This window comes from Atractosteus spatula, chromosome 2, assembly GCF_055471065.1.
Source record: "Atractosteus spatula isolate fAtrSpa1 chromosome 2, fAtrSpa1.hap1, whole genome shotgun sequence".
NCBI lineage: Eukaryota > Metazoa > Chordata > Actinopteri > Semionotiformes > Lepisosteidae > Atractosteus > Atractosteus spatula.
The window spans coordinates 12,006,411-12,275,963 of NC_142707.1; the positions used below are offsets into that span (position 1 = coordinate 12,006,411).

The following is a 269,553-nucleotide window of genomic DNA, read 5'->3' on the forward strand; positions in this document are numbered from 1 at the left end:
CTAGATGATCTTGTCATTAGTGATCTTTAGGCAGACAGATACATTTTTGTAAAATGTTGGGGGTTTTTTACCACAAACTCACACCAGGGCCAATTTTGCCAGAAGCCAATGGAATATGTTATTATTATCTGAATAATATTGATGGATTTTGTCCTGCAGTTGACTGGCATCCCATTCAGGTGTATCCTGCTTTGAGCTTGTCGGGTGAGGCTTCGGCTCCCCCACAATCCTGTAATGGATGGAAGGAATATTGATTGAATCCTGATTCGATTTTTTGAAAACATTGTTGATTTTTTTTATGCAAAGCAAGTTATCTTTGTGGGCGTGTATACAGCTGTAAAATGTCATCTGTAATCTGAGTGAAGTTCAAGGGCACAACAGTAGCATAACCCCACCTAGAATCTGAACCCACAACCTTCCTGTTACAAACCCAGAGCCCTAACCACTTCAGAACTGAATGACAGCCTGATTAAGCCTTTTCTCATATAGAAGATTCCTCTTGTTATGCATTGCTTGTTAACTCCCAACACAGTGGTCTGTGAATGTTCTTACAATTGAGGGGAAGCAGTGTTTCTTTGCAACTGACATAATCAAGCTTCAGCGCAGCTTTTGCATGAACCTACAGTGCAAAAAGAATGAAGTTCCCTCCAGTGAAAAAATGCAGCAGTAACAAACATAAGAGGTATGATGTCTCTTTGCCATTAGTGCTGCAGTGGCCAAACTGTACAGATGCATTATGATAACAGTCTCAAAGATCATTCGTACCAGACAGTGGTCAGAGGACTGAAGAACAGGAACTCATTTTTATTTTCAGGCATCATTGACAAAATGGACTGCTGTGCTTAGTGGCCCTGACTTCCTCCTGCTTAGTTTCATTATAGAGCTTGTTATGAGTGATGCATTACACTGAATCAGTTACTTGTCAAACCTAATGTGAGTGGCCCATTCTCTCTGTGTTTTCTCAGAGTTCTAATTAAGTGTAATACTGTACTGTAGCTTCATGAATGATATGGAAAGCGTAGTTGTTGGTAAGGAATGCTAACTTTTCTTCTAGCTCAAGGTAGAATTCAATTAATTGAAAGCCGAACATTGAAAAAGCAGGTTTTAGCACTTTCATTTTCCAAAGCTTTTGGTCTTGATGATAGGTTTGTAATATAAGAAAAAATGATAAAGTCATAAAGAATACAGTAAGTAGAAAAAAAACATTAAAAGGACATAAAAACATGAGATTATGGAAGCTACGTGGTAAAATAAATTGTTTTTAATATCGGTACAAAAAGTGTTTTGAAATTTTCTTAAATGTAATCTTTTGTTTCTTGTTTTATATATTGGCAAAACTGAGGAACTTGGCCTATGACTGCAGAGAATATATTTATTGTAACCAAGCCAAACAGCTGCTTGGCGATTGATTTAATATGAATGTTAATTATATTGCAAGGAAATTAAATACCTTAATTTGAGGTGGGGTCAATGGAAAAATAGTGCTTTTAATGTAGAGAGCCCAGTTAATCTCGATGTGCATTTCAGCAGTTCTCTGTCCAGTAGATGAGTGAGGTCCATGAGACTGAGAAAATCTGAGCTGTTCTGAAGCCTGTACAATGCAGTTAACAACTCCTCTCTTCTGAAGACCCACAGGATCTTGAATTACCACCTTGGTTGAATGTCTCACATACTGTAGCTCCAGTGTAATTTGCCTGGATATCTAAATTGGTCACCCGGTCAAGTGGCTCTGAGTCAAAGACCGTATTTATGGATCGGACAGCATGTATACCACCTGATAGACCACTGAAATGTAGTGGGATGTTTTCTGATTCACAAGGCGAAGAATTCTGTAGATGTCTCTCTTGCACAAAACAGCCCAGATATTAAACCAGCAGTTTGCAATCAATTACAAAAAATAGTTCTTGGATCTAAAATAACTGCAAAAGTGATTCATTGTGCAGCTGAAGCTTATGATTTGTTTTCCCCCAAAAAACATTTTTTAAAAACCTCGAAAGACCTTTTTTTCTTAACTTTCCAGTGTATTCACAGGACCAGAGACGGATAGAGCAGGATTTTTGCAGACTGCAGCATTCCAAGTATTGATTCAAGAACTACAAAAAATAGCATGCTGTCTACCAGCTGTGAGCGTACCTGGGAACATCTCAAATGCACTGAGAAATGAGTGGTTCCTTATTAAAACAGTTAATTTTATTGAATGCTGAGCAAAAGTGAACACTGTTTCAGTAGTATCCTAGTGAACACCACAAATTCACAGCTCAGGGGATAATGCATTCGAGGTAACGTTGCGTGACGATCTTGGCAGCAAGAAAAAAAATTGTTCTTGGCTAATAGTCTTGTTATTCTGGCACGCTGATCTCAGGCGCACTTTCTGTTTTCCAAAGATGTTTATAAGCGCAGTGCTTTCTTTAATTCCTTGCGTCTCTTTCGTCTGCGTTCTGAAGTAGCCCCAGATTGTTTTGACAGACTAATTAAGACGAGATGGAGTGTTTTGTTTTATCAAGGATTAAAACACAAGAAGGAAAAAGCTTCAGGCACTCTCTTCATTTTTTTGTCTCATGGTTTATTAGTCTACGGAACTTGAGAGTCTCATTTTGTCCCAGTTTGCAATGACCAGCCAGAATATTATCTCACCAATTAAACTCACATGTGATAAGTTAATTTAGTGAAGTCTGTACGGGGAGAGCACATCACAGCTGCATAAAAGGAGGGAGGTCTATGGAACCATCAGAACCATTCTCTTACCATGATGGGCTTTGTTGGAACACAGGTACTGTATGACCAAGCTTTGCTGGGTCATAGCAATGGTACAATGCGTTATAGATCTCATATTAAAATATTGTAAATGGTGTGTTCCATGTGTCCCTGAAAATTACATTTTGAAATAATAAATTTTGAGAAAAAAAGCAAATTATCTCATATATCTTTAGCAAATGCTGCAAGTACAGGGGTTTGTGCCCCATCTTAACTGAAAGACTGCATTGTAGTTATATGTGTTTCCTATTTGTCTTCACTAGAGTTACAGTGTTCCATTTCCTATGTTTTTTGTTCTCCACTTCCTTTTTGAATTTCTGGTGCTCAGATCTGCATGTGACCCTGTTGGTATTTATCATGGGACAGTTAATTAGCATATGACATCGTCAACAGCAGCAGCACGGCATAGGGATGCTGGGATAGAAATTCAATAGCTTGTAGAAGTGCCCTGGTAACATTGCATCAGAAAGGATAACCCAAAGGAGGCTGGTGAAGTGAACAAGTCTGCAGAGTGCCATGACAATTCTGGGTTTCTTTGGACCTACAATTGCCACTAGCAGCTCACTTCTGATTGATTATTACTTTTTAATGTTTTCCAAAAAATAAACACAAAAACAAAACAACATCCCCTCCCACGTCAATTATAAAGTAAAAGACTCCTAAAATGAGGAGTATTACTCCTAAATATTGATTTATTATCCTAAAGTAATAAAGATTTGAATGCGTCAGCAGCACTCCCTTCCCTGGCTCACTGGATTCAAGCACTAGAATGATCTGTATACAGAATGTCAAGATATTCTGGGACACAGAGGTGCCACAGGAGGGAATGTAGAGGCTCCCTCTGCAGTGCCACCATCTTAATAGCTGCAGAGAGACCAGCCAACCAGATCCATTTCTGCTTTGGGGGGCTAAGACAGGTGTTTATCATTGAGCAAGAGTACTAGGGGAATAGTGGACAAAGAGGAGGATGCCCGTTTCCCATAATTTAACCATATCTGGAGACCTCTTAAACCGTGTAAAAAGATGACAAGCAGACACAAGATTTTATATATGCAAGGGCTTCATGGATGGTGGTTTAATATTGTCCCATATATTGGAAAAAAACAACTTCATTCCTAACATTCAGATCAGTCATCCAAGTAGTAACATCTGCTTTGTATGAAGCCTTTTGGAGAAAAACCTGAGGCCCTTTGTTTTGTCACTGAATCTACTGTTCATGTATTGGTTATGTAGATAACCCCACCCCCCAGTAGATGTCAGTAGCGAGCCCAAGCTGCATGTGTTAAGATACTGTCAGGAAACGAGCAAAACGCAGACTCATCAAACGTATCTTCTAGATTGTAAGTTCCTTTATTTCCCCAGTGTGGAGAAGAGGAAAAGGAGTACATTTTAAAGCTTTTATGGAAAATAGGAAGATGGGAATTCCATGTTTTTCAGGATTTCCATAATCTGATGAACACCAAGTTGCAATTAAGTAAATATTGAAGTCAATATGAATTTATTACCTGGATAAAACATTAAGGTCATTATATCTAGCAGACATGGCAGGGATTTGGAAACCTTATATATCTATAACAATGTATTGTCTTGTTTTTGGTCTATGAACATACTGGCTAGTTACAGTGCCTTTAGTTAGTCTACACCCTCCTTGGACTTTTTCACATTTTATTGTGTTACAGCATGGAACCATGATGTATTTAACTGACAATTTTTGCCACTCATCAACACAAACTACTCTATAATATCAAAGTAAAAAAACATCCAGACATTTTACTAAATTAATTAAAAATAAAAAACAGAAAATAATTGAATGCGTAAGTATATACTTGGTAAGAGTTAATACTTGGAAAGACCACCTTTTGCAGCAATTACAGCTGTGAGTCTCTTTGGGTCTCTATCAGTGTTGCACATCTTGACACTGGAATTTTTGCCCGTTCTTCTTGGCAAAATTGCTCAAGCTCCATCAAGTTGGTTGGGGACCGTTTGTGAACAGCAATTTTTAAGTCATTCCACAGATGCTCAATAAGATTGAGGTCTGGGCTTTGTCTGGGCCACTCCAGGACATTAACCTTTTTGGCTTTAAGCCACTTTAGTGTGGCTTTTGCTGTGTGTTTCGGGTCATTGTCCAGTTGGAAGATGAATAGTCTTCCAAATCCCAGTGCACTTGCAGAATGCAGCACGTTTTCCTCCAGGATTTTTCTGGACTTTGTTCCATCAATTTTTCCTTCTGTCTTTATGAGTTTTCCAGTCCCTGCTGCAGAGAAGCATCCTCAAAGCATGCTGCTGCCACCACCATGCTTCACTGTAGGGATGGTGTTCTCAGTGTGATGTGCTGTGTTAGGTTTGCTCCAAACATGATGTTCAGTTTTGGTCTCATCACACCATAGAATCTTCCTCCACATTGTTGAGTCTCTCACATGCCTTTGGGCAAACTCCAGCTGAGATGTGATATGAGTTTTCTTCAACAAAGGCTTTCTTCCTGCCACTCTCCCCTACAAGCCAGATTTATGAAGTGTGCGTGCTATTGTTGTCTCACGCACAGCTTCTCCCATCTCTGTCGTGGAGCACTGTACCTCCTTTAGAGGAGTTATATTTCTGTTTAGCTTGTCCTGTTTTTTTAAAGCATTAGTTTAGAGGGCAGGCTTTTCTGTGGAGGATTAGATATTTTATAAATGCAGACTTACTTACTTCTGTATAATGATTTTTGACAATTTACAAAGCAGTATGGTGGGGTAGACAGGGATCTAGTGGGAAAGGTCTGAAGGTCCAAGACTTCACTCCAGTGGTCAATATTGGCATTATTTTTTTCTGGTATACTGTATAGTATATACTGTATGCTTGTCTTAAGCCATGTCCTATTTATTTTGCCTCCACCAAATTGTTTACAGGAAATTAAAGAAGGCTTGTGACCTTCCCCAGCATTCCCTTACCCACAGTGTGCCTCATCATTTCATTTTCAGAAATTACCTGTACTCACTCTGCTGCCACCAAGCCCTTTTATACAGTACATAAGAATGTCATCAGCACAAAGTGATGTGTTGAGTTGTGGTTACAGAAACGGGGTAGAAATCGTAGATTGATGGACAGTTTGAGAAAGTGGGTCCAAGAACAAGACAATCAACACAGGTGACAGGAAAGTAGCACACTGGAGAGGACCACCTGCATCCCATTAACATCATTGCCTGAGATGAGACAAGAGCTTGCACAACATGTGGGATTTTTGTCTTTTTCAATAATGGGGATATCCTAGCACTATAAACCTCCCTCCAAGACGAGCCTTCTCAATGGCAGTATGCATATCACTTCAGGCAGATGGGCACATAATTGCAGCCGCAAAGTCAGCTAACATTCAAGAGGAATTCCATCAATTTTAGGTTGTCTGCCTCATGTCCAGCACGACGTCCTTTATAACAGACAGCAACATAGGTCATACAGCTGCCACAGCTGGAAACAGACAAGTTAAAAGAACACTTTGAGTAAACCTCATACAATCTTCCAAGTCATAACAGATGGCTGAACTGTACAATTGCACAGGATCCCACCCTAACACCTAATGGAGTCACAGAGCTATGAAATAGCTGAGTTAACAGTAATTCTTCCTAGATCTACATACTGTGTTAGAAATGTGGCACAATGTCAAAGCAGTCATTCTGTTTCTTAACGCGGCTGATTTCTGAAGGTGTGCCAGTAGAAAAAGTTACAGAATTGTTGAGCACATTCTAGAAAACTCTAGCTGATTTCCAATTCAGTCATGAAAGATGGGAGGCAAACGCTGTAGAGTTAACTATGAAAACGGCTTTGTTGCGTCCCATGGAATATGGAATAATCTAAAATCAAGAAACACCTCCAGTTTGGCTTGAAACTGAGACCGAAATGTCCCGTTTTATAATAGCATGGTATTCAAAAGCCAGTAAAGATCTTCTGTTTATTACCAATCTGAAGAAATGATCCAGTGGCAGTATGCCTAGTATCTCAGCCTTGTGTGCCACAGAATGGTTGTGTAGCTATGTTATCATCAGCAGTTCAAGAACTAGGCGGGTTGCATAAGTTAATGACCGAGGTGTTCAGATGCAGAAAAACCAGACAGCATCTTTGATTTCTCAAGCACTTGGTGCCTGCACTATGTTAAAGTGGTTATCAGCTCTTTCCTGCCTGCAGAGTTTAGGGACTGTGAATAATGAATTGCACAAGTGTTACTTTAATGGGCACGGCTGATTTTCACTTTGTTACAGCGTCTTCGTTGATATTCATTGGCGGGGATTAAAATGTCTGTTTTACCTTAATTAGGAAAAGCCCTCACGCTCTATGTAGGGTTCGCTGAATCCTGAAGGTCTGCAGACTCTTGTTTGCAATTGTGTGTACAGTACAGTATGCATGTGTATTACTTTCAGGACTGGAATTAGTGCGGTTGGTCTTCTCCAGACTCCAATGCATTTTGCTTTTTTCAGTCAATCAATTTTTATTTGATTGAGTGCTTTTTCTCTTTGAGCTCCATCTCAATGCTCTTTCAAAAGCTTGGCTGCAGTGAAAGTACATCTGAAATTGATATAGTCAAGTCATTATCAAGGACTGAACAAACAAAATGCACGAAACTAACCAAGCAGAGAACACTTTATTTCTTTTTAGTTTTAGGGAATAAGTGTTTTGACTAGCCAGTAAGCAAATTTTAGTATATTCGTATCTTTTAGGGAATGAAGCAGGACTGAACCAAGCTCATCTGATGACAGGAATTTATCAGTGTACCACTTCGACAGAGGAAGGGAATAAAAGCATGAGCCCTGTCATGTGGAAAAATGTGGAGCGCTGTCAGAAACAAATACATTTTCAAATCAAGAGGATTATAATTATAACCAGGGTTTAACTTAGTAAAGCTGCACACTGACAAATACACACCCACTCTGACTTTGGGTGCATAATCTCAGGGCAGTACTGTATGTTTTGCCTTAATTTGATCAGGCATACATTCGATGCAGGTATGAATGTGAGCCTCGTCCAGACTCAGTAATGGTCGTATGAGTCTTTCCGTCTGGACGATCATATCAATGGTTTCTCACAAACTGACAGCCAGGGCTCTCCCTTCAGTTTGTCCTTAGACAAAACAGAGGACATCATACATAGTAGTGTAATAATCTCTAATGAACAACACTTAATTTTGTGGTGTGATGGGTGGGGCAGGGTTTTTTGGGTAGTTAATTTTCACAAGCTTTAACAAGAAACAATTGTACAGAGCACTTAAAAATGGAAAAGGGGAGGGAGGCATAATTTTTAAAATAAATAAGGTTGAGATCGATACCCTTGTTTTCCTGCACAATCCTGTCCGATAGCCTGAAGACAGTTCGGTGCATATGGTCCCAATCAGTCCAGTCGTCATTGGCTCTGTTCTTGGGTCTTGTCCACCCTCCTTTCTGGCTCTTACGAAACGGCAGATCTGTTAATATTTTATTGATGGATCTGAGGCTCACTCTACCTGCGCTCACTTCATAATTCATGGAGGCAGAGCATTAGGAGAAAGCCTGCTGTGCCTGCTAATTGCTGGCCTCCTGGCCGAAGTAAACGGTGGAGTTTTATGAATGAACCTAATCCGAGGGGCTTGCCCATATTCCTGTACCGGCGAGTTTATTCTTTGCCAAACGGACCACTGATTTCTGACCATCATTCGCCGTTGATGATTTGAAGCCAGATTGTGACTGTGACCGTGGGCTGATAGTGTTGTTTTTCGCTTTTAAATGTTTGTTGAGGAGACAAATATTGATCAAGAGCTGATGGCGATTAAACACATTGACAACTGAAAAGTGAAGAGTCCTTAGCTTTAGTAGTTTCTTAACATTTATACATACCGTTCAGATTATTTGGAAAACTAGGCAGAGACCGGCTGGAAGAGAAAATACAATTTTTCCTCCTTCTGCAGTGCGATCCTCCGATTCACTAGTGTCTTTATAGCCATGAGTGTTATGTATGCTTATAGTGCATTTCATCTCCCTGTTCCTTACATTCAAGATGGAGATCACTGTTCCTCCCTTTGAAGTACAGTACTCTCTTTTTCTTTCTGCACAGCAGGTAAGGCAGAAAACAGATTCATTTGACAGCGAAGAGGACCAGATTGTGAAAATCTGAGTACAAATGTAGCCAGGACCACTTGTGTGAGTCTGCTCTCGCCTCTCTAATTGGAATTGTGCATTATCACAAGCTGCCAGGATTTCTGTTTAAACATGACTTCCAAAGGACAATACCTCCTAACAAACTGAGCTCCTGCCTCCATCCTTTAACATCGGCTCGCACATTCTGGTCCAGAGGGAACAGTATCACTTATGGAATCACCAACACTGCCTCCAGCAACAACCTGGTTTTCTTCTGACGTCTCTGATCTTTCTCTGTGATCAGAGCAATAACAGCCTTGCCAGATTTCTCACATCTTTGAACACCTGCAGCCACATTGTGATCCTCCGTTAAAGGACCACTTGGGATTTTATCACTATAAACATTTCATGGGTGGATTTGGATGAACAATTGAGAATAGGCTGGTTTTATGAGGGTTTGGACTTTTACAGAAATACCCAAGTAATCTGAGAAGGAAATCCTACCAAGTCAATCAAATTTAGCAAATACATAGTTCAATTAGGAAATGAGGAGTACAGATCATGACCTGGCTGTGTTTACAAATCCAATAAAGTTGCTCAGACACAGTTTTATCACCCCAAGATCATGGATTCACTTGAACGTACGAGACTCTTATTGATCTTATTTGAATTTTCCATTCTCTAGAAGGTATGAGAGGGCACACTGTGCTCTCACGCTGCACATCCATACTGAAAATACAGTTTGCCAGAGAACACATCAAGAAATTACACTGTTTTTCTATATTGTCAAAATTATTGTTGGCATGTTAGCAGCAGGGAAAAAAAAATATATATCTTACAGTGCTCTGCAAAAGTATTCAGCCCCATCCAAAGATTTAAATTTCAATGAATTGCAAGTAATGGATACACTTTTTCTAACTTAATTTGAATCAAAACAGTAATGTTCAGATGTTACATATGAACATTATTACATATGAAGGAGGTTGAATGGCAGCAAAACCTGCAAAGAAGAGATGTACTAAGTGCAATTTACAGGTTACATAAGTATTCAGTCCCCTAAGTCAGAACTTAGTGAAAACACCTTTGGCAGAGCATACTGCGTTCAGGATTTCTGGTTGGGCCTCTACCGGATTTGCACAGTGGGATGATGTAATTTCTGCCCATCTTCCAGGCAAGATTGCTCCAGTTTCAGTTTATGGAGGATTGTTGATAGACTATAGCTGTTGAGCCTTGCCATGCATTTTCTATTGGATTCAAGTCAAGGCTTAGACTGGGTCACTTAAGAACATGAACTCTCTTTTTGTCGTACTATTCCAATGGGGCTTTGGCCTTGTGTTTCATGTCCTTGTCTTGCTGAGTTGATTTCTGCTCAGTTTCTGAGGAGAAAATTGTGGCGGGTCTGTGCCAGGTGTAATGATTCGCGTTCAGACCAAAAGTTCCATTTTGGCCCGACCACAATAACGTCTGCCTCATTTCAGCAGGAAGTACAGGCCAGCGTTACACAGAGACGGGGGTAGTGCTGAAGTATGAACAGTGCCTGCTATTCCAGACATGTTCATCATAAACTCTGCAAGTCTTTCAAAGTCCAGGGAGGCTTTAAAAGTTGTGGATTTGCAGTGCCATCCATAACCAGCTTGCTGCTTGCCATGCTGCTCAGTGAAGAGCCTGATCTAAACCTAGTGTCTGCATGGCATGATGCACATTGCACTTCTTAGTGATTGACTTCACTATAGTTCCATAGGTTAAGGGATAAGTAACGTTTTCTTGATCCATTCCTCTTTCACACTTCCTCCCCGACTTGTTATGAAAGCTTCTTGGTCATCATGTTTGATTTTTCTTAGAAATTGTGAGTCGCAAGAAATTCAATTCTGAGGGAACCTACAGGGAAGGATGTATTTACTCGCAGGTTACACCACTTGACTGCTGTGGCTCGTCCAGTAGGATGTCTGTGGCTGGTGAGGGGCCGGGTTAAAATCTGTGTTTCTCTGCAGTCCACAAAGCATTTCACCACAGAAAGTGTCCTCACTAGTGGTATCACCGTGTGGTACAGCAATACTACCATGCATGACAGAGATGAACTACAAAGGGCAACAGCACAGAGGATTATAGGGTGTGATTTACCATTAACACCACACCATCCGCTGTCACAGTAGAGCCTAATCTATCATTCAGGATCCCAACCATCTCGGCCACAAACTGTTCTCCCCCCTACCCTATGGCAAGCGGTACTGCACTGTTAAAGCAAGGACCACTAGACTCAAGAACAGCTTCTATCCCACTGTAGTACGCATCTTCAACAGCTAACTGCAGTGCCTTAATACAAGTCTGCACTACGCACTTCTTAAATAGTCTACTGTTTTTTTTTGGTCTCACTTCTACATATTTCTTTATTTTTCCACAACATATTTATTGTTCCTGTTGTCTACATCGTGTTGTCTGTTGTACTGTGTATGTCCTAAGAGATCAGCATGATTAAGAATTCCAGTGTACGTGTACATATGGCAATAAACTACTCTACTACTGGTGCAAGGAGAGATACACCCTGGACAATGTGCCAGTCCATCGCAGGGCACACACACACACACACACACACACACACACACACACACACACACACACACACACACAAATGCACTCACACCAGGGCCAGCTTTCCCAGAAGCCAATTAGTCAACCAGCATGTCTTTGGACTGTGGGAGGCAACCAATGCGAACATGGGGAGAACATGCAAACTCCACACAGATGGCAGTCCACTGTTGTGAGGCAGTGGTGTAGTGATTTGTATTTCTGTGACACCCAGGAATAACATTTAAGGTGAAAAATGTAACTTCTTAAAATTCAGTTGTCATAAACTGTGCAGGAAGTAAAGTGAGGACCTTTTCTGTGTAAACTTCATGATAGGCTTGTTTGCTTGATTTTCAAGTGCATGATTTTGTCTGCAAAGCGAAAAGACTTTTCTTCAATTAACTTTCTCCAGGCCAGTTAGAGTCTTACATCGAACAGTGATAATGAAATCCATAAAGCCAAAGGAAGCATCAGACTTGTGCTTATGTCACTTCATCACAGATTTTCAGTGAAAACAACTATCTCTTGTGATTCAAGCTTGTGCCGTCTCAAGCAACTACAAAGCTCTTTTTCATGGCTGCAGGGCTTGTGGAGACAGATGGGAGAAGTTTCAAATGGCCTTCATCTCATCCCCAGTGGCAAACGAAAGAAAATGTAGCTGAGCTGTCAAAAGGATAAAAAGAAAACTCGCTCTAGATAAACGACGTAGAAGAGAAGAAACATGTAGACATTTCACAGTGCCCTGCTACGGGAAGAAGAAAATGCCCTTCTCACCAAAATCATTCTTGATTAACACAAACGAGTTCCACTTTAAAGGACAGAAAGAGGTGTCGCATGAGTGCCAGGGGACGTCACACTCTGAGTAGTTTATTCAGACTTCCTGTGCCAAGAGGCCAGTCTTGTTACATGGTGCGTTTTGGGGTATGTGTCTCAGAAGTGTGGAGGTGAGCATATAACACAACACAACAGTCTGAATCCAAGGTCTAATCACATTCACTAGACAGAGTAATGGAGACCTGAACTGGTGTGGGAGATTGGCACATGGGAGTGTGTCTCTCAGGACACCCAGCATTTACATCCAGACAACGTGGGGAGGCAATTAACCTGAAAAGGGCAAACAACATGTTAGGATATGTAGTTTGAAGAGTGGAATTTTATTTTAAAGGATGTTATGTGAAAATTGTACAATAGACTAGTAAGACCTCATTTAGGATATTGTGTGCTTATACAGTTACAGTCACTGCTTTATTGAAAAGATATTGCTGATCGGGAATCAATCCAAAGAAGAGAGAAGAGCAACCAGATACATTCCAGGTGTTAAAGAAATGTCTTTCACTGACAGGCTGAGGCAACTGAACCTTTTAGTCTTGAAGAGACACGGACACCTGATCCCAGCGTTCAAAAACGCTCAAAGGCACCGACAAAGTCAGCCCAGTGGACATTTTCAGAATAGACAGCGAAACAGAAAGCAGAGGGCACAGGTTGAAAATACGTGGCATTTCTTTTAAAAACAAGAACAGTGTGCTGAAACAGCCAAATTCTTGATTGTGTCGCCCTGACGTTATAGCGTTTTGTCTTCGGCAGGTAGGATCTGGGGGATATGGACAACAGCCACACGCATCAAGAGTCCCGTTTTGCAAAAGCAGCAACATAAACAGCTGTCAAGCACCCAGTGATCGCGCTGTTGCAGTGAAAATACAATGTCAAACAGGTCTCTGGTGTTTACTCCATGCTTTAGGCTCAGACCTTTTTGAACCACATTTATATGCATCTAATGTCTAATTTCATCTTCCTTTGGAGGGGGGGGGGGCATATTTGCTTTATCCTGGCAGAGCTCTAGTCACACATGGGTGGTTCTCAATAAAGCCTGACTTCACATAAATAATTTACAAGCGCCACGAGCTCTTTCGGTAAGAAAGGAAAAAGAACAGAAAGAGAATGACGTTTGGAAGTGTATTGATGTTTAGCCCGTTACTCTGCGCCTCTAGCTCCTTTTATGGCCTTCATTTATTAAATTAAAGGAACAGGAATAGGAATCCATGAGTCCACTTTGGGCTAAAATTAACGTGCAATGAAATTAGGCAGCTAGGAGAAAATGTGTATCCACAGATTCACTTACCAAAGCACATGGCACAGTGCATCCATTGTGAGGACCTCTGTCCCCAACCTTCTTTTCATTGCTCCCCGACGTTTGTGCTGTGTAAAACATCTGCAGGTACAGTATCTACAAGTCAGGGCATGCTAAGTCACACTGTACTTTCCTTGATGATCCATTCATCCATTTTCAAATCCCCTTCATCCCATTCCAGAGTCTGTCTTGGCAAGCAATGGATGCAAGGCAGGGTAACCCTGGAACAGGACACCAGCCCATTGCAGGCACACGCAGGCAAAGTGTTCCAGAATCCAGTTAAGATACCATTATGTCTCTGGACTGTAGGATGAAACCAGAGCTCCCAGTGGAAACGCATACAAACACAGGGAGAACATACGAACTCCACACAGACAGCAGCCCAGTTTGGGAACTGAACCCAGGGCCCCAGCACTGCCAGGCTGCAGTGCTAGTCACTGTGCCACTGTACCTCCCTTTCCTAGACCACTGCAGTGCAAAGCCACTGACTTTTGCTCACTCAGTTTTCTGTCTTGGCTTTTCCTTAATTGCTGCCTTTCTAAGCAGTGGAGTCTTTGTCTCTGTGGACAGATATAATTACATTTAGAAGGAATCCATCTTTCAGATCAGGATGGATTTCCATTGTTTTGAGACCTCCTCATGTTTTCTGTTTTTGTTTCTCTGCTAGAGGTTTTAAGCATCAGTTTTAAAAATAGTATTCTTCATGTAGATGTTCGGAAGTATTTTAAATCAAGTCCGGCATCAAGAGCTTTAAATCTTCTCTCTGTTTCTCAAAATGAAATAGCCGTTTCATTTTACTTACATGATTACTCTTCCAGGCGTGTTATACAGTTAGTTAGTAGACTGTTGCAGGTTCAAGTCCCCTCCCCTCTGCAGTCACTGCTGTTTTATTGAGAGAGGTACTTTACCCTTATTGCTCCAATCCACCCAGCTGTGTCAGTGGGGACCAGCACTTCCAGGGTTAATCCCTATGATGGCCTAGCCCCCAGTTCAGAAGGCAGTCACATGCTCTCTAGTCAGCTTAACAACATGGAAACCAGGATAATCCCTGGCCTGATGAGCCACTGTGGCACTGGTGTGTATTGTACCTTTACCTAATTACTCATCCATTAGTAAAGGGACGTCCAAAAACTTGGGCCTAGCAAATGGAGAGAGGGAATAATGTCTGGTCTTCAATTGATCTGATTGACCTCCAATTCATCTCCAAATTGTGCTAACAGTGACCTTAAAAGAATAGTTTAAATGCGATAGCTAAGAACTCAGGGTGAACACAAAAGGCATTGACACCTCTAAGCATCAGATGTTGGGCACTCATTATCTACAATGACATGATTTGTCATTAAAAGTGTGCAGCAAAGATGTTCAGGTATAAGTCAAATAACCTCAAATAACCTGTTGTCAGAAAAGGAGGAAGGGATCTAGCCAGATAATACACAAGGTAAACACGGAACATTATGCATAAGGCACGCAAAGCATGCTACTTTTATTTCCAATATTTTGACAGCAAACACATCCTGCTTTTTGTGGTACATTTTTCTCCATATTACAGAAATTATGATGTGCTAAAACCTCATTTTCAAGCAGATCCATTAAAAATGGGCGGATCCCACTCCAACTTTGCTTTCAGATGAGAAGAACTTTTACAAAATAACCCTGACTAATCTCTAATTTACTAACATTGCTTATCTTACATCCCAAGGCTGCTAGAGGCGTGTTTGAAGATGCTTCAACGCAAGCCAAGCGTTCTCTGTGGCAGCTTCAATAATTAATCAGCTTGTTCAGGATTTTACAGGGGGTGCTCAGGCTCAGAATTCCCTTTGCCTTGCACATACTAAATATCTTTCCGGCTCTCAGGGATACACTGCGTCTTCTGCTCTTCAGCCATCCAAATTGGACGTCAGCACCATGCTTGCAAGACATGGCCTTGAAATTTCACATGTAAGAAAATTTGTCACTCCACATTTCATTTGCCTTTCAGTGAAATGTAGCTTTCTGCCTCTGTACTGTATATACTGTATCACTATTTCATTCGCTCTCTCCTTGCTTGTCTTTCTATTGTAATGCTATCTGCACATCGGCATCTAAATTCTAGCTCCTTTTCACAACGTCCCTTAACTCAGTTTTCTGTCATCTATCTTAACTTTCAAGGAAAGTAAACATGATGTTGTTTTTAGAAAGAAACAGGGCAAGCAATAAACAAAGTTTACTTTTAAATAGCATACTCTTAAAGCCGAGCTTGGAAAAGTAATATAGTAATATAAATGTAATAAATCTGGAATTGCATAAAGTCAGGATCTATACTGCTTGAGCAAAGAACTCTAAGACATTGGAGGCTACTTTGCTTCACTAACAGACTGAATAGCTGGGCTGGGAGTAACACGTTCAGAAGCTCTCTTTCTCAATGAAAACGACCTCTTCTTTTAGAAGTCTTCATTGAAAGAACAAGGGCATCTGTCATAACCAGCTGCACACAAGAAACTCACAAACACAATTGCACCCAGCTAGGTGCCAGTACCTCACAGTTAACTAATTCTAATCATCATCATATTTCACGCCTTCTGCTATTCAGGTTGTATTTTAGGTGTTGAGAATAATTCTGAGTTTTAATATAATTTTTTGCCAAGAACAATAATTAGAGAATAATGCCAGAAATGGAAGGTAGCACTAAACACAAAATACTGGTATCTGAGAGAGAAAAAAGGTAAGAGGAGAATGTAAATCAGACAGTGTTGTGAATCTTATATGACTTTGTTCTGTTGAATATAAACTGTGTCCACCAGCACTAGTTAGCAGGTCTCAGGGACCTTTTTTTAGCTCTGTATGATGTATATTTGCCTTGTTTCACTGTCCAAGCATAAAGTATTGTAATCTTGCCCTTTTTTGCTGCTGTAGCCTGCATTGTACCTTGCACTGTATTTTAACTTTGCTGTGAGGCACATTGCATTAGGTTTATGTGGTACTGTATGCTCCACTTATTGCAGCACTATGTAACCTACTTACTGTTACTTGAGAGTTTGCAGTGTTCCACCATTATATATAATGCAATTAAATTTTTAACTGTAAATTGCATAAGAACACAAGAATGGTTAGACATGTAAATGACGGGAAGCCATTCATCTATCTAGACCTTTTGGTTGTTACTTTAATCAATTAGATGCTATGTCATCCAGCTGTTTCTTGAAAGATGCAAAAGTATCAGTTCAACAACATGCATGGATAACATGTTCAATACTTCAACAACCCTTTGTGTAAAGAAGCGCCTCCTGTTCTCTGTTTCACTGTTTATTCTCCAGAAGTACACTGTTAGTGTATTATTATTAGTGCACTTTACAATTTGATGCCCGAAAATGCTTGCAGCAAAAACATTTTCAAAACCTCACTCCTCAATTGAAACTCTAGATTTAAATTACCTTTGATGGAGAGATCGTCCAAATGAATGAACAGCAATTCCAGTAAAAAAATGTAAGGTTTATTTTTTAGGGTTGTGTGGCACATTAGCGTTCTACTTCTGGCAATGCTCTATTCAGAATCTCTGTTTCAGCAAGCTTTCTGAAAAACAAAAGAATCCTGCAAATCAAAAATCCTGCAAAGCACACATGCAACACAATGTAAAACAACTTCAAAATGAATTAACAGGAAAGGCCATGCAGTATGAAGAATGCTACTAAAAGACTGTGATTACAGGGCCTGTTTGTCTGCATTTCTGTACATGATGCGCTGTCTAAAAGCCATTACTGTGAGCAATGGCCTTTACTTCATTTCTGAAAAATAGTGGTAAAGTTATTCATTTCATAGCTCCACAGCCAGGGGTGATCTGAAGTACTTGCATTCCTAGCTGTTGTGACAGAAAATTCCTGCTGCAAATATCGGAATGTCAACACTGTAGAACAGAGCTTTCCCTTTCTCTGGTCACAATATGCTACTACAAGGCAAGAAAAAGACTGGGCAGTGTACAAGCAGACCTCTGTTCAGTCACACAGCCAACCTTAATTCTCAATGCAGCCATTCTGTTTATTCAGGGGCTAAAACGGGTCATTTCTTATTACACCTCTCAGAGGGGTTTCCAGAAACTCTTTTATGAAGTGTTCCAAGATTCATCTACTGAGCCTTCTTTCCATCCATCCATTTTCTTGCTTCTTCCAAGTCAGGGTTGCAGGGGAGCTGGAGCCTATCCTGGCAAGAAATGGGCACAAGGCGGGGTCCACCTGGGTAGGATGCCAGTCTATCACAGGATATATCGGACACAAACACACTGACATTCTCATCCAGGCCAGTTTTCCCAGAAGCCAGTTAACCTGCCAGCATATCTTTGGGGGAGGAAGCTGGAGCCCCTGGTGGAAACCCACAAGAACTTGAGGAGAACATGCAGACTCCACAAGCACCTCAGGTCAACCCAGGGCCCCAGCGCTGCGAGGCAGAAAATGCTAACTCCTGTACCACCATGCTGCCCTGAGCCTTCCTTGTTAGGACACAATGTTTTTAGATCTACCCTCATAAATCTTCACTGTTACAGAACCACCAGACCTCTCTGTATGGCTAATCCCATATACCACTGCCATACCAACCAGTCATCTGCAAAAGAATTAGGTCCTGCAGTTTCTCTAGGGGCTGTAATTATTCCAGGAACCCCTATAACACTCCCTTGATTTAAGGCATATTGTATCTACACCCTTGGACACGAACCACTGTTTTTATGTTTCTGGGAACTGTTCTGTTTCAAATGTTACCTACAAATTCATGTAGCAAAGGTCTCTGGTTCTTATTATTCACAGTGGACTAATTCCTGATTCATGGTAAAGACATGAGATGGGCACTTGGCCCAAGGAGAAAATAAGGGCCAAATTGTCTTTATCATTCAACAGACACCACACTCTAAGGCTTACTCCCTTTCTGAAAAGAGAGTGTTTTTTTTGTAACAGCTGCAGCCAAGCACAACAGCTTTTCACCAATTTAACAGGTTGAAGTTGCTTTCTTTACTTTGTGACCACGCCTAGTTGTCATTTGTGTTGGGATAGGTGCAGCCGTTTATATTTGTTACAACCAACAAAACATTGTGCTTTGCTGAAACCATTGTCAAAAAATAAATAAACATGGTTATTTGAGCATATTTCGTTTTCCCCGTTTTGAAGACAGGTTGTTTTCCAGTTTACTTGTTTGTGTTCTTATAAACTTTAAAAAATACGAGGACGACTTTAATCGTTATATCATTTTTATGTTTTTCTTCTGGCGATGATGATGATGTTTTTACCAGTCCTATCCCCAAGCGTAAATTATACCACTAACGACGTGAAGAAGAGCAGACGTACTGTAACTAGTCTGTAATATATAGTAACTATACTAGTCGCGGGCGCCTTCCCTGCTGCCAGCGAGACCTTTATTTGAACTTGGTGGTCCATTCGATGAAGTACTGCGCCCCGCTTTGGTGCAGCTCCGTCGAGAAAAAAAACAGGTTTTCACGCTTATTTTTTTAAAAAAAACACCCATCAGGACGGCTCCATTCTCCGTTGCGCTTCAGAAACGTGGGAAGGGTCACAATTAAAATTCCGCTTTGATGTGAGCGGATTCTATCAGACTGTTTGGGAGCAGTCTTTTAAATAATTAAAAATTGTATTTATCCACACATCTCCTCGCTCTGTGAAGCATTAACAAACAGCCTGCACTATTATCTGTAGGAGCAAGACGGAGAAAATAACCATTTTGGGGGGGGGGGGTTAAAGCAAGCCGACGAATAATTTGAACTGTAAATAATCCAATAGTATCTACAGTATATTTGCACAACACCCCTGGGTTTCAGTCAAAGACGTGTTCTGTGCCGATGAAAGCCAGCATAAACTACATTGCGTGCGAAACCGTCTCTTCTGTACCCTCGCTTTGGAGAACAGGGTATTGCAGGTATTTTTAATGACAGTTGCACTGCTCATACACTGAAAAAAGTGATGAAGCTAAGGTCGGGAATGGACCAAGTACCCGGGCGTCTCTAAAACCCCGCGTCCTTTTCCCTTTCTCTCCTAAATTCATCCCGGCTCGCTCTTCTAAATATATCCGCCCGGCTTGGTCTCCGGTGACGCGCTGCGGAGTCACGGAGGGGTGCAGGGTTCCTGCTGGGGTTTTCGGGGGGAGGTGTCGAGCGCTGTCCCCCCCCGCGCATCCCTCTCGGATGTTGCTTCCTTACAGGAGGACCAAAGCGCAGAGCTGGTCTGGCTACATCCGAACAGCATGTAGATAACCGCATCAGCTGCGGTACTTCTGTTCAGCTATTTATTTTTAAAGGGGAAAAAATACAGTCAGAATACTGCCTCTCTACGTAACCTTAATCAAAAGGCAATTTCAGGCTATATGTACATTTTCTCTTTTTTTGCATTAAATCAAGACGATCGCCATCTTTTCTATTAGCTTGCCTTTATTTTATTTTATTTTTTAATTGGGAATTTCTTCCTTTTTCCATCCCATTCCCGTCCTTGGATCATGGCCTGGTAAGTTTATATCAATACACAGCTGGTATTTTATGATTTTTTTTTCCTCAAATGCTTTCTTGCACATATTTATACGCACAAATATACATGCATACATGTACATACTCATTGCGAAAATCGAGACCTGTACGTTTAAAAACAAATAAATCCCTTTTACATTAGATCATTATTAGGATTAACGGGAGCAGCACCAGAACGCCTACCTTAAGACCTGCATTGGTGCAGAATTAAACACGAAAATTTACGAACAAAATGACAGCCACTGAAACAAGGATAAATACTCAAATATAACCAATATTAATCATAATAATTAATAACAACTGGAAAATGGCATTCGTTTTAATTCATATTCTTACTTATATGATTTAATTCAATTTTGCGAACATGTTTTTGGGTCGCAGTCCCCATAGTTCCCGTTTTATTAATCTGGTACTTTTGATGGATGGAGAGTCAGACTCCATGAAAACCCGGCTCTGTCGTGCTGAATGTGCCATGCGTGTATTTATTCCTTATTTGTGATGTATTCGTTATTTTAAGGCAGGATGTGCAATGGAAATCGCTTTGCTTTGATCTCTTAAAGGCAGGCGGTTATAAGTATGGATGTATGCGATGTGATTTGGCTGCGAAGCGGTGCAGACACCGGTAACCTTGTGCAGGAAAAGACTGCGCCGATGACCGGCAAGATACCGACTGGGCTTTGGCGTAACATGGGGTTGAATTATTCATTTCACGGCTTTCGGAACTTAACTAGGCTGTGCGTTGTGTATATGCGGTGAAGCTAGCGCGTCGTTCACGATATAAACGAATTTTCTTGCGGGCACGTTACCTCTCTAAACACGGTATAGAGTCGCGAAATTGAAAAAGCACAGCATGTGACTCGGCGTACTTTTTTGGGATGCTTGCAATAACCTCAAATCTGAGCAAAGTCAGTATAGGTGCGGGCTGAGGGGTGCTCGGGTGATTTTTGTTCACTGCCTGCGTGTGTGTAGGTGGTGAAGAAGGGGGGTGTGAGGTGAACAATTCAATGAAGGTTGCCTGTAAGGGCATATTATTCAGATAAGGGAAAGCAGGGGACAAGGTTATACACCTGCCGTATGTACCCCCTCCTCCTCCTCCTCCTCCCTCTGTCTCCACCCCCTCTCTCTACTTCCATCTCTCCTATGCTTTAGCTAATATATTGGTGCATTGCAATGTTTTGTGGTAATCGTGAGATTTTTTTTCCGACTTAACTGCAAGGTAGGGGGAGGGCTTTTTTTTTTATCTTCTACAACCGAACTTCACAAGAGCGCGTTTCGCTTTTTCGCGCAGCTGATTGGCCGCGTGTGCGTGACAGTTCGGCAAGACCTTTGTTTCTATTGGTTCCTGCCGCCACACTGGGCGGGGCCGGGCTCGGTTGGCGTGTCAAGGATGTTCTCGTCTCTCCAATGACATTAAAAAAAAAATCACAGGGGAAGAGTGGATTGCAGCATCGGAGCTGTGTGTTCAATTCAGGGGCATTATAAGGGCATTCAGTGGTAGCAACGCGCTCCTAAGGAAAACCCTTCATTCGGGAAGGATATTAAAGTGGTCTGATCTCTACCACTGTTGGAAGCTTACTGATGATCAGTTCGTATGGAGAGGCAGCGACAAAAATTAATTCCCAGCAAAGACGTCTGTCAGATGCTGTACTTAGGCATTTTTTATTGAGAATACCGATTTATTTTGTATTATATAAAACATCAGCGTACTGTACGTCCAACCATATTCTAACACTATTTACATAGACTATCAAGCAGCACGTCTTTACAGCTTTAACGTTTAGAGTAAATTTACTAAGTACAAACACCTGTAAATATTATACACGTACAGTAGCAATCACATACCTGTACATGCCTACCTGTCCCTACAGTATATCTGGGACGCAGTGCTTGTCTTTCAAGCTATTGTAAACGATGTACTTGAAACAGTGCTGGAAGAAAGGGACAAATTAAAATGTAATACCCATTTATGCGTGCATGTTTACGCTGCAATTTCGCAACTCCGAATATTAAAATGTTTATTTTTTACGTATGTGGTTGTCAGGCTCCACTGGGCTTATAACTGTGTGTGCTTCAGCTGTTAGCTTGCTCTGGTTGTTCTTTTAAGCACGCAGAGGTGTCCTTGTTCTATATGGACAGGAACGTCCCACATACAGTAATACTTTGTAGACGCACCGTGTACCGCGAGATGACCTAATTAATGTCCGGAAATTATGAATGAGACAGGTACAGCTGATTCAGATCAAGTCTTGCGCATCTGTAGGTACACCACCCTGGCTTTGAAGTAACGCAGCTGTCTCTATCAGCGCTTCTTTGGCGTGCGACGAGAGTTTGTTACGCAAAACTATATAAAAAAAACCCACAATCCTCGTTTATTCTGTGGCATTACAGAACAACGACAGCCGCTCTCCCTAAACCGTTTCAGAGGCCGGTCTGGAAGGATATAATGACGCAAAGAATAAACGACAAGCCCAGCACCGTGAGTTGAAAATAAGCAGCTCAGTTCAGCGATCTTTCGGTAATCTAAAGAATCGGTTGGTATTTAGCGGTCAACCAGACAACGATATTGCTGTGAAGTGTAAACCCGATGCCTTTTTTAATAATCGATGGCTTGTGGGGGGATTAAACTGATTCCACTTTTGGTTAAGTCATCTTTTCCTTGAAAGGCATTTAGCTTAATAAGAGCTTGTTGATCCCCACTTAGACTGATACCGATGAAACATCTTTCCCTTAGCTAAATTTCATTAATGCTTACGTTATGAAATATGCTCTAGGAGTGGGGGGTCTCAGGAGTTTCTGACACCTTTCTGTTGTATCCTAGATTCAGAGAACCCACTCGCTTCCGAGTTCCTTACCCAAGCCTGCTTTTTGGGGGAATGCTGAAAAACACCCAGGTTGCGATCGTGAAATTTTGCATGGCGCTGCAATTAGCATCTGTTCTACTCCAGATGAGAAATTCCTACCTTCTTAAGTTTCGAAATGCGGATGCTAAAAATGCTACAGCATGCATTTGGAATACTGATTTTTCTGGTAGCCAAAAACCTGTGAACAATGGCTTGGATTTGTAAAGTACATATTCACGGTACACCGACAGTGGTGCAGTGGTTAGCATTGCTTCCTTGCAGCGTCAGAGCCCTGCGCCTCAATTCCGCATGGAGTTTGCATGTTCTCCCTGTGGGTTTCCTCCAGGTGCTCCAGTTTCCTCCCACAGCCCAAAGACATGCTGGGAGGTTAATTGCCCTTTTCAGTTTTTCGGGGAAGATTGGCCCTGATATGAGTGTGTGTGTGCGTGTTTGTGTCTGTCTGTGCCCTGCGATGGGCTGGTGTCCCATCTAGCATGTACCCTGCCTTGCACCCCTTGCCCAGCTCCCCAGTGACCCTGTAAGGGATGAAGTGGTTAGAAGATGGATGGATGGATGGATGGATATTCACATTAATACATTGAAGCATTGCAATTAGAATTTCAGTAGCAACCAGCAATCCATACCAGTGTGAGTGTGATCTGATGTTATTTGGTGAAACATTTGAGTTAGCTGGACATGATGCATTTATTGTTTGTCTTACCAACTAAGAATATTGCTGGCTTTTGAGCAACAAGCATCAGAAAGCATCTTTGTCTGTTGAAAGAAAATATTAATCGGACGCTGAGCAGATGATTTTATCCTAAACAGTTAACAGAGACTGGGGTGTAGTCTATGCTTTGACAGTCGCTTGTATAGAGTAACTTACAGTAGGGCGTCTGTCCCTATTGAACCTGCAAATAAAACGAGCTGAGAGTGAGCATTAGGGCAGGAATTCTATATCTTCTAAGGAAGGACTGCATTACTGCAGAACTGAAGAAAGTCATTTGAAACTACAATTAGATCAGTCTAGTTTCGAGTGGGATGAAAAGCTATAGACAGCACGCACCTCTAGGACTTGAGTTCTGCACCCTTGTTCTAAGACATAATAATATTGTGTTCCTCATTTGGCTTCTGATTCAGGGCGGAGATCTGGTTGCCTTTCTCTTGTACGGTGTAGAACTGCAAGCTCTAGGTTTTCATTCACCTAGTTCTGAGTTACTCAGTTCAATAATTGTATCGTTTCACCAGTCTCTCCTAGTCTTTAGCTGCACAGACAATTCAGAGGTACTGTACCAAGAGCACGCAGGATGGTGGCTGTGTACCAGGGTTAGCTACCGTAGTCATCTAAAGCATCTGTAGAAAGTTGTTATTTCGCTTTTCTCTTATTACTACTTTGTCATGGGAGGCACACTGGTGTGGTGGAGTGGTTAGCGCTGCTGCATCACAGCTTGTGGGCCCAAAGTTGGATTCCATGGCGTGCACCTTCTGTGTGGAGTCTGCATGTTCTTGCAGGGTTTCTCTGGGTGATTGAAGTTCCTCCCAATGGCAGGTTCTATCTGATTGCCCACCTTACATTGCTCTCCCCTGCCCCTCCCCGGCTCTGTCTCCCAGTCCCCATTGGCTAGCACAACACATGATAGGCGCCTTCCCAGTCGTGTGTGACACAAGATGGAAAGAGAACTTGCATTGTCTTAGCGTTGGGTTTTATTCTGCTTTTTTTTCCCCTGTACATGTGAACTGTTCCAATAGATGAAACATCTAAAAACTGTCTCCAGCATTTCTGCTAGGAAATATCTGGGCTAAAGCAAATCAGTGTGTCACAATGAGCCTTAATTTGTAGTCCACTGGGAAAGCATACTTGTGTACCATTGATATTATATCCATTCTTCCCAGCACTGGAAAAAAAAAACATTTCAGAAGCTATTTATGCTTTAGTTAGCAAAGCAAATAGCAGGCTGAGCAGAAGCGACAACAGATGTCAGCACTGAATACATTAAAAGAGCACACGGAACAGTGAAGAAACGAACTAACAGAAAGGATGTTAACGAGAGAAAATAATCTTGTAAGATGCAAGTAGCTTTTCCCGGGGAGCAATTTGTGGTTGTAAGGGACCACTTTATACAGTTAGCCTCCAGCCACCCCTGGCCCTGGGTTCCTGCTCAGGTTGCGGAGGTGAGATGTTTAGTTTACTTTCACACTATCCTATTGGGAAGTGACTGCAGTTGGACACTCACGCCAAAAAGTCTGCCATTGGGGGGCGTCTTGGGAAGCTGTTCAGAGAAGAGAGACGGAATGGTGGCCTGTGAGCCTTACGCCCATTCTGAGCTCCACTTCAGTGAGCAAAGAGTGGAGCAGACATGCCACGTCCAGTGGAGATGTTAATGACGAAGAGCATTCATGAGAGGGTGCGGTCTGCGGTCAAGAAATACTCCGTTAGAGCATAGTCAGAAATTATGTCTGGATTGCTGTATATGCACTCGGACATCTGGACAAATGGGCAATTCTTTCACTGGAATTTAGCAAGTAAGGAATTGGAATAAACTGCCGATGCATGTACTTTGAATGATGTTGCGTGATACCTTCAGAAGGGTAGCGATCTGGCTGGTCTTCCGAAGTCACTAAACACACAGCCAGACCAAATGCTAGACACGATTTAGCTTTTCTGCCACAAAGCGTGAGTGGTGTATTACTGTGGTGTATTACTTCAGACAGTCCAGTCTAAATTATCCTCCAGTGTGTGTCTATCCTTCACCCACGAGTCACTTCCTGAAGATATTGGGCATCATCGTTTAGGCCTACATCATTTACCGTTCATAATTCATTAAGGTCTTCACAGTGTCCACATATTATGAGTGTGAGTCTGTTATTATTTGCATCTGTTTCTTCATTAATAAGTGTAATACGGTCTGATCTTGGTTGAATTTTAATGACAAGACAGGGATCCTGGGGCACATTGGGTGGGCAGTGAAGATGATCCTTGCTGACTGTGCTGTAATATACATACTCTGCAGAAAGATTAAGGCTGTTGCAAACTATTCCTTTCAGCCTGTTGTTATTTTGCTCCTCAAAGCCGAATTCTCACATGCTGCAGAATTCTCAGATCAGTGCTGAGTCACTCTCCCAGCAAAGCGACATTTGAAGTGGCTTCTCACAGTGGTCGGGGGGGACAGGAATCAGCGTGGCGCAGAATGGGGTTTTTTAGTGGACTGATCTGCGTGGTGCCTCACGAACTTGCCCCCTCCCTCCAATACTTCCAGCCTCGCAGCTGGGAATTATTTTTCCAGAACCAAAATCCTAGAATTGCAAGGAAAATGTGCCTCCATGCAGAAAAGCAACAGAGAATCAATGGCTCATTAGGTTTTGCCTGTAAAATTACAATCCAAGGAATTGTGTGCACCGTGGATGAAACTATAATCACAGAGCTACTGTAGGTTTAAGCCCCTTTAGTGAAATTAACAGTAGATAGTCCTTATTCTTTCAATATATGAAATTTAAACAATAAACAGTGCAGTTGAAGGTTAGATCTTGCAGTATTTTATCAAATACGTTAAGTACAATGCTTGTTAAGCAAACCTTTCTGTAGTGTCCCATTGTGTATAAGTACATTTTTAAACTTGGTAGTGTGTTCAAAAGATGACTGCTGAAACTGGAAAACTGTAAGGGAAGTTGCAGTAAATTTCAGTTAAAGTAAAGAGAAAAGACATACCTTGATGGCATAGATACATTTTCAGACCTGTAAACTTGATATTTAGTGGATGGACCTTTGCTTTGGCAACAATTACAGCCACAAGTCTTTCTGGCTGAGTCTCTGCCAAGTTTGATCCGCAGCTCGGTACAAATGTTTCCCCGTTCCTCTGGGTGTAACTGTACGAGCTCTCTCAAGCTGTCTGGGGATCGCTGGTGCACAGGGGTTTTCAAATCTTTCCACGGATTCTCAATAGGATTCAAGTCACGACTTTGTCTGGGGCAGTCAAGGACATTCACTTTCTTATTCTTAAGCCTCGACTTTACACAGTCAAGTGTAACGTTCGCCTTGTGCTGTGGGTCAGTGTCTTGCTGAAAGGAAAATTCTTCCCCCCCCCGTCATTTGGAGATTGAAACAGGTTTTCCTCTAGTATCTGCCTGTACTTTGCTCCATCCATTTTTCCTTCAATCATAACAAGCTTTCCAATCCCTGCAGAGAAGAAACATTCCCATAGAATGATACTGCCACCGCCATGCTTGGCTCGAGGGGTGGTGCTGAGTGAGAGATGTTCTGTGTAAGGTCTGCACAAGAAGTAACATTTGGCATTTAGACCAAACAAATTCTGAATATACTGAATATACACCTTTTGCTACACGTTGGTGTCACAGAAGTGCCTTGTTCCATGCAGGATTTGAGATGGTTTTGCCAGATTTGTGGGGTGACAGGGATATTATTGACTCATTTTCTGCCATTTCAGCCATTAAACTCTGTAGCTCTTTTGGAGTTGCAATTGGCCTCACAGTGGGATCCCTAATTCGTTTCCTCCTTGTCTGGCTGCTGTGTTTGGAGGGTCACCCTGACCTAGGAATCTTTGTGGTACAATACAACTTCCTCTTCATAATGATCAAATTCATCATGCTCAAAGTGATAGTCAGTGTTTTTAAAAAAATGTTTGAATACTTACACAATCATCTTTCTTTTATATTACTTATCTATTTACCTGTTTCTTTTTGTTTTGTGCTTTGAGTGTGTGGGGTAGGTTGTGCACAGTATAAAATATATAGTATATGTATTGCTACTTCAAAGTGTCATGACCGCAAACTTTAAAACAACTGAATGTGAAAACAGTGCAAGGCACTGTATTTAATTTGTGCATTCTCTTGGGTCTGTACAGGTTGTGGGTGATAGAATGTCAACAATCTTTCTCTTCATCATAAATAAAAATGACTTTGATTCCCACCCTTACCTCACAAGTGCATTACGCTTTTATTATGTGAAACACTCGACTTTGAAAATACATTTAAAAGGCTTGATTGGATTAAAATTAATCTTAGATTAAACTGGTATGCATTTCAACTCCAGACCAGTCGCCTGCTCTAGGAGTCTCAATGCCCTACTTGAAAAAGCTCAATGGGATGAAACATAAGAATGGCAATAGTAGGAGACTGTCAGCTTTGAAGTACAAATTATGCACAGACAATTTGAACGTGAACACAAAGGCCTTTTCCTTTTTCGAGTTCTGAATAATTTACTAGAATACTGTATTTTGGGGGCTGAATAAGTTAAACTACCAACAGTTCATTTTTTGAGCCTAGCAGTCACACGTGTTTTCTGGACCAGAAGTTCAAACCACGATTATTTTAGAGCCACACACTTAAAGTATGACATACTGTTCAAAACCAAAAACCCACAGCTGGGATTTACAGTATACGAGTCATGAATCTAGTGATTAACACGCAAATTGTCCTCCTACTACTTTACTGAAATCTGTGTTTTCAGTTGTGTTCTCATGGTAAGGATTGATTCAGGTGTGCTAGATTGAAGACCCCAGAAGCTACTGGTCGAATCTTTCCTAAAGGAATGTGAATTGCACAGTATTTCACTCTTCTCTGGCTGTTTAGTGGTTTATAACTGCTCTGACCTACCGTTAGTCTTTACTCACAGAAGAGTCACGCTAGCTTTATTTTAAGAGAAAGCACACATTCATTTCTTACACAGGTGTTCACTGAATGATGTCCACATGCTCAGCATGAGTATTTTTTTTAGATATAATCTCAATGATGTGTGTGTTATGTGCAATTTTTGTGATCTGCTTGATGGTCACAAAATATATTAACTATATACTAAGAGAAATGTACCACTTATAACTGCAACGAATTCAGACCGTTTTTTATGAGGGAAATTCCAAAACCTTTTCCGTAGCCAATACACTGGCATTTATCGAATGGAAGTAATTAATGACAGAAGTTCTGTCGTGAAAGTCACGGGCTATTTGGCAGGTGTGGCTGATGCAGAAAGCCACACAAGCTGGATCTCAGTGACAGATGCGTTGCACCCTGTTGCAGAGGCTGTCTCCTGGGATTCTGTCTCCTTCCTCTCCTCGAGCCTGGATCAGCACGTGCCTGTTCGCTGGCCTCTGAACCCTACGTACCTCGCGTCCTGCCAGCTCATTCCACAGATGGTCAAAGCTCCTCAAGCCTGGCAGTGTTACATGAGCTGCATGTGGACACAGGGTGCCCTGTGGGAGTGTTGTCATGTAGGAATGAGCCTGCAGAATGAGCAAGAAGTGAGGTCCCAGCAGTTGAGTAGGACATTAGGTCCATGCAACAGTTACTATAAAATGAGCTCTGGAATAACTAGGCACTCCTGCTCAGACCATCACTGGTGGCCTTTTCCATTGATCGCTCTCTCTCATACACATCAGGTAGAGTATTGTGTTATACAGCCGTGCCACACCTGTGGGCGTCCACCAGGGTGGTCATTTCTAAAGAGGACTTGGCTCCACTGCTAGGAAGCCCACCTGAGGTTTGGCCCCCACTTAACGATGGCACAAAGGCTTTTTTGTTTACATGGTCTCTCCTTTTTTAGATTTATTTCTATATTTCCACCAGGCCTGACACCCAACGTGTTAAAGCACCTCATCACCTGAGCCCACCCATCTCTCTCATTAACAAAGCGGTCTTGACACAAGCAACAAAGTCGCTTCAGTGAATCGAATTCTGTCACGAGTGATCAGTGACTCCCAAAACATATAATCAATATCCAAAATGCTCCATCTGCTTTAATTCTCAAAAATTGGCGTGCTGTTATGAGTTTTTTCAGATGCTCAGTAGACGTACTTTCCTGTAAATCTTGCCAGTTTAAAGTCTATTCTAATATGTACTCTGTATTTCATATTGTATTTCCCTGATTGTGAATAGTATTAATGAGATGGCTGCAAACTGCCAGCTTATTATTAGGGATTTTACCACAGGCTGTTTGGATCTGTTTTTTTTTTCTTGTTCTTATTGCTAGAGTTAACACTGAGATTATTATATACATATTTTCATAGGACATATGTTAAATTTCTTGCTACTGCTCCCAAAGGAGTATCCTTGCATAATTTCACCTGGCAGTGAATCCTGGATATGGCTTGCTGTTCTGATCTTGCTTTGAAACTGGTCCAAAAATATGAAAAAAACAACAGAATGGTGAAATGGACTATTTTAGCTGGTGTTGATTCTGTGTATATCACAAATATTTTAAAAGCAGGTATGAGCACTAATATTTCCTTCTATGCATCTGTTGGTGTCTAGTCTCTTGAAGTCTAACAGTTAATCTGTAATAAATACAGGCATTTATCTTTAAACCGTACACATAAAAAATCTGTTCATTAGAACCAATATTTCTAATGAGCTATCAACAGTGATGCACCAGAGGTCACAAGTTGGAGCCGGAAGGAAGTGCATTAAAACACAGGGGTATGTCTTTACACAAAGGGTTGTGGGAGTATGGTGCAAACTACCCATCCATGGTGTGAAGCTGTAGTTATGGGATCAAATACATTTGTTGTATAATGGAGGTCACAGGTTGTGGGGAAAAAAACAAAACAAAATGCCAGTTGGTCCTGTCTTATAGCAATAACAGTGACGAGTTTGGGAGTGAAAGTCAACATAACAAGCCTGTACAGCAATGTGCTCCTCACACACCTCTGGGGTTGTGAAGCTCCGCACAGGCTACCACATAGCCAGTAAAATGTGAACTCCTGTGAAGACACAGCTGGCTCCCTCCTGTAAAGAGATGGGGCTATATTTAGCTCACCCAATTAGAACCCTGTGGATTCGTTTGTGGTGGGTAGTTGTTATTTGTTTCTGCAAATAACACAGAGGGGTAGTAAGAGAGGGGAGGTGGCAGGGAGAGAAGGTAGCCTGCCTCAGTGCCCTTCACCCCTTTCACTCCAGGGGATTTCTGCCTTTTCTCTGTGTTGCCATCCGATTGCCTCCGAGCTCCTGGGCTGAGCAAGGTCACAGTCTGTACCGCACGCAGCACGGCTTGGGTTCGTCCTCTTTCTCCTGCTGCAGTGCCAAACAACAGAAAATCAAAGGCTCTGCAAACTGGCTGACTCTTTGGGTTCCATCTTCATTGTTTGCACAGTATCCTGCACGTTCAAATTCATGTTTTCCTAACAATCCTCTTTAATAATAATAATAATTTCTTACACTTATTTAGTGCTTTTCTGGACACTCCACTCAAAGTGCTTTACAGGTAATGGGGACTCCCCTCCACCACCACCAGTGTGCAGCCCCACCTGGATGATGCGACGGCAGCCATAGTGTGCCAGAACGCTCACCACACATCAGCTCTCAGTGGGGAGGAGAACAGAGTGATGAAGCCAGTTCATAGAGGGGGATTATTAGGAGGCCATGATTGGTAAGGGTCAATGGGAAATTTGGCCAGGACGCCGGGGTTACACCCCTACTCTTTTCGAGAAACGCCCTGGGATTTTTAAAGACCACAGAGAGTCAGGACCTCGGTTTTACGTCTCATCCGAAGGACGGTGCCTGTTTACGCCATAGTGTCCCGGTCTTTAATCTAGCGACCACCTCGATCGTTTGTGTGCCGATAGCTAGTTGATCCCAGAGTTTCATTCAGAGTCTTGAAGGCTGTCAGCTTCAGAAGTGTAGCTAGGTAGTTTGGTCCAAAACTACATTACTCTGTGTAAAGATGTGACTCCTAGTTTCAGTCCTAAAGTCAGCTGATTTTGGACCTTGTTCCAAGATGAAAGGCATTGCTTTAGATGGAAAGAAACATCTAATCTGATCATGATATCTTTTTGGCTTTGGAATGGATGGAATGCTGCCTAAAGGTAAAATAATCCTCAGCCAGCTTTATTTGACTCTCTTGTTTTCATTTCTTTTGTTTATTGACAATAGTATAGTCTGTGTTCAAATTAAATGGATTCTAGTCAGATTTTGAATGCCGAAGTCCTTGGTCAGGCATGTTCAATCACTGATGGCAGTGCTGTTCTGAATGAAATGGGCTGCATGCATTGTCTTCCTCTTAGGGCCAGTATAGGATAAAGATAGGATACATTTCATCCAATTTGATTTTTTTCCAGTTTATTTTGAAGCACAAATCATAAAAGTAATAATTGAGCTTCAAATAAAAGTCGGATCAGTGTCTGTGGCTCCAAAGCTTGAGATCCATTAGTGATTTTCAGCCAATTCATAGTTGACAATGGAAGGATCCCAGTGTATCAGGTGCAAGTTTGTGTTGTTGCAGGCTTCTACCACTCTCTGTGTAATAATACACATTGATAACTATCCATTTTGAATGTGCATTTGGATGTATTATCTAGCGTCTGGCTGGAAGGTCTTTTGAGGCAGTCAGTAGCTGTATTTCTTCCTGTGTGGAGCAAGAGCTAGAGCTGTGGACTCCTAACTAGAACCTTGTGGGCTGTCCCTTCTGTGGACATTGCTTGTTAAATGCTTCTGACCACCCTGCTGTACAAATGAGTACCAGAATTGCTGGGTCAGCTGGAGGAAGGGGGTACCCCTACACTGTACTACAATCCTATCCAGGGAGTATCCTAATGCTCTCAGTCTGCTCTGTGCTACAGAAACCAGGAGCTCGACCACAGACTTTGAGTTCTTAGCAAATGTCTTTGGTAATGTTTTGAAAAATGCCATAAGTCCTTCAGTTCCTACAATTCTCATGCCAGTTACCCTTTCTACAGTATAGGTCTACACAACTCTTAAGTTTTCATCCTGATCAGAACTGAACACCGTGCAGTATCCCAAATCATGAAACTATATCATAACGTTTTTGGTATAATAAGATGCTCTCATTGTTCCTCAAATGGCAATGATCAGAATGTCCTCAGATGTGTTGTGACCCAGTATCAGCTGAGGATAAATGTAGATCTTTGGAAACAAGTTTTTGACCACTTCACATAAAGGACTGATCTTCACAGGTTTTAGATTTTTGCAAATGTCACAAACCGTTTTGAGAGCAAGGTACAGACTTTCTAAAGTATTTACTAACACTCAAGAATGTCATGTCCTGTACGTGATCAAAGTTACAGGAACCCCAATTCATAATTTGCGTAATCAGATCCTTTAAGTTCACTGACAAGGATCTTTTTAAAAAAACACAACGTACAGTAAGTCATCGCAACATGGTGGTGCAGTGGTCAGCATTGCTGCCTCACAGCGATGGGGACCTGGGTTTGATTCCTGGGATGGGAAAATGTGAAAAATGGCCCAGGTGTCTGTGTTTGTGTGTGTCTTGCGATGGACTGGTATCTCATTTGGGATGTACCCCACCTTGGGCCCTTGCTTGCTGGGATAGACTCTGGCTCCTCGTGACCCACAATTGGATGCAGTGATTAGAAGATGGATGGATAGATGAATAAGCCATCTGTAAAGTGCTCTAAAGTGAGCAAAAATCTAATTATGATTTGTAGGATTGCATACAATTAGTAAACTCTAATTAGGAAAATCTGGTCATTGTGGTTGTCAACTGGAAACTGTTTGTCCCCTTTTCTTGATTAAAAAATTGCAGTAAAGTGACGCTCTCTTTTTAAACCAAAACCTGATGTGCTTTAAAATCCCTGGGCTTCTTAAATGCATGAGGACATTCCTTCAGTGACTCAATCAATTTGTATTTGATTGTAATTCTGTTTTACATTGTGTGCCATCTTAAAGCGTTACACAAAGAGTGATGTCACTGTCAGGCAGAGCAACAGAAATAGTACAGCCTGTCACCATCCTTTCAAATAGTAAATTGTGTCTTGGAAACTCTACGTAAAGAATCCTGTAGATTGTAAGCAAATAAGCTTTTTTAATTTACTTATGAATTTCTAATGAAGAAATGAAGTGTTGTTGTTCACTCATTACAACGAAAAAGAAGTTCTTGTAATGCTGAGGGAAGTGCTGAAGCAGTTGGTGGAGAGGCTTTCTGGGGCTTTCTGGGGGCCAAGTCAATATTACCAACAAGATGTCATTCGCTCTGTAAGTCTCAAATCAGTGACTGGAGCACTAGCTACAGGGATTAAACTTCTTCTGTTGATTCCAATGTGATTTCTTTTGCATTGTACTGCATTTATCTTTGGCGAGATTCCTGCTTTATTAGTTTGCTTTTTTTTTTTCTCTGTTGCATTTTTTTTTCAATTTCCCCGCCAAAAAATCAGACCTGAGGAATCAACACGGAGAAATGTCCCGGACAAGAGGCACCTTGTGGCGTCTTGGCTCACAGTCAGCGCAAAAGGCAAATCTCTGAGGTTTCTGTCTGTCTGACCTGTGACGTTGATGACGTGGTGTTTCCACAACACCAGCTCCTGGAGAAACCATTGGTCTGACAGCTGAGGACATGGACACGGACTTCCACTGGATTTTCATGGAATCTGGCAAATTGGGAGGGGTCATGTTCCATAAAAGGAAAACAAAAAAGTCTAACCATTTGTAAAGAAGTGAACAATGCAAAGGCAAATTCCAGATCTTTTGGTTCCCGCAGAAGCTACGCGTTTTGAAACCCTGTTACTTGCTCTTTCAGGGGACAAATGGTTTAAAATGGGGAACAGCCCTGAAAGATCTTTACTTCATCTCAGTAATCAAATACCATCACTAAAAACTAAAGCTATAGATGCAAACGTTTTAAAAAATTAGAACTTGTTTTATACAATATAAGAAACATACAGTATGACAAAACAATTCTGCATACAATAAGACAGAATGGTATTGTATCTTTTGACGTCTCTTTGCAGAAGAAGTAAGAGTAATTCTAAACATTAGGATTTGTCCGTTTTTTTTCAATTTTAACAGGCAATTAAAAAGAGCAGTTCTGTATAAAAAGTCCAAACTTTTAATAGATTTCAAACCGACTGGAATTAATTAAGAGAGAAGTGGCTGTTCTAAATCTTTGAAAATGAAAGCATCTGTCTTTTCTTCTGAGCTGGATTTGGGAAAGCAGAGCAGTTGTGATTTTCATACGCATAGATGTCAGTAGACGTCTCTAAATCTGTCTTCTTTCGTATCGTACTGATGAAAGGGAATTCTACCAGTATAAGAAATTGTGATGATATGTTAGAAGGAACCGGGAGAAATAGAGGGCAGGTGGGGGGGAGGTACTGTAGGATAGAGCTGAGAATTTGACAAGCATGGCGGTTTACTTCATTTTTCACAAACCAAAAGCCGAAGAGACAAGTTACTGAGGCGTCTTGTTGAAAAACACAGTTCTGTTTGGGAAAAATATACTTTTTAAAACTGTGACTTGTACATTGTGTTCCTAGGTACTGTAGATAAAAGCACTAATCAAACTATATCATGAAAAACTAGGGCAGTTTGCAATATGCACCAGAACTTTTAGACCCCTCAGACCCCCTCAAATGCGTCTAGAAACCCCTTAAATAGAATTACTTGCATTGCTGGCTTTCAATAAAATAAGCTGAAAATGACTACTTGTGAGTACAGTACTATATTCTCTCCATACAGACAAGTTTAATTGAACTTGCCTAAACACTATTTCTTTACAGTAGTTAGTTTTGAATCGATCAACACACACTGGAAAGAAAAGGGCTGCACTGTCTCACATTTTAAAATGTCTCCTGCTGTCATCTCAGTTCTTAGAGGGGAAAAAAAAGGTCCGTCCTCAACTGATGTCCATAGAACGCTTTTTTTGGAGCTGTCAAAGACTGTGTCAAAATAGTCCTTAGCTTGTTTCGAAACTCATTTCAAAGGGCTTTTAGAAATAAGAGCAATCCTAACAGCTCATTCAGATTACCGTTATGATCGCTGGATCCCACACTGTCCCTAGTGATAATGCATTGACTGGATCACCAGTAGACGTTACAGTAATGAATGGAGTGGGTCAGTCTTCTTTTTATCTCTTTGTTTTATCCTAACTCATTTGTGTCCATATTATTCTTTAGGTTATATTTGATGTCTGTCCTTCTAACTACACATTACCCAGAAGAGAGGAAGATGCCTTTTTTCAATAGTGAGCCTGGTGAAATAAGGCTTCCAGAGTGGGTTGGCATAGAGAGAGGGTTTGTATTTGGGTCACACGGGCTGTGGTGCCCCCAAAGTTGCCACAGCGGAGTTCAAAAGACTGCACGACTCTTAATTGCTTCCCTAACCCACTTCCTCTTAATAGATATTGTACAGTAAGTTTGAATTGAATCTTCAGCTAGCAATCTGCGCTGGAACAGCAGCAGAGAGGCATGTGGTGAACAATGCGTTTTTCAGCAGGCATGAGGTAAGGGATAAATACAGATCAGTTCTGGAAAAGGCAACATGTTTAGGGAAGTAGCACAAGAAAAAAAAACATCACAGCATGACTGCGATATAATCTGGGCTTTCAAAGTCATTTTAAACCTCACTGTGTTTTACACTGCAGTGATCTAGATTCATCTGCAGTCCCACAATGTCAAACCGTGCCGAACAATTCGGATTCATGATCACATATACTCTGCTGTGCCATAACCGAACCGTTTTATGATGTTAGGATATTTTCTGCCCATTTATTCTCACTCCATTGGGGTGTTTCTGACATTAAATTTGTAATTTTTCATAACTGAATTTGGCATTTATTAACTACGAAAGGCTTTGACCCTAATTCGAACAGGTATATTAGCCCCTAAAGGCCACTTTTATTATGATGGTAAATCCTGTAGTTATCATTGTAGACGTAAGGAGGTTTTGATAGATAGGTCTCACATTACAAATGAAATGCAAGCATTTAGTGTTCATTATTAAAACACAGAAGAGTTTTAGTAATCATGGTTGGGCTGTGGCTAGTAAAGACACAATAGTAAAGTCTAACAAATATGATATCTAGGAAATTTGTGTTGGGAGTGCTTTGACAGATCATTCAGCTGTTTCCTAAGGCCATAATTAAGGAACAATAGTACATCTAAATCATAAAGCGATGTTCTGTAACAAGCCAATCAAAAGTCAGTAGATATAAATGTACATTATCAGGCTTGGAGAGATTACTTATCTGATTATAAGATTACCATAGAGTCTGCTAGATCCACCTACTTCTCTCACATCATTGAAAATCACCAAAACAACCCCAGACATCTTTTCTCCACCATCAACAGACTGCTCAAGCCAAACTGCCCCACCACATTACCTGCCTCATCACAGCTGTGCAACACATTCTTAGATTTCTTTAGTTCTAAGATTGACAACATCCGGCATCACATTCTCTCCACTACGCATATCATTTTCATACCTCCTCCCTCCTCATCCAAATTCTCTGGTTCCCTTCTCTCCAGCTTCTCCCTTCTTGACTCAGCATCCCTCAACAAACTAGTTACACGCATGAAACCCACCACATCTATCTTAGATCCTATTCCCACCACTTTATTCCAGTCCTGTTTCTCTTCTCTCTGTCCCATTGTCCTCAATATTATACATGAATCCATGAGCACCGGCGTTGTACCAACAGTCCTCAAAACTGCTGCCATTACCCCGGTGCCAAAAAAGCCAAACATGGCTCTTGACAATCTTAACAATTTTTGCCCCATCTCCAACTTACCCTTTCTTTCTAAAATTCTAGAACGTGCTGTCACACTTCAGTTACATAACCACCTCATGACAAACAACCTTTTTGAACCCCTCCAATCTGGCTTCCGTCAACTTCACAGCACAGAAACGGCCCTGGTCAAAGTCACCAACGATCTTCTAATAGCTTCTGATTCTGGTTCTCTTTCTATACTCATCCTTCTTGATCTCAGTGCTGCTTTTGACACTGTTGACCATAACATCTTACTCTCTCGTCTTGATACTGTGTTTGGAGTTTCTGACACTGCCCTCAAATGGTTCAAATCTTACCTCACTGATCGCTGTCACTTTGTCTCTCTTAATGGGTACAGGTCTGAAATTGGTCTTGTTAAGTCTGGTGTTCCTCAGGGCTCAATGCTGGGCCCCTTGCTCTTCAGCATTTACATGTTCCCACTTGGTCAGCTTTTAAGATCACATGGCCTCAGCTTTCATTTTTACGCTGACGATACTCAAATATACATCCATACCAAACCTGACACTGATGTGGCTGTCTCTATTCTATCTAATTGCATCTCTGACATAAAAATTTGGATGACTCAAAACTTCCTTCATCTCAACTGCGACAAGACTGAAGTCATGCTTATTGGTACCCCCCATCAACTTCGTAAAGCCAGTCCTGTAACCCTTTCTGTAGATGGCTCTGTACTTGAGCTTCAATCAAAATGGAAAAACCTTGGGGTTATATTCGATTCTGGCTTAACATTCGAACCACATGTGCAGCATACTGTCAAAACATCTTTTTTTCACCTTAGAAATATCGCAAGACTGCGCCCTATGCTATCATTAACTGTGGCTGAAAAGCTGATCAACACATTTGTATTCCCTTGAATTGACTACTGTAATGCTCTACTCGCAGGGGTATCAAAATCTACTCTGAACAAACTGCAGTACGTCCAAAATTCAGCAGCCAGAATCCTGACTAGGTCTAGTGCAAGTGTTCACATTACTCCTGTCCTGGAGTCCTTGCACTGGCTTCCGGTCAAATTCCATGTAGACTTTAAAATCCTTATGCTCACCTATAAGGCCCTGCATGGCTTGGCACCTCAGTACCTGTCTGAACTATTATCGCCCTACTCCCCACCTCGCAACCTCCGCTCTTCAAATTCTGCCCTCCTTACTGTCCCCCAAGCCCGTCTACATTGTATGGGTGACAGGGCCTTCTCCTGTTATGCTCCCAAGCTCTGGAACTCTTTGCCCAAGGATATCAGAGAGCCACCTACTCTAAACTCCTTCAAATCCAGACACAAAACCCTCTTCTTCAGAAAAGCCTTTACTTAACTGGTTCTATTCTTCACCCCTCTGCTCTTCTTAGTACCACCATCCACTCCTTAGTACCACTCCTCTATATATTGTAATTGTGTCTTATCTTGTGTATTCTCCTTATTTATTGTTATACTCTTCTTATTTATTGTTATTGTCATCCTGTAAAGCGCTTTGAGAAGCCACCTTTAAAGGCGCTATATAAAATAAAGTTTATTATTATTATTATATGCAGTGGTTAATTCTTAGTCTTTATCAGCTGGGATGTGCAGAGGAATGGCGCAGTATTTTTGTGATGGCAAAGTCCCTTACTACCCACGTTCTGTACCCGTAGAATAAAACTCTCACATCGCATATCTATTGACGTACAGTACCAATCTGCAATGCTGGAGCTGGAGTGTCACAATTGATGCTTTCTTTTTTTCCATCTATCTCATTAACTAGCTGGTACAGTTAGTTCAGTAAATTGTGTGTTTGAACTATGTGTAATGCGATGCGATTTGACTTGCATCTTTTTCCAAGGTTCCTAAAATAACTGCGTTATACTTAAAATAAACCCCATAAATGGACAGGTGCTTGTCCAAATGGTAGCCTACACAGTGTAACCCTGGGCAGCTGTACGGTAAGTATTCTGACAAATGACATAATAAAGCAAATGGCCAGTTGTGTCATAGAACTGTACAGTATTTAATATATAGCGATTAGCAGTCTCACTCCAGCCATGAGCGCTCCTGAAGAATTTGTGCTCAAAGCCAGTCCCAGCTAGTTGCAACATGTTTCCTTGTCTGTTTTTAGAAATAACACAGCGGGTCATATCACAGTCCCGAATGCTGAACCAGGACAGAAGATTCAAGCAGGGCCATCTGGTGAAAAAAAGAGAGAATGAGAAGCACATTCCTGCTCCCAGTCTAGCGGAAGGAGCGGATCTCTCAAATGAAGGAAAACGAAATCGGCTTTCCTAGCCGAGAAGAATTCAGCCCTTGCTCGGGCAGTTAATAAGACATTTCTTGGTCTGCAGTGCAGCATGATAACCTGCGGCTCCGCAGCCCCGCAGACAAGTGACATAAGAAGACATTTATGTAACATGAGGTCTTTCAGTGGAGAGGGGGGGCAGGTGGTGGTTTGGCAGACTGGCCTGCCGAATTTCATGGCCCTGTAAACTGCCATGATTCACAGGATGGGAAGAACACTTCATTCGTCTGCATTCTCTGAGCATTTTATCTGTTTTTCTGCTTTCTGTGGCACATGATCTGCGAGGTCTCCCCCCACCCCTCCTTTGTTTTTGCTTAAGCTTCTTCATATTCGCCCGACGAGACTTAACCAATGACCAAAGCAAGTCTACCTAACCCATGGCCTCTCCAGTCTAGCCCACAGCAAGCAGCGATTGTTATCTTATTACAGGTACAATGTAAGGTGCTGGTTGCATTAAACTACTGCTAGAGCGTGTTCTGCAACAGTCATGTGAAGGACACAGTTGACACGATGCGTAGTTCTGGACCCTGTGCAGACGGTATAATCTGGAAGTGAGTGGAGTAGGACAACGGGGAGGAGACGACAAAGATCAGGAGGGGTTGACAGACGGGGGGGTCTGACGATGGTGAACTGGTGCTCTGGGGGCGTAGCCAGGGCGAACAAGTCCAAGGAGTCCAGGGGGGAAATCCGGGGCGAAGTCCAAAAGTCCAAAACTGGGTAATCCAAACGAGACAGGACAAAACCAAGTTAAAAGCCGGAATGGGATCTGGTACGGGGAGGGACGGGGAATAAAAACGGGATGACGAGGCCAGGCACTCTGAGCCCAGGACTCAGCTGGGTCAGGACACCGATAGGAGGCCTATGCCCTCAAGCCGCGGACGTAGGGCGACTTGGTGGTAGGCGGGCCTCCGGGCGTCCGTCTTCCAATGCAGAGTCACGAGTAGCGAGAGCGCCCGGTTTAAATAAGGAGGGGCAGGATTGGGGGCAGGTGCATGAAATCAACAAAAATGTGAAAGAGCCGGAACGCCTTAAGAGGAGGGATTACCATCGTGACAACAGTGGTTCTAGTCTAGAGAAAAGAACACTCTCTATTCCTATGGAGTGCATATGGGAGTAGAGATTGTGTAGTTCCCTTCACAGTTATATATTCACATGCATATACAGTAGCATAAGCAAAACAATTCAGGTCTCTCTCTTCACAAACTAGTGCCATTCTAAAATCATGTCCTGCCTTTACCAAAATCCATCTTGCCTTATAAATCATAGCGGGTGAAAAGTAGGTCTGCCTGCTTTTACTTGTCTTTTTCCTGTTCTCACATTTGCTGGTCACGTCTTTAAGCTGTCATTTGTTCCTGTTCTTCTCCTGGTATTCTTCCTTCTTGTGGCAAAACACACCCTTTACCGTTGCTCTTTCAGTGGCTATAAAAGGCTACAGAGAAGGTCATTGGTTGAGTAGTAAATGACAGGATCTCAGGGATATTAACAAAGTCTGAATAAATCAAAATGTGAATCTGAATTCAGTGTTGGGGGACATGCCGACCTTGCACCCCAAAAGGTCCATGCAATCCAAGGTCCTAGTCCAGCAAACACAGACTGTTACAGGCCTACCTGCTGTGCCCTGTTGTATGCTGATTGTTCACTGTGTGACGGGGCTCTGTAAGATGAAAGCTCACTTAGTTCATTGATTGTTTGAATGATTGATTGCATCAAGGAGGTCTTGTGGGGAAAAAACAAAACTCTAATTCTAGTAGTGCTGTAGGAGTGGACCGTGCTCGTGCAACACAGGACTTTGTTAATAGCAGCTACAATAAATACAACATCCCAGTCTTTCATTTCCAAGGGCTGTATCTTTCCTATTAACCCCATTCTACTCTGACCCTGGGCTTGACCTTAGCCCTTTGACCCTCACTCTAACCCTAACCCCCTAACCCTCACCTGAGCCCTTTGTGGCACTTCCTGGACAGCATGCATTTGAGCAAGTGAAGAGGCGGTCAGCTCCCCTGCCTCATGTTCGAAGGCCTTCTCTGATGGTGTTTTTGAAGTCCCAAATAACAAACCAAGACATACAGTAAGCGCACAAAACTAACGTAAAGAGTAGCTAAGCAATTGGACTCTGCCAAAAATGACTCGTTTTTAAATTGTTCTTCTTAATCCAGAATGCTGTCTCTCCTTTGTGCATACATTTAATACGTACAACTTTTTAATATCTAAAATCCTGGTGAACGTGTGTGGTTTCTAGTGCAACAAGTCCTCAGCCACCAAAAAACTCAGACCCTAACTGCTGTGAATTGTGAAACATGAGGAATGAGGTTAAAAAAGGCTCACAAATTGTGAAGGTTGATTTTGAAATGTACACCCAGATGTGGTGACAAGCAGGTTGATGGTGATTAACTCTAATAAATCTTTTGGCAGAGATCAAGCATATAATCTTTTCTTATGAAGAGACTTCATGAATGTGAATGGTTGCGTATAGCGTTGTTCACGATGTCATTTGAATCTGAGAAGCGAGGAATGGATCACACTTGCAAGAGGTTAGTACAAGCCTGTACAATAGCCTACAATACAAGCAAAAACATCAGTGAAAAGCAAGGTGATATTAAGTAGTTTCTTGGAGAACAAATTTTCACGTGGTGTTGAAAGAGAGGCATTGTTAATGTTCTATGCTGCAGTTTTAAAATTTGCCTTTTGTTCCATTCATTTTTAGCACTCGCCCTTGTGAGTGATCCTTTTCATGGGATTAATTAGACTCCCCAGTGCAATGCACAGCCAGGACTTCAGAGTCGAAAAGTGTTTTTATTATCTGAAAGCCCGTTAAATAAATGCTACCTGGGGTCATCTCTGAGTTAGAAATGACACCATTGCTCCTTCATAATTCTACTCCAGGCAGCAGTTCCAGTGAGAAACGTAGCTGAAAATGTGCAATGCACCGTGAAAGCAATGTAATAAAATATTACAAGGATTTATGATATATATATATAAATATTATGTTTCTGTTGTGATTATTACACTGCTTCTATACCTACTGAAAATGTAGCACTTTATGTTCAGTCTGTAAGCATCAGATAATTAGAACATAATCTCTGAGTCCGCTGGGTTCTGGCACCACAGACACAGAAATTGGGTTTGACTTTTGTTAATTACCCTCCAGCATTCTAAAGACATGCAAATCCCTATTAATTTGTCTCTGATCGAGGCTAAAAGAGATCCAAATGTTTTCACTTGCTCAAAGAAACATGAGGCAAACCATCCTGGGCAAACTGCCCTGAGTCTCTTTCGGTATCTTTCCTAGGTAAATTTTAGAATTGTGTGGCTTTCCGACTGGTAATCCTGCCATTACAAAGTCAGCATTCCTTTTTCGGTCACAAATTCAACCTGCACTAAAGCAATATTCTTTTGCCTTCCTAGCTTTGCCTGCATGTCAGCTCAATCACAGTTCACTGTTACTGCAGTCCTATTCAGCTGTCTACATGTTGTAAATCCTGTTATAGATTACAAGGCTATGCGGTGGGAGTCGTACCTGCTTCTGCGCAGATTTCCAAGCTACCGTTGCGTGATGCATTAAAAAGAAGGTTCAAAGCCATGATTAGGCTCATGGAGACTGAGAACAAGGCTTGTGATTGCCAAGCAGAGCAGGAGACATGCTCGGCTAACGTCATTCTGTGCTCAGAACAGGCTGCACAGGGCAATGTTAACTATGCTCGCAGTTTTTTTTTCGCTGCCCCCTTAAGACGATACAGCACTCCGACAGTTAGAAGCCCTCAGCTGCGAAATGTGCTGAGCAGCCTGTACGGACAACTGATAGCACTTATTCAGCAGTGCTTCCAGCCCGTGAATATGCATGAGGGACAGTCGCCGAGCCATGCATATGTATGCACCGGTGACATCTCATTTCTGAGCCGAGTTGCAGTTCAGAAGAGAGAAGAAAACCAAAAAAAAAAACAATCTAATAATGTCTTTATCCCTCAAGGAGCTGTGCCAGTTCAAGAAACAGGAGTTTTATGTGGAGGTGTGCAGGACTGGGTAAAAACGTCTGGATGTTCCCTGTTCTTACAGTACTTCTTGCGTATTATCCCAGAGGTGGTCCATCTAAATACAGTATGGGCTCACCCCAGTGAGATTCTGAGATCCAATCTGATCCGGGCTTGAGGAAGCTTTCCATCTCGGTTCACTTGTTTCTCTGGGGAATTAGCTTTTAGGTGTTGTGCACTGAATAGCTCTTCACCACAAAGGAGGCCTAAGGCATGTGGCCTCAGTTGTGGTCTCACTATTTTCACTCCAATGTTACAAACCTGGACTCAGAAAGGAGGTGATTAACAGAATTCAACAGGGCAGATTTGATCAATATAGTGTTGTCCTTCATCTCCGCTTTGGCTATTTCATCCTTTTTTTAGTGAGTATATTGTGATTGTTCCACTTTTTGTTAGCTACGATTGCTTTTTGCTATTCTAATTGGGAGGCACTGTTGAAAACACTAGCTTAAAACAACATCTCCTATCCAGAAAACGCTTTGCCACATTATCTGTGATCGTCATTCTCTCTTATTTGCTCCTGCTGAGAATCATACCATTTAGCTGGTCCCAGCAGATGTGTTCTCTCAAATTTTCGAAAGCTCGTTATAAGGCGCGTGTGTACTGTATATGATAATGAAGCTCATCGGTTGAACATTGGCGCTGTTATATGTTGTACTTGCATTCACCTCATGTGTGTGCCGTGCTTGTGTCAGGAGCAGGCAGATTTTGTTGGTTATCATGTGCCACAAGCACTTGATATTTAAAGGTCTTAAACTTGCCCTTTTTGCTAAAATTGTGGGTTACGCGATAATGAAATGAATACGGGCATAGCCTCAAAAGCTGACTCAAATCAGCAGCATAAAACAGCAGCAGCAGTTTTATTTGTGCTGTCAGATTCAAGGTCTTTGTATTAGCCTGCTTTTCAAGAGCAGGACTATTATAGCAATGCACCATATTTATTGTCTTACAGTATGTTGTTTCTACTTTAATATGCAACTGAGCACATCAATATCATGCATTGTATGAGGCTGCCTGCGTTGTTCTGCACTCTGCAAATTACTTACATTCATGAGTTCTCAATATTCCACTAAGCAGTTACATTATTACCTGTAACACTAGGCTGGCTTGGACACATGTCAGATCAATGAAAACATAATGATATCTAAATTCCAACAAAAGCAAGTGGCTCCTCCAAATCAGGACAGTTCTGCTGTATGGTTTTCACAGGGTCCCTCCAGAGATGGGTTTTTGATTTGTATCCCAGGAAACTAGACGTCTTCAACCTCTGCCCTGTTGATCCCTAGTCCAGTAGGTTTGATAGGTTGCAAACAAAAAAGGTAAAACCACCTTTTTCTAAATGCCTGCAAAAATGTAACTATGATCAATAAAAAGTGGTCATTTAAAGACCAATTAAGTAAGTTAGAGATGATCCAGATCCAAAATCAGAATATCCTTCAGTCCTCAAGGACCAGTATTCCCTTCCTTGAAACATAACCTGCTTAATTGATCAATTGCTTAAACAAGGTTTCACGAGTGATTCAGTGTGACCAATAAGAGTAACTGGATTGGGGCTGTAGGGTTTTGTGAATTTACTGGGACAATGTATTCATTGTAGCAGTAAAGAATGAGGTGATTCTTTTACGGCGATTAGAAAATCGTCAGCAACAATCAGCGACGCACACACGTGGATTCAATACACGAGATGCATTTATTAATACATACATTGTGCATGTAAAACATATAACAGCCTGCCTGGATACAGATGGCAGATCATACTGTGACGGTTACCAAGATACAAGATATATGTGATCACGAAGTGATACAAAACATATGCATTCAGTATACCGTTCAGCTAGACTGTTTCGTTAATCAGTCTCATGAATATGAATTCTACATTATATACTGCGTTAAAAATGCGTTACTCAATACGAATTAAATTGATATCAAACAGTGTGATGGGATACAATTGAATTATCGATCGGCAATGTAGAATATTGGATTTACTTATCCAAATATGGATTTGTATTTCCCGGGGCGCGGACACAAAAGACCAGCTGGCAGGCTCTGTTGCAGCAACGTCCAATCGGTGCGATGCTGGCTCGGTGCCCAACCCCGCCCTGGTGCAGTTCCGAGTTGCAGAAAGAAGGAAGAAGGAAGAAGGAAGGAGGAAGAGTAATTTCTCTCCCAGGAACCTACTAGTCCGGCTGACTAGTAAAAAGTCTCTATGCACAGTGGGTGGAAGAAACATGGTTTGCTTCCGGCGTAGCGCTACTGCTAAAAACTTATTCAGATTGTCGACAAAGAGTCTAAACGTATACTTCGGTGATCAAGCGAAGCGTTCACCTCGACTGCTAGCGACTCACGAGGTCTGCTACATGCTACACCTCTAGCAAGAATTCCGTACTTACGGGCTTTTCCCTGGCTAAGCTTTGCTGAAGCCAGTTTCCAGCCCCCAAACAGACGACACTGGAGGTCACGTGATTGTCTCTAAGGGTGTGCGAGAATGGCCGGAGAAGCCAAGCTCTGAGCTCTGCAGTCTCTTTTAACAGAGAACAAAGACAGACGATGATTGGTCGAAAGTTCAGCTGGCATTTGGCAACCTGATTGGTTGGTCAAGGTGAGATGAGATAACAATGACCTCTGACATCTAGGACGGCAATCCAGGTGTTCCCAAAAATCTCACAGACAGATGGGCGCCAGGAATGGCCATTGATCAGGATAGCCAGGCATGGCTGGGCGCTTCCACAGTTGGGAGCTGTTTCTTATCGGAAAGAAAACACTTTAAATCAAAAACTACATGAATAGTTTCTCTGTGGCTTCACCACAGAGATGAGGAAAAGAGATGGGGGCCTCATTTAGCCAGCAGCCATATCGCTCTGCAACTCACAACTGGCAACCCAGTGAAGCTCCGCAGGTGTGAGCCTGGTCAGTACCTGGATGGGAGACCTCCTGGGAAAATCTAAGGTTGCTGCTGGAAGAGGTGTTAGTGGGGCCAGCAGGGGGCGCTCACCCCGTGGTCCATGTGGGTCCTAATATCCCATTAGAGTGATGGGGACACTATACTGTAAACAGGCGCCGTCCTTCGGATGAGATGTAAAACTGAGGTTCTGACTCCCTGTGGTCATTAAAAATCCCAGGGTGTTTCTTGAAAAGAGTAGGGGTGTAACCTCGGCGTCCTGGCCAAATTTCCCATTGACCCTTACCAATCATGGCCTCCTAATAATCCCCATCTATAAATTTGGCTTCATTACTCTGCTCTCCTCCCCACTGATAGCTGATGTGTGGTGAGTGTTCTGGTGCACTACTGCCGTCGCATCATCCAGGTGGATGCTGCACATTGGTGGTGGTGGAGGGGAGTCCCCATTACCTGTAAAGCACTTTGAGTGGAGTGTCCAGTGTCTTATATAGTCCAGTACTATATAAGTGTAAGCAATTATTATTATTATTAATATTATTTAGGAAAGCACAGCAACACTTAATTCTGGGTTATTAATAAGCTTTGCAGCCACAGGGCTCTCCAGGACCAGGGTTGGAGACCCTTGTTTTAGAATATATACAACATCATGTACCACCACAATCCTAATCCTTAATCTCCTAGTTCGAGAATGACCTCCCACTCAAATCCTAATTGTAACCCAAACTCAGACTTAAACTCCTTGGTCTGTTCAGACTGCAGGAGTCTTGGGGGCTGGAGGCTTCATCTAAGAGCTGAGGTCTTTGATCGCAGGGCAACATGATGATCATGGAGAGAAACTAGAAGAGGGAATAACCTGTTTTCCTGACCTAAATGGTGACATAGCTAATATGCAAAGGAACAAGTAATAGGTTTATTCCATGCTGAAAAGAGAAGAGAGAAAACAACGTTTCGGCTGTGAAGCCTTCTTCAGGTGTGAGAAAGACAGGGTGGACAGCAAAGACTAAATAGTACAGGAGAACAAAAGCTAGGAGAGGGGAGGAGGCAGAGAGGCCACTCAGGAAGTGCAAAGTGGAGAGGGGTGGAGAAAGGTGTGAAATCAAAACCTGCATGAGAATAGAGAAGATTACACTAAAATAGGTTGGTCATTGAGAGAAGGGGGATGGTGTGAACCTAGTTTCAGGATGAGTTTCGTTTCTGTTGTTTTTCTGCAATAGGAGTTAAGTGGTATATACTGTAGCTAATATGTACCACTTAATATGTAGGAACAAACTAAAAACACAGAGCAGACATTGGAACTGACGGGTCTGGTGCCAGGGGCAGGAGAGAGAGCAACTGTCCATGTACAGGTGACGGAGCGACAGTGCTAATGGGACAGGAAGAGGCCAGTCAGCCCCTAGCTTGTTCCATAGTTAGTAATTAATTGATCTAAGGATCTTATCCAGCTGTCTTTAGAATGAAAAGACAGTATTGGCTTTAGCAACATCGCTGGCTAGCTTGTTCCCTACTCCCATAACTCTCTGTCTAATGTGTGTATAGGGGACTCTTGTGTGAATCTTAAATGACCTTCCTCTTCGTTTCCACCTGTGTTTTCTGATTCGCGTTTCACCCTTGATCTCGAGAATGTCATTTAGGTTGACTTTGCCTGTATTGCTAGCCTGCGAATGCTAGATTCATGTCCCCTGTATTGATTTCCTAGACACAGTGAGATAGTTCAGGCTTTCACATTAACCTCTTAACAAAGATAAGTTGTGTGATTTACACCAGTATAAATATTCCAGAGTAAATGTGGGAAATTGGTGACATTTCAAAATATTCTGCTAGTAAACTCTTGTCAGGAACAGTCAGGAAGGCATCCTTTCTAATACTGATCTGATTCACGCACAAAATTGGAGACAATTTGGTTGCTGTTGTAGAACATTTCTGGAAAATAACCAGAGGTCATGACACTCCAGATGTCATTTCAGCACTAATAGAGCAAGTTGAGGTTATGCTTCTTTTTGGGCTCCTATACGATTACACACATACAGTATCTCCAACAGACGTAGTTTTCAGTCTGACAAAAGACAAACTATAATAAGTTACAAAGATACAAAAAAATGATTTTAACAGTGTCAAACGTAGTGTGTATGCAAAGGCAGAAACAGAGAAGAAATGTTTAAAATTTAGTTGAATAAGCTGCAAACATTTTTAAAAGCCATTTTGTCCTCAGTGCTAAAATGTAAAAAGAATGAGAAAATGAGCATAAGCTCAATAATTGAAATCCATCAGCATTGACCTGATTAAATTATACTGTTTGCCTTTTCATTTAAATATATCGGCTCTTAAAATTCCTTCCAGCATCCCTTAGCTATTTGAAGATGTCTGTGCAAGTTTTAAGGAGATTAAAGGGAGACAAAAGACTCATTTGAAACCTGAGTGTTTGAATAAGAAAATAAAGTGTTGAGGTATCATAAACATGATTGCATATTGCATGATCTACATATTTGCTGTGTTTAATGTTCAACATTTAATACTGACGATCTTATCAGTTTTATCAGTATCAGAGTTTGGGAGAATTATTCTGAATTATGATTTGATCCATTCTAGTCCTTATGTGATACCATTGCACACCTTGTCTACACATGTCCAGTTTTGTAGGACATATTGATTTATCAGAGGTGTAACAACTGAGACCTATTACTGATAGCATTTATACTGTTCCCTTCCTACATCGTGAGTGTCCGGCATGCCTGGTTTTAGTGATGGGTACAGTAAGAAGTCGTATTTCACACAAGACTTTGCACATCTCTCCTGGTGATAGGATCTTAATTAATGGGACTCGGCAGCATCTGTTTGTAGCCTTGGCAACGCCAAACTAAACATTGAAGCAAATGTGTCTGAAATAAATTCTCCTGTTAGCAGCGAAACAACACAACCTGTATACAGCTGCTGCTGTATCATCCTCTCTTCAGCCTGCTTCCTCCCCCCTGCCAGCTTACAGACGGGCACATCAGGGTAGTTTGTTGGAGGAACTTTGATTCTTGTCCGATAGCCCCTGCCATGCCACCATCATCATTATTCATGATTATTCATCAACATGCTCATTTCGTCTTTCCCCATTGTAGTATTCAGTAATTCAGTAGTTTTCCTGCATTTCTTACCTATTCAGGATATTCTTTAATACTAACCACCAGCTAAAGTCACTCACTGTGGTGCAAGCTGTAGGGAATGTGTAGGACTTTGTTTGGCCAGTAACACGAACACAATGAGGCCCGATAGGTACTGGTGCTAAAAATGACTTCCTATTCTCAAGAATGCTGAGGCCTGATGATGTAAAACTATAGGTTTTACAACAATAGCTGATTGCATTTAATGTCTTTTGCATTTTAAATTGTAAGCAGTCAGGCTGTTTTTCCCAGGGAAACAGAATACTGCACATATGTCATGTGATTACAATACTCATTGTTTGGTATCAGAGTGAAAGTTGCCAAAATATGTTGATTAAAGATCTGTAAAAACTGCCATTTAGAAAGACAGGATTTTATTAAAAACAAGAATATTTAATGATAATCGCCTGCTTATTATTGGCATGACTGGAGATGGCCTGACTGTGAGAGAAATTTCCCGGAGGATAGGATGTTCTGCTTCAGCAGATCTGTGATACTAGAAAGAAAGCCAACCAGAGAAACTGTACAACCAGCTCCATAAGGGACAGGCCATTTCCTAGAAAGCACAGGTTCCCAGGACCATTGCATCATTCTGACCATTTTCAGACTAAAGTTCATATGACACAAGAAAGTCCAGGAAAAAATAACCTGCACCTTAGCAGAACGACTATTGCTCACTGTCCGCATGAAAATGATCTCTGTGCTTGGAGGCCATTCAGGTGTGACATGCTGACAGCTGAGATAAGTAATTGCCGCCTTTTGTGGGCCAGAGAACATCTGAGGTGGCGGCAGAGAGAAGGAGATGGAGTATTTTATTCACCGGTGAATGCTATTTTGCCCTTGACAGACCTAAAGGAAGACAATGTATGAGGAGCTGTGGGGTGAGCATTATGCTGACTATTCTGTTCAAATTAAACATATCATGACCTTACTGCATGCCCAAGTCAGCAATGACATCACAATAGGCCTTTAGCAGCACAGCACCATCAACACGCAGGTCGTTACTGCACACACTGTCATAATACAGCATTACCGCCACACCAGCCATTACTGCGCAGACAGTTACAGTACAGCATTACCGCCACACCAGCCATTACTGCGCAGACAGTTACAGTACAGCATTACCGCCACACCAGCCATTACTGCGCAGACGGTTACAGTACAGCATTACCACCACGTCAGCCATTACTGCGCAGACTGTTACGGTACAGCATTACCGCCACGTCAGCCATTACTGCGCAGACGGTTACAGTACAGCATTACCACCACGTCAGCCATTACTGCGCAGACTGTTACGGTACAGCATTACCGCCACGTCAGCCATTACTGCGCAGACGGTTACAGTACAGCATTACCACCACGTCAGCCATTACTGCGCAGACGGTTACGGTACAGCATTACCGCCACACCAGCCATTACTGCGCAGACGGTTACGGTACAGCATTACCGCCACGTCAGCCATTACTGCGCAGACGGTTACAGTACAGCATTACCGCCACACCAGCCATTACTGCGCAGACGGTTACAATACAGCATTACCGCCACACCAGCCATTACTGCGCAGACGGTTACACTACAGCATTACCGCCACACCAGCCATTACTGCGCAGACGGTTACACTACAGCATTTTCGCCACACCAGCCATTACTGCACAGACTGTTTTGGTACAGCATTACCGCCACACCAGCCATTACTGCGCAGACTGTTACAGTACAGCATTACCACCACACCAGCCATTACTGCGCAGACTGTTACAGTACAGCATTACCGCCACACCAGCCATTACTGCGCAGACGGTTACGGTACAGCATTACCGCCACGTCAGCCATTACTGCGCAGACGGTTATGGTACAGCATTACCGCCACGTCAGCCATTACTGCGCAGACGGTTACGGTACAGCATTACCGCCACACCAGCTATTACTGCCCAGATGGTTACGGTACAGCATTACCGCCACACCAGCCATTACTGCGCAGACGGTTACAATACAGCATTACCGCCACACCAGCCATTACTGCGCAGATGGTTACGGTACAGCATTACCGCCACACCAGCCATTACTGCGCAGACGGTTACAGTACAGCATTACCACCACGCCAGCCATTACTGCGCAGACGGTTATGGTACAGTACAATTTATTTTAATTGTAGGTTTATTTTCATTGGATGTTATTGAAAGGAATTACTTAGAGTTGTGAATAGATGTGGATTTCAATTATTTACTGTATAACACATTTGACTTCCTCTGTAGAATGCTACTTAAATGATGTTAACCATTTTTTAAGCAAGGCACATTATCTAAACCATAGCCCATGTACTGTAGATATGCAATGTTTTTTACTCCTGTTTCTTTGGGGGGTATTTATTAATCAGGAAGGCCTGTATTTATATAGTCAATATAAATGTACTGCATGTGCCCAAACCCTCACCCCATTGCTGGCACTGTGTGCAGCTTCAAAGCCCAGCAGTAGCTCAGCTGTGTGGCCTCCCTGCCTGAATTTATCCTTCTCTTCTCTGTGGACGCTGTCCTGTTTCCTACAGGAATCCCATCTGTGATGCCAATAGGACTGGGAAGGGAATGGACTGACGCACCTGTGTCAGTGGAGAAGTGTGTGTTTTTCCATCCATTTGTGTGTGTGAGTGTACCATGTTGATGCCCCTGTTTGGGGAATAGAAGCTGGGATGTTACTTGACATTTTGAAATGTACTGTACATAAAGGAGAATGGATAGGAGTCTTGCCATTTGTGGTTCTTCAGCCTTGAAATTGCATCACAGGCATTGCACTTGAGTTCGTTGTGACCTTGAACAAATACACATGTGCTTTGGATGTCTTATATTATTTTTTTGGAAGGGGTCAGCCAAAAAGTTCTGTGTTTCATAGAACATGTACTTCAGCAGTATATGGAAATTATAATACAAAGTAAATAGAAAAGTTATACTTAAGAGTTAAGGCAACTTTTAATGTTCTTGAACTGTGTCTAAATCTGTTTTTAGGTTCTGGGGGAAAGGGGGCAGAAATAATTAGAAATTGTCTTTTAATAGGTTCAATATGTATGTTCTGCTTGTAATTAATAAAGGTATGCCTCTTCAAACTGTTACATTTGAACCGTAGAGCTGTGAAACTGGGGCATATACAGTATGCATACCCTGTGTATCTCATTTGATTTATTCCATGTAATTCTTTCACTGTGTGGTTTTAATAGACTTTGAAAATGAAGCAGTGTTATCACAGGGTGATTCCAGACAAGAACAGTTTTGTATATAAGCAGTCTGTGTGGTGGATGTGAACAGACAGTGGACGATGGAAGAGTTTTGTTTAAATGCTTTTTGTTGTAAATGTGTGACTGTCTTCACAGGTATTTATTTTAGTGCTTCCTTGTTGCGGTCTTGTAGAACAGTAACAGAAACGGAAGAAACAGGACAGAAACATTTTGCTGACATTTTAAACAATGTTGTGTTTAGGCTTCAAACAGTATCGGTGGAATTGACATTTTATTGGTTTTATATCCCAAGGAGATCAAAAAACATATTTATTTCTTCATTCTGTAAAGAGATTAAAAGCACAGTCCTAGCTTTCATTTTAAAGACTTCATTCCTGTATCTCTTCCGATTATCTTTGTCCCAGGCTGTTCTAGAACATTTTTGCAGTCTCCCTTAGAAATGGTTGCCATTCTTCTTGTACAGAACAGCCAAGAGGGACAACCGTGCTCTCCTCTTGCTCAGTGGCAAATTGTTACAGATAGGCTGGGGGGAAGAGGGAGGAGGGGGTTAGGGATGGAGGGGGGGTGTGGGAGCAGTGGGGTACCACAGCTTAGCCACCGGATCTCGTAAACAGGCGCACTAATCAGGGGTAGCTCCGTTTCATTAGCTAATTAGCGTAATTACTGTTTCTCCTAGAGAAGCTCACTTAAAGAGGATCAGCTTTTGACTAATGGGCTCAGACAGAGCTCAGAGACTCACTGGCTTCAATCTATTTGTCCTTGCCATAAAGATAATAGGGAAATTATTTTTCTTTATATAACATTTCTCAAGTTCACCTGTAGAATAATTTGTCAATTTCTTGTTTATTTTTAAGGGGTCAATCTGTAACAAAGCTCAAGGTCAATTATGTTAATGTAATATTACTTTTTAAGGACTTTAAATGGTTCTTCTTTTAGCATGCAGAGTAACACTGCACTTTAATAACTTAACTTATGCTTTGTTGTCAATTATTTTAATATTGCTGCTGTTCCTTTTTTCTGCGGATGAACAAAATCTAAATTATGGAGACAACCTGCAATCACGACACTGCTATTATCTGAGCACTCTTTTGCTCTTCTTTTAAAGGGGTTGGCATTAGCCTGACTCAGTATTTAAGGACATTTGATTCTTTGGCAAAATAATCCCTCTTTGACAGTGAAACAAAGCCCTGGATTAAATGAAATCCTCAATTCCAACGACTAACATTAAGTAGCAAATCCAGTTCCTGATATCCAGATATCCGGCAAGTAAGAGCAACAGGTGTCAGAGAAAAACAAGTACTGTAATTTCAGGTTTGAGCCGACTTCAGGATTTGCCTTTGGCGATAGTTTGGTGGCGGGTGGGTCAGAGGTGGGTCACAGTCTGGGCAAAAGACAAATTACATTCAGTTTTAGTAGATATGTGATTTGAATTGGCGTAGTTCACCTGGCTGAGGAGAACAATAACCTGGCCATAAAGAGAAAGCTGTCAGAACCAGAATTTCAAGAAAGGATGAGCCAGAGTGAAGACGGGGTCGAAGCGAGGCTGATAAAGTGAAATACGTAAGCGGTTCAAAGTTGGAATTTGATATTCATACATGAGTAGGCGGAAGTGGGCGAGATTAGGGTCTGACCTTCTCCTGAACCTTGTTTAAAACTTCATCCACCAAGAATTATAGTTCTCCATAAACAGTAAGAGCCCATAACAGTTTCAGGAAACAATTTATTAAGTTCATTACTTTCAAATTAATTGATGGTAAAATGATATAGATGCATATTTAGAATGAGTTCCACCAGAAAATCACAGGACGCATGCCAGAATATCTCACATTGTCCGATTGATTGATTTAATGACTTATGAAAACATCCTGGTAACGACTGGTTATGATCAGACGTTTAGTGTTAACAACCACAAATGAATAATACTGACTGAGTCTCCCATTTAATATAAGAATCAAATAGTCTTTTTCCATTTTTCCTGCAAAGACACTGTTGAATCATACAATTGTGCAAAAACAACCGTCGAGACTCTTCAAATTGTCATGGCAACGCTTGGGAAATCAGCGATTACCTGCGGTGACGATTATGGAGACCAGCACATTAATTAACAAATTTATTCATGATCGGTGTACGTCAAATGGAATAATCTTGCACAGCCACTCTTTAAGGATCATTTTAATCGCAATCGAAATGCTCTGTATTTTCCATCAGTCCATCCAAACAGCTCATGACAGATTCTTCTAAACCGGTCCATAACACGTCTCCAAAGTAATTGTTTACTGTCTTAAAAGCCAATCAATGAGAAACAATTCTAATTAATATTTCAGTTGCTTTTTTAAACTATACTGTATATATGTATACTGTAGCTGTACCAATGTACAGTATATCACTTATACCCTAACCCTAGCACTGACCCAAATGATAGCACTTTGTTGGGTACATAAGTTAGGACTCCTCACTAAAGACTTACTCATATTGGATGGCCAGAGCATCACTTGATTGAAGCTTCTCAGCCTTTTGGTTAAGATTAAATGTAGTATCACTTAGAATGATACTGAAAGGTTTCAAACTTTTTTCAATTGCAAAACTGTGTAGTGTTTCATAGCCGTTCAGGGACGCCAAATATGTAATCATAGTGGCTCTCTGAAGGCACCAGTTCTGTAGGGTTTGGGCATTTACTGAGACAATTATTAATTGTAGCAGTAAATCACAAAATTGATTCTTTTGATGGCTTTAGAATCCAACCATGCGATATAACTCAAACAACGCACACACACAGGTACTAATACACGAGGATACATTTATTAATACATAGAATATGCATGTAAACCTAACAGATCTTATCGAGAGGGTTATCAGAATACAAAAGGTATATATTCAATCAGTTACGAAGTGTTACACATCAAGAGGACATACGTTCAGTATATCATTCATTAAGACCGTTTCGTAAAGTGAACTTGGTTACAACTTCTACATTAGATACTCAAAACAAGTACATAACTCTTAGGAATTAAATTGATATCAACTGGTTGGGATAACAATTGAATCCTCGAGCTGTAATGCATTGAAGTTGAATACTCATCCAATTTCTGGGGATTCAGATCTCCTGCGGGCACAAAGAAACAGTTGCAGGCTGTTGCTGTCCAATCCGCGCTCTCTGGCTCCGTGCCAGGCTGTGCTGTGCGGCTTGCGACGGTGCGCTGCTGATGCTCACTGACCGGCTAGTTAGTGTTGGCTTTAACTAGCAAAGTTTGTGCACAGGAGAAAAGATGACTGTGGGTCCCAGCAAGTCAGGAAGAGGACCGGTTCGTTCCTGATGAAGACTAGTTCTGAATAGTGATTCAGCTGTCCACAGTTCCGATCTGTTCACGAGGCCTGCTGCTGGTTACTCTCTGGCAACCTCCACTCTAGACTCTTAGAACAAAGGAAAGTTCTGGCACTCGGACACACTGGCCGTTCCGTGGTTGTCCGGGCTGAGTCTCAGGATGGTCAGGAGGCGCGCTGCGAGAATGTCCTGCCCTTGGGAGCCTTCTGCTCCTGGGCCGTCCTGCCCTGGAATTCTCCTTTGAATTCCCTTTAGAACAGTCCACAGAATCCTCTCCAGAATCTTACTGAATCTCCCGAATCTGAATCTTGTTGAATCTGAATCTTGTTGAATCTTACTTGTTGAATCTCTCAGGCTCTCTGTGTTGCCTGTTTTTACCTGGAGGAACTTCAGCTCGTTGATTGGCTGAAAGTTCCATGGGCATCAGAGTCCCACGTGGGTTACTCAGCCCTACCAGTCCCTGATTGGTTGATCAAGGTGAGATATGAGTCACTTAGTCCTGACACTTAGTAATGCAGTCCAGATGTCCATCCGGCACTCCCTAGACTGATAGGCGCCAGTGGATGACCATTGATCATGATAGCCAGACTTAGCTAAGTGCATCCCCCTTTGGGAGCTGTCCTAGGAAACCTTAAATCATCTTGCATGAATAGTTTCTCTGTGGCTGCACCACAGAGATGAACAGAGAAATGGGGCCTCATTTGGGAAGCTCAGAAACACTTAATTCTGCCTTATTATTAAGCCTCGCCGCTACATATCCCCCCTTTTTGAAGGTCACGAGGTCCTGAGGCGTTGTTGCCTTCAAAACAAAACAGAGTTAAGTGATGTCCCTTGCCATTAGAACATTAATCTTAAATGTCTACATTACTCCTCGAGAATTCATACCGGAACCAGCATTGGATACAAACAGGATGAATAACATCTGGAGTATGTATAAACACGGTAGGAGACATTATCTAAGTCTAGGAATTACACATCAGGAAGTTCACTGTCAATATCTGATACCTCTGTGGTAGATATTTGGGGAGAAGTCACTTCCTTTCTTTTGGCATGCTACCTTTGACTCATTCATGCTACCCGGAGTACATCTTGATGTGAGAGTACAGCATTCAGAGTACATCCAGTCATGATCCAGCTACCCGGCAGTAGTGTTACAATAACAACAGTTCCTGTTCCCAGCCCCCCGATAAACCACAACACCTGTGTTGGGTATCTGCTAGGGTGGTTTGGAGGTTTGTTCCATTAAAGCAAACTAAACTACCTGTACCTCTTCAGGGCTTACTGTTTCTTGGATTTCTATCCAATTCCTTAGTGTGGCATCTGAAGGCATCCATGACCTCAAGTTTGGTCTTATGTTGTCTGGTTCTAGACCGTACAGTGTTAAGTTACCATGCTGTACTATGGCCTCCTCAGGAACTTAAAGGAACTGTTTTATTAGGTAGCTGCATCATGCCTGTCACAAGTCACAGTGTCAGTTAAACGTGGTGTGCTGACCAGCCATTTACTTCCCACCTGCTCTTCATGGGGTTCATTAACCTTCCTCTGCTCGTTAGTAGCTTTACACCCTTCATTGGTGAATCGTTTAGACACAGCCAATGGATAGCTTTGGTAGCCATACCCATCTCAAGATTTGGAACCGAATTCAATCTTGGTTTGCCTTCTGGGTGAGCTATGAACGATGGGGTTAATGTCACACACTCCTCTACTGAGAAGAGTGGAATCAAGTGGGTTGGGAATTGTGCCGTGGTTAGACTGGCTACAGTGGCACTAAGCTCCCTTAACAGGTCTTGTGTCAACATTCTGGCCTGTTGCACACAAGCATAAACCCACTGTATAACACCAACAATCATGTCCACTGGTTGGGGAATAAGGTTTAACCCTGTTGCATAGGAAGTTGCCTGTAGGATTTTCCCTAAGCTTTCCAACTTTTGCTGCTGTCGATACAGTCTGTCACTACCCTCTGGCATCTCTGACACCTGCCTTCTTGGGGCAGTCAGGGTGAGAGTGCCAGTAGCACACAAACCTACCAAAAAGAGCAAACGTGCAACAGTGGCGGCAGCAATCAGTCTTCCCAAAAGTCTTTTCGGGTGGCTGATCCCAGTCATCTCCTTCTGAGTGACTGTTGCCTTTCTAAGCTGGCGCAGCTTGTACATGGTGTCTTTCTCAGTATGCCATGTGGCATCCTGGGCACCAACATCCTGGAAATCTGGGGAGATCTGACGCAGCGGCTGATGCTGCTCCTCCATTTCCAGGGCATCTGCTTTTTCGATTTGTTCATGCCTGTGCTCTAGGAACCCTGCAGGGGGCGGTGCAGCGGTGGAGCATGCCTGACCCTCGGCTGAGTGGTCATCTGGAGCACCTGAGTGATCTGGGATTGTTATCCCATTCTCACTGTTCAGGTCCACCCTGCACACTTCCTGATTGAGGAATCCCTCTATCGGCATGTTTACAATCGTTCGCTGGGCGTGGGTGTAGGACACCTGCTCGCTCCCCCCTTCCCTCGCTAGGGGTTCAGGGAGCTGCCCCAGCACTGGGATAGCTAGTTCATTGTCTTTGAACTTACTATCACCCACCAGGCCCATGTCAGTGCAGGCGGGGATTCTGACACCCCTCTTTGCGATGTCCTGCACTGGCAGGCGGGTGACTTGACCATCCAGCTCCAGTCTGGGTGAACCACTGTTGGTCAGACTCAGACTGACAGACTGAGCTGGTGGCTGTAAGAAAACCGGCTCGGCTTTCATTCCCTGTCCCTTCTGGGGGACTGGGTGTGTTGGCAACCCTGCTGTCGAGGCAGGAACAATCAGGTCAGTCTCACTCACTACCTGGTAGTTGTGAGAAATAATGTTACCTGACTGCAGGTTCCCTGGGTCACAGCAGAGGGAATCGGCATCTGGGATCAGGTGTGTCCACAGCGCAGTAGTCTCAGCGTCCAGCTGGACCTCCTGTCTAACCTGTGAATGTTGCACCAGGGGCACCTGGCGGTGGCCCCATGACAGCTGCTCAAGCAGATCCTCACTGATAGAGGACCTCTCAGGGCTAAGGGTGAGGGCTACATCACCAACCTGCTCTCCTGCCATCTGGATCCCTTCCACCACTGCAGGGTGGTGGTCCTGACCCCTCTTGGGTGCCAGGGTGCACAGGGAAAGCTCCTTTTCATCGCCAGGTGGGGAGATCTGCTCCTCTTTAGGGATGTAAAAGGGGTGTGCTTTACCTGGTGGATCAGGCGGCTGCTCGGAGCACCGCTCCTGTGGCATGGAGGCTGTTGGGACCTTGGCCAGGGCACGACTTCCCTGTATATCCGGGGAACAAGAAAATATTTTTATTTCTTGTCCAGAGGGAACAGAAGGAATCTCCGCATAGGCTTCTGTGTTCGGTGGGCACTGTGTAAGCACAGTCTGCCTCTTGGCCCCCCTTTCCTTCTGTACAGAAGGCTTAGGAGCCTTGACCTGTTTCCACACTTTGCCTTTCTGGTGATCCACCAAAGGTTCCACTCTGAGTCGCATGCCCTTTTCTTTTTCAACCCGTTTGAGCTTGCCGTGTGACATCAAACACCTTTCAACCTCAGTGTCAATCAGTGTCTCACTGGGTAAGACATCTCCCATGGCAGCCTTGAGGTAAAAGCTTCGTGCTTTTCCTCTGTGTTTTACTGCCTGCTCTGTGACTTCAGGGGTGGAGTCAGCACTCGCTTGGGAGTGGCTGACCTCATCCAGGCAGGAACCCTTCCGCTCAATCAGATAGACTGAGGGAGGGAGAGGGGGCGGGTCTCCGCCTCCTCCAGTGGAGAGTATCAGCTCATTCACGCTTCCGGCAGCCTTGGGGAGCGGTTGTCCCTGTCCTAATAAAGCTTGTTCAAGCCTGGCCAGGCGGGCGGCTACTGAATCCTTTTGTTCAGCCTTTTCTAGCCCTTTCCCTTCCCCGGTGTTCTCATGGCACTTAGGACGCTGGGTGCGGTCCTGTGTGAGTGCTTTGGAACGGGGCTTAGCCAGCTCAGGAGCCTGTGCTCCTTCGAGCAGGAGGGAATTAACCCTGCTGGCTCTGACGGCGAACACAGTCGCTTTAGCAGCTTTTTGCTCAGAGCGACTTTGGACATCATACTCCCAGGCTTTCTGCGCGAATCTCTTAATATCAGTCATTTTCATGGTCTGTGCATCTGTATGCATTAAGATCATCTTTCTGACTGACGGGTGGAGATTCGCAATGAATAAACCCTTGAAATGTGTGTTCTCTTCGCAACCCTCATAATTTCGCCCTGCAAAATAAGTTCGTCTAAGTCTCTCGTAATATTCGCGAGGGGACTCTGCTCTCTCGTGCTTAATGTTAAGGGCGGCGGCTATCGCGGCAGTCGGGTCAATAAACGCACTGTATTCTTCGATAAGTGCTTGACATAGCTGCTCAAAGTCATTACAGACTTCTTTCATCTGCCTAGCCATCCACTCATGTACGGCTCTGCTGGTAGTTTTCCTGACCAGAAATACTTTCTCCTGTTCTGTGGCGTTTGGCAGGAACTGCAGGTTATACCTGAGGTCTTGAATATAACTCTCGATATTATTCTCTGACACTGCGGGGTCAAATCTCTCTATGTCCTTCGCTAGCTCTCTCAGAGAATGGAGATTTATTCTTCTAGCTTCTCCGCTGACGGAGATATGGAAGAGATCGTGGTCAGACTTGTCGCTGCTAGAGAGAGTGCTTAATAGCGACTCGAATTCAGACCTTTTAGCAACCATCGTTAAACTTAAAGAGTATTACTTTTAAGCACGAAATCACAGTTTTACCACAGAAAACCACAAGATCAAGTATGCAATCAACCCGGTAGATTGCAAAAGATCACAAAACAATCAAGCACTGCTTAAAGAGCAAGGGGAACTTTTTTCCTTTCGGCTTTCAGCACACTGTATTGTCGTGTATGAAACCCGCGGCGTTTTATATGAATTATTCCGCTTGGTTGATTCATTTCAGTCTTGCCACGCCGGTCCAGGGACGCCAAATAAATGTAGTGTTTCATAGCCGTTCAGGGACGCCAAATATGTAATCATAGTGGCTCTCTGAAGGCACCAGTTCTGTAGGGTTTGGGCATTTACTGAGACAATTATTAATTGTAGCAGTAAATCACAAAATTGATTCTTTTGATGGCTTTAGAATCCAACCATGCGATATAACTCAAACAACGCACACACACAGGTACTAATACACGAGGATACATTTATTAATACATAGAATATGCATGTAAACCTAACAGATCTTATCGAGAGGGTTATCAGAATACAAAAGGTATATATTCAATCAGTTACGAAGTGTTACACATCAAGAGGACATACGTTCAGTATATCATTCATTAAGACCGTTTCGTAAAGTGAACTTGGTTACAACTTCTACATTAGATACTCAAAACAAGTACATAACTCTTAGGAATTAAATTGATATCAACTGGTTGGGATAACAATTGAATCCTCGAGCTGTAATGCATTGAAGTTGAATACTCATCCAATTTCTGGGGATTCAGATCTCCTGCGGGCACAAAGAAACAGTTGCAGGCTGTTGCTGTCCAATCCGCGCTCTCTGGCTCCGTGCCAGGCTGTGCTGTGCGGCTTGCGACGGTGCGCTGCTGATGCTCACTGACCGGCTAGTTAGTGTTGGCTTTAACTAGCAAAGTTTGTGCACAGGAGAAAAGATGACTGTGGGTCCCAGCAAGTCAGGAAGAGGACCGGTTCGTTCCTGATGAAGACTAGTTCTGAATAGTGATTCAGCTGTCCACAGTTCCGATCTGTTCACGAGGCCTGCTGCTGGTTACTCTCTGGCAACCTCCACTCTAGACTCTTAGAACAAAGGAAAGTTCTGGCACTCGGACACACTGGCCGTTCCGTGGTTGTCCGGGCTGAGTCTCAGGATGGTCAGGAGGCGCGCTGCGAGAATGTCCTGCCCTTGGGAGCCTTCTGCTCCTGGGCCGTCCTGCCCTGGAATTCTCCTTTGAATTCCCTTTAGAACAGTCCACAGAATCCTCTCCAGAATCTTACTGAATCTCCCGAATCTGAATCTTGTTGAATCTGAATCTTGTTGAATCTTACTTGTTGAATCTCTCAGGCTCTCTGTGTTGCCTGTTTTTACCTGGAGGAACTTCAGCTCGTTGATTGGCTGAAAGTTCCATGGGCATCAGAGTCCCACGTGGGTTACTCAGCCCTACCAGTCCCTGATTGGTTGATCAAGGTGAGATATGAGTCACTTAGTCCTGACACTTAGTAATGCAGTCCAGATGTCCATCCGGCACTCCCTAGACTGATAGGCGCCAGTGGATGACCATTGATCATGATAGCCAGACTTAGCTAAGTGCATCCCCCTTTGGGAGCTGTCCTAGGAAACCTTAAATCATCTTGCATGAATAGTTTCTCTGTGGCTGCACCACAGAGATGAACAGAGAAATGGGGCCTCATTTGGGAAGCTCAGAAACACTTAATTCTGCCTTATTATTAAGCCTCGCCGCTACAACTGTAAGACCCTGTATTATGTGGCATTTGTTTTAAAATAAAATGTGCTGTTTAGCACAAGGTTTGCAATTTGCACGTGAGGGTAAATTATTTTTTTCTGGGCTCTGTGAATTACTTGAAGGCGAGGAAGGCCCATTTTTGATCCTCTGTCCCCTCTGTGTGCTTGAGCCCCTGTGGAATCTTTTTACAGGAGCACTGTTAAACAAAAAAAAATTGCTATTGAAGCCAACCCAAAAGAGAGTCATGCAAAATGCCCAAGAAATAAAATAAAGCAGGGACTGCAGCTGTCCAGTACACATTTTTTGCCATGGCTAATTAATTAATTTTATTGACTTACTGCTGAGTGATACTGCATATGGTCCTTCTGTGTAGTATCAGAATTTGATGGGATATAAAAATAAGTTTTAATAGTCAAATACATTTTGTTCTTTTTTAAATACACTTCAGCAACATCAAGAAATGTTTTTTGTTTTTGGTGTTTCTTGATGTGTGCAATGCGTCTGTATCTTGCAGAATACTTACTTTTGTGCCGTTTATTAAGAGTGTGCAGTGGAAATCTGAAGAAAGCTGTGCAGGATTTTGTTTGTCATGACTCATAATTCCTTTGTGTTTTCTCTGTCTGCAAGAAACATATGCTCCATTTTTATTTAAGAAAATGAATCGAACTATATTGAAATTGTCGAGATTTTATTTTTGTTTTGTATTTTTGCCATTTTTGAAAATTTTCACAGCGAATTGCATTAGAGTCTTCATAATGTAATGTGTGCTTAGAATGTTATTTTGTTTAAAGCAGGTTGTCCATGTTTTTATCAGTCACAGCCTTTATTCAGTCTTAAATTAGGGGTTCTTTGAGTGAAATCCCTCAACCTCTCAGCTAACAGGTTGAGATGTGTAGCCCCTAGATAAGGGGTCTTCAGTGTTGTCTTGATTTAATTTTTTTGGTTAACATAATATCAGTTGTTTCTAAAGAGTTGGAACAATTATATTGTGTTCAGTTTTGCGGGTGACTTGTTAAATTAAGTAATTTTGAAATCATCTGGGACCACGCTCTGAGAACCCTTCATCCCTGCGGGCCCTGATTCACTTAATTGAACATATTACTTACTTAATACACCATTAACTTAAACGTGTTCCCAATCGTTAAAGAAAGATAACCAAGAAGACTCACTGTTCTGTATGGGGCACTCTAGGACCAAGGGTGGAGACACCTGCTCCAGACATTGCAGCTTCAAGTCTGGAACTGTATCTGTCATGATCCAACTGTTCCCGGTATTCTCCAAGTAGTGGTGCTGGCTGAGAGACCTGTTACATTACAGTTGCATCAAGGTCAGGAGATGCATCACTCATCCAGTAGGTTTTGACTCGCCTATAAAGCACAGTGGAGCTTGCATTATATGAAGCAGCAAGAGGCTTGACCATGATTGTGCTGGAAGAAAGCATGCATAGGCCTTGTCTCCCCACCCCATGCATTCTTCTGTTCTTATCTGTGCTCCCTTTTTGGTCCTGAACAAAGAAGACTGCAAGGGGACCTGTCACAAGTGTTCAAAACCCTCAAAGGCATTGATTAAAGACAGCCCTGTGGATTTATTCTGAGCACTAGCAGGAACACTAGCGGAAATGACAAGGAAGTGCCTTTGAAACCAAGAACAGGAGGCATGAAGAGTTGTGGGAGTGTGGGAACAAGCTGCCCAGCCGTGTTGTTGAAGTCAACACCTTGCCGATGGTTTATTTCAAGCAGTAGATGGATGAGGTCCTTGGATCAGTCAGTGACCAAATACCAAACAGGGCAGATCTTACATTCCTCTGCTGATGGATACAGAAAAATGGTTTGCAAGTAAAGATAGGAAGATCCCCCTCCCCGCCCCCCCAACAAATAAATTATTTGCTTTCACTGAACTACTTCTCCCGTACAGTCACTTGCTGTATAACACAGCTTTAGTTTTACATCTCTAGATCAGTAAAATCAGAGAATCAGTGAACAGGCGAGGCACAAACCAGCAATGCACAGGCTTCACTCTAACAGATCTTTCATTTTTAACCACCGGACCACCTAGTCTTCTCAGCATGGGCTCCAGTGTGTTGTGCAAGTGTGTATGTACAATACTGTACATATGCAGAGTTCACTTTGCTTTGACATTGGCCCCTATTATTCTATTATACAACTGATGGGGAGGGCACTGAGAGGGCACAAAAAAGGCATCAGTTTGGAGTCAAAATTAATTAATGGATTAAAATTCCGGAAGTGTTGGGAGTTTAGCAGATCTGCCTCTTAACTTCACTGCAGGTTAGCAGAACATCTGTGTTGACAGCTGTTTGCTCCCCTGACAGCACAGGGGGGTTTAGTTATATTTTTTTATGATGTATGGCGGACTATGTGAGCTTATCAAGAGAATTTCTTCCGGCGTGCGGGTGCTATTGTCTCTCCCTCTGTTCTCCTGAGAGATGCATTCAGCAGAACAAAAGTGGATTAATTAATAGAATTCTCACAGCATTGATAAGCCAACGAGTGGCTCAATCAGTCTTACTGGCTGGCACAGTGTAATCTGTTTCTTTGCATGGGCATCAAAGTGGATTAGCACATCAGATCTGAACTTGCCCTAAAGATGTACAGGAACTCTTTTCATCTCCTTGTGCGCAGTTTGTCTAACTAGTTTTGCCCGCCGTGCCACTCTGTGCAGATTTGTTTCAATTAAATCCTTCAGCGGGCGTGCAGGCAAGCAGTGGTTATCCTGTAAACGTGTCAGTGTCTCCTACACTGGGGCGGAGTGGCTCGTATTATAACAACATCAATCAGAACATAAAAAAGGCTTACAGCAAAAAACACAGCCTTGGGATCTTAAGAGCTCTTCCACATATAGCACTCAATGTATTTTTCTTTCACAGAGCCCTATATGAATCTAACGAGCAACCTCCCCAACAGTATGATTTTCTCATAGTGCTTCCTCACATGTTGAATAGATATCAGCTTTCTTCATGGCTATGTGGATCCGGCTCTGTATGACCATATGAGGACCAGTGTGCTTGTTCTTCATTCGTTTTGTTCTTGGTGCTGTGTCCCTATTATATTATCCAAGGCAGGAATATTCGCTGTGCCTGAGGGATTCTTTGAGGTTTGGTGTGACAGTGCCGAGTTTTAGTAGGTACAATTTTTTCCCTTCTATCAGCTCTACATCTATGACCTATTATACAGCTATTACCTTTCCTTATACATCCCCTTGTGCTGCTAGATAATTTATGTTTCAAGTGACTGTGAGAGGTGACCTTTCAGTTATTCGAAGGCTTCAGTCAAGTCCTTGGCCATCATCTACTAAGCTGAATTAAATCCTTTGCAGCTGTCTTTGGATCTCCTGCTGTTTAGGCCAGAAAAAACTATAGTTCGAGTCAAGTCCTGGGTATCGTATACTGCACATTTGGCTTGATATTTCTGGTTTTCTTCCTCATTACTTTCCTGCGTTAATTGGTGACTAAGATCGAGCTTCCAGCACAAAGCAAAGGACATGAGTTCTGGAAGAGGAAACCATCTAACAAGAAAGAATTGAGGTTTAAAGGACAACTGGAAATGAAACACTGCTTTGTCAGATGGATGCTTGCCTCCCACTATACCGCTCACAGTGCCTAGTAACATCTTTCAATGAGCTCGATCCACCTACAGTACTGTACCATTCTCCCTTATTTCCGGTGCACCAGAAATAAGTCAAAGCCCAGTCCTTTTCTGTTTCACTGAAGGTGTTCAATTTTTACAGGTCACAAAGGAGAAGCTTCCACAGCAAGTCCGGTTGGATGATGCTGTCCTTGAAGCAGAGACATTCGGCATTAAAAGAGAATGATTGCCTCCATGGACACTAACATATACTGTAGGTCTCTGTAGTATTGTTAGAGTACTCTCAGTTTGCTTGACCTCAGGAAGTGGAAGTAGGGTCTATGATACAATAAGCTTTAAGAAATTTGCCCCCCCTAATGAACTGTGAGGGGATTCTTGCCTCTGAGTCCTAATGGAGTAGGCTAGGTGAATGGAGAGGCCTGCCTTTCTTCTGTATGCTCATCTTCTTTTTTAAAATAAGGCAGCAATTACTACTATATACTACTAGCAATAGTAATAAAACTGCCACGCGTAACTGTTAGCGTGTATTGAGAAAAATGGCTTGCGTTATTTACAATAGAGCCAGAGAGACTTATCGATGTTTGCTGTGCGTGTGGTGTAACCATTATCAAAAAGTCCTCGTCTCTGCTTTTAATTGAATCACTAAAGGCCAAGGGGAAATATCTGCCAGCCTACTTCTTTTTCCAGTTAGAAAATCTTGAATTGCCATGAAATAGCCAACCCTAATTGCCAGCAATGAATTGACATGTGTAGATTAGAAAATGTCCTGACAATTAATTGCTTGCAATTATGAACAGCAAGCCCTGCTAGTAGTATTTGCCAAGTGTAAAACCACTGCGATATGAAGTCCCACCCTTATACAGACCCACACTGATCTCAGCCTTCACTTCAATACAATTTACTGTATAATCCAGTGCTGCACTTTCCTTAGGGAGCAACATCAAAGACGATTCTAATACCTTGCATTCCGGCTTTCCCTCCTGTGAGGTACCAGCTTTTTTTTTTTGAAGTCTTTACACATTTTGTGGAAATAAGGATCCTGTATCAGCAGTCTCACAGCTTGAAGGGACGAGGGCAGCTGGTTCACTTTATCTGAGCTGGCACTGAGACAGCTGGTCTCGAACTGGGGACACACAAGATTCCTCTTCAGAAGGGAAGAAGTGGGTGGGGACGAGAGGGAGAGCACAGTCTTAAACCCCAGATGTCATCTGCAACCAGGTAGCATGTCTTCCAATTCAGGGCCACTGTGTCCTCTTGAAACGCAAATACCGTTACCTACAGCATCCACTCATGAACTCAATCCTCCAGATTGGCAAGAAACAACAACTCAGGAAGACAGAAACATTTGATTTGGCTAACACTTTTGGCAAAAGCAATTTACATGTGCACCCTTTATACAGCTGGGTGTTTTACTGGAACAGTCCAGGTGCAGTACCTTACTCAAGGTTACAGCAGCAGTGTCCACTGGGATTTGAACCCACCATGTTCCGCAGTTGTGAGTGCAGGACCCTGATCGCTGCACACCAGCCACATCTGGTCATTCCAGGACCGACCTCTTCACTCCGGCCGGAAAGTGTCAAAAGTCCTAAGGCAACCAGGTCTTCCCCATGGCTGGCATATCCCCCATCGAAGGACAAAAGCCCACTACCAATGTATTAATTTCCCCATTTGCTTTAATGCCCTTTGTTATTTCAGCTAAGGCAAAGTCTTAAATGATGAAATGTAAAAAACGCCTCTGTCAGAACAATTTCTACATGTATATACTGTACTGTATATGTATGGAACATACTGAATATCTGACCAGGATCTCTGATACACTCTGGATGTTACCTTTGGCTGCCAAGCTGAGTTAGTCTGTTTTACTAGTGTGCTCTTTCGCCTGCTGTCCCCCAAGTTGTTAACCCTTGGTTCTCATTACATTGGCCCTGCTGTATTTTTGCCCACACTGGGTGTTTATAGCCAGTCGTATGGGGGTTGCTAAGAGCACCTGTGTTTTTTGGACATTTTTCTTAAAGGGCTGGAATGGGCTTTAATTAGATCAAGCAGAGTGTAAAAGCTGATTGCCTGCCTTTATAGTACTGTACAGTATGTGTGTGTGCGTGCGTGTTGTAAGCTGATTTTTTTGAAGAAGGGGGGTGGTGGTGAGAGATTGCTCTAGCCTCTGTGTTGCAGTTCAGCGTGGCTCACTTCTAGTGATCTGCAGTGATTCTGCCTGTGAAATATTAATGAGGCTACAGACACCACTGCTCGCTCTCCTTCTCCGTCTCTCTCTCTCTCTCTGTCCCTCTCCTCGGCTCTCGGGCCCTAGCTTCCCTCTGCCGTCCTCCTTTCTCCGGCTCCCTCGTAATTCTGTCCGCGTCTGCCTCCCTCTTTTCTCCCTTGCCGTCTGCTCCCGTCCCCCCGGCCCGTGTCTTTGCCTCATGCACTCTTCTCTCTCTCTGGCTCTCCCTCGGCTCGGCTGCTTTTGCGACCTCCTCCAGTTCTCTTCCCCCCCCTCTGCCTCCGTCCCTCTCTCTCAATCTGTGCCTGTCTGGTTCTGCACGCTCTCTCTCAATCTGTTCCTCTGTGCTCAAGCCTTCTCTCGTTCCCTGTTCTGTAGTCTTCTCTTTCTCTTTATTGTATGTCTCTCTTGTCTTCTCTCAAACCCATTTGTCTCTTTCTGAGCCTCTGTCAGCGAACAGTGGCTTCCCTTTTCCCTATACTACATTAAACTATAAAGTATACGCATGGTATATGCCATTTTCTGTATACAGTAAGTATACTGTTATTAATTTATTTGCTTGCCCATCAGACAGCCTTATTCTTCCATAATTTTACAAAATGCAGGTGAGAGACTAAAACAAAAGACAAAATGCAATCATGTGATGTTAACAGCTTTTTAATAACCTCCTGTTTTCTAAGGTGTAGTGGCTGTACAAGGAATGAGTTTTAAAAATGCTTTCATGTCTGTTTCAGCGTGTGCTTTCACATGCCGTGATGCTATGGCAACATATTGCACTGAAAGTCAAATTTAGAAGCATTTGCAAGTAGGCAAATACATCTGTCTGTTAAACAGGGTTTGAACACCCTCGGTGAGACGGCAGCTGCAGTTTGTTAAATGTGTGGAATAGCACTCCCAAAGACAAAAATCGGAACATGTCCAGCACACTTGTTGCATTTACACAAAAAACCATCCTGCTCCATATCGAGCGCTGTTACCTTACCTTAGAGTGGTAAATATCTAAACATTTAATAATCTGTGAGACCAAAATAAGACTGCCTCTTTGAAAATACACGTAAGAATGAATTCATTGATTTTCAAAAATCTCGCAACCTTTTTGATTAAAACAAGGACAATGAGGAATTTGGCAAGTCTTGCAAAAATCAAGTCACGCAGTCTATAAAAAAGCAATTTGTAAATGTTTTGAGGTTGCCCAACAAAAAAACAATATAAAATCAGGAAAAGAGGAATAACCCATATGCACACTGTAGCACATGACTGCATTTTAAGAGTGTAGCTAGCTGCAAATTCTTGTGAAAGCGTCTGTGACTGTCGGCCGGTGTCACTCTGTGGGCTGCAGAAGACCTGCAGTGCTGGAGATGCAGTTCTGCTGCAATCCAAGCTGCAGACTGTTTTTGCAGGGGAGCTCGGTTGGCTTCCTGGAAGGCCGCCTGGCTTTCCTTTCCACCCTAAGCCCTCGCTCTTTTAATTGGTCTAATTACCTTATTAACAGGAAGAACGCCACTTTGATCCAGGCCTGGAGAAGATTTCAAGCCACTGCACCGTGAACACAAACGTGCCTTTCACAGCAGTGACTTTAAAGGACCTTGGCCAATTATTAACCATGGCAGGTCGCGGCAATAATAGGCAAATTCAAGTTAAAAGGAAAACCTTCTGTTGAAATGCACACAAGGAGACCCTGCAGACCCTACTGTATGTAAATTCCCTGTCACTAAAGACATGAGTCTAGTCCAGCTAAGTAAGAATCACTTGCATTAACCCTTTCATGGCTGGCTAATACAAAAATGCTTTCTATTCAATAGTAAATAGTATACAAGAGGCTATCTTCCTGTCTGGGGATGCCTATGTAAAGTGATGGCCTATCAGGGCTCGGCTTTCCCTGTCACACCAAGTTCAGTGGTGGATTGAAGCATTTTACAAACTCCAGAAACTCTACAGGGGCTAAAACACACCACCCACCACACAGCAGCTTACAACATTACCATTCTCAGCTTTATGACTCCAATGTATATTCGTATCTAGATGTGGCAGGCAGCATGGTGGTGCAGTGGTTAGCATTGCTGGTGCCCTGGGTTCATTTCTGGACCTGGGGTGCTGTCTGGGTGGAGTTCGTATGTGCTCCCTGTGTTCCTGTGGGTTTCCTCTAGGTACTTCAGTTCCTCCCACAGTCCAAAGACATGCTGGTACTGTATATAATTGGCTTCTGGAAAAATTGGCCCTGGTGTGGGTGGGTGTGTGTGTCCTGTGATGGACTACTGCATTACTCAACTAATAATAATAAAATAAACTTTATTTTATATAGCGCCTTTAAAGGTGGCTTCAAAAACGCGCTTAACAGGATGACAACACTAAATAAGAAGAATACACAAGATAAGACACAATTACAATATACAGAGGAGACCGTGGATGGTGGTACTGAGAAGAGCAGAGGGGTGAAGAATGGAACCAGTTAAGTAAAGGCTCTTCTGAAGAAGAGGGTTTTGAGTCTGGATTTGAAGACGTTTAGAGAAGGTGACTCTCTGATATCCTTGGGGAGAGAGTTCCAGAGCTTGGGGGCATAACAGGAGTGACTTGTCTAAGGATTTTAGTAGACTTATGCACCTGAATTAGTTTACTTTTGCCATGGCAAACAGGTTAAAATGCTTTATGCAATTGACATTAGTTTTTGTATTTTTTTCTTCACAGTTTTTTCTGGCATTTACCCAGTACTATTTAATAATGTGTACTGTATATGTCACTCATAAACAGCAAAATAAAATAGGACAGCATAGAAAGGGTGTGAATACCTGCACATGGCATTCATCATATTGGTTTTCTTGTAGCATCATTTGTCAGCATGAGCTGTGAGGAAGATAGTTCATAGGTCTATAGGTCCTGTATTAAAAAACATCACAATTTGATTAGAATCTTGATCTGGTGGGTTAACTTATTGCTAAACTGCTTGCTAACAGTCTTCATTTGGTCATTTACATTCTGTGTCAAATGTACAAAAATCTATGAACACTGAAAGGAGATGAAGGCATCTTCATCTGTTAGGCAGCTTGAACAACATTTTTTCGTCTCTATGAGAGCTGCCAGTTTAAAAAAATTAAAAATTGTGCTGCAGTACCCTTGTGTTAAACCAATAAAATATGGGTGTTCTGGTAAAGGTTAGGGAACTGAATAAATGGCTGTAATTAAAACAGGTGCAATTACATTGTTATCACTTGAATTATATTATTCTCACATTTTTTTATGCATTACCATTGCTGAAAAGGCTCATCCAAGCTACTTATGGAAAGCAATTGAACTTGGCTGTGATTAATACCTTTCCCTCATGGTGTGGTGAAGAAACTACCTCCCCTGAAATCCTTTTAAAAGGGAGGCACAGCAACAGCAGAATAAAAACTAAAGTGTTCTTAGTATGACAGCAGTGAGGAAGGTTGCAGGTTCAAATCCCGTGGGGTTTCTGTTGTGTTGTTGATCATGTAACTTTGGCCAAATAAACGCAGCTATATAAATTCTGGCATAATATGTACGGAAGAAAACAGGTACAGCCATATCCTGGTATACTTCGGAGATGCATTCTAAAAAATTGAACCATATAGCAAATCAAAAACTGACATAGCAATTTTCCCCCATAAGGATTAATAGAAAAGAGAGGGGTTAGGTACTGGGACACAGAAATACAGTCAACACACTGGCATAAAGAATGTTGGTCCATTCATTATTTTCCTTTATTCAGTAGCAGTGTACAAAATGAAAGTTGTTGATGAATGAATGTTTGTTTTTGCTTCACACGATTTGTTTAATGGATAGTTAAAGGCATGACACTATAAATAACAATTTACACTTCTGATTACATGACATATTTCTGATTATAGTGTGGTAATTGACATACGTAGTGTGTTCAAGTACTACAATACCCCACTCCAGTCTGTGCCCACTTACTGACCGAGAGCCCAAACCCGTGAACGCGTGTGTCCATGGCGACCGGTGCTCTGGACTCTCCAGGCACTGAACTGTTGTTGCTGTTGTCTGCGTTCTCTCCCAGGTTTCCTCGGAGCAGCGGAGACACCAGATGTGCTAGTCCCTGACAATTGACCCCCCAGCACCCCCCTCCCTGACCCCCTCCCTCCCTCCCACCGCAGACCGCCACCGCGCGCCCTCTCCGGACGCCCGCTCCCTGATGGATTGGGACCGCAACGGCCAGCTGGCGGACGGCGACCGACTCACCTGTTGACCCCTGGGGGAGAACACGAGAGACTCCCCACCCTTGAGAAGAACACAATCCCAAACCCCTGAAGTTTTTTTTTCTTTTAAAAATAACAACAACAACAACTAAAACACACACACACACCCTACCCGAAGGCACCTCTCGTCCCATGGATCAGTGAGAGACGCGGGACCGGGCGAGAAACACGAGCGAAACAACAACACCGCCGCCGTCTTGCAGTGGTCAGAGGCAGGGGGTCTGGGACCAGCGACTCGTTGAGATCTGCCGCTCGGAAGAACAGGGGGCACAGCTGCCATGGGGGATCTAGCCAACAGCGCAGTGGAGTTTTACCCCAAAAACCAGCGGGGCAGCAGCGCCGGGGCAGGAGGGGGCAGCGATGCCAACCACACGGGGGGGTTTGGCGCAACCCTGGAGGAGCTGAGGACCTTAATGGAACTGCGGGGCGGGGAGGCTTTGCAGAAGATCCAGGACAGTTACGGCGACGTTGGCGGGCTCTGTCGCCGGTTGAAGACCTCCCCCAACGAAGGTAAGCCCCCCCTGACATCAGTCGGTACTTAAGGCTGCAAAAGGCTGATTCAGTCACTTGGACTGGGGTTCCTCGGAGGAGGTAGAACACGTTTTCAGGGAGCGTGAGCTCAGGCACCGAGTGTGCCTGTGTATGGTTCTAATTGTGATGTCAAAAGGAAAGAGATCTGTCCATTTAAAAAAAAAAAAAGCTTTTGCAATTGATCAGTACCCAGTAACGTTTATTGCTTCCATTGCCTGCTACCTGATCAATGCAAAGGTTTGCCTGTGTCATTCTGAGTCCCTTGCAGGAATCAGAATAAGGATGATGAGTAATTTTCTCATATATATCCCTAATACATGTGCATCCCTCCTAATTACATTATAGATAGGAGACATAGGTACCGGACAAAGAGCTGAGAGGATCCTACCCTCTGGTGAGAATAATCATGCTGCTGTAATTGCAATCTGCTGTGTTCAAGGGTCATTTTGCAAAATGCATTGCGTGGATCAAAATGCCAGATCAAAAAGAGCTTCCCTCCATTTTTCCCCACAACATTTTTGTAAAGGTGTAGCCTTCTGCATGTCAGTCTGTGTCAGGTCATACATTATGCGTGGGGGGAAGCTACCAGTGATTGATTTGAAGTGATGCTTTATTTGTACTGATTACACTCTCCATCATATATAGTTAACAAGGAGGATCTAGTTACACAGGGACAGCCAATTATGTAAAGTGAGACAAAACTTCAGCATTAACCTTCACAAAACACAGGAGGAGGGGGAAGGAGCTGACAAAGGAATAATCTTGAGGAATAAACCCACGAAATGTTTGAAACAGAACTGATCTTACTTTCACCATACTCCCATAAATGCTCAGTTGGAGCACTGACATATGGTATTACAATGTACTGAATGAAATAAAAAAAATACATTTATTTTTTGCAATGCTTTTCACCACTGCTCAAGAGACTGTGCCTCTTTTGTGACTCCTCAGCCCAACGTACTGTCTCATGCTTGAATTTCTGAAGCGCAGCTGTCCAGTGAACGATGGAGACGCGCTGTCTCTGCTAGAGCATAGTAGATCAGAAAGAACAGCTTCCTCGATGCATTGAGGCAGGACTGTAAGAAGTCGACTGGAAAGACATATCTGCATTTCCCCGATCTGTGATCACTGTTCTTTATTCACCTTTCTTACCACAGTCGAGACAGTGTCTTGCTATTCACCAGTCACTGGATGGCTGTCTGTCTGTATAATTATGCACCATTCTTGAAAAGTGTTCATCACATCACATCAAATACTTAACTGCTTTCAATGGATTCAAAGATGCAAGGTTCAAGTCTTGCTTGGAGCCTGATTTTAGCCAATTCGTCTTTTAATTGATAACAGTTTCTGCAAAGCTAACTACCTGTTTTTTCTTCAATGCATGGTTCTGGGTATGGAGTCATAAGACCCTAATTCTAAAGACCGAAGTGTGCTCCAAGGACTCAAGCTCCTGTTCTGGGTGGTACAAACAGGAACCAGTGGGTTCTTTAACCCGTCAGCTAGACTGGGTCCCCATCCCTTTGTGATACAAAAACCTCCAAGTGTCCCCATATATTATTTTTTTGGTGGGAGGGGGGGTTCCTTTCCTCAGGATCATACTGAAACTGGCAGTGTTACACTTTCTGGCCCCTTGGCCTTGTTGCTTGCGCTACTGTATGAAACGGTGCGCTCCAAACTCCAATCCATTGTTTCCTGCCTCCAGGTGGATTAAAAAAACAAAATCTCCCGGATTAATGAGAGGATTTTTTCCCACCCTCCCTCTCTCTTGGTGTACGGAGAAAGAGGACAGGCCGTGGATTACTAAAATCCACAGATTTCTCTGCTAAGCTGATTGCGCTGCAGCGAGTGGGCACTCTCCGTCTCTTGCGATCACGCTCTGTCTCCGTGCACGGCTGCGGGGAACTGGTCTGGGGTTTGTCAGGGCTTTGCAGGGCTGTTGGAGAAGCCACGCTCCCCTCCAGATTCCCGGTGGAGGACAGGAAGGGTCGTGCAGTGCGAGAAACAAGGGAGACGGGAATCAGAAGATCGTTTTCCCGTGACTGATGAGCACAACCGTCTGCTTTTTCTTTTCCCCGTGCTATTTGTAAGGAATTGTTCCATCTGGACTTCTGCCCGCACGCCGAATTATGACTTTTCCAACAGCAGAATGTTCTCTGTAGTTCACCACACATAAGGACGGCAGCCTTTTCTGTTTGTCTTCAAAGTCCTTCCTTGGTTACATAAAAGAGCAACAGGCGTAAGAATGTAAAATTCCTTTATTGATTTTTTTTTCCGGTATGTTTCCAAATATCTTCGTGCTAATCTGGGCGAGCGAGGAATTATTGTCCATGAGGAGATCTAGGAAAGCAAACTGTATTGCGAAACCCTGATAGCGCATGATGCTGTCCATAAAAAGGAGATGAAAGAAATCTTTCTAAAATGGTCTGCCATTGGGACTTCAGTGAAACGGTTCCCTCGCCTTAAACAATTAAAAATTCTGATCCGTTTTATTAGCACATGGACATAGATTAATGTACTAATGGTCTGCAGCGACAGCTCACGCTCCGTCAGATAATTAAATATACTGTAGGGAATAAGCAGTGTGTGTTCTCAGCACTAAAATGTGCACTAGCTATAAATGCGAAAGTTTAATCAACAATATGGCAGATGAGAAGCAATTTGCAAAAAACTTTAAAAGTTGTTGAAAGACATTTAAGTTATATGGTTACTTGTACATGTGTGGTGAAGCAAACCTTCAACTTTAACTTTTATCTTTTCCCAGAGAGCACTACAGGAAGCTAAAACCTATTCTGAAAGCACAGGGTGCAAGGCAGGTCTGAAAGCACACGACTGCTTTCATTTGGATGGGACAGCAGTTGTGGTGCCACAGAGAAAGGGACAATTTAGAATAGCCCATCTCTGAGTAGTAGGAGGAATCCGGAGTGTGTGGAGAAAACCCACACAAACGTGGGGAGAACATGCAAACTCCACACAGACAGATGGGACAAGGCTGGATTTGAACCTATGAGCTGTGAGGCAGTCCTGCCAAGCTAACAGCTATATCACTACGTCACCCCAGAGAAAACATCTCATATTTAAAAAAACAACTGTAAATGTGTAATAGTTCCATTCCCAAATTCTCTGTTTTCTGCAGTGCATATAAATTAGACAGGCTCTAATTAGATCCTGCCACATTTCAATTCTTGTGGGACATTGCAGAGCTGCAGCACATATTGAAAGAGTTGCCTATATTCTTCTGCGTTTCTCTTTTATCGGTTTCCCTCTGGAGTTTGGACTGGCCCGTTTTTGTCTCTGTGCCACAGGACATGTCTGATGTACTTTATTGTGCAGTTGCTTGCGTTTGCTTCATCGCAAACACAGGCCTAAAAATAGCCACACAATAAAAAGTTACTTTGATGCTTGATTGAAGCCCTGCGTTCTATTTTTAAAAACAGTCTGGCTTAAAATTGTCACTGAAATTCACTCAGAGTGTACCTGCACAGAATAAGAATCTGTCAAAGCCTCCTTCGAATGATGTGCACTAATTATTTTTCATTAGAAGCACTAACTTAAAAAAAAATCTTTCGTTACTAAATACCACACATATTGTCCTTACTGTCCTTCAAAAGCAGACTCTGGAATGGTGCTTTAAGTTTCTCTTGTCATTACATCTACAGTATATATTACAGTTCAAATTATAAGTATTACTTCATCATTTATCTGTGTATACTGTATGTACTGTTTGTATAAAGATATATAATCATGTCATCTCTTCAAAAATTGTGCATGTATCATTCATTTTCCTTTTAAAAACCGAATTATGATTTCACAAATTGGCTAACGTGCTAAGAAGGAACAATTTCTTGGTTCCAAAAACATAGCTCTCTATCAATCTCTTTCTAATTCACAATACTTCAAAATGCAGAAAACCCAGTGTTGTTACCAAAAACATACCAGTATATCCATAATTCCTCCTCTATCCCACAATTCTTGTAGTCAACTAAATGAAATGGCTAAGGTCACGGAAACAAACACAAAGAGCAGCAGCCTCTGATGTTTCAGTTCTGTAAAACACATTCTCACACATTCAGTTTTCTTAAAACACGGACTGAAATTTATGTCGGAGGTTTTTGTTTGCTTAAAGTATTTGGACTTCCCTACAATCTAGAGTATTTCTCTTCACATTTTGTTGCTTGCAAATCTTGTTTAAACTAATGTTTAAAATTAGTTCTCCATTTTAACCCACCGATATATGGACACTGCATTTTCTTACTCTATGATTCTCATTATTCCTTGTACATTGGCTGGCAAAAAATGCTCACCGGAGATTATAAGGTGATCAACTGAAATAAAAGTTCTTCATAACAGTTCGTGTTCCTTTGAAAGCCCTGTTTGGAGGATTGGCTACCAATCTCTGCCTCTTTAACACTTTGACATGGTTCATGTTTTACACACAGAATTATTCTAAAAATTAGAAAGACAAATTTGGGTTTTGGCTATGATGTAAGTTTGTCATTCCTCACCATAGTGAGTAAGAATGGCTACAAAGAGGGGTGCCTGTTCAGTCCATCCGGTCTGTTTGGTACCTAGTTGCAGTTAGAAATATTAACTTCCCACATGGTGCTGTCTCTTGGGCCATAAGGAAGTGCTTTCATTCATTCAGCAACATCACGTGCTAGTGGGTGATGTCACTTCTGGGGCAGCACAGTGGAAGCATTGCTTCCTTACAGCACTGGGGCCCTGGGTTCAATTCTGGACCTGGTGTGTTCTCTGTGTGGTGTCTGCATGTTCTGCCCATGTTTGTGTGGCTCTCCTCCCAGAATCCAAAAACATACAGGCAGGCTAATTGGCTTCTGGGAAAATCACTCCTGTTGTGAGTGTGTGTGTGTATGCAGTATGTTATTGTCTGTGTGTCTGTCCTATGATGGACTGGCAGCTTGTCCAGGGCCCGTTGCTTGTCTGCGTTGCTCCACCACGCCCCCAAATTGAATGAAGCAGCTAGAAATGATATGGGTGGAAGATGGTGTCGATGTTCACCCAGGCTGGAGTGCGGCGTTAAAGGTTGCAGGTGTGATGCAGAGCTTGTTGAGTGACCCATGTGGTGATGAGTATTATTGCGCAGAAAGATACAGAAATCATACTCAGTGTTGCAGCAACACCAGGCAGGGCACAGGTCTTGAGCTGAGCTGTGCTGAGAGGTTTCCATTGACAGCAGTAAACTGGCTCTTAAACCTCAGCTAAAACTTTGTGGTTTCTTCTGCATTACACATGATGTATCATTTACAGGCAAGATACTGAATCAGAATTCATGAGAAAGCAAGATTTTGCCAAAACCCAAGTCACTTTCATCCATGTAGAAGTGGAAACCGCAGTTATTTGCAGCCTGTCAGCACTGGGTCATGATGTTATCACAGTACGGGCACTTGCTGCGTTGCAGCAGACCTGAATTGTCTGGTCTAATCAGCCTTATGAGTCATCCATGACACCAGATTGTACTGGCAGTCGTTGTTCTTGCTGCATGGAAGTAATCCCTTAGGTGGTCCTACTTTGGTTATCGCAGCCAAGCCTGATCACGGGAGCTTGCTGTCACTTGGCTGTGTGTCTGGAGTGTAGTTCATGGGGAACGATGGACACTGAATACTTCAGCGACTTCACTAGCTAGTTGCTATTTCCTGCCAACAACTTTCCCAGAACTCCTCACAGTTCTCATTACCTGAGTCATGATGTCTTTGTGCTGCAGTTAAAACCCTTTGACCTTTGCACACCTTCAAACCTGTGCTCCATTGAAAGCGTGCATTTCTTGCCATGCGTATAGTAGTCAGACTTTGTCACCCCTGGTTTTTGATGATAATGATAATGTTGCTTTATTGGCCCTATACAATTTCTTTGAATTAGGAATTCATCTTTTCACATACCCCAGCTTGCTCTCCATGAGACACACAGACAGGGAGAGAAGCTTGGGGTCAGAGCGCAGGGTCAGCCATTGTACAGCACCCCTGGAGCAGTTGGGGTTCAGGGCCTTGCTCAGGGGCCCAACAGAGTAGAATTACTCTGCCAGCTGCAGGATTTGAACCGGCAACCTTCCAGTCACAGGCACAGATCCTTAGCCACAGAGCCACAGAGCCACCGCTCCGCACCATTGGGGTGGGTTTGCGAGGTAGTGGCATATCGCTCATGCCTAACTAGGTGGGAATCAATAATAAAGGCAAGTGGAAAGACATGTTAGAGACTAAACAGGAAAAAAAGCATCTGAGACTTTCTTTCAGACGACACAAACAATAGGATGTGAACCAGGTAAGATGTGAAAATGTCAGACATCCTTTGGATAGTAGCTTGAGCTACTTTCGGGGTTAACAAGTTGAAAGCTTTTGTATATAATGAACTAACGAAGCAGAAAAGCAAAATATATTTGTTCTGGCTTAACATGTGTCTCCACAAAATTTGGTTTAAATATCCAGAACCACAAGTGTTGGTTCATACAGTATATCATATATCATATATCTTATATCATATAAGATATAAGATATATATTATATAATATCATATAATATTAAACAATGTATTGTCTGATGCCTTTATACAAAATAGCTTACATTTGCATCTGCAAGGTATTTTACAAGACCAATTCAGGGGACGTACTTTGCTCAACACCAGCAGTGTCTCCTGGATTTGAAACCCTTAGTGTTCTAGCTGCACGGTCAGAGCCCCTAGCCACTACTCCACAGTGCTTCCCTAAGAACCTGAAGTCGGCAAAAACCTGGAATTGGATCAAACTGCAATGCAGTCAGAGTCCCGTCTGTTCCCTTGCACTCTGCATTGTGCACAGACAGGAAAGACGTCCCCTCCATAAGATAACAAAATCCTCTCCAGATCCTACTGGGTTTTCTGTTGATTTACTTCACTCATGCCAGTCTCTCACTGCCACCTTCCCACTAACAGAAGCTTTCCTCTTGTAGTTGCTAGGCTACAAAAACCTTCAGTGTTTTCTTGTGGGCGTATGATGGAGATGCCCCCCCCCCCTCCCATTCTCATTAAGTGCATGTTTATAACTGATGGCTGATTTGTTTTTTCTTTTCGGTTTCAAAGACAACTGTGTTTGATGGGTTCTGGAACAGCAAATCCATATGTGCCCTTAATCAGTGACATTATATGGATGCATCACCCTTTATAGCTGTATTTAAGACTGGAGGCTTAACCATTTCAGCTCTGCAGCACTCTTTGAAACATGACGAAACTTTCTTTTTGGCATTACTGAATTTTCTCCCTCGTTCCCTCTCGGCTTGGTCCTTTACACCAGTTTTCCTAAAATACAGAAGAGCTATGGAATGGAGAATGGGAAAGGATTGCAGGGCCTGACACAGAAGCTGAGTCAGGAGGCTGATATCCATGAAATGGGATGCAGAGGCATGGCCATAAAACTGGACCATTCCACTATACAATTGATCAAGGGATTCTGCTGTATTACAGCAGGCCTATGCAGAACCATGCTTCTATCATGACTTTATTAGTAAAACATGGTGTGCAAAACATGGGCACAACTTAGACAGCCTTGACTCATCCTCAAACAGCAAATATGTGCAACTTATTTGGCATGACAAACTAAAAACCTAGGAATGCCCTAGGAACGCCAACGAGCCCGTTGATCATTAAGGATTCCCACCGCTGTGCTATCATCCTAATACACAGTACCAATTATTAGCCAGAGTGCTGACGATTAGCATTTTACTCAATTAAAGCATTACAGAGCAGTGGCAGGCTAGAGCAAAGGAATTCATCACTTCTTATACCCCATGCTTGTCACATCTAAATTAGCATTTGTGTTCTCCAAAAAAGGAAAATCGCAGCAAAACTGCTGCAGCATGTACAAATTATATCTTTAATGAGCAGGGAGATGTTCTCATCTGTTGGAGACTGTCTGCACTTAGCAGTGAGGAAAGAAAGACTGTAGGTTATGCTCTTGCAAAGGTTCTTGCAAAGCTTCAGTACAGAACACTGTAGATTTATGCTGCATCTTTAGACAAAACAATTGGTCTGCAGGTGCTTTTTAAAAAATAAATCTGAATGCCAGCTCACAGGGGTGATTCTTGTCACTATCAGAAACACATGAACCTTGATCATGAAAAAGCTGCCGCCCCAATTTTAGACAAGACCCCTGGATAAATCAAACTGATCTCGTCTTAAAATCACACTGCACAGACAAGATCAAATTAGTCAGATATAAGGAGTTTCCATTTGAAAAAAGTGTAGCCTTTACAGGTAGACCAGGAAGTTAAAGAGAAGGTTTGAAAATTGGTGTATCCTTCAGAAGCTGACCATGGATTTGAAGAAGTGGTGAATATCACCTCCCTTTTTTATGTTATATTGCTGCTTTAGGTCGGTCTCCCCCAAAAGATTTTAGCTCGGAAGTTCTTCTACTCTGTAAATTAATAACAACGAATGAACTACAAAGTTTAATGACTGTTTATTGATTTAGCAAGATTGGTTTTTCCACCCTGATGAAATCTGACGTGCAGATTTCTTTCTTCCAACAACCAAAATCATTCGCTCCTGGTGGGGACTTCATTGACTAGCTGTGTCAGCCACGATCAATGCATGAGCCACTTGTGACTAACTGACTATCCGAATATGGCGAACGTCTTTTCTGGTACAGTAGACCAATGCTGATTGTTGTTGGGCGTACAGTACCTGTCCTCCGACGAGATGCAGAATGTGAACTGCTCTACCCGAACTGGGAGTGAGCAAAATCCTAAATGCTTAGGATTCAAGCTTCAGAAAAAAAAATATATTTTAGCTACATTTACCAGAACACTTCACTGCTTGTTTGTACTCTGTGTACAGCGGATTTGATTACAGTATGAGAACATAATAAACTTTGTGGATACTTTTACTCTATTACGAGTCTTTACCATGCCATTCTTACTACAAATTATCCATGTGTCTAGAATAGCACTGTGGATTCCAACAGAAAACACTCATCTCTGTTAAACAGTCTGGGATTAAGCTACATACAGAACTTTATATAAGTCTAGTAAATATTGAGTGATTGGCTGATGATTGATGTAGCATCTCAAATTCATCAATGCACCTTGGGTCTGCTGCATTGTACCCATTTTTAAGGTTAAAACCAATGAGTGTATTCAGAGTAGTGTCTTTTACTACACACTCTGAAGCCTGTTGGCAAAAGCATGGTGTACCCACTGACCTACCACACCACCTCACTGCCACACCTTTCCCCATGGGTACCTAAGGAAAACAAGGAGGCAGCTAATTAGAAATTGTCTCTTTAAATTGCTTAAATAGCTTACTGGCGAGAGAGTGTATGGTACCAAGTGAACCATCTGCCTCTTTCTTCAAAACACACCCAAGAGATGCGCCGGCTGAGAAGGTCAATCCAATCAACAGTTTCACTGAATTGTCCTTGGTTTGTTTTTGTTTGTTGAAAGGGGGAAGAACTGTAGCGCACAGCTGATCTTGGCTTGGTCAGTGCTCTGACCGCAGCAGTGTGACCATGCACGTCTCAGCCATGGATGGGTGAGAGAGGATGACAAGTGTTTAGGAAGTGATAGGAGCATAGCCATCGGTTCTGTACCACTTAGCTCAGGTATAATTTCATTCTTTAGTCAGCGGAATTTCAAAGGTCCCAGTTGAATTTCAAAGCCTGCCTGGCCCATTTTTTGGGATATCTGCAAAAAAAAAAGCGAGACCTGGATTCCTGTTCTTGCGGGTCCTTTTAAAGGCGTTCTAGATAGCAGTGCTGTAACCCAGTTAAAGGGGACAGATCCTGTTTATTTTCACGATGAAATTGGGGACTTCAACAACTCTCGGAAGTGGTTTTAATTTGCCTCCAGCCTCACGTAATAGCTCTAATTTGTTGCTTTTTATTGAGACAAAAGTCACTTTTTTAAATCTCTGATGATTTAATCCGCTGCTGGTAAAAAATATATATTAGATATGAAGAACTGTGACACCTGCAGGACTGGGCCAATCACACCTGCAGATTCCTGGGTTTGTGGAAGAGAACAAAAATACAATAAGAGACAAATGTTCTGTTTGATCATAATGTGCATGATTTGTGGTGCAAGCCAGCACGAGGCTCAATACATAATGAGCATCAATTGAGTAATGGATGGATAATGACATTGTTGATAAACAGACAAACTAGACCATGCCAGCTCAGGTTCAGATGAGGAAAGCAAAGTGCACAGGAAGACGTTCTTGCCACCACATTGCCTCCCCATCCCTCTCTTCTCCTAGAACAGTTGTAGTGCCTTTCTTTCTGGCAGGTCAATTAATACCATGTCATGCAGCTGAATGTGGCATGAAAGAGCATAAGGAATTTTCCAAACAAGAAGAGGCCTTTCGGTTGTTAATAGTTAACTGATCCAAGGAAAGACGCCAGGGTGGTGGCTTCACAATATGGCAGGGAAGCTTGTTGACTACTACCACAATCCTTTGTGTAAAGATGTGCCTCCTGTTCTCAGTTTTAAATACACTTTCACATAGTTTCCGCTTGTGCCTTCCACTTCATGTTTCACTACTCATTCTGAAAATATAATATTGAAATAAGAATATATGCATTTTCTAGATTATATTTAATCTAGATGGATATTAATCACATTTCAGAGCAAAATATTACATAGGGCAATAGAAGAGACGTCTGAGAGTGGAAGGGTCTTGAGCTAAAGGGGACTTTCTTTTCCGGAACCTGGTAGTAAGCTACCTCAGCAAAGCTCCAACTCCTCCTTCCCACCTTGTGCTGAAATAGAATGATCAGTGGTTCTGTTTCGTTTGGTAAGGGCTGTGTAACAGGAAAATGAATACTGCGGGCGAGTCTGCAGTGACACAGAGAGGGAGGGAGAGAGAGAGAGAGGGAGATAGCTCACTTAGCCTGCTTGCCGCATTGTCAAGGACACACCAAGGGGAAAATCTGAACAGGAGGCTGAGACTGGAGGAGACAGTGTGAGAGGGTGAGAGTGCTGAAGAAAGAGGATTCTGAAACAGGGAGCCTTTAGCACTCAGTCACCTCCCCATGCGCTCACTTTGCACCACTGTCAGCATTTACTGGTCCCTTTTAACCCTTAGTTTTTCTATATACATCTCACGCAGGCTCTGTACTGTAAGAGTCAGAGTGCTGTGATTGTTCTATCAGGTGAGTTGTTTAGCCTGTCCTGGAGCGCTTCAGAATTTGAAAAAGGAGGCATCTGTCTCCTGACCTTACTGTATTTGTGTCTTTCCAGTTTGTTCGCTGTGCGCTTCCCTTTCTCTCCCCTGCTTTGACTGCCATTTAGCAACGCTGGCTAACAATCACAGCACAAAAAAGACCTCCTGAAAGGCCAAGCGTCTCTTCTGGGGAAACAAAATAATCTAACACGTGAATCTGGAAGTTCGCGCGTTAGTTTTTACATCGCGCTTCTCTCTTGCAAATCTTTGTCTTCCAACGAAGGGCTTTTACAAGAACATTTCTGTCCATTTTGTAAGCTACAGGCAGCTTGCCACTGCTGAGAGCACAAGTGAAACCCTCTCAATTTCCCGACATCGTTGTAGCTCTATGCTAGATTGTAATTGTCATAAGGCAGATTGATTTGCTGTTTTCGAATGTGCAAGCTAGTAAACATCTTTAAGCAAAAAGAAAATACTATCCCACATACTGTACATATGTCACTAAGGAAATTCATACTTTACATACAGTACATTGTGTCCACATACAGTACATCCGTAGTCCATACATGTACAGGTAGTATAGTATATACAGTACAGTAGTGCACACATACACTGCATCCATAGTGCACACATACAGTACATAGTTCAGGTGGGTAGCTGCGTCAGCGTGCGTAGGCTGGAAAGGAACAGTTCCATGCTGAAAAAGGAATGACCTATTACTTGTTCCTTTACAGTACATAGTGCCCACATACAGTACATCCTGCATACATGTACAGGTAGTATAGTACATAGTGCACACATACAGTATATTCATAGTGCACACAAGCAGTATATCCATAGCGCACACATACACAACATCCATAGTACACACATACAGTACATAGTGTACACATACAGTATTTCAATAGTGCACACATACAGTATATCCATAGTGTACACATTCAGTACATAATGTACACATACACTGCACGGGTGCATATTTGTTAAATTTATCAGTCAGGGTTATTCCTAATCATTTTGATTTTAGTTTAATGTGTACAAAATACATTTCCTCTGCAAAACTAATTGTCAACGAACAAAATTTTACATGTATTATAAGAAGCAGATCACAAGGAAACATTCAGGCAGAAGCTAATTAGTGTTACACAAATGCTTTGAAGTCCTTTGAAGGGAATTAAGGTCTTTAGCCAGTCTGACTGGTGAGGCACTAATATTATTCTTCCACTTTACTTCCTTCTTACCAGATTTGTGTACTTTTTTGTGTAGTTTTGACACAGACCCAGTTTGTGCAACATAATCTCGGACAATGCAGACACTAATTTCCATTCTACACTTCCTGCCTCAGTCTGAACACAGTCATCTTTGCGACATGATGGTGTTTATCTCTGGTTAAAGACAGTTAAAGAAAGTTTTTTTTAAAATACTTCGGAGCATTTGTCAGGAATCAGGGGTTGACCAGGCCAGAGTGCCATTGTATGTCGTAAAATCATAGCCAGTAACTGGATGCTAATGTTTTAGCCTTTTTCTCCTTTTCTGTTTTCCAGTTATTTCTAATTTGATTTTAAATTTCTGGCAGTCAGAAATTGTCTTTCAATGGAAATTTATTGGCTGATGAAATCAAATAGCTTGTTCTTAACATGAACAGCCAGAGAGAAGCAATACGTCACCTCTTACAGGATACTCAACTAACAAATGAAGTAGAAATCAGTGAAGTAATAATAAAATAAGATGTTTCAGTTCTAGATTGGTACCAGTGTCTTCAGCTTTGTCCTGTAAGCCTCGTACTTGAATTAGTTTAAATCTCTGAAGCAGCAGTATTTGAGCATAAATGTTTATCATTTAATGAAAAACCTACTTTGATGTTTAAGCTAGATAAACTTAAAAGATGTGGAGGGTGGATTCCCTGTTTTTATTGTGACCATTAATCTTTCATTCATGGTCACATACCTCAGACTTGGAATAAAGCCAGTTTTCTCTGGTTTATGCACTTTACTTTCCTTGACATTTGCAGTAAGTCAGTCAATCTACTTTACAGAATACCTGTAGGAAAACTGTAATGATGCAGTAATGATGGAGAAGTCAAACCTAAGACTAAGGAGCTGGAAACATTAATGGTATTAGAGGTGTTAGTGGGGCCAGCAGGGGGCGCTCACCCTGCGGTCCATGTGGGTCCTAATGCCCCAGTATAGTGATGGGGACACTATGCTGTAAACAGGTGCTGTCCTTCGGATGAGACGTAAAACCGAGGTCCTGACTCTCTGTGGTCATTAAAAATCCCAGGGCGTTTCTCGAAAAGAGTAGGGGTGTAACCCCGGTGTCCTGGCCACATTTCCCATTGACCCTTACCAATCATGGCCTCCTAATAATCCCCATCTATGAATTGGCTTCATTACTCTGCTCTCCTCCCCACTGATAGCTGGTGTGTGGTGAGCGTTCTGGCGCACTATGGCTGCCGTCGCATCATCCACGTGGATGCTGCACACTGGTGGTGGAGGGGAGTCCCCATTACCTGTAAAGCGCTTTGAGTGGAGTGTCCAGAAAAGCGCTATATAAGTGTAAGCAATAATAATAATTATTATTATTATAAGGGTTCTGTTTGGGTGTAGGGATTAGGGTCTGAGTTTGGGTTAAGGATGGAATATTTATTAATTTAATGTAGCATGTGCTATAGCCTCTGACCCCTTTAGGATTCATTCATGGTCTCTGAGGGACCTCCCAACACTAGCCACACGCCAATTCTTCAGAAAGCAGTGAACTCCACTATGTCAAAAGGCCGGGCCTCCTGTCACAGGAGTGTCCTACTCTTTCCATGTTCCAAGGGAGTGACATCATATTCTGATACAGGGTCAGTGCCATTCGATTACTAATCAGAAGGTGTTCTTTTGTCTGTAAAGGAGCCTAGCCAAAACAAAAGTAACAGCAAATCCAATTAGTGGAACTTGATTTGTAACGTTCCTGGAATTCAATGTGAGCACAAAATTCTCGGAATATCAACTTGATGACAGTGGAGTTTTTCAATCATAAGTTTGGGCCCATATTCATACATATTTTTACTTTAATTACAGTACACTTAAATGCTTAGTGCCCTGCTAAGTGAAACGATACACTTACAGTAAGGTTTCACTACCATAGGTACAGTATTATGGCAACGATGGTTCTGTAATTTGATTTGTTGTTCAGATACTACAGAAGCTGACTTCAACTCCGAACTCAAATTTAATTTGTTTCAAAGCAGAACCCAGAAAGTAAACCCTAATTTGCCAGTAACTGGGCTCCTCCCAGGATTTGTCTCATTCTTGTCCCAGTTGGAGACACACGTATAAATGAATAAGTCTGAGATTCTCTATGCATCTACTTGCGTTTGAAATTTCTGTCTGGCTGCAACCAGCCGAAGGAGAAATTGATGTTTTGAAACGTTAAAGTTTGCAATTTTCAGCTGCAAACTTTAAAGATACACTCTTAGGATCCTTAATATTAAAACAAGAATTTTGTGAATCATATTGACATTGAGACATTAGATGAATTATTATAATTAAATGAAAGAATATGTGATCTCCTTAAGTTGCCCAAAAATATTATAATATTATAATACTGTCCCATGAATACATTTATGAATACTAGCTCTTGTCCCTACATTTGCTACGTTTTTTCTGCAGTTTTTTTCATTATTTGCTGATCCAAAACAATTTAAATATGAGAAATGTTTTTAAGTGCAATTCAAATACATTTATACTGGAGTGAAAACTGAATTAATGTTGCACATCCTTTGGAATTGTAATGGATTTTAATTAATTGATTTAATTAAGTTTTATAATAGAACCCACAAAACTGATTTGCGTCAAGCTTTCTTAACAGTAACACTTCAAACCTGAACTACTGCAATGGCACCAATTAAAAAGAATGACTCTTGATTCATCAGTAAGTAAGCAGAATTAGAAGAAATGGGAACCAATAAGCTTTTCTTTTGAATACTTTGTTACTATGACAACTACAAACACAAGCCAGAGAGACAAGCACTAGGAAAGATATGAACTGTTTCAAATCCATTTTTATTCCTGTTTTTCCTGTCTGTGTTTCATTTGTCCTAGATTTCCAAGCTGAGTGGTTCTCAGAATTAAAACATTGGTTTCATCTCTGTTGTGATTAGCTTAAAAATGCTAGGGATGTTTTAAAATGAGGTAAGGTTACAGCTGTAGTACATTTTTTGTCCAAGGTGCCACTGTTCCATAATAGATCATCTCCATAGTCATAGACATAGATTTGTTTGAGTTTTCCATTTAAATCTAAATACATTTCACACTTGTTGAAATCTTCCTAATGTAGAGTGTAAATCAGGTAGATGAAAGACTAAAGAAGATGTTCAGCTTGGGTTGAATTTATGCAAATATGGTCTGATGAATTCAGCACTTAGCCAGCATGAAATTGTGCCAAATTGACGAGACACGTAGGCCAGAGCTTTCACTTCAGCACATACCACAAAACCAAATAACAAATTCGGACACGTGAATTCTCTTTGGCCCAATGGGAGCAAAATTATGTGATCATCGGTGTCAGTTCTTATTAAATTCAGAGCTTTAGAAAAAACAAGTCACACGTTGTTCATTTTCTGTGGCTCCGTCCTTAACGGAAAATTGCAAAACCGGTGGGGGCCTGAAGTCTTTGCCAGGCCATTTTTTTTCCCAGAATTCAACTTGAACATTTTTCAAATGGACAGATATCGGTTGAAACAGAAAGGAATGCCTTTAGGATAGGATATAATTCCTCTCTTTTCCTTTATTTTGGACGTTCTCTCTTTTCCATTAATTTTCATGGAAAATTTATGCTTATTTCATTCTGTTGTTTTCTTCATAAAATTCAATGATAATGTAAAACAGCACATTTGTTACAAGGGTCTTGCTCACAAAAGGTTCTTATGTGATAAAGTGCCGCTTATCCAGTGATACACCTGTGGATAACATGCACCTTATTGCATGAAACTCTTGTGTGAACAAGAGCTGTGTTTTAATAGTACTGTATGTCTACGGCAGTATAATTTTTGCTGCTGGATAATGTTTATTTGCTGAACAGAACTCCTGAGACAATACTGAAGCTGTTTAGTAAGATCAAATCAACTACGATTTCTGATGAAACCAAGTGTCGGTTCTTTGCTTGCAAGTAGAATGCAATTGAATCTTCCACAATACAGCCTTAAGAATGAGGCTACTGTATGTGTGATTTGCAGTTTCCTGGAAGACTCTTTATCTCTATACAACAGCTAATAGACAATGTCTGAGAACACTCATATCATCACATACTATAATTAAGGTCTTTTCAAGAGGTTCCTTTCCATTTTAATAAGCGGTTTAAAATGTGTTGAAGGGGAAACTTTAGTGAAGTAAACTGTTCAGGGAAGAGATTTAGAAAAAGTTACACACCCCCATCATGTCCCGTGATATTACTCCCCTGAGCAGGGTAATGCCCAGCTGTATAAATGGGTGCTCTCCAGGCTGCCATTGTAAAAAGGAACTTGTCCTCAAGTGGCACATCTAGATAAAGAATCAATCTGAGATATTTCATTTAGAAACACTGCATACTGTACGTAGTGCAGTGTTCAGAAAAATATGTGAAACTAGAATCTGTTTTTTTTTTTGTTGGATAGATGTTGACAGGATCTATTGATGTGGGCTACCCAAAGATATTCCTCTGAGTTCTGACTCTGTAGGAATCCCCAATGACATGGATGACTGAATTTCCAAGAGATGTTCTCATTCTTCTTTGGAGAACATTAGGATCACTAGGAAATGAACCTTTCTGTGGAGAGAGATAGATTTCAAAGCAGCATTTATGTTGCTTATCTTTGGAAAACATTTGACTCTGGGCTCCCTTGACAGGATTAGTATGGGTTTGAGTTACTGTTTGTGCTGTAAACCAGAGGATTACTCTATCTAAGGCATATTCCTCCCCTACCAAACCTTAATGAGATGTAATGAACCTTTTGGATTAGAAGATCCCTTGGTAAGCATTGAGCCAATCAAAGAGCCTCCTCAAATGAACATGAGTAGGAACCAGTCATACTGTATGTGGGTCTTGAGCAGAGCTGAATGGATTCAATGTAATTGCCTCGCTTCAACAGCGGGGAGCCAGAGCCTGCTCTGGTTGGGTTTTGTGCAGTTAAGCAAGTCAGTGTCTGATCAATACACGAGTATAAGTCCTTGAAAATGAATGCCTGGCTAACCATTAATAAAGATATATTTTACTCAGAGCAGAAAAACTGAGGCTCGCGTATGGCCATGGTACTGTAGGTGCAGTGCTGTTGTCAGACAACAGAAAATGAGATCTTTCATATGGATTGGATTTTTAAAGATGCTATAATGTCTTTAATGGTGAACAGGGAACATGAGGTGTGATTAGAATTTCACGATTTAGTTTAGTTTCATCCTGCTCTTGGAGAGTACTGTATTGTGGTTGTTGCAATAGTAATCCTGCTCAGTTTGAGAGGAAACTTTCAGACATTTGGTGTCTGTGCCTGGTGAAGAAGCCAGTGGTGCAAAACTGCCATCTGTGGGATTATGACTGAACGCCTCCAAGTCAGAATCCCACCTAAAAGGTGTATGAAGGCCTGGGTGATGTTAATTACTTCAAATTCCAATTATACATTATGTATGATTTGTTCTGTCCGCTCAGTTAAATAGGCATGTTAAATCCAAATTGCAGTAAATATGCATTTTAAAGAGCATGATGGATCGTACTCTCTAAATGTGTTTGTAACGATTTTTCTCAATTACTGTAGGCTTGAAAGTAAGGGTCTTTCGTGGAGATACTATGTGTTTGAGGTAGTCGACTGTCCAGGATTTCACCCAGCTCCTTCACTTTCTGTGTCTGTCAGGACCAGGCTTCTGATTACCCAGGGCTGGGCTGTCCCCATCTCTCTGCTAACCCACTTAGCTGGTGTGCGCAGAACATGCCAGGGATGCGCTTTTCAAAGATCACTTCCACACGGATCTCATGTTGTGCTTGCCCTCACGTTCACGCAACTGCGACTGATTCATAGAGCAGGAGCGAATCTGTGTTTTTTGGTGCCTTCATATTTAAGATCACAGATCTTCCAAGCCACACTTTGTCTGTGTGAATCTGGGTTATGTTATTGGCCAGCTGGAAGCACCGAGTTCCCAGAGGGCAGTCAGTTCAAATAGAATTGGGTGAGTGGCGTTTCTGGAGGTCGCAGTGGAAAAGGGAGCGCTATACTGTAGCTGCCTGTGCGGTGGCAGTGCTTCTGGAGAGAGCTGCACCAGTCCCTGATGTTTGATCTTTGCCGTTTACACTGTAGGCATGCAAATTAAAAAGAAGCAGCAGCATGGCAGAAATGTTTCCGAGAACACATGCATGCTGCCTAGAGCCCTGCTTTTTTAATATCGGGTTGATTAGAAGTTAGCTCACAGCAAAACATTCATACAGAAAATAATTGCAGTGATTACACAGTGAAAAACAAAGCTACTGTTTTAGTCAAGAAAGGATGGCCATTGTTTTTTTGATATTTTGGGGAATTGTTTATTTTGCATGTGTCAGTCTGATGATAAGGAGAGAAGTTCTTGCAAACTCAAATCCTGTGAGATGTGCTATCTCAAACAGACTCTGAAGTGGGATGAAATACTAAGTGATCAGAATGGTAGAAATAAGGTAGGAATGGGAGAAAAGCACCCCGGCCAATCATACTTATTGCTCTATCTGTAGGAACAAATAAATTATAAAGCTTTACTAAACTTTGCCTGTCAGGATTCTGTCCATGTATGGAATGATGGTCGACATGAAAGGATGCTCTTTTGTTGAGAACTGTTTGTATTAAAGCAGAGATCAACTGACTTTATTTAGAAACACATATTCTACAGTATAAAACAGGATTTAGTATTTCTCTACAGAGCCTCTATTTGGCATGGTGATGATATGTATTTGAAATGGTGTTTTTTTATTTCTCCACAATCAAACGCACACGCTGGCCACATTAAAACAGCGATGAGCATCCTTTGTTCTGATCCCCACTGGCAGAGCGCTGTGTAGCATGACCCATCTGTGACCTGAGGTGCTCTGCAGTGCTTTCATGATCAGCACCAAACAGGTGTGCAGCGCTATACTTGTATTCACATCGCAGCTCAGTGGGTGACGTAGTTACACACTCCACTGTTCTTTTTATCCGTACGCCACAAGCTGTGACTAATAATACAAAACAGCCACATCTGTTGTACTGCTGGTTTAAAGCACTGCTTGGAATTAGGATTGTTTGTCGCACAACCCAGAAGTGAATGTGAAAGGGGTGTCATTTTCACACGAAACAAAACCACACGTCTCAGGTCAGGTGGAGACTGACAATGCTTTGCCGGCTGGCCGTGGTCTTGTCAAAGCTCTGGGTTGGTGGAGAATCTTCAGAAGCCGCCAATGACATTCTGGGGTTGAGGTCTAGTGGTAAAGACCCAGCTAAGGGAGCAGCAGGCTACGCCAACGTGGGCTTCAGCCGAGTACAGCGTATCCCGGAATATCACAGCTGTTGTCTCAGAAGCTGATCCTGTGTGTGTGTGCGCGCGCTGTGCTTTCAGCCTACTCTCTCATGAATGATAAATGGGGGCGAGGAGCTGAAGTGTGGATGTGAAAGTGCAGATTTGTGCCTCTTTCCCCTCAGCTTGCTGCAATGCAGCCCTCACCTGCTTCTGTTCCTTTCAGAGCTGTAAGTTACCAGCGAGCCACCTGAGTGCCCAGAACACTCCGTCCTGCCCCCCCCGGCTCCTCTCTCTCGAGCTGCCGCTGCGGCTGTCCGCGAGCTGGCCTGACAGTCGCCCCCTCGTGACAAGAGACCGGTGTGCTTCCAGTTTGCACCTCCATGGCGCAGCGCTGCGCTAATACCCACCACGCTCCTCACTGCATCTGCAAACGGCCCTTAAACACGCCGGTTTGAAACCGAGACAAAAAGAAAGGCTCCAAGCGATCGAAACGGACAAAGATTCAGCCATCCATTTTCTAACAGCCACAGTAAATGTAAATAAAATTGAAATAGGACTAAAACTTCACTTTATCCAGTTCATGGTTGCAAAGCAGCTGGAGCCTGTCCTGGCAAGCAACGGGTACAAGGCAGGGTACACCCTGGACAGGATGCCAGTTCATCCTAGGCACTCATACACAGAAACACCAGGGTCAGTTTTCCCAGAAGCCAACCTGGAGCACCCGGAGGAAACTCCCATGAACACAGGGAGAACATGCAAACTCCACACAGATAGCCCCCCTGGAATTAAACCCAGGACCCCAGCATTGCGAGGCAGCAATGCTAACCACTGCCCCACTGGTGCCACCCACAGATGATGCTGTGTTTTTTTTTTCCTTTTGGCATAACACGGAAGAAAACAGCAAGCAGGAACAAAAATTGCAAAATGTTGATCTGGAAGAAACGGGGAATCCAGTTTCACACTTCCATCTGCGGGTAGCCATCATACCACTGTGGTGTCTCATGCCCCCCTCAGTGCCTACTACTCCTGCTCACCAAGTGCTCTTTTCGTAATCATCTCATTTGTAACATTTTGGCCCAGCACTGTTGTGATGTATTCCTCATATCATAGTTGTAGTCAATTTGCTGAGCTGCTTCTTTTATATAGATTTGTTACCCAGGTGCCCCCAGGTCCTCATTGTCTTCAACATTCCCTTGCAGCTGATCTCTGAGGGAGTGACTTAGCGGTGCACATGTAATAAAGATATTTCCCAGATTGGTACTCACTTCCTCTTTCAATTTTACCTAAATTTTTCTGCTTGTATAGATATATCTATATTTTTTTTTTGGGGGGGGGGGGGTAATAGGAGAACGATCTCCTTGGACCAAGTTTAAAAACCCATTTTCATACCTTCCTGTTGCCCTCTTTGATTCAGTCACTCATCCTTCTGCGACAAGTAACCTTCGTCCAATACAGGGTCTCTGTCAGCTGGAGCTAGAGATCATTCAGATCACACAGCATTCTCAGTGCAGTTTTGCGCAATCAGGGAGAGACAAATTATTTTTGTCAGTATTGCTAAAAAGCTATGACAAGGTTAAAGTGGAGCAGTTAAAAAGGAGAATCTAAAGGCGTCTCTGTTCCCTGCACTGTATCCTTGAGCTCTTCAGCATGCATGTGTGAAGAAATCCTTTCCTCCCTTGCCAAGTGAATCACTTTCTTTCATTCCTTCCCACAGAGCTGATTACTTAATGCAGATTCTTGCAGCTGCTCTTCAGCTTTTGAGTGTTTACAACTTCAGTGTCATCCTAAGCCCTCGCCATAGAGCTCAATAGGAATAACCAAATAATGGTTTGGATGCATCTCGCAGCATTGCTTTTACACAGGCTCGCCCTTTCCCCTCTGCTGGCTTGAGAGCGTTTTACCATGCCTGTGTGCTGTGCTGCCACTTGACCTGGCACTCTGGTCTTTTGGAACATGTGTTAAGTCGGCGGTTCTGTGGCCGAAAAGGGAACAGGAGGCATGTCTCCGCGCGAGTGTTGGTGTGGGTGTGTGCCAAAAGCGTGGTGTGGCGGCTTGTTCGCTGAGCGTGCTGTCTTAATGAGGTCTTCTCAAAGAGCTCTCAGCAAACAGCTGGCGCACTGGGGCTGAAAGGCCTCCAAGCTAGTCCGGTGTTTGACTTGTATGGTGAAGGTTGCCGGTTCGAGCCTTGGTGCTGGCAATGTCTCCCGAGCCAATAAACTCCTTATGCTCCCTCTTTGGAGTGAGACGTGAAAGCAGAATAATTGTGGTAACTGGCACGACAGCAGTTGTCGGAGCACCCTTACCCCTCAGGCCTCTTTATATGGCTGAGGCTGACGGTGTATTTGTACTTGGTCTAATCTTCCTTGTGATAATGAGCTGTCAAAGAAGTGTACCTACAGTACATGACACCTAGCAGAACGAAATCAAGGTACATTATCGCAGGATGGACCTCCCAGCTCCCAGCTCCCAGTTTGTCTGGGAAAACACGCGTGTTTGCTGGACTGAAAGAGCTCCATATCATTTTACTTATAGGCTTAAGCTTCCAATTACATCCCTCTAAATGAGATTAGGGCCAGACAGCCGAGCATGCATTAGCTCTTAGCTTGCAGACAGTTCATCTGTAAAAATGCACGTTTGGCGAGGAAGGCTTTTTAGAAGCAACCTGTTTTGCAGAATGCACAGGGACCTGTACAGTATCTGGTTTAAAAGGTTATGGGTGCAGGAGGAGTTCTTTCAGTTCCATTCAGAGGATTGTGTGTCACACTTGCTGCAGACTTCAATGAGCACACAATGAGCACTGAGTTCAATTCCAAAGGCCGTTTTGCTGTTGAGAGCCTGAAAACTAAGAGCACCTTCTTCGTGAGTGCACTAATTAGTCCACGTGGAGCCTTGGAAAGGTACATGTCTTAAATGCGATGCAAAGTTTATTCTATATGGAAATCAACCAGTGGCTGGTTTGAGCGAAATCTGAATTGCTGTTTGACAGGAAGAGACTGGTCAGGAAAACATTGATCTATATCTTTTTTGCAAAGCTGTTTGCAGTGCTGAATTGTGTCTTCGATAAAGTTCTGAAAGTTTACATATATGCTTTTGTATCACCTATTGTACCAGCTATTACAAAAAAAATCTTCATCGATCCATTCTCGTAAATGTCACAGCTAGAACACAAGGGAAACTGCTGAATTGCTAATGCGCTGTAAAGGCTGACTCCTGATACAGTTTACAGTGGTTCACATTGAACCACCCGGCAATCAAAATTTTCCCCAAGTTAAATAATTTATTAAAAAAGTGGCCAGATCTAGAGGAGAGTGCATCTGATATAAGGGGTGTTGGCAAAGGAAAAAGTGGCTGTTCCATAACAAAAGGACAGAGTAACAATGGTTCTCCCACAGTTTACATCAACATTACTGTGCAGTGAGGCAGGAGTGTGGCCCAATGGTTAGCATTGCTTCCCAGCCTTACAGAGCTGGGGCCCTGGGTTCAATTTCCAAACCTGGGTTTAATTTCTAGGGTGCTGTCTGTGTGGAGTTTGGATGTTCAACCCCTGTTCGTGTGGGTTTCCTCCCATAGTCCAATGCTATACTGGCTTCTGGGCAAATTGGCCCTGGTGTGAATGTGTGTGTGCCCAATGATTTACTGACATCATGTCCAGGGTGTGTCCTGCTCAGCATCTGTTGCTTATTATAGCCAGGATAGGCTTAAGCTCCCCCATGACCTCGTAGTGGATGAAGCAGTTACAAAATGGATGGATGGGTAGATGCTGTGCAGTGCCCAAGCAAGATGTTGTCTGTTGCAAAATCATTGAACTGGACTACTGTTGGCAAGAGTCCTGCAAGGATGAGGAAAAATGATGCTGTGTTACACACTGCTGTCCCAGAATGAGGAGGTGGAGCAGAAAGACCTTTCTCAGCCCAGCCTAGGGAATAAAGTTCCCTACCCCCTGATGTCACCTCACCTGCTGCCTTGGATAACGAGCGGAGGAATGGCGAGGAAAAAGGAAGGTGGCGCCAGGAAAGACAGGCCTGCTACCGCTGCCAAGCCGGGACCATCTGTGCCCGGCGCCCGATAGCGAAGGTGTGAGGTGAAGACTGTGGCGCGAGTGGCAGGGCCATCTGCACTTGCTGTAACAGCGCCTGGCTCAGCCCGTCAAACCAACATCTCCGCGGGCACATGTTCTCGTCTCGTCCACCCCTGTACCGACACAGTGCAGTCATCGGATCGGCTGCATCGGACGCCAAAAGTAAAAAAAAACACCAGGAGTAAAGAATACCGGGGTCATTCTGAGGGAAATATTACACAGCAGGTCCAACAGCATGAGCTGCTAACTTGATGGGAAACTTTTTCGGCTGCATTAAACGTGGAACATCGAGCCAAGTCTTTCTTTGTTGACCTGTATTTCTCAGATCCCAAATCTAAGTAGTATCCTAGAATAAGAATGCCGTTCCAAATCTCTGAGAATGGGTTGAATTATTCCAAAAGAAGATCTTCAGGTGGATCCTTGTATAAAGTGTGTTTTTTCTTGGTGCGATAATTCTTCTCAGCACTTGATATAGTAAACTTGTCTCTTATCTCTCATTTTCATTTAGACCTTTTATGCTCTTTGGTAATTTCTGTATTTAAATGCAAATGTGCTAACATCTGTTGCTGAGGGCTCAGCACTAGGCACAGACAAATTGTAATGCCTGACTATTTTTTTCTCCTTTTTTTGTCTCTGTGTCTCTTCTACCAATCCCCACTGCTCTTCCCCTCCTTTTTCCCATTCCAAAACCCCATCTCATTCCCAATGTTTCACCTGGCCTTGCTTTGGCCTTATTCCTACTTTCTCCTTCTCTGATCGCCAATGCTGTTGGCCTCTCTGACCACCTTTGACCACTGAATTCCCCACCACTAATTCCACATCCATCATTTTCCTCATCGATCCCCTCCATGCTGCCTCCCTTCCTCCTCTCTTCCCGCCTCCCTGCCGCTCCCTGCCCGCCCCCGGTCCTCTTTCTTGGTCCCCAGGTCTCTCGGACAACCCTGTGGATCTGGAAAAGAGGAGGCAGGTGTATGGTCAGAACTTCATCCCTCCCAAGAAGGCCAAGACGTTCCTGCAGTTAGTGTGGGAGGCCCTGCAGGACGTGACGCTCATCATCCTGGAGATCGCGGCCATCATCTCCCTGGGCCTCTCTTTCTATCAGCCCCCCGGAGAGGAGAGTGATGGTAGGAATCGCAGTTTGCCAGAGTCCCCCGAAAAGCTGCACAGCTCCCGACACCACAGGCCATAGTTCTGTTTAACCTACTAAGCGAACCCCAGGTAGCGCAGAGGGCTTCAACTTGTGTTGCACCTCAGTGGGCGAATGTTTTAGCCAAACTCCTGGCACAGCGAGATTGCTGACGGATCTGTGAGTTTCTGTAAAGAGGTGGACTAAACAGAACTAACGGAATGTCACAGATCAGAAGGGCTGGGAAGGTGATGGAGACTGTGATTAAAGTTGTTCATGAAATTCCCAGCATGATTTTGAAAGCTGAAAGCAACAGCTTTGAGATATTGTTTTGACAAATGCTTTAAGCCCATCCGAGGTTTTCTGTTATAATAAGAATAATACTTTGTTTTCTATTATCTTATTTGTGTTTTATGGATGATATTGATATACCGTACTTAGACACACTATTGGGGCCATTAAGGACCGTTTGCCTATTTTTTGTTAATCTGATTCCCTTTACAGTAAAATATTTTGAACTGATGGGGGTTTATTAACTAACTCCCTAACTAACTAACTAACAGAAAGCTAATAATTGTATTTAATTTTGCTTCTTCTCCATTTGAACCTTGAATTAGTCGAATGGAAGGCACCTGATTCAGGTTATAACAGTCTTTTTTTTTACCAAATTTGCAATCTTATGTTTTATTAATTGATTCCTATTAGCCTTATCACAGGGAATTTCTTGCATAATTGCAAGGGTTTTCGTAACAGGCACGAGGCAAAGTGAAAAATGTATCTGTTGAAGCTGTGTCGCAAAAACGGTTCAGCTGCTTAGGCTATAAATAGATACTGTTACATGAGATAGGGGATGCAGATGGTTTAATTATGTCTGATTACAACTGATTTACAACAGGTAAACTAGCAAACAATAAGCAGTGAAAACCAAGGACACTACATATAGTCCAGAAGCAGCAGTGAAGCAAGATTATGTATTTTGGACAAAAGGAATAATGAGACTAGCAAGAGGGGCACAAAACTGATCAAGCTCAGGAGCAAACTTCAAGACAGGCAGCATCAAGGGATTACTGGAGTGCATTCTGTCTGCAGTGAAAAACAGACTTGATTGACTTTTCTCTGTGATATTTTGGTATTGTTTTTTTCTACCTTCGTGTTAATAGAGTGACATCCTGTTCTCTTTAAGAGACACACACAGTTCGGTGCAGATTTCTTTCTCTCAGGATTGAAATGTGTTCCTGTCCCAGCGATTCCAGTTTCAATCTCAATTATTTGCGATTGAAATGATTTCGAATTGTATCGAAATGTACTCTGCCTGGGACTCCCCCCTCTGTCTTTGAAAGGTTTCCTGGAAGAGGTTTGTTTCCACCATATCACTATCCGTGTGATTTTCTGTTTCTTCTCCTTGTCTGTTGGGCCAGGTCATACTGTACGATTCCTTTACAAAATGACTGCAAGTGTACTGTGTGGTGTTCATCACAAGCACAGGTCCTGCAGAACCACTGTAGAGGGACTCTGAAATTATCAGTGCTAGAAGACCTGGAAAGACTTTTTTTTAGTCAAAATGAAGCAGCTCGTTGACTCATTCCAGAACAGTGGAATGAAAGTCAGAAAAGCACCACTGAGGCCTTGAGCTGACTTTAGATTGCTTGATTTTAGAGGCCCTCAATAGCATATGAAAGTCGTTTATGGGTTAGTTAACTGTCTACCGCACCGGCAGGATGCAGTTTTAATCAAAGAGGGCACAAGGCCAGTGCCTTCTGGAATAATGATGCTGAAACTGTATTGTATGAAGTCTAAATTTGACCATTTCTGTTTCTGAATTCGCTTTCATGCAATCAGTTTTTCAGTGGACTGCTTCACATCCCACAGGCTACAATGTCTTGATCTGCATCCTGTACAGTACAGCATTCTGGGATGTCTTGGTAGCAGTAGCACTGTGTAGAAGTACATTTGTATTTTTGTATTGCTCCAAAATTTGATGTTGAACGTAAGCCTTTGTAGCTGAAAAATTGGAAATTTGTTCAATAAAAAAGCAAGCGTTTCGTCCCTCCCCACCCCCACCCCCCCACACATACCTCTCTCTGCAGCTTGTGGCAATGTGTCTACTGGAGAAGACGAGGGGGAGGCAGAAGCAGGCTGGATCGAGGGGGCGGCCATCTTGCTGTCGGTGATCTGCGTCGTCCTGGTGACAGCCTTCAACGACTGGAGCAAAGAGAAGCAGTTCAGGGGCCTCCAGAGCCGCATCGAGCAGGAGCAGAAATTCTGCGTCATCCGGAATAGCAACGTCATCCAGATCCCTGTGGCTGAGATGGTGGTGGGAGACATCGCCCAGGTCAAATACGGTGAGCACCACGGCCCTCATCATGTCATTTCCCTTCTCGATCTCAGCACAGGAACACTAGCACAAGAAAGCAAATTAGCAAAGGAGAAAGAGGTGTAGGACTGGATCAATTCCTGAAGGGTCTGGTGTTTTCTTGCGTTTGGTCCAACCTGAGCAGTCAGTTAAACAATTAGTCTATTTTTGTTTTTTTGCTAATTAGACATATAAAGGTTTCTTAAGGTCATTTACTGTTGGGTGCTGCAATCATGCACTTCTGTAAAAGTACAGCGACCTCTAAAGCACCTTAAAGTCTGGTTGGAAGTACAGTATTAACAATGATGCTGTTAATTAAATAATTAGACCAGCTGTGTGTCAGAGAGCTGAAGTGAAACACAAACCAGAAGACACAGGGCCCTGCAGGAATTGTGTCTGACACCCCTGGTGTAGGGGAATCTGTGAGGATAAGGAGGATATGAAGTGAACTTGTAAAGGGCTGGCATGTCAAGGCAGATTATAAAAAGTGCCCTTGTAAACATTACAGTACCTAAAAGAATACTTACAAGCATAAGAAAGATATCAATCGAGAGGAGACCATTCAGCCCATCTAGCCCATTTTATAGTGAGTAGGTAACTGATCCAGGGCTTTGGGTTGTTTCTTAGAAGATATCTTCTTCTGGAATGTTTTTTTTTAATTCTGATCCCCCATAGATTCAGAGATTCCTGAATTTCTAACTTAGCTTCCTGAGCCTGAATGCTCGTTTTGATACAAAGTTCTACGCCATTTGCTCCACCCCTGTCCTGTCTTTCCTGTGTCTCCGGAACATAGGCTATCCGCTGAAGTTACATCCCTCTCCCTCTTTTTCAGTTAGCTGTGTTTCTGTGATTCCAGGAGCATCACCATTTCCTGCAAATGCGGCAGCTTCTATCTTGTCTAATGTGATTCTGACGCTCTTTGCGTATCATTTAGGTATCGGCTCTTGTTATCTGATCGTTTGTCTTGTTTTCCTCTTTGGTTCTCCCTTGGTCTTTGTTCCCTTTGTAACTTCCATTTCGGTTATCTGTTTTTTTCTTTTCCAGTTCCATTCTAGTCTAAATGTTTCTGGATTTTGTTGTATGCCAAAAAAGGTCATATATATAAATGATACACAAGATCAGAGGCTGTATGAGGGTGTCTGAGGCAGTATAGAAAAGACTAGCAGAGACCACTGCTGTTGTACCTCCTCATAACCTATAGCCAAGCTATAATATTCTGTTAATTTGCCCAGCATTAATGCCTTGTCTGTATGTCTTTTCCCATGCTTTTACTGTCACCTTCTAAAGGTGAACTCTTTGAAGCTATTTTGAGCATTTTTAGGAATCTTACCATCTTCTGAGAAGCCAGCAGAAAAACTTGAGGCAAACACAAACTTGTTGTGTGGCTGATAAAGCCTTCACCTAGAAAGTTGCCAATAGCACAGGTGTGTTCACGGGTACTGGGGAATTGTATGCTTAGGAAATTGTATGCTTAATGGAAGGACAGCTACAGCTGTCAGAATGCAGAGAGGCCCGAGATCCTTACTTGTGTGATCTAGACCAATGAAGACCGGAGAGACTGGGGGAAACCCAGAGAACATTCCATCCTGCTGCTGCACTCTGTCTCATGTTTGGGTTCCACAGGTTTTGAGTCTCCATCTTAAAACAGAGGTGTGTCGCCATCGCTATAACGTGGCTTCTCTCTTCATCTAGGTGACCTCCTCCCGACTGATGGGATTATGATTCAGGGGAACGACCTGAAGATCGACGAGAGCTCCCTCACTGGAGAGTCAGACCACGTAAAGAAGTCAACAGAAAAAGATCCGATGCTTCTATCCGGTAAGGACGATTCATCAAATTTCTTCCGGCATTGAGCCAAGAGATTCTGCTGCACATGCTGTACCACTGTGGAGCACCTGCAGTATATTCAGAGTACAGTACGGTCTCGATTATCCGACCTTCGATTATCCAACATTCCATTTTATCCAACATAGCAATCAACTTCCTATATACATCCAGTATATGTTATGTACTGTATGCGTGTGCATGGATAATGTTTTGCCCAATCCCACGCTGCTTTGTCTCTCAGTGTGTCAAGTACTGCTATTGATGTAGCTTCGCTTGTTTGTTTGCACTCATGTATACAGTATAATTTTATTATTTGAGAAACATGACAAGTGCGAAGAGAAAGAAAGTAGTTCTTTCAATGGACCAAAAGCTTGAAGTGTTAAGAAGACCAGGCAAAGGCGAGTCCATGCAAAGAAATTGCATCTGAATTCGGTGTGGGACGAGTTACAGTACAGTTGGTGACTGGAAGAGGAAAAGAAATGAGCTAGAAAAGATCGGGCCTCAATTGAAGGACTGAGGGACAGAAAAACGATGAAGAAATGTAAATCTGAAAAGGTCAGTGAAGCTTTGTTCTTGTGGCTCACGCAGCAAAGGGATAAGGGCATGCCTATCACAGGTTGGATACTTCAAGAGAAATCTCTGATTTACAGTAGATTAATAAACCAGATTTCATACTTATATGGCACTTCCATTAATCTATGATTTGTCTACTCAGTTTATTATCTGACATTTTCAATTATCTGACATACTATTGGTCCCATTTAGGTCAGATAATCGGGACTCTACTGTGATTAATTAAACTGATACTTTGCTCACTTTCTGGGGTGAAATGTTCATTAACACGTACTGCTATGCTCATCCAACAAAGGCCACTCAGAGGGTTTAAACAACGTTCTCAGCAGAGCACAAATCAGCGCCAGGGCATGAGCCAGGAGTCAAGCAGAGACCTTTTCCAGTAGGACAACTTAACTCCCGGATCCAAGGACCTGAACAGCCATTACTTATAGCTGGTTCATGTTTATTCACAGGTGTCAGTTTTTCTGTACACGCCTAGTTGGATGCGATGCGTTCAGGAAATGGCTGTAGTTTCTCAGGTCGATCGTGCCAGATCAAAGCAGCCACAGCAGTTTGCTTACTATGACCTAGAGCACACAGTAAAGGTGTACTCCCACAAGCTTGATGTTATTCTCAACGCGACATGCTGGACAAGAATTTGACATGTGAGCAGATCCTGAAAATAAATCTGCTACTATTTACTCATTTATTTTACGCTTTTACCCAGGGGAACTTACATTTGCACCCATGTCTACAGCTGGGTATTTTACTGCAGCAATTTGTGTGACATCTGGGATGGATTGGCGTCCCGTCCAGGGTGTAACCTGCCTTGGGCCCGGGGCTTGCTGGGATAGGCTCCAGCTCCCTGGCAATCCTGAAGTGGTTAGAAAACCTTGCTCAAGGGTACAACAGCAGTTTTGAACCCGCAACCTCTCAGCTGGCCTCTGAAGGTCAGTTCATGAGCATGTTGAAACACACAAGGTCAGAGTGAGGGTGTCAGGCAGTAATGAGGTTGACCAGCTGAGAAGAATGGAGAGAGATGGCAAGCCCAATGAGCAACACTGGTGATCAGATGACTCACATGGCAGGTATCCTGTGTTTATCACCAGTTGTGTCATCAAGTCAAACAGTGTTGAGGCTCGGCAGATCTTGAGCCTGACAATACTTGGAATGAACACTGTGAATAAAGAAGCATGTTCTGTTTAAAAATACATAATAATGCTTTAATTCTTAAGATCAGAACACAGTAACAAACAAGTGGCTTCTTCATTTTGGTCACTCTTTTTATCTGTTTTCACTTTTGCTTGTTGTCTGTGTTTTAATAGTGCTTCTTCTCTGTTGTACTGAAACTGCAAAGTCCTGTGTGCCCTGTGGACTTTGTAGCTCACTTTAAAGATCTGGGTTAATATAAGCTATTCGGTAGCTAAAAATGAAACCGTTCTAAGCTAAAAATAAGTTAGTTGTAGATAATATTTTATATCGTGTGCATATCTGAACTGCAATCCAAATAGCTTCTCCCAAGACACTTGTCTGACCCTGTTTATTTGAAATATCAGAGGAAGGGGTTAAAGTTGTCTCTGTGTGAGGTTAAAAATAGAAACCACTGAATAATTGAAAAATGATGCTGTCATTATATGGAGTGGCTGGTAGCATAGGGCCTTCACTAGGGAAAAACCAACAGCTTCCGTATATTAGGAAATTACTGAGCAGGCCCTTGAAGCAGATAAAGGTAATTGGATTTCAGCCTTGTCCTTTTTTCAAACAGAGAATCCAGGCTGCTGCGGAGATTCCCAGCTTGCTTTCACATCTAGTCAGCGCCGAGAAGAAAAGAAGGGATTTCTTTTTTCCTCACCCAGTCAATATTTTCAGAGTTTTGCAACTGGGCTGGGCAGATCACCATGGAATTTGTGAGCTAAGATTAGAACGCAGACAGTAGTGAAGAAACGAGGAGAGCTGAAATTCCAGGCAGAAAACCCGACACCTTTACAAACCTGAAGGCAGATTTGCTGGGTTTTTTTTTGCCAAGATTAATTCCAAAATTTGCTCATTTGTTTTACGGTTACAATCCTTTCGGATTGCCTTATCCCGCACGTATCAAGCTTTACTCCACGAGCTACTTGAAGGGTTGCCTGTATTGCCATTTGGGCTGCATGGGAATAAGAAAATGTTAATCCTGCACTTCAAGGTTTTCGGCATGGATTTGACCTCTATTTGTTCCTCCCACTACTTTATATAGTCATTGTGATACGGTCGATCATAGGCAGTATTGGACAGGTCTTATAACCATTTACTGTAGTGAGATGTCTAGCTTACTAAACATTCAAAGTATATGTTGTGACATGCTATAGCATTGCTGTATAGAAATACTGTAAAAGCAGTGAAGCTGAGTTTAGTAAGACTGATTAAGCTGGACAATCACCAGGCAGAGTACTCTGTCTCTTCGGACGAAAAGCACTGACTTGGATAAGAGCATTTTAAGATTATGCTTTAACACAGCACATCAGATATTGTGCACCATGCTCCCCTGACAAACAGAGTTGGAGGAGACCGTTATAAATGGCTGTTCCTATCATGTGTCTCAGCACTTGCTGTGGTTTCCAGTCAGAACCCATTTCGCTTCACTGCTCGGCAGCAGTCTTCAGCAGTGTGCTGTCTGGTCCAGCTCGCTGAAAAGCCAGTATAACTCCCTTGGTATGTCTCGGCATCCCTCTGTCTGCAAAAGACAGGAGCATTTCAAGGTCACGCTTTTTAAAAAAATGTATTTGACATGTAATCGTGACAAAAATCTGACCGTCAGCCTCAGTGATATGAATTTCAGAGACGTGTCTTTCCCTGGGTGACCAGTGTGGTTCTCCCTGCTCCTGCTGAGATTTAATCCTGTCACTCCAAGTACAGGCCTCTGCAGAGACACAGTTTTACACTGTCTAGATTTAAGAGGAAGGGATGTCACTTCTCTAACTGGCCCAGTGCACTGAGCCCTGTTACACCAGCACAAACCAAACTAATTCCACCAGGGGTCTTTTTTTAATAAATAAGCTGTCCCCTATTCATTTTAATGGGCTGTGTGGCATCACAAATGAGGTGACATCGGCTGTTACTGTATCTCAGCAGTGCAGACCTGTACTGTATAAGTAGAAGAAGTAAAAGCTCAAAGATGAACAGAAGTATATAATATACATTATACAGTACTTTGAAGGCTGTGTTTAACAGAATTGTTACTCTAATCCAGGGATGTCAGACTCGGTTCCTAAAGGGTCTAGTGTTTGTGGTTTTTGTTCCAACCTCAGCAGTCAGTGAAACAATTAACCTAATTCTTTACTTGTGCTTGTATACAGTAGGTGTTTTTTTCTTAATGTCTTATACAGTTAGTTTCTCAAAATATCCACTTCAGTAAAGGTACAAAATAAGATTCAGTTATAGATAAAGATCCACTTCCCTGAAGGTACAGTTGCCTGTTAATCATCCTGTTACAGAACTGCAATTATGCAATTAACTAAATAACTAGAACAACTTCTGTATGTAACTGAGAGCTCAGGTGGACTGAAAAGCAGAAGACACTGGACCCCCCAGGAGTCAGGTTTGATACCCCTCTTCTGATTGATCCAAGATTTTCAGAGAAAGTTTCAAAGTAGTTTCCTCTAATTCAGAATATGCTGTGCTTTTTCTCTAAATAGGTCCTAACAAATACTGTACATAGAACAATTTTTGACTGAAAAACACATTACTGTGTTATTTTTGTATTCCATATTGTCTTCCATATTGTCTCTGCTTTGGTTGGCATCTTCAAATGTTTATGATTTCTTGCAACAAATTAGGTGCAAAACAAGATCCCTGACGTAATAATAATGTTAAATAGTTGTTAAGAGAATGTGTTTTTGGGTGGATGATCTAATCCCATAGCATATACAGTAAACGTGTTAAATGTGTAACCTATGTTTGATTGTGGCGATACAATACAATCCAGCGTCTGTGCTTCTTACACTCAGACTCAGTTCCACTTTGTGGTGTGGTGTTAACATGGGAGAACAAGCCCTGTCATCTACCATGTTAGAACATCAACAAGAAATTACGCCCTGTCCCAGCAAGAGGATGTAAAGAGCGACAAATGACTGAAAGACCTGAAAGGTGACAAACAGGTCAAATACGGACACAAAATGGCCTGTGTTTCGGTGCATACTGTAATCCTAACACTGTTCGTTTTATGTGGCTCAAGTTGACTCAAACAACTGGCCGAGATGCCAAAGCAGATGTGTAGAGCCGATCTTCCACAGTTGTGACAGGATTTGTCTCCTCTGATTTGTGAGAACACAATTACACCGCTGTCCGATGTGGCATTCCCAGGAAAGGTTTTGCACCTGGTTAATAACAGGCAAGGCCATAGAAGAAAACTGACACCTGGTATAAAGAGATGAGACCTTGATGGGCCTCACATTTCTGTGGCTGATCAATGCGAAAACCATAAGAGGAGACCCTGGCTGTACTCACGTCACAGAAAAGTCACGTCACAGAAAAGTCAGAGCTTTTCCAAGTTTTTTAGGGGCCCTGTGTGGTCACGTACTGTAGTCTGTAAGCTGTCACCCAGACGACATTACCCATACAGTGAGTGGCTTCATTGCTAATCTAAACCAGTGGGCTACCAGCTTGACTGGGGCATAAAAACGTGCAGAGTTCCATGGGGTTTTTTACAGTTGGTTTGAAGGGCATGGCACGGACCTCTCGAATTCATTGGCGTGTGTAATTCTTCTGTAAGATAGTTCTGGTGACGAAAGATCCCTGAGACTACCTCTCGGGCACACAATCCAATTATGCTCACACATCAGATCTCCTTTTACTTTAATTAAAAATCCCATCCTAATTAAAGTTCTCTTCCAGGCCATTGCTTCTGCTCTCCTGCATCTCACACGTGGTCATCACCAGCTTTGCAGTTTCAGTGAATCTCAGCTCTCATTTAACTTTCCACTTTGTAGGCTTGGCACTTTAAAAGGAACTCTCTAAGTAGGGCACTTCAGTTATTAGACTGTGCAAAGTGAACAGATGGCTGTTGCATACAGATGCTAGTATGCAGTCATGCATGCTTAAAAGAAAAAAGATCCACTATGTGTTTTGTGGAATGCTTTCTGCGTTTTCTCCAAAGATTGTTTTCCTCATGCCCACTGTTCCAGAACTGATGAACTAGAGGTGCAGTGGGAAGAGTATTTCTGATGCACACTTCCTAAAAAGTCCACCAATGTTTTTTCCGCTTCTTCTTCAAGCTTACCTTTAATAGTACTTACCCTTTGTATTCCTTGTCCAGGCAACTAATATGTTAGCCATGTACAAAAAGCTTCCTTACTTTTTCAATTAAAATTTGTTTGAAACTATTTTGCTGCGTGTACTGTTCCCAACTTACATCCCAGGAATTGCTGGCGGTTATTTGGAAGCAACGTTTGTCAAGTGCAAAACCATCCCAAGATAGCTGATGAATTAAATCAGCACACTTACTGTATGCAAAAGACAGGGACTGTGTTTTACGTTTGAAAGAGTTCTTAGTGACTCCATGTGGTAAAAGATTGATGAGAACCTTACTTTTGTTTTTGTTCATTGTATTTTGTGTTTTAAATTTCAATGGCAAAAGACTGTATACATAGACCGACATCCTGTCCAGGTTATACCCTGCCCTGTGCCTGTTGCTTGCTGGGATAGGCTCCAGCTCCCTGTATTGGATAAAGCAGTCAGAAAATGGAAGGATGGATGACTGAATATAGATCTTAGATCCCCAGCTGTAGTGACAGAGCTGAGCACGTAGCAGCTACTGGAGTGAATCGACACAAGCGAATCTTTAATCGTCCTCTACACTGGTCTTGATGCACCGCAGCACGATCTCGAGTTCAAACCCTGCAGTTTTTGTCGAAGCGTGCACATCGTGCTAAGATGCAGAATAACGGAAACCCGTTTTTTTCATTCATTCTTTCTCTTTCTTTTTCTTTGCGTGTTTTCATCGCAGGCACACATGTCATGGAAGGCTCAGGCAGGATGGTAGTCACGGCTGTGGGGGTCAATTCCCAGACTGGCATCATCTTCACCCTGCTGGGAGCTGGAGAGGGGGAGGAGGAGAAGAAAGACAAGAAAGGTAGGAAGAGAAAGTTGGGAGGTTATTGGACAAGGCAGGTCTCCCTGCGTTGCACTGGATCCCTCGCTGGTTTGGGAAGCGTGAGACTCTGAGAGAATAGTGTTTGTGTCCAGTGAAAAAACAAGCAGCTATCCTTTCCCCTCAGCCTCCATTACTTTGATGCTGATGTAACAGCACTCAGAAATACTATGATTTGCAGTGCTGATATACTATACTGTATATTTGGCCCCTTGCATTTACTTTTCTCCTGGACAACTCTTCAACCAATTCATCACAATCCAAGGACACACACTTTTGATCGTTCCATCAAACAAGATGACTGATCTCCAGAACCGCTGCAGTGAAACAGCTGGATCACTGTACAGCTGGGCATCCAAAGACCTCTGTCTGCTTGGGACCCTCATGTCTAGCCTGCACAAGGTCATTGCTGAAATCTTTGCATTTCAAAGCAATAGCTTTGAAAGGCTATTTTAGATGTTCAAACAATATTCAGAAAATCAACCTGAGTCTAAAATCTGTTTTTTACTCTAATCCTTCATAGACTTAGTTGCGGTTTAGTCCCTTTCAGTCACAGATATCATAACATGTTTCTGTACAGACTCCTTTGCTTTTCTTTTTGTGCTCTTGCTCTTTGCTGCTCTCAAAAGAGACATTGTTTGGTGGCAGCGCAAAGTGGGCAAAACTAACCGACAAACTGTGCAGTTTTCCTTGTAGCTCATGGCAACCATTAACAAACCTGAGCTTGTGTGCAACTCTCTAGGTGCGCTTCACCTGTAAACAGGTCAAAACATGTGGAAACATCTTATAAATTCAGTTAAATATAAAACTTATAATTTCTAAGACTTTAAACATGAACATTTAGCAGTTCTGGCAGAGCCTTTCCTAAACACATTGGCTCTAGGCACATGCCTACTAGCTTGCCCATCACTTAATGATGTAGCCCTGTGTTAATGACAGTGTTCTGTGTTGGCTTAGCGTTGATCAAAAAGCAGAATCGACACACAGGTGCTGCTTAAGTAGGTGCGCTTGACCGTATACAGATGTGACAGTGAAGTACTTCTGTGGAAGGCTTGGAACTTTTCAAAACTACCTTTGTGGGCCTCCTGGGTGACTGCTCAACCTGGAGACTGTGGAGTCTGATCCAGGTTTTTGTTACGAGTGATATGCCGATGAGAGAGGAAGGACCTTCTGCGTTGTTCTGAAAGTTTCGGAGAATTGGGGAAAAGGGCAAAAGGGAAAGGAGATCGATAGCTACTTATCCTAGATGCTGGACTGAAGTCGAAGTCGAGGGACAAAGGTCAAGTTTTGAAGGCCAGAAGTTGAGTCAGGAAGAGAATATCTCTGCTTTGAACGGTGGGGTAGGAGCTCCTAGAAAAGAGGCCAATTCCGAGCGCAGGCCTGAGGGTAGTGAGGGCTTAAATATCCCGGGAAGTAGAGGGTGCGGTCATTAGCATGGTGTCATGGTTGGATAATTGATCAGCGCGCTGGTGCTTGTTGGAATTACCAGTAGCTGTGGCCTGATTAGAGAGAGGTCGTTTGCGGGATAGAATGTGGTTGCTGGTGGACGTGACAGTTTTACAATGCGTCAGATATGACTGGGTATCCCAGTTAGTGGCCATTACTTCCAGTGGTTTGGGATCGGATGTGGTAGACTCAGCACAAAAGATCACTGGTTGACCATGCAAAAAAAAACCTCTTGATTAACAACCAGACACTTAAGTCTACAGGTGTTTACCATAGTTTACTAGGTGATGTGTCTGTCCTGTGGAAGACTCTCCATTATTTGTTCTCCAGATTGCGGGGACAGAAGACATCTCAGAGGATGCCTGCGAATGTCATGGTGTGTGCGCATGTGTGAGATTGTCACTTCCTCACTGGCAGGGGGAGAGTGGAGGTTGAGGTTAAGTCTCAGTTCGTGAATCTAGATTAGGTTTGCGAAGAGAATAAGTAATTATTTGTTCTGCATTTTAAAAATATTATAATCCAATTACCACCACTTTCAAGTCTTGGCCTATTGTTAGTTTTCCAAACTGTGATTTTGCATGTGCTGTGCTGTGCTTTGAAAAGAGGCTGGAGTGTTGAGGGATGCTGAGGCTCAACACCGCATCTGAGTTATGGGCTGCTGAAGAGAAACAAGAGCAAATATGACATTATCATGTGAATCAACACTCTGCGTCATCACAACAGGAGATTAACACGATATTGCATATTAATTTTTGACCAGTGTAAGATTACATTGAAATTTGAAGAACATCAGATTAACAAGATGTATGACCACATTTATTGCATTGCCCAATGATGTTGACTGCTACTTCACCTGGATCTTCAAAATCTTTTTGAAACCAAACTAGAGACTGTCAGGATGAGAGAGTAGATGTAACACAAACAAATTGACCCAGATGAATGCATTTTTGTATCTACAAAGAGCAGTGAGAACTGTAAGTGAGACCCCTGAAAACTGTAAAGGGGATGGATGAAGATAAACCACACTTCTGTGCATTTTCTTGCAACAAGGTCCAACACCATGCAGTTGGGGAATGTCCCATCACAATGACTTTTAAAAGACCTTGCTTGGGGTCCTGGGGAAAGCAGTAATCAATCAACAACACCTGACCTGTTCCCTATCACAGCCTTCAAAGCCACCCTTCTTTGAAGTCGCTCAACATGTATCATCAAGTCTGTATCTCTTTAGCTCTACCTCTGGTGTCTGAGCTGCTGAATAATGAAATACAGTAGGAACAAGTGAAGCTTACAGCCAGGTGCTCATTTCAGCAAAAGCACACCTACTGTTTATTCTACATACTATACAGAAGAATTTCTGCCATTTAGTGACAGAAACAATACCTCAGAACCCTCTCAACTTTAACTTGGAAGCACCTGTTATTTAGGTCTCAGCAAATGAAGGTAAAAAGGTTAGAAACCAAAGAAATCCTCTTTGCGTTATGTTTGACTCAACTTGCAGTGTTTCTTAAATGTGGCATACATTTTTCTGCAAAGCATATTCAATACAGAATAAGTCAAGATTCTGCAATGTAGCAGTGCAAAGAGGTGAATGGAAAGCAGTACTCATGACAGTGAGCATTTGGGTATCTGTCTACGACTGCCTATGTATCTGTGAATATGCTTTCAGCTGCGTCAACTCGGTCACTTTGAACGTGTGGCTTTTTTTAAATTATGGCAAAAAATTGACAGGTTTAATGACAATGTCATATTTCTGCAAAGATAAATATGCCTGACTAATAAAGACGAAACAGCTGTCTGTAGCTGCCGACTTTCACTGTGCAGTATATATCCAAAACAGGATTTATTTGAATAGTATTGCATTTCAGCATTGTAATTGGTGAGAGATGATTAACATTCATTCCCAAAGGTCACAGTGTGACAGTGCGGAGTGGGAGGAGCCGCAGCAAGCCCAGGTAAAAAGTCAACTCCCCGGGTGTGAGGTTAGCAGGGACCAAAAATAACACAAAAGGAGTGAAAAATGAAACAAAAAGGCCAAAAGAAAGGCCTACCGCTGTGCCTTGTGACCTCCAAGCTGGGTGTACACTATTTAATAGGGACCAGCCTGGGAAGAAAAGAACCGCGAGCTCAGCGGCGACCAGACTAGACTTACCCTGATTAGCGGCACAGTCTGGTGAACAGGGCGCGGAAGGCAAAAACAAAACAAGAACTTAGTGTGTGAAAAAGCGTGTGTCTGCCCCGGTGAGAGTACGTGATCGGACAGGCAAACAGAAAATGAAACGCCTTACGTTGGTGCAATCCCCTTCCGGGGGTGGCCCTTCTCGTCCCGTCAGGGGGTGTCCAGTGTGCCTTTATAGGACTGCAGAAGCCAGGACAGCTGGGACTACAAAGCTGAGGGCTACCAGGGCTCTGCCTCCACACTGGGCACGCCCCCCTGCGTAATGCCACAATAGGTTTATCAGATACATGGATCAGATACAGCATCAGGTTAGTTAAGTTTAATACACAGTCCTGATGACGTTTTCTTTCTCAGTCATCGTTTCCTGGACAACATGCACTGCACCCAGTAGATTGAGTATACTGAAGAGAAGGGGATGATGGCATCCACCTGGGCTGACCTGAAGCTGTGGGTGAATAACAGTGAAGGTGACACCCCTCCTCTAAATTGAGTGCTCATGCTGCAGGGTTGGGTTTGATCAGATTGTATTGTCATCTCTTTCAAGTGATCCCCCAAAATCTCCATTTTGCTCTAGTCCAGCACATGTTGCAGGAGTTATGTGAAGGTTCCCATATGGGATGCTGGTAAAAATGAATGAAACTCACTTTAAAGTTGGAAGATCTGTAAACTGTGGGTCACAGGAGTAAACAGATGCAGTGTTAGGGGATGTTGTTGTGTGTGCTGATCACTGAAAAGGCTCAGGCAAGCAATGGAGTGAAAAGGGTGGAGGTGAACATTTTTTTTTTTCCATCTAAGCTCATAAAGAGTCTGCACAAGTTTTCCAAACTTTTGAAAGGCAGGTAAATCAATGAAGTGGGTCTCATCGATTTCTATGCTATTACAGGCAAAACCAATTTTGATTTGTGGTCCGTCAATTCCCACAACTCCGAGCCCTTACTGCTGGGAAGAAGGTTGTTCAGTTTGTGTGTGTGCGTGTGTGCGTTATTTAAAGACCCAGACATGAAATATTGAGAGCCCAGGCTAAGTGAGCAACCCGAAATGGATGTCTTTTTTTGCTCATGGATAATTCAGCCCCACTCTTATCTCCGCCCGGACTTCAGCAGGGAGGAATGTTGAATAATGAATTATTGAGGGCTGCTTTAAGAGTGGCTGGCTTTGACAGGGCAGTCAACACCTACAGTTTGTGTGTGTGTAGGTACTGTAAGTACATACCATCTCAGGTAACCTAAACCCTGGAGAAATGTGCCCTTCATTCTGGAAAATCTCTAAATTTTGTGTTAAAGAGTGTTGGGGCAGAGACAAGGCCTTTTTCATTGATATTGTGCATGAAAAACTGGAATGTAATAGCTAGAAGGGTGAATGGAGAACAGGTGGCCAATATGATACATCTGAAAAATGTTCTGGTTGTGATATTAATATATGTCCTTCTTCCCTAGAATAAGAAGACTTTTAACTTCTCTAAGGCAGCTATGCATTGTACCTTTTAGATTGGTGCATCCAAACCAGAATATACTATTCCAGCTGAGCTCTTTCTCCAGCCTTTTCATTGTGACCTCCACTATTAGATATGCTCACCATGACATTGTGGTAATAACAGAGGACACAGCAACACTTTGGAGGCACAAACAGTTCATACCATACTTGCCATGACGTAGGCTAGTGGGCTTTTAGGTGTTTTCATTCTGGCAGAGCTTCACCTGCATGAATAAATTGAGTCCAAAAGATCATTCAATGTCCTCGTGAGATGCTGTTCCTTAGCCCACATGGGTCTGCGCTGTGCAGGGCTGGCCATCACACTGCTGGCCACGGGAGAAGGAATCTACCCGAAGAGGTAAAGCAGACGTCGTGAAGGCCCGTCTGCTCAGGAGGTTGAAGTACAGTTGTCAGCAGGAACACGTGTTTCAGAATAATGCATCAATCCGTCACCATTCATAATCTTTTTTTCTTTAACGTTTCTTTCTGACAAACTTTCGAAGCCGCAGTAAGTCACCCCCAGTGCTGCCGCTGAATCTAGCTGCTTTTTTCACAGCTTGAAGTAATACAAAACAAAACCCACCATCTTCTGTTTGGGTTTCCTCTTAATTTTTGGTTGCTCATGATTTCCTTTTCTTTTTTTTTCTTTTCGTTTCTCATCCCCTTTGCCTCAATCGGCCCCTTGCACTTTTCCTTTCTCTCACCCCTCCCTCTCTCCCGACTCCTGTTTGGCTCCACCTTGCCCCCCCCCCCGACCCAACACCCTCCCACCCCAGACGCTAACCCCCTAGCTGGCACTGCCAACTTGATGTCCTCTCAAGCTGCTGACACACCTGACTTGCCCAACGACGGTAAACCAAGTGGCATCACCAATGGTACGTCGACTCTCGCCCACCCAACGCAGCCCCTCTCCCCTAGGTGGAGCTGATACAGAAAACCAGGACAGGACTCGGACGCCATTTACTCTGTCCTGCGTGGATAGGTTAGAACTGAGGGGACACCCTGGAATTTACAAAACACGTGGGGGGCGCTGTTCTTAAACAGCAGACTTAGTACGGTCTACGATTACAGCAGTATAACAGCAGTAAGGACCTCTGGGATAGCCAGTGCAGCTGATGTGAAAAGACAGGCCTGAGCAGGCAAGCCAAGCTCATACAGGATTGTTGCCCCTTTCATTGCAGAGAGAGGGGCACTAGTCACTGAGCAGGAGAATAGCGGGAAAGGCAGGGAGAGACAGTCATAGGCATCCGCTGGACACACACGAGGAGAAAGAGAGAGTACGGGCTTCAGCCTGCGTTTATAAGGGAGGAAGAGGAAGGAGTGAGCAGGAAAAAGAGAGAGGTCATGGGACAGTCTAATACTGAAGGGTGTGAAATGCTACAATACTCTTTGGCTTCTGTTAATCTCTTTGTCTAAATATGTCCTTTCTCGGTGTGAGGTGTGTTGAGTCCTACAGAAATTCCATTTACAGTGCAAAAAGAAGGGAAAAAAAACTGACAAGCACCCGTGACTTCGAAAGCATTGTACAACTGACTCTGAACATTTCATTGCCCTTTTCAGCAGTACTGGAAATCAGCTGGTACTTGTGGAGTGACAAGTTTGTTGCCTCAAGTTCAATTAAATGTAAAAGAAGAGGCAGAAGACCATACAAGGAAAAACCAGGTTCATAGATTCTGTGCATTATCTTCCCATGCTCTCTGAGGATTTTTTCTTAAATCCTTAGAAAAAATTATAACAGAAATAATAACACTGCACTCACTGCCAGATGACAAGAATGTTAATTGCACTCCACCACCTCTGATTTCATCATTGTTGTCAATAGGGCCCAACTGCTGCTCATGCTCTAGTTTAAATTAGCAAAATTACACTTTATAAATAGATAATATGACAGGCAAATTGATACATTAAAATTTCAGAATACGTTTTTTTTAAGTATTATAGGTGGAAGAAGCTGCCTTTCAGAAATAACAGTGGTTTTGGATGTAGCTGGAAAAGAGTTTCGAAGTTTCGGAGAAAGTGCTCTGTTCGTGTGCACCAAACCCTCCCTATAATGTTGTAATATTCCCTGTTAAACATCACCATGATGGCAGTACGTGCTTTGTAACTTACGCTAGCTGTCTATGGACCTATCTCCAAAGTCCAGGTAAAAAGACCCTGCAGAAGTTTCATTTATGTTCTTTGTTGGCTCCAGCAACGGAATAATAGAATTCCAAAAAAACACATACTAGTCTCCCTTTGTGAGCGGACGGTGCACGGGAGCTTCTTTTTAACTCTCTTTGAGCAGACGTGTTCATCGTGAAAAGAATAAACGTAAATGTGTCCATGTGAGCAGAGCTTAGAAACAGTAAAAAATGAGTCAATTGATAAATAAGATTCTCCAGTTTTGGTGTTGACTGCTTTCCTGACTACCTGCCTTTAAAGCTGTAATCAACCGTCACTAAGCCATCTGCATTCCCTTATCTGATGAGTAAACCTCTGTTATCAGTGAAAGATTAAATGTTTGTTTTGACTTTCCCTTCTGAGAATTATGTACTGTATTTTTAGATTTTTGTATTTCTATTAAACAGGCTGGTGTGTAATTTAACGGGGAAAGAGATTATATCCATAAATGACAGAGCTGTGATGGTAGAGTCTTCACACAGGGAAGCTTCAACGTCTTAGAAATCAGGATGGCCCTTTTTTTCTGCAACGCAACCCAGGTGTTGCCAGCCTCAGCAGTCCCCTGTTTTAGGGTACCTGCACCTTATTTGGTAAAACTTGTTAACCAGTGGGGAACTGTGGAATTAGGCCTGAGGCTGGACCAGCCCTGGTCCAAAAACCTTCCCATCCCTCCTTGGTCCTTCCCCTGCTTTGCCTCATGGGTTTCCCCTGGAAAGCTCATTTTGAAGCATAGGAGACCTGCACTGTGCTTCTAACCCAACCCCTCAGGGAAATCTATCCCTTTTCACCATTTAACAATCAATCAGAATGGAAAGTGAACCCTCTTTTCCCTTTCAACTCATAGGAGAGCTAGGCCACTTCTCCGTGCAGCCCTATGGGACATGTTACCGTTTTATCCTCATCTAGCTGTGAACCTGAAAGCCCGACTCACCCCGACTAGTCGATTAGAAACCTTCTCCTGTGTTCGTTCCCTGTTTTTGAAAGAAATGACTGAGCAAAGCCGCAGCAGAGGTTACCCTCACTGCCTCACACTGCACGGTTTTCGCCGGCTGGCCACATAAACCACCACAGGCAGCCGAGAGACCCTGCTGATCCGTTACTCTCCTCTAAATCCCACCCCTGACAGGTTCACTGCTTCTCCAAAGTTCCTTAGGGTCTTGGTAACTCTCCAGAACTTTAGTTACCCAGCTGTCTTTAAGCAGCAGTGCATCAAGTGCCAGTATAAGGTATGTCAACAATACTTTATGTACTGTAATGACTTCCTCCCACCCGTCAGGAATTGCAATGTCGCGTTGCTGTTCTGTCACAGTATTTGTTTCGTTTTCTTGCCAGACTTGTTGCTCCTGTCCTCCGCCGCCCCTCTCCCCATTCTTACGTCCCACATCCCTGTTGCTTTGCCTCTCTCTCTGTCTGTCCTGCCACTGTGCAGTCTGTGACGTGTCTCATATGGTCTCTGTCTCTGTCACCTTCTCTCTCACAGGCAAACAGCAGGATGGAGCCGTGGAAAACAGTCAGAACAAAGGTAAAGACAACACACACACACTCAAATCAGAACAGGCAAAGAGAGAGAGGGAAACGATACTGAGATATGAAGGAAGGAAATATGAATATAAACAGTATGTACACTGAGGTCAAACGTGAGAAGAGAAAAAATGCTAAATGAATGTCAGAAATTCCCAGCTCACTGCTAACAGCCTTGCCTGTGTGCACTAGCCTGACACTGGTTTCTTCTCGCAGCACTGTGTCTTAATGCGGTCACCTGCATCTGCTGCTTGAGGGACGTGACTGCTGTTACTGACATGCACCATAAGTACAAAGAAAAGACTTGCTCATAGCATGAGGCTCTCCCCACTAATAGCACTGATGTCTGCTTGGTTAGCCTGGCTGTTAGATGTGAGAGCTAGTGTCTCTTCTCTCTTATATGTTCTCTCTCTTAAAGTACTACGTCCTAGGCACTGATAAACCCAGCTTTAGGCATTTCACACTGTTCAAATGTATTTGTGTGTCTTGCTTCCACTCTGCGTCTTCCTGTACAAATGAAGTTACTGTGCTCACAGTTGACCATGTGCTTCCATTCACGCCACTTCCGTGTCGTAATGTGTGGTTGACCCCTTTCTTGATGTGTAAACGATGACATTTTAATCAATATGCTTACAAATTCAGGGAATAATTAATTATCCACGTAAGTAACAAAACGATTTGTCAAGGAAGTGCCGGTAAACAACCTAGCCTGCTTTTGGGATGGACGCTGGTTTTGAATCCAGTTTGTGTTATTGACATTACAGGTTTTTTCAAGCATGAATTTAACACCTATCAAGCCGTAAGTTGGGGGAAATTTCTTGTTGCAGGTACTCTCATTGACAGTACTCTAGTAAATAGTCATGGTATATCTGCACGTTTACTCTGGCAATCCTCTATATTTTACAATAATGTTTCTTGCTGTTACTAATATATTACTGGAATTTTTATTGCTTTGTGTTTTAGTACACTGAAATATTAGACCATGATTCACCTTTGACAAATATTTCTTTGGGTTGGCAGTATTTTTTTTATTTCTCCAAGATTTTGAAGTAAGTCTTCCATTTCCAAAAAAGCTTTCTCTCAGTCAAAGGACAGGAAATGTCAGAATATGCACTCTAAAGACAGTGAAAGAGGCCTTGTGCGTTCTTATAGACAGTAAAAGAGGCCTTGTGCTTGCTCATAAAACAGACTTTCAGAAGTCTTTTTGTCTATTATGGAATTATTATGGTGGAATTGGTACAGCCAACGGCTATCTTAGTAGGACAACAGAAAAAGAGATTGCAAAGAGGAGCTCAAATAATAAAACAAAATAATTGGAAAACAAATATGACACACAGGGAACATATACAAATTCTCCATCAGAATTGACAGCTTGCCTCTCCTCCTTTTCACGTGGGACAGATGTGTCTGTTTTTAACATGACTTAAGAAATTGTACTTCTACTGTTAAAGAATGATCATGTTTTACTTGAAATTTCTATGGTACCACACTAAGAGTAAGGAGAAATATCATTCTAATCAGCTATGCAGAATTATGTTATATAGAGTGTAAAACCCCAAAGCGTTCTCATTTTTTTTACTGTCTGAGCTTACAGTTGTGAAACTGTCAAACAGGAACCGAACAGGTAGTTCAATATTTAAACTGCAATTCCACTACAGAAAAATGCACAACATACTGTATACTAAAAACTAAATTCCTTATTTGAGTACATATAAATGAGAGGGGGTGTGTACCAAGTAAAAATAAATACACATATTTATTCATGAGAGATGCTTCTATATTTGTGCTAAAGACTAAACTCAGTGTTTATTGATTCATAATTTTATGCAAAATGTGAGGTGTTAACTGTTGTTAGTGGTGGTTGCTGAACAGAGGTGAAAATGCTGGAGCCATGTACCTATAGACTCATCTGGACCGCACAACTGTCTTTTGATTCTGAGTGAGCCTTATAAATGTCTCTTACATAACTTTACAAATAGTTATTTTTTCTTATTTAAGGTTTTTAGCTGATTGTTGACACTTTTTGTTTTTTATAGTTAACTTCAAAAACTTTAAATTTACATTGTATTCATATTAGAAATTATTTGCTTTGACTGTCTTTTTTTAAGTTTTCATTACAGTGGCATACATAGGCTTTGGGATTCAACAATTCTATTATAGATTTGATACATTTTCAATGTAATGTGCAGGCTAAGAAGAAAACTGAGACAAAGACTGGCCAACTGTGTGTTTGTTACCCACAATGCTCCCAGCACAAAACTTGGTATGCACAGAATATTGTCTCCATTCAGTTACAGTATCTGTAATCAACAAAGTCTCCTCCAAACCGATAAAGCTAAAAATGTTAAAAGTATATCAACAAGAAGATATACGAGAAAGAAGACCCTCAATGGGATACATATCTAAAGCATTGGCAATGGCAAGCATAAATCAGTTCAGCAAAAAATGGTCACAAAATTAGTATAATGGTCTTTGCATGTGATCAATGTACTCAGAATAAACACCTCTGTAAGTCCCCTCAGAAAGACATACAGAAGGAATTTCAAACCATAATTCACATATACAGTACAACGGTCTCTGGCTGTATGTAATCAAAGTTTCATTTCTTGACAGCATAATTGTACTTATCTGTGTGTGTTCTTTTAGAATTGAGTTTCAAGCCACAGCTCACATAGTGATACAGCAAATCCAACCTGAAGATCCAGGAGCTCTCAATACAAATCAGGGATGAGGTAGTAGAGAGACAGAAATCTGGAGGAAGTTGACTGTCCCTTTTACAGTGAATCCCATCACTAAGACATGGAATCGGCCACTCTTCTTAATAACCGAGCAGCCTGGCAAGAAGGAAACTTGTTGGGGATGTCACTATAAAGACAACCATGACTTTGAAGGATTTGCAAAGTTCTGCGTCTGAGATGAGTCACTGCTCATACATTGATTGGTAATATATCTACCCCTACATGAAGCTAGCCTAGACAATGGGCAAAAAGTAGGCAATTCGTTTCAAAGACTAATCTTCTGTCTTGTATAAGATATACTGTAGACACCTGGAAAAATATGTTATGGCCAGACAAAACAAAAGATTAACTTTCTAGTCTAAATGTAAAGTGTTTGTACAAACAGCACATTTCCCAGTCAGCACTACCCCTGCTGAAATATATGGTGGTGTCAGCATCATGTTATGGAGATGTTTCTCATAAGTAGAGACTGGGAAGCTTGAGAAGAAAATAGATTGTTACAAAGTACAGGCACATCCTGGAGGAAAACCTCCTTGAGTTAGCCAAAAACCTACAAGTGGGTAAAAAATTCACATCTCGGATAATGACATGAAACACAAGGCCATGGGAACACTGGAAGGGTCTGAGAGGAAGAGAGTGAATGTCCTGGAGTAGCCCAGTTGATTCCAATAGAAAAAGGTTTGATGATTGTCAACAAACTTGTCAGACATGAAATAATTCTGACGGGAAAAATGGGCAACCATCACAGTACATTATCCCACTGTGCAGAGCTGATAGAGCTGTATCCACAAAGAAGGGTAATTACTATCAAGCTTACCGTATGTCCTCCAAGTATTGACGTTGGTGTCTGAATACATATGCAATCAGTACTTTTCACTTCGAATATCTTCTTTGTGTGTTTTTTGACATTCAACCTCCTTCACATACAGTACTGTATAACTGTGTTCAGTTATTCCAGTGTTGAATAGCAAAGTTGAGTTGAAAAAAATAATACAGTACATTCTGCGTGTGGTTAACTGAAATGTAAAATTATTGGTAGGTCTGCAAGGCGTCGTGTATAATTTGTGATTTCCAAAAATAAAGAAGTGCAGAAATTGAAAAAAAAGAGGAGTGATGTTCTTGCTGGACTTCCACTGCCTGTTGTAGCAGGTAATGGTCTTTTTCTCCATATTTAACTATGACCAAGAGACCCTGTTGGACTGGGGCTCTACAGAGATGAATCACCCCCCCCCCCCCCCAGCCAAGACTGAACATGAAAAACCATATGGCTGGTAAATGTGTTAGTGATAAATTAGCCACTGGCCTGCATCACTGTGTAGCTCTCCCTTGAAATACTTGATGTGGCTTTTCAGAAGATTTTAAAAGCTCCCTTTTTGCTTGAAGCCTTTGTGAGAGAGAGCAAAGCAAGCAGCAAACATCAGGGAACCCCATGCAGGAGGTTTAATAGCTTTTGGAACAGGAAACAACAGGAAAATAAAGCCACTGTAAATTGTCCCTATTTATTTTAAACTACAGTGGCTAGTCATGTTGTTTCATTTCATGCAGATTTCCAGGGCGTCTCCCATTGTGAACTGGATGAAAGGGGCTGGGAGAAGACTCACTAGCGCTGCACCGGCTGTAGACTTGTTATCTGAATGACGTTCGGTCAAGACTCTAGGTTCAAAGAAAATCACTGCCAAGGAATGTGATTTCCTCTACTTGCAGTGTCTTGAAAGGAGCTCAGATCTGGAAATCTCAGATCAGTCCATCTGATGAGTAAATGTTCCTCCCTCGAACGGAGGTGATTTTCACTGATCAGAAGGTGCATGACTCCTAAACGCGAAGAAACCCTGGTTCGCCCCGGCGTGCTTGGAGGTGATCAAGATGAGAAGCCCAGCAGACCTCTTTCTCAGAGGAACAGCAATTTCGGGAACGTGCTTACCTCCGGGGACTGTCTGACCCATTTGCGTTATTTTGTGTTGTCTCCTCTCTCCCCTCCGTCGGGGTCCAGCCAAGAAACAGGACGGGGCGGTGGCCATGGAGATGCAGCCCCTGAAGAGCGCCGAGGGAGGCGAGGTGGAGGAGCGGGAGAAGAAGAAAGCCAACGTGCCCAAGAAGGAGAAGTCTGTGCTGCAGGGCAAGCTCACCAAGCTGGCCGTGCAGATTGGCAAAGCAGGCAAGTGTCCCGAGAGAGGAGGCTGTGGCCTGGATTCACGAGCGGTGGGGTCTGCTTTAAGGGTGGCAACACACTTGCAGTTGCAGTGCACAATGGCGAACATAATACTGTTGTAACAGAAAGAATAAGGTTCTGGATCCCGAGATGAAGTTTAACAGATGAGTTTATTGCATGCAAGGAACAACAAAACTGAAGTATTGTTCGAAGTGCCGGTACAAACTTACAGTTTATATAGGGTTTTCCTGCCACTTCTGATGTCACCCGTTATTATGGTACAGGGGGGAGGTCACGTGTTTGGCCAGTTTACAGCCTTTTGGCCAAATGGTCAGGGATTAAGTCCCCAGGGGGTTTCTAGTTGGCCTCTGGAATCCTTATCAGTTCTCCCTTTCCTGCCATAAACTCCTGTTGCTTAGAAGTCTAATCTTCAAGCAGAAAGGACTTTATTTAACCCCATCTTTACATCTTGTGTTTTACTTCAATACCGAACTACCATGTTCAGCGTTATTGCAGTTCCAGTGATACCCCGATTGCTTAAACTGAATTGTAAAATACTAATTGTTTTACTATAATACTAATTATACTAATAATATAATTATTGCTTGTACTGATTGCCACAGATAATACAATCAAGTGAGAAATGATCATAAGAATTTGAGCATCATATGTGAACTGCTTTTCTAACTGTCCGTTCTTGTTTCAGAAACTGTGGCTTGCTTCCACAAGATGTGCTACCTGTTGTCCAAGCTACTGTTAGCTATCTTATGTCATTTTATAGCGCACATAAACATATTCAGACAATTGCCCTAGAAATTATATTTAAAAGAATTCCAACCACTCTGTACAATTAATTTGTAATACGATCTTAAAGTCCTGCCACTGTCTCGGATTGCAGCAGAAAACAACTAAGGGGAAACCGAACCAAAATATGATTTCCTTTTTTACCCCCAAAAAATTAGTGCTCCTTTTGAACATTGAAATCTTTTGTAAGCCTTCTGTAATAACAAGTTTGAATCCTGTTATTCAATTATGTTTTGATTCTACATTTAAAGCAGAAAAGGGGGAGAAGATAACCTGATTCCTGTGTTATTCCGTCTCCCTCTTCATATATGTAGGGGTGCAAGAAGCCATAGAGATGTCTTGCTAATGAGCCACACAACAGGTGTCCTGCCTTTATACACGTCAGAAAAGTCGCAACACTTGTCCCCTCCTTCTCTCTTCAGGCCTGGTGATGTCTGCGATCACGGTGATCATCCTGGTGCTGTACTTCGTGATCCAGACCTTTGTGATCGAAGGCCGGACCTGGCTGACAGAGTGCACCCCTGTGTATGTGCAGTACTTTGTGAAGTTCTTCATCATCGGCGTCACTGTGTTGGTGGTGGCCGTTCCAGAGGGCTTGCCACTGGCTGTCACCATCTCTTTGGCCTACTCTGTCAAGGTAACCCTTGGGATGATGATGATGATTGTGGTGATTATGATGATGATGATGATCATATGCCTGATTTCCAAGAACACTTTTGTGGCCGTAGGTTAGTGAGCAGTACAATATTGACAAATAAGGAACTGCTTGACCAGGTAAACTGGGAGGAGTCAAAGACATGCCAGGTTTAAGCTGAATTGAAGCTTGGACTGGAATTTTAGCAAAGGAATTGGTCTTTGCAGATAAACCTCAACAGCACCATGTGGTCTTTAATATCCATTAGCAATCAAATCCTCAATTTATAGTCTTATTGATTAGACATTGCCTACCACAATCCTGGACAGTGCTGTGGAATGCTCAGTTTATTGTAAGAGTGTGTCACTTTCTTTTCAGCTAAAACCACTTCTGTCACCAGCCACAGCACCATCCTAATAACAAACAAGTCTTCTCAGAAACAACTTTTCACAGCTGCCAAGGTTTGATGAGTTCAGGATGATATGCAGTAGCTGTTGAAAGAAAACTCCCTCAGACTGTGATGATTCAAACATTCAGTTGTGTTTATTTTACTATATCTTAAAACAGAACATGTCTGCAGGGAATTTTACATGTCAAGTCCTGGGGGTGCTGCTGGAGTTCAAAAAAGGAAAATCCTGGAGGAATGTTGCATTTTGAATGACACTCCTAGTGTGTATAACTTTTTGTTTCATAGAGTGTTTAGCAGGGTTATACAAGGTCAGAAATAAATGGATTGTGTTTTGTAATAAGGTTCACTGCAGGCTCGGTCTGATCCTGACTGGAGTCAGCAGTCATGATTTTCAGATCTCTAAGGATACTTGGGGCTACAGAGAGCAAAAAGAAAGAGAATTGTGCTTTTGTTATTGAATTCAGGGGTTAAAGTCTCTTCAATCAAGACTGATCTCACATCATTGTACCTGTTTACATAGAGGTTCTGTTATCTGAAAAACAGATAACAATCCCGAAGTCTTAGTACAGCAGTAGCCAATCCTGGTTTTATAGATCTACAGTCCAGCAGATGCTGTTCATTGGCTGTCCCTCTCAGTTAATGACCGATCATCTTCCATGATACAGAAGGTGACCATTCAGGCCAAAACAAGAGCCACACTCCCTTTAGCAGGTTGAGCAGGAGATATCTGTTTGTGTGCACAATCCAGTCATGATGCCCAGTCTTTGACACTCTCGCTTTAATCCCTCACTCTGGACATATCAATTCTCCATCTGTTTCAGTCAAGGGCCATAAACCCCTAGAAGCTGTTACTCACATGGCGTGTCTGCATGTTTGCTGTTCACACCCCTTCCTTGCTTTAATTTAATCCTTGAAGTGCTTCATCTGCCCCCCTGTGTTTTGATTGCCTTGGCTGAGCTGGGAGAAGAGAACCTTTGCAAGTCTGGAATCTGACATCCAGACAACATGATCAGCCCAACAGAACTGATGTTTGATGATGGTAGTCTCAATGCTTGTGGAACCTGCTTGGCATAAGACACTGATGTTGGTGCTTCTGTCCTCCCACGTAATACAGAAAATGTTTGATGTTGTTTGAGGTTTGATGTTGCGATCCTTTAAACACCCACGTCCACAGACAGCACTATGGGCACCACTGTGGGCCTCAAATCTGCAGGCTGCACCTTTTGGATTTTTTCATCAATTTTAGCCTTCTGTGAAAGACAACTCCCAAAGTGTGAGAAATGCTGCGTGAGAATATCCTCAAATACTCATCATAACCAGTGGTGCTGGAATAGTGTTATGGAACTTGATGGTGCAGATTTTTGGTCTTCTGAATGCTTAAGACTAAGTTCCATCTTCTCATGTGTCTCTGTGATATTACAAGTGCCTAGAGAGTTTTTTCTTTCAAGGCACATACTGTAACATCATCAGCATAGTGCTGTCATTGGTGGTGAAATAATTTACTGTCTATTTGGTAACTCAGCTGCATTTCACAAGTGAGTTCTATTCTGATATGGATCCGTGCACTCAGAAATATTGAAATGCCTCATAATTCACAAAGCAAATAGTCTTCGTCAAGTCAAAGAATGCTAAAGATGTTGCATGTTTGTCAAGACTTGGAGTGTGTGCAAGTTTGATAACTTTAGTTAGTTTAATTAAGTCATGAATGTTTGTATTTCTAAGGATTACTGAATTATTTAATTGAACAAACCATGTGTGTCCCGGATCAAAATGAAATTGGTCCAAGGACATTCAAATGAATAACTGAAGTGTGGCCTCTAAAACTTGCTGGACTGTGGCTCTCCAGGGACAGGATCGACCACACCTACACCATTTATGTACATTCATCTGTATTTTTGTTTTTCAACCTGCAGGTCCTGGTATCCACCTGCACTAAATTAGGTGCTCAATTCAATTCAAAATAGGTGCAAGAGCCTCCGGACTTCAAAATCTCCTGTGAATCAAACTGCTATGCAATAGGATTGTTACTTTCTTATATAGATACAACAGGGGAAAGAGTGATTAGGGGTTTTGCAATGCTCTTTTATTAATAAAACATGCACAGTCATTGCAATACTGCACCAGACAGGCCACCAGAATAGAATTAAGAGCCCTGTTTTGTCTTTCCTAGAAAATGATGAAGGACAACAATCTGGTGAGACACTTGGATGCCTGCGAAACAATGGGCAATGCCACGGCCATCTGCTCAGACAAGACTGGAACCCTCACCACCAACCGCATGACAGTGGTACAGACTTATGTTGGAGACAATTACTTCAAAGAAGTCCCCGAGCCCCACTCCATTAACCCCAAAACAATGGAGCTCCTGATCAGTGCCATCGCAGTCAACAGCGCTTACACCTCGAAGATCATGGTGAGTGAGCTCTTGTCTGCCTTTTCTACAGTTCCAGTTACATTGCAGAGTTAGTTTTCACTCTCACAGTGTGTTCCAGCTTTAAACATTCTCATACAGCCAACAGAAAGTCAGTCAGATAAGTTAAACTGTTCCATGAAACAGGAAGTGTGGGAGCACTGCTAAAGATGACAATCAAAGATGCACCTTAGGCTCCTACCATCCTTTGCCAGCACTCTCACTTATCCTACTCCTCCCACCAACTTCCCATCCTTCCCCTACTCCAGTTTTTCCATCGCTCTCCCACCCTTTGTGTCTGTGCAAGTCCTCTCTCACTGCCGGAGGAGAAGGACTAGGAGCTGAGACTCACTTAGCAACAGTACATCCTCCATGAAAAATGTGATTGGAGCCAAGTCCACTCTTTGCCTTCTTTCATCATTTACCTTAAATAACCCTCTCTGAAAACTGACAATCGTTCCTTTTCCACTCCAGCCTCCAGACAAGGAGGGTGGCCTCCCGAAGCAGGTGGGGAACAAGACGGAGTGCTCCCTGCTGGGCTTCGTGCTGGACCTGAAGAGAGACTACCAGGCAGTGCGGGAGCAGATTCCAGAGGACAAGCTCTACAAGGTCTATACCTTCAATTCCGTCCGCAAGTCCATGAGCACTGTGGTCCGTTTGCCGGACAGCAGCTTCCGGCTCTACAGCAAGGGAGCCTCTGAGATCCTCCTGAAGAAGTAAGAGATCTTAAAAACTTTTGATCTCCTAGGAGAAAAAAATACATATCAAACTTAATTCTATACAGATATCATGGTTCACATATCACACTTTACATTTGTAATACCCCATGTTCTCTCCAAACCTTTGCTGGATTTTTGTATCAAGTGCTACTATACAGCAGTGCATCTCAGCACTGATCTGATGACATCATGCACCTTAATCTCCAACTTTGTACAGCCATGTATTGCTTAGCTGAGGATGCATCCCAAAGAAAATATCTTTGTAGGAATCAGTGCTAATTGAGGTAATTTTTAGCATGGGTCCAACTGAAATGCATTTCTGGGAGAAAACCTCTATACATACAGTATATTTCTTACATATGAGGGCTTCATTGGGGTATTGGGAGTGGCATTATATAATTAAAAAAACAGTTTTCTAGTGTGTGATGCTGCAGGGGGATGTGGACACCTGTGGGACGGAATAGAAGCAGGGCCTTCAAAACATAGACACTCCCATGACTTTCAGACCATTAACACAAAATAAAAGTTTATTAAATGAAGAATAAAGTTTAATCAACAAAAAGACAGCTTCTAGAAGTATTGCTATAATGACTAATTTCAATACAGAAGGATAGTGAAGCTGCCCCTGTGGGAAAAAGAAAAATCTCCTTTTAACAGAAATTTTTTTATTTGGTTTTACTTTGTCTTTCTGGTCTTTGCTCTTGATATCCCTTAAAAACTCCATAAAATAAAAGATGTAAGCAATTTACAAACTCAGAGTAATTCCTTTTTTCTACAGCAATGTCTCTCTTCCTGTCTCTCTTAGTAGCAGCAAGTGGCTGTGCCTCTCTTCTTTTAATCCGCTAATTTCAATGTATTAAATTAGGCTATTCTTTTTTCTAGTTGTATTTTCTTAAAACAGTTTGTGTTTAGCTCAGCCCTAGTGCCATGGTGCACATAGCTCTAGGTTAATTAGAACAGCTTTTTAGTTTGTACTCACAAGCTGCCAGCGTCAGTGAAGCAGTTGCAGTCTTTTTTGTTTTCTAGGTTGCAGGTCAGAACAACATCCCTCTCTGGTCTCTACTTATATTGAGAAAGATAGCAAACTTGTGCTTTACTCAGAGTGCATCGTCTTCTGGGAGTTCTGTGTCATGGATCTCCCGTTTTGCCATCTTGGCGTAGTCGAAAAGATCCGTGAAGTCTAGGACACACTTCATATAATACTGTCCATCAACCACAGAGCCCCTGGTGGCATCACAAGAGTTTACTTTTGTATTATAGATACTGGAGAAATATAAAAAAATTTGGCTCTCCACCAGTTTAACTGTCTGCCTCCACTACTCCAGCTTGGCAGTGATGGAAGAGTGATATATCGGCCGGAAAAGACCAGGCTCATTTTGACAAAGTCTTAAACATGCTGGAGTTCATTTTTCAATTTATTGCATTTCAGAAGCAAAATAAAATTCCAAACCTTTGAGTAGAAAAAAAGCTATCAGTTCATTGAAGACTTTAATTACGTGATTAAGCTCAACTGGAATGAAAACCAGCTGGTTCTCCAGGACCTGGCTTGGGAGCTATAAAATATCTAAAAATCATAGGTAGGCCCCAACTTTATTTCTAAAGGTGGGAGTTAAGAGAAAACATCTTAAAGCCAGAGCCTCCATATTCAATCAGATACTGCTTTCAGGTCATGACAGGTCCTTGGATGATGTCCATGCAGATCCAAAATTGGAAAACTGGAATATCACTATGTCCAAACCACGAACCCAGTCAAACACGGGGCTGCAAAGGATTAAGGGATTCCCCCCCCCTCCTGTTTTCCCTGTCTTCTGCATAGGTGTTCCAGCATCCTGAACAGCAACGGGGAGGTTCGAAACTTCCGGCCACGTGACCGTGACGAAATGGTGAAGAAAGTGATCGAACCCATGGCTTGCGATGGCCTGCGCACTATCTGCATCGCCTACCGCAACTTCCCTGCTTCCCCTGAGCCTGAGTGGGACAATGAAAATGAGATAGTCACCGATCTGACCTGCATCACAGTGGTGGGCATAGAGGATCCTGTCCGGCCAGAGGTACATGAGCCAAACCTGTCAGCGGTTTTAGTTGTGAGTGGTAACCGTTCGATAGAAGCAGTCCAGACAGCCTCAAAGGGATTTCTGGATATCTTCTATTTTAATCCCTTTTTAAACTGTCAGATTAAATCAAGCAAGCAAAAACGTGCTAATTGCAATGCGAGGTACCCTGGATTTTCTTTTTGTTTGGTCACCACATCTATAATCACTGAAAGAAAATAATGAGTAAACAGAACGAGAAGGTAAGAAATTGACTATATGAGTTAATAATCAATATTATGACTCAAGAACCAAAAACTAAAAGCTGTGAGGGGCAGAAATAAAGGGAGAAGCTATAGGAGGTGGAGGAGGAGTGGAGCAGGAGATGATGGGTTAAATTATGTGGTCCTATGTGGTAAAAATGTGCGAACTGGAGAAAAAATGAAGGAGCACTATGAGATCCTGACAGATCAGAAACAAGCATTCTTGGGTGTCAAAATTTTGGCAAGAGGAGGTCAGAGCTCAGTTTCAGAGAAGCTGGAAGATACTAAATATGGGTCTCATTCCCTTACATACCATAAGTAATAATGAAGGAATTGAGGTGAACAAGTAATGTAGTTACTGTATATGTAGCTTAAAGTGCTACCATAGCTCCAGCTCATTGTAAACCCTTCAGGTTTTGAAGGTAGTTCGCTGGGTAGTCATTACTCTGAATGGAGTTTGAGAAAGGTGCCTTGACAACAGCTACCGTGAATAAAGGTGAAGGGTTTGCTTCCCCGCTACAGATCAAAACCCAGCTCTTGGTCCGTGTTCTTGTTGGCAGGTACCAGAGGCCATTAGGAAGTGCCAGCGCGCGGGCATCACGGTGCGGATGGTGACTGGCGACAACATCAACACTGCTCGCGCCATCGCTGCCAAGTGTGGCATCATCCAGGCTGGCGAGGACTTCCTTTGTCTAGAGGGCAAGGAGTTTAACCGGCGAATCAGAAATGAAAAGGGAGAGGTGAGATCTGGGGATGGGACTTACAGTAGTTGCGGGGCTCAGGGGGTGTGCATTCTCGGCCGTTCTTGGGCTACAGCTTCCTCTTGTCTGTGCGGGTCACCTCCAGCGTCTAGTGGAGGTCCTGTCCTGAAGGAGGGGGAGTCATATGCTCACTTGTCTACTTAATGCCACAGAAACCAGGCTAGGATCTGGCCAGATGAGCTGATGTGGCTTGAATATGGAAATTCCCTTACTTGTCGTATCGTATCAATATTTCTGAAATACGTCATCGGACTTTCAGCCCATTAGCCAGATTTCCATTCATGTGACACCTTGGATAACCATGACATTTTTAATTTGAGAATGTATATTCTATGTGGAATTTTAGCTGAAAGCCTTCTGGAGATGTAAATGTATCTTGGTATATAATATAGCTACTACTGTTGCTTGTTCTGGAAATCTATCAGATTGGTTTGACAAATTGTTCCTTTCCAAAGTCTGTCTTCTGACATCTCCTGGTATTTTGTTTCCATTGTGATAACCTTCCCAATTACCTATTAGTATTCCATATGTTTAGATCTTATAAAGACCAATTAAGTGTGTATTTGATTAACTCGCCATTGGATTTCAGTCCTCCTGGGTTCTTACATACAGTGAGAAAGAAGAGGAAAACATACAGAGTAAAGAACATTGCCATCGCTTTCCTCTTCCTCAAAGCTTGTTCCCAAAAGTACATTGTTCTGACCAGTCTTGGAAGCCAGTTGCTGGCTCATCTGAACCTTATTATTAACCATTATGAAATTATTTATGATTTTCTTTATTGTAGAATCCCTAGACTAAAAATGTTCTCTCCTCATTTGGTGGTACATTTTGGAATAATAATAATAATTAATATTAATAATTTCTTACACTTGTATAGCACTTTTCTGGACACTCTACTCAAAGCGCTTTACAGGTAATGTTAATTAATTGCACCAGCAATGTGCAGCATCCACTTGGATGATGCGACGGCAGCCATAGTGCGCTAGAACGCTCACCACACATCCACTATTAAGTGGGGAGGAAAACGGAGTAATAAAGCCAATTTCATAGATGGGGATTATTAGGAAGCCGTGATTGGTAATGTCCCTATTTATATGAGGGCTATTCTAATTATCTTGTACCCCCCACTCCCACCCCATCAGATTGAACAGGAGCGGATTGATAAGATTTGGCCGAAGCTGCGAGTTTTGGCTCGATCTTCTCCGACGGACAAGCACACCCTGGTTAAAGGTAAGGCAAGCAGCACAGCTCATCCATCCCTTAAAGAGGTTTTGAAAACCATTGCAACACAGTGTTGATGTGATTTTAAGAATTTTTCCATTAAGCAGGTAATATGAAGCATTTTCTATTGAGAGGTAATAAGATGCATTTTCCTATTGAGCAGATGGGTGTGTCGACTGCTCTTTCAACCCCTGTTTTGTTGCAATCGCAGTTTAAAAAAGAGTTTTCCCTGGGTAACTATAGGTCACAATTGGTTGCATTTGTTTGCAGAAATTGTTGTGGAAGGAAGACTGGTGAGGTAACACTGTGTCAGTGCAGAAGGGTCAACGTGGTTAGGGTATCAGCTTCAATGACATGGCTAGGCAGCTTACTCCCTCCACTCTTAGGGAAATACATCCCGTTCTCAGTTTTAAATGTTCCTCCACATCCGTCTTCTAATCTGTGTTTCACGGTCCATGCTGAGGAAATTAGCTTCTGAGGATTTTGATATCTGTATCAGGTCCCCTTGTAACCTGTTCTGATGATGTCAGTGTAGGGCATTCCCTTAAACACTGGAATACACCTGGTTGCTCTCCTCTGGACAGGTTCCTGCACCGTATTCCAAGCACCGTATCTTTACCTGACTCCTTATCCTAATAATTATTTTTTAAGAAATTAAGATCAGAGGTGGAATGTGAATCAGCTAACAATGGATCCCTAAAGGGCTGTACTTACCCATTCCTGGTGTAGACTAATGACAGCTCTTTCACAGTATATCTTGTATTTAAAGACTAGCACTCGGCTGCCTTAGGGATAATTAAGCGCTCGGTTATCGTTAACGATGTGCCCGCCTCTCAGGCATCATTGACAGTACCATTGTGGAGCAGCGTCAGGTTGTGGCAGTGACTGGCGATGGGACCAATGACGGGCCAGCTCTGAAGAAGGCAGACGTTGGCTTTGCTATGGTAGGTACCGGCACACTGCTCACCTATCCACAGGTATGTGTACGCCACATACTGTAACAGTGGTACAGCAGGTAAGTCTCATTTCACCAGGTCCCCTTAATAGAACTTTTGTTATAAATAGAACAATATATGTGTGTGTCTATATATATAAAAAAACAATAATGTTTTATTTTAACCCTCTTATGGTTCATTTTCTATAGATTTATCTAAACAAGGGCTACAGTCAGCTCCTTAATTATGTCCTTAATGAATAGCAGGATGAGTGTAACAGTCAACAAGCTGGTTCTATGCCAGTACTACAGTGGGCTGTACTGACAGCTTTGCATGCTGAGCAGCCCTGATTCAGACCTCGAGTGGGGGAGTACATTCAAACGTTGCTTCATGTGTAGGGGGGAGTCTAAAGCGTTTTTTGCTCCCAAGCACAATTTTCTTCCCATTTCCCTGCATAGATTGGTAAAATTATGAAGGGAAAACACTGATAAGAAGTAAGTTATAGAGGGTGTGACAAAAGAAAAAATATCAGAAATATTTAACTCCCTTGCTGTAGGTTTTGCTGTTAGTAGTTTTGGAAAATAACCTACAGTTAGAAAAGAGGGATTCGACAGTAGAACTGGAACTAAGAGCTTTGGAAGCCATTAAGATGGTTACTGTGCAGGCACCGAATACAACCCTGCAGCGAGAGACAGGACAGGACTCAAGCACGGGTCTCAGAGGAGATCCTGCAGAGATGAGCAGTAGCGAGTAAGGTAGGGGTGATAGCTAAGAGTAGGCAAGGAAACTGATAGAGGTAAGAAGTTAGGCGTGACTCAGAAAAAATAAATGCAGAAAATCTGCCTTATATAATCAAATGGAAGTCTCAGACTAGCAGAAAGGTTACTGCGAGACGGTAACGCGTCAGCTGAGGCTTACACAATAGAAAATGATGACAGTGTCGGCGCACCAATGAAGGGAAGAATCCTGCCTTAAAAATCCTGCTTAATGGGATGATTGGCCAGTGGATTGGCTGCCTGATTGAAAGATGTTTAGGCCTGATAGATAGGCGCCCAGACCTAGGTCGTCTGAGGTTTGTGGCCGGCTGCATTAGTGTGTGAATATGCTGGTTGACACTAGCAATGGCAGGACACAAGCTGCACCCGGCACGGGTGAGACAGGTAACACATTTGTGTTTCAATATCAGTGTGAGTGGAAGGGATCAAAAACTGAGGCCTTGCTAATCAATTGTCCCTTTTGTTTCCAAGGGCATTGCTGGCACAGATGTGGCCAAGGAGGCCTCTGATATCATCCTGACCGATGACAACTTCTCCAGCATCGTAAAGGCAGTGATGTGGGGCCGTAATGTCTATGACAGCATCTCCAAATTCCTGCAGTTCCAGCTCACAGTCAATGTGGTCGCTGTCATTGTGGCCTTCACTGGAGCCTGCATCACACAGGTGAGTATACGCACAGTACCTGTTTCCCAGGAGGTACACACTGAAATACACTGATGTTATCACACAGATACACCTGAGGCTATACAGAGTGTGTCACACAGGTACAGTATATGCACAGTACCTGTCTCCCAGGTACACACTTAAATACACTTTATCATACAAATCAACCCGAGACTACAGAAAGTGTATCAGAGAGCTATGGTAAATACACATTAACTTTCTTCCAGACACACAGTGAAATTCACACACTTTATCCCACAGATACACCTGAGGCTACAGAGAGTGTATCATACAGGTACAGTAAACACACAGTACCTGTCTCCTAGTGACACTCTGAAATACCTGGGAGAGGCTTAGAAAGTCCAGGGGAAATTGAGCTCAGTATTTACAGCACTCGTGCATCTGACATCAACAAACTCCTGTAGTCTTCAGGTAAGGCAAAATCCAGTCATGCCAGAAATTATGTGGGATTGAGCCATTGTACACTCTGGTGGACAGAGTGAGCATTACACATTTGCTTTTGAAACAGCAGTGTGATCAGTCCCATTTCGTAATTCTGGACAACGACGACGATGATGATGATTATTATTATTACAGTAAAATCAGAAATACAGAATAACAGAGAAATTCACAATTACAAAAACAAAGTAAAAATAAATACTGGTTTAAAAATCAGGAATACCAGCTGTGGCCTATAGGAGTCGGTCAATTGCTTCTGATGGGTGTTGTTTGTGTTTGTAGCAAATTTTTTACAGTGTATTTATGACACATCAAATAATGAGGTTGTATATTTATGACATAAAAAGATACAGGAACAATTTTTACTGACTGTGTTTATAGCAATTGTTTAAAAAATAAGTCAAAAGATCCAAAAAGCATGTTTATAGGTTATATGTTTTTCCCTTAAACTGAAAGAGCGTGCTTTTGGGCTGAAAAAACATCATTTATGACAGACATTCATAAATAATGGACACCCCTCCCACCTAATTGGTAGGCATAGAAAAGTATTTAAAAATCAAGAAGATTGATGTAAGAGGCCTCAGTATAGCAGCTTCGCACAAGTCGTCCTGAGACCAGTGCGAGCCCAAAATGGGAGGGAGCTTTCGTCAGGTCTTGCTTGAAGGGACTTTAGAAAGACTCTGGTTCCGAACTCCTGTCTCTGCCAGGACTCTCCGCTGAAAGCTGTCCAGATGCTGTGGGTCAACCTGATCATGGACACCTTTGCCTCTCTGGCCCTGGCCACCGAACCGCCCACAGAAGCCCTTCTCCTGCGCAAGCCCTACGGCCGCAACAAGCCCCTGATCTCCCGCACCATGATGAAGAACATCCTGGGGCACGGGGTCTACCAGCTCACCATTATCTTCACCTTGCTCTTTGTGGGTACGTAGGAGACAGGCGGAGTCTTGGTCCACACTGACACCAATGCATGGAACCTCAGACACGTCCCAGAAAGGACAGAGTGAGCAGGTTCTCATAGGGCGGCTTAGTGTGTCTTTCCAATGAGCTGCTTCATCAGTGACAGATTGTGTGCCTTTAGGCAGCTGGGGTTTGATTCACAGGATGGTCTGGTTTCTGTGGAATCATTTTCCACCTGCTTTTCCCTGCTGCGTCTCAGACATGGCCAAGTGGCCTGTATGGGCAAGGTTCAGATTTCCTTTTCCCAAGTGGATCTGGGTCTTGCACTGTGTAGCACCACTGAAGAGCAACAGTGAAGCAAGCATGTGGCCCTTTTACTCCTAAGCCACAGCTAATGATTCTGTTTATTTTTATCAATGCCTTACCTCACTAACATGAAAACGTATTAACTCCTATCTCATACTATGTACAATCCTTTACAGTAAAGTCCTGGATGTTGCTCTATGATAGATCTAAACTAGATTTTAAACATTTTTGTACTGTATTTCTGTGTAACCTCGCCATTTTACATTACTCTATGCCTAGATAAAAGGCATTGTTGCATGTTTCCATTTATTCTTTACTTGGAATGGATCATTTCTTTCATTTCTGCTACATGTACAGTACACTATAAGAACAAACGTTGCCAAGACATTTCTTTAGAGTTTCAAAAATTAATTATGTGTTTATCGCCTCCCTACTCACTTCTTTTTCCTGTCTTATTCTGCACATACAGTACATGTACCTACGCAGCTCTTTTAGGCACATACTGTATGGCTATATAGACATGACACTGAGGTGTAACTGAACCCAAGCAGTGTCACAGTTCATTCCTACCTGGCGAGAGGACACGCAAGCATGGCTTTTACTGTAGGCCGTGCCAAACAACCTGACTTAAAAACAGACTGCACTTTGGTACAGATTAGGACGGGCTGAGTTCAGATGCTTAACAATAACTCTGTTTTTCAGTGTCATTGGTGTTTCTATTGGATTGTGTGCATACTGTATGTTTTTATTGCAGTTAAAAAAATAACACTGCCTGCCTATTGCATAGGAGAAGTCTGGCATAGGAAGAAGTGTCACTATGCCGTGCAACATGCTTTTTTTCTTTTTTTTGCCTGCATCTGGTTGATTTTCTTTGAGTGTCTTTATGACTTTTCACTTGTGCTCAGCTATTTCAGGTATGATCACACTCAATATCAGGTGTTTGTTTCATTTCCACTTTTAAGTACAGTATATTCCTGCTACAGTAAACAGAGGAGACAAAGATCCAAAGGCCAGAGGTGACCAAAGGTATAATGAGGTTGAATGTTCACTTTCACTAGTTGTGGGGAGAGCACTCATGTTGGGTTTCATTGGCGAAACAGGTCATTTCCAGTAAACAAACACTCCACCGAGCCTACCTGTTGTGTGCTTGTGGTTTATTTCTCATCTCAGGAGAGAAGATCTTTGACATTGACAGCGGCCGCAACGCGCCCCTCCATTCCCCCCCCTCGGAGCACTACACCATCATCTTCAACACGTTTGTGCTGATGCAGCTCTTCAACGAGATCAATGCCCGCAAGATCCATGGCGAGAGGAATGTGTTTGATGGCATCTTTGGCAACCCTATCTTTTGCAGCATTGTTCTGGGCACATTTGGGGTACAGGTGAGCTCTGCCTGTCTATATTGGTTTGATATACGAGTCCCATGTTTTTGATGGCTCTAGTGTAAACTTCCCCAAGACTGTGGACTGCTGTATGTGTGGATGTTCAAAGATGGAACACAGATTTCCATTTCGAGCTCTTTGAACCATTTCCTATGTAGGCTTTTGTCTGGAAACCAAGAGTTCTTCATGTCTGGACCATTTAACCACGGTCCTGGAGAGGCACAATGTAGAATCCCAGCTCAATCATTCAATCAGTCAAGTTCTAAACCCTTAAAACACTTTGTTTTGATCAAAGCAGGTATCCAAGAAATTAAGAGATCTGTTGAATTGAAAATACCAATCATTGTACAGCATTCAAAGGTCTTAGCAGGCCATTCCTGACTTCACTGAAACAGTCAACTTGCTGATTTATTCAAAACCTGTTCTTAGTCTTGCTGGACTGTGGCTCTACTGGATCAGGGTTGGCCACCCCTAGACTACAGCTTGTGAGACCTGCAGTGACTCAAACCACTGTATCTGTTAATTATGAATCTCGATGTACCATGGGTAACAATAGGTGGATTACAGGAAAGAGCCAGTTCTAATATTTATCATTTCTTATATTCTTATATTTTCTCATTATAAATGAGGAATATTACACTCATGATGACAATAATATTCCTTACTGTGTTTAGTTGTCCTGTTACATTGTGTTTGCTCTCAGTGACTCCTTGTGGTTTTTTATTATCTAATTTGTACGTGCACTTCTCAAAACTGATTAGTGTACTGCACGGGGAAGCAAATTAGTGATGCATTGGGCCGTGTTTCCCTTAATCATTATTGCATTATGGTGCCCAGCTGATGTGCTTCCTTTTATAACATGACGCTTTGCTTTGAGGAGCCAGAAGCTACTTGAAACACTTTGTTAGCACAGCAAAGCATCGTGAAAGCCAAAATACTCTACAGCCAAAGAGATGGCACACAACCAGAACTAAAGCACGCAAACTTTAGCAACTCTGGATCTCCTGGTGAAAGCGCATCTGCCTGGAGAGGTTGGCTTATAGCCTGGAAATTGCTGATTCAAATCCAGACTCACCCAGTAACTCACAGTGGTCAAGAGCAACCCAGGAGCTACAATGCATAATAAGCCATGTACCCCCTGAATTGAGCACACCCGTAAGCTGGGAGAGTCGTCCCTTATTGTACAGTAGAGAGCCCTGTGTGATGGGCAGCTGCTTGTGATGTCATCAGTGAAAGCTGTCAGATTTCTGTTAGCCAGATGAGTGCTAGGCTCTCGGTACAAAATGCTTCAGGTGGCATTATGGTTTGCAGTGTGTGTACTTTCTTGATTTCACTTTTACATTGGGAATTTTCTCAAATAGTAATTGACTATTTCAAATTTGCAGAATGTAACAGAGGAATTGAAAACAACTTGTGGGAAAATGTAGTGGTTTCCCATTAGTTTGTATTAATGACATCCTGTGCTGAAGGAAATAAAATACGGTCTGCCCCCAAAAGCTCCGCTATCAAACAAAGCAACTGGAAAGAATTAACAAGTAAGGAAAACACTGATGCTGTTTCGGTGATCCCTCTGTGTGTCCTGTGTGTCTTGTCTTTCCCCAGATTGTGATCATCCAGTTCGGGGGCAAACCATTCAGCTGCGCCCCTCTCAATGTGGAGCAGTGGCTGTGGTGCCTGTTTGTGGGCGTGGGAGAACTGCTCTGGGGACAGGTGGGTACAGAGGGCGCCAGCTCTGGCAAATATCTGTACACCACCATCACCCTCCCACCTTCTCTTTGCTCTGAATTGCATGGATTTCCTTACCAACGTATATGTATGAACTACCTGTGAACATGTTTCTAATCCTGTGCAGTTCTCATTTCTGCTAAAAACGCACTAATTTGAAGTTATGAATGGCGAAATGGATTTGACACAAAGCGGGGGAAAAAAACTAAAGCACCCTAAAAGGCTCTTTTTATTCTCATCCTGCTTAATTTATGTTTGTTTTCCAGTGGGGGGTTTTAAGCTTTTTCTGGCGGGAGGATGTCTTTGGAAAAGCCCGTCTTAATAAGAGATTCATTTAAATATGACATTGCACTTGAATGTATATGTATCGCAAATTCAGACACCACAAGCTTTTATCCGAATGAACTGTGAAAGATTAGGGAAAGGGTTATGCCAAAGCAGCCTGTAGGAGAGTCAGTCACAAATGGTAACCTCCTGCCCGGATTGAGTGAGGTCTCCAGCAGTCAACCGCTTGTTAGCCCATCGAGTGCTTTCTGAAACCCGCAGGAACGGGGCTCTGCACTTCAGTCATGGCTTGCCCATCTGTCTTCCTTCAAGGTTATTGCCACGGTGCCAACCAGTCATCTCAAATGCCTGAAGGAGGCCGGCCACGGGCCGGGCAAGGACGAGATAACAGACGAGGAGCTTGCGGAGGACGAGGAAGAGATCGATCACGCGGAGAGGGAGCTGCGACGCGGGCAGATCCTGTGGTTCCGTGGGCTCAACCGCATTCAGACTCAGGTACGCCCACCCGCTCGGTGCCAGCTCCCTGCCAGCCTCCCCCCCACCCGCCCCCCATGTCTCTCTCCGCCTGACCTCAGCCAAGAGCAGCGCCCTACCTGCCTGCAGGACCGCGCAGACGCTCCTGCTAAACAGTAACAAAGAGCTGGATGTTCCAAAATGACGGCCACATGTGGGGTTACTGATTCTGCCACAGCTTCAGTTGTGGAATGCATCTCCAACACTACAGTACATACAGAACATAGTTGTAATTGAGGGCTGATTTGGTTCCAAGTGGGAGTGGGTTAAAGTGCTTTGGCTGCAAAGGAACAAGTAAAGATGAATTACAAAATGAAGGGGAGAAGCCCAACATTATAATAACAGGAGAACAGAGGACAGAGTGAGAATGTGTGCCCATTCAAATTAACTCTCACCTTTGATCTCGTGTGCTTTAGAGTATATCCCTGCTACTTTCCCCTCTCTCCTTCACACCTCACGAAGGCTCAACAGCCAAAACATTGTGTTACTTCTTTCTGCTTCTCAGTGTGTAATTAACCTTTACCTGTTCCTTTATGGCTAATGATGATGATTTTCCAGATTAACAAAATATTAGTTCTTAATGTAGTCTTGACGTAAAAAAAATCGTCTTATTTGCAGTTTATTCAAATTACTGTAAATCTGAACCGCAGCCCTGCCCACTGCCGTCTTACCTGGGAAAGGATGCCTGTGGAAATTATCAGTTAAAAACCTGGATTGGTAAATCCACTTGGGATGTTTATTTTTACTCAAAGCAAAGTGTTAAAACTTTAGCTTTCAGAGCAGAGGGTAGGCTTTCAATCTGTGAATGTTCCAATATTTGGTCGCTTCCAGTTGTCAGGATAGACAACATATGATGGTTTACTGGTTTCCAAAACAAAAAAATATAGTTCCATTCTCCGAGGAGCCCTTTATAAGTCCCTGTTTAAAGTTCTAGAATGTCAAGGCTGTCAGAACTACAGTCCGTTCTGTCGATCTGTCACCTTCCTTCCTGTGGAGTGAGTTCCAGATGCCTGCTCTCGGTGACTTTTTTCTGCCATCTACTTCCTCAGTGGATGCAGACGTGGCCTTGTTTTTGCAGAGCTGTTTGCAAGGGCTGGCGAGCTTGCGGAAAGGGAAATCGACCACTGGTTAAACGCTACCTCTGGAGCTCTGAGCCTGCAGTGCTCAGCAGGCCAGGATGAGCAGACGCAGTAGTTCAAGCGAGGGCAGTGCTGCTGCTGCTAGGGCCGTTGGAGGTCGCAGGATTTATGTGTTGATGACGGCCAGGCAGAGGGCTGGTCCATGAGAATGGGCAGCAGAGACAAGGCCTATGTAGCGCACCAAAGCACACTGCAGCTTGTTTTGATGTGCCTGAGCTCCATATAGGTTTAAGACCACAAACAGCAGCAGCAGAAGTCATATTAGAAAGAACAGGAATATGTAGTCCCCTGATCTGAAACTAAGCCCCCTGTTACATTCACCTGTTTCCATGGAAACCATGAATTAAAGGCAGGATGATTGTGACGCTGCTAAGGTTCAAAGTGCAATCAAAGTACAAGTGGTTTATTATTATTATTATTATTATTATTATTACTGTTTCCATCTAACTGAGAGTTTCTTTCAATGAAGTTCCAACAAGAACAGTATTTTTGTTTTTGAGTCAAGTGCAACTAGCATGCCTGATATTTTTTCCCTTTCTTCTGCCAAATATCGTTCTGTATTTTTCCATTTTTGCTGTATCTGTGCTCTTACAATGCATTTTATACTGCGTGTTCCAAAACTTGCCCTTGACAGTTTTGGGATTAGAGGACTCACTTCAGAGGGCACATTGACATGATCCCCACATTTCTGAAGCTAGAATTTCTGCTATGGAAACTGTCCTTTTTTTAAATGAAGATCTGTGGAAAAACAGGGATTTTTTTGGCCTGTAGTTGTAGCCTTCAGAATCAAGAGTTTGAAAAGCATGAAAGATGAAATCTTGAACCAAAATCCTGTTTCAGATCATCCATCCATCCATCTTCTAACTACTTCTACTTCAATTCAGGGTCGCGGGGGTGCCGGAGCCTATTGTGGCAAGCAACAAGGGCAAGGCAGGGTACACCCTGGGTGGGACACCAGTCTATCGCAGGGCAGACACACAAACACACACATGTCTGGGGCCAATTTTCACAAAAGCTAGTTAACCAACAAGTATGTTTTTGGACTGTGGGAGGAAACCGGAGCACCCAAAGGAAACCCACTTGAACACGGGGAGAGCACAGAAGCTCCACACAGATAGCACCCCAGGTATGGAATCAAACCAAGGGCCCCAACTCTGTGAAGCTACTGCCACTGCTCCACTGTGCCACCCACAAAAGTATCATCATCAAGTAATTTCAAACAGCAGTGGCATTTTGGGAATATTATCCCATTGTAACCAAATACCTTTCCCAAGAATGTCATGGTCTTACTGTGTTGCATTCTTACAATTTCTGCATTCTCTGATTTCCAACTACTTGTCTAGGAATTGACCTGGAGGCCACCAAAAAACACAGTAACTGATCTACCTCAACTGTGCAATCAACATAATTGGCCAGCTGTCTCCCCCTGCTGGAGAAACCACTTCACAGAATTTCAAGAAAAAGCCACAATTACCCAGGCAAGGGTTAAGGCCAGTTCAAGGAATATGTAGGATTTTATATTATATATTCTTGTTTGAAATTTGGGATTCATTATTTTGCCACACAAATTGGCAAAGATCTGAGAATTGGCTTTACAGCTGTGAGCCCTGTACTATATAGGAGGAGAGAGGATGTGTGTGGATGTTCTCCTCCAACACACCCAACTGGCAGAGCCATTTGCCATTTGGCATGCAGCAAGCTGCACAGTACCCTACTGGAGACTGAGGGGAGGAGTGATGAATCTCTCACTGATGTCACTGCAGGCTTGTAGGTGCCTGGCATCTCCCATGAGACACTGTTACAACAAAAGACAAGAGAGCCCTAGCAAGCTAAGACCTACCAAACTTCAGCTCTGAAAGTGTCTCTTCTAGTTGGTGTTTAACGTGTTCTGAGCAAGCACTCTTACTGATTGAGCCTTTCTCGATATTATTACCCACCTCTTGATAAACTGCAAGGTACCTTAGTATTTTCCTTTTCAAGGTAAACTGGTTTCTTTGAACTGACAGGAGCTCCATTACCATGTCAATTAAGGACTTAAGTGCTTTTATTAACAGTTGCTGGTAATGATTGCTTATGAGGACGATCACTGCATGCATTTTGTCAGTTTTAAAATGGAGGCAATGGTTTAATTATTAGTGGCTTAGTTACCTTTGACAGTCCTGAATCTGAAAAAAAGCACACAAGCCTGTTAAAACTATGCTGTTTAACACAAAGAAAATATCTGAAGTAGAATAAATTCTTTAAATTATTTTGGCTGTACAACAAGCTTGACATGCCTTAACTCCTGGTGTTGGCTTATATACAGGAGCCTGCAGCTCATCGAACCTGCTCAGAGTGAGAATCTCATTTCCATGTCTTAATCGATACAAGGTCTGCAGATCATGACTTGCTAACATGTTCCTTCAAATCAACATTCTTCTTGTTTCTTTTTTATCACCTTCAAGTTTGCTTCTTTGGTACAAGATTTGTGGTCCTCTTAGAACAGTATTTGAGCAGACGGGAAATAGAACACAGAAGACAAGACGAAGCATGAGATCAGAAAGTGTACCGTAGTTCTCCAGTAAAGAGGGGGAGATTGTTTGGAAGGATTCTTTACTTCTTTAATCCCTTTTTAACTCACAAAGTGCTCTTCATGCCTCCTCACAAAGCCCATCTTTACTGTTAATCTTGCTGAGTACGAAAGTCTTGGGCAGCACAGGACATGTGTCCTTGGCATCGAGGGAGCAAGCTTTTGGAACCCGCAGTAGGTGTGTGACTGCAGTTGTGCACTGCACTAAGACATGTGTCTGTAGCTAACTCTCAGGGAACCAGACAGCTCTTGGTGATGGTTTATAACGTGACTTTCCACTTCATTCCTCAGTGAAAAGGAAAACAGAAGTACCCAAAGGCTTGTTGCACAGTACTAAGTCTATGGTGATTTGTGGTTGATGTCTGCCTTGTCCTATACAATATACCCCTCTTCCCCTGACCCTTGACCTTTGACCTTAACCTTTGATAACATGTGGCTTTGACCACCGGGAAAAACTCACAGTGGGCCATCGCAGTTCCTTCCTCAGTTCCAGTAACCCAAACTGTACTGTATGGGTGAGAATTCCTCAAGCATCTTTGACTAAGGAAATATTAAAAAAGGACACTCTGGAAAAGAACATCTCCAACATTCTTGTGATCGTCACAAGTTAAATAATGTGAGGTATTTTCATCAAAGCCTGTAAACCTGACCAAAAAAAGAAAACCTGCAAAAAAGTGATCGAACCAATTGTACCTGTTTAAGGTTCTGTTATCCTTAGTTTGTAGAGAATACTATCAAAGTAGTCTTGCTAAAAACATCACTACAGTTCACATGTAATGCAAACTTTTTGCAACACAGTCTAACTCAATAAGTTGCATTGTCACATCAGGTTGTCCTCTGATTTGCTCTTTGGTTCGTTCTGTCTGTTCACAATACAAACAGGTAAGAAATCTGTGGGGCCTAGAAACTCTTTTGGCCCACTTGAGTTGTAATAATCCCTGTGACAAGCTGTCTCTTGGGGAGTTAGCGAACTGGGGCTGAATTAACATCACAGCACTAAGCAGCAACTGACATCCTCCAGAACCCTAAAACAGCATGAAATTGTTGTGCATGAAAGCTGGTAAAGTACTTGTTTCTCCAACTCAGAACTACAAAGTATGTGTAGTATATACTGTATAGTATCTCAGGCCTTGATAAAATCCCTTGGTCTTGTCATTTTAAACACCTCTTTGCTTTATAAACACAATATCTTGTGATACTACTAAGCTTTGCTTTGGTTCTCTGGGTGCTTCTTGAAAGTCTGAAATGCATTGCTTTGGAGACTGAAGTCCTTGGTTTATCCCAAGTGCAGTATATGCAGTGCATTCTTCACGATAGCGTCCTCAGCACCATTAACCCTGCCGCCTGCATCAAGCTCTTGGCTTTTCACTGATGTTTAGCTATGGCTTCAGCAGAGCAGGATGTTCCACAGAGAGGAGGAACACTGATTTTTAGCAGGTGGCAGGCAAGGTGGCATTGTAAGGCCAAGGGCTCCCAGACCTCCAGGGAGAGACAAAATACTTCTGACACAGGCAGGGAGCACTTCTGGCAAAACTAAGCTGGGCTGAGATGTGGAAAACCGAAAACTGATGTATTGAGGTTCAGTGCATTAGGCAGACCCAGTTACTCTAGCAGTCTGAGAAAGACACCAAAACAAAGTGGTGTATCATGGAAACCAGGAGCAGTGGGTTTAGCTACATCCTGGTAGAACTGTATAGGTCTCCCTAAATCTGTAGGTGCCCTAGTCCTCTGCAGGAGGGTTAAACTGGCTCAAGGAAGCCATAATTGCGCTAATCCAGCCCTTTCTGTGGTATTGTGCTGTTGATTTAAAAGAGACCAGCCAACCTGCTGGGATGTTGCTCTTGAGGAATAAACATACAGTAGGGAGTCCCACCCACCAGCCCAGGAAGCCCTGCAGAGCTCACTCACTGTAAGACCATTAGTACCAGCAGCAGGGCTTGAACATCAGTCAGGGGTGATTGGTGCTGGCCAGGTAATACCAGTGCCTTGATTTGTGGATAAACGCTGAGGGCTTCAGTCTCTAACCTCTTGTGCTTGAGTGCCAAACATCTGATGCCAAGGAAACTTTTCTCAGAGGCAGTAAGTGGGCAAGATGCCGGTGGGGGGGGGTTATTAATTAAAACAGATCTGCCTCTCCTCTGGCTGCGCTGGTTACAGCCTTTGCCAAACGTCTAACCCTTTTCCCATGCTTCTAGAGAACTGGAACTGTTGTAGCAAAAGCAAACAGCTCAGAGTTGGTCAATGGAAGAAATACAGATTCCTGTGCCATTCATACCGTCTCTTTATTTGTAACATGCTTCGTTTGCTTGATTTGGTTTCTGACTTTCCTTATAATACGTAAAATGATTTTTGAGTTGCTCTTTTTTTCGAGCCTGCATGGTGAGCTGTGAGCAACTAACCAGGAGTCTGAAACAGGAAAGCATTGCATGACCACTGCATACATACACATGTACAGTATGTATGCCTGTATACATACATGCATTTCATGGAGGGACCTTTTCTGATATCTGTTCCTTTAGATTCCAGCTTTGTGTTGATTTCATTCTCTGGTTCAGGCTCTGACATCCAACACTGGTAGAAAGTTCATGTCTGGCCCATCTTCTTTAGTATGCTTTAGTAAACAGTTTACTCCTAAACATCATTTTCATAGCGTAGTCAGACATCTTCATTTGGGTTCAATGTTTTTTTTTAATCAAATTATTACCTGGTGGTAATAATTAAGAGAGACAAAGGCAGAAAGAACTAGACAATATTATCCCAGGAAGGGAGTAAGATTAATGACTCCTGCAACTAATTTCTTTCTTAAAGAGAATTATTACACAATTAGTATCAGTGTTGGAGACATTTGATAAATGAAGGAAATAGATAGGCAATCACATGAAATAATATTCAATTATACAGATATTTATACTGGAGAAGACGGATATCAAATATAGCACCCAACTATATTCTCCGGTCACCAAAAGAGACAACATCCACTATCTAGCTTACAATTGGGCCCAAATGTAATCACTAATTAACCTTAACTCACTTATTGTTTTCTAATAAAGCATAAAGTAGTGGACACTGCCCACACCCACCCTATAAAAGTGGCCATTTAGGAAATGTCACTTTTTTTTTAGCTACATATCTGATTAACAGACAAAATAGTGTTGTGATTCGGAGCAAATGTCCAGTAACTCTGTCTTAAACCAAGTTATATATTTGTTTAGTGCAGCTCATGATCAGATAAATTAATTATGTAATTAATTGAGATGCTTATGTGAGAACAACAGTCAAAAGAACCTCCAGCTATCCCTACAGAAGGCAAGTCTCACAGCCTTGTTTTAAAGGGGGAACTGTGTTTTGTCTCAACCCAGGTCAAAAAGAGCAATCTGAACTAAAAATCCGGAATAAGGTCATGAAATGTAAGAGCTATATTTTAGGCCATCTCAGAAATCTGTGATAATCTGCATGGACCCCATGCAGTTATAATTCCCCTCTTCTTTGGATCCAGACTCCTGGTTAGAGAAGGTACAGTAGATTCCAGCTTTAACAGGCGACTGCAGTATGAAGTTCTTTCGCTACCTTTCGAAAAGTCCTTCCCCTTATATTCTCCTCCCACAATCTCTTCCCTCCTGAAGTCAAACAGAGCTCTGCTTAAATGCAGAGGACAGATGAAGTTCTGGTGTTGCATTCCCCCTCTCCGCACAGCCATATAAGATAACAATGCAATAGCATATTGTGCAGATGATATCACAAAGTGGCAACTCAATTATTCTGATGCAGGTGCTAAAAAAAACATTTTGGTGTCAGGATTCATTACTGAGTGGCCCAGGCAAAAGATGGGCTGTGTAAAACCTGGATCTTTCTGCGTACACAGTGACTGGCCTGGCTGTAGAGGACCTGTAGTGTTCAGGCTCATTGTTCATCCATTAATTACATAGCTGGGGACACCGTCATCAAAGTACCACACGGCTGGAGGATTGTCACCTGTGGCCTAGAAAGACAGAGACTCCTGGAAAATATAAAAAAAACAACAGAGAAGCTTCACAGCTCATAGACAGAAGTTGCACTGTCCTCACTTACTCCTTGGTCATGGTGATCACAGCCAAAGATCAAAATCAAATTCCACCATCAAGGGTTAGCGATAATGTCTGTACAATGTGCAATGTCTGCATTGCACCACGCAGAAGAAACCGGTTCTGATGCTAATACAGTACAGTAAGTGTAGCTGCGGAGAATGCAGTCAGTCCTCCGCATAGACCTTTTTCTAACGTATAACCCTTCTGCGTGCGCCAACAGCACACGACAGTGTGGCGTTAATTCTGCTCTATACTTTGGCTTCTTGAGGTCAAAATGTACTGAAGTGGCTTGTGCTCTGAGACAAGAGCCCCCCAGAACCTGCCACTCTCGTCTCCATCACCCTCCTCTGCCATCAACTCTGAAGTAGACATCTTCTCACAAGATCCTTAAAGGAGTGTTGACTCTGTGCATCGACTGGAAATACAGTATTTTGAGCTACCTGGTCATTCCAACTTAGTCTGCCGTACTTTAATGCACAAAAGAGATTATTTTGTCTTGGAATAAACAAGCAATTACATTATGTCCTCAAAAGTATTCTTTGTGCTACGTACATATATTTGGGTAATTGAACCAATGGAGTTCTTTTGTGGGCTATATACTATACACTGAAGGACTTCAACTACCTTTCAAGACCCTAGGTAATCTAATCTCTTTGTTACCTGTTTTTTTACTGGGTTATTGATGCATTCCTGTAATTCTTCACACATAGTCAAAGCACAGACAATGAACAGGTTTCCAAAGACATACAGAAAGAGATAGAAAGAGTTAAACTAATGGACTGTTTCTTTCGCCTCTAATGGTGATAGAAAGTGCATTTGGTAGAAGCAGACCAGGGCTTTTAAGATGCTGATGATTCCTGAGTATAGTAGTCTGAGGCACTAATGCAGGCACATACAGACAAGAAATAAAGCTGGAAGAAAAGGTATATGCTGCATTGCTCAATCGATAATCTGTGTTTCACCTTAAAAGTAGCATTTTTAAAGCTGCTTCTGAATTCTGCGGCAGAGAACAGTGTCAGCTAATAGCTTAGCCTTATTATTGGGCTTGAAAGTACTGCATTATAAAGATAACATCTGCCGGCTAAGTGCACAGAGGACAAAGTCCTCGTTTCTGCATGATTCAGGTTCGAAAACACATAACAGAATTTCGGAGTTTGTGACTGCACCTCGCCAAGTGCTGGCAGTGACAACAATTCACAGAAGGACATTACCTTTGCTGCTGAAACATAGAGAAGATAAGTCAGATTGAGGTGAAGGGTGAGACTGGGAAACAGACTGGGTTTCATGGATGCAGTACATGGAGCTACTGTGGCTGTCATGAAGTTTGGAGGGAGTGTAGCAAAGATTTTGGGGAAAAGAGAACTGAGAAAGGATTCTTGAAGTGCAGAGGTAGACTAGGCGTCCCACCATCCAGATGGGTCTAGTTGTGTTGTAGAAATTTAGTTTGTACTCCAAAGAGGAAGCTGAGACTTTCAGGCTTTATATTGGATTTTGTAAAATAGTGTTCACGTCATCGCTGTAAATAAATTAGCTTGTCACCCTAGTATAAGCTATTCCTGTGGGTACTCCTTATGTTATGTAAGATGATAAGTGAAAAAAAATCCACAATCCCTACTTTTCACAACATACAATATGTCAGATTGTTTTGGGGTCATTTGTTTAAAAGTATGCCTTTTACACCACCCAAACAAGATTGTCTATTGGAAAACGTGTTAATATTGAGTGACAGCTTATTTTCTGATCCAGTTAGCGAGTTCCTTGCAAACATACTGTGTGAACGGCCAACCCTGCTTTGTAAGGTATCCTATTGGTGGCGAAACAACCTGAACTCAGGTTCGCAGAGGGATCTTGTGACAAGATGATCACACCTTTCCAGCGTTGGAATTTGTGTCCTCACAATTCACAAATTCATCAGATCCAACTCCTGTCTGATCCAACCGGCCTAAACCAACCAAACCATGCCCCGGGCATGATGCAACATGAAGGGTTCATCTCAAAGAGCACTGGGGAGGTCAGGGAAGAGAATAAACATGACGGCTTTTAGACTTTTGGTTTCAAATTGCTGCCACCTTCCCCCCAAAATGATCCCCCCCCCCTCCCCTCCCATTTCCTCCTTCTCTCCCTCCCTCCAATGTCCCCACCCCCTCTCTTTGGCTGGCTAATCCAAGTGTGCTGTAATGTCTATCTCTCTCTCTCCTGCAGATGGAGGTAGTGAGTACCTTCAAGAGAAGTGGTTCGTTTCAGGGTGCAGTGCGACGCCGCTCCTCCGTTCTCAGCCAGCTCCACGATGTAACCAATATTTCTACCCCCACTCACGTAGTTCTTTCTACTGCCAATGCAACCGGTGCTCCTGGGAGTGAGTTTCATTTCCTTAACTGCACACGCAAAACAAAAAAATCAAACCAGACAAGACACGACTCCAGACACGCACACACACACACCCACACGCCAACACATAACCGAGCCATGACCAGAGAGAGGAGAAGCACTTGGAGTGCGCCTTTCTTTCATTCTCTTTCTTTGCAGTCCTTATGCGTTTCTGATCAGCGTGTGTGTGTTTTTTTTTTTGTCATGTGTTGGTTGGCTGGTTGGTTTCTTCCTTTCCTTCTTATGATATCTCTTGCTTGACAGCCTCTCTCATTTCTTTATTTTGGTGCTGTGTGGTCCTGTTGTGGTCCTGTTTCTTGCCTTTTTCTGTGTTGTTGTCGGGTTTTTTTTATGGTTCTTTTTCTCTGGCTGGATGGGACAAGCCATATTCTCTCTTTGATTGGAGTTTTTTCATCCCCCCCTGTTTGACAACAACCCAAAATTCTGGGACAGTAAAGCTTTGTGCTTTTTCTCAGGAAAAAAACAAGATGGGGTGCTGGTTTATGAACTGGACATTTAAGGGATGGGTAAGGATCAACTGTGGATTTTCACAGGTTTTCACAGGAGGACAGTGCAGAACAAAGAGACTGGTTTGCCCTGACAACTGTTTTTTTTCCCCACAAAGATGTCAGTGATCACACTTTTAACATTCTGAAAGGGCACATTGACAGTAACAGTATCTGTACAATAATAGATTCAAAAGGGGATTGCGTAGTTCAGGGAGCAAGCGGTCATTGGGTTTTCTGAACAAGGCAAAGGCCTGAAAGTTGCTGTCATAAAGATGTTCTTTCCAACACCGCAGCACTTAAATAAACCAGCTGCCTACGTTAAGTTAATGGCTTCCAGTAAATAGACTTTTGAGAAATAAAATATATATAACCTTCCTTAACCTCAAGATTGCAGCAGTTGGGGTGCCTGGATTCAGATGCTGCATGTAATGGTTTGTACTACCACAGAAGTACTCAACAGTGAACAGTCATGTTGTAGTGAGAATTAGATGGTGGTACAGAAGTTACTGGAACCTCTGTTCACATTTCTCCCATGGTGCTGGAATAAGAATCATGTCATTTTGAATAATGAAGAAAAGAGGTTTTGCTGACAAGAATGCGCATCCAAAAAGTCCTCAGCAGAGTGGTGATGCGTGCACTCTTATTTTTGTAGTAATGAGCTTCCAGCACCAATTCAGACTGAACAGAAAGTGAGTGAATATTAAAGCATGTCGATGATGCTGAGAAACTTATATGAAGCCAGAAACTTAACAGTGAAATTGTTCCTAATGACAACAACGAATCAGACAAGTTCCTAGTCTGTGTCCTTCTGGGTTTATGCTACCCTGAAGATTACGGGAGTTTAAAAAACCATCAAAGGCCAAAAATCTGCCAGTTCTCTTATTCAGTTTTGGGCCATGTGATGTTCTCTTTCATTTGAGGGAATATGGTGGGATCTCTTTGGTTTGGGTTTTTTTTTTTGCCGTTTATCTCGATTGCATTTTCCATTTGTTTCTGATTGTATTGTGGCTGAAAACGGGAAAAAAAAACAAAGACGTTAAAAAAAATGGAAAAGTCAAATCAGATGTTCCCAGTGTATCTGCGGTGTGATTCTCTCGCCCTTGCTGTGTGCACGAGAGATGCGTCTGTAAGCTTTCGAGTATAAGCCCCAACGGTTGTGACAGTACTTGAATTTACATGAATGAAGAGGATGTACTTCATCAACCTTTTCCTTTTCAGTGTGGATGTTGAGCTCTCGGCAATCTCTTGGGTTTAGGGACGGAAAGTTTCTTTGTTTTCTTTTTTCATCCCAGCAGATGTCATCCTCTGTCCTAATCTCTGTATCGATCTGCCTTTCTCTCCCTTCCTCCTTTCTCTTTCTCTTTGTAGAGTTTCCCTCTTCCATGTACGGGGTTGTGCAGCTCGAGCACCTCGCAAGGGAGCTTAAATTTCAGGCAGTCATTTCAGTTTCAGTTTCAGCTGAGAGATATTACCCCAGTTGTGTTGGAGACCTGTTTGGTTTTCACAAGTTCACCAAATGTGGTGCTCTTGACAGGAGGACTTCAAACTTCATTTCAAACCATGGGGCACCTCACAAGTGGTACTAGGAGAGGAAAGCGGGATGTCACAAAACTTTCATAAACTGGAGAGTTTGTTTCAATGTCGCTGCATGTACTCAGTTTTAGTAAAAGATTTTAGTACTCGCTTGGTAATAATAATCAGTGTAAATCACAAAGGTGTAGCCTGGAATTGAGTTTTCTTTTCAAAGAAATCCTTTGTCTCTGTATAGGTATTTGAAAGCCCGGCTCTTTGACTGAGGAAATCTTTTTGTGTTTTTATTTCTTATTATCTTTATTCCATGTTCAACACCATTGACCAGCCAGGAAGGACCAACGACACCCTTGATTTAATTTCTTCCTTCCATTCTCACCCTCGTTTTTCTCCTTATTTTCACGACTGTCAGTTCTGTCTGTCGTCTTGACCGGCTTCAGAATGATTTCTTTTGCCCTCTTCCTTCCCCCCGTTGTCTTGACGACAGCTGTTTTCATCCCTTCATTGTTAAGGTACACGTTTCTTCCTGCCCTTCACATTTGCCCCATTGGCTGAAGTTTTGAATGGGATCAATTATTACATGAGCAGTGGGGCTGGATCAGGGTTAGGCTGGGAAATTTCTGTCTTAATTTGCACAGTTTTGTTTTATTTTACCATCTCTCATGTTTGTTTTTTTCTGCTGCAGTGTACACTGTAGCTCATTGCACTAAAGCTGGACAGAATCCAATTATAGTTTGTCTTAAATAGTTGATTGTTGGAGATGTAAACTTTGTAGTTATAGTTTGTACAGCAGCATGAACGCGAAATGCCACATTTCCCCCATATTTTTAATTTTTAAGTACAGCATTCCTGATCCACCAACTTTGGTAGCAAGACAATTTGTCTGTTTTTAGCTTTCAGTTAGGGACTACAGTGTGCCCTACATGATTATGTTTTATAGTGTTTGGAGAAAGTAAGGTTCAGATTAGAAAAAAAAAAAGAAAAAGAAAGTTAATGTGTTTAATATTAGTTACTGATATAACATTCAAGGGAAAAACAATTAATGCTATAGAGAAACAAAATATTGGTCCCAATTGTCCAAAATGGAAAGCAAATAATAGCCTACCATCCTAAATTGTAATGAAACTGGAGACATATTAGGTTGTTCGTGGATTTTGGATGACCTGACTGCATTATTACATGGGAAGCAGCATTCTCGTCTGGTATTATTTGAGTTATATATTCATGGAATTTATTTCTAAAGTACCGCTCTACAAGAACACAACATCCCCACACAGTGAGTACATGGAGATGGAAAGAATTTGGGAAAATACCTTCTTATCCTGGGAACAGGCTGATCTTTTTTTTTTTCTGATGACTCATGCTGTAATTTGGATTAGCTCCCTGGATTCTCTTGGTTTTCTTTCTTAGGTGTCATGCGCATACAGTAGATAGGTACAGTATGGAGATACAGCAGGCATCACCTTGAGGCTGGCACTTCTGGCATTGTGCCTTGACATCTCCTGCCACTTTCAAATACCGTCAGACAGATAAATTCCATTCGGACATCTGGTCCAAGCTTCACAAACAGAATTGTAGTCCCAAACACTGCACTTGGCATTACCTTTTCAGGCTGGCTTAGTAACGCTGATCCAAACGCAGGGGTATTATGTCATGGCTCGATTCTTGAAGCTACATCTAGCGATGGAGAGCAGGAGAGATGGCAGGAAGGCAGTCAAGGACAAGGGTTTGGGTCAAGAGATCCCAAGACTCCCTGTCGGCTCCCTCCCCCTGGCTCTTCTAGTTCCTGCTCACCTCCGTGTCCATGTTCCAGGTTTTTGTTTCCTCCCACTCGGGCAGGTTGTGGGCAGACTTCCGGCTGTTGAAGCTGGAAGAAAGCGTTAGGAAGTGGATTAACTTGGGAGTGAGGAGTGGGAGGTCATTAACACTGCTTTTCCATCGCAGCCGTCTCTAACCACTGCCCTGCCTCTTCCTCCTGCTTCTTCCGTCTTCCGTTTTGGTGCTTTTTATTGAGCCAGTTTTGTTTTGTTTTGTTTTTTCTATTTTTGGAGGGGGAGAAGGCTGGCAGGGGGAGAGGAATGGGGCAAGAAGTACGTGTGTGTGTGTTTTGTTTTGGGTTTTTTTTGGGGGGGGGGGGCAGCGTGAAGGGTTAATTTATTTTTTTAATTTAGTTTTTCCATCAAGCTTCTTCCTGAAAAGGCCCGGGACTGAGGAGAGGCCGAAGCAATTTGGCGTTCCCAAAAAAGGGAAACAAACAATGCAAAACAAACACATACAAAGAGAGACCCCCCCCCCCCCCAAAAGTACCTGATTTTTGCATCCAGGTTTTTGCAGATCACATTACAACCATGGGCGTTATACTCGAATGTTTACAGCACCCAAAAAGAAAAGAAAAGAAGAAGAATGCATGAAGCTTTCTTGTTGTGACAAACAGGCTCTTTGGAAAAACAAATGAGCGCACAGCCAAAAGCTTGACCTGTTCCTCCTGTTTGCTTGTGTTCCAATTTGATTTCTTTGACTCCTTTTCTTTTGGGGCTCATTGGCTTCTTTTCCTTTGCGGTTAATGGGGTTCAGGGGTTCAGGGGAGGGGGGTGAGGGAGACTGCTCAAGAGCAAAAGGCAGAAAGCACCATTGCTGCAGAATGTTTATTTGGAACTTTATGATTTCTGTTTATATATACATGCATTTGTATATATGTGTTGATTTATCTTTACAGCATGAAGCTTTTATGTGCACAAATTAAAAACGAGGCACCAGCAAGGCGCGGGAGGCCCCTCTGTCTTTTTTTTCCCCTCTTTCTCTTTTGAACCCCCCAAAAAACTCCATCAACTTTTACACATGCTTCTCTCATTTGCTACTGAGCACGGGTGCATGTTTCTTTCCTCATAACTCACTCAGCGCTTGATTTTGGGCCATTTCTTTCTGTCTTTTTCTTTCCTGTGGGGCGTTTTGGGGCCTTTCTGTTAGTCCATTTCCTGCTGGGGACAGGAAATTGCAGGTGTTGTTTTGGGGCGTCTTTTATTTCCTTTTTTTTTTAGGAAAGTGTAAAAGGAATCAGACGTTTGGAAAGACAGTGCTACTGCCTTTTTTTTTAAATTAAAAAGACTCCGAATGTGTTGTGAGGACTTAAAAGACAAAACAAAGGAAAAAACACTACTACATGCAGGGCTAGTGCCTTAAACCCCACTGTATTTCCAGCCCTTTCGATTCCTGGTTTTCTTCTCAGTTCGCTCCCTGCCCTCCGAGCACTGCTCTACTGAGTCCAGCTGCCATTTTTTGGGGCTGTCCATGTTCTTAGGGAAGACCACAAAGCGCTTTTCGAATCTCCTCTACTGCAAGCTCTGGGGCGACCCACCGTGAAGAGCGCAAGTTTAATTCAGGGGCGTCGGCTGTTTAAGAGTCCGATTCGACTCACGGGCGGCGGCCACTTCCTGTCTTTGGTCTTTCAGCTAGTAAACGTCGCCGCCCACTTCCTGGATGGGCGTTAGACTCGAGCTCTTCCGGATGTTTCCACTTCCACTCCCGCTCCGTCAGTTATTCACTGCTTCCACGCTGGCTCGTTTTAAAGACGGCAGGGCTTTCACGCTGCCAAATGTAAAGTTACACAGGCTGTCCTTCAGTTAGCCCTGGAAGCGAGTTAACAACACAGCCATGTAAGGACAGGGCGTATCACAGTGAATGCCGAGGCAAGTCTGCACTTTTCCCATACGCTTCAAACCTAGCGCACTTGACTGCCTGCGACGACACCAGACACATAGGCATTTAAAAAATGAAACTGACTTGAGAAGACGGTAGCATTAAAGTGAAGAGGTGTGTTGCGTATTTCCCATGTTGTGATTCGCAGTGAGGGCCCAGAGCCTCAATTGCACATAACATGATCCTAACATGGGTTCACTTCAGCTGACATGTAGATGGAACTCCCAGACACACCGTTAACTGGGAAAAGCCCCAAAACCATAGTCACTAGCCACTGTTTTTTCCTGCTGTACTGGATTTTCTTTCACGTTTGGTTTTATTGTTCTCGCTGGTGATAAAGCTGTGAGTTGAAGAAAGCCCATTAGCAGAAGCTCGCTCTGTGGTTTCTTTTTCTTTCCACGCCGACTCAGCAGCACCGCTAACAACCTGCCTTTGAGTTGATCGGTTTTGCTTCTTCTCTTTCTGTTCTCTGCACTCTGACTGCTTGCTGTCGCATGCCAGAATGATTGCACAGTGAAACCAGATGAGAGGCCCGTCCTCTCATTGCTTTGATAGCTTCCTCTTCTGTTCTGCGTCTGCCTCCATCAACCCACACAAGTGGACAATGGGTGTTTCTAACACTTTGTGCGACTCATCACGACCATGTCGCACTTTCAGGTCCTAAAGCTGGGGTGGGACAGTCAATACCTCATTTCGTGTGTGTCCTTTTTGCTTCTTTTTTCTAGCATTGTGTCGCAGATTCTAACTCGCACAATTCCTTTTTTTCTTTAATATATGTATGTGTGTATATATATACATATGGAGTGATCATATATCGGCCGTTCAGTGTTGACATTTGCCCTCCTGAGTTTCCCCCCCCCCCCTCCCCTTGAGCTCCTTGAATGTACACCGTCTCGTCTGTGTCGTTCCTTTGTGGTGAACTGACAAAAGTCGTGCCTTTTCCTTTGGGTTCGTTTTCATGACTTTTCTGTTTGTTTGTTTTGTTTTGTTTTGTTTTGTTCGGGTTTTTTTGGTCGTTTTTTCCATTCGTTCCTGATTGCTTTCCCTCTCCTTCTGTGAGAACTCGGAAGATCAGGTCACGAGGAGGTGTGACTGGGAAGAAAAGGGCCCTTTTGAATCCGGATTCCTCTGACATCATCACAGTACGTCAGCTGACAAAAGGATTCGGAGTTTGAGAAAGGGCAGTCGGGTGTGCCCTTATCTAACCTTAATTTAAATTCAGGTTTATAATTCAACTCCGTTCGACAGAAAAAAGACGTGATTGGCTCTGATCATCTCTAACTAAGTGAATCATGGTTATGGAACGTAGATATAGCATAAACATTAACATTTGGGCTCAAGTTACGCAGAGTTCCATAACTCAATGTAGATTTTCCTTTAGAGATTGTCCTCTAGATTCTTAAATGAAACCTCAAGAAAATTAAAATGACAGTCTTCTTTTGTCAGTGGGCCATTACTGAGCCAAACAGTACTTGCAAACATTAAAGAAAAATTGAGCAGAAGGAGAATACCTTAGACCTTCCCTAACGATGAGTGTCCACATGCATTTCTGTTTGAAGGCTACAGTATGAGCTGAAGCTTTGATGAGTGTCCTCAAAACTGCAAATGAGCCAAAGACTGTTCAAATCGTCACTCAACAAAGCCCTCATTGATAGTAAAAGTCTATTTTGAGAGAGTGACTGGGTCAGTTTACGTGAATTCTCAGCATTTTAACAAAAAATCACAGTCTGGGAGATGATCATACTGCAGTTCTAAAGTGATCTGGAGCATCTGCAGACCTTGGACAGCCCTGAGCTAGAGTGCTATAGTCCAAATGGTAAACGCCAAAGCTGAAAAGGTTACGTACAGTGTTACTATGCTACCATACTGTTCTGATAAGGTCTAATTGGGACTTTCTTCCTCAGTACCATTCCAGACAGCGCTTTGTTCCACAATGTTGTCCGGCTGTTGTGACCTGATCTTGGGAGCGTGCACATCCGTGCTTTGCAGGTCATCCACAAAGTCTAAAAATGCCCCAACTAAACCTTTCCCACCTCCCCTATCTCCTCCCTTCCCACTCTTCCCCTTTCTTCTCGCCCCATCTCCCTGCAGATCCGAGTGGTGAAGGCCTTCCGTAGCTCCCTGTATGACGGGCTCGAGAAGCCGGAGTCCAGGAACTCCATCCACAACTTTATGGCCCACCCCGAGTTCATCATCAACGACTACATCCACAACATCCCCCTGATCGACGACACCGACATCGACGAGGAGTCGGAACTGGCCTCCAAGCACAACCACATCCAGCTCGTCCTCCGCCCACCGCAGCCCCCGCCCGTGCCCGCGCCCACGCACCCCCACTCCCGTCACCCTCCGCGCCCCTACCGCCAGTACAGCCTCCCCGCCTCCCCCAACAGGAACAACAACGCCATCGACAGCGGCATCTACCTGACCCCCACAGACGCCAGCAAGTCGACCACCTCCTCCAGTCCCGGGAGCCCCCTGCACAGCGTGGAGACGTCTCTATAACGCGGGGGCGGTGGGGGGGTTAGGGCCTGCCGCTCGAGCGCCTGGCGAAACTGCAGATGAAGACTTTTCAAAAGGAGCGGGGGTGGCGGCGAGGGGTGGGAGGAGGGCGGTCGGGCCTGTGGGGGGGGCAGCGGAACCAAACCAAGACATTGGAAGGTGGAAACAACAGCTCGCTCTCCTCGTCGTCGTCGCCGTGGTCATCGTTGTCGTCGCCATGGCCGCCGCCATTGGTTTTTTGTGTCTTGCGCGCTCCCTCCCTCCCCCTATCTCTCTCTCTCTCTCTCTCTCTCAACGGCAGCAGGAGGGACTCCTCGCCATCGACACCCCCCACCCCCCACCTGCCTCGACACCTGCACCCTGACCCTCCCCCCACCCCCACTCTCCCCCCCCCCAGGATCCTCCCCACTCAGCCTGCCGAAGGACATTTTTTTTCTGTGATGGCAAATGAGACTGGGAAAGCAAAAAACAAAATGCCGGACTAGGAGGTAATCCGCGGACTGTGATCTATGGTGTACTTTTGACTTCCTTGTTGTCCGAGGAAATAAGGATAGACTCACAGGGGGGACAAAGGGGGTCGATTCATTCCGCTTTTTATTGATGTTGTTATTATTATTAACATTATTATTATGGTTCTGATTATTATTACTACTATTACTACTACTACAACTATATTGCAATTACTAATGCTTTATCGATTTGCTTTATTTCTGTATTTATTTATTACTGTATTTATTTGATACCTGCGTTCGTCCGTTTGGTCGATTGCTTTACCTCCTTTCATTTTTTTTTGATTTGATTCAATTTTTATTTTAATTTCCTCAACTCTGTATCTTTCTCTCTCTTTTTCTGTGTGTGTGCGTGTGCGTGTGTGTCGTCGTGTACGTCCCGGAATAAGAAAAAAAAAGAGAAAAAAAAGGGAAAAAAAACACAAAACAAATGAACAAAACGAAATAGGATACACTAAACGCAGACAGACGTGTGCGTCCGCGAAAAATAAAATGAGACATTAACTACTCGGAACAACTTCGAACAGCCTTTGAGCTTTTCGCACGGGTGGGAACAGGTTTGCTCATTTAGTTGTCATTTCAGTCGTTCTTGTTTTTTAAGTGGAGGGGGTGGCAAGGGGAGGCGGTGCGATGTTGCTAGGTGCTAATTTCAAATGGATGACTTTGCTGTCTGTGTCCACCAATGCCATCGTCCAACGGGAGCAAGGCTGGTCAGCGAGCCCAGTAAAACCGTCGTTGTGTTTCGTTGTGGGAGGTTTAAAAATGGATATGAATGTATTTGTGAAGCACAACCTCTCGCAGAGCATTTTACTACCCAAATCCATGCATTTGTCGCCAACCAAAACCCTTCGTTATCAGCTTATCTTGTGCCAAACGCCCACCATTAACACCCTGGACAACTTCAGCCTAGGTGTCTGCAGTGGTGCCCCAGATTAGAACACTAAAAAGAATCTAATAGTGATATTTATTCATTCATTAATCAATAGTGCCGCTAACCAACTGGAGCCCCAAGAAGGATAACCATTCTTCTAATGGTTGTCTTCTTAAGCCATATTTGGGCAGCCTAGATTTTAAAAAGCAATGTTTCCCGATTCCAAGTTTTTGCTGCATCCAGGCTGATGAGTATTTCACTGATTAGGCCTTTATAAATTGCCATCAGTTCTGGAAGTGCCAGAGCTATTGTTTTACTTAGACAAAGGCCAAAGTAGCTTGCGAATGTCATTGTTTTAGGAGTAGAACAATGACAAAACCCATATCCTTTAAATTATCCGTTCAGTCAGAGGCAAGTGAAAGTCCAGCTGAACTGAATACAAGCTGATGCCACCAGGGTCACTCCTGCCTTAAGGGCTACAGAAATCCCAGCTTGGTGAAAATCCCTTCACTCAACAATCACTCCATTCACTCGGGCTCTCCATTTTGATTTTCAAGTGGCTCACAACACGCTTGCAAGCAGCGAAAGACACGTGCAGGAAATAATATTCTGATTGGCACACAATTGGGAAGAGGGGTGCAATAAAGTCCAGATCATTATTTCGGAAAGAGGATTAGTCAGGTCTGTCCATTGATTTCCAAAGATTGTCCATCATGTGTTTCTGAACATACAAACGTTTTACACAGAGTGATACCTAAAATGTTACAACACAGTGGAGGTACAGAGAGGAGTGAATGGAACTGATTACTAGATTGATAAATTCCTGGCGATTTTGCAAAATCAACTTAACATATCAAATTGTTATGATAGATCCCTCACAAATATATTGTTATAACTCATCTGCTATGCCCCAAGACATGTTAGGGTGGTGACAAATTGTGAAAAATATTGCCATTGCAAATGAATGCCCTCATTTTTGTGATGTGAAATCATGCTGAATTAACAAAGAATCATTGTAAAGCAACAGAAGCATAGGTGATTTGACCTTTATGTTTAAATCATAATGTCCGCAGTTTATGAGTTTTATATGATACGTAAATATCCTCTTTTGCATTTCCTCTGTTACAAAAGAGCTGTAAGCTGTGTGATGGGAAGTCAGAGGAATGAGAAATGATCATGGGTAAAAGGGCTTTTCGTCCTCTCATGTGCTTCTTGAGGTGGTCATGACGAAAAGGGACGCACCTGGGGTTAAATATTCCAGAACTGTTATATTATCAGAAGAAATATGTAGATCAATGTTTATATGTTGGCATGTAATTTCACCAAGAGTTCAAAATTTGCTTCATATCCTAGTGCTCTCCTTGTTGCTTGGAATCAACATTTTCCTCCTCGCATTGCCTTGCATGTTTTGGGCTCTGTGGGTTTCAGTAACATTGTTCCAATCAAAGAGTTTTGCCAAAAATCAGAATCGGAAGGAACAGAATGTTGTAATACTGCCAAAGCTGTGGCTTTAACTGTTCATGATATCAAAATAGAGCCTTATTTGCTACAACAAGCATGCAGGAAATGGGTCTAATGGACAAGTGGGTTGTCGTCCATAAGAAAGCTGCCGAACGCACACAGTTGCATGTGCTCCTCGCCAGGGGGGGCATATCAAGAACTCAGCGCATTGTACCTCGAGTTTCAGACTGAACCATGTGACCGTGGGAGACGGCAATAGTACAATTTCATTTATTATTGCGAAACAAGAGAATCAGGGGGTGAGTTTTATGGAGAAATCGTTTTTTTCGATTTCCTTGGAAGAGCACGGCTTTCTCGTCCACATCCAAGACAATCGTTTTTGAGGTGTTTTTTTTTTGTTCATTTTCAAAGTGAAGAAAAAGAAGGTGGGTTTTGAGCAAAGCAAATTACCAAAGGCAAATTTTATGACGAGGGGGCTTGCTCTTCACTGTAGTTGAAGTCAGTGGCATTCTCCTGGTGTTCCAGCAGGATACACTGGAAACCATACTCAGTTACATGGTGTCGGTGTTCTCACATCCCACTGTATTCAATTCATGCTTTGGTTGTAACTCGGGTCTATTGGTTCAAGAAGTATCTGAGCAGGTTTTGGATGTCATATTCGCTGTTTAAAGATAAGACACATTATTATTAACAACTTACAATGTATTTTTTTCTTTAATCACAGAGTTACTTTAAAAAATGAAACCATTTTATTTTCCCTGATTCCACATTTGGGACATCTTGCCTATACTCTGGTCATTCCTGGGGAAAATATTCAGGGTTTCCGAGCCGTTTGTTTAAAGCACAGGTGTTAAACTCCAGTCTGCGACGGCAATCTGAGATCTAGTTGGTTTTTGACGTCTCTTTTAGTGTACTGGCTCAGAGTTTAATAAGCCATTTAATATATAAATATGTGATATGTGTGCGCATTTTCCCTTTTGGGTGTTAAACTGGAGTTCAACACGTCTGTTTAGAATAGACCAAAGCAGTCAACAAAGTCATCCGTTTTGGGCAGATAGCTTTCTGATGTTTAACTCGATTTCAGATTAACCACTTCCCTCCTCTCTACCTCCACCTACAACGTTTACACAGCCAAGTTCAAAACAGACTTGCCTTGCTGAAGAATTCAACAGCAAAAGAGTTAGTTGCCGTGTTTCAATTTTAATAAGCTATTCAGTACAAAAATGGGAAAAAGGTATAATATTCCATTCTTGGGCTTCTTTTCATTCTATGTTGTAGATAATTTCACAAGAGGAAGAAAGAAAAAATACACAATGTGAAAATATATAATATATTTAAAAATTGCTTCACCATTGCTGTATATTTTGCCAAATGTACACATGTGCAACTTTTCATTTATTTTTTAAAATGGCATATTCTGTTTCAATGTTACTTCCTCTTTCTCCTCCTGTCCTATCTCTCTGGCTCTCTTTTTTTGTAAAGAAAAAATGAACAAAAAAATCCAACCGCTTGTACATTATGATTATAATTATTTATTTTATTTTATTTTTTGCCGACAGCGCTGTTTACGCTGAAGGGAAAAAAATTGCGCATTTTCCGGAGCATATTCTATTGTATTGAACCGCGCTACGAAAAGAAAAAAAAAAGAAACAAAACTATCTTCAGATTATTAAATATATAAAAATTACCTGCCTGTTACTTAAGAGAAAAATAAAGAATCTATATATGATGAACGAACACACCTGTATACTGTAGACTAAGCTGTATGGGAATCTACGAGAATTTACTGGGAATTAAGTCAACACTTTTTGTCTGTATAAAAAACAAAATATCAAAGTATTCTACAATAATAACTTTGATAAGTGTGTGTTGTTGCGTGTCATTTTTTAAACTCGCTTGTGTCACTGTTCTATCCTCGGGCATTACATGAATTTTATATTTTCTTTTCTTTTTGTTTTTTATTTAAATTAACAATTTTTACCCTTTTACCTGATCAATACCGAGCGCACTGCATCTACCAAAAAAAGAAAATCTCACTTGTATCACATATGTACGTGATAACTAACACGAACAGTATTTACTGTACATGCCAATTGCGTGATAGTATGTTGTCACGTAATTTCGTGATATGAAATCATAATTTGAATGTATGACAGTGCCACATTCAGTAAATTATCACAATGCTTCTTCATCTGTAGTCTTAAGGACACGGGTGAATGTCCGTATGCTTATAATGATTCTGTTCACTAGTTAAAAAGTAAAACAATTTATTATGGGTTAAGCCAATTGAAAGTAAGTCTTTACAAATTCTGCAGTGTTCGACATTCCTACTGTATGAACACCAAAGTGAAAGATGCAGTTGAGCCATATAAGGTAGCTTGTAAGGGCTGTGATGACACAACGTAATGTAGATGGTCCGGTACAGTGAAATTATAATGATAATTATCGCATGATAATGGTGGCAGCAATGCTCTTCTGTGGATTTGACAAATGACTGGAGCATTTATGTATCATAGGCCTCTGAAGGGATTTCCACTTAAGAAGTGTGGTGTGTTTGACCGTGTTTGGCAACTCATGTACTACCTTTTTTAAGGTCTATTCAATGTGGCACTACCATATTTCCCCTGAGGGAATAATCCCACTACTGCCACCAGTGGAATGATACTTGGCAGAGGCCTAGACACACCCTGTGCATGAACATGTGAAATAATTGTTAAAAATTCCTCATACACAGATAATCCAGCTAAACTAGCTCAGATAAGTGTTTGTTCTCAGAGTCTCCAAAATACATATCAAGCTTAAAGAGACTAAAATTTTAAGTATTTAATTTTAAGTATTTAACACTTAGCCCTAAAAACCCTAAGATGCAAAATGTGAAAAACAGTAAAAGTGGTTCATTAGGTAATAGTATAATAGTGACCACCATGCAGAGTCCTGTAGATATGAAACCTAGTAATTTAAGGTTCTAGGACCCTTCTCCCTGCTCATATCCTGCAGAGCCACCAGTGTACCCACAGACAAGCACAAAAAAAGGTATATTATATAATTACAGTTTTTATTCCTCTAGCAATCATAATAATTATCTCCATCTGAAATCCTTCAATTGCTTATAGTACCCTCTTCATCCCAAAAATCCCAAACAATATGTTTCATTATACTCATTATTGCTAGCAGCCACATCATCCTGCAATTCAAAACTGACAACCCACTGAAGCTCAGCAGGTGTGAGCCTGCCAAGTACCTGGATGGGAGACCTCCTGAGAAAAACTAAGGTTGCTGCTGAAAGACGATTATTGGGACCAGCAGGGGGTGCTCATCGTGCGGTCTGTGTGGGTCCTAATGCCCCAGTATAGTGACGGCGCCATCCTTCAGATGAGACGTAAACCTGAGGTCCTGACACTGTGGTCATTAAAAATCCCAGGGCATTTCTTGAAAAGAGTATGGGTGTTACCCCTGAATCCTAACCAAATGTCCCCCAGGCCTTTACCAATCATGGCCTCCTAATAATCCCCATCTCTGAACTGGCTTCATCACTATGTTCTCCTCCCCACTGAAAGCTGATGTGTGAACAGACTGGCACACTTTGGCTATGACTATGCCGTCGCATCATCACATTGGTGGTGGAGGGGATCCCCATCACCTGTACAGCACTTTGAGTGGAGTGTCCAGAAGAGTGTTATATAAGTGTAAGGAGTTGTTATTATTATTATTATTATTATTACTCCCACTAAGCTAATGTCTGCAATGAACACAGGGTAGGGGAAGAATAAAGCAACCAAGACTCTCTCTCACTTGACAAAGCTTATATGTCCTCCTTCTGAATTTCAGGACATGAATGAGGGGCAGGAATGTACTATGTTTTAGGTCCGATCAGCACCCCCACAAAATATCTTATATTTCCTCTGACTGAATGGTAATTGATGGATGTCTAGGCAAACAGTGGGTCATTCCATCTGAGACTGAATTGTTGCCTGTTGTACAGTGGCTGCTAGGAAGGCTTGGGAGACCTAGAGAGGACAGGGAAGCAGACAAAAAAGAGGAAAAAACACATCGAACACTGACAGCAACACTGGCCATTATAGGCATGACTAAGGTAAGCATAGCCCACAAGCCATTGCCCTACATTCACACGTGTCACCCTGTGGCAAGCACTCTGTGGGACGTCTTGCTAATGGAAATTTCTACACACAGGGAAGGAGACTGCACAAGGGGAGAGAGCCTGACTATATGAAATAATAGGTGGTCCCACAAGTCCCACCAAGTACTGACTTAGGGGGCTGATTACTCAGGCAATCATTAAATTTGTATATTTCCTTTGCAGGTTTTGCTGACATTTAACCTTCTTCACAAGTAAATGGGGATGAATTGTTAATTCGTCATTGGCAACACAGTGGCGCAGTGGTTAGCGTTGGTTAATTAAGCGGTTAGCACAGCGCTGGGACCCTGCCTTTAATTCCAGATCTGGAGTGCTATCTGTGTTGAGTTTGTACGTTCCCCCCACATTCGCATGGGTTTTCACCCAGTGCTCTGGTTTCCTCCCACAGCCCAAAGACATGCTGGTGGGTTAATTGGCTTCTGGGGAAATTGGCCCTGGTGTGAGAGTGTGTGTTTGCCCTGCGATAGACTGGCATGTCTGCTCTCGGGTTTACTTCTGGTGTGGGGTTTGGAGTTTCCACGTTAGTTCTCTACTCCCCGACCAATCGTCCGTCGAAGGGTATAGTAGTTGGAAAGGGCTGTTGTGAAAAAAGGTTTTTGACTGGCCTGGCTATGAAACGTGCAGGAACAGGGTCCGACTTTTTTGTAAGGATTTCCGGATTAATGTAAAAAAAATGTAATATCGGATACATTATTTTATTATTGCGCTTATTATAACGCGCGTATTCTTTTTTTTCTAAGATTTTTTCTATTTTTGTAATTCTACGTCTTTAAGACGTACAGTACCACCCCCACCTGTTTGCCTGCGACACGACTCACCCACCGACGTACGCTGAAACGCTTGAATGATGTCCTTCTCAGCCAATGGGAGCTAGAGAAATGAAGGAGGCGGGAGGGGTGATGCGTCTTCCGTGAGTCGGAAGTGTGTGACCAACCAACCAATAGAGTTGGGAGAAAGTAGATTTTTTTTGTTGTTATTGACGGAAGAATGGCGGTTGGTTTGAAAGAGAAGCAGCTTTCTCAAAGCATTTATAGCTCTTTACAGGTATTTATCCGAACTTTGTTAAGGCAGGCGTTCTATAAGAAGAGTTCACAGCTGTAGGTTCATCGTTGTTATCTTAAATTATATAAGTAGCTCATAACATTCCTTACTGTATTTTTATTTCACCCTGTAGCTTAACTGTTTAGTATTATGTTCCCGTGTTTAAACATTTTAATGGCGATCCGAATGAATACATCATAAGAAGAAGAAAATATAATAACATATAGTAATGTTTTTCGACAAAGGGTTCCTACAGGCCCGCTAGCTAATTTTTGTAATGTGTATTAACACATTTGTATTAACGTACAAACGTTAACGTACAGGTGTATTAACGTAGCAGGAGATAAGAAGCGAATCGCGATTCTCCTTTTGTAATCTTGAAAACTTGGTATGTAGTTTTATTTGGAAGTCACATTAGCTGCTGGCACAATTATATTGTTTTCATACGATTATACCGTGAACGTCTGGAAATTTTAACCTGCTTCTGAGGTTGGAGAGGACGTGTAGCATTGGATATTGAGCTGAAGCAAATATACATTCACCCTAGCCCTACGTTGTCTTTAAAGTACGGTTATTATTGAGTAGCGTTTTGATTTCCCTCTTTCCATGAAATGCGATTGTCCTGGCAGAGCTGAGTGGTGTCAGGCTCGGGTGTAAGATGTGTGGTATGTAATGACTTGACAGCTGCGAATGCTCCTTTTCCCCTCCAGGACCTCGATTGCCCGTTAGTGGAAGGACTGTTTCTGAGAGAGGATGAAAGCATGCAAGAGTTGCTTTGCACACCTTCTTTGCATCGCTTGGATATTTTGAAATGGATCTGCGTAAGGTAAGCGCAGAATGACTTGGACCTTATTTACATACCGCCTCCCTCAAAAAAGCATTGTATATATGGTGAATTTATACACGAGACCCGCTCCTGATTGGCTGTGGTGCATACAGTGGATTTGCGTGTGAAAGATGTGCTTTCCTCACAGTTGTCTGAGCTGGCTTCACAGTCGGCTCAACTGCACTTACCGTCAGTCAGCTGTAATCATGGTGGAAAGAGTGATGACTCAAAGTGCTGTGCTACAAAGCATTTGTAGAGCAGGCAGCTTAATTTGTACATTGAAATCCTCAAAGTCCTCCAGATTAACCCCCCCCCCCCCAAAAGAAACCATGATATGGAATGGTTTTCCTGAGACTGGGAACCAGTGCAGTTGTCTTAGAACGGGTGTGATGCTGTCTCTAGGCTGAGTTTTCATTAAAATACTCTTATATTTCAATCATCGTTTGAGAGTGAAACTCAAGATCAGGAGTCATGATCCTGCAGCAGCAGCAGCAGCAGTAGTAGTTAAAGGTAAGATTAAGCTAAGAACAAGGTGGTACAGTATGGTTTCATACAATGTAAGTTAGCACAAATGCTTATTCACTGTGGTCATGCAGGATTACGATTGAACTCCTTGAACCCCTGCTCCAGTTTAAACTGTAAGCAAAGAGTTTGTCAATGAGTGTTAATGGGTCACGTAACAAAATCATGAGACAATGTCATCGCTGACCGGTGTTGTTGATTTCGTGTCTGTTTTCAATCCCCAGGTTTGAAACATATGGCTGCTTTGCCATTAGTATATGTAATTGGGTCCGAGTGAAATAATGCTGTGTACCAAATACAATTGCAAGTTTTTGTTTTCAGAATTAAGCAAAAGCAATTCAGACTCCGGCCAAATCTTGATCAGCAATGTTCTCAAGGTCTCTAATTCGCATTCTGACAGAATTCACATTAACACAAGTCTGAGATTCGGAATTAAGATTATTGTACATTGAAACTAGATGCAATAGTAGAATCTCTTTAATATTGTTTCTGTTTTGTTTTCAAGCGTATGTCCATCACTGAATAAAAAGTTGTCCTCATTCGGTTCATCCCAGACAAATTCACTGATTGAAGGTAATCGAATTGCCCTTAGGCATTATCATAAACTTTTTGTACTGATTGTAAAATGCTTAGTGAGCCTTGTATTGACTAAAATGTAATTGCATGTAATTTTTTTATTTTTGTGATGTTTAATTTATGAATGTTTTCATGTGCATGATGGTAAAAGTAAATATTTTGTCAAGGGCAAGAAAATCATTGTCAGACGTTAAAGATTACATGTACCGTGCAAAACAACAACAGTTTATCCGCTAATGAGAGGGAATCATTTATTTTACCAAGTTCAAGTTCAAGTTTATTGTCATTATACTCATATACAGGTATATGGTATAACGAAATGCTATTTAGCTAGCTCTCGGACATAAGTAGTACAAAGAAAAAAAAACTACAACAACAATTCAATTGTATAACAAAAGAAAGACAGAGACAACAGGCAGTGTGCAAAAAAAAACAGCAGGCAGTGTGCAAAAAAAAACAGCAGGCAATGTGCAAAACAGCAAAAAGGTAACAGGTTATGTGCAAAAACAAGCATCAGCAGAATTAAATAAAGGGATAGAAATTATGGGGAGTGAACTTTTGACATGTATGGTAGAGGTAGATTTTCAATGTGTGTTTGGGTTTTTGGTAAGAAGGAAAGAAGGCACTGTGAGGTTCAGATCATAGGTGAGAGGTGAGGTGAGAGTGAGAGAGGCTGGGAGTTTAACAGTTTGATAGTGAACTGTCTCTGAGTCTGGTAGTCTGGGCCTGAATGCTCCGGTACCGTTTTCCAGATGGTAGCAGATCATAAAGTCTGTAGCTGGGGTGTGTGGGGTTTTTGATGATGCTTAGAGCTTTCCTTAAGCACTGTCTGTCATAAATGTCCTGTATAGATGGGAGGGCAACCACCCACTGTAGGGCTTTGCGGTCAGCAGCACTGCAGTTGCCATACCACACTGTGATGCAGCCTGTCAGTGTGCTTTCTGTAGTGCATCTGTAAAAGTTAGTGAGGATCTGGGGACATAACTTAGCCTTCTTCAACCATCTTAGGAAGTACAGGCGCTGTTGCGCTTTCTTGATCAGACAGGTGGTTTTGAGAGACCATGTGAGGTCCTCGGTGATATGGACACCAAGGAATTTGAAGTTACTGACCCGTTGAGTCCCGTTGATGTGGATAGGGGCATGTCCGGTTTGCTGTTTCCTGAAATCAACGATCGGCTCCTTGGTTTTGCTGACGTTGAGGGTGAGGTTGTTGTCATCACACCACGTTGTAAGGAGATTGACCTCCTCCCTGTAGGCCCTCTACATTATGCAGCTATTTCTGGGCTCCACTTTTATACTTAATGACTTTTGGTGATTTGTTGCAGATTCTCGCCTGGTGTATAATTGGGAATGTTGTTTCCAGGTTATTTTTTAATTTTTAAAAAAGCATATCAAGAAAGTATAATATTATTGCGTGGTTCTGACTTCCTGTCCTTGTAGAAATGGCCAAATTTGGTTATGAGATGTTGCTGTGTCAGCCGGATGATACAGATTTGATCAAGGTAAGAGCCACATCCACTCTTGTGTAAGTAAGGTGAGGGAGTTAGGGCTACAGTCAGAGGTTTTTCACTCCATTTAGAGAGATCTGTTTAATATCTGAAAATGTTTTTTTTAGTGGCTAGTTATTAAGTAATTGGATAGTATATTGAAGTGATTGAGAGCTCTGGACTGAAGCCAGATACAACAGAATGGATGACTAAATGATTTAACCTTGTGGGAGTTCATTTTAATCATGGTTTTGTAAAATGAATCATGAAAGTCATTCACCTAGGGGTTGAGTTACGGGGTCTTTAAAATAGGGGTATGTCAGGAAAACAGACACTAATGCAACCATAAGGTACACAATGGTTCTCTTTTATTTATAGTGAAGGTAAACAAAACAATCACAAGCCAAAACAAAAAACCCTTTTTGAGTTCCTAATTAGACGTCTTCAACACATGTCTACTAATTATTAATTCTGCTGGGCAGAGAAGCTGTTTACCAGCTACTCGAACATCTCTCCGTTACAGAGAGAGATTGGAATGTCTTCCCAGGTTTTCTGTACTCCTCCAGACTTTTTTTCTGGGTGTGCAGTGGTCTGTCCTCTGGCCCCAGATGGCAGATTAATCTTCTGCTCCCTTCCTGTTAAACTCTTACCTGACCAGTTCTTTTCCAGCGAGTGATCCAGGGACCAAGGACAGCAGCTCATTCCTCACAGCTCTCTGCTTTAGAGTCACTTTTCCATATCTGAGACTTTTTAAATATAAGACATAAGTCACAGAGATGCTCCTGTTCTTTACTTAGGTGCATTAGTGAGCAAGGTTTGAATTTGAATGGTGTTTGATTGTGTGCCTCCAGGGACTGGCTCCTCCTTTGCGTCAGCTAGTGTTCCTGGAACAACTCCTTAGTTTAGTCACGGTTCCTGACCTGCAGAGACACTCAGGGAATTCCTCTTCATCCACCAGGTGAGGGAAAACCCGACATAACTAGTGGTGAAATTGACAGGAATGGCTCAGGTTCTCTGGGCATTATGGTTATTTCAATTCCCACACCTGCAATGCCCATGCATAATGTTCTGTTGAAGTTTCTGGTGGCCCTAGGATTTGATTACAAGTTTACTACTTATTGGGAAAAGACCCCCAAAAAAGGCTTTTCGGAGGAGAATGAGAGAGTGATAAAAGTCCAAAATGCCTGTTCCTTTTTTCAGTACATGCTGCTACCTAGTACATTGTTGACACTGCTTTAAAAAGTATTTTCAAAAGCTGTTGCCACCATTGCAGGGACAGTAAGACCACAAACAATGCACCAATAACAATAAATTCAACTAGGGCCTGTTATTGAAAAATATTAGAACATCTTTAGCTAAATTAATCACAGTTATGAGTGGTCTGGGCAGTCAAAAATGAGTGTGTGAATTAGCTGTAGAGGTTGTTAGGAGGCTCAGTGGTCCGATGGCTAACAGAGAATAGCCTGTTACCCAAAATCTTAAAGACGCTGATCCTCCAACTGATTCAGTGGTTTACACTAAGCTTGCGATGTTCAGGTTCTACTGTAAGTGATCTTGTATCCAAAAATTTAGATTATTTTATTACTCCGAGCCTACATTTTGTTTTTCCCTTGCTCTGTTCTTGCTCGTATGTTTCAGTGCGACAGTGTCTGTACCCGAAGACGTGAGCAAGAATACAGACTTCCTCCGGGAGGTTCTTTCCAGTCCACATCTGCCAGAACTGCTAAACCCCTCTTGTAATCCCTGGCCTTCGGACATTCGAGAGCTGCTCTTCAGGAGAGAGCCCTCTGGCAAATCGTGAGCCCAGTTTCTCTTCATTCATTTTCTGAATTAATTCAGATCAGTTGCCAAGGAACTGCTGATGCCTTGCCAGCAGCTCAGGTGTTGTGTGTCAGGTGACTGAGATATTGCTTTTATTCGTTGTGATATTTATGAATTTGTTTTAAAAGTAATACTTCTTACAGCCACTTAAATCTATCTCCTTGAGATGAGTAATCTGTCACCCTGGTCGTTAGAGATCACATCATTACAATCAAGGCAACTGATAATTGCGTGCTTCTTGTGTTTTTGTACAAAGTCCTCTTGATGGTTTCTTTGATTTTGTTTTCTGTGGTGTCGAAAGAGCTGTGGTTAGAAAGATATTTGATCTCATTGGCTCCAGCAAGAAACTGGTATGACAAAATGGCCAGTTAGTGCATTTTATACCACAATCTTCAAACTTTGCTGCTGCTTTAGTTGTGCTCCAGGTTTGTTTGTTTTTGTAACACGCTGTAGGAATCGCCCTGTGTCCAACAAAACAAAGGAGGGTTCCCTGAAGGAAGTGTCTGCTCTGCTGCAGAAAACCAACTCCGTCCTCAGTGACATTTACAAGGAGGTGAGCAATGGCAGTGCTGTCCCAGAATGTGGGGTTTCAGTGTCTGTCTCGTTCGCTTAGCTCATCATGGATGGCATGGTCACAAGATGGCTGGTGCCGCCTTGGGTCCTGACGTTGGAATTGACCCAGGGCTGCGTCTTTATGGAGTTTCTCTCTGTATTCACTTGGGTTTTCTCCCGGTGCTCCAGTTTCCTGCCACAGTCCAGGCTGTCCAGGCTACTTGACATCTCTAAATTGTCCCCTGAATGCATGTGCGTGTGCGCTGCAATAGATTGGCATCCCATCCAGGGTGTAGTCTCAGCCGGCACTTTGTGCCTGCAGGGCTAGGCTTCAGTCCTGGCTCACTGCTGCCCCCTAGGGATGAAGCAGTGACTGAAAGTGAAATTCCAGTGGGTGATCTCTACAAAGTTTGCAGATGTGCAGCCTTTTAATTTGAGGATTAGCTGACTTCTATATAAGAGTTTAAAATGAAAATGTTCTGTCTTGAAATATACTGAGAGGCTTTATACCACTGTTTTCCGAAGGTCCTACACTATGTATCGCTAACCCGTGCTCTCCTTCTCTCCTAGTGCTCCTTCTTAAAAGCAGAGCATCCCAACAGCAGCGGCAGCAAAGGCCCCAGCGTGTCTGGGCAGGCTTTGCAGGTAGCGCTGTCCGATCTCTCCCAGCTGATGTCGGCCTTCAGCCAGGTTTACGCCACAGATTTCCGGGACTACTGCAACAGAGAGCCCCCACAGCTCAGCAGCAATGCACACCTCTTCCTTTCTGTCCACCAGCTACTGCACACCTGCAACAAGGTATGTAGGGCAGCAGCATAGCTAAGGGACATCGCCGTATTCATATCAAACCCAAAGAATAAAACCATCTCCTGCAGTATATTAGTGGAGCTGGTTAGGCCAGTGGGCTTTGTGATTACTAAGTATTCTGCACTTTATCATCATCAGTACTTCTTTTGCTTGACTGTTTTACCCATGGTGACTTTCCATCCAAAGGAAATGGGGCGCAGATGAAAAATACGGTATATCCAGTATATTGTATGTTAAGGAACACGTAATAGGTTTATTCGAGGCTGAAAAGAGAAGAAAGAAAACACAACGTTTCGGCTGTGGAGCCTTCTTCAGGTGTCATGTATGTTAAGCCTGTTCACTGCCACACGGGACAGTTTTACTAAGCACAGTGATCAATTTCAAACTACACAGCAGAATGTAGAGAAGTCGACAATTGACACTGTGGACCTTCTCCTCTGTAATGGGTGGTGTGCTGGAGACACATTTGTAGGGTGCAAGACAGTCAGACAGCAGTGTCTATTTGTGCTGTCTGAACAGGTGAACACTAAGGTATTGATATAATTTTGTAGGACACACAGCTTCCTGTTGAAATATCTCACACTTTTATTCTAGTCTTAAAGGACAATATTTAATATATATCACTTATAACTGATGACTGTTTGTCTTGAAGTTCAAGCTTATTTTATTTTAGCTGTGTGCAGTTGATATATTTTTTTCCCTTTACGGTAGGAGTACACAACTCCACTAACATACCTAGAACACGGAAAAAATGATTGTGAAATGGCTCCAGCTGAGCCAGTGTTTGCTTGAATGAATAAAGGAAGGTGGAATCCAAATTGAAAGTCGCTGCGACCCTCTGTGGTCAGCCTTATAGGTAGGCCTTCTTGTTACAGCTTGTTGAATTCCAATCTCTCGGGTGGAAGAAAAGAAATGAACAAATCTTTGGTTTTTAATCCTGCAAAGCTGAAACATATTTCTTTACAACGGAGCTCTGTTTCCTTGGAAAGAGTAGGAAGTGGTCAGGGCTGAGCCCGCGGGGCTTGTGTAACATGCAGCAGGGCAGGATCTGAGCCTCGCTCCTACACTAGCCCTGGTGTTGAGTGCACTGCTTCAGCCACGCGGTATACCTCCCCATACATCCCTCCCCCTTGATCTCCGCCAGGAGCTGCAAGCTCTCCAGCAGGCCACAGACACATCCAGGGCCGTGGTGAAGACTGTGGAGCAGCGACGGCAAGCACGACAGTTCTGGAGCAGAGGAGAAATGCACTCCCTGCGTGAGTACAACATACCCCATATCTTCCCATGAAATCAGGCATTTTCACGAGGCTCTCTTCACTTTCATCTGCTTTTCTCCAGATGTACAGCAGTTACCATAATACTGTTTCTCTTCAGTTGTTTAAAAGCAATTTTGTGCATTTGAGCACGTAACACTTCTCTGCCTTCTGAAAGGTAACAGTGCTGCTGCAGTGGCTTAAAAGCCCTGAAAACTAAAATGGACTGATGTTCAGGCAATACGAGCTGCAGATTTAACAGTTTTCTCTCTTTGGTTCCAATCAAACAAGATCTAACAAGACGAGATGCACCTCTCCTGATACGGCTAAATAAAGTGCCGGAAGTATGTTGCGTAAAGTGTAGAACACCCATCCTGGTGACCCACACGCCTGTAGGTTTTTGTTTCAACCAAGCCCTCAGTTCATCAATCAAACCCTTCAACTTCATAATAAGATTAATTTGAACTGTTTGTTCCCAGTTCTTAAACATGCTGGAGCTTTAACTGGTGTATTTTGTAATTGAAATAAAATCCCCACCTTGTGACTGGCAACAAAATGCAAATGTTCAACTGAAGCAACTTCTTAGATCGAGTAAGGCTTCAGTTATCTAATTGAGGTGGGATGGAATGAGAACCAGCAGGTATGTGAGTCACCAGGACCAGGACTGGGACCCAGGGGGCTGAAGAATGTGAACTGAAAGGGTTACAGTGAATAGATGAGCAGTCTACTTTTTGGTAAGTGCAGTGAAATTTTCAGGTATCAGAAATAGCTTAAAGTGAGTGTTATGTTTTCTTTACTTCTAAAAACTCATTACTTCGAAAGATGTACTGTAAGCCCTACTGTAACACGGCATTCTCCAACCCTGGTCCTGGGGAGACCCCGTCAGGCAGGTTTTATTTGTCACCAATACATCACCTTTTCTACACACTTGGAGCAGCTTCATTGTGATTAATGGAGTAACTGATTTGCTAAAGTACATTAGAGATCAACTTAGATCACAATCTTCAGCCCTAGAGACCAGACTTTTCTCAACTGGACAAGACTTGTTCAATTCATCTGTAACTTACAAGTATTCTCAAATTTCGGAACCAGGTGACCTACAAGACTAGTTAGATCAGGCTTCTCCACACTCTGATTTGGAGACCCTTTGTGTTACTGTATATATAGGCTTCACTGCTCTCTTTTTTTCCAATCACTTTAAATTCCTTTAGTTTACCAAGTGAAATGCTGGTATATCCTTGGCCTCTTCTCTGAAGCGGGCAGAGTGTTTATAGGGAGCAGGTCTTCACATGGAGTATGTGAGAAAGCTGAGTTGCAAGGAGATATTGGGAGGTTGCAGTTAGTTTTTGCACAATGCTCTGGAACCCACTTCAAGCATTGAAGCATGACATGGTCATCACAGGATACCGGTAGCATTCCACTGGATTTTATTTTCACCAGAACTCAATTTATCTTATGTGTTATTTATTTCCAAATATTTAGGACTTGTAGTGTAGTTTCAAGAGCCTCTTTTTTCGCGGACTCTGCTTAACACTAAACATTTAAGCAGAAACTAGAAAGCCAGAGCTTTGCCCACAATGGGCAATAAAACAAGTAGGTGGTAATCAGAAAAAAATCTAATCTAATCAGATTCTTGTTTTCCTTTTTTCGTCTTTAGCTACAAAATTAGAAGAGCTGAAGAAAAAGTATGAAGAATTTTTGTCACTACACCAGAGGTCAAAGGATTGGGAGTAATTTGAAATCGCAAGCTATCGGACTAGTGCTGCAAATAAAAATTTCAATGACAGTCAACTTATTATACAGTTTTCACTAGCACAACTTGTCCTTGTTTTTCCAGAAACGATTTTCATAATGTTTTAAGAGCTACAGTACTAGTTTTCTGTCATGTGACTGATTAATCATTTTGTATTCCTGAATTGATTGTCCATTTGTTTCTGATTTATACACTTAATATTTTTGTATTTTGTCTGTCATTAATATGCAATTTGCAATCTAGTTTATACATAACCTCTATTATGTAAGGGATAATATAAAATGTATCTGTGTATTATCACCTCGAAATTGTGATTGTAAATATTTCATTTTCTAATTCACTTTTTGTTGGTAGGTGATCTTATTTAAGATTTGCTTTGAGGCTTCAGAGCAAATTCCATCAAAGTTAGGTATACTTCATTTAACTTAGTTCTGATTAAAACAGCACTGCCTTCTTACAGTCTTACTGTTGCGAAATTCTGGTTTGTACTGTTCTGTAACTCACAGAACAACCAACAAAGAAAATAAGAAGTTTGACAGTAAAATATGACAAACTTTATTGTCCCCTAGGGGAAGCAATTTATGGACACACAGCACTTCTGTACATCTGAATACATCACAGAACATTACACATCACATCTATTGCACATGCAAAACTAGTTACAACATAGCCATGACAAATTACACATTTTCCGTGCTGAAAAGAGGAGAAAAGAAACAACGTTTTCGGCCGTGAAGGCGCCTTCGGGCTCTTCACCTCTGTTTTTGAAATCTCCAAACAGCAAGTCAGCAGCCTCAGCAAACGCTTTTATTACTTCTCGATCCCTGAATGATTTTTTTGTGTTGAGCCAGGACGTGGCTCACACGGAACGATGTGATGATTGCCGCGTTCCCTCTTGTATTAGGCCTCGTGAAAACCGACTGCTGCTAGTGAGATTTTAATTTTTCCACTTTTCTTTTCCGTAACTTGCTCGGGAAAGTCCACATCATACGTTTTGTAATGTTGGTCTATATTTCCCTTTTTCGCGGAGACGCTAGCATTGCAGATTTGAATGCGAAAGTACCAAAAAAATCATGCTCCTATTCCTTGTGGTAACGGTGAGTTTTACGGTCCCTTTGCTTCATCATTTTCGCTCAAACACTACAACTATCAAATAGGCTTATCAAACTGTTAGCGAATTTGTCACGGCCAGTCTATTTCGCTCCACTATGCACTAGCGAATGAGGGGTTTGTGCGGCAATAACCAAGAGAACGTTCTTGGGTAGCACACACAATATATTTACAGAGCTCCTGTATCCTTTTTTCCCAGTGTCAACCAGCACTCAGGGAAGAGACTTTTACAAACCATTTGGCAAGGGTTAAACACACACAAGGGCAGTAAAATGTATGACATGCACAGATCTGAATAAATTTTTAGGCTATCGAAAAAAGTAAATAGTCAAATGGCCCTTTTATTTTTTGCCAAACATTCTTGCAAGCGATCGACTGGTCGGGCACCCCTGCTGTATATATTTCATTACTCTGGCTTATCATGAAAAAATAAACATTTGGGACTGTATTACTTTGGCTGTTTAATAATTGAAAAAATGCTTTGCGTTGTAATGAATCAGCCATCTGCCCCACATCGGATTGTTCGTGAGAGGTAACACTCCTTGAGACAAGTATCCAAAACAAAGCAATAACCATGGACACTGTACACAATTTCCCACACAACTAATGCCACGTGATATACCATGCAAAAAGCTTGGCACAGGGACCTGTTGAATTTCCCACCGACAGTACTTACAGTAACATGAAACAGAAAGTAAAATAATTGATAAAGAACAGGAGCACACATCTTGAGTGCTGTGATCCAAAATCAAGGTAAGCCAGTAATATAGAACTTTGTTTAGTTTTCTAGGTGATTACTTTTAAAATAAGAAGGGGTGCTTTAATCCCCATCTGAGTTAAGTGCCAATGTGTTCTTAAGAGAGGGCTGAATGTTTTCTGATTGCAAGTGTGGGTATAATTGTTTATGACTGGGTTTTTGTAACCCGATATCCACTTATCTGGGACTCCTTTAACAGAGGTAAGTTGTCTTGGCTGAGAAAGTTCTGAACGCATGGTGCAGCTTGTGCTCATCTGTGTTGAGAGAAAGATTAGCATGCTGGCGCCTTCCTGCGGAGCGCAGCATACCCCACCACTCTGAATGCTTCGTCATTCACTTAGTGGAAAGAGGACAGCTGAGCATGTAGAGATTTCCATCCTTAGTGTTTGGACGTTATTACAGCGTTGGCACCTATGGTAGCGGTGACGCTGTGGTTTTTACAAGATAAAAGCAGGAAAATGTATTCCACTCTGCGTTTGGTATTATAGAGCATCAGGACCTCCTGATTCTATAGCGTGCGGGTACCCAAAGTTTAGTTAATTGGGTGAGCAACTGTGGTGTCACTGACAGAAAGGGCACAACATTCAAACCCACAATACTGTATTTATTCTCAACAGTCAGATGACTGTCTCTCATCTAATAACATTATGCCTTCAAAAGCGATTGTTCACTTTACGTTACGACATAAAGACAACATGCGAATCTGTTTTTGAAGTCCTCAAAGACATTGACAAAGACACCTACTGGATTTCTATAGAAACTACAGTGAAACTTGGACCAGAGGACACAGGTGGAAACTACAGGGAGGCGCATTACACATTTAAAACTGAGAACAGGAGACACATCTTTACATTAAGGGTTGTAGGAGTAGGGAACAAGGTACTTTTAAAAGCTGGTTGGATCACTTTGCTAATTGTAACCGAACAAGAAAGATGGGCCTAATGTTCCCCCTTTTTTGTAAACTTGATGTTCTTAATTGCATAGAATACTTACTGGTATCAGCTTCAGCTTTGTGATGTGTTTTAGGGGAGATTTTGCTGGGTTTGCATAGCACAAATAGGCAGAAGTAGCAATACCCTCAAAATATGCACGTACAGTAACATAATACACACCTTTCACAATAAGAAAAATCTGCAAAAAAACATCTGACAGCAAGGCAGGACTGGAAACTGTATGACTGAGAAGAAGTTGTAATGTTTTCTTCTGTGCAAGTATTCTGTCAGTGTCGAAGTGATACTGAATATGATTGCAAAAGCTTTTCTACCACTCCAGGGGTAAGCAGCAAAGTCAAAATATTTGTTCTCTGTACTGATACACGTTAAAACTGACTTTTGCATTCATTTGTTACATTTTTGTGTGTTTTTAATTACAGATAACATGAAAATGATTTTGCTGAGAGCAACACTGACAGCAGCCATTCTGCTTTTCGGTAACTTTTGAAACCCCCCCCCCCCCCCCCCGAATTTAATTCTGGACTTTGTATTACTGGAATTTTCTCCCAATAAAGGCACCTGTTGTGAGACATTTTGCTGCGTTGAACTGCTCCATCTTTCTTAACTTTCAGAAAAAAAAAACGACGAGAAAAGAGATTATAGTTTTGTAGCAAAAAAATCAGTGAAGTATTGCATTTACAAACACAAGTTTGGTCATGTAATGAATCAACAAAACTGGAAATTCACCTGTTTGCCTGTATGTACTGTACATTTCACTGTTCTCTTGCCCTTTCAAACCTTTCAGCTGCGAGTTCCACCAGCTGCCTGAAGGTGCAGTTCCCAGGCCTGCATACAGACGTAGAAGGTACAGAAATAGGGTGCAGACTACAACGGGCAAGGCTCCAGAACCTGGAAGCTGCATTGCAAAGCATTGAGGCTGAGATACAAACTCCCCCAGTGTAGGAAAACAGTGCCACCTTGTGGAAGTTATTGGGCCCTAACCTATATACAGTAAATACCTCCCAGTAGACACCACCCACATAGCATAATGTCAAATTAACCTCTGTTGCCCCTGAGGGAATTTGTCCTGAACATCAAGAGCTCATAAACATATAACATACACAACAATAATACAATAGAACAACAGTACAATACCATGATACAAAACAACATTTAACAACCTCACTGGAACAAAGCACGTAGATAAATATTGTCGCATGGTGCAGCCAGTGTTGAAGAAGAAAAAAGAAATTTCTGTTTGCAAAGGGTCTTCTCTCTGGGTTTCCACAAGTATTCTCCCCCCAAAAAAACACCAAAAATAATGAACTGAAGGACACAAGAACAAGGAGCTACAGAAATGCAACTCGCTGTAGTTCACTTGGTTTCACTCGATTCTTCTCCATGGTGTCCAGCAGCTCAGCAGGCTGTGGCCTGAGTCCTGGCTGCTGGAAACAGACAAGACCACGCATCAGTGCAGTGGCTTATAGAGTCTGATGGTACCTGGACCTGCTGCTGTTCAAGCTGGGAGCAGGTGAGACCCCTGCATCAGCATCTGTTGCTCGTCCTTGACAATTGGCTTCTGAAGACTTGAGACACTAGCACCTTTCAGAAGATAGTTTGCTCAGCAGTTTTTAGGGATCAAATAAAATGTGAACACCCTGCGGAGCTGCCCACATCTCGAGCTCTTGTTGAACCGTGCAAGTGCAGAAGGTTCTTTGATCATTTTTTGTGGTTTGACCATCAAATGCAAATCTTACCACTTTACAGCCAGAAGTGAGGAATGTGAAAATCTCTAACCTTTAATTACATCTTATTTCAGCCAGGAGGTGGTATTGCTGTGTGCAATTAAGAAACACCCCAATATCTGGAACAACTGACCTGACATTATTAGGATTTTGAAAGTGTTAGTACTTGATCTTGTTTCAGATCTGTCTCCATGGAATTATTTGAACAGGCCCAATTAAGAAATACGTCACAGGTTGTTATACATTGTAGGTAGATGACTTGCCATTTGTGTTTACATATCTAATAATTATTTAAGAAAAAAGTACCTAAATCAGTTACTCACAGCTCCGGTGACGTGAGGAAAAGAGAATATTCCTACAATCACATGTCCCTCACAGCCTTGCCTCTTCAGGATGCTCTTTTTCATTTCTGTAGCTTGTTTACTGCGTAGCTGCGCCAGGAATATCGACGTCTGTGGGGAGACACATGGGCAGGCTCTCACAAACAAGCTGAAAGGTGCGTGCCATCAATTGGGAAGAGTGCTTATCAAATACTAACTTTACATTTCGTAATCTTATCTGGACTGTCTAAATATAGAAACAAGTGAAAGTGAAAGAGCAAATAAAATCTTCTGCTTGAAGAACATTTCATGTTCATAGATGTTGTAGCCTTAAAAACAAACAAGTGCAGCTCTTGAGATGTGAGGATGTGTGAAAAGGATTGAGATACATCTCAATACAAGCCATCTTTTTTTTACCCAGGTTGCATTGTGCAGAAGTGTCAGACCATGGCCAAGCGCTGTATAAGGGACGTTTTTGATACCTTTTCTCCTTTCCTAGGTAAGAGTAGATCTTTTTCTATACAGCCTTGCCTTTTAATGCTTTAAGTGGAACCAGAACATGACTCACTTTCTCTCTATGCGCGTGGCACGATGTGGTCCTTGTTAGCAAAGGTTTATGTTTATTTTCCAATATCCAAAGCAGGAAAATAGATTCCAAAATGCAAAACCAATCAATGCATTTCTGAAACACAATATCATATCTTCACCATGACAACCATTCTATGCACTTGTAGACTAGATCTATGAGCAGCTTTTCAAAATTGAAAAAAAAGTAATAGAATGCATTTTCATATCTATGAAGGATTCCCACAAACAGCACTAGCGATTACTTTTTTTATCTACAAACGGTTCCCACAGACAGTTCAGCACTAGAAATTACAGCTGATGTGGATTGTCATTCTTTTTTCATTAACAGATGGGCCATACAGCTCAGAGGTTAAAATCATTGGAGGTATGTATACACCCAGGCAGTTCTGTGAATGGTGGAGGTTATTTCAGTCAGGTTTACCAGCAGAGAGGTGGACAATCTGGGATTCAAAGGAACATCCTGTTGTCACCTATTAAATGAGAATTTGCTTGGGTTAAGGAAACACTGATGGGTACCGTGGGGAAACTGGATAGTGCTGAAAAACGTATTAGATGTTGGTAAACCTTGATTAACATGTGATATTTGCTTTAATGCCATTGGGGAACTAAACCTGGGAAATGTGAGAAATTTTCACTACCCGCTGAATGCCAGACTGGAAGAGCCGAGGTGGGCTACCTCTACTCTGGGCTCTCGCAGTGTCCTGTTCCAGAGCTATTTAAGGTGCTTGACTGCCCCACAAACAGACACACAAGTAGAGGATTTTGGGCTTGTGAGAGGAGTTTGTCCACACTTCCTCATTCTCCCCTGTGTGTGGTCAAGTGGTTCATAGCTGAATTCTAAATCAGGCAGGTACAACAATCCTAATGAGCTACAGCGCAGGAAACCCACAGTTCTTTCTGGGTGAGTCTTTTGGATTGACCCTGCTACAGTGATACGGTTTGACATTGTATAAAAAACAACACTGGGCCAGCCAGCAGCTGAAGAAGTTCCAATAAAAACCATATAGTCCTGCTAATTTTAGTTGGGCTTTTCAGGCCAGTATATTGTGAAAACAACAAACAGTGAGACTACGAGAATCGGGAGCTCCATCTCTTGAACATCACCAGTACACACAGGAAGGCCTTCACATCACTGGTCTCCCCAGCAGGACGAAGTGCATTGCTCGAGTATAGCGTCTCCTGAGTGCCCTCTGGGAGCTGGTCCCTTCACACATTTGTATGAGTATCAGATCAGAGATCAGAGTATCATTTCTGTTCTTTTCCTGATACAGTTTTTGAATCAGCCAGTTCATTTCATAATCAAGCTCTGCTTGCTGCTGATCTCTGAAGACATCACTGCTGTGCATTGAAAGTCAGATAATGTATCTGAGGAAATCTTCAGGACTTACAGGATAATACCTTGTGTTTGTTTCCTAACTTAGTCCTTAAAAATTTCTCCACCATGTAAGTTCTAGGGATATGGTCCTTGTCTTTCAGTTGTTATTCAGTTCCTTCACATATTTAAGCAGCTCGCAAGGACAGAACCTATTCTGTTTTCTACAATATTAAGTCTATTTAGATTAGTAGAGCTCTCAACTCCTGTTCTCTCTCCATGACATTTGTACAGGTTTATTCGGATGCTAAACGAATTGCAATATTACGTTTTGTTTGAATTGAAGAAAACAATCTGAAAACTTCAAATACATTTTTTGCATAAAATTATTCTTGTAAAGAAATCTAACCACAAATGTGCCGTGGTACAGAACGTCTCTCTGGGTTTTTTATCCTTTCTTCAGAGATTCTCGTGGAAGAATTTGTACAGTCCTACATGGAGTGCTGGCAAACAGTGAATGCTGAAGATCTCAAAGAAACTGCAGGTAAACTTACTCAAATCAGAATGAGACAAAGACTTTTCACTTACAGGTAGCTGAGGTATATCTCGTCTCTTGTAAAACCTGTTCATTTTAATCAATTTGTTGTTTTTTTCTGTCCCTCCTTTAATCCCATTTTGTCTCAGTTGGATTCACGTCAGACCTATGTGGCATCTGTTTACACATACTATCTAAATATCTATGGTACATTCTGCATAAATACTGTATATTTTAACCATCGAGAGGGATTGATGTGAGCCATTTCCTGTACCTGCTTTCAGAAATTAGTGGAGAGAGGGCTCTAGAATGGTAACTGGGCTTTAGGAAAATAGCAACCAGTCTACAGAGCACGGACTTCGCAACAAGAGCAGAAAGCATAAATCACAACTGCACTCCGCACAAACTCTTTAGGCTTGTATTTTAAAAATGTCAGGTCAGAAATCTTTCATCAAATGACTGTCAGCACAGCATTCTTAATCTATTTACATAGTAATGTCACTACATGTGGCCTATGTGTGGACAAGGTGGGAAAGGAAAGCAAAAATACTTTTTTTCTGTATGAGTCACGTGTCTCTATTATCAAACTGAATGGATTAGAGATGAATTTTCGCAGAGGCATATTTAGTGATTATGCAGACACCTGCAAGATGTAGTGGTTATGGCTTTAACACCTGTCTGTGCGAATTTCCCTTGCAGTGTGTGTGGCCAACAAGCAGATCGATAAAGTACAACCGGTCCTCACTCATTTTGCCAGGATGATTTTCAAAAACCCAGGTACAGTTAATCCTTTTAAAATTTACTCTGCACACAGGGTGCGTGGTTCCTGATCATCCGGACACAACGTGATTTTTCACAGCATTCCTCCTTTTCAGCATAACGAAGACCTCTCCTGACAGTGAGAGTGTTACTGAGAGTGCTGAACGTGTCCATTGCCTAGTGATGTTACCACCACTCATCCTGCTGTTCTCAGGCAGACTGACCGAGCCATCTTCCACCTAGTGGGACTGCTGAAGAACTGAGAGAAGCAGCTGCCAGACAATTTACTGTACATGGACAACAGTGCATTGATTCACATTTCTTGCATTCCTGTTTCCTGGGCCAGTGAAACATTTCATGGCCTGGATAATATGTATCTTTGAAACTGTGGAAATAATTATACAAATATATGATAGACAATGAACAGTTTTGGTAACAAAGATTGGAAAGAAGGATTGTTGGGGTAGAGCTACAGACTATATATCAGAAATAACCTGTAAGCCAGGGGGAACAGGCAGTTCAGAATATATACAGTACAAGTTCAATTAGAAAATAGAAATTAGAAGGGCTTAATGATAGGTGTTTGTTATAGACCACCAAGTAGTTTACTTGGCAGGAGGAGCTTACTTTATTACCTTATTATGGGATCAGGAAGGGTAAGTAGCAAAGATGAGGCATTTTTAACTTTCCAACTTAATTCCATACAAAATGGAGTTATAGTGAAGGAAAAAGAAAAGTTGAATTTGACATGTAATGGTTGCTAATTGTTTCTTAGCCCCGTTTTTAGTACTATGTAGTACCGTGACAACTTCGGAGTATTTGGTCAGTGGAGGTGAGTTCTTACACTAGTCTTCTAGTGTGAAAATGGAGTATTTTCTTTTTTCACATTCCAAATTGCAATATGAGTGAAAGGCCTAGTCCAAGGGACTACTATCAGAGGACTCTCTTATATGGACAGGTTAAAGGAGCTAAACCTCTTCAATTTGGAACAAAGGAAACTGAGAGACTGGGTCCAAGAATACATAATATCCTAAAAGCCATAGGATAGGTCAGCCCAAGGGACTAATTCAAGCCCTGTGTTTGAATGAAAACGTCATTTAGGATGGAGAATTGTGGGTATCTAGAACAAGCCACATGTCTGGGACATTTTCTGGGCAATATGGGAGTTCCCTGAAGAAATGGCTTCTGTGAAGTTTTACATTCACTTAGCTTCTGAACTACCAAACACGCAAGATGGGCCTGTTCTCATTTGCCACCTTTCTGTCTCATGTGCAAAACCAGGGATGAAGCAGAGTGCGTTTGTGTAGGCTAGTGGAAAACACTCCAGTCCAGATGCACTTTAATTATTAAGATTATTTAAGACCACATTCCTGGTCCTGGAGGGCGGGGTGTCTACAGGTTTTTCTAGGTTTATTTACAGCAGCAGGAATTAATAAACTGGTCCAGTCAAGCTGGTAACAAGCTGATTTGGATCTTTAAGAATGTAAACCGTCAGACACACTGGCTGTCCAGGACTAGGATTTGGACGGTCCTGGATTAGATGGAAAAATATGGCCTGTATGCATCTGCTGCTTTCTTTTTTTTTCATTTCTCCCTTGGTGTAATTGTTTTATCCTTTTGGTTTTGGGGGCGCTGAAGAATATTTGTCCTGCTGGTTTACAAAGTCTATGAAAGGCATCGTGATGTGCTATGACCACCATTACGACACCAAGGACCTCATGCAATCAAGTAAGAATGTCCTCAGTGCCAATCACATTACTGAAGAACAAGAATATTACCTGATACTCTTTTCTTCATGAAAAAGTCATATAATATTTCGCAAATAATATCTTTGTACTCATGATGTATTACTCAGTGCATGTAAGTTAGTCAAAACAACAGAAAAGCACACAAACTGGTGAATCACATGCACACAGCAGCAAATTCAACTAAGCAAAAATTAGGAGCATTCAAGGCCGTGTGTCACTAGTTTAGCTCATATATCTGACAGTCATGAAGACCATGTATGCAACAATATTCCGATATTTAAAGTGGGCTTGTCCGGTTGAGAAAAATAAATCTTTGCTGGAGCCCCGAAGGGTTAATTCGCTAGTTTTTTCCAAAAGACGCACTTTCTTTCTGTTATTGACTAACAAGCCCTGTAACGTCTTTCCACAGAAATGTTTACTGAAAGTCGGACGAAGACGAACTTAGCAGGTATGGTTCTAGGAGAGATGTGGCTGAAAGTGAGTCTTGAATATCTACTGTTCTTCACTGTAATTTGGAGGACTTGTACCTAATAATGAAATGTTGAATACAGTACGTTTACTTGACAAGACCTCCAAATGATTTATCCTGTGCTGATTTATTGAGATTTCCAAAACAACATACTCTGCAGGGCTATTCAAAATTATTTCTAATTATAAACATTGACTATCTGTAGTTGAGCAAATATTGCAGGAAGAAAGCAAAGGCCTCTTTATAACAGTCCAAATCGTTGTGGTCAATATTCTGTCACTTGTTTTCCTTATTGATCATGAAAGTGTTTCTAATAGGCCGTAAAATTAGACTGCATACATCTTTGCAAGAGGTCACAAAGTCACTCATGTCCTGTAATATATTTGGTCCTTTCAGGAAGACCATAAATGACAGGCAAATGTTTGCATTTGTATATTGTTTAAAATTGCCCCCCAGAATGCAATTATTTGGAAAATGACCAAATCAGATTAAATCATTTTAAGATCCCTAATAATAAGTCGAAGTATTTAATATTATGCTTCTAAGTTCATACTGGCCCTTTAAGAGCAAACTCCCTTTAAATTATTGAGGCGAGGGCACTGTTGTTATAAATTTCAGTTCAGCTTCCAGTCCCATGATGTACCTTATGTTTGTAAAGTGATGCCAAATCAAATAGATTAAAATTATATGTTTGTGGTCACTATCTTTGCTCAAATGTCACAGCTTGATTATTAGAACAAGTGTGTGCCACAAAATCTCACTGTAGTGCTCACTTTAATAAAGAAATAAGTGTCACAATTACAACTCAGTCTTCTGCTTTTCAGTTTTTGGGACCGCAAGGCAGCAAATAAGAGAGAATAGAGGATCACAGTGCTGGTCCAAGGGAACTGCTGTGTCTGTTAGTCTTTGCTCCAGTCGGACCCTCAATCAGCAGTACTAAGTGGAGACTCTAACTGATCTGCTTGCAGGTTTAGAGTTTTTACTGCACTCAGTGCTTCGTTTAAAAAAATATTTCCAACACTGTCGAGATACAGACCTCTATAGAGTCTCTCCTCAATATGCTAACTTCAAACGTGCTATTATGATCATACCATGAACATTATAATATTTTGGAAACTCAGACCAGAGTGCTGGAAAAAGCCTTAAATACCAGCTGAGAATGTTAGTGACTAATCATCAGTGTGTGCTGGGGTCTGGACATTTGGTACTGTACCTGCTGCACTCTGCTGAGGATGAAGAGTGAGCCTGATCAGGCCTGCTGATGAATACAGGCCTTTTATCCCTCTTGTTAGAGGATATTCGGTCACCTTGCCAATCTTTCTGAATGTCCTGTCTTCTCTCCAGGGTACCTGTCCTGTCTTAGAAAAGGCTTCTTGAACGCAGGACCGGAGTGCCAGGAAATTTTTGAGGCCATGCTTGGTAATTTCAGTTCTGTTTTTGTTACTAATACTGCATGAAACACTTACTGTATGTGGTTTACGTGAAGCAGTTGCATAATATTCAGCGGACAGAGGCCACGTATTTTGAAGAACTCCTTTCTATCTCTTTCTGACAGATAAATCTGTTTCTTCCCACAAAAAGTGGCAGATAGTCAATACAAAATATTGCAGGTTGTTCTTACAGGTTTCTAGGATCAATCTCTTCAGTCACTGAAACCACTCACAGAAAATGGAAAATCTCAAGAACTGTTAGGCTTCTTTACAAGTAAAGACCTTGTGCCGCAGAACTGAGATTCAGTTTTGAAAGTGCTGTAAAAGAGCAGAATATTACTTGAATGAGGTAGTCAACCCATCAAATATCTTTAAAAATAGGTGAGCTGAAAGGCCGACTCTTAATATGTTTTGGTGAATGAAATCCATAGTCCAGCAGATTTCCTAGTCTTGATTAATGCCTGTAGTTGCAATCCTAGGAAGAAAAGCAGCCTAGTGATCAAATAAGTCTTGATGTATATCACTGGCTATAACAAAGGACAGGTAGGAAGTATGGATCCTGTGCAGGACTCAGGAGAGAGAGAGAACACCAATCCAAATCTCTAAGCAAAACATAATCCAGGAAACAAGCAAGAAGGTCAGAAAATGATAGAGACTACTAGAGAGCAACATTTATCAAGGCTAAATCGTAAACGAGGGGCAAGCCAGCAGCCATATCACTCTGCAACTCACAACTGGCAACCCACTGAAGCTCAGCAGGTGTGAGCCTGGTCAGTACCTGGATGGGAGACCTCCTGGGAAAAACTAAGGTTGCTGCTGGAAGAGGTGATAGTGGGGCCAACAGGGGGCGCTCACCCTGCAGTCCATGTGGGTTCTAATGCCCCAGATAACGGGGACACTGTACTGTAAATAGGCACCGTCCTTCAGATGAGACGTAAAACTGAGGTCCTGACTCTCATTAAAAATCCCAGAGTGTTTCTCAAAAAGAGTAGAGGTGTAACCCCGGCATCCTGGCCAAATTTCCCATTGGCCCTTACCAATCATGGCCTCCTAATAATCCCCATCTGTGAATTGGCTTCATTACTCTGTTCTCCTCCCCACTGATAGCTGATGTGTGGTGAGTGTACTGGCGCACTATGGTTGCTGTCGCATAATCCAGGTGGGGCTGCACACTGGTGGTGGTGGAGGGGAATTATTATTATAAGCTAGAAGTTCAGATACCGAATAGTAAGTAGAAGCAAAAATAACGCACTCTAGGAAGCTTGAGGTGAATCCGCAATAGTGAGTGGGGAAGAGGGGAAATGAAATAGTGACAGGAGGTGGGGCTGCACACTGGTGGTGGTGGAGGGGAATTATTATTATAAGCTAGAAGTTCAGATACCGAATAGTAAGTAGAAGCAAAAATAACGCACTCTAGGAAGCTTGAGGTGAATCCGCAATAGTGAGTGGGGAAGAGGGGAAATGAAATAGTGACAGGAGTGAATGGTGATAGGTACATTACCTGCGGCGTGAGTGTTTTGTTAAACACAGTGCACGTGGGAATGCATAACACTGGCCTGACTGATCAGTATAGGAGTGCTGTGAGTGAGTCCTGATTCCTGATTACTGTGCTCAGTAAGCAGAGCACTGCCAGAGACACCATGTAACATTTTCTATTAAAAACAAGTAGCGTGCTGTCCAACAATCTGGGGGGCTGAGTGTGACTGAGACAGAAGAGAAGTCGCATTAAAACATTTAATGTCTTAACTAATGAATAAATTTGTCCCGATTTACCTTGGTCCTTGAATGCATTTTAAGTTATACAGGGCTGTCACCTGCATCAGATCTATGATTTAGTTACTGGGTAATGTCTCATAATCCTCTGTGCTACTTTCTTTTACCACTGCCTGAAAGTGTTCTGTTCCAAGAGGTCAATGTTCAACACTCTCAGCTTCATAACTGATCTAATTACTTCATCAGGTGCTTGGCTTGATGCAGTGTTATGAATAATGAGAAAGCCCTCAGGGAGTTGATCTCCAGAGCAGGATTTGATCATTGATTACTGATCTTGACACAAATCAGACTTACAGCAGAAACAGGTTAACTTCCCAGGGTTCATTTATTCCTGACTTCCTTGTTATTTACTGTTTTTGACAGCTGTCAAAAAAGGAAAATCCCAGGGTAAGTGCATCGTGCATTTTTATTCTTCTCACTGTGTCAAATGGCGATCTTTTCACTTTGCTGTTATATCTTTATTGTATTTTACAAAAAAATCATACCTCCACGACTGAGAGAAAACAGACCCCAATTCTAAATTGAAATGGAGTCTCTCCAGATCTCCCTAGACTTGTCTATGTCTCTGTGCTTCGAGGAAAAGGCCCAAAGCAGTGGAAGTCTGGCCTATAAAAGGTGGCGCCCTCTCTTTGTGACTGGGGATGAAGAGAGTGAAGAGATGACTAAACTTTCTCCCACACGTGATCTCTCATGAGAGCCGTTTATATTTCAGCCTGGGATTACATTACCATATTAGGGCATCTTTTCCACAGGTCTCCTCCTGTTTGTGCCTCCCACTTAAAGAGGAGTTTACTGTCCAGTTGTGCCTCTTCTTCCAGTCCACATCTGTCTGGGCCTGAACACAGCTGACCTGTACTGAACTGACTGGTGATCAGAGCGTTCAGCTGGTCTACAATAACCTGTATAAGTACTGTATCCTGTATACACCTGCAACACACACTCCTAAAGGAGTCGGCAGGTACTACTATTTGCATATCCCCTCCCATACTGTATATTACTACTTATTGAGTCTTTCATTCATTTACTAATTGGCATGAGTAAAGTAGTTTCTCTTTCTTAAACGGAGCTCATGAGCAAGCCATTTCCTGAAGAGTCTGACGCAGTCTTGTGTGACAGAACAGGTCACGACTGGGCTGTATAGACACCCTCTCATGATCATATGTCATACATGGGTGGTTTGCAAAGATCCTGGCTCTGGAAACACCCATTTGCTGGCTACCTATTTTGTGTAAGAGGAGCCAAACGACTTTGTCTATTGTTTCAGAAGTGTCAAATGACTTTGTTTCTTGTTTTCCCTCTTTCAAGATTATTTCCTGTGCTCACTCCAGGAAGTGATCGTCGCCACAGCTAAATGCTGATATGTGCTCTGCTACAGGCTGCCCTGTTCATGCCTTGTGTTTAATTCCTTCACTTATATGTTATTTTCTGTAATAAACTTTCAAATGAAATCTACTCCATGCTAAAACATTGAATTAAATGCCATCGATTGCTCGAAAACCTACTTAAATATCTTTTGACTAAACTGTACAAGTGAATTAGAATTAATGTTTTGTTCTTACTGCACTGATATTTCACATTGAGTTTAATGTAATAAAACACTTTCAGTGATAAGTGTGTTACTCCTGACTCTTTATTCATCTAACTTGTGGTATGGAAGAGCCTCAAAATGAAAAGAAACAGGTTCCTGTGTTGTTGGCATTGGTTTCAGGAAAGGAATTCAGTTTCAGATGTTTTTATTTGAAAATGAAAGCTGTGTTACCCACATTCTAGACATTCTAGACACTCATATACCCATATTTAAGCACTCTCATAGCCCAAGGAATACTTACTGTATAATATTAAAATGATGAATTATCATGCTAGGATGCATCTCTTTCTTTTCTGTTCTTTACTTTCTGTGCCTGTCACAGTCCCTTGTGCAAGAGTGACCCCTGATTGCCAACAGTATTTGGAGACACCAATGGAACTGGTGCTTGATCCAGACTAACCCCTGAGCTTTGCAAGGAACAAAGCCTCTCTGCTCTCGTGTAGGACAGTAGCCAACACAGTGCTGGGAGAATTGCTTTGGGAGCATTTCATGTGAATAATAACCTACCAGCTCCACTCTGTGTGATACTACCTACAAATTAAAACAGCTGATCACAAATTGTAATTCAACTCGCAGGTGTATTTGGTTCCCCTATGTGCAGTACAGGGCTTGAGATTAAATCAAGACTCTACAGTCTACAGTCTATTCATCAGTCAAATTCCTGTGTGGGTGTTCCTGTTTCTCCTTCTCTTGGCTCACTCGAGATCCCATTTTTGTGGCTGGTGTGCTCTGCGATGGGCTGTCTGAGATTTCGCAATAGATGTCATGATGAGGAATATGTGCATCACTGTATACATTTTTTTCTGAAGTTTCACATCCTATTGTTCTTACTCCATGCACAAGTTGTTCATTTAGGTGTTGAGGAATTCCCAGAATTCTGTCAATTTCCAGGAATAAAAATACATGACAATTTAGAGGATGTGAGAACTCAGCTCATTAAATTACGAACTGCAGTGCTTTGTATTGGACTGTGCTCAGTTATTAAGCAGCTTTTATTATCATACGGTAACATCAGTAATCTGACAGATTTGTCCAGTCTGTCAGAGTTTTGGTCATATAGCGGTCCACAGGTGGTTGCTGCAAAGCCCAAAGAATTTGGGCTTTTGTATAGTATTTATATTTTTTCCCCATGAGGGAATGACATCGGCATAATAACGATTTAGGACAGCAGTGGCCAGCTGAAGGTGTCTGTTGCTGTCCCTCCCGAACCGTCTCAATGAACTCCATTTTTGATTTCTTTAACACTTACAATCATCACTGCCGACTCAATACAAAGAAGACAAGGAGAAAAATGATCCACAAGAGACACAGACACACCCAAAGACAAACAAACACCCCATTCCCCAGGAACCAAAACCAGGTCCCCCCAAAATCATCCAACAGCACCACTCTCCTGAATCAGGCCCTTGGCACGCCTACGTCTCCTTCCACCGAGAGAAGAAAGTCCCAGACAGTCCCAAACAGCACATACCAGTGTTCTCAATATAACTAAGTCAAATAGTAAATATTATGGACACTATATTGATTTGTTTGGTATTTCTAAATATCACAACGTGTTCAAGGTTAAATTAGATCAACATGAATGGGTTAGGGTTAATTTGTGAAACTCCCTGTTGTCATAAAACCCTGTTGCGTTTGTGGGGTGGTGCGGTGGCTCTCTGGCAAGAAGGTTGCTGGTTCGTATCCTCCGGCCGGCAGAGGAATCCTACTCTGTTTGGCCCCTGAGCAAGGCCCTGAACCCCAACTGCTCCAGGGGAGCTGTATAAATGGCTGACCTGCGCTCTGACCCCAAGCTTCTCTGTGTGACTCATGGAGAGCAAGTTGGGGTATGCGATAAGACAAATTCCTCATACAAGAAATTGTATATGGCCAATAAAGTGATCTGATCTTATCTTATCTTACTCCCCCCTCTCTACCACCCACAACAAGCCCAGGTGTAACAGGACAGCCAGGTTAAGGAGATGAAGAGGGGGTGGAGTCACTGGGGGGGCCGCAATGAGACGTTCCTCACACTGCATTCGCACCAGGGAATTGGCTGCACCTGTGCACAGACCCTTCTATACAAGCTGTGCAGAGTAACAGGGGGTGACTGTTCAGACCCTCACGATTCGTTGAGGAGTGAATCTCAAGGTGAGATTTTACACAGCCAAAAACACAGTACCCGTTCAGGTTAGCGGTAAAAACACTTACTGTATCTAAGTTCTGGGTGACAGCCTTGGTTGTAGCCGTGTCAGCCACTGGTAAAATAAGAAGGCGGGACTGGGTGGACTGGCCAAACGGGTTGGACCAGGTGTGGGAGAAGGGACAGCTTCTGTGCAGGTCTGCCCTCTTTGGGGGAGATCTGGTACACCAGGGAAGGGACAGAAGAGAGCATCGAGCCTCTGTCTCCAACCACTGTCCCGAGTCCTGTGTCCTCCCTCCCACCCCACTGGCTGAGGGTTACAAACCCTCTTTCTAGCTGGAACTGCAGGACCCGAGTGAGGGCTGGGAATGGCCAGGTCGAACCCGGGGTCAAATACAACACAGCCCCTCCCCCCACACACACACCTTAAAGCGTGGACTACGTAGTTTGGCACTTTTTACATATCAGGATTTATGTACTCAGTATTTTAATTTAATTTTACGGAATTCATTTAGCTGATGGACGTCTAGGCAAACAGTGTGTAGTTGCCCTGCTTAAAGGAGGTTAGCAGACACAAGGAGGAAAAAAGGAAACCACAACAAATCCTGACAAAAACACCGGCTATTATATTTTAGCATCCCACCCCTGGAATGGTCTGTCTGGGAGCCTCTGAACCCTAAACCCTTTCCTTCAATTTTGCAGACTCATTTCCAATTTCCCTGCCTCTGTAAATAGAGTCCCCCTTTTCCTTTCTCTTTCTCTCGCCTAACTCCAAAGCTGAGCTGTTGCAGCCGTTCCTGTGTCTCTCTCTCTCCTCTCTTGGCCCTACTCCCCAACTCGCATCCTTTGCTCTTCTACTGTACCTGTAATTCTGGTCTCCTAACTGTCCCCCAAGCCCATCTACATTCTATGGGTGACACGCCCTTCTCCCGTTATGCTCCCAAGCTCTGGAACTCTCTCCCCAAGGTTTAAAAGAGTCACCTGCTCTGAACTCCTTCAAATCCAGACTCAAAACCTTCTTCTTTAGAAGAGCCTTTACTTAACTGGTTCCAATATTTACCCCTCTGCTCCTACTATACTTACTGTAGTACCACCAACTACAGTCTCCTCTGTGTATTGTAATTGTGTTTTATCTTGTGTATTCTTTTTTATTTATTGTTGTTGTCATTCTGTAAAGCGCTTTGAGAAGCCACCTTTAAAGCTGCTATATAAAATAAAGTTTATTATTATTATTAATTATTATTATTATTATTATTATTACTTGCCTCTCCTCTCAAAGAGACCAACACGTCCGTGTACCAGAGAAGGGCAAGAGAACTAGTGAGCTGCAGTTCCAGTCTCCTGCCTCTCTTAATACACCACCGTATGCGCAAAGGGAAAACATATATCGTTGCAATATGCGTAACTAACACAAACGCAGTCCACAGGACGCTACACCCAATTTGGTAACCCTATGACTCGAGGATGAACGCTGTGTTAAAATGTTATTGAGTTAATAACAGAATGCTAGCTGTCTGTACAACGACACCCAAAACGTGTTTTTAAAAAATATAAATATATCGCCCTCTTGCTCCGCGCCGGCCCTCAGTTCCAGTGAACTTGTTTATCCCTTTAATGCGACATTGAGTTTCCTAGAAAAACCGTTCCATTGTAATTGCGAACAGGGAGAAAAGCATGTACCTGTACGTGCTAGTTAGTGCGGAGCCGAGGCAGTGTAACCGAACTATCTGACGCTGGCGGAGGAGCTGTGTGATTGGTCGGTGTCTAAACCCGAAATTTGTTTTCTTCTGTTGACTCGATACTCCCCATACTACTGGCGTGCCTCCCGCGGAGCGGTGCTGCTACAGGGCGTAAGGGCTCCTTTCCGGGGTTTGACTTTTTTCCCCACACTGAAACCGTGTTTCAGGTAAATTGTCATTTGTATTAAAAACGTACATTGGTTGTTTTTGTTTAGATAAGACCTTTCCACCGTCTAAATTTAAACAAAAAGCTTATTTTGAGTAAAACTATTTTCACTTTCGATATCGTCAAACAATGTTTTTTATGATTTAGGTACTTTACGCAAATTAACGTTTGTAAAGTTTTTATTTGTTGGATTAAAATATGCACATGCGGGAGTATATGTAGTAATTTTCTTTTTTTCCTACAGTATTTATCATATTATTCGCCTTGACATCAAACGAAAGCGAAAGTTAGTCAGTGGGTGCGTCCTTTTAAGAATTTTAAAATTTGGAGTACGAAAGACGTGGAGGTTTGATCTTTGGATTATGAAATGACCTGCTGAAATCGACAACCGCAAAATGCTGCAGTTCACGCTGAAGTAGCAAAGATTTTCAGAAGACTAAACGGGTTCTGTTACCTGACCTCGCAAGACATTTGCAGCGTAGCGAGCTACTGCAACATTATTAAGTACTGTACATGTAACAAGTATCACATATGCTGTGCGGGTGATCATTTTACGTAAGTAATTTAGGTAGTTGACTCGGCCATCAAGTCTTATTTGCTGCGACGACGAATTGGCTGGCTGAGGAAACAGGCGTCGGCCGGGGGGAACCCCCTATCTTCACGAGCCCAGGGGTGTACTTCATGAGGAGCGGTCCCGGTGAAGAAGGGGCTCAAGGTGGGGTTCCCGAAAGAAGCGCAGAGGGGGGAGCTGAGCGGTGAGATGGGGAGTCTGCCAACCTCCGCAAACTTGTGTGTAAAAACACCATAAAGTAGGGCGCGGTGTCGTATTTTCATTAAACGAATGTTCTCCTTCTTAAAACCCTTCTCGGGGGGCAATGATAGAGCTACTTAAAATGGCTATTACAGAACTATATGTAGAGAATCGGAGAAGGAGGAAAAAATCTAAAAAAAGTTTGCCAATTTAATTCAGACGACAACAGGTATACCTTCCTAGTTTAGTAATATCGGAGTGAGGATGAGAGAGAATGAGCAGACAGAAGGCGAGTTGCAGCAGTAAGGAGAGGAATTTTTTGCCTTTTTGTATACAGAGGTGTATAGAAGCCCGTTTCCGCCAGGGAGTAAAAAAAAACGCGCTATGGTATCTCAGAATTGCGACTTCAAAACTCGGAATTTCGAACTTCGACTTTTATTCTCGCATTTGCGACTTCGAATTAGCCCATATTTCATTGTCTGTCCTTTTGTTATTGTAACGGATTCGGGTTCTAGGGCTTGTGCCCTCACTGCTCCCGCCCTAGTTCGTGCCTCACTGCATTGGCTCGAACCCAGGTCTTGCCTGTAGCCAGTAGATTTTTTTTTTTTAGTGCAATATAACAAATGTGTCTTGTCTACCGTAAGTGCCAATCTTTTAAAAATGTTGAGGCTAACTGGAAATAATTAATTGAAATTATGCTTTCTGGAGGGTTTTTTGTATCCCTAATCACCAGTGTGTTTAAGCTTGTGGAGCCCTGTGTTAAATAGTGTGCAAATAGTGTACGTTTGTCTGTCTTGGGATGTGCTTGAAGTAGTGGAGGGTGTTGCAGATTCACGATACTCCGCACTGAAGTGCCAGCAGTGCACTGCCTTGTGGGCTGAAACCGTGGGCTGCTTTCTTTTTCCTCTCGTTGTAATGTGGTAATGCAATATTGTGGTGCTAAATAAAATAATGGTGTTGACTTCGACACCATGCAGTCAGCAGTCTGCACACAACAGGTCAAAGGCTGCGTGGAGACACTTCCTAGTTATGGCTTCTTTTCTGCCCGCTCTCTGCATTAAGTTTCGGGGGCGGGTTGGAGCGTCTTGATTTAGGTAACATAGGCGCTGTAGTTAGCCCATGTAAAACGCCAAGGCTGTGCTACCTGCTGTAGTCGTTTTTATATGGAATGAGGAAACCTCAACATGAGAGAAAACACAGCAGCCTCACAGCCCCACAGCAGTGTGAATAGGTAGGGCATTGCCAGCACACTGGCATTGATGTTGGCCGGGTGACAGTACTGCCGCTCCCTTTTATGACATTTCAGGTTAGAAAGAATCAGCATTAACGAGTGCATTTGAAACCACGATAAAAGTCAACTGTACACAGTAACTAGTAAAAACCTCCAATTTACATCCCACAATAGATGACATTTCCAGGGATGTGCAGTGTCATGTTCTGCAATTCAGAACGAGGCAACAAAACGTCTGGTGATGTGAAGCGGCCCTGTGATGTTGTAAGCGAGCAGGCTTGTAAAAAACATCTCTTTCAATCCAATAGAAATATCGTGTCTCGATGCGTAGTTCTGGACCCTGTACAGACGGTATTTTTTTTTTTATTATGAAAATACAAAACCAGTCATAAACCAAAATCATTATACAGAAAACAAACGAAACCAATCAATGTACATCGGAGACAGAAAGTAAAGAAATTAAACCCTTCCACTTGTCCTTTGCTGCGTGGAATGTCCATCGTAGAATGTCTCTTTTAATTCGCAGTTTCAATTCGTTATGAACTCTCCAGTATATTTCCCAATCTCTTCTCTTCACATCGTCCTTGGTTTGGGCGCACCAGGCAGACCATAGAAAGTATTTTACAGTACTAATTAGCAACCATAGCACCCAATCCACCGTTGCTCTTTGCTCCGTCCCCTTCCAAGCCAACAAAACTTTCTGTACAGACGGTATAATCTGGAAGTGAGTGGAGTAGGACAACAGGGAGGAGACGACGAGGATCAGAGCAGGTTGACAAACAGGGTGGGGTGTGACAACGGTGAACTGGTGCGCGGGGGGCGTGGACATGGCAAACGAGCCCAAGGGAGTCCAGGGGGAAATCCAGAGCAAAGTCCAGGGTCCTAATCCGAGTGATCCATCCGTGACGAAAACAAGATCAAGTTAAAAACCGGAATGGGATCTGGCACAGGGACAGGGAAATAAAAACAGGATGACGAGGCCAGACGTTCTGAGCCCCAAACTCAGCTGGGTCAGGACACCGATAGGAGGCCTATGCCCTCAAGCCGTGGAGGTAGGGCGTCTGTCTTCCAATGCAGAGTTACAAGTAGCGAGAGCGCCCGGTTTAAATAAGGAGGGGCAGGATTGGGGGCAGGTGCACGGAATCTGCAAAATGTGAAAGAGCCGGAGCGCCCTTAAGAGGAGGGATTACGATCGTGACATATTGCTTTCAACTTCGAAACGGTTTTGCCACGTTGGAACATTTCTGCAGTGAAATGTCTGCTGCACAACCTGTACTTATTCACACGTACATCACATTACATTAGTCATTATAGTGACTAGTGAGCAGGAAGGGCGGCTTCACGCCGCAACTCGTACGAACTCTATCGAACTCTTGAGACCAGAGGTTTGCGACAACATGGTGACTTGCAGTACTTTTGCTTAGTTTGCGATTTTGAGCTTAATTCAAAATTTGTAGAAATTTCCTATAACTTCAATGAATTTATTTTTTTACCATGATTTCATAACTTGTCTGAGAAATTGGGATTGCAGTTCCCTTTTAAATTTTTTTTTCGTTAATTGGCTCCTGGAAGAATTGGTCCTGGTGTGAGAATTGGTCGGGGTGGTGCAGTGGTACTGTGGCTAAGGATCTGTGCCTGTGGCTGGAAGAGGGATCCTACTCTGTTGGGCCCCTGAGCAAGGCCCTTAACCCCAACTGCTCCAGGGGTGCCATATAAATGGCTGACCCTGCGCACTGACCCCAAGCTACTTTCCCTGTCTGTGTCTCGTGGAGAGCAAGTTGGGGTATGCGAAAAGGCAAATTCCTAATATAAGAAATTGTATACGGCCAATAAAATGATAAAGTGATAAAATTAAAAGTGAGTATATGTGCATCTGTGTTTGTGGACTGGCGTCCCATCCAGGGTGTATCCTGCCTTGTGCCTGTTGCTTGCTGGGATAGGCTCCGGCTCCCCTGTGACCCATATAAAGCAGTTAGGAAATGGGTGGGAGAAAAGTGAGTAGCGATCCAGTCAAGTGCCTCCTTGGTGCCAACCCATGTCAATGCACCTCAGTGAAGCACATTTTCCTGATGAGAAGCACGCACACCCCTGTTGGACTCGCATTGTCCTTTGAATTACCACCAGTCACGAAGAGAGAGCCAGCCCAACAATTCTGATGAGTCTTCAGTGTTTTACGTTTAGCAACTAATACGAACATGATTTGCACTAACAAACAATAAGTCTTCACATCCGTCTCGTTTCTCAAATTAATCATTTTGTCTCCTGTTAAATACACACTTTCAATGATTCAAGCAAGCATCAATACAGAACTCGAGAACCTATACATAACCAAGCTCAATTGTACTCTGAGACTCAGTCACGCTAAACATTGCTATTGTAAACTGAGCATGTAGTCAGCAATCAGTGTTAGTTGTACACAAGACAATAGTGTTTATTTTGACAGTGACAGATTTGTGACACAAATGGCACAAACAACAATGTTAGTTACAGTCAAACTTCAGTCTTGCTGGGCAAACTGATCAAATAGTGTGTTGAATACTCAATTTAGCCAGATAACATTTGTAAAAATGGCAAAAAACTAATACTACAGTACCTAACAGGAAAAGTGTCATAATTATCCAGATAATTTTGTGCAATAGTTTAAGTAATCCCATTTCATGTAAATATCTGGGAAAATATATATTTGCCTTAGCTAAAAGCGTGAGTGAATTTGAGAATTTGCCTTAGAAATAAATTTATCATCAGAGCAGGATAATTTTCTCAATGTTAAATGCAGTCCAGATATAGTTATATTCTATCTGTAGTCTTGCCCATGGGTTGAGAGTTGACATTTTTGGACTTGCTCATCAATGTCATGTTTGGTGTAAAAAAAGGTGAAGCTCATGTTAAGTGAACACTTCGGGGCACGGTATGGAATCAGGTATGTTTTGGGATTGTTTGATATTGTATGTGCAAATCCTGGACCCACTGTTTGGATAGGGGGTTATCATGAACTGTAACGCATATAAGGATATTTTGACCAAACACCTCATTCCCTCTCCTGGTGAAGCTTCAAACTGGCATGTCCAGTGAACCAAATAGATAAAGAAATGGTTTTAACTGCACTGACAATAAATGTTCCTGGCTGGCCATCTCAATCCCTAGACCTCAATCCAAATGAATGTTTCTGGTTTCTGGTTCAAGAAGTCAGTTCATAAACAGAAAAACAAAGAGTCTGAAGGACTTTGAGTAATTTAACGTGGAAGAGTCATCATCAGAAATCCCCTTTCATGAGACCAGATCCCCTTGGCACACTACAGACTACAGTCTTGTTAGTGTAATCCCTGCCAGAGGAGGATTTACCAAATGCTTACTACAGGGATGAGAATAAATGTGATCATTGTGTTCACTGGACTTGAATTATGACAGCAATGGTTTGCTTTGTGCAAAACGATTAAGATTGTAATATAATAAAGTTTTTAGAATTTCTTCAAGCAAGGCTATCTAATTCATAACTCAGTCTGTCATGTAATGTTTTTTTTTGTTTCATCAGGAGTACTAACAAATCTGGTGGTCAATATGTATAACATACTGTACATTAAAAATACAAACTAATTCTCCTTTGACGATAGTATAATATGTTCTGTACTTTATATCAGGAAGTGAAAAAATAATGTATGTTTGAGGAGCTGAACACTGAAATGTTTAATTCTTAATTTGGTCTACCTAAAAACGGATTAAATTTGTTAAATGTATAAATAAGGGGACAGTTTACACAGTTCCATTATTTAGTAGTGTGTGTATACTGTATATGGAAAATAGTACTGTTGGATGCAAATGTACATACAGTATTTGCTGGTGTTATTTTCACACTAATTTCAAGCATGCAATATTTGACTTGTGGAGAACTCTTCAGACCTGTTTATACAGCACATTTACTTAATTGTATTGTGCATATTTCTGGTTGTCCTCAATATTTACAACAATGCATTTAGCAAAAAAGTGATGGTATTGAGGGGTTGCATGGTGGCGCAGTGGTTAGAATTGCTGTCTTGCAGTGCTGGGGCCCTGGTGCTTTGTGTGTGGGGTTTGTTTGTCCTCCCCTTGTTTGTGTGGGTTTCCTTGCATAGTGCAAAGACCTGCTGGTTTGTGGGAAAACTGTTCCTGGTATGAATGTGTGCCCTGTGATGGCCAGGTGTCCTGTCCAGAGTGTGTCCTGCCATGTGCCTGTTGCTTGCTGGGATGGGCTCTGGCTCCCTGCAACCTTTTAGGGGATAAAGAGGTTAGAAAGTGGATGGTATAATTTGTGTTTAATAGTTTTTTTCGTATTACAGACATTGAAGAGTATTTCCTATAATATTTTGAACTTTTGCTGTAATTGTTATTTTATTATTCTTAAATACACTTCTTGTTTGGAAGGAATACCTATATATATTTTTTCAACAAATAAATGTTATTTTGCCCTACGTTTTGCATATAACTTACTATGTAAATATACGTTTTTTTTGTTTGTAGTTATTCTTCTGTGTTTGTTTTACCTGCTACAGGACTTCAAATGCCTTAAAGATAATCCTGTGAGCGAAACATGCTATAGTTTGTCAGAAAGGTATTAAAAGACTTAGCATTAAAAATATTGTTTCTTGTCCCACAGGAATCGCAAAGATGACTATCTGGCTTATCACTCTCCTAATGATATGTGCTTCAGGACAAGGTAACTGAATTGCTGTAATTTTTGTAGATGTAGTAATGACTTTAGTTGTGAAGCACAACCAAAGTTCATTATTGTATTGCAAGGGTTCAATTTTTTAAACAACAGTACAGTATTGGTAACATTATTGACATAAATTCTGGCTTGTGAACTGGGAGATTCCAAAGATGGGGTTGATGAGACACATTTAAAAAAATCTTTTTGTACCATAGTATTGCTCTGCAGTTACAGTAGGGGTTCACACACGTGGTTCCAGTGTAAGGTCTCAACACATGTTCGTCATTGACAGGTAAGGAAGACACTTATGCACTGCTGGGTCTCTGGAGTCAGGCTTGCATGTGGTTTGAGTTACACGTTATGATACAGAATTGAACGTAACTGGCTAAATTCATAGTGTACATGAAAGCTTCTTTTTTATTTTACAAAAAAATGTTTTAAGAGATACAGTCTCCACACTCTGAAAGCTCAGCTTATTACCACTGTAATATATATCCAGTGGTCTTAACCATTTAGTATATATTGTATTTCTCTGCACCTTGCCTTTCCACCCTGTTAGCCTATTTAACAGTAATTCCCAAGAGGGATTCTTGAAGAGCCCTTGAAAACATAGTCCAAACAATGAGAAATACTCCCGCACCACTACACCCTCATATCGCACAGTGAGAGCAATGCAATGCAAGAAGAGCAGAGGATTCTCTAGGCTGCCATCACACCTACAGGTACACTGTCCAATCAAAAGCAAATGGTGTGTAATGGGATTCACCCTACTGCTGATGGTCTTAAGAGTGCTCCAGCCATCTCTGTGCATCTGCAAGTGGAGAGCTGGATTGTGGGTGACTCCTCTAGGCTTAAGGTACAGTACATGTTGCTTTGCTCAAGTGTGTCCCCCCATCATTCCCCCTCCATGCAGTATTGCCCTTGGTTGACTTCAGGAAGCCCTGAGTCTCCGCAGTCATGAACTTCTCTAACACATGTTGCAGGCATAACAGGTTGCACAGTCTTTTTACATGTTTTCTATATAGTACCTAACCTCCAGCCATTTCCAAATATGATGTTTACCAGTACTTCAAAACTACAAGTCATATCACTGTAGTGTTTCATAGCTGTTCAGGGACGCCAAATATGTAACATTGTGGCTCTCTGAAGGCACCAGTTCTGTAGGGTTTGGGCATTTACTGAGACAATTATCAATTGTAGCAGTAAATCACAAAGTTGATTCTTTTGATGGCTTTAGAATCCAACCATGCGACATAACTCAAACAACGCACACACACAGGTACTAATACACGAGGATACATTTATTAATACATAGAATATGCATATAAACCTACCAGATCTTATCGAGAGGGTTATCAGAATACAAAAGGTATATATTCAATCAGTTACAAAGTGTTACACATATCAAGAGGACATACGTTCAGTATATCATTCATTAAGACCGTTTCGTAAATGAACTTGGTTATAACTTCTACATTAGATACTCAAAACAAGTACATAACTCTTAGGAATTAAATTGATATCAACTAGTTGGGATCACAATTGAATTCTCGAGCTGTAATGCAGTGAAGTTGAATACTCATCCAATTTCTGGGGATTCAGATCTCCTGCGGGCACAAAGAAACAGTTGCAGGCTGTTGCTGTCCAATCCGCGCTGTCTGGCTCGGTGCCAGGCTGTGCTGTGCGGCTTGCGACGGTGCGCTGCAGATGCTCACTGGCCGGCTAGTTAGTGTTGGCTTTAACTAGCAAAGTTTGTGCACAGGAGAAAAGATAACTGTGGATCCCAGCAGGTCAGGAAGAGGACCGGTTCGTTCCTGATGAAGCGCTAGTTCTGAATAGTGATTCAGCTGTCCACAGTTCTGACCTGTTCACGAGGCCTGCTGCTGGTTACTCTCTGGCAACCTCCACTCTAGACTCTTAGAACAAAGGAAAGTTCTGGCACTCGGACACACTGGCCGTTCCGTGGTTGTCCGGGCTGAGTCTCGGGATGGTCAGGAGGCGCGCTGCGAGAATGTCCTGCCCTTGGGAGCCTTCTGCTCCTGGGCCGTCCTGCCCTGGAATTCTCCTTTGAATTCCCTTTAGAACAGTCCACAGAATCCTCTCCAGAATCTTACTGAATCTCCAGAATCTGAATCTCTCAGGCTCTCTGTGTTGCCTGTTTTTACCTGGAGGAACTTCAGCTCATTCATTGGCTGAAAGTTCCATGGGCATCAGAGTCCCACGTGGGTTACTCAGCCCTACCAGTCCCTGATTGGTTGATCAAGGTGAGATATGAGTCACTTAGTCCTGACACTTAGTAATGCAGTCCAGATGTCCATCTGGCACTCCCTAGACAGATAGGCGCCAATGGATGACCATTGATCATGATAGCCAGACTTAGCTAAGTGCATCCCCCTTTGGGAGCTGTCCTAGGACCTTAAATCACCCTGCACTAATGGTCTCTCTGTGGCTGCACCACAGAGATGAACAGAGAAATGGGGCCTCATTTGGGAAGCTCAGAAACACTTAATTCTGCCTTATTATTAAGCCTCGCCGCTACATCACTTACTAATTAAGGTAATGGCAGTTTGTGATGGTATATATCAGGTGTAGGAAACTCTGAACCTTATTGACTTGATTGAATCAATCAAGTGGGTAAGAAGTCCAATCAGCTGTGCCTTCCAAGCCTTATTCGGGTGCTGCCTGAAAGGTGCCTGCAGTAACCTGGTGCTCAAGGACCAGGGGTGCCCTCCCCTGGATGTACTCTTGTATGGATGTTCTCTTGATTTCTGTCCGGCTTGACATTTGCTCCTCCTCTTCCCAACAGACATCACGCTGCAGACAGAATCCGAGGTCCTGGGAACTCTGTTGGGGAAGGTGACTTTGGGATGCCAGATACTGGGAGGAAAGAGCGCGATGAGCTCCACTGTGAGCTGGCAAAAAGATGGGCAGCTTATATACACCCAACTGGGCAACAAGGGCACAGCACACAGCGGGTATGAGGGCCGCGCTAGTGTTGACAGCACGAAGCTAGCCTCGGGAGACATTTCCCTGATTCTTTCTAATGCCACCATTACCGACAAAGGGACGTACACCTGCCAGTTCGAGTCTGCCAAGAAGAATATGGAGCTCAAGCTCGGACGTGAGTTCCCTTGTGTCCGCAATGCCGATTCTGTCCCGTGGTCCTCCGCGCAGTTCTGTAGTGAGCCGTGCCCATTTCCGGCACAGCTGCACGCTTCCTTGTCTTCGTCTTCACCCCCTGCTCCTGCTTCTCCCCTATCCATGTCTTCATCTTTGTTTTCTGCCCTGCCAACCTCTCATCCTTCCTCTCTTCTTCGCTCTCTTCTCTATCATCTTACTTCTGATTCCCCCCCCCCCCCCCCACACACACCCCCCCACCCCTTCTCCTGACGTCTCTCCCCAGTTTGGCAGTAAGAGTTGCTCTGGGATTTGGCTCGCTGCTGCAACTGCTGTACTGAACGGGGAGAATAAAGCCCTGGTACGCCCACTTGCCAAAGCCATTCACATTTTAATTGGCTGCCAGCTCCTGTGCCTGGCAGGGCAGTGGGCACCAGTTGGAGGACAGGCATATCTCACACTGTTACTACAAGTCACGGGAACTGTATTTTTCTCAAGTTAAGGCTGAATAATGTTTTCCCCTGTCCCCTGTGGCACTGACAATTGCTGCGCAGGTCACAGTCACAGTCAGCGATTGACATGATCCCAGCTCATGACATCTGGGCCTCACAGATCTCATCGGTGCTTTGAAAACATGTTTATCGCTTGAGCCATTCATTAACTTCTTTTTTCTCCCTCCTAGATTTGGGATCCCGACCTGTGTTTGTCATGAAGAAGATTTCCTCGCCCCGCTCGCTGACTCTGTCCTGCAATTCCGAGGGCTGGTACCCAAGGCCTACCATCAGCTGGACGGCCAGTAACGGCCAGACCCTGCACCCCGAGTTCCAGCAGGAGACGGGCCCACGAGGCATGCTCCAGGTCCAGAGCAAGGTCACCCTGACCGCTGAGGAGGGGCTGAAAGTCAGCTGCAGAATGAACAACCCAACACTTGGCGCCGAGACCCAAGAGACCCTCAAGATCTCTGGTGAGCCCGTGTATCCCATCTGCAGAGGTTCACCTCGTGAGACAGGCCTTTCAGAGTGGTTTTACACTTGCCAAGCTTTGTGAGAAATGCACCAAGATTCACAGCACCAGTAACCCTCAGAGCTCCAACTGCCAGCCCAGTTTTATACCAGCAGTCTCTGGGAGATCTCCACTGTGAGTCTTCCAGGACAAAAGGTTACAGGGGGTTAAGTGGGATGCATTATTGACTTTCTGTGGATTGTGCTGCTAGGTTATCACTGGATTTGGGCACTTCTTCACCCAGTTTGACTACTTGACCAGAAATGGCAAGTTAATATTGAGCATTCAGCATTGACGCCTATCCATCATGTTCCAATATTTAGTCATTGAGAGCATTCCACTAGTCCCCCAGCTACTGTATGTGCTTTCCCATGCCTCCCAGTGTGCTTTGTCATGCCAATAGAGATCAAGCTGCAGCTGTATCACAGGTCCTTGCAGAGTTTTTCATTCTATGTTAACTTCTGGTCATGCAGTTCCCCGCCTCAGATGATATGTTTGTGTTCATACACTCACTAGAGGGGAGAGATTCCCAGCTCTTCCTGGGCCTTATCTACATTTACAGTTCATGCCTCAGACTTTTCATTAGTCCTCAGGTATCCTTGTCACCCTGGATTATTCACCTCATCGCCTGAACCTCAGTTCTTGGGTTGTGCAGCTTTTTGATTTCCTTTCTCACAGTTGATAATATTATCTTTTGCAGGCCCAGCTCCCCTGCATGATTAATTCAGCCTCTGATCAAACGTTCTGTGAGAAACCCAGTTAGCCAGCATTCTTGAAGCTTAGATCACTTCCTCACTCTCAGCTTTCGTTTTCCCTCCTCGTGCTGCTCTCTGCTCTCGGTTCCTCTTTGAGTCGCATTAATAAGTTTGTTAACCCTTTCGTTCCAACGTGGCCCCTCTTAGATCTTCCACCATCCTATTTATATTCCCTTATCCTTCAAGAAACACCTCCAAAAGTGCAGGCCTCCTGGAGCTCTTCCTGTGAAGCTGAGGTATGCATCCCAACGGAGCATTATTTCTTTACTGAGACGTACACTTTTAATAAAGTTATAATGAAAGCCACCCCACATAACACCTCAAGCCTATCTCTAATTCCACAAAACACAAAGACGTTTAGCACATGTCCTAAATCCTGTTTCTGTGTCAAAGATTACGTACAGTACATTACATACAAACAACATATATTATGTGGTATCAATCGCAAGAGCCAGTAGATCTCAGTCCTGCAGTGAAACTTGGCTGCGATTGAGGTCATGATAAACACAGCCAAGAGAGAACACATGGAGGGGCCTCAAATGAACCTGCAGAGAGCCTGGTTTCTATGAATAACTTTTTTTAAGAGCACGTCTCAAGGTCTTGTGAAGAACATGGGCTCAGTCTGTCCTTCAGATTTGTCAGTACAGTATTTGCCCAGTTTAAATAAAGGTTTGTGTTATTAAACAGTGATTTAGATAAGAAAGAGCGCTTTAAACCATTAGAGCAGGAAGCTAGATAAGTATACAGGCTGCGAAAGGGAGAAGTCAAGTTTAATTCCACACTGTAGGGTAAGAAGTGAAATTCATCCAGCACGCTGTTGAGCCTCCTTCACTGTGAACTGTGCTCTGTATTCATTCCTACTTCTTTGAAGTGCGATCAGCATAACTCACCACTAGGTAGAACTGTTCTCCTGCAAGATTAGAGTAGATTTTTATCAACTGAAAAAAGAGGAGTAGGAATCTGTGCCTCCTTGTGCATGAATATACATTTCACAGTTCCAAAAATGACATTTGGTAACTTTTTTTCTTATGTTTTGCTTTAATGCATTTTGTATGATTAATATTTATCTCATTCCATTTCTGTGCATGCCATATCAGAACCATCAGCTAGCTATAGCAATACAACTTCACCGTATAACTGCAACAACTACGACAGCTGAAAAACAAGAGGCTCAGAATGAAGCAGGCACAAACAACACATTAGTGTCTGGCAGTGTTCATCTTGCATGGCTCTACAGGACTGATCACATCTGAAATACAGAGAAGTCAGCTTTTTTCAGGAGTCCTGTTATTCCAAAGCCATAAAAAAGTGAAGAAAACAAGAGAATAGGACACTTTTTCTTACAAAAAAAATAGGGCTAATTTCATGACCAAAGCTCTGGGCCTCTTCTGCCCTGAAAGCTTCCCAATAAAATACAATAGAAAGAGAAATGATTAGGAAGAACTAAACACATGACGAATTGAAAAAACACTTCTGACATAATGCCACTGATTTAAAGGGATTCATTCCATGTGTGGTTGCATGAAAAACAAATGCTCATTACCTAGACTATTCTGAAACCAGCTACAGGCCAATTCAAGACCCTTATGTTTTTCAATTATAGTGAAACTGAAGATAAATAGCTGGTACACGCAGCCCAGTTACAATACAATCCCATTAAGCCAAATAATACCTGGTGTTTTTATCCACTAGCTACAGGTATTGGAGTTCATATTAATGATCCTCAGACAATCAAAGCACAGTGTTGTACATTACTATATTGCCAGTTTATGTTGTAATTTGCAGGCAGTCTGCAAAAGATGCTGCCCTTGAGTTGAGTAGGCAATACACAATCAGTAGCTGTAATAACAGAGTCAAATCATCCTTTGTTCACTAGGTGAGTTTCCTCCAGATGTCTCTCCCTGGCTCATCGCGTTTTGGGTGGTTTTCTTCCTCATTGTGATTGCTGCTGCGGTGGCCTTCTACTTTTTCAAGAAGAAGAGAGATGCAATTAAAGGTGAGATTCCCCCTCTTCTTCATCAGCCACGACTTGGTGTTTCTCTTCATCATCATAGTTAGAGTATCATCTAATCATTGCATTGTTGGAATCCTGAAAATGTCTTTCCTCCTTGCTACACGTTGTAACGCTGTATTTTTGTTCTCTTTATCTTTTCAGAGAAAGAAAGACAGGCCAAAGAAGCTGGTAAATGCATCATACTTGTATAACTACTACAGATTTGTGACTTTTCAACCTTTCTCTTCTACACATGTTCAGAAAGCTACATGAAACAGAACATAGTCCACAACAGTATTACAGCTGTCCAGTAAAACCTGGTCAGGATAGCCCGGTTTCTTAGGGAAGAGGGTATCTCCTTGTTTTGAATTCTGATTCCTCCTCAGTTGTTGAGTTAAACCCTTCATTGAACCAATAAGTTTCTAAATAATAATTTTTACTTGTTTTTAGCACAGAAACTGTTGGAGATTTTAAATTACCTATATGAAATCCACAAATTCCTTTACAGCTTCATAATATATGAAAACGGAATGTGAGACCCTAGAAATGGTCTTTGCCACCTCATTCACCCTTGAGATTTAAGGTAGCATAGGAAATTCATAATTGTGGCTGAATTCGCCTCAGGAATCCAGGTGACATGACAGATGTAACTGGTGTTTGTGCCTCTTAAAACTATCAGTATTGTTTCTAATTTCTTCCTTTAAAATGTTTGATACCTACCAAATGTATTCAAATCTTTTTAGTCTTTTAAGTGCCAGATTAGGTCAAATATATTCTTGAAAGAGCTTTTTTTTCGGGGCAGTGTTCAGAACTGTTATCCTCAGAGATCAACCATCTTTGGACATGTTGAATAACATCTGTGCACTTCCTCCACATTTTCCACACCAAATAAATTGTTACTGCAGCTTCTACCTAAGCCTGCTTGTATTAGACATCATATAACATGATTATTGTTATATTATATAGAGTTGACTTATAAAGTGAAAATAAGCTACAGTGAAGCAATTGAGTTGTTTACAAAACTGAAAGAAGGTGAAAGCTCCAGTGCACTAAACATATCCCTTTTTTCTTCCAGAGCGACAGCCTCTTCTTGAGCACTCAGGTAATATGTTCATTATTATTCTATTAACGAGAAATTATTTTACAGCTCATCAGGAGCTATATTTTGTGTTAGCTCAGGATGGTTTGCTGTTTAGCAAGTCATTGTCACCAATCCTGCTATATAGCACGGTAACACTCAGTAACGGAGCAGTTTTCAGCAGCTGCTGTTTGGCAGGACGTATATCCATGGTGACATCGAAGGGTTTCACTTCTCAAAACACAGACCATTCTGTGTAAAGTGATACAGACTCTTGCAGCTCTATCAATGTAATGAATTGCATACTGCAGGAGCTAATATAGTGGAAGCAATGGTAGAAAATCCCTCCATTGTGTTTTTCTTAATCGGCCACCTCCTGACAAGGGTCCCAGTAACCTGAAGCCTGTTCTGGAGGCACAGGTTGCAAGGTGGGGTCTAGGGAGCACAGGGCTTCCCACTCCCCTCACAGGGCCATTGTAAAAGGGACAGTGTAGAATAGCCAGTTAGACCTGGATGGCACGTTTCTGAGAAGTGGGAAGAACCGGGAGATTGTGCAGACTCCAGGCAGTTGGGCACCCATGGCCAGGCAGAAACCCAGAACCAGAAGCTGGGCTGACCGCCGCACCACCACAAAAGATCTGTGAAGTGCACAGCAGGCACCTGAACAGCAGATCCAGTCCGAAATGGAAGCCTTTGAGTAAGCGGTGAGACCTGGTATTGGCTGGAGTCTTGTTCTTCCACGCGGAGTGAAGGGATGTAACAGGAGGACAGACACAGGACAGTATGAGATAGAGACGACTGTAGCCTACAAGCTGTAGTGTAGGTCACTGTTTGTATGTCTAAGGGACCTCATGTTGGCACAGAAGAGGGCAGGCACATTTAGGCTCCTTCTAATTGCACTCTTTTGTTCTCCTGGTTAGGTCTGAGTTTCCTTAACGGGTAGGGCCTGACTCGGGCTTCAGTGTTGCCCAGTCTGAGCAAGACAAGGGCGAATAATTCAATTGCATGTGTCAAAATAAATTACCAAGCTTGCTCTTGGCACTTTTATTTCATTTGAAATTCGTCATCCGGTCTGTGATCCTGTGAATTCTGTGGGCAGAAACCACTTCCTCAGCACTGTTGGCCATGACTCGATCACAAACCTGCTTGCTTGCAAAACAGAGATGAACTTCAGCAGCACCCAACATGATTCACTCATCACTCTTGCCTTCGTTTCTTTTGCTTTCATTTCACAGAGACAGACAAGAAGAATGTCAAGGAAGGTATGTGCGACCCTTTTCTAGAAATTTGGATTCCACGTTTGTTGTTTTATAAAATATCCACTCGATCTGGAATCTGCAGTTATTTTAAGACTTGGTTACAAAAGTGAGGAGACTGTGTTATCCACTTAAACGTAGAGGCTTTAATTCTTCGTATAGCTGATTTTTATTGAGAAGGCACCTGGCAGAAGGCACATTCCCTTCATGCACTTATCTGGTTTGCAAAGTGGATGGAGGGAATAATGAAACTCTGAGCCCAACTTCAAAACACTGTGCTTCCCTCGAGCTGCCCCACCGTAAGGTGACAGAAGACATGTCCTTCACAACACACAACACATAACATATCACAATACCAAGCACCAGCAAGGGGCACCTTCGTTGGCTGCTGCAAACTAACTTTTGGTAGTTCGTTTCGAACTGATCCAGGAGTCTCATTCGGCCGTTTCTGGAAGTGAGCCAGACTGGCGACTTTCAACAGTGTGACTGGGTAGCCTGTCCCCCAGTGCCACACCCCTTTGTGTAAAGAAATGATTCAGGTTCATGATTCACTGTTTATTCTGATGAAGTCCACTGGGTTGACTTTTTACCTATGAAGATTCTGAATACAAATGCTTCACAGGTTGAGTTTGACTGATCCCAACCCAGATACAGAGAGAAAGTTTTTACGAGTTTAGCAGTTCAAAAAGACGAATTAAACATTAATTGAATAACATGGAAGAACACCATTGTATAGATAACATTATTTTAAACTGCTGTGTCATGTACAAAGAGTGACTGTTTAGGTAGTTGTCATATGACTATATACAGCCTTTTTAATAGCTGAGGGCTAACAAGGGATATCACTATCCTTGTCGTTCGTGTTACATGTTTTTTTTTTCTTTTCAGACTATGAGAAGCTGAAGAAGGAGCTTTGTAAGTACATGCAAATACCTTACTGAGTGCTTTAAGGTCTTTCTTTCAGTATAATACTAAGTTTAAGTCTTGCATTTTCCTGTTGAAACCTTGAGGTTAGTTGCAGATAGCAAACCCTTCTGTATCTTTGGAGCCGTTGGGACGGTTATCCTTTCCTGGAACGTATTTAAGAAGCAGCCATCAGGAAGTCCGTGCAGTTTTTGTCTTGGATGTGGAGGATTTTGACTAGATAACCTCCATATTTACTCGCATGCTGTATGCAGAGGACTGAAAATAAGGCTCCTGCTGTAGCTGAATTTTAGGATTTTAGACAACAGACTTTCGTTAAAGCAGCAGCAGGTGCTGCTTATCTCACTCATGTTTTTTTTTTTAATAATCGTATTAAAGGCAGAAAATGTTCTGTTGAAGCTCTCTCGCAGAGCCCGACACTGAGTCTGTCTCAAAGCTGTTAAGGCGAATAACATGTGCCTGTACAGACATGTTGCTATTGTGTGTCATCAGTGCAAATCATACAAGACATGACAGGTTGTAGAAATCTGACGTTCATCAAAGTGCTCATGAGGCTCTAGTGCCATCCCAGCAGTTTGATTTGGAATATGGAAAGGTCCCAACAACGTGGTCATTAAAGACTCTGGGGCAGTGTTTAAAAGAGTAGGGATGTTAATCCCAGAGTCTGGGCTAAATTCCTCTCTGGGCACGTACAATCTGTCCTCCCTCAAGTTTAATTGGGGAAGTGATCTCTCACTCCTCCACCTGACGTACTGCGCAGTGGGGCTGTTGGGACAGAATGACAGCCCTCTGTCACCCAGGTGGGTAGGATGAAGTTTGTCCCCTCCTGTGTGTGAAGCGATAGAAAAGCGAACGCGATTCTCAGGTGTATTGCAAAAGATGTGGAATTCTAGTCCAATTTGTGATTATGACATTGTGATAATATTCTAAGCTGTGTTCTATTAAAAAATGATATTACAACCTAACAAAGAGTTCAAAATAGAGCATTAAGAATAATTCCTGTTGTCAGGGGATTGTCATATATGGACAGGTTGAGGGAGTTCAGTCTCGTGTATGGAGATATTTTCACATATGTTAAAGTGAATCACTCATAGTCACATATTTATTTTGCAGCTGATGCTCGACTCGTCAACGATTCAGGTAATTTGCAAGTCAAAGCTTTGAGGTCTGCTGGTATTGTGCTCCTGCCAACAGCGAGCAACACGCCTGTGTTGTCAACATGGTGTATTTGTTTTCAGCAGTGAACTGAACGCTTTAAGACGAAATGTTGTTTTGCTTTTTCCTGATCTTTATGTGAGAAAAACTGATGTGTTTAGAAGGGTTTAGGATTGTCCTGGAAGTTGGCTGGCAGATGGAACAACCAGGAGAAATAGATGAAGCCCACATGACCTAGAATAAGAAATGCACTTTCTGCTGTGAGGGCTTTTAAAATCCTTGTGATCAAACCCATTTTTTAATAATTTGGCTATTAAAAGTGGTATTTATTGCAGTAACTTTGTTCCAATAGCACTTAAAACGCATGGCGTGGTACTACTAAAAACACTATTTTTTATTCAGCAATATGGATGGTAGGATCTGTTTGAATTTCCATTAAAATCCCAAAATATGAATATCAGTATTTTTACCATGCATAATTAATTACATTATTATGGTTTTAATTTTCTGATGAAAATTTAGGATGATGCACTCATAAGATTGCAGTTTTTGGTCACCAACTTCAGATACAGTTTTAACGTTTTTCCCTCTTTCTTTTATACAGAGTGGAAGCGCATTCAGAGCAAAAAAGTTGGTAAGCTGGCCGTGATTCACTTCCAAATACACTCCTTAGTCCCAGCCATATCTCTTCTCCTCTCTAGAGTCTTTAAAAGGAATGGATGTATTTGCTAGGAGTCTGTGTTCCAAAGGAAATGTTCCTGAAAGATCTGAAACTGAATTGATAGGCATGTTGATTAGTGTGGGTTTTTACACCAAGAGTGTAAGCTCTCTGGTGAAGAATTCAATTGAATCACTCCAGCTAAAAACTAACAAAATCAATCATGTCCCCCAAGTCATATTGGCTGTGTTTTTGAAATCTGCTTTTGCTAGAAATTAAAGATGGAACAACAGCCACTTGCCCACTGTGTACATGTACCCAGAACATTTTCTTTTAATGAATAGTGTAGTTTTGAATGAATAATGTAGTAGGGTCTTGGGGTAAAAGCAGTGATCTTCCACCTCTGAGTAACACATGGTTTCAGTGAGTTTCACCTTTATGACACAAATTGAGGGAGAATAGGATGGGGCTGTTCACGTTTTTAAAAGAAGTATGGCCACACTATTTCCTGAAGGCTAAAATATCAGTTTCCTCCAGGGTAATAAACAGATTGTTGCTTGTTCACAGGGAATCCCATCTTCCCCTGGGAAAGATGGCAACAATAACCTCTTCCACACCCTTTGAGCAGTCACCTTGTTATAGGGTCACAACTGGGGTAGCATGTTGTGTAACCATAGCATGTTGTTATGGTAACTCATGAATCAACTGGATTAATTTTATTGGTGATAATTCTGGTGTGACTTATAGTTCTCTGACGAGAGCAGGTATGACAACAAGCACCCGCATATCCGATCATGAATTGTGTGTAGTTCCTAGCCATAACAAAATTCAGCGTCCTACCCCCCCCAACCCACATCTGTTTTTTTTCCCAGCCAATGTCTCGCTGACGAAGAACTCGGTGGGCCCCGAGTTTTCAGATGGGAACCGTTACTGGGAAGTGGACGTTGGGGACAGGAAGGAGTGGAAGGCGGGTGTGAAGAAGAAGGATGTCGCGGTCAACAAGGACACCAACACGAACGACAGCGTCTGGGCGCTGTCCTGCGGTGAGACCAGTGGGTACTGTGCCCTGCTGCCCACACCTTTCCCCATTACCCCCGCTGAGCCACCAAAGAAGCTGGGCTGCCTGCTTGACTACAAGGAGGGCCAACTGACCTTCTACGACGCGGAGAGGAAGCACCGTCTATACACCTTCGATGCCAAGTTTGAAGGCCCTGTTCAGCCTTTCTACCAGTAGTGCTGTATGGGTTGATGGGGCGCTTGAATTGAAGGCCGCTTTTCTCAAGCAGCTTCAGGGCTTTGGTGCTCGTCTGCCCAATTCAAGAAGAAATTATTTCTGCTTGCAAAGTGCCATCTTCAGGTGGCCTTGGATTACAGCTGCCCCAGATGAAGGATATTACACACTGCCTGGAATGACCACGTGAGAAAATATCCCCATTGCATCAGACACTGTCATTATCACAGTTTTACAGGACAGTTTGATGTGACCCACCAAGTTTGTCCGTCAGATACTTTAGAATCAAATTCTCCCATGTCACAAAGGGTGTGAGACCCAACTCTCAGGTTCCAAAGTCAACTGAGAGAAAAGATGCCTCACAGGCTACAACACAGGTGGGGTCAGTGGGCACATAAAACAGTTTCTGCAGTTGTGGCCGAAACACTGCTGACTATTACAAGCCAAAAGGGAATCTTAGTTACAAGACATGACGTCCAAGCCATGGGAGGATTTGAAGATGCATAGTCTAAATCTATCGAAAAATCTCCCTGCTTTCACCGTTGCCAACATTGAGCACATCATCCCAGATATACAGTCGCAGGAAAGCGTTTGCACAACTCCAAGCAATGTCAAATGTTCACATTCAAGCACATGTGTTGCTGTTGAGTAGGAAATGATTACAAAAGTGCATTACAAAACGTGTTGCGGGGGAAAAGACAAAACCAGAAAGCAGCATTTACAGTGTGTTTAATAAGGTGTAATCCCTTGCTTGACCTTTAGGAACCAGTGCAGTACTAAAAGAGTTAGTGGCCCTAGAACACTGGACCACTGGCCCATTCCTCCTCCAGCTCATTCTCTTATTACAGGGAGAGCCTGGTCTCTGTGATCTCTTCCTGATTTGCTGTTCCAGTTATTCCTGGATTCCTAAGCCTGGACCTCCTCTTAGCAAAGTGCCACCTGCTGACTGCTCAGGAAGAGCACGTCAGCTCTCCGTCTCCCACATCTCTGTGGAGATGGTGGGAGCAGCCATGCAAGCTGCCTTGTAGTCTTGTCATGGTCACTGCTGCCTTTGGGCTTTACCTTCTTTTCTTTTGAAATGCAGCAGCTGTGCTGAGAATCGGAGTCATGGAGATATTGAGAAGGGTGTAATGCATGCGTCTGTCCGTTAGACAGCTGCTGAAAGAGGACAGGAACCCAGGTGAAGTCCAGCTTTTTAAGGAAGGATTTGTGTGTTAAACTCAACCATGATCTGTAATATGGAAGGAAAACCAACAGCAGAGAGCGGAAATATAAAATAACCGGAAGGAATCAGGAAGTGAAACACCCTGAAGCTGTAAGTGAAGACCGAAGTTATATTTGAGGAAAGGCACTGCAGTCCGCCTATCGGCACAAAGCAGAACACACTGGGCCACAGTAGCTTCTTTTTGGTTTTGCTCTTTAACTGCAAAAGCAAATCAAGCACAGGCTGCTGGTGAGGAGCAAATAAAACCAACATGCATTGAAGTAGTCGATGCATGCATGTATAAACAAGGGACTCTCGATGTGAAGTGTACAAATGTTTTTGTTCACACGCATGTGCATGTGTGTAGTTTTGTTAGGGGAGCCCTGATAAGGAGCCTCTGTTCTTTGTAACTGATACCAGGACAGTGAGCACACCCCCCAGATTTCCAGTGCAGCTCTTTGTTTTGTCCTGGAATCCAGTCTGATTGATCCCTTAGCCTCCTGTACAATGGCCCTGGGGAAGTGCAGTCTTAAGAAATGCAGATGCAAACAACTATATCATATCGTGTTAAGAAATGATGCCTGCAGTAGGTTGCAGAAAGGTTTACATACATTCCTGACTACTGCACAGGACCAACACATAAATCATGACCTCAGGTGACCTCAATGATAAGATCTGATATATTCATGTAAAAGGTGTAAAACAATTTGTCACTTTTGTTAACACTCCCTTTGTTGCATTAAGAACTATGGTCCCAAATTTCAATGTAATTTGAGCATTAGTATTGAAGAGATGACACCTCTGTCTACAGCTCTATGCACAGTCAAGTGATGAAGTATAATGGCCCTCTTCTTTTTTTTTTTTAGTGAAAATATCTGTAATTCCCATTGAGAACAATGTGCAAGTGAGTACACTAGCTGAACATTTTCCTCCACCTGTATTTGAACTGTGTGCTGGGTGCTGTGGGTATGTTTCTCTCCCTGAGACGCAGTGATCTTCCCAGGCAGTGTGTAATGAGCTTTATCCTGGTCTCTTAAAAAGACTGAGTGGCTTGTAGGTCACATGCTATAGCAGGTACCATGCTAAAACTGGCAATATGCTGTGTTCAGATGCAGGACAGCAGGCATGTTGCCAAGTTGTTGGATGCAAAGTCTTCCTCTTCGCTGCATGTTTGCTTAATCATATCTCTTCTAGCATAGTGTTTCTCGACTTTTTTAGATGATTAACATTTCCCTGTAAACTTTTAAGAAAGCAATCAAGGATTTCATTACACAATAACATAAACAAACTTGTGAGCAGCATGTGTAAAATGTGAACTATTGTGAACTTTAAGAGAAGTTATCTCCAAATGATATGCTATGGCATTCTACTAAAAATATCAGCTGTGTGCATGGACATCAGGGATAAATATTGTATTGCATTCTTTGTTTTTGTATGGTGTTGTGCCACTGTTGTTGCTTCTTGTAAATCTCTACAAATTTAATGACACATTATATCACTCAATATATACAGTATACTGTATATGTGTACAGATATCAACTTGCTTATTGATGAACACGTTCATATAGGGAAAAGCTATTGTAATTGTATAGTATACCCTATATAGACTTGCAGCAGAGACTTTACATGAAGCAGTTGTAGTGGCCTTTAGGAGTTTTTTGAACCCTTTGTGTTGCACCCTATGAAGTGAATTAAAAAAAAAGTTTCTATTGTGTATATATTGTTGTAAAAAAAAGAGGGGAAAAAGATCATCCCTGTGTTTACTGGCTATGCCAGTATAAAAAGCTGTTTGTAAGATGAACAGGGGACAAACCAGGGGACATGGATTACCGTTTTAGTGTGTGACATGAATTTTATTCCTCTTCGCACTACTGCAGGTACTATTTGCTAAAATAGCAAATTTGGTTTTTTTAATGGGTTTTGCTATAAGGATCACAAGTCATATTTTTAAAGAAATATTCTAGATCTTCGTTAGAAGTTTTTTTATTGCTATAGCTGGGCCTGTGTGCAGTTCACTTTGCTTCAAAACCTTCTGGTCGAATTTCTGTTTATGTTTTCAGATTTTAAAAGATTTCTCAGTTTTACACACTGAATCATTTTGTACAATTTTGCAATAGCCAGCAACTCAAATGTGTTTTTACAATCATGTCAATCTTTCCTATAAAATTGTGGATATTACCAGCATTTAGAACATTTTCTTTGTCAGCTATGAGGTTCAAATTGTTAAAAGGAATTTTATCATTTTAATTTCTCATTTTTATGTTCATCATTTGCATCCTATCACAGTTTTCCAGTATTAAATGCTTTTAGTGGTAGAGTAGTTTTAGTGCTTTAGTTTTTTTGTACTTGTAGTTTGGAAGGGTTTCTGTACTCAGTGTTTTTCGTATTACAAAATTGAATATTTCCAGTAGATGGTTTAACAGAATTTTAACAGGTGTCTTCAGATGTTTATTTTTTATTAAAAGCTCATTAAAGAGCATCAGTACAGAGTGAAGAAGGATTGTATTACCTCTGCTGGAATTATTGTAAAAAACCTTTAAAATAAAAATCTGAATAAAATTTCATTGGTCGTCATTGGCCTTATATTAGGGGTTCCTAAACCTGCTTCTGAGAATGCCCAGTGTCGCCTAGTGTTTGTTCCATCTGGCCTTTATTCAGTGGAGCTACATGATGTCCTTAATATATATATATATTTATTTTCTATTTATAGACTTTTGTAGTGTATTAACTTGTACTTAGTGTAACTTTTACATAAAGAACTTGATATAATCTCTCTTTATCTTGTTTAATCTGCATTTTCTCCCTAATTTCTCTCTAAACAGCTCCTACTGGGGGTTGAATTTATGATAAACAGAACAAGGTGGGAATGGCATGGTCTCAAATACTCCCACAGTGAACGTTTTATTTTTTTCTATCCGTAGACCAGTGGTCCCCAGCACTGGTCCTGGAGAAACACTGGCTTCTGGATTTTGTGCCATCTGAGTTCTTAATCACAGATCAATTGTTTTCACATTTCTATTTGGTGCCTATTTATAAATTTGCTTTTAGTGCTTAGAAGGTCAAATGGGATTTGTAACTGGTATCAATGATGTACCAATATCTGAGGTTCAGATCTGCCCACATTCAGGTGTTCTGGCAGAAACCTTACCAACTGAACCTTTACAAAAGGAAAAAGGCTGTTGTGGGTGTGTCCCATACAGTGTCACTCCCATTATGGGTGTGCCCCATACAGTGGCACTCCCACAATGGGCGTGACTGCTAGGCCCATACCCACTGTGGGCAAATCTGATCAGAGTTCTTCCTGCCTGTCTTTTCACCACCAACTGATCAGATAGTATCAGTGAGAAAGAACTTTGAGCACCGTGAGAAGAGGCTGTGTGAACATGGTGAGTGCTGAAGTTGTTGGGAGCTGTGCTCATGAAGTAGGAGATTTTGACACTCAGGATTGACCGAAGAACAAAGTTAAAAACCTAAATAAAAACAAGATAATTTAAGCCATTAAGCTACAATGAAAAGCAGCCAACACAGTGTTCCTCCAGGACCAGAGTTGGACCCTGCTATTTAGAGTGCTAAGCACCTTTGGCACCATTATTTTAGATTTAAAAGTCACTGAAGGTCCTATAAATCAGTGTACAAAGCACAGGTATAAAACCCGATTGCTGGAAGGGTAAATAGACTTCTAGTTTTCTTTCCATTGACTCTTAGGTACCCTAAACTGCTATATATAATGCCTTTGACAGTTTAAACTAGGGGTTCCCATGCCTGGCTATGGGGACCCACAAACCTGCTGATTCTTATTTTAGCTGATCTGTTTAACTAGTCAGTAGCTTGCTTAGAATGCTCACAAAACATTTTACCTACTGAAAAGAAGAAGATTTTAAGTTACTTTTGAAGTACAGTCACTGAATGTCAGCCTCTAATGTGTTCAGGAACTGAAAACCATTAAGTAGATCGTATAAATCCTATCAGTCTCTCAATTATGAGTTCAATCAGATAACATGAAATCCAATGGATAATCCCCATTTGATCTCCAGACTTGATTTATCCATCAATCCATTTCCTTTACAGCAGGGCCAGTTTTTACAGAAGTCGATAAGACTTCCAGCTTGTCTTTGGGCTGTGGAAAACCACGGCACCCAGAAGAAACACATGAGAACATACAAACTCCATGCAGAACAGGGCCCCAGTTCTGCCGGGCAGCAAAACTGACCACTGCACCATAGTGTTCCCCAGACTTGATTCCATGACTACAGAATCACATTTGGACAGAACCCGAGTTTAACACACTGCTTCTGTTGTTAACATGTGGATCCTGCTTAAAAACACCATTTCTTATGCAAAAATAACTTCAAAAAGTGGAACTTCTGTGTCCATTAATCTAGAAACTAGATCATAGCATAATTTGGGGACCCCTTTGAGAACAGTAGTCTGTATTTTTTCTTCCAACTTTAAGCTTTATGAATTGTTCTTAATTCCACACGTTTGCTATTACTTTTAGGGCAACTTTAAACACATTAAGTCATATAAATCTTCGTAAATTGTTAATCGGTACTGCGAGACAGCTCGTCTTTGTGGCGCCTACACTACGGTGAATATTTCATTAAATCGGACAGTAAACGCCAGGGAGACACGAAACTCGACCCGGGCGTCTATTGTCTCTTATGCCCTGACATTACACCGAGAAAACCAGGGAGTGAAGTCACCGACATCAAGACCAACCTTCATGTGTAGGAGCAACGCCCTTTACACCAGTGGGCGTTGAAAGTTGTAGGGGTGGTTTGTTAATGGAAGTACTGGGGCCTCACCGGCAGCACTGCAGGGGGAAGGCTGGTTTGTTTTAGTGAAAGACTTTGCGTCAATGTTAACAGAGCCGGTGTCGTAGCACAATCAGTATCCCCGGTGGCAAACTGTGTAAATTAGTGTCGTTTTCACCCTAAGGTATGGAGAGGAACGAACGAATCCCAGTAAACGGGGAAGACATACCACTCAGCGAACTCGGAGGAGCTGAAATGACTGTAAGTGAAGTTAAATTATTTAATGTGTCGTTCTCAAACTGCAATAGATGTTGGAGTAACAGAGTTTTCTGTTGGATATTTCCATTGGACGTTTCGTCCTCTGTAATGTAAAAGAATAGCTGAAATATGTGATATATAATGAGGATGAAGTAGGCAAAACTAATTTAAAATACAGTATATACAGCACACACATAATTCATTCATCTTTGTAGTTAAGGTATGACATGAAAATGTCTTCATAATTCGTACACACACGGTCTATCTGCTCCTATTATCTAGTATTTAATAACATGGGAGTTTCCATAGTTTTAGGATGCATTGGGCTCCCGTAAAACGTGTGATGGAGTTTCTCCTGTTTTTGCAAAGATTTCAAGTTATGTCGCGAAAATGATTGTTTCTTAACCAGTTTAGTTTATGGCAAGTACGAGTGCAACACCTCAGACACCATGAATAAATGAAAAGATTTTGGCTTTAACGATCCCCCGTGAGCACTGGGGTTTATATACCACCTCTGTGATTCTATAATAACGTTGTGTTTTGTTCTCAAGCATCTATTTTAAGTTTTGTATTCGTTACAGTTCTTCACTATAATTGGGCAAAAGCTTTCATTTATCACTTTATTCATGAAATTACTATTTTTCACAAGGTGGAACCGGATGGGAAGTTGTTTAACTATGCACGTAAGACAAAAACTTTTTCGATTTTCATCACGTTTTGCGTATTTGAGAAGATTTCTTTTGGTTTCGATGTTCCCGTTTTCACAAAACAATTCAGATGTGCTTCGTTCTACCCTGGAGTGAAGTACTGTATGTGCGAGGAGCAGTTTCGCTAAAGCTCCGAGATGTTAAAATAACGATAGGAGAGGTATCGACAGAACACCAGTGATGGGCATAAAATGAATTACCAGATCAAATCCTGACGTACCCATTTTAAATACTTTGCTGCACGCAAATTTAAATATGTAACCATACACTAGCAAAATAATGTTAAAGGCTGATGCGATGTTTTAACCGACTCCTTCAAATAAATCTCTTTTCTTTCAGATAGTTCGTTTCACAAGCCTATCATTTTTGACTTTTCTGAGCAAACAGGGATTATAATGGTACCACACCTCCCATTCACTGCCTGGCGCACCGCCACGTCATTCCCCGCGAACACAGTACTGCTCGTTACAATGAGGTTGGAATGCGCCTTTGAGGGACTTCCATTGTGGGGTCTCCAGGAGTCCAGGGGGAGACCAGGGGTTCCCACCCTGTCACCTTGTCACTTCAGGACCAGAACTGGGGTTCCCTGCATTATAAGCTGTGCAAGTTCAATGTACAGATCTGGGGTGTCAAAATCCGTAGACAAATCACTCAGTGGCGGCAAGTCAGCAGCACAGGAACAAGCAGATATCGATTCCACACTGAAAAGTAAAAAAGCAAGCAATAAAGGCACAGGCGGTAGGGCCATATTCAGGGGGCCATAAATTAACTAAATTTCATATAAATGTACTTAAGATGATTGTCAATTTTAAGTATTTCAAAAATCATGATTTGTCATTACTTCCCTGTGGACCAAAGCACCCTTAAGGATCAGTGTTCTCTTACTCCTCTGCTCTTATCAATTGAATGCACTATTTACTTAATTGATTAATAATTTACAGGTATTTGTAGTCTTAAGAAACAGGTGACCTGTCCAACCTGCTGGACTGTGGCTCTCCAGGACCAGAGCTGACCACTCCTCGCATGAATAATAGCGAATGTACTCTACAGCTTCACTCGCCAGGTTGCCTCGTATCTGGCACATTGTAACAGGAGCAGCACAATGCAGTGCAGAGGTGTCGAACCCTGATACAGCCCCCGGTCCGGTTAGTTCAATAGGCCACCATTACGTACTGTGCTTAACTAGGAGAAGTCTGATCTCTGGGGGCTGCAGTGTAACTGTTCCAGGCCCGTGCAGAACGGTGATTTAAGGGGGGTCTGTAACACCTGCTGAATTGAGTCTCTGCGGGACCGAGACCCCCTGTTTGTGGTTAGAGACCCCACTTCTAGTGTGAACCTGACAGGAGCCCGAATCACTCCCCTGAACCCTGGATTTTAAAACAAGGTCTGTCCAGAAGTAAACCAGCAAGAAGGCAATACTTGTACTTGTGTACTTTTTTAATCCAGGCATTGTAGCCACGCGTGTCAGTTGGTGAAGCTCTGCCAGATTGTTTCGACAGTATGCATGCCACGGACAGAAGCGACGAGTGAAAGTCACCCAGAACTGATAGGGCACCTCCACAGCAATAACAGAAATGGGCAGATTGCAAAAACACTGCTTTTTGTTGGGGCTCTCTCTCACGAGATTGGAACACATTTCTTCCAAGCGACACAAACAAATCCGCTTTCTGCACGGGAAACGGCAATGTCAGTCATCATCGGTAGATCATGTGTTTTTTAGAGAAGAAGAGTGTTTTTTGAGAATTAGGATTACTAAAGCCCGGTCAGAAACTTTGTGTTGCAATTTTATTTATGAAGAATTCTAAAAACATTCCACTTTTAAAAGAAGGAAGCACATGTTAGAATAAGGAAATAATATCTGCATTTTTTTATAGTTTCCACCCCGGAAAGACTGAACTAAAAGTATTGTGCAATACCGAGTTACAATTCGCCTTCACTTGTATAATTCTTTTTTCGAGTCAGTATCGCCTTAACCTTGCACCAAGGTGGTTTCTAGTGCTACTCAGAAATCAAGAGAAGTGTCCTGAATCACTAAACGTGATTGATTTTGAAAACTACAAAATGGTCGATGATATTGCCCAGCACACAGAGAAGAGGAGTGATGCTTGCAGAGTTGGGGCAGCCTTCACATTACACACATTGAAAATTCACGTCAAAACGTTTTGGATTGTAATGGGAGGGAAATCTTCAGTTCAACGGCGGTAGAGACATATATTGTAGTTTGTATACTACTGGGTTTCCTGTTAAACTCTTTGTTCCCCTCCTGTGGACAGGACAACAACCAGACAGAAGGTCTCAGAAAACCAATCAATATGAACCATTATGCTACAAAGAAGAGTGCAGCGCAAAGCATGCTGGATATAGCTCTGCTGATGGCCAACTCATCTCAGCTCAAGACTGTGCTCCAGGAGGGGCCAGATTACCAATACTACTACCCTCTGGTTGTCCTCATCTCCTTGTCAATGCTGCTGCAGATCACCGTCGGCCTCCTGCTCATTTTCCTAGGTGAGGATAACAGGAAGGGTCTCTTCGTGTATGACTGGAAGTGCAGACTTGTCAGCCCACCATCTCTCCAGCACGCAACAACAAAACTGATCATGGTCACATCCAACTTCCGTTGAAACCGATTATCGAGTTATCACGTCTCTGGGAGAAAATACAGACAATGCGCAGGGTACGAGGTTTAATTTTTTTTCAGGGTTACAACCCTGCTGTGTTTAAATACAGGCCACACCCCAGGCATTTGGGATTATGAAATGTCCAGTCACCCGATGTCACTCTTAGGTATTACAAGTTGCACATGCCCCATAAAACATCTGGAACTTGTATCTTTAGAACATTAAAGGTATTGGTCTAATGCTTAATAGTTTGAATGCTGACAGTCTGAGATAGGGTAAATACTGTAAGTGAAATCCCTGGTTAAATGATTTGTTGTTCTAGATCTACATGTGAAATATATACTCAAGGGAACTCATTAGGATACATGATTGAGACTGTACAGTGCAAGAGGTGTCAGCTTGTATAAGTATCTGCAGCTCATAAACCCAGTGTGGTCTCATTGTCTTTGTAAAGATTTGCTTTTGCAGTGTCATTGGCCTCTGACCTTTGCCCTTTCTGTCCATCTCCAGTAAGGTACGACCTCAACGATGTGAGGAAGCAGCCAAAGCTGAACCTCATGAACGACGCCTCCACAGTGCTGGTGTTCTTCACCGTGCTCGTCAACATCTTCATCACGGCTATGGGCTTTGAATCCAGTCGGTGAGGCCCCAGCTTTTATCAGGCCACCTTCCCCCTGCCACAACATCTGAGGAGCTGGTGAACTGGCCCAGTTGACCCCCTACTGTCTCTACTCAGGGGTGTCCAGTCCTGGTGTACTGGTCCTGATGATCCTCTACTGCCTCTCCTCAAGGGTGTCCAGTCCTGGTGAACTGGTCCAGTTGACCCCCTGCTGTCTCTACTCAAGGGTGTCCAGTCCTGGTGTACTGGCTCAGATGACCCCTGCTGTCTTTCCTCAAGGGTGTCCAGTCCTGGTTCTGGAGGGCTAGTGTGTCTGCAAGTGTTTCCAGCTCTCTCTAAAGCCACAGAGACTGAAGAGCTGCTAAATGGGTCCAGTTGAGCCAGTAATGAGCCCAATGAGGTTGTTAGGAGCCTAGCTGGTGGTTCCAAATGCTGGTCCTGGAGCCTCACACACCTGTGGAGTCTCATTCCAGCCAACCCTAATAACTTACTTGAACTAATAAGTTGTTTAGATGGAGCATCTGCAAGTCTTTTTTTTAAAGGTTTGAACATTTATGTTACTTGTGAAATACAGTAGTTGAATGGCAACTTACAACATGTTAATGGAGTCTTTCAAGAAATACTGTATCTGAATGAGATTCCACCTTGGGTTAGCTGCCCAAGCAAACAAGAAAAAAATCTCAAGAAATTCTGATCTTATCTTTGTTATGATTCTAATATTAATACTGTACAGTAGTGATGCGTGGGTTGACTCACACACGCTAGTCGGGCGGGCTTGGGTTAGAAAGAAAAAGATTTTAGATTGGGTCGGGCGGGTGTGGGTTCGCTTCACTACTATACAGCCAAGCACAGGAAAGATCTGATATGGATTTGAATTCCTAAAACACATCTGGCAATTTAAAGTCATTGCAGTGCATAGAAAAGAGACTTGTATGGACGTTTGACTGCATAGAAATCTATACGTTTTTTACACCTCCTGCTTTTGGGTGTCGATCCTGGTTAGGGGCAAAGTATCAATGTATCTTGCGTATGTGGTGATCCAAATTCTATTCCTTGTATGCGGGATTGTCTGCTATTACCCACTCCTGGACGTCTATATTGACACAGGCATCAGCCAAAAAACAAATAAGAAAAATATTTTGTAAATACAGTGCAGTATATATTCTACCTGGTTGGCTAAAGCTAGATGTAATCTGTTATATCAATACAGAGCTTACAGTGGGGAGAAGGGAGTTACTGGGAAGTTAAATTAAGTGGTTGAGACTTCTGGAAGTTTTAAAAAGTATCCAATCATTTCAATCAGGCTGCAGTGTTCGGCAAAGACACCTACTGGGCAGCTTGTCAAATTACACTCTAGTCCAGCTCAGCTCAACAATCACTACTATCGCTATCACTTCCTTACCCGTAGTTAAATCCATTTAACACACGCTCTTCCAGTCCCAGGGCTTTCTGGATTTTTCACTAGATTCAGGGTCTAAAACATTCCTTAACAACATGTGAAGTTGTAGTGGAGAAGATGTCGTCTTGTAAGGTCAGGATATTTAGGAAAAGGAAGTACATTTTTTCTGAATCAGTGAATGAATCTTGAGAGTTGGTCCTCAAAAAGGAGAAGCAGGTGGCTTTCCTCAAAGCAGCGTAACATGTTAATATACAAAAGATTTATATTACATAAAGGTAGCAACCATTAAAAAAAACTCATTCTTCAACACCCTGTCCTACCTAAACTAACTGCATGTTGTGTCCCACCTGCTGATGTATTTTCTCATTGGAGAAATCTAATGATCTTTTGCTGCAGAACTATTACATTCTGGCCCTTATACTGGTTTGGTACGACCGTGAAACAGTTCACTGTATTGTAATTATAGTGGAGGTCAGGGTGTTAGGTACATTTGAGGAAAGCTCCACAGTCAAAGGCCAGTATGTTTTTCTTTTTACATCTCAGTGCAGAATTAACCTCTGCCTGGTCGTCTGTAATTATACGAGTCGGCTGCAGTTCACACAGCTGGGCTGTCATCTGGTCTCATAAACCTGCGAGGCCTATAGGTTTTAAATTTGCACTAAAAAGAAAACATATCACTTTGATACATGCTCTTACACCTTTATTGGTGTCACTTCTTAATTAATGACATATCACTTTTTAATAATAATAATTCACTTCAATACAATATTTACACCCTTAATGCACTTCCTCTGTATGAAAATGCTTTTTCAAAAACTCAGTTCAATTCATTTTTGCTTGTGAAAGTTTTCTGTGATTCAGAGTTACTGTTAATTGTGCTTTCCGTTCCACCACGGTTCCAGACTCGCACAGACCCTTTCTGTCCTCGGATCCTCCAAGCATTCACTGGATCTGCTCTTTAGTCATCATTGTTTGACCTGCTTGCCTTCAACGTATTGCTATGCTTTCTAAATTGAATTGCTTTCAAAATCATTTCAGGAAAAATGGACTTTCAGAGCCTGCCTTGTCTTAACCAGTCTCCCAGTGTTGTGGGCCCAAGGACAAAGCAATCAATCCCAAGGAAAGAGTAAGCATGTTTCAGTAGCAGGGCACTAGAGATCTGTTGTGAACCAAATCACGAGTGCAACACACTGTACTGGCCTTCAGAGATTCCTCAGCACACACACTCAGGTGGTCTTGCTTCACTGTTACTAGAAGTCAGCAGTCACTGCTGCCCCCTACTGGCAGCAGAGCAGAACACCTGCTGGAGGAACTCAGACTTCCTAAGCAATAATTTCTCTTGAAAGCTTCAACAGTCCCATCCATCATTTTGGAACAATGAAATCAGAAAGAACTGTCACTGTTTGTAAAAAGTATTTTGAAAATAATAATATTATATAATGGAGGAATGGGACTTAATGCAAGGCTTGTAGCGTGTGCCTTTGAGACCATAAATGAAATGCTTAACTAATGAGACACCAGAAGAAACCCATCACTACTCTGGACTCACAGGAAGGGCAGAGCTGCACAGGTGGCCATTACTATGGCTAATAGCTCCATATTCTGGATGTTCTGCACCAGTGCCGATATTGATCTGTACTGAAGACCATAGTTGCCAGTGAAATAAAGGGACCAGCTCTGTCTGAAGAGCCAGCACATATATCAGTTTCAGAGGAGCTCAAGCAGAAACAGAACCACAGAAAACCAGCACTTCAGTTATTAGTTATTTGTTAGTATTCAGACTTGTGGTTGCTTCTGAGCACAGAGCTGAATGTGTGTTGAGGCACGTCCTTGCTGATAAGTACAAGAAGAATATGATACCCATATGTAGCACTGTGTAGCTTCCTGGCCTAAAATGGGGCACAGTGTGACCTCATTGTGGTCTTTTTCTATAGTCCTAGCATGATGACACTTGCGCCAAGCGTCTGACCCTCTTCCTGTGGACACTAACCTAACTCAGCTCAGTGGAAACACTGAGGTCTCACAGAGCTGTGTTGGGGAAATCCTTTTTGATTGTCATCAGCGGTGAGTTAAATCATTAATTCAGCTGTGCCCAGTCACCTCTCTCACCAATGAGATCCTTATGCAGCAGTCAAAGCCTTGACAGTGGCTAAGCAACATTTTAAAAGCATGTTTCTCACGACAATTAGCTAAATGCAGGGGGGGGGGGGAACAAAACCACTTGTCAGATTTAAACCTTAGGAACATTGTATCGGACGAGATGCATACTGTAGAAATACTGTTCCTGAGATAAAATATTCTCCTGACGTCATGCTTGTATTTTCAAGCATTTTAGCGCTCAACAGAAACAAGCCCTCGAGGTCAAAAAAGGAAACCTTAAGAAAAGTAAAATAGCAGAAACATCTGCAAAACATTAATCTGAATGCTGTGTAGACGCAATGGCAAGCCTGCGCAATTATTAGAGACACGGTTGGCATCTCAGATACGCTGAAAACTTCAGAGGGAGGCGCAGAGGATGATTTGTAGACACTCCCAATACACCAAGAACCGAAACTTAAATCATTTTTTTGCGCTTTCGCTGCGGCGGCTCTGAGATCAACGCCGACCCAGCTGGGCGGGATGGATTGTTCGGAAGACCAGATGGAGAAACTCCGCAGGGATCTGAGCTGTCCGGTCTGTTCTGACCTGCTCAAGGCCCCGGTCCTGCTGGAATGCGGACACCACTTCTGCAGGGAGTGTATCGGTCGCTGCTGGGAGGGACCCGAGGAGAGCGCTCGGTGCCCGCTCTGCGGGAGGACCGCGGCGGATAAAGTTGCCCAAGATGCCCCGCTGCTGGGCAGTATCGTCGGAAGAGTGAGAGAGCTGGCGGCGAAGAGAGACGCGGCAGCGAAGAGAAAGAGGGAGAGCCACTGCGCGCTGCACGATGAGAGGCTGGAGCTCTTCTGCCAGGAGGATGGAGAGGCGATCTGTTTCGTCTGCGCCTGTTCCCAGCGCCACCGGTCTCACGCCAAATCCGCGCTGGACGGTGCCCTGCGGCAGTACACGGTAAGACACCCTAGAGCTTTTGACCCCCCTCCCCAGCACACGCCCAAACTTGGACTAATTCAAATATTTAATGTACTTGGACACTGTTTTAGCCATTTCTGTCCAAATGAATGACTTCTTCAAGCCACTCACCAGCTTCCCGGAGTGTCACTCTATGGCCGGTTTTTGTGTGAAGCGCGGCGCTTGTGTTTGCACGCCAATCGCCGGTTTAGGCGGTGTAATGGTTTGACGGGGTCAGAGTTAGCGCTCATGGGGGGCCTTAATGAAGTTCTTCAAAGGCCTGAGCAGAGAGGGAAATCAAGGGTTTAAAGAAATGTTTTAATAAACCACAGTGCACCAATGATTATTATTTTATTACTTCTACCTGCTGTGCTCAACTGGCCCAGATTTACTACAGTAAGGCATTGCACATGCCTAGTCTGCAATCATAGCCTAAAAGTGGATATTGGATACATGATGATTATTGATCATACTGTAGCTATTTCTACCCATTCGTAGCATACCAATCAGTCCTGTGTCAAACTAGAATACAGAATGTAAATATAATCACCATACTGTATGTATTTACTTAATGTAATTAACCTTTGGCACAAAAAGCAGTTGGTCCTGAATTTCATCCCACTGCCTCTGCAGGAAAAGGCCCAGGCTCTCTGGCAACTGATCCAGACAGAACTGAAGGAGGCCGTTCAGTGCCAGTGTGACACAGAGCAGAGGATAGCCTCCCTTCAGGTAACTCTGCGAGTTTTTACACTTCTCTTCCAGTTCCTGGGTTTCTCTCTACAAGAGCTCCTTTTCTCCCCCCAGTCTCATTCCTTGCCTCTTCCCGTTTGAGTGTGACATGTGTTCACAAACATACAGGGGGCTAGTCAGCTGAGCCGTTCAAACAGCTGGACTACAGCACCAGCAGCACAATGCTCATTGTCTCTAGGCTTCTTCTTCTCTGGTTGAGGGAATTCCTTCAGGAAGTCTGTTGTGAACATTGTGAGAAAGTGGGCTTCTTCCCACAAGCTTTCAGATGATTGAATTCTACCTCTACCATTGACTCTCTGATGCATTTTTGCAATTTTACATTTTTGTTTAATGTACTGATGCCTTTTTGCACACTGCTTGTGCTGAATTTCATTTGAGTGTTATTCAACTTTCCTGTAGTTGCTGCTGTTGGCCTGTGTTTAAGTTGGTGTTTCCTTAATGTCTTTGTATCAGGGCATACATGTAAGTAAGCAGTTCATTGCATTATTGCACTTCTGCTTTGACAAATAAACTGAACTCTGAAGAACGTGGAGTTTTGCTAAAGTAGGATGGAATAGGAGGGTATTCCTTCTTTCAATCAATCAATCAAAGTTTATCAAATGCACAACAATACAGTATGCAGCAGTAGTTGCTGGCAATATAATGTCTTTTCTACGAGCTCGCTAGGGGGTGGGGGGGATTTAAAACCACAAAATTAGGTTACGAAATAAGGTTACATAATAATAGATAATAATGCGATAGAAATTAAATTAAATAAACTGAGAAAACTCAATATAAATAGAGCTGCTATGTGTCCAGGGTGTAAGCAATGTATTATGTCCCAGTAGTGCAGTATGCTGAATACAATGCAAACTGTTATGGGTGATTTGCTGAAGGAGCTACAGGTTGGCTGTTTAGCAGTCTTAATGCCTGGAGGTAGAAGCTGTTCCGTAGTCTGTTGGACTTTGACCGAATGGTTCGGTACCGTTTACCGGACGGTAGGAGAGAAAGCAGTTTGTGACTGGGATGACTGGGGTCCTTGAGAATGGACCGGGGTCTTTTTCCAGGAGGACCGGCGGCTGATTCGGGAGAAGATGGACGCAGAGTTCGCTCAGATCCGTCGGCTTTTGGACCAGGAAGAGGAGGCCCTCAGGGCTCGTCTCCGGGAGGATGAGGAGCTCAAACGGAGCGAGCTGGAGAGGAGCCGGGTCCAGGCGCAGCAGGAAGTGATGCGGTTAGAGGAAGCGGCCAGGGACGTGCAGGGGAAACGCGCTCTCTCTGATAGCCCTGCCGCGGTCAAGGTCAGCCAGTGCTGTGGACAGGATCGTCCAGAGGGGATTCTGGCAGTGCTTCTTCTGTGCACCCCTGTAGACTATAGTGTCACCCATCTTCTTCATCACACACAACACATACACCAGCTTGGTGATGCACAGTGCAAAATATTACTAGTATTAAATAAGCCCCAATTTTAATATTATTAGCACCACTTTAGGGGACAATCAGTTTTCACATCAAAAATGAATTTTAAACTACAAGCAATAGTGACTTTCTTACAGTGTCCGAGTGTTCTAGTTGACTCTGGTGTTTCACAGAGTCATGTTTTGTCAGGGCTGGCAGGGTAGTGTAGTGGTTTGCATTGCTGCCCAAAACCGCTGGTGTCCTGTGTTCAGTTGTAGAGCTGGGGTGCTGTCTGTGTGGAGTTTGTATGTTCTCCCCATGAGCACGTGGGTGTCCTCCCACAGTCCAAAGACACACTGGAATGGTAATTGGCTTCAGGGAAATTTAGCCCTAGTGGGAGTGTGTGTGTTTGTGTGTGTGCCCCGTGATGGACTGGTGTCCTGTCCATGGGGTACCCCACCTTGTGCCCATTGCATGGCGGAATAGGCTCTGGCTCCCCTGTATCCCTCAATTGGATGTAGCAGTTAGGAACTGGATGGAAGGATGTTGTTTCTGTATATGGAACACTGTGATGTTGGAGGTTTCAGCCCTGCTACATTGTGGCACACACAGTGCTTAGAACACCTGTTCTGCTGTTAGCGATGTTCGATTTTAGATTTTATTTATAGGCTCATCATTAATGTCCTGACTCCAGATAATGTTTCCACAACATTCTCCTGTCATTGTGATGTTAAACAGATTCATCCGTAACTAAAATAATGAAAAGCCTCTGTTGGCAATGTCTCTGACATTTTAATTTTTTTTAAAAAACGCAGTTTTTGTAGGTGATTGCTTCTATGTTGTAGTCGTTTTTAACTTGTACTGGTCACATGCTTATCATTCTTATTTAAACAGACTCAGCTGTTTGCTCCTCACTGAGAGTTTGTTCAAACAACAAATAATTTCTCTTCCTGGCTGTAGCATGATTTGAAGTTATTTCAGTAAGACTGTGTTTAAATTAAAGATGAATTTAAACATGTAAAACACTGAGTACTGTACAATTAAAAGTGACTTTATTTCATTTATTTTTTTCTTTGCAGGAAGTTCAAGCCCTTCTGAACAGGTGAGAGGTTGTGTTTTGGGAACCTCTGTTATACCAGTGAAAACTTTCAGTGCAGTTGTTTGATCTATCTACATTTTCCAGATGTTACTGTCTTGCTTGTTGACATGGTTGCTCAATATTACATACCTGCTGTCCACAGATCTTCAGAAAGTCATACTTCCACCTGATCCAGGTGTTACTTCATACAGTATGTTTCCAGTGCATTCTGGTTTGCCTTATTTATTTTGGTGTATTCAGAAGTGTTTCAAACATGTATAGTATTTAAAGTGATAGTGTTTGCAATGGATGTTTGTCCTTAGACAGAACATATAAATGTAGTACTTTTGGTCCCTGGACGTGCCTCCTGTATGTTCTGAAATGCTTCAGGTCCAGCAGTAATAATGCACAGTTTGGCTCAGGACTAGTCAGGGATGGAGCATGCCCATCATTGAACCTGCACTGGGGTCACTGTTGGGTGAGGAGCCTCATCGGTTAATCCCAGCTCTGATCCCATTGTACACCTGGGCAATCCCTGACTTAGGTTCGAAAGTGCATCACCTGCGCTTGGAGTGAGAGCCTATACTGGCTGGGCCACTAGGGAGCCCCAGGTTTCTTTTTGATAGTAATTTTTATCTTTATGATCCAACAGTAGCAAAATAATAATCTTTTAAAAAAAGTTCTAAGGTAATCGGGGAGCCAGGAACATGTTTTACTTAGTCCTCTAAAGCTCAAAGCCCAGGTCTGTCCCAGGCTTGACACCATATGGCAAGATCAGTATCGTGCTGACTGTGTCAAGACATTATTGAAATGTACGCCCATGGCCGGCCCTGTGTACTCCCACTGCTCATCCTTACCACGTGCCTGTTCTCTTCACACTCGGCCTTGTAGTAACTGCACTGCTTATTGGAAAGAAAACCATCTCCGTCCTTGTAAAACCTTGTCAGTGTCTTTTCGTCTCTCTAGAAATGACTGGACTTTCAAGAAGCCTTTAAATTCGTCACTTGGTCTATCGGCAGAGGAGCATGTGGGTCCACTCCAGTACAAAGTGTGGATGAGGGTGAAAGAACTGATTTCTCCAGGTATAGTACACCACCACTGTTTAACCATTCGTGGCCTGAATTTGTATTATTGTGTAAAAATATATTGTAGGCCTATATATTCCCTTATTTGTAGGCCACTATTCACATCTGATTCTTTGAAAAACGAGCTCTGACCAGTGCCCACCTCGAATCTGTAGTCTCTTGTCATTGCTCACAGAAAGTCTTCAAAGTCTGCCCTTCCTCTGCTTTGAAACAAAGATTCAAAGTTCATAAATGTTTTCAAGTCCCAGCAGGCCATATTTGCATTCAGTGGTTTTGGGGTTATAATGTCATCTCTTAAAATTATGAATGTGAAATTCTAATGAACTAAACAAGGAGATGAATATAAAGGGAGGGTATACTTAATGCTTTAGAGGTAACTAGCCTGGCTGAGGAAATAGCAGTGCAGGTCGGAGATCAGCGCTGTCAAAACATACCGACTTAGCAGGAATGAACCAGAGAGGCAGCTGCAAAGGTGAAGTTGGGGTGGAGGGAGGGAAGCTGGTAAAGATGTGTGGCGGCAAAATTAGAATTTGACCTCCTTGCAGCCCTACATTAAATATCACTGAATATGCTGACCTCAGTTTTGGTCTTCCTATCCGTCTTCGACCTGCTGTTCCCCCAGGATTGCATCCTGTGACGTTGGATTCTGACACTGCCCATCCCTGCCTGGTTTTGTCAGACAGGAACACCAGCGTGAGGAGTGCTGGCGTCAAGACAGACGTCCCTGCACACCCGGCGCGCTGTGAACACTATCTGGACGTCCTGGGGTCCCAGGGCTTCGACTCTGGGAGGCACTACTGGGAGGTGTGGGTGGATGGGAAGACGCAGTGGGAGCTGGGGGTCATCGGAGAGTCTGTGGACAGAAAGGGGTTGTATAAGACGGCCCTTCCCCGGAAAGTGTGGACCCTGCGGTTGAACAGCGGGAGCTATGAGGCGTGTAACCAAACGGTCGTTCAGCTGTGTGTGAAAACTCAGCTGTGCAAGGTTGGGGTGTACCTAGACTACGGCGAGGGGAAGGTTGTTTTTTATAACGCTGAAGGCATGACCCTGCTCTACGCGTTTTCCAACCATTTTCAGGAAACGATCTATCCGCTGTTCAATCCTGGTTTCACCCACCTTGAAACTACAAAACCCCTGAAAATCATCAACCCTCAATTGTAAGATGTGCGTTTGGTCAGCTGAGTCATCTAGGACGACTGCCAAATGATGCAAGGAAGCCACCCAACCACTTCTTAAAAGATTAAACATAGTAGATTCCAGAACAAACTTAAGCAACCTGGCTGGATATTTTGTTTAAGGCATTCTTGATGTAACAATACACGACTGAATGCAGCTCGCTTTCTGTCAATAAAGCACCTGCTCTGCTCACTTCCACCACCAGTCCCAGGTCTGTGATCAATTAAGATTCCTTTAATGGTTGACCCACCTTCAAAGCTACTGATCTCTTTACAGATCAATGGCAACGCAGCTCTGAACCAGACATTCAGCTTCAACAGGAGGAGAAGCATGTCCCTGACCCTAGCTAAGGTGGCGCTCAGCCAGTTGTTCACCATGCTTGGGGAATCCCAGTCACAGTGGACTAGTCAGCACAGGCTCCAACCTGCGATCGTGGTGCTCAGTCTATGCTCAGATGAGCTCCTTTACTGGTTGAGCCATTGGCGAGGTCCCTGGATTTATCTGTCAAATGGTCATAGTTCATCCACAGCAAATGCACACTGCTGTGCTTATGCCTTAGACATTTAATGTTGTGCTGCTCTTCTAATTCTTTATGTAGAAACAGTTCTATAATGATATGGAGAAGCCAGTAAACCAGCTATTTGATTTGAGTGAATGTTTAAGCCTAATAGATCAGTATTTTGCAGTACAACAACTAGAGGTTTAGCTTTCTGGCTGTGCAGAGAGAAACCAGTGATCCATCCATAACACCACTTTCTCACCACTTAATCCAATTCAAGGCTGCGGAGGTGCCTACCGTATCCCAGAAAGCAACAAGCACAAGGCAGGATACACCCTGGATGGGATGCCAGTCCATCGCAGGGGACACACGAACACACACACTCATACCCGGGCCAATATTGACTGAAGCCAGTTAATCTACCAGTATGTCCTCAGACTGTGGGAGGAAACCAGAACATCCAGAGGACACCCACACAAACACAGGGAGAACATACAAACTCCACACAGACAGCACCCCTGGATTTGAACCCTGGGCCCCTGGCAGCACTGCAGACCACTGCACCACCGTGACACCCAGAAGCCAGTGATGATAGTGCCAATTGCTAAGGTGTAGCTTGAGGTGTGGCCATGATGTGTTTCGAGGATCCTGATCAAAGTGAATTAAGAACAGTAAACGTCGTTATAATAGCAGAAAACACCTGTGGAGGTTTTGAGCAAATCGCTGATTCCCATAACGTACGCGTATTCTAATTCTCGATTGTGTCCAGGATTTTCCAGATCTTGCAATCTGCGATATATTAAAGTCTGCGTTTTTTACATTTCAACTGCATATTTTAACTGGAAAATAAATCTTATTTAGTCTGTGCTTGGTTAGCGGCATTGTTTCCACGATTCATTTCAGACGTTTGACACGTGCAAATATTATATTCCCACTGTTCATTTAAAAATTTTAAAAGGTTAAGTAGCTTCAAATTTGACGGCTCTCAAGCACTTCTTAAATTCAAAGGGCGTGTACTTACACGGAAAGCACGCACAGCTGCACAATTAGTCATACGGCTGGCACAAGACGAAAACAGTTCGAAAAGCTCAGTGGATGGTTTTCAGCCACTCCGTAACACAAAACCGAAACTCAAAGATCGCTCTTCCACTGGCACGACAGTATCCCCTCTGGTCCAGCATGGATTCGGCCGTAGACGAGCTGAGCAGACTCCGTGAGGACCTGACCTGTCCGCTCTGCCTAGACCTGTTCAAGAGCCCGGTTCTGCGGGAATGCGGACATCACTTTTGCCAGGAGTGTGTCGGTCGCTGCTGGGAGGGACCCGGGGAGAGCGCTCGGTGCCCGCTCTGCGGGAGAGGAGCCGTGGATGAAGTTGCTCAGGACGCCCCGCTCTTGGGCAGCGTAGCCGAGACGGTGAGGGAGATGATGGGAGATCGGAGAGAAGCGATTGGGAAAAGAAAAAGGGAGCAGTACTGCGAGGAACACGGGAAGAAACTGAAGCTCTTTTGCCAGGAGGATGGGAAAGCCATCTGCGTGGCGTGCGGAAGCTCCCAGCTGCACCAGTCCCACAGCCTGGCCCCGCTGGATGAGGTCTTAGGGAAATACAGAGTGAGTCACACACAGAGAGACGGGAGGCAGATGCGCAACTCCCTGCTTTTTACCAGAGCAAATTGCTTCGCGCTCTCCAGGAAAGATACGTCTGACATGATAATGAGATGGAACACAGAAAATGGTTTGTCCATAGAATTGTGGAACTTTGAAGATAGGCAATAAACTGGGATTAGTGTAAGAGGTCCTAATATTTCCCAATGGTGACAGATTTAATTAGAAGACTCAAAACTCACTCTTGGCAGCCAGGCGTTTGCATTGTGAGATATCTCTTCCCTAAACAGAGCGGTGTGTTAACAGAGAATCTTTTTTCTTACAAATTGAAAAAACTAACGACTGTTATTTCCGCCGTTGCTTTCACTCACAGGAGAAACTGAGAGGCTTCTTACAGCAAATCCGGAAAGAGGTGAAAAAGGCGTCGCGGTCTCTGCAAACAGCGGAGGACATGCGCGCCCTTCTGAAGGTAATTCTGAATCCTTTCGTTTTACGAGATTCCAACCTTGTCTCTCTTGGGGAAGCCTCGGTTGCAAACCCCAGAGTCATCAGGCTGTGAATTTAATTGTACAATTATTGCAGATGGTACAGGTGGTCAGGACTGATGCCTCATTATTGGGTCCAAATTTGGCTTGAGGTACCTGCTGTATGGCGTTTGCATGCTCCATTGTGTTGACGTGGGTTTTCCCAGCGTGCTCCGGGTTCCTCGACCTCCCAGATGCGTGTCGGCTTAGTTAATTCCTGTCCCCGCGTGCGTGTACGCGAGCGCCTTGTAATGACGGGTGCCCCATCCAAAATGTATCCCACCTTGCACCCTGTTTTTTCCTGGATAGCCTCCGGGCTGTCAGATTCCTTGCCAGGAAGAAGTGGATTTCTCATAATGGCTAGATCACAGCCCAACACTAGGAGACATCCGTCTTTTGGAGTTGGAGGTGTACTTTGAAACTAAGAGCATGAAGACAACTATCCCAGTGTTTTAGCTCATTGTGTTATAATGGCTCCTGGACACATCTGGGTGGAGTCACCGGCCAGCTGTGATCAGATCGCGGGGGAGCCGGAGCTTATCCCGGCAAGCAACGAGCGCAAGATGCGGTAAAGCGCAGTGGTGAAAACTCTGTTTCTAATATAACATCAAATTAATGGTATAAAACCTGCACTGCAGGATGACAGAGAGTCCATAGAGAAGACGATAGAGGCGGAGTTTGCCGAGCTCCACCGGTTCCTGGACCGAGAGGAGGCGGCGGCGAAAGCCAAACTTCTGCACGCCGAAGAGGAGAAGCGGAAAGCGCTGGAGCGCAACAGGACCCGCAGCGAAGCGGAAAAATGCCGGCTGCTGCAAGCCAAGGAGCTCCTGAAAGACAAACTGGCCCTGCATGACGACCCAGCCGCGATAGAGGTCAGACCCCGGCCTGTACCGTCCGGAACTCTTCCGACCGGTGTCAAACGGACAGGAGCCTTAGTACATAGGAATGTATGCAAAGGAGAGGAGCACATTCGGTCCGCCCGACTGGTTTGGTAGCAACTCACAGCTGGCAGCCCACTGAAGCTCAGCAGGTGTGAGCCTGGTCAGTACCTGGATGTGTGAGCTCCTGGGAAAGCTAAGGTTGCTGCTGGAAGTGGTGTTAGTGGATCCAGTAGGGGGCGCTTACCCTGTGGTCTGTGTGGGTCCTAATGCCCCAGTTTAGTGATGGGGACACTATACTGTAAAAAGGTGCCGTCCTTCAGACAGGACATAAAACCGAGGTCCTGACTCTCCCTGGTAATTAAAAACCCCAGGGTGTTTCTCAAAAAGAATAGAGGTGTAACCCTGGTGTCCTGGCCAAATTTCCTCCTGGCCTTTACCAATCAAGGCCTCCTAATAATACTCCATCTCTGAACTGGCTTCATCACTCTGTTCTCCTCCCCACTGAGAGCTGGTGTGTGGTGAGCGTTCTGGCGCACTATGGCTGCCGTCGCATCATCCAGGTGGGGCTGCACATTGGTGGTGGGGAGTGCCCATTACCTGTAAAGCGCTCTGAGTGGAGTGTCCAGAAAAACACTATATAAGTGTAAGCAATATCATCCAGCCATTTCTTGAAAGCAGCAGGGGTTTTGACTTTGACAGCGTTGCCAGTACACTTGGTGTAGCATTGTTGTATTGAGGTGTGTGAAACTCACTCGTTACAGTGGAAGCAGCATCTTCCTGGAGCACTGCAGGATCACATTGAGCACCTGTGACGTAAAGACCCTTTCAGTGAAGGAAGCCAGGGTATCAGCCTGAAACATGTGGCTGGGTAGCTTGTTCCATACCCCCACAACCCTTTGTGTAGGAAGTGCCTCCTGTTCTCAGTTTTAGAAACACTTGCCTTTTTTCTCTGTTTTCCGTTCAATATCTCCCCGACATATCCCAAAGCACACTGATCACTGCTGAACATGCTCTGAAGTAACAAATATCTGGGTGTTAAAATACCAAAGAATTATACATTATTTTTTATATTTGTATTATTTTATTAGCGTATTATCTATTGGAGACTTGTGGTCAGCATTGCTGCCTCCCAGAGCTGCGATCCTGGGTTCAATTCCCGGGGTGATACCTGTGTGGAGTTCTCCCTGTGTGGGTTTCATCCAGGTGCTCAGGTTTTCTCCCACAGTCATAAAACATACAGGTTGATTGGCTTCTGGGCAAATTGGCCCTGGTCTGTGTATGTGTGCCCTGCGATAGACTGGCGTCTCATCCAGGGTGTACTACGCTGCAATAGGCATGACCCTGTATTGGGTAAGGAGGTTAGAAAATGGGTGGATATCAACATGTAAAAAATATAATCAAGCTGAGTATTTATGAGCACTGAACTTACAAACAGTCTTTTTAAATGGTGACCTGTTTACATGAGCTGGTAGAGTCAATGCAGCAAGAAACAATACAGTATTATCAAATGAAGAATTTTATTCACTATAAATGATAAATGATCTTTCTTAATGAGTGAAGAGCCGATGCAGCTGTATTTGTTTCATGGCTCAGAACGGTTCAGGATTTTTTAAAGAAAAGAAAAGTTTCTTATAAAACAACACAATAAGTTGTGTAATGATGAAAGAGTTTATTTCGCATTGTTTCAGAAGAGTGATGAAACCTGTAAAACACACTACATACTCTTTTGTTACGGGTGGAAATGATAGCTATCACTTTTTAGCTTCCCTGAACCACCGCAGTGCATCTATCTGTCCAAATATTTCGTATTTATTTTTCTTTTTTCTTTGTAGGATTTGAAAGATCTCTTGAGTAGGTGAGTGGTCTTTCTTGAAATTCATGTCCTACAACGCCTTGATCGTGATTCTTAATAATGCATTACATTCTACAGTCCTCTGTACCACTGGTGTGATCTTATCCGTATTATTGTCCAAGAGCTATTTTTGTCTTCCAGCCTCTTGGAACAAAATTCCACTGACGCTTGTGCAACGCCGAAATGCTTCCCCCTTCCTTGCGTGCTCACGTTCAGCCTTGAAGAGGGAGGGGAGTAGTGGCGTATGTTGGCGGTGCTCAATACCTACGGAAGCAGCCTACTGCAGGAAATGTATAGGGAAAGGGAGTGGGATGATCTCTGTGTTGCTTGTTCCTTCTCCCCACAGGAAGGACCTGACCTTCCAGAAACCAGCAGACGAATACATCAGCCTTTCGTCTGAGGAGTACGTGGGGCCACTGCAGTATACTGTCTGGAAGAAGATGAAAGACATCCTTACACCAGGTATACAACTGTCCTGGGTCTGTGTTTGTGTACAGTAGGTACTGTACCTCTTCTCTTTTCCTCTTTTTTTTCTGGTCTTTTTTCTTCCTTCTTTTTCTCAGTCCTTGAGCAGAAGCTTGGGGGTTTGCAATGAACATACCTTGACTTTACCACTTAACCACGAACACACTGCTCAGATCGGACTAAGAAAGAACATCCACTTTGTTCAGCTCAGTCCCACCAACAATTAAACATTCTGTTATCTGTTGTGCTCAAGTTCAGATGTAGAGTGCATTGCAAGAACTTCATGCTGTGAAATAGGGCTTTTCAATCCAAGGGCTTAGGATCCCAGTGTTTTCCCGTTTTCCTTTCAGTTGAGCTCAATTACTCTGTCACCTCTTGAATCGATTGCTTTCTGCCCCCAAGAAGAAATCCAGTTACCTGTAACCAGGGATGAAAAGCCCTGCTCCTAATTAGAATCTGTAGATACAACCGCTCATGAGACACTGAACCCATTTCACATTTTATGCCACGATGTCGGCACTGATGGCGACTGCTTCCTTCCCAGCTCCGCTCCCCCTGACCTTTGATCCCGACACCGCCAATCCGCACCTCATCCTATCCAACGGGAACACCACGGCGAAGACGGGCGGGACGAGAAGGGCTTTAGCGCCCAAGCCGGAACGGTTCGACACCTACCTGAATGTGCTGGGATCGCGGGGCTTCACCTCCGGGCGCCACTACTGGGAGGTGTGGGTGGGCAACAAGTCAGAGTGGGAGCTGGGTGTGGCCGCCGCGTCCGTGGAGAGGAAACTGTGTTACCAAGCCCGCCCGGCAGACAAAGTGTGGATCATCGCGCTCGACCGCGGCGGCAGCTACACGGCTCACGATTTCGGCACCGTCACCCTGCGCCTCAGCTCCAAACCGCGGAAGATCGGCGTGTACGTGGATTACCGCGGCGGGAGGGTTGTTTTTCACAACGCCGAGGATATGACCGTCATCTACACATTTATCGATATCTTCGAGGAAAAGATCTACCCCATTTTTAACCCGGGTCATCGTCGCGGGCCTAAAAACCGAAAAGCCTTGAGGATTGTGACACCCCAGGTTTAGAAGCCTCAGACATTGGTCTGAGGACTGTGTTTCAGACGCTGTTTTTTCCCTCGCATTAGGCTTGTTTTACAGCCTGTGTGAGACACGATTCAAGTCAGGATCAGTTGAGTTTCATTCACAAGCATCGTTTCTGATTACCAGGCGGATGTCGGGGCACACTGACTGCGTCGCAATGACGTGGAGGAAACTGAAGAAGCTTGCCATGTAGTACTGCCGTTGTTCCCCATAACAAGCACAAAACACAAATACTTGTGTTTCTAGCATTAGCAGTGGAAAAGATTCATTGTCACTCTCATGCTTAGTGCCATTGAAGATCCTTAGCTGAAGATATTTTTTAAAACTACAATTCAGTTGTTAGAATAATAATGTAAATAGTTTTAAGGAAGCCAAGCCAAGAAATGTAGTTTACACTATCCTCCAGAATTATTCATATTGTAACGAACGGCAGACATACAGGTTGCGGTTGCAGAGCGGGGACGGCACCGCCCTCTTTCCCCTGCGCATAACAGAAATGTTGACCGCCAAGGCTGAGGAAGGCCTTCTTTAGCTCCGGCGACAATGTCCTTGTTGGGCGACGCCGGAGGCTCGGGTTCGAGAGTGGGGCAGGAGCGCCAAGTGTAGAAACCCCAAGAAACTGAATTCGCTACAATATTTATACTGTTCCTGTAGCAGGTAGCCTGCAAAATGGCTGCAGCGGCAAAGCGCCGTCTCATAAGTCTCATAAGAATTGACTTTATGAATCCAGTACTCGTGTTTATAAACATGTGTCAGTGGAAAAGGTGAAGCTTTAGAAAAGTAGCAAAAGTGCTTCGGACCTCCTCTGCTTTGCTGGAAGGTTCTGTTGCACGTTTATCATCCTAGCTGGTGCTACACAGGCAGACACGATAATTCAGCTTCTCCTTGAGGAACTGCGGTCAAAATGAGATCATGCATTAGCCATTTCTCACCAGCAGGGGTCGCGTATTACACACCACTGCCTGGTGGTCTGGACTTCACTCCAGCCACACAGAGCATTTATTGTGTAAACGGCTTTCAGCGGTATCTGTTGCCTTGCAAAGCAGCTATCAGTCAGTTATCAGATTATTGCAAGCGCAGACATCTGACCAGATGGGATACGGTGGCTTTGGATGTGGTCGCAAACATCTTTAAAACGTTTAAGACGGTGATGTGACACGGAGAACACTGCGGGGATCTGCATGGGGAAGACCGTTGCTCCTCCTAATTCATAGAAGGACTCTTGTAGTATTTCGTAACTGGTCAACCAAAAAAGGATGATTAGCAAAAATTGTAGGGATGTTGAGAAAGATTGAGACAAAATACAAGTTCTGAGTGTTACACAGGTAGCACAGAAAACATAATAATAAACATAAGATGTAAAACACTTAAACACCCTACTTCTGCAAACACTTAGATGTCCATGTTTACAATCTTTCTTTTTCTAGACAATATGGGGAAGCAGTAAAAAGCCCAGCAACGCTGGGATATGGAGTTAAAATTGTGGAATATAAATCCAGTGATGTTAAAAAAGTGCCATGCACTAGCAGGTCCTCATTTAGATTTTTTGGTCACCATGTCATAAAAATTGTATTGCGGCACTAGAATCAGTCCAAGAAGAGCAAACAGCTATTTTCTTGACCTTAAATAAATGTCCTATACTGACAAGTCTTCAAGATCCTCAAAGGTATTGTCACGACCGCCAGCCAGCGGAGATCAACCCATAAGCGATCTAATCAGCACCAGGTGCGGGTTAACAACTTGTTGATAAGAAGCGCCGCCGCACGGGTTAACCCACCTGCACACGCTCTACCGTGCGGCACGCACATCCTAACCCGCTTCCTGCTGCTCGGTATTGAGTCTACTCGTTGAGCGCTCTACCTGGTGGTTTTCTGTACTTCGTATAATTCTGAATTCTGGACTCCCCTTCTGCCTTTTCGGCTTTGGACCTCGCCTCTCGTCTCGGACTGTTTGCCTCCTGTGTTCTCCCCAGATTCCGACCTACCTTACTCCTTTTGACCACGACCTCGCCTCTTGCTTCGGGTTGTTCGCTTCTATCGTACTTCCTGGATTCTGAAACACCCTTTTCCTTTGGACCACGAACTCGCCTATCGTATTGGATTGTTCGCCTGCCTTGTCAACTACCCGCATCTGCGTCTGCACCGGATCCACATATCTCTCCATCTGGGATTCCTAACGGGTATTAACCAATTCTCTCCCTCAGTCAGGCTTGAGAGCCAACAACCAGCGCAACCCAGCGGACATAAGTGGAAACTATTGGAAATGGTTTTTAAAACCAAGAATGGTAGGGACTTCTTTACACAAAGCGTTGTAGGAGTATAAGCTAACCAGCCATGATGCTGAATCCAATATTCTGGGTTCTTTCAACAAAAGGGGAGAAGCTTGAGGTAGTCTGAATGTCCTCCTCATTGTAACTGTACCTTAAACTTTCACTTGTATTGATCATCTGCATTTTCCTCTCCTAATCTCGTCCTCTGATAAATTGCAGGCAGAATTGGATAATTGTCATTTTCATTCAAACATTCAGGGGCCTTTAGTTCATGAACTAACAAGTGCCTAAAAACCAACACAATTTAAAAAAAAAAACTAGTCCATTAGAACTAGTGTTAAATGATAACACTGCAGTTTTTAAGTAAGAAACACATTAATAAGTGAATTATTTTAATTAATGTCTAGACTTTCACTGTAAGTCCTTTTAGCTCATGCAGCTTTGTGGGAGAAATAGACATACTATTACCTTTGAGTTCTTTTGCAGTAAGAAGGAAAACAATATCTGAAATTTGACAAATGATGCTTTTCTGTGTATGTTTAAAAAAAATGTTTTCTAGTTATGTTTCTCTCTCAATCTCATCAAATTAGTTTTGGAGCTTTTAGTGCATGTCCACTTTCTGTATGTTGCTTAATGTCAAACAGAGCAGGAAATGTTTTTGTTTTCTTGCTTCATGTTTATATTGAAGGACACAATAGGTATAGCCACACTTTATTTAAAGGGGTTACACAATCGCACCTTTTAGACTTAATTATAGCCCTTATATCATAATGAGATATAAATTAAATTAGCACCCTCTGCAAATAACCCTAGTGTTAAGAGTGTGGTTCAGGCTGTGCTCAGGATTAGAGTTCTATTACCAATATGTGATTACTCCCCAGGAGAGAATTATCACATGTATGTCACTCTATTAACACTTTATATACTCTGTTAATAAAATAATTAACCATATCACCCTTGCAGCTAAGCAGGTGTGAGCCTGGTCAGTACCTGGATGGCAGACCTCCTGGGGAAAACTAAGGTTGCTGCTGGAAGAGGTGTTAGTGGGGCTAGTAGGGGGTATTCACCCTGGAGTCTGTGTGGGTCCTAATGCCCCAGTATAGGGATGGGACACTATACTGCTGCAACGCTCCATGGAAAGCAAAGGGTATGACAAGGCACAGAAAGGTGTCATGGCCATCCACTGCAACCATCAAAATCTCCAGCCATGACAACTACTCGTACCACTGGACCCAGCTTTCTGAGGTCAAGAGAGTGGGATTGCCCCACTTTAAAAAAAAAAGCTATCCTGCACAGGTTTCCAAACAGATGAGCTGCACAAAGTACAACTGTCATCGATGAACAACCATCATCATCATTATCATCATCAAAAAGTTTGGAAATGACAAATTCTAATCTAAAGTCATTCTGCATGTTTAGTTTGCATTGCAAAATTGCTCACATTTAAACCTTAACTTGGGTATGAATGCTCAACCATTGATCTATTACTTAATCAATTAAGTTTATGTAGGGTATAAATACTCAACCATTGATCAAATACTCAATGAAGCCTTATCTAGGGCATGCATGCTCAACCTGCAGGCCTTCCAGTCCAATCCAATAGCCAGCTCAATGCAACCAGCAGGGTGTAATTTGCATGACAGCACGGCAATGGAGGTGACAGGAGAGGCCCTGCACTGAATTGTCCATTTGTGGGGTTACTGAGGAAATGGGTAGCTGGAGGTTGCTGTACAGGGGTTCCCCTGTCCACCTCTAAGAGTGATGCCTCCAGGGGAGGGGAAGTTGAGGCACACTGTGGGGGGACTCCAGTGTGTCCGTCTCTGATGCCCTTTCTGTACCCGCGATGCAGGATGAGAGAGTTTGAGTGCTCATTTGGCACTCGGCCTGTTGCAGGAGCGTGACGTCACCTGGATAGTGCTGAAGCCCACAGTGGCAGGAGGCCTGGGCCTTTGGCACAGGTTGGAGTTCTGCTCTGTCTGTCGCAATTGGCGAGCGTGAGCGGCCTTTATCGAATCCCAGAGAGGGGCGGGTCTGAGCAGGGCGTGCCCAGTTTGGTTCCTGCTCATCACACATCCCCAGCAGGTGAGGTCACAAATACACATTTGCCTCATGGAAGCAGCAGCACTGTCCCTCAGATGTCTGCTTTACACAAGAGGTGAAAGGAACACCACAGCATTTCCCGTTTCATCCTCACTGGCTGCTTTGGGACAGAGGCTGGATGAGATATATTAGGGCGAGGAAGATTCAAGCACTGTTACCTCATTTCTGAGGAGCAGATCTATCCACCTACTTAAGCCGCAAGCATGGAGAGAATTCCGATGAAATGTATCAAGGACTCGATGACCTCCTTCAGCACACTTCAAGGCAAAAGCTGGGAAGTAACCAATGATCTTCAGAAGGCCTGAGGGTGGAATTTTAACACATGACCTCACTCTGGCTCCTCACTCTTTCTAACTACGCTATCTAATTTCCCCTGGACTTTACAAATACAGCCCGTCTTTCAAAATGAATGAGGAATCTCATGCCAGTATAATCTGCCACATCCTGTTTTGCTTTCTACGAAAGCTGTACAAACGGGCAGACAGTGTGTTTCCTGGTAAATCAACCGTGGGGATCATTTCTGTCAAATGTGCTGCCATCTTATTTTGAAGCACAGACTACATCACAATGCTCTCAAAGTCTTTGTCGGATCAAGAACCAAGCAAAGTTTAAATTCTGATAATCTTAGTGCATTAGCACAACTATAGAATAGACAACCCGGAGCAGACAAGATGTTTTTTTTTTTATTCCTGGTGTTGTGATTATAAAGTCATCGTGTTAAGAGGAGCTCTAATGAAACGGAGTGGTGTTGAAACCGGGAGCAGTATAAGTGATAAGGGGATGTGGTGTCTATTTCCTCACTGTACTGTGTGTTTTCCCCTTGCATTCCGCTCAGTAAGAGTGAGAAAGCAGATCTGAGGACACTTCCTTATTGGCAGGCTGGGGGCCCAGCCCTATGCAAATCCTTTAAAGCAGCAGACTGAAAACATTTGATCCAGTGGGTGTGTGAGGCCCAGCGATTACAATTCAAGGCACAAAGCCCTCGATTTATGTGCTGTATTGCATGAAGCGCCTCTCTCAAGACCGTTTGTTAGGGATGGAGGGTCAGAGCTTAAATTGTAACACTGGGAAAGCGAGGGGCAGTGGAAGGGATTCAGTGTTTTAATCCAGGTTTTTGACTTAAACACAACACTTCCGCTTTTCTATTTAAAATAATGGAAAACATAACCATTCGATACACCAGAGTTCCAGAGGTAAGTCTATCCGCCCATTTGCTCACCGCTGTATCTGTTGTAGGTGAGCCCGAGCACAAGGCAGGGTACACCTTGATTGAGACTCCAGTTCATTGCAGGGAAGACACACAGACACAGACGAGCACACACTCACAGGGGCAGTTTTTGTTCCCGAAGCCAGTTAACCTACCGGTATGTCTGGGGACGCTGGGAGGAAACCCACACAAACGCAAACACGTGGAGAAGATACAAACTCCACACAGACAGCACCCCAGGTCCGGAACTGAACCCTGGGCCCCAGCACTGCCAGGCAGCAACGCTCACCCCTGGGTCGTTTGACACAGAATGTCCAATCCAAAGAAAATTGGCGCAGTCTCATCTAAACGGGATCGCCAAGAAACCTTGCATAGTGTGAGAAAGACAATGAACAGGACAAGGGGGTCTTTCCTCCGGTTTTCAACACAGAGCAGCACAGAAATGGCTTTGAGTCAAAAGCACAGGGCCCCTAACACAACACTGTGCAGTCACTGTGAGTGAGCACTGAAGGGACTGTATGAAGGGAGTGTCACTGTTGATCTTTCACTGCTTGATAGAAGTCAGCTGTGACGTTGGGTGGAATGGCAGCAACATGTATGAGTGGGTTTTTAGGAATCGCCACTTCTGTCTTGAAGAACCGTTTTCCATTACCTTTTTGGAATTGCTCCAGTGAACACTAAACACATTGTTAGACCCTGCCTGACTCAGCGTTTTAGACTGAGCGGCAGCCTTGGGATCAGTTACTGACAAAGATAGTCTTACTGAGACAGAGACTCGAGCCAGACAGGAAGGGGGTCAAGTAAGGCAGCTAACTGTTGGCACAAACTTCAAACTTCATCAACAAGTGTATGAGAAACACACATTTATACCAAGATCCCTGTAGGTAAAAAAAAGTTACAAATGAGTGAAGGCCAATCAGTCAGTCTTGTTTCTCTGTCCAAATTACCTGTACGTGAATCGTGTTGCTTTTTGGACACAAGAGTAGAATATCCTGTTTTTTAACGAGAATTATTTTAAGGGCAACATACACTTGTACAGATGAAAGGATGAGCTTGTGAGGTTATTAGTAGTCCTGACAGCCAGGACTCATTGAAAAGTATTCATGATCCCACACGGTCCCCTCCAGTTTTTCAGCATCTCCAGAGATGGGCTATTGGTTCCACACACCCACCACCTCTTTGTGTAAAACAGAGCCCTCACTCCCGAGGAGCTGCTCATTCTCTTCTACGGTGTGAAGTGAAGGACTGGGTTTTGTCTGCCGAACCTTCACAAGCTCCTCACTGATCGTGTTTATTACAAAGCACACGTTCAGTTCTTTCAGTGTACCTGCCGCCAGAAAACAAATAAATTCAAAACCACTCACATGAGATTCCCCCCGTTAATAGAAAACATTCAAATAGTTTAAACTGAATTATCTCTCTGCCTGTGCAAGATATTATTCCTGTACATATTTAAAGTACAAGCTAAAGAAATATTCTTATTCTAATACTCGTTTTATTTGGTCACAAAATCTATCGCATAGTGTCTTTTCATGTCACTCTGCAGAAAGGGGCGAGAGCTTCTCTTCGGTCCCCGTCTGCGCCAAGTCTGTTATGACATTTGTCGGCAAAACAATTTTCTCTGCCTTCTCCTTTTCTCTTCCTCTTCCCCCTCTTTTACTTGGTCTGTTCTTTTTTTTAAAGCAAAGAAATTCCATTATTAAAGGGTCAGTTTTTTATATAAAAAAGAAACCTGCTACGGACAACAGGGAGGTGACGAAAGGATGAAAAGTGTTCAATGTTAGATGTGCGTGGAGGGGGGGAGAGGCAGTTTGTTTCAGACTGGGGAGAAGGGTCAAAGACTTCTGGCCTTGGTGTAAAAGAAATAAGCCCAGCAGCGTCCTGCCTTGTGTTAACCACGAACGCGAAACGATTCGGGAAAAACGATCAACGCTGTGAGAAGCCGGCAGCCTCGCACTATGCGAGGGTCCTGAACTGAACGCGGCGGCTCTCGAAGTGTCCGCAAGCGCTTGGCAGCGACGGTACATTCCCGTCAGAGCAGCCGTGACATTCCGGCCGCGCCAGGGCAGCGTTTAGCATACCAGGGAAACCCCACTCTGCTACACATCTGTCGTCTCGCCCTCTCTCGGGGCGACCCCCTCGCAGCCTCGCTGCCTGATTTCACTGCTCTGAGAGCCCGATTAAGCAGAGCCAGCTGCCCAGGCTCAGCCAGGCCCCCTTATCTGCGATTCTCCCTGAGTGACATCTATGCCGATGACATCTATCATTAACAGCTTATTCTGACTCACTCTGCTCAGCTCTGCACAGTGAACAGCGCTGTTCCTCAGTTTACTGTCACTATAATCATTAGTAATTAATTGCATGAATAGGGCTTATTGCATACTAAATAATCATAACCTGCTATATATAATAGATGACTCTGCACGTCCACCCATAAAGACACCTGCCATTAGGCACCAGATGGAGGAATTTAAAGTGTGGAGCTTGGCGAGGTTTAATTTCAATTTGGTGGAATTTAACACCAGAGCTCACACCCCTTGCTCTTACCAACTGTGACACAGGATCTTTAAAGATAAATAGTTTCAATGTCTTATCCATAGAACAGTACCTCCTACAGCACAGTGTTCCTAGCCTTCATACTTGGTTACTGGTTTTAAAATTCTGGGCCAAGGAATTTGCAGGGATCCAGTGTGCCCCCTACTGGTAGACTTCTGAGAGCAAGCTGGTTTTCTTAGAGGTCTCTTGTCCCAGTACTGACCAGGCCCAGCCTGGCCTAGCATCTGAGAGCTGATGAGGTAACGTCGGATTTGGATGTTGGCACATCCTGTAGCACACTGTGTACAAACTGGGGCATTGGTTTGAGATTACAGGTCCAGAGGGATAGAGCACCACCTACTGGTCCACTAACATCACTTACAACAGCAACCTGGTTTTTCCCTGGAGGTCTCCCATCCCAGCGTCTGCCTAGCCTAGCGTCTGAGACCTGTCTGCCATGGATAATGCTGCTGTCAAATAACTCCTACAGGAAAGCTTGTTGAATTGACAGATTTTACTCCAACTTCGTAGGTGGATAGAATGGATATTATCCATGTAGCAGATATCTTTATTATTAGGCAGTCTGCACCATCAGTGCAATGAAGTGCTACAGTTCCACAGCTACAGAAAGGTTACAGATTGCAACACCAGATCGACAACAGTGAAGCTTGTTTCAGATCATGACATGGTTTGTCATAAGCCATTGGGAGAAGAAATGTATAGGATTCCTGCAATGCGGCAAATGGGGTTCCAGATAAAATACCAATTAAAAAAAACAGTTGTGGTTTCAGAATTTACAGTATTCATCAAATAAGACTGCAGAAAGATGCTTCTATAGTCAAACATGTCAAGCAACCACACAGATGGATTTGCAGGTATGTGTGTGGACAGAGTAGGATCACAAGCACTGTCTGAAAAGACTGATAAAATAATACCTTTTTTTCTTCTTGGTAATAATATGGTACATTGCTCTTTCCATATTGCATATTTCTGCATAAACCCAAGATTGTAGTAATATGACGGTGTCCTAATTATCAAATTATCTTATGTGAATTAAAAATGCTTCCTTTATGTATTCTTCAAATCTATGCTGCATTATAGACGCGGCACTGCAACTTCCTAGAAACACTGCTGTCTATATAAAGGATGGACTGTAGCAGGAATGCAGTTTAAATCTAGACCAAATCAGTGCTATCTGGGCGAAAAAAAAACACACTGCAGGGTTACTGTGTGTAAAACAATTAGGCTTTCAATTGGGAAGCCATACGGTAAACTTGATGTTAAATTTTCAAAATGATAAACTCGCTGAGTCAGGGTACGAGCGACCGAGTCCGGAGCTCCTGACCCGACGAGATGGGGTGACGCAGTCGCACGCCGGAGACCCCGCCCCCTGGAAGGAGCTGATAAAAGGGGCTGATCGGCAGGCTCGTCGTCTGAAATCCTCGTCTGTCTTACCTGCTGCGGAGGACCTGTACTAGCCCGCTGACGGCGTGGTGCTTGGGTCTGCCTTCTAATCTCTCTGCGGTTGCCGAAGCTAATTAATCGCTCGCCGAGGTGCTCGAATCTAGGGAAATGGCCAGCTACCACAAGCCCGACGAGAAGACCCTGCAGGGGCTGAAAGACACGGCGAACAAGCTGAGGATTCACTCCATCAAGGCGACATGCGCCTCCAACTCCGGGTACTGAAACGCTTCCAGACCTAATCCCCCTACGACGGCAGAAGGGTCGTGTTTCTGCGTTCACGTAGAAATCTGCTCTGCCCCTCTTTCTGGGCTCTTGAAATGGTTATTTTCATTTTGTGCAGGGCGACAGGAGAATGAATGACTAGTGTGGGGCCTACCAGATATTTTTTTTCGAGTTCAGCCTTGAGTAGTGCGTGTGCAGTTCGTACGTGCATGTAACAGAAATAGTGAAAATCCTCGTTGCTTTCGCTTGTGCCGTACTTTTCTAACTTTAAGCAAAAGGCATGGAATCAAATTAAATGTAAAATCTAAAAAAAAATAAGCTTTTTAAATGACGGATGGCGTTATTGCATGCACTTTGTCAGACTTGGTGCGAAACCTTTACAGTTCTGCAAGACGGCACACATTTTCAGTTTAGTGTTTTTTTTTTTCCCCAGGAGGGGGTCCGTGTCGTATCCTCATGCGAGGCGAGGTCGGTCGCTCCGTGCGGCTGTGAACTTGCAGGGGTCGAGTCACGTGGTGACGGGGTGCTCCGTGGCTGCGGAAAGTCGCCCTTGTACGAGCACTCTTCACGTTTGAGCCACATCGAGTTAAAATAGCGAAAGTCTTCGCCACGAAGCGATCTGAACTGTAGTTTTAGAATGATTTCCGTCCCCCCTTTCTTATCTGGCGACTTGGCAAATGAATGTCGGCCTGCGCCTTGTTAGTTACTGAATCTGCATTGTGACTTTATGCTCCTCCTGCGTTAACTGGTAACCATGTGTGCACCGATCCCATCGACTATTTTCGCTCTAGGGCTTTTGTAGATTGAAGATGAGGAAACGCAGGATTGAGAAATCCCAAAGTTGCAGAATTGGGCAGGTGCTTCGTTTTTCCTTCCTTCCTTCCTTGTAGCGTTTCATATTTCTCGAATGTCTTCCTTCCCTGTAATTAGGCTTTGGCGCCAGTCAATCCTGGACAATACACGGTTTTAAAGAGGAGGTTGATGTGAAATAAATCTATGTATATATATATACTGTACGTTGTGTGTAAATATTTTTGGGAAGACCCCGTGAGTGCAGGTTAGAGTATATTATGAAGGCAGGGGAAGCAGGAGGTTGGTTCAGTTCTATAAAAAAATGTACTACCTTTAATCGGCACTCTTCAGAAAGTGATAAGTTGCAAATCAGAATTGGACTTGTAAAACTGCATTGCTGTATGCAGTAGAAGATACTGCACTCTAGAAGAAGCAGTTTGTGTTGGAGGAGCCCTTGTGCAGCCTGTTATCTTATGAACTGTAGCAGAAAAATCAAATGTGGCATGTTTTTGGAACTATCTTTGAGATTGTGCTTTGCTAGTTAAAAATCAGTTTGGCCCTTGTGTTGCAATTGTCTGATCTGTTTGTGGAGCCCTGTAGCTGTCCTCTGTTGCAATCTGCAGGCAGCTCGCCGGCCCCTCTCCCGCTAGCTTGCAAAACCCTGACCTCCGGTGCTCTGTCACAACACGCCTTGCAAATCTGAGCCCATTGCTGCAGGGGTGTGGGAGGTGTCCCGGCGGGGCCCCCTCTCTGATGGGGTCGGACTTGCAGCAACTTCGTCTCTCCCAGCAGGTGACGGTGTGTGTATGTGCCCCCTGGGGTCCTGAGAGGCAGGTGGAAGGTAATTTGGGGGTCCCCACTATTCTGGTTCTCTGGGAGGGCTGCTGTGTCAGCAGGATTTCAGTCCAGCTGGGTTCAGAAGAACCTGAATCGGGTCATTACTGGCTTAGCTGGGCCAGTTTACCTGCTTCCCCAAGCTCTGCAGGTGCTGCTGCTTTAGAGAGACCTGGAAGCCCTCCAGGGCCAGGACTGGGGACCCCTGATGTAACAGGGTGCATGCTCAGGTCTTGCAGTTGGGTGCCTTTTTTGCAGGTAGCTGGCAGAACGCGGTGCTCCTCGGGATGTTCCTGGTCTTCTCAGCTGATGTCCGTTGTCTCCCCTCCATCTCTTTCCCAGACACCCCACCTCCTGCTGCAGTGCTGCCGAGATCATGTCCGTCCTGTTTTTCCACACCATGAAATACAAGCCGTTGGACCCCCGCAACCCCAACAACGACCGTTTCATCTTGTCCAAGGTGGGCTGTGGCCACGTCTGCATGCACGGGGAGGTTGGGGGAACGGGATCTTCGGCCGGAGGGGTGGATCCTGATCCGCACCCTAGCCAAAATGACTCCTCCAGCCTGGGTATCCCCCTGTCCGAAAACATGCCCTCTGGGGCAAGGGTTTGCATTCAGGGTCCTGGAGGCCCACAGGCTTGCTGGTTTTCATTCCAGTGTAACTTGCCAGTAGCTCTATCAACCTGTGACTCACAGCTGGCAGCCCCACTGGAGCTCAGCAGGTGTGAGCCTGGCCAGTACCAGGATGGGAGACCTCCTGGGAAAGCTAAGGTTGCTGCTGGAAGAGGTGTTAGTTGGACCAGAAGGGGGGGCTCACCCTGTGGTCTATGTGGGCCATAATGCCCCTGTATAGCGACAGGAACACTATACCGTAAAAAGGCGCTGTCCTTTAGTTGAGACATAAAACTGAGGTCTTCACTCTGTGGTCATTACAAATCCCAGGTTGTTGGTCAAAAAGAGTAGGGGTGTTACCTCAGGGTCCTGGCCAAATTTTCCTCTGGCCTTGACCAGTCATGTTCTTCTTTTCTCCTCCCCACTAATAGCTCTCACCACACACGGCTAATTACTTGCTCGACGGCAGCATTTGCAAGTTATATTTTCTACTCCCAAGTGAAGGATCTTGCTGTTCGTAAAATGCAGTAGTTAAAAGGGAGCCTACACTGTATTTAAGAGCGTTAAAGTTCCACAGCTGAGCTCTTACTTGACTAAGTGGGATTTCTCTGAACTAAGAGCTCAGCTGGACCAGGCCAGCAGGTATGTGGGCCCCAGCTCCTGTCCTGGAGGACCTAACTAGTGTGTTAAATGAGTTCGGGCAGAAATGCACAGTAGCATTCTCCATGTCTTATTTTACAACATTTCTCTTTTTCGTGTGTACATGATCTGTTGTAGCGCCAAGCAGTTGTCCACTTGAAACAGGAAGTGTGGCACATCACCTGCTGGGTTAAAGGCAGTTAATTTCTCATGAGTGCTGTGTCAGAGGTGTTACATAATATCCATTTTTCACACTGCAGGTGAAACGCTATACCAGGAATGTTAAGATCACGTCACTTTCAATAGTCACATATCCGATTTAAGGCGCCAGAGCCTATCCCAGAAAGCAATAGGAGCATGGCAGGGTATACCAGTCCATCGCAGGCCAGAGACGGACAGGGCCTGTTAACCTACCAGCATGTCTTTGGACTGTGGGAGGAAACAGAAGCACCTGGTAGAATTCCATGAGAACACATGGGGAACTCCACACAGATCACATCCCCGGTATGAAATTGAACCCAAGGTTCCAGTGCTGCAAAGCTAACCACTGCACCACAGTGCTGTCTTTAATCAGAACATGTGCTCTTATAATTCAATTTGTAGCTTTAAATTCAGTATACAAAATTAATAACCTTGGTGTGACCAGTGGGTGTAGTGGGGGATTATTCATTGCTGGGGGAGGTAACAAATTCAGTGTAGTGCTTTGTGTCTGCATCTATGTTCTTAACCTCGAAGGCTCGTAAAGGTCACAAACAAGACGATGATGTATTGATCGGATTAGTGCCTATTGTCAGCTGACCTTTGCCCCTCGCCCCCTGTGCAGGGTCATGCTGCTCCTATCCTGTACGCCGCCTGGGCCGAGGCTGGATACGTCAAGGAGGCGGATCTGCTGAACCTGCGCAAGTTCAACTGCGACCTGGAGGGACACCCGACTCCTGTGAGTGACCCCCCCCCGCCCGCCTCCCCGTTGGTGCTGAGCGCTGGTAAAGCCAGAGACCCCTGGGAATGAGGGGGGCAGTCCTGGTCCTGGGGGGCAGGTGACTCTTAAGATCTTCCTAACCTACATCACCGCACTGTGGGCTTCATGGGACCTGATTCCCCAAGCTTTTCAGGTGTTGGGGAGTTGAGATGAAGAGAAAGACCTGCAGACCCGGGCCCTCTAGGACTGGGATTGCCCATCCTATCCCGTCAGGCCAGTAACAATAACTCCTGGAGCCACCCTGCTGGATTACATACTCTCATTATTCCAAGTCGCAGAGTTATTGCAGCTAGAAAAGTATAAAAGAACAGTTTAACTATGACCTTCTAAGGCCCTTCAATATGAAAATGGCAAATATTCTTTGCATCTTGGAATACTACCGGCAGGAGCGATTCCTGTTTCTAGTGGTTGAAAGTTGGGGTGCTATGGGATTTGGAGATGGATTTGCTGCTGTGGTGCCTCATCTGCTGATGGGCCCACCACAGACTGGACATGGAGAAGAACCTGGGAGGACTGGCGGGACACTTCCCTCCCACTCTTGTCCGCTGGCCGACTGGATAGCAGGTGGAACGGGTGCTGGTGTCAAAATCCAAACCAGCCTCGTGCTGCGGTTGCTGCAGTGATCTCTTGCAGGGTTAACGAAGGCGCGTAGTAGATGCATCCGTTGAAGCTGCACTGCGTGTGTATAATCGAAGTTCCCTTCGCCTGTCTCCCTGCAGAAACTGGCCTTTGTCGACGTCGCCACGGGGTCGCTGGGGCAGGGTCTGGGCGCGGCCTGCGGGATGGCCTACACGGGCAAACACTTCGACAAGGCCAGGTACGGCCCCGCCGCTCGCTCCTGCGTGGTCGAGGGCGTCCAGTGCCGTCTTCTCTGGTCAAGCCCTGGTGCCCCGGCGTCCAACCTGTTGCTTTCGAAAGGAAGGTTGGGAAGGAGTGGGGCAGCACCAGTAAGACTGTGGGGCTGCTGCATGGCTCAACTAGTAAAAATGCTGGTCTTGGCGCAGGTTGAGCTTTACGATCTGGGGTTCGAGCCTGGGTCGTGTTACTAATCCACTATAAGCAGTAGACGGGTGTCTAAGCGCTGCTGAGGGTTGGGTGGGGGTTATATTACAAGAGTTCTCTCCGCCCTTAGCGACACAGCGCCCCACTGTGACCTGCCGGCTTGCAGGCTTGCCGAGCTGCCGTCAAGGGAGGTGTCTCCCCTGCAGTCAGCGGTGGTCCTCTGCTTGGGGCGACCCTGCCTACTCTTCCTGCAGGGTTTGTAGCTGTGAGCCGAGGTGCGAAAAAACATAAAGGCCCTCTTGGGTGTACAAGAGAAAAAGCAGTCAATGGCTGACTCTTTGAATATACAGTTAACAATTGTTCATCCTGCAGATGGGGAGCTGTTGTGTAGAGAGTAGGCCGTGTAAGACCAAGCAGTGTTAGACGAGCTTTCAGTCAGGGCTTTAGGAAAGGGCTTTGTGTTGCATTGTGGGTAGCTCTAGTGCTGCTGTTCCTGTGTTGAACTGCTTTTCTTGGAAGAGAAGAGGGGGGGTGGGGATAGTGGTCAGAGAGGAGAAGTCTGGAAGGATGGGAAGACCTTAGTGTCAGATCCAGTAGAAAGGTTTGGGATTTGGGAATGCTGTAGTTGGAGCATTGGGACTCCACGGGGGCGGGGATAGCGCCTTCTGGCCGCTCTCTCTCCTCGGTGCTCAATGCAGGTGGGCCTCCTCTTGCTTGCCAACACTGTTTTTCTTCTGCTCAGTTACCGCGTGTACTGCCTGCTGGGCGACGGAGAGTCGTCGGAAGGGTCTGTGTGGGAGGCCATGGCCTTCGCCTCCTTCTACAACCTGGACAACCTGGTGGCCATTTTCGACGTCAACCGGCTGGGCCAGAGTGAGCCCGCCCCCCTGCTGCACAACACCGAGGTGTACCGCAAGCGCTGTGAAGCCTTTGGGTGAGTAGGGGCCAGGGGACCCCGACTCTGGCAAGGGGGGTGGGGGCTGGATGCCAAATGACATGACAAGTTGTGTATGCACCCTAATCTGTTTTTGTGTTCAAAATGGTGATTGATCCAACCCAACCCAAAAAAGGGCTCCTGTTTCAATACTGGAGTCTTTCAGTTCCTTATGGGGGATTTCACAGGGACAGTTGTGCTTGTGTGTTTTCAGGGGGTAAATTAAGAGATTTTATCAAATGCCAAGATCCTTGGCACACAGATGTTTGGTTAATAAGAGTTGGAAAAAGGAGTTATATAATGGTGGAAATGCAAATAATTCAGTGAGTGTTCTTGATTTAGTTCATCAAGATACCTCCTGCTTATCTGAGCAGTTTTCCTTGCCAGGTGTATTGTACCCTGTTGCCTGTGTTCATAAGGCCATCTGCAGTCTGTAGCAGGGCTTCCTAGTCCTGATGTCCAGATTCTCATTCCTTGTGAATGTTAGAAGCAGGCACACTAAAGATACGGTGAACCACTTGTTTGCAGGTCCCTTCAGTTGGGTGAATATTTATAAGGAAAGTTTAAAAGACTCCTACAATTTTAGAAGTGAGTTTGTCCGTTTGGCTTGGTCAGTTCTTGGTGAAATCTGGGGTTTCCCGAGCCAGATGTGGGTATCTTGCAGCTGGAACACCTACGTGGTGGATGGGCACGACGTGGAAGAGCTGTGCAAGGCGCTGTGGCAGGCCAAGCAGGTCAAGGAAAAGCCCACCGCCATCGTGGCCAAGACCTTCAAGGGCAAAGGGCTCAAAGGTCAGGTGCTTTTGGATCATGTACTACGTATCCGGTCTGGCTTGTGATGAATCGTTCACTGTAAAGGTACTCGCTCAAGAGCAGGTTAAACTCTGTGACCGTGGCTTTGAGTGGAGGCTCTTCTGTTACTGGCTGTGCCAGAGATTACTCAAAAGGGGGCACACAACTGGACGTATAATGATGGGGTAGGGTGGGATTAGTCGATGATGTGCTCAGCGACCTTGACCCCTGTGACCAATCAGCTTTGATCCTCCAGAATGGGGCTGTACTGCCTGTGATTTTTTTTTGAAAGAATTGGCTCAGGGTTCAGTCTACTTATACTTCCTCATTCTCCCCCGTGTGCGGTCGTGGTGTTGGTAGCTGCAAGCGGAGATGTGGGGGGGGGGGGGGAAAGTATAACAAAAATAAAATGGTTGTTTATAGCAGGGGATCATTTTGAAATGTCCATTTTCCCTTGCTTCTGTTCCTCTTGTTACCTTAAGAGCGCATCTTCAGCAATTTGCTAACTGGCATCGCCTGTTTCTGGCCGTGCTCCCAGGTATTGAGAACGAAGAGAACTGGCACGGCAAGCCCATTCCCAAGGACCGCGTGGACGCACTGCTGGCAGACCTGCAGAGCCTGATCCAGACCAACAAGCCGCTGTCCCCCGAGCAGCCAGCAGAGGACGCTCCTCCAGTGGACATCTCCAATATCGTCATGCCTTCCCCTCCTGCCTTCAAGATTGGTGACAAGGTGGGCGGAGTCATGTAACCTAATTGGTTAGGGACTAATGAGACTGGGTTTAACCTACCTGGCCTGGTGGGTAGTTTAGAGCTCATTGATCTGAGGATCTCATCTAGCTGTTTTTTCTGGGGGAGGAAGAAACAGGGTTTCAGCTTTAATAGCATTGCCAGGTAGCTTGTTCCACACTTGGTGGGATTGCTCTGTTACATGGAAATGCACCATTTATAGAGGTGCGTGAAGGAGGTTAAGAAAAGCAGCACAGCTGGATTCTGTTGAACAGCTTTGAGTTGTTTGTCTGGCCTAAGATCAGTTGCAGTGCAGGGCCTGCTAGCTTGGCCTTGTATGTACATGGCCTGGTGCAGACTGCTCATGGTGATGGATATTCATGCCATGAAGGTCCTCTAAGAACCACCTGCCAAGGAGGAATGGGGTATTCTAACAGTGCACAGCTGTGCACTCTCTGCGCAAGGAAACGTGGGGAAAATGCCCGACTGAGGCTTCTGCTCGGTGTCTGTCTTCCCAGGTGGCCACCCGCCGTGCATACGGGCTGGCCCTGGCCAAGCTAGGGGAGGCCAGCGGGCGAGTGGTGGCGCTGGACGGCGACACCAAGAACTCCACCTTCTCGGACATCTTCAAGAAGGCCCACCCCGACCGCTACATCGAGTGCTTCATCGCCGAGCAGAACATGGTGGGTGACATTGGCCTGCTGTCGGACAGTGAGGGCCATCATCCAGTGAGCTTGAGGGCTAAAGAAACTAACCTGTGTTTGGGGGAGAAGACTAGCTTTTAAAAATGCACAGTCTGGCCTACAATTAATCCTGTTTACCAGTGTTAATTGAAAGTAGTTTTGTCACACTAGTGACGGTGTTGTTGAAGCTGGCGCGTAGTGATTTGGTTGTCTTGCACATAAACATCTAGATCTGTGCATGCAGTAAGTACAATTTCAGGATAAGAAGAGGTGCTCTATTCTGCCATGTCTTTTCCTCACATTGGGGCTCGCCGTTTGCTTGAATTCTGCTCCTCTTCCCCTTCCTGTTAAACCCTCTTCTCGTCTCCCAGGTGAGCGTGGCGATTGGCTGTGCCACCCGCGATCGTACCGTCTCCTTTGCCAGCACTTTCGCCGCCTTCTTCTCCCGCGCCTATGACCACATCCGCATGGCGGCCATCTCCCAGTCCAACGTCAACCTCTCCGGCTCCCACTGTGGCGTGTCCATCGGTATGGGGAATGCCTCCCCCTGGTGGAGAGGCGGTCGCACTGCAGCTTTCTAATTCGGAGTTTGCATTCGAGGGCATTTTTTTTTGACGATTGTTTCCCCTTGTTGGGCCCAGGTGAGGACGGGCCCTCTCAGATGGCGCTGGAGGACTTGGCGATGTTCCGTGCCATCCCCACCTGCACGGTCTTCTACCCCAGCGACGCCGTCTCCACGGAGAAGGCAGTGGAGCTTGCTGCCAACACAAAGGTACTCAGACCGGAAACCACTCAAGCTTGCTGCTGGCACTGAGCAGTGATTGTCATTCACATCCTTGCCAATTTATTCCCTGTAATGGGAACCTGACTACTGGCTGGCCCGGGTGTCAATTCTTCCACCCTTCTCATTTATTATATAAGACACAACAGGGGGGCACAGTGTGGTAGCAGTTACATCTTGATATCTGAAGCAGGTCTCGGGGAAATCGGTATATACAGAAAACATTTCTGCAGTCATTTAAATTAAACTTCTCAAGTGAACACATCCGCAGCTCCTCTTTGAGCCATCTTCTGTTTGTCTCTTAAGGTACATAACTGGGCAGCTAAGCCACTTGAATACATAGGATAAATACGAGTCTTATTTTAAAACTGTCAAAATGTCTCATAGGCCAGTTGGTCTGAGGCTCCTTGCTCCTTCTTTCAGCACATAATGAAGCCTGTTGCTTCCTGGTTTTGAATTGTGACCCGACCAATCGTCTTGCTCCAACTGGTCAGGTGACTGAGCACAGGTCAATCCCCACTGCTTTCTGGGGATTGTGGCTCAGAAGAGATCTACCATCTTACTGTAGTGAAGACCCTGAGCAAACCTAATTAAAAGGTCCTTCAGGACTCCAAAGACTTAAACTGATCTGATTGGAGAACTGTTTTAGAATCCAAAGCATTGCAGTCTCCTTTTTGAGCACTTCTTCCTTTTAAAACATCAGAAGTAAAATGCTTCCTCTGTTTTTGCTCAGGACATGAGGAAGAAAAATCCGTGTTATAAATTGTTTTCCTGCACTACAAGTAGCGTTAGTGTTCTTTTGAAAAACAAGTTCTGAAGCTGGTCTCCCTCTGACAATTGTTTTAATGACCAGATGCTCACTCTTTTGAGTTCAGATCCCTTGTTGGCCCTGTTCTGGTTCAGTATCCCAATAGTGACTGTGGTGGCCTGGGAGTGGGCTTGTGACCCCTGACTGACCTTGCCTTCTCCTGTTCCCAGGGAATCTGCTTCATTCGAACCAGCCGCCCAGACACTGCCGTGATCTATTCCCCAGGGGAGAAGTTTGAAGTGGGACACGCCAAGGTGAGAAACCGGGGCCGTGAGGAGGACTGTGGAGCAGGGTTCTGGGTTTCTGTAGCTGTAATGGTGCGTCTCTAGCTGGAGGTACCAATATTTTAAGATTGGGGGGGCAATAGGTAAGGAGGTGTTGCTTTTTATGGTGCAGTAACAAATGGGGTTTAATGTTTGAACAGTACACTGGTTTCTAGTTTGCCCAGCTGTTCTTACAAGGTTTGTTTCAGATTGCCAAAACACTGTAAATGTTATACATGCAGTGCCAGCTATTTAACTGTTAGCACCAGAAAGGACTTTGGGCTGAACGGATTAGTAAAAATGTGGGTTCAGGGAATCCGGGACTTAAATGCTCATCCCCTTAATCCTTTGTTTGAGCCCTGAATCTGCTCTGCGCCTCCTATAAAACTTTAGCAGTAAACTTCACCCCACCTGTGGTCGGACAGTGCTTCAGTCTGTGCCCTGCGGTGGACCCACCCCTGACATGAGTGCGTTTTGACAGGTCGTGCGGAAGAGCGACAGCGACAAAGTCACTGTCATCGGGGCTGGAGTGACACTGCACGAGGCTCTGGCTGCTGCTGATGAGCTCGCCAAGGAAGGTAAGAGGGCCACCTGCTGGCGGGCTGTGGTGTAACCTTTGCACACAGCGGTGCCTGGATTCAAATAGTTCCTGTAGTATTGTGAGGACTATGCAGAGGTGCTCCCTGAAATGCAATAGCTGTAGAACGTAAAAGACAACTGGCCATCAAAAAGATTACTTTTACCAGTTCAGTACTGGAGCTTCTACTTCAAGAGCATTGTGAGGAAACGTGCTTTTGAAATATAAATGTGTATATGATAAGTCGTTCCCGTATCACATTGTATAGTTTTGTCTGTATATGTAGCTATAATCAAAGAATTGGCATTCAAGTGTATTCAATTTATATTAAGTGCACATTATGCTTGTGTTCTAAGTATCCAAATCACATCCTTTCAGTTTGTCCGAATGCCCATATGAAACATGAATAACTGTCCCATGGCTTTGGGTTGGCTGTGCAGTCAGGTGTGTGATGAACAGACTGACCAGGGCTTATCGGCCCCCGCCACGCTGTTCTGCCCCTGCGGTCACCCCTGGGGTGATCGGGATCATGACGTGCGCTGTGGTTCTGCTGACCTTCTCTCTTGCTCGGCCTTAGGCGTCCACATCCGGGTGGTCGACCCCTTCACCATCAAGCCCCTGGACGCCGACACCATCGTCTCCAGCGCTCGCGCGACGGGGGGCAGGATCATCACCGTGGAGGACCACTATCGCGAGGGTAGGGGGGCGGAGGAAGGAACTGGGCTGGGTTAAGGACAGAAAGCCCTCTTGTGTAGTTTTGACCCTGGTCTCAGACTCCTAGCATCGGTGCCAGTCTCCAGTTTCCGCGCAGACTGTCCTGGGCTGTGGCGATGTGTATGCAGGCCCTGTGGGATGCAGAAAGCTCGCTTCCCATCTGCAGTGGTCTGTGGTGTTGGACACAAATGTGCATTTTCACCTTCCAGGAGTCTGTACAAACGTGCTGCAGTAGGTCTTGTCGGATCTGTGGAAGTAGGCCAAACTCATGGAAATATTTTTGTTTTTAAACCAGGGATTGAGGCTGGAGCTTGGGTTTAGGAAAAGCTTACTGTTCCACTTAGATGTATTTGTGTGAGGAAACTTTAAGCAGTCAAGAGTACTCAAGTAATAAAGAAAAGGTGTTCTAAACCTATTCTCTGAGAGGTGTTAAATACGTGTAGTCAAGTAGTGTAAAAGGAAAGGTGCCCAAGTATTAATAGTGAGTTGCCTTCTAAGGCACACTGTATTCATTGTGTGTGAGCTGAGCTCTGACCTGGGCTGTGGGCTCCGGGGGTGGTGCTGCTGTACCTAGTTTTTTGAGAACTGTCTCCCCCTTGTGGCTGGCTGTGGGACTGCGATTGATTGTGCCTGGGCGCTGGCCGGGAGCCCCCAGTCCACTGCTGACGCGTGTGCTGTGTCCCTGCAGGTGGCCTGGGCGAGGCGGTGTGCGCCGCGGTGGCGGAGGAGCCGGGCATCGTGGTGCAGCGGCTGGCGGTGACGGGGGTGCCCCGGAGCGGCAAGCCCACCGAGCTGCTGGACTGCCACGGCATCAGCGCCAAGTGCATCGTCGCTGCCGTCAGATCCACCTTCGCCAACTGAGGACGCGCTGGGTCCCCCTTTCCACGCAGGGTCCGGGGCAGCTCCCCTCCACCTCTCTATTCCTTAGTGTCCCCACAAACATAGCGTGGTCCCTTCTGAGTGAAGTGGCTCTCTTCCCCGTGCTTTCGGAGCACTTGGCGCTTGGCCAGTGTGTTTGCGTAGCGTCCCTCTTCCCTTGAGTTAGGATACGCTTGCAGGGGAGGCCTAGATCTCCGCAGCAGGATCCGCCACTGTCTTTGCCTTTTAAATCCTGTTTCTGACTCACACCAGACAGTTTTCCTAGATGAACCCGGGGAACAGCAGTGCACTACCAGAGAAGCATCACATTTAGTTCATGGGCTGGGGTGCACAGTTCCTTCCTGCAAATGAAGGGGAAGAAACCTCCCACACACACACACACACACACACACACACACACTGCTGCCTTTATTGAAAATGTCAGTTTGATTTTTTCAGCAGCAGTGTACAGTACATGGTTTCCGGTCTTGCCTCCTGCTTAGTTAGTCCAGTGGTTGCATTGCAGGGCAGCTGAAGCTGCACATTCCTTCCAGTGCAACAACATACAATGGGTTTTCCCCTGTGATCTTAAGGGGAATGATAGCTGAAAGCAAAGCAGAAGAAATCTCTGCTGGACCCTGAACAATCTCTATATACACTATGGCAACATAACCATGACCCAGGGCTCCTGTCCTTGGTCACCCACCTCTTCTACGTTAACTTTCATTCCACTTCTCCTGGTTCCATAACTCTCAAGAAAGAGCCCTTCCTTTCCTCCACGTCACTGCTGTGTTACGGTTCAGCTGAATAAAAGTGTAACATTCCGTTTGTTCTTGCTTTTAAAATGCCAGTTCTTGATAAAGGACTCATTCCATGACATTTCTAGTTGTCTTAAAATGCCTCTCCGCCAGTGTTCCTAACTCCCTGTTGCCTCCGTCGGAAACCAGCGCTGTGTTAAAAAGGGGGACAGTGTGTTTTCTTTAGCGGTCTCTAACCCCTAACCATTGTTCTCGAGGAGGCCTAAATATCTACTAATTCTGTTTCTTTGGCAAAAACTGTCTGCACTAAAGTCCTAGGATATTTTGTTTTCCTCAGAAGTTTCCTGTACTTCCAAAAAAACAGCAGTGTCCTGCAAAGTTTGTGTTATGTGCAAACTGTTCTGTCTTGTATGTTTTATCCAGCCTCTGGTAGTTGTTTACGCTCTAGGCTTTAAAGAAACCCAGTGTCTTGTCTAAAATGCTTCACTGAAGCCCTGTGCGACTGCGTAGCATAGATTTCAAAGCAGAGCAGTTACACTAGGGCAGTTCATGAAAATGACAAAGTACGTTTAAATCTGTATTTTTACCTGCAGGGTTCTGAATGTTTTTTTTAAGCTGCTGTTCCATAGAGTCTTAATCTGCATTTAGCTAACAACTGGCGGTTGAATTCTTTGGTCTTCCTTCCCTTTACTCCTATGAACGCTGCTGTGACTGCTGCTTTCTCGATCAGGGCAGACTGTGTGGAGTTTGCATGTTCTCCCTGAGTTCACGGGGGACTCCTCTGTGAGTGCTTTTACATCGGGCAAGGCAGAGCACGTGTGCGCTGCTGGTCTGTGAGCGTTGGGGGGGGGGGGGAGTCTTTGTTACTGGTCCAAGTCATCTTGAGCTAACGAGCATCGCTTGTGCTACACTGATGTGGTTTATAGTGAATAAAGAGTTTGAGCCAAGTTTCCCTTGAGGTCTTGTTTTTACTGGATAGTCTGAACTTCTTCTCTTCCCTCGCAGGCTGTGTTTGAAAGATGTTTTCTATTCAATACCGTGCGAGTAAGAGGTTCTGGATTAGTGCCAATCCTATCAGATCTCTATTGCTGAGTGGGGTTTGCATTGACTGCTGGTTGTAATGATCCTTATGCATGCGTAGTTAGGGATGGCACAGTGCTGCAGTAGTTAGTACCACTGCCTCACAGTTCTGGAACCCTAGCCTCAATCCCAGGGTCTGTTTGTGTGGAGTTTGCATGTTCTCCCAGGGTTCGAGTGGGTTTCCTCCAGGTGCTGCGGTTTTCTCCTACAGTCCCCAGACAGAATAGGTTAAATGGCTTCTGAAACAATTGTTCCCATGTGAATACCCTGCGATGAACTGGTGTACCCCACCTTCCATCTATTTGTCGGGATAGGATTTGACACCCCGGTGGCCCTGTAGTGCAGGGGGGTTGTGAGTGCGATGGAAACGACAATGTCAAATTAAATAGTCCTATTAATAAATAATGGAATAACTAATATTAGTATTTTACAAAGTGAAAGAAGCGTGTTAAGAGGGTTGCATTTGTCTATACTGAAAAGGTTGATTTAGTTAAACTCTCAAAGGGGGTACTTGAGGCAAATAATTTAGGTTGAAAGGGTTCAGCTGACCAAGGTTGGGAACCCTTGCTGTAGTGGTTAAAGCTGTTAAACACAAGTATCATTATTAATCAACTAATAATTAGTAACTCTTTAATAGTATTAACCTCTTTATCCAAAGGATGGTGGGATTATGGAACAAGCTAACCGGTCTTGTGGTTGATGCCAATACAATGGCTTCTTTTAAGAAGGAGCTGGATGAGATCCTTGGATCAAATAAGCTACTAACTCCTGGACGGCTTCTTGTTTGTGACCTGCCTCGTGTTCTTAAGAGGTCCTCATGATACAGAGCAGGTAAGTCTCGAAAATGCGTAAGCAATTGTTTGTTTTTTTTCATAGGCTAGCACAGGGAGGCAAACCTAGCAGTTGAAAATCAAGTGTTCCTCCTGGCCTGCAGAGGAGTAGTTTGAAATCTTCGGAGTGTATGGGAAGCACACTCTTGAGCAGCCTGCAGTTCCACCAGAGCCCCACCATCCCATACACCCCTACTCTGACCCCTGATGTGCAGCATTAGCGTCAGCCTCCACATCTGTGTGACTAACGACTGTGCCATTTCAGTTTCTTCCCTCTTCATAATTCTAGTAATGCAATTGGGCTTGGTCATGGGAGGAATGTAGGGGTGGAGCCCTTTGGTCCAGTTTGATAAATGAATGTCCTGTTGGGTAAGAGGTTTGAATAAAATGCAGTGAATGACTTCCTGTTGTGCTTGACTTTCTGGTGCTTTGGGGTTTTGGTTTTTATTCTTCTGTTTTATAAGGCTATTTGAGAGACACAGCAGCTCATCCAGCCAGACCCCGCCATGGTTTCTTGGTACGGGACAGTCAGAGAGCACGTGACTCCCTGCCCCAGCTGCAATACCAGTCCACCCCTCACCCCCTGGCCCCGGCGATACTGGTCCATACTTATACAGCTGGGTGCACTGGAGTTACTGGGAGAAAGCACAGTACCTCCCTGAAGGTACCTACAACCCCACAGTCAAAAGTCCAGGGACTCATTTACTACTTGAGGTAAAACCACAGAACACCCAGTTAATAGGATTATGCATTATAATTTATTAGTGAGCTGTAAAATTTAACACAAGCCTTTTTTAATCTAAAATGCCAGTCCCATAGCTCTTAAGGACTATAGCCTCTGACTTAACTTAAAAAAATGACCAAAACCCACAGGATTCTATTGGATTCTTTCAGTTTGATAGCTCCTGCAGCACTGCAATAAATTATTTTCTGGTTTTTCTGGTTTGCCAGTACCTGTTCTTGCAATTCAGATGATTAAGGTGTAGCAGCTGGGAAAGCAAAACCTAAGACCTCTGTTGACGGGGGAGAAAAGAAGCAGTGAATGAATTTTAACAGTGTTATGTGCACTGATCGCATAATATTTCCCAGCAGGCGAGTGTCATCACTGAAGAGATTAGTATACTGTACTTCTTTCTGGACACACAAAAAGCATAGTACCTTATCTTGCTCTTCAGAGAGAGCGCAGTGGTTTGTGGGAAAGATGTCAGTGCTGTGGGAGGATCAGCACTGGTTCCAGGAGCAGTGGAAGTGCTGTGTGGGATTTGGGATTGCCTGCTTGTTTGAGAGTACCCCTATGTGTGCACAGTTCACACTCTGTTACTGATTGGTAGTTGATTAACTTCTTATCCCCCAAAGAGTTGTGGGAGTAGGGACCAAGCCCTGCATCCTTGTTGTCGAAGTCGGGCCTTTTGGTTTCTTTCATGGAGCAGCTGCAAGAGATCCTGGGATCAATTATCTTCCCACAGTGAGAAAAGGCTGGGACCAATGACCCCTGCAAAAAAAAAAGCGAAGGGTTAAAAATGATTTATTAGACGTCAGCATAGGTGGAGGCAAATATAACAATTGAGAAATGCCTCAGTGTTTCTCCTGCCCTGCAGAGGACTGTTGTGGGCTTTAGAGGATTTAGGTATCAAGCCGAGAAGCAAGTACATTTCTCTCCATTGGGCAGCATCGGCACAAACGTGCAGCTGTTGACTCCGGTCTTTGTCATTTCATTTTCATTCTCTTGTGTTCTGCTGGAACTGAAAAGCTTTTGGGTATTGTGCATTTAGAGAGCAGCCTCTTCGTCACACTGGCTTGGGAGGAATGTGTCCTGTTGGACAGTGTTTAATCGTGTTTTTCAATTCTTAGTTTCGAAAACTCTAAGCAACACAAGACGTCAAAATGAGCTAATGTTCATGCCTCCTGAATGACTGCTGTTCCCTTGTGGAATGATTCTGATTAAGCAGCTGTCTAGAGGTCGTCTTTGTTAAATAGCTCTTCATCCTCTATGATGGATACAATGGGGTGCTGCAGGTTCTAGTGTCCTGTGCAGTCCACAGCACTGTTCCTGTTCTATACATCCATGCCATTTCTATCTGAGTGTTATATGAGCGTGATGCTGCTTGCATCAGCAAAGTTAATACTCAGGGGAAATGGCTGTTTCATCCATGTGTATTTCTCTGGGTGTGAGGGTAGTCGTGACTGGACTCAACAGGAGTGTTGTTTTCTGTGAAACTAGGAGAGGACAGTATCTGACTGCGTGCTTGATTTTGTGACTAGACCAATGTTGTTGGATAAGAGGAATGGATAAAACACAATGAACGAATTCCTGTCATTCCTGAGGTTCTAGTGCCAGGCGGGTTGGGCCTTTGTCTTTCTGTACTGTGTTCAAGAGATAATTCCATTGGAGACACAGGCAGCTAGGTCTGGGGTTGGGTCATTCAGTGCAGGAGCTCCTACAGCACTAAAGCTCATGCTCACGAGACCTGTGACGTCAGTTGCAGTGACTCCTTCTTTCAATTCAGACGATTAAGTTGCAGAACCCAGTAAAATGAAACACAACGTTGTACTTTCAATTTGACATTGATCCGCGAAAACAAGAAGATCGTAAAGCTGAACAAACTTAAAGTAACACTAAAAGTGTTAGTGTGTATGCTGATGGTATTAAGTTTTCCCAGCAGGCAAGCGTCATTACTAATGTGATTAGTATGCTTATTTCTGACCACACAAACAGCAGAGCGTGCAGGATGAGGTTCACCTTGTTAAATAATTCATCCTATTTCTAGTGTAATAAGAGAAGTAGGCAACTGTAAGAAATAAACAGTAGTTTTTATATGTAGTTGACAGAAACAGCCGTACAGAATTGAGGACTGACAAGGCTGGAAAAGCAGTGATTCTGGGAATGTCTCACACTCCCAAACAGGAGTTCCACACCGATACCCCTTTAATTCAATTGCCCCTTTAAGTAACATTCCCCTTTAATTCAATTGGGAAAGCAATTTCCCTGCTTGATCTGCAGTGTCACCCAGGTGGAGGAACTGCCTTCACTGGTAGATGAAGTGGTTCTCCTGCTATACAGTGCGTAATATACTTTCGGGATCCATTGGGATAAAAATCTCTATACAAAAACAAGTCTTTTACTGTCATTGTAGTGTACTGATGGCAATTTCACCTCGTACAGTATTTCAAATCCAGAATACTGCCTCGATCACAATACGTACAGTAGTTCACAAAGGACTGGAGGCCCCACTTCTCACCGGTTTGGTTTTCAGGAGTGAAGCGATCTGCAGATTCCGTCCAGCCATTTCTTTAAAAGAAACTATGAGGCAACATGGCTGGGGAGCTTGTTTCATACACACACTC

The 269,553-nt window shown here is 43.2% G+C and overlaps 8 protein-coding genes across 11 annotated transcripts; all 8 read left to right on the forward strand.

The window, feature by feature from the left end:
• Positions 1 to 19,695: 19,695 nt before the first annotated feature.
• atp2b3b (ATPase plasma membrane Ca2+ transporting 3b) lies at positions 19,696 to 162,891 on the forward strand. The gene is made up of 22 exons (XM_088931211.1): positions 19,696 to 19,997; positions 72,553 to 73,261; positions 97,894 to 98,091; positions 100,181 to 100,435; positions 102,139 to 102,264; positions 108,812 to 108,937; positions 117,691 to 117,732; positions 122,460 to 122,624; positions 123,845 to 124,059; positions 126,636 to 126,878; positions 127,350 to 127,591; positions 129,411 to 129,645; positions 130,448 to 130,627; positions 131,791 to 131,878; positions 132,707 to 132,813; positions 134,052 to 134,243; positions 135,410 to 135,623; positions 137,076 to 137,287; positions 138,890 to 138,997; positions 139,610 to 139,792; positions 149,785 to 149,871; positions 157,776 to 162,891. Exons 2-22 carry the CDS (start codon positions 73,030 to 73,032, stop codon positions 158,187 to 158,189), a joined length of 3,864 nt encoding a protein of 1,287 aa, XP_088787337.1. The 5' UTR covers positions 19,696 to 19,997; positions 72,553 to 73,029; the 3' UTR covers positions 158,190 to 162,891.
• Positions 162,892 to 166,161: 3,270 nt separating this feature from the next.
• haus7 (HAUS augmin-like complex, subunit 7) lies at positions 166,162 to 177,377 on the forward strand. The gene is made up of 10 exons (XM_088931006.1): positions 166,162 to 166,227; positions 166,935 to 167,050; positions 168,078 to 168,145; positions 169,589 to 169,650; positions 170,487 to 170,593; positions 171,274 to 171,432; positions 171,910 to 172,009; positions 172,579 to 172,806; positions 173,960 to 174,071; positions 175,726 to 177,377. The coding sequence occupies exons 1-10, from the start codon at positions 166,171 to 166,173 to the stop codon at positions 175,800 to 175,802; spliced, it is 1,086 nt and encodes a 361-aa protein (XP_088787132.1). The 5' UTR covers positions 166,162 to 166,170; the 3' UTR covers positions 175,803 to 177,377.
• Positions 177,378 to 177,592: 215 nt separating this feature from the next.
• LOC148839262 (uncharacterized) lies at positions 177,593 to 190,910 on the forward strand. 2 transcript variants are annotated; one of them, XM_088931116.1, is made up of 13 exons: positions 177,593 to 177,684; positions 179,061 to 179,117; positions 179,426 to 179,485; positions 180,781 to 180,861; positions 181,107 to 181,184; positions 181,602 to 181,637; positions 183,049 to 183,129; positions 183,820 to 183,897; positions 185,518 to 185,607; positions 186,037 to 186,075; positions 187,441 to 187,515; positions 189,663 to 189,686; positions 190,605 to 190,910. In XM_088931116.1, exons 2-13 carry the CDS (start codon positions 179,066 to 179,068, stop codon positions 190,655 to 190,657), a joined length of 747 nt encoding a protein of 248 aa, XP_088787242.1. In that variant the 5' UTR covers positions 177,593 to 177,684; positions 179,061 to 179,065; the 3' UTR covers positions 190,658 to 190,910. The 2 variants fall into 2 exon arrangements, with proteins under 2 accessions (XP_088787242.1, XP_088787249.1); XM_088931123.1 differs by lacking the exon at positions 190,605 to 190,910 and adding an exon at positions 190,052 to 190,273.
• Positions 190,911 to 194,806: 3,896 nt separating this feature from the next.
• Positions 194,807 to 218,512, forward strand: LOC148839263 (butyrophilin subfamily 1 member A1-like). 2 transcript variants are annotated; one of them, XM_088930911.1, is made up of 12 exons: positions 194,807 to 194,915; positions 201,527 to 201,586; positions 204,387 to 204,701; positions 205,380 to 205,661; positions 208,331 to 208,450; positions 208,610 to 208,636; positions 209,523 to 209,549; positions 210,761 to 210,787; positions 211,670 to 211,696; positions 212,819 to 212,845; positions 213,465 to 213,494; positions 214,391 to 218,512. In XM_088930911.1, exons 2-12 carry the CDS (start codon positions 201,538 to 201,540, stop codon positions 214,750 to 214,752), a joined length of 1,293 nt encoding a protein of 430 aa, XP_088787037.1. In that variant the 5' UTR covers positions 194,807 to 194,915; positions 201,527 to 201,537; the 3' UTR covers positions 214,753 to 218,512. The 2 variants fall into 2 exon arrangements, with proteins under 2 accessions (XP_088787037.1, XP_088787028.1); XM_088930902.1 differs by lacking the exon at positions 194,807 to 194,915 and adding an exon at positions 195,439 to 195,629.
• Positions 218,513 to 220,893: 2,381 nt separating this feature from the next.
• Positions 220,894 to 227,135, forward strand: LOC148839264 (ninjurin-2). The gene is made up of 3 exons (XM_088931222.1): positions 220,894 to 220,968; positions 223,946 to 224,177; positions 224,801 to 227,135. The coding sequence occupies exons 1-3, from the start codon at positions 220,894 to 220,896 to the stop codon at positions 224,932 to 224,934; spliced, it is 441 nt and encodes a 146-aa protein (XP_088787348.1). The 3' UTR covers positions 224,935 to 227,135.
• A 1,779-nt stretch (positions 227,136 to 228,914) lies between these two features.
• On the forward strand, positions 228,915 to 235,015 carry LOC148839265 (zinc-binding protein A33-like). 2 transcript variants are annotated; one of them, XM_088930824.1, is made up of 6 exons: positions 228,915 to 229,353; positions 229,987 to 230,082; positions 231,150 to 231,383; positions 232,560 to 232,582; positions 233,525 to 233,640; positions 234,266 to 235,015. In XM_088930824.1, exons 1-6 carry the CDS (start codon positions 228,928 to 228,930, stop codon positions 234,802 to 234,804), a joined length of 1,434 nt encoding a protein of 477 aa, XP_088786950.1. In that variant the 5' UTR covers positions 228,915 to 228,927; the 3' UTR covers positions 234,805 to 235,015. The 2 variants fall into 2 exon arrangements, with proteins under 2 accessions (XP_088786950.1, XP_088786958.1); XM_088930832.1 differs by lacking the exon at positions 231,150 to 231,383.
• Positions 235,016 to 236,497: 1,482 nt separating this feature from the next.
• Positions 236,498 to 241,731, forward strand: LOC148839266 (zinc-binding protein A33-like). The gene is made up of 6 exons (XM_088935607.1): positions 236,498 to 236,926; positions 237,294 to 237,389; positions 238,083 to 238,316; positions 240,158 to 240,180; positions 240,524 to 240,646; positions 241,194 to 241,731. The coding sequence occupies exons 1-6, from the start codon at positions 236,498 to 236,500 to the stop codon at positions 241,729 to 241,731; spliced, it is 1,443 nt and encodes a 480-aa protein (XP_088791733.1).
• Positions 241,732 to 251,233: 9,502 nt separating this feature from the next.
• Positions 251,234 to 265,245, forward strand: tktb (transketolase b). Its single transcript, XM_088930720.1, has 14 exons — positions 251,234 to 251,536; positions 253,512 to 253,629; positions 255,245 to 255,358; positions 256,120 to 256,217; positions 257,145 to 257,336; positions 258,001 to 258,128; positions 258,667 to 258,860; positions 259,375 to 259,539; positions 259,911 to 260,067; positions 260,181 to 260,311; positions 261,299 to 261,382; positions 261,873 to 261,969; positions 262,546 to 262,665; positions 263,371 to 265,245. The coding sequence occupies exons 1-14, from the start codon at positions 251,430 to 251,432 to the stop codon at positions 263,541 to 263,543; spliced, it is 1,878 nt and encodes a 625-aa protein (XP_088786846.1). The 5' UTR covers positions 251,234 to 251,429; the 3' UTR covers positions 263,544 to 265,245.
• Positions 265,246 to 269,553: the final 4,308 nt, after the last annotated feature.

Bases quoted from the DNA above. Each gene is read 5' to 3' on its own strand.
- atp2b3b (XM_088931211.1), top strand. From the start codon at position 73,030: ATGGGGGATCTAGCCAACAGCGCAGTGGAGTTTTACCCCAAAAACCAG. The intron at 100,436-102,138 runs GTGAGCACCACG...CTCTTCATCTAG, and splicing joins CATCGCCCAGGTCAAATACG to GTGACCTCCTCCCGACTGAT. The intron at 131,879-132,706 runs GTAAGGCAAGCA...CCCGCCTCTCAG, and splicing joins CAAGCACACCCTGGTTAAAG to GCATCATTGACAGTACCATT.
- haus7 (XM_088931006.1), top strand. From the start codon at position 166,171: ATGGCGGTTGGTTTGAAAGAGAAGCAGCTTTCTCAAAGCATTTATAGC. The intron at 170,594-171,273 runs GTGAGGGAAAAC...CGTATGTTTCAG, and splicing joins AATTCCTCTTCATCCACCAG to TGCGACAGTGTCTGTACCCG. The intron at 172,010-172,578 runs GTGAGCAATGGC...CTTCTCTCCTAG, and splicing joins TCAGTGACATTTACAAGGAG to TGCTCCTTCTTAAAAGCAGA.
- LOC148839262 (XM_088931116.1), top strand. From the start codon at position 179,066: ATGAAAATGATTTTGCTGAGAGCAACACTGACAGCAGCCATTCTGCTT. The intron at 183,130-183,819 runs GTAAACTTACTC...TTTCCCTTGCAG, and splicing joins AGATCTCAAAGAAACTGCAG to TGTGTGTGGCCAACAAGCAG. The intron at 186,076-187,440 runs GTATGGTTCTAG...TCTTCTCTCCAG, and splicing joins GACGAAGACGAACTTAGCAG to GGTACCTGTCCTGTCTTAGA.
- LOC148839263 (XM_088930902.1), top strand. From the start codon at position 195,596: ATGAGGAGCGGTCCCGGTGAAGAAGGGGCTCAAG. The intron at 208,637-209,522 runs GTAAATGCATCA...TTTTTCTTCCAG, and splicing joins AAGACAGGCCAAAGAAGCTG to AGCGACAGCCTCTTCTTGAG. The intron at 210,788-211,669 runs GTATGTGCGACC...TTTTCTTTTCAG, and splicing joins CAAGAAGAATGTCAAGGAAG to ACTATGAGAAGCTGAAGAAG.
- LOC148839264 (XM_088931222.1), top strand. From the start codon at position 220,894: ATGGAGAGGAACGAACGAATCCCAGTAAACGGGGAAGACATACCACTC. The intron at 220,969-223,945 runs GTAAGTGAAGTT...TCCTGTGGACAG, and splicing joins TCGGAGGAGCTGAAATGACT to GACAACAACCAGACAGAAGG. The intron at 224,178-224,800 runs GTGAGGATAACA...GTCCATCTCCAG, and splicing joins CCTCCTGCTCATTTTCCTAG to TAAGGTACGACCTCAACGAT.
- LOC148839265 (XM_088930824.1), top strand. From the start codon at position 228,928: ATGGATTGTTCGGAAGACCAGATGGAGAAACTCCGCAGGGATCTGAGC. The intron at 232,583-233,524 runs GTGAGAGGTTGT...TCGTCTCTCTAG, and splicing joins GTTCAAGCCCTTCTGAACAG to AAATGACTGGACTTTCAAGA. The intron at 233,641-234,265 runs GTATAGTACACC...CTGTTCCCCCAG, and splicing joins GAAAGAACTGATTTCTCCAG to GATTGCATCCTGTGACGTTG.
- LOC148839266 (XM_088935607.1), top strand. From the start codon at position 236,498: ATGGATTCGGCCGTAGACGAGCTGAGCAGACTCCGTGAGGACCTGACC. The intron at 237,390-238,082 runs GTAATTCTGAAT...CCTGCACTGCAG, and splicing joins ACATGCGCGCCCTTCTGAAG to GATGACAGAGAGTCCATAGA. The intron at 240,181-240,523 runs GTGAGTGGTCTT...TTCTCCCCACAG, and splicing joins TTGAAAGATCTCTTGAGTAG to GAAGGACCTGACCTTCCAGA.
- tktb (XM_088930720.1), top strand. From the start codon at position 251,430: ATGGCCAGCTACCACAAGCCCGACGAGAAGACCCTGCAGGGGCTGAAA. The intron at 256,218-257,144 runs GTACGGCCCCGC...TCTTCTGCTCAG, and splicing joins AAACACTTCGACAAGGCCAG to TTACCGCGTGTACTGCCTGC. The intron at 260,068-260,180 runs GTATGGGGAATG...TGTTGGGCCCAG, and splicing joins CCACTGTGGCGTGTCCATCG to GTGAGGACGGGCCCTCTCAG.